The 288358-nt window shown below is 39.0% G+C and overlaps 5 protein-coding genes across 9 annotated transcripts; 3 read left to right on the forward strand and 2 right to left on the reverse strand.

Annotated features, from left to right (window-relative positions):
- The first annotated feature begins 65779 nt into the window (after positions 1-65779).
- Positions 65780-142736, forward strand: LOC118658034 (E3 ubiquitin-protein ligase MARCHF1-like). The gene is made up of 4 exons (XM_036312897.1): positions 65780-66087; positions 98116-98296; positions 135543-135690; positions 140790-142736. The coding sequence occupies exons 1-4, from the start codon at positions 65780-65782 to the stop codon at positions 141095-141097; spliced, it is 945 nt and encodes a 314-aa protein (XP_036168790.1). The 3' UTR covers positions 141098-142736.
- TMA16 (translation machinery associated 16 homolog) lies at positions 122016-166845 on the reverse strand. 5 transcript variants are annotated; one of them, XR_004968187.1, is made up of 9 exons: positions 166691-166845; positions 160566-160678; positions 155576-155613; positions 154183-154267; positions 152856-153004; positions 151250-151292; positions 149606-149812; positions 144069-145208; positions 140538-141597 (listed from the first exon to the last, which is right to left on the reverse strand). XR_004968187.1 is itself a non-coding variant. In XM_036312900.1 (8 exons), the coding sequence occupies exons 1-7, from the start codon at positions 166691-166693 to the stop codon at positions 149632-149634; spliced, it is 612 nt and encodes a 203-aa protein (XP_036168793.1). In that variant the 5' UTR covers positions 166694-166845; the 3' UTR covers positions 122016-123443; positions 149606-149631. The 5 variants fall into 5 exon arrangements, 4 of the variants coding, with proteins under 4 accessions (XP_036168793.1, XP_036168792.1, XP_036168791.1 ...); XM_036312900.1 differs by lacking the exons at positions 140538-141597; positions 144069-145208 and adding an exon at positions 122016-123443; XM_036312899.1 differs by lacking the exon at positions 140538-141597 and having other exon boundaries at positions 142883-145208.
- Positions 166846-173299: 6454 nt separating this feature from the next.
- On the forward strand, positions 173300-175856 carry TKTL2 (transketolase like 2). Its single transcript, XM_036314650.1, has one exon. The coding sequence runs from the start codon at positions 173300-173302 to the stop codon at positions 175199-175201; it is 1902 nt and encodes a 633-aa protein (XP_036170543.1). The 3' UTR covers positions 175202-175856.
- A 70801-nt stretch (positions 175857-246657) lies between these two features.
- NPY5R (neuropeptide Y receptor Y5) lies at positions 246658-254626 on the reverse strand. Its single transcript, XM_036314665.1, has 2 exons — positions 254525-254626; positions 246658-248213 (listed from the first exon to the last, which is right to left on the reverse strand). The coding sequence occupies exon 2, from the start codon at positions 248202-248204 to the stop codon at positions 246864-246866; it is 1341 nt and encodes a 446-aa protein (XP_036170558.1). The 5' UTR covers positions 248205-248213; positions 254525-254626; the 3' UTR covers positions 246658-246863.
- Positions 254627-266785: 12159 nt separating this feature from the next.
- Positions 266786-275784, forward strand: NPY1R (neuropeptide Y receptor Y1). The gene is made up of 3 exons (XM_036315652.1): positions 266786-266893; positions 273164-274013; positions 274128-275784. The coding sequence occupies exons 2-3, from the start codon at positions 273315-273317 to the stop codon at positions 274584-274586; spliced, it is 1158 nt and encodes a 385-aa protein (XP_036171545.1). The 5' UTR covers positions 266786-266893; positions 273164-273314; the 3' UTR covers positions 274587-275784.
- The last annotated feature ends 12574 nt before the right edge of the window (positions 275785-288358 follow it).

Genomic DNA, 288358 nt, shown 5'->3' on the forward strand with positions numbered 1-288358 from the left:
TGTAAGGCCTTTAGACCCATTTTGTGAATTCAACAATCCAGGGCCAAAGAAGATAAATGATTTTCTTATGGTCCATAGTCATATAGCTCCAATTCTGATCTAAGTGTTGTAACCACAAGCCCCACAGTTTTTCCACCAATCCTACTTGACTGAATTTATTCAGTGCCTTTATGTTCCAGGTACTATACTCTCTTAGGAAATATAAACATCAAATGTTTTGCAGCTCTTTTGATCACACACACACACTTTCCTTTAATATAATATATATTCTTTGATGAGTAAGACTAACGTTGCCATTATTATTTCTTTACATTTTTAATTTGACATTTTACCAAAATCAGACTATAAATAAACAAGTAAAAGTATACCACATAAAGGTTTTTTTAAAAGGCTAGAATATCCCCAGGGGCCTATCTGCTCCCTTCAATCCCAACATAGTGAGGGACTGAAAATAGTGGTTGTGAATAGGTCAGTGTGTTAATAACCAATATTAGATGAGCATATTTTTGCTCATCAGAAATATATATGTAAATATATAAACATATATAGAAGTTCTATATACTTGTTTTTAAAAAATGAAATTGCCCTCTACACATTGTTCTTTAACTCCTTTTTACCTTCATAATATGTGGTGTATGGATATTACCACTTGCCAATAGGTAAACATGTAACTTCATATTTGCACTATACTTTTTAGCATTATAATATCATATCCATATATAATCCTATCTAATAATAGACAAACATGGCAATTAACCATAACTTCGCTACCCTTCCCATTGGCTAATCAGGGCGATATGCAAATTAACTGCCAACTAAGATGGTGGTTAACCGCCAACAAAGATGGCGGCTAATTTGCATACTGCAGGCAGGATGGGACAGTGCCATCCTGCCTGCCCCGCCGCCATCCGGGCCTGCTATCTGTGACCCAGGTGGCGGGCGACCCGTGTGTGACCCGACCCAGGGCTGGCGGGTGTGACCGCAGCGATCCACTACCAGCCAAGCCCCCAACCAGCCCTTCCACGGCAGATCGGGGCTGGTGGGGCGACCGCAGGGTCCGCCAGCACTCACGCCCCCAACCGGCCCTCCTGCGGAAGATCCGGCACTGGATCTGGGCCTACCGTGTCTTAGGATAGGTGGGCAGGGTGGGGCGGGGCAAGCAGCAGCATGATCCAAGCTGCTGTCCGCCCCAGCACAGGATCCGGGCCTGCCATGTCTTGGGCGGGCTGGGCGGGCAGGGCTAGCGGCAGCATGATCCGTGAAAGGGCACAGTTTGGGCTGAGGGAGCCCCCTTCCCTGCCAGTGCACAAATTTTTGTGCACAGGCCTTCTAGTCTATATAATAAAAGCCTAAGCAACCTTTATGGTGGAACGACTGGAACAACCAGTCACTATGATGCGCACTAACCACCAGGAGCAGACGCTCAATGCAGGAGCTGCCCCCTGGTGGTCAGTGCACTCCCACAGCGGGTATAGCCGCTCAGCCAGAAGCCGGGCTAGGGCTGGCAAGTGTAGCAGCAGCAGTGGGAGCCTCTCCCACCTCTATGGCAGCCCTAAGAAGCAGCAAGCCAAGCAGTAAGGAGCCTGCTGCAAAGGAGCAGCAAGTCAAGTGGTAAGGAGAGAGCAGGCGGGCAGTAAGGAGCAAGGGATCCCAGATTGCAAGAGGGATGTCCGCTGAGGGGTCCCAGACTGCGAGAGGGTGCAGACCAGGCCGCGGGACACCCCCTCCCCTGCATGAATTTCATGTACTGGGCCTCTAGTTTTACATAAACAGGCATCCAACAGGCCCTTATGCCCTTCTGCTTTTCAAAGGCTTTTTTCCTTATCTCCTCCCTCCTCTTTTTTTAAAAAATATATCTTTATTGATTTCAGAGAGAAAGGGAGAGGGAGAGAAAGATAGAAACATCAGTGATGAAAGAGAATCATTGATCAGCTGGCTCCGGCATGCCCCCTATTGGGGATCAATCCCACAACCTGGGCCCGTGCCCCTCCAGAATCAAACCCAGGACTCTCAGTTCCTAGGCCGACGCTCCATCCACTGAGCCAAACCGGCCAGGGCAAAAACCTCTATTTATATTATAGAAATTGAACTTTATCAGTCTTCTGTGTTGTACTTTTTCTAACTCTATTGTTGTTTATTCACTTTAATTTTTGTATTTTTTAAAAAGAATATAATTAATGATTACTTATAGCTTCTGGTTCCTGTGTTAGTTATATATAGACTACTTAAAATAATTTTTATGTTTTATTTTTCACATTTCAGACTATTCAATCTGGAGTCTATGATTGTACACACTATGTGATAAGGGTTGACTTTTTCTTACATGTGGATAGCCAGTTGTCCAGAAGCATTTACTATATTAACTAACCTTTCAATATTGACTGGAAATAATAGTTTTGTTAAGTATGAATTTTTTATATCTATTTCTGGATTTTCATTTTCTTACTATGGATTTCACTGACCTTTTGGTTAATTCTTATGCCAATACTATATTGACTTAATCACAGTGACTTTTAAGATGGGCAATGCCTCTCATAAGAGGATGTCCTTTTTATCATTGTTTTCTGGAATATTCTAAGGCATTTCTTTTTCTGTGTATGTTCTTTAAGATCCTTCGGTCTCCTTTCTACTTCAGAAAGGAAGAAATAAGCCTCACTGGAGACTTCATTGGAACTACCTTCTACTTATATGTCAATTTGTAGAGGATTTATATCTTCACATCAAAGAGTGGTGCTTTCATTTGTTCAGATCATGATTTATACTTCTCAGTAAGATTTTATAGTTTATATTTTAATAAGACTTTATGATTTCCTTGTGAAATGTGTTCCTAAATGTTTTTTGTTTGTTTTTATTATTACATTTCTGGATATTTATTGCTAGAAGAGAGAAAGCAATTGATTTTGCAGTATTTCCATTAGGATAGACTAAACTGTTATAATAAATCCAAAAAATGTGATGGCTTGAAAGAAACTGTCTCTTTCTCATGACAGTTTAGAGAGTATGTTCCAAATTGTCAGAGGGCTCTTCACAATGTGGTCATTCAAGGACTCAAGAGAATTCAGCTCTACTAACCTATTAAGTGACTTCCTGGCTTGCTCTGATACTCACCATCTTAGCACAGAGTAATACAAAAAGTGTGGAAGAAATTTTAGATTTATGGGGCAGGCAGGAAACTGATGATTGCTGGCTCTGTTCACATCTCACTGGAGGGAATTGAGTCATAGGCAACCTGTCACTGGAAATATAATGTAACCGGAAAGATGTCTACCCAGTTACTATTTTGTCAGTACAGGAGAAGGGAGAAGGGATTTTAGAAAACTTGATAGACTCTGTCATAATATAATTATCCTGTATCTAGTCCTTAATTGTGGTAGTTTTCTTTTTTAATTAGAGACTCTTGGAATTTCCATAACAACATATTATCAATGAAAGAAGATTGTTTTATTGCTTCTTTTTAAATATTTTTTCTACAAAATAATTCTTTTTCTTATTATCCTATTTGCTAGAAACTCTAAAACAGGTTGAGTAATAAAAGCAAGAACAAGCATTCCTAATAGAATTTCTTTAATTAACACAACCTAGTATTTTACCATTTAGAGTATTTGTAATGGTTTTAGAATATTGTCTTTATCACTTTAAGAAGTTTCCTTCAATTCTTATTTCACTTAGAGCTTACATTCTAACAAGACTGCTGAGGTTTGTCAAATATCTTTTTGGCATTTAATTATAAGATTATAGTTTGCCCTTTCAATGTATCTAAAGAATTATGTTGACAGAATTCCTGATAAGAAAATGACTGGAATAAGTCAGACTTATTCTATTCCCAGTGCACATTTTGAATAAACTTCTGGTGTAGCAAAGATATATAAGCTACTATTTAAATAAAAGCAAATATTTTTAAAGATTTTTTTTGTATCTGTTATCTCAAATAAGACTAAAGCATAATTTTATTTTAATTTTTATTTCTTGTTGTATACTTTCTTAATACATTGGAAGTTTCATTTATGCAAGATTAAAAATATGAATTAGGAAAATGTATGTTTCTATGGTCAAGAATAGTATAAATAAAATTGGGACTATTCTTTAAAAGTAAGATGCAGCTCAGTTATGAAATCATCATGCCCTTATCTTTTTAGGGCATACAGACTTTCATTGAGTTTTCCAATCTCTTCTTTATTGTCTATCAAGTTTTCCCCTTTATGTTGAATAAATTCTGGTAACTTTGATTTTGCCAGAATATGACTCATTTCCTCCAGGTTTTCAAATTTGTTGCAATAGCACTACATGTAGCTTTTATAATCTGTTTTTCTGATCCCTTCTGTGTCTTCGGTTCTGTATCCTTTCTCATTTCTTATATAATGTTGCTCTCTCTTTTCCTTAACAAACGTTATAAGAAGTTCATCTATTTTGTAATTATATTAGAAAGGCCTGCTATAAAAAAAGTATTTCTGTATCCTTCCTATTTAGCTTTTATATTTTATAACTTTCACTATATTATTTTATTTTGAACTGTGTTCTTTAATAACAAAGCCATTTACATTTGTAAATGCTTATCTGGCCCTGGCCAGTTTGGCTCAGTGGATAGAGCTTTGGCCTGCAGACTAAAGTGTCCTGGGTTCAATTCCAGTCAAGGGCATATTGTCTGAGTTGCGGGCTTGATCCCCAGTAGGGGGTGTGCAAGAGGCAGCCAATCAATGATTCCCTCTCATCATTTACATTTCTATCTCTCTCTCTCCCTTCCTTCCTCTCTGAAGTCAATAAAAATATATTTTAAATAAATAAAATAAATGCTTACCTGGATACAGCTTTTGTGGTGTTCCAAAGGTGTTAGTGTGCTGTTTTCCATAGTGTCTGGCTATGATTTCCCAGAGAGTATTCATTTTGTTAGAAGAAGCATTATCTAAAGATTTGGTAATTAATTTTCAGATGACAAAGATTCATTTGTCACATTTTACCTTGGCCGGCATTGCTCAGTGGTTAGAGTGTAGGCTTGCTCACCAGAGTGTTGTGGGTTTGATTCCATGTCAAGGGCAGGTACCTAGGTTGCAGGTTCGATCCCTGGCCCGGGTTGGGGTACCTGTGGAAGGCAACCAATCTCTCCTCTCTCTCTCTGAAAATCAATGGAAAAAATATCCTCAGGTGAGGATTAACAACAACAACAAAAGACTAGTCACATTTAGATTTGTATTTCTAATTTTATTTGCTCAATATCAAGAGAAGTGCCTTATAAAATTCCTACTTAAATATTTTAAGGTATTATTTGAGGTCAAATAATTCTTAAATGTTTCATAGACATTAAAAAGAGTATGTTTCAGTGAATGGACATGGGATTTTTATATAGCTCTTAGTTAAGTTTTTATTGCATTAGTCATTTTTTGCTATGTTCTTGTTTATTTTTTATGTTTCATTGTTTTCAGAGACTTTCTTCTATTATAAGCTTTAGTTACCCTAGCAAAAATAGTCTGTTTTCTACTTAGAATTCTTCAGGTCACCCTCCAAATTATCTCACTCTTTTTTTTCCTTCCAGTACTCTTGACTTTTAGCCTGCGGTGAGGCAGGGGGAAGAGTGGAAGATACTGCAGAATAGCATCATATCAGTGGTCTGTGTGAGACTGTCTATTCCAGTTTCTTCACTCGGAATAGTTTTTCCTTCAGTTTACATATAAAACCTGCTACAAGCTTCCTTACTGCCCTCTTCTGTCAATGCTATAAGATATAGAATATTCCTATGTAGATACAAAGCCAGTCATATTGTGTCTTCTTTAACACAGACCATTTCCTTTAAAGGGACTATGCCACTTTCCTTAGATCATGACATTTATAATATATTAAAACAATTTAGTAATGATTTTTTATTTGGTAATCATTGTATTTCTTGCTGTTAATAAAAATCCAACCACGCTTAATTGAGATGAAATTTTAAAACATTATTTATTATCAATAATCATCACAAAAAACTGACACTCTCAGATAAAATCATATCAAACCAAATTCTGAAACCTCTTACAAATATTAAAAAGCAATTATAAAACCAAGTCTCTCCATCTGCATATTATAAACGATCTGCTAGCCTCAGACTTTCCATGCAGACTTGTTAGAACTTTTTGGCTCCAACTTTTATTGACCTACAAGGTCACTATAATTTGGGTCCCAGTAAGTGATGTCAGAATCTGAGACTGCTTCTGTTTCATCTAAGGTAAAGAATTTAAACTGATCATGATGAGGTATGACAACTGTATTTGACTAATCTACAAAGAAGAATATGTCATTGTAATAGTAATGGCACAAGCCACCCAATTAATAAATAGAAAATTGGACAGATAGCTTTGGAAGTTTTCCAAGAGATAAAGTGCTCCTGGCTCTTTGCTTCAAAGGCAAGGCAGACCAAACCTCTTTAACTCCCCTGGGTAGAGAAAATTTTGATTTTCTGTTCTTAAATTTTATATATCAAAATCTAATCCACAATAGAGGCAGAATTACAGAACTGAGGAACTCAAATGTTTATATGAAAATTATGAGTCCCGTAATCTGTGATGGTCATCATAAAATTTTTAAAAAAATATAATTATTATTGATTTCAGAGAGGAAGAGAGAAAGATAGAAACATCAATGATGAGAGAAAATCATTGATCAATTGCCTTTTGCATGCCCCATACTGAGGATTGGGCCTGCAACCTGGGCATGTGCCCTGATCGGAATTGAACCGTGACCTCCTGGTTCATAGGTCAACACTCAACCACAGGCCACACTGGCCGGGCTGTCATGAAATTTGAGGGCGCTCTTTTGATGTTTTCTCTGCCTGTAAACAATAATGGAAATATTATAACCTTGCAATCTATAAAATGGTTTCAGTTATAACTTGCTTGATTCTTACAACAGTCTCTGCTTCATAGTGAGGGAAATTTAAGTCCTGAAATGTCAAACAGTACATTCCTGCTAGAGCTAGTACATCCCACAGGTCTAATTGCAAGTCAGTCTCTTACTCTTGTCCCTGCCAACATGGCAAACAGTGCACCTCTGTTCCTATATGGTAACTGGAATAGAGACAATATGGAATGAAGCCATGGCAACCAATTTAACCTTTGCGTGAGCTCATTCATTTCTTTCAATGCCTCACCTAGTTTTAGGAGAAAATGGAACCAACAGATTTCACATTAAAAGATCCCTTGAAGAACTAAATAATCAATCAGATGCTTCCTCCTCATTAGATTGGGGAGTGCTGGGGAAGAGTATGGAATTATCTCCTAATTATAATCCTGTGCTGAACTCATTCAGTTGTGGAGGGAGCCTTACCCTCCTTGTTCTATCTGAAAACAACACTACAAAGTCCTATTTGGTTGAAAAATTAGGTCATCTGATGCCAAATTACATTTCCTACAGCACTTCTTGTTTCCTGCTGAAGCACCTTTCAATTCTAGTTCCTCAATCACGTCCTCAAATACCATTTTCATATAGAAAACATAACAAAACACTGGACAACGAAACTGTTCCCCAAGCCTATTAATATTGTGTGGCCTATTTACCTCTGTTCCATTGTGTCAAAATCCTGAATTTCACCGAGAAGGAAAGATGGATTGCTTTTGTTTTCTAGTCTCTAGAAGAGGAGTTGAGATGTCAGTTGAAAAGTACCTCTCTCCATCACCAGGGGAAGCTAATCAAGGAAAAATGTCTGTGGGTAGTAGATACATTAATCTCCCCCTGGATCACGGGGCTGTTATGAGGTGTAACTAATCGTATCGTTGGGACTCATCTCGCTCTGTAATAACATGCTCCACAGTGACATGAGTGGTTGCAGGAGATGGATGTTGCATGTAAAGGAAAAAGCACTGTTCAGCTGGAATATCTCTCTGCAAACCTGTGCCTGATGCTGTGACAGTCTGCGGTGAATGCAGCTACTGTGTTTCCACAATAACACGTTTGCCATATCCTGTCATCAGCATGTTTCTGAAACTGTCTCAAGCCATCATCATGGGGCGATTTCTGATCCGAAGGTTGTTATAACAACTAAGTTCTCAAAAATGACCTCTGTCAAGGTGTCTGCTCAAGTCCACTTTTGTGCTGAGTCCAGATGCTCAGAAAATTTCTATTTAAGAGAATCCTAAAGTATTTCAGTGACAAGGTTAATTCAGATCTTTCACAACTTCTGATTTCCAGAACAAGTTCTTCCCACATTTTCTGGGCAGAAGAAGAGCACTGTGATCTCTTGCTACATGTTAAGTGCCCGTCACTTATCCACCAGCAGGTAATTGGTGGGGTGGAAAGCACCAGAATGGACCGGTCAGAAGGCCTCACTGGCACCGACTCCATGACTGGCAGGAACAGAATGTTTCTGGGTTTCCAAGGAAGGGTTGACACTCTTTAAGGTTCCTTCCTCCTTTAAAATTGTATGACTTTTTTTAAAGTTATTTATTCAAAACCCTTTTTTATGCTGCTTGTCTATGAAATTAGAAAATCTTTAAAAGGCAAACATTGAGGTAATTTTTAACTTAATTTTGCATTTTAAATTTTAAAATAATTTTTAAAGTATTTTTAATTTAAACAATTAAATATTTTTATGTGAAAAGTATATTTTAGATTATTTTATTTCAAAAGGAAAATAACAGGAAAGCCAATAAAGTACATGTTAGAAGGAGGGGTCAGATGTATGCAATATTTACTAACACTGAGACCCAGAATTTACTCAGAATTTCCTGGTAGCAAAAGCAAAAGGGAAAGTAATGGACTGTATTTCTACTGTCTAATTTTATTTCAAAGGAACTGCATACGTTTTTTCTAGAGAAATAAGCATTTTCTGGAGATAAATACTTCTTGACTGATCTATACCCTGGTGTCAATTGAAACATTTTGAAAAGGGACACTGATACGTACTAGAGACACACTATTTAGTAAGAAATAAGCCATCCTGTATAAGCAGTTTGTACATCTATCAGACCAACGCCAAGAGCATTTACACATCTGCCTTTGCTATGCTTTTCCTTTTCTCAGTGGTGAAGACTATTGCCGTATGTTTAATCAATGACTCTAATTTTATTTTTCAGAATGAAAAATCCCCAGGACGATCTGCAAGTCGATCGAGTAATATCTCAAAAGTAGGTGAACTTTATTTTCTTAATTGTTTATTGACTTCCATATTTATAATGTTTTACCTATAATTGTTATCAGTGAACAATACACGAATATGACTTGTGAATGGTTTTAACTATTTCAAGCTTTTACTGTGTTAAAAGGCATGATTTTACACAACAAAATGAGGTAAGCTATTTTTTTCCTCTTCAGTGCTGTATGCAAAAGATCATTTGCTACTTTCAGAGTGTCATACAAAGTATGTCTTTTCCCTTATGTTTCAAGCATCATAGAGCTGCCACATACCCACGTTGAAACTATATCAACATTCATGGTACGATTTCCATGAATTCAACATTTCAGGAGTTTGGGTTCAATGATGCTAGAACTTAACTATTCTTGTCACCAGGGCAGGTTTTATAAATTAATTTAAGACATTTTTTTGATCATATTTACTTAAGAGTCAACAGGTGAAAGAAAAAAAAATACCCCCTAGATTTATCTGTAAATCTGACCAAGACACAAGAGTGTTGAAAACATTTTGGCATGGGAGAGATACTATAGATTTTTATTTTGCCCTGGAAACAAAAATTAAGAGCTATTTTCTAAAATGAGGCACTATGCAATGTGTAGGTTTGCTGCTTTGGGAAGTGAAAAGTCATTTGGAGCTAAAAGTCATTTGGAGTCATAAATTGGAAATTTATGACTTCCAAAAATAAAGTTCAGACAGAGATGGATTTACCATGAATAAAACTTTTATTACAGGACCCCTCACTTGCTATCAGCCTTGAACTTAATTTTGTATATGTAATTTTTATGTTTTGCCTTCAAGAGGGACCCCAAAATAGTAATAAGCTTTAGGCACCATGGAACCTAAACCTACTTCCAATTTAAGGACATTGTTTAAATTTTGGGGGTTTTTTTGCAACAAAGGACTTTATTACCCATTGAAAAATAGCAGTAGCCAGACTATCAGCTATTTTCTTGAGCTGGTTTCCCAAGATCAGTTCTTCTGAGATAATGCCAAGATGGTCAAGTGACACCTGCAAGCATACTGAGTTGATTGCGGAGGAGGGGGGGCAGAATCCTGAGTGTAGGAATCCCTAATGTTTTTAATAGGCAGTAAGCATGCCTGTCCATTGCTCGATAGGGAGATTATATCTCTACTAGAGGCCCAGTGCATGACATTTGTGTACTGGGGCAGGGGGAAGTTCCTGTGCCCTTTAGCAGTCCGGAGCCCTCAGGCGGGGAGTGGGCCTAAGCCAGTTGGACGTCCTTAATGCTGCCTTGTAGGCAGGCCACTGTGCTCACCAGCCATCAGCCCAGCTTCTGGCTGAGTGGCGTTCCCCCTGTTGGAGCGAACTGACAACCAGGGGGAAGTTCCTGCATTGAGCGTCTGCCCCTGGGTGGTCAGTGCGCATCATAGCAACCAGTCGTTCCTCCATTCAGTTGATTTGCATATTACCCTTTTATTATATAGGATGCTGCAATGCTAGCCACTGTGCAAACATCCTTAAAAAGATATCCCAGAACAAAAGCAATCAATGGGTCTTCTTGTAAGAGATATAAGAGACACATGGAGAATTGGAGCTCACTACATGGTACTGAACATGTCTGTTATACTCAAATCTAGGTACCTTCATAGATATTTGAGAGGCCATGTGGCTTAGGGTTAAGAGTGCTAACTCTGGAGAGAGAGGATCTGAGTGCAACTTGCTGCTTACTTGGACTTTTTACTTATGTAACCCTGAGACCATCACTTCGCCTTCCTAAGGCACAGTTGCCTCCAGTATGACTTGAGAATGGTATCAGTCGCCTGAATGAGTTTTTAAGTGGTTGTAAATTAAAACAATATCTTTGAAATGTCTCTTATCTTAGTCATGCTGTGAAGAGCTTAGCCCACAGCTACAGAACATTTCTATCTTCTGAACTTGAATGTTAATGTTGACCTAGCAACATGAAAACAGTCCTGACAACTCCTTCCTCACACCAATTATTGTTTCCTTATCCAGGGGTGAAATTATATCTGCATTTCCAAACTGCAGTTTGAGTTTGACATAGTGCAGCTGGTTTATAACATTTTAGACTTTTAATTTGTTCTGTAAGAAGTAAAAAAATAAAAATGTCAGGAGTACGGTTTCCTTTCTGTGAGTTCTTCCAGACTCTGCTATGTATCAATTGTGTCATTGCGTGCGAGGCAATTAATGATAAAAGTGCATGCTATTCAGAGAGAAATGAAAAGCTCTCTTCTTAAATAGTCACTCTAATTGTACAATAGCAAAAATCAACTATCTCACACCTGTAGGGATAAAAAGATTTCAGTGTGCATATCTATTTTTTCTTTAAACCAATATAACTTCCCTTTTATTTGTGTTCAGAATAGTCACAAATGCTAAATACATTGTTGAGTCCTCGCTACTTTTTTATGAATCACTAAATGATAAATTGTTCAATAAAACCATATAACTTACCAAGTCAGAAATGAGAAAATCTAGCAATATTGTAGCCCTTTTATTTTAAAGTGGGGGAGAAGAAAACATTAAAATGGAACAAGAATAAGTTTTCTCTAATTTTGTCAAAGTAATATTTTATGTAAAAATATATTTTTTATGTGAAACAAAAGACTGTGAGTCTTTCAAGGATGTGATAATCATTATAAAAGAGTAATTAAGAGCATATTTTCCAGAGTAACTGCTCAGGAGGGTGAACTTCCTTAGTAACTTTGTCTGTAAAAGACAAATATATAGCAATATCTACCTCTTGAAGTGATGCTTAGAACACTGGCCCTGTGTATTAGCTATTCTTATTATGGGGCTCATAATATTTATATCTCAGTAACAGTAAGTACTCAGTGAGTCTTTTTGTAAGCAAATAAATTTGAGATATGTGTTATAATATATGTATTGTGTTCTGAGTGGAATAAGAATAATTGAGACTTGATAGGATTAAAATGTCAGTGATCTGACAGAATTTTATTGAACAAAATTGCATAGTCCTGCTTTCTTAAAAAGTACATATATAAAAATATTATATATAAATATATATATAGTAAATTATCTGAGGTCAGTAGCAATATTATTCATAATGGTATCCCTTATCTTTTATCAAGTTTGTTCCATCCCCTATTCTTTGATATGGGAAAGTCATAGTTAATATAGGGGACTCCATTCAGAATGGGATAGCAGAAATGCCCTCCACCCTGTTGAGTTTTTTTCCCTACCTATTTTTTGCTGTTCCTTCTTGAATCAGCAGACCTTCTAATCACCAGTACTTGTGGAATGTCTCCCATCCGGCAGGAATCTTATTCCATGCTGATGGAATTGATGGAGTAAGAAAAAAATCTTCCAAGTCCTCAGTGATCTTACAGTAAAGGAATTAAAATATATATATATATATCTTAACTCTATGACTTCCTATGCAGAAAATATGACAGAGCAGCCTGAGACTCTTAATTTTAGAAGAAGACCTGCTGGCAGGTTGGTCCTTAGCTGGCATCTGAGAACTTGGCGTTCAGAAATAGAGAACCATCTTAATTGAAAAAATGGTTCACTGTGCCTAAACAATGCAAACTATGTGATTTGTCCTAAATACCTGCTTTCCTAGAAGAGTCTAGAATTTGTAGGTACCTACATGACCAAACCCTAATAAAAACTTTAGTCATTGAGCCTCCAGTGAGTTTACCTGGTAGATATTACAGTTCACATTGTCACAATTCATTGCTGCAGGAATTAAGTGCATTCTGTACAACTCCACTGGGGGTAAACTTTTGGAAGGTTGGAAATTTTCTCTTGGTTTCCTCTGGACTTCACCCCATATGCTTTTTCCCTTTGCGGATTTTCCTGTGTACCCTTTCATAGTTATAAGTCATAGCTCAGTATATGACTATAAGGTCAATCCTATGAGCTGTCCTAGAAAATCACTGAACCTGGGCAGGGTCATGGGAACCCCTGGGGTATTAGCCAAAATAGTAGAGACAGAAGGCTAGGGGAATTCAGAGAATGATCACTTCCATTTGGTGAAGACAGGATGACAACAGAGAAAGTGTCTTGGAAGAGTGGTTTATAAACAGGGACTTGAAGATTGGATGCGACTTGCTCAGCCTGCATGGCTCAGTGGTTGAGAATCAACCTATGAATCAGGAGATCACGGTTCAATTCCAGGTCAGGGCACATGCCTGGGTTGTGGACTTGATCCCCGGTGTGGGGCATGCACCAGGGCATGCAACTCAGCATTGATGTTTCTATCTCTTCCTCCCTCTCTGAAATTTGTTAAAAATATATTTTTAAAAAAAAAAAAAAAGTGAATGTGACTTGATCTGGGAAAGTACATTTAAAGGGATATAAGTACAAGGCATGTAAGCTAGAAAGTATGGGCTACAAGGAGAAAGGTACCTTTCTCCTTGTTTTAGGGGCCTTCGACGTGGAACTTTGATAAAAGGATGCATTCTCTTTAATCTAGTTATACAAGTGTTCTCTGGTTTGGAAACATAGAGATAGATAAGAACCATCAAGAGCCTTGAGACTTGTTTTAGTAAACATATATGAAGCTGAACATTGTTTTGCTATTCAGGTCTGTGTAAACATGATCGTGCTGTTGTGAATATGAAATATCCAAGCATGGGATAAATAACAAAGTTGAATTGTTAGTGAACATTGAAAATTTTCTCCTTAGTGTTTACCTCTGAAACTTTTTACCATACATTATTCAACTACAATTATACTTGAGTTTCATAGTCATGCCAACTTTTAATTTTGTATTAGTTTATATTTCTAGGTTTCTTTAGGACATATAAAACAGACTGTGGATCTTGTTTTGTTTTTTGTTTTCTTATTCTGATAAGATTTGTGTGCCTTGGATAAGTTAAAGTTGACTCAAAGCTACAGAGAAGCTATATAGAGTTAAAACAAAACAATGAATGTGCAATTGTCAGAATAACTTCAGTGTGAGCATGGCAGCATTCATTTGTCCATCACTTACTAGTACTTTTTTTCTTTTTGAAAAGCTGCTTTTGATATTAGCTCTTGTTGCTTTTTAACACACATATATAACTCACAAATAGGTTCCTCAAGATGCAAAATTAGCCAAATTTGGACTTTCTTTTATTTCTTCTTGGTTGAGGGATCATTACATTCAACTAGCAACAGTATATTATGTATTTCACAAGAAAAACCTTTCAAAAGCAAACTGTCAAAAAGGAAAGAAAGCCTTGTACTTTCTATTCAAATCAACATCTAGAATTTTCTTTTCAATAAAGCACTTTATGCTTTTTCTTCTATGTAGGAAGCAGCTCACAAAATTTAATCTACTTATGAAAAGAAATTCAAAAAGCCACTATCTTAACAAAATGATATTTCATCTAGTTTTTATCATTTTCTATTGTATTCCCAGGCTGCATTTACTTGACAGAGGTTCAATTAAATTATTCAGTTGATCTAGAAATACTTTGTATAAAGTTAAGGTAAAGATAATGCATAGCGTATAAAATATTATTTCTAAAGCTTTCTCTTCTCATCTTTGTACCCTAGTTTATTGGGTAATAAACTAGGGTACACAGGGTATAGTCAATACAATTTATTCAACCAACATTTTTGTAAGGTTGTACTATGGAGAAGGCATTATATGAACCATAGCATTTTAAGTAGATGGCTGTCTTGGATCAAATACATACTTTGATTTTACTTCTGTAAATTTTTATTTCTTCACATTTTGCCAGACTTGCCTTTAAGATTCCAAATACTTTCCAACAAGATCAAGGTGAAAGCGTTCCCCAAATGTGAAATGTACTGGGAATTCTTTCGACTTAACCTGAGCCAAGCATTTGCATCCCTGAACAGGTGTTTAATGTACTGATTTATTGAGAGATCCATCTTGGTTTGCTTATACAAGGGACCTATAAATCAGCCATACCCTCAGACTACATACCTTTAGAGGGTAAATTTGATAGGTTGATGAAATAAAATGGGCTGGAGAGTTAGGAAACAACTAAAAATACGGTGGACTAATTTGAGAACTTTCGTAGAGCCTAAGTCCTGAGACCAAAGCTGAAAAAGAGTATAAATTCAGTTGGTTTAGTAAAGTTGTTGGGGGAAGATTAAGAAAGCCTGGGACTTCTTATATCCTGAGATTTTTTTTTCTTTATATACACTCAATCCCTGAGTGATCTCATCTAGCCTCATGATTTTATATAGTATCACAGGCCAACAGCCCTCAAGTAGATATCTCCAGCCCATATTTCTGCCAGGAATTTCAGACTCAAATATCCTACTCAAAATTTTCACATAAATGTGTAACGGGTATCTGTCTTAGGTCAGATCCTGAGATGAGAAAATTTTTGCAGTGATTTACTATGGGAGTGTTTCCGGTGAGAGACCCAGGGCAGGGAAGAGAAGGAATCCTGCAACGAGACTCTACAGTCTAACATGTACTTGAAGTTTTCCCCACTTTGAGGCATGGAAACAGGACGTGCATCCTCCTGTACCAGTCATTCACTGCCTCAGGATCACATAAAGAAAGGACAACTTCCAGCATTCTGACTCTCTTCACATGCAGGTAAAGCTATCTAAGAAGCCAAGGGAAGTTTTCCCAAGAGAATCATAGTTGCAGGGCTTTAGAAACAAAAGTGCTCAGAAGCTGAGGGAGCCACCTATGGAAACGCTGAAAAGGGCCAGGCTGGGTCTTGGTGGGACACCGGCAGCATCCACTGTCACCCACTCATTGCACCACTCAGATCCATATGAATTCATTACATCCTGTCATGGACACTTACAGATGAGGACTGGTCACAATTTCTGAGGAAAATCTTGAAAGACATGAGTTAATAGAATGAGTTCTTGCTATTATAGCTGCCAAAGCTATAGGTGGTTCGTCATCTCCTTCTGCCACCCATTTTATACACTGAGTGGCCAGATTATTATGACCACCTGACATTTGTAGAAAAATTAGCTATAATTTCGCGCTGAAGTTGCCAGAGGGCCAGATCATTATAAACGTCTGAATAGCACAACATACCTAAGTATCATTGCTGATCAAGTTCATCCTATCATGTTGATAGCATATCCCAATGGAGATGGCTTCTTCCAACAAGACAATGCACCATGCCACGGTGCTCGTATTGTGCAGGAGCGGTCTCAAGAACATGAGGGAGACTTTACCTTGCTTAGGTGGCCCCCACAATCACCAAATCTCAATCCAATTGAGCATTTGTGGGACGAAGTTAAAAGAGCCATCAGGCAGCTGGTTCCACAACCATCAAATCTCACAGAACTGGACAGTGCTATTCATCAGGCATGGTGTCAGATTCCTTGCATCACCTTTCAACATCTCATGGAGTCAATGCCAAGAAGAATCGCTGCAGTATTGAAGGCAAAAGCTGGCCCAACGAAGTACTGATGGGGTGGTCATAATAATCTGGCCACTCAGTGTATATCCCTCATGCTTGATTATGAGTTCTGTTACACTAGATGGCTTGCTGGTGAAGTGTGTCTGACTTTCAATTCTGATCACCCGGCTCTTAACAGTGTGGTTGTAATCGACCATTGAATAAACAAGAAAATGCTGCAATAGATAGATCCCCCAAGTTTTCAAATATTTTCTGCGTCCTCATTATGGAGCAGTAACCTCACCTTCTCATAATGGGCAAGTATAATCGTTTAGTCAATTGCTGCTCTGCCTACCAACCAATAAAACTGATGTTATTGAGTTCATGAGGGAAAGGTCCAGTGTATGGCCAACTGATGTCCATGGTCAGGCCTTCAGTCTTTCTGGAGCCAAGTAGCATGGCCAGAACTGCTTTCCAAACTCTGAAGAGAACTCTGCTGAAATATTATGACCTTGAACACTAGGATTTTCACTGCAATGCTCTTTTTGGGACTTGCATTCTTATTTACCGTGGTAACTCATGGTATTTGCCACTTATTATGGCTCTTGCATCAAGGCTGCATGTACTACAGCTGAAATTGCTGCAGAAACTTCTCTCTTTCCAGGTCCCATTCAAATGAGTGACCTGAGAAAAGGTCTAAGCATTATTCCAAAGTTTGGTTTTGGCTGCCTCTAAAACCCAGAGTCACACCAACCACTCTGGGTCTTTCTTAATAGTAAAATGAAATGCAGAGTTTGTCCTAAGCTCTGAAGGGAATGTCTTGATAAGCAACACATGGAACCCCTGAAAAATTTACTGACTTGGTCAGTTCCAGAATGTTTGTAGACTGTTTCTCCTGTCCTTGGAGCACACTCATCCTCACAAGGCATTCTGATTATTGGCACTCAGTTCTCAACACACTGACTTCTTGCTGTTTCTTAAATACATGCATGTGCCTCAGGCAATTTGCTCTCCAGGCTCCTGCTACCCACAGGGCTCATTCCCCAGATATCTGCCAGATTGGTTTCCTTGATTTTCCCCCCATCCTTCTTAGATACCACCTTATCAGTGAGACCTATCTTCTTTTTTTGCTGTATTTTTCTTTACGTATTTTATTATGATCTGCAAGTTATGTATTATTTGTTTAAGTTCTATGAGAGCAAGAACTTTATTCCCTCGTTCAATACTGCTTTCTCAGCACATAGAAAAGTGACTGATAAGTAGTATACACTCAGTAAACATGTATTGGACGAATAGAGCCTGTTTTGTTTTGTTAGCTTTAGAACATATGTTCTTAAAAGGAATCTGTGGGTGTGTAGAGTAGTGTTCCTTGGATCAGACCAGTCTATGAACTTGTTGTTACCAATACACACAAGATAGAAAGTGTAAGTGTTTATAATAGAACTAGAGGCCCGGTGCACAAAAATTTGTGCACTCGGGGGGGAAGGGGGACCCTCAGCCCAGCCTGTGCCCTCTCGCAGTCTGGGACCCCTCGGGAGATAACGACCTGCTGGCTTAGGCCTGCTCCCGGGTGGCAGAGGGCAGGCCCGATCCCTAGATGCAGCCCCTGGTCAGGCTCAGAGCAGGGCTGATTGGGGAGTTGGGGCACCGCCCCCTGTCATGCACAGAGCAGGGCGGATCGGGAGATTGCGATGCCACCCTCAGTCACACTCAGGGTAGGGCCGATTGGGGGGTTGGGGCACTACCCCCTGTCACACTCAAGGCAGGGTCAATGGGGAGGTTGCGGCGCCACCCCCTGTCACTCACAGAGCAGGGCCCATCAGGGGGATTGGGGCTCCGTACCCTGTCACGCACAGAGCAAGGTCGATCAGGGGGTTGGGGAGCTTCCCTCATCACACACAGAGCAGGGCCCATCAGGGGATTGAGGCACTCCCCCCTATCACTCACAGAGTAGGGCCAATAGGGGAGTTGTGACCCCACCCCCCCGTCACACACAGAGCTGCAGGGCAATCAGGGGGTTTGGGCGCTGCCCCTGTTACGCTGATCCCGGTGCCGGGAGGCCTCGCGGCTCCGCTGGTCCCGGTGCTGGGAGGCATATTACCCTTTTACTATATAGGATAGAAGCCTGGTGCACGGGTGGGGGCTGGCTGGTTTGCCCTGAAGGGTGTCCTGGATCAGGGTGGGGGTCCCCACTGGGGTGCCTGGCCAGTCTGGGTGAGGGGCTGAGGGCTGTTTTCAGGCTGGTGGGTGACTGAAGCTCCCAACCGCTCCTTTTTTTCTTTTTTCTTTTTTTATTCTGGGCCAGCTTTAGCTCTGAGGCTTGGCTCCAGCTCTTAGGCCTTGGCTGCTGAAAGCAGGTATCTGGTTTGTTTGAGTTCTATAATCGAAACACTGTTTCAACTCCAGCTCTGAGATCCCGGCTGGCTGAAAGCAGGTTTCTGGGGTTTTTGTTTAGCTTCTATATTTGTAACAATGTTTCAAACTGCAAGCTCAGAGGCCAGCAGCGGCAGGCGGGGAACGTTGGAGTCCTCCATCACTGAAACAAGTAAGCCTCATGTTCGCTTTAAGCTGCCTGACTGCCGGCAGTTAATTTGCATATCGCTCTGATTAACCAATGGGAAGGGTAGCGGACGTACGGCTAATTACCATGTTTCTCTTTTATTAGATAGGATAGAGGCCCAGTGCACAAAATTCGTGCATGTGTAGGGTCACTAGCGGCTGCTGGCTGCCAGCCGGGGCCTCCCTTCCCCAGCTGCCAGCTGCCAGCTGGGGCCTTCCTTTGTTCTGTGCTACCTCCTGGTGGTCAGCACACATCATAGCAATCGATTGAACTCCCAGTCGGTCGAACTCCCAAGGGGACATTTTGTAATATATATATATGCCTCACCCAGATGCTCAGTACCAGTCACCTACTCTCAGCTTCTGTTAATGTTTTCAGATAGTTCATCAGCTGCCTCCTTCTCCAGAGAGTTGTCATAAGTCAAGTGGTAGCCTTTCACACTGGATGCATAACAAATGAGGATTTTTTTGTATATTACACTTTAACACCCACTATGAACATCTATGGCAGAAGAAACACCAAGTAATCAGATGGAAAGGGTCACTTCCTTTCACACTGGATGCATAACAAATGAGGATTTTTTTGTATATTACACTTTAACACCCACTAAAGAACATCTATGGCAGAAGAAACACCAAGTAATCAGATGGAAAGGATCACTTATCCAGTGGATTTCAGCCAGCCACTGTCCCATAGACGGAGTGGCCATGGTGGCAGAGAAGGAGGCCATGCATAGGCAGCAGTCTCCTCCTTATGAAGGGTGACCTAGCTGCCTCCACTGCTTGGCTTGTCAGAAGCAAGGCTTTTGTTGAGCTGCCATTACCCTTCTCCCACTTGGGACCATTTATCAAGAAGACCAACCAGCCACTTAATGGCAACTTGATTGCATCAGATACCTTTCAGTTTGGGTTTGCCTCTCATGTAGGCCAGGACTGGAGTGAAGTAAGTGAAGCACTAGGCTCAGACACAAAATTTAAGAGGGCACCAAAAACTCAGCAATAAGGTAAATGTGCAATAGTTTGTCATGCAATACAAATGTCGTGCAAAAATTCCATGATAAATAAAATGTCAAAATTTTAAAGGAAAACGGGATCCTAGTTGCAGCCAGAGGCCAGAGGAAAAATCTGTATTACTGATATTCTATTTATTTTAAGTTTTTTATGCTTGTTTTATCATGGGATTTTTTTGCATTTGGTTTCTACAAAAATACTGCTTTAAAATATTTTTATCTTGATTTCTGAGTTTTTGGTGCCCTCCCCCCCTTACATAATGTGCCTGAGGTGATTGCCTCACCCCCTCACCTTAGTCCTGGCCCTGTGCTTCATGTGGCCACTGAGAACTGATGGTTCAATCTACTAATATAGGGTTCTGCCTAATGTCACCTCAGACCCAGGGACTCATTTATAGCAAAAGGTTTGGCAATGGATGTATGGCATGGGATCCATGCCTCTTAGCAGGTGCCCATCAGCCAGATGCTGCCATCAAATACAGCAATTACATGCCCTTTAGAAGATGCATCAATCAGAGATATCAGCTTAGAAAAGACATCCTGGGAGAATGAGACAACAGTCCTACAAAATGCAGTGTTTTTAAACCAACAGCCACTAAGTGGTGCTTTGCCTCTTATGGGTAGAACTAGTGGCCCGGTGCATGGATTCATGCACATTGAAAGGAAATTGATTAGAAGGTGGCCAGTGGGGCGGGACTGGGTGAGACGGGCTGGACACGCCCTGGAACCAGCCTCCCTTGGTCCCTCCCCACTAGCTGCATCTGGGCAGCACTGTGCCACAGCTCGAAGGGCATCTGCAGTCACCGCAGCTCAGCAGTAAACCAGATTCTGGGTGACAGTACCCCAGCAACAACATAACCCATGGCCAAAGGTGAAATTGTGCAGCCTGTGAGGAATAAGGCTCCCACTTCTCTGGTTCTGGGGTGCATCACCCAAGAACTGCTGCTGCCAAGTCAATGCAGCTCGGCAGCTCCTGCATTGAGCGTCTGCCCCCTGGTGGTCAGTGCGTGTCATACATACTGGCTAGTCGGCCAGTCGCTTAGCCTTTTATATATATAGATAGTTGGGTCTAGGAAATAAGGGATAGAAATAGGAGTCACCTGGCTCACCCTACTCCCAGTGGGGAATTTGTGCTTCCCACATACATTATGTTAGGCTCCGTGGGTTTACAAGTCCTGGTTCACAGAGGGGACCCTTTCACCTGAGGACATAGGGTCCCACTCAACTTAGAGCTCCCTCTGCTAGTAGCCCAGTGAAGAAATCTGTTACCATTCTAGCAGGAACAATTAACCCTCATCCCCACCAGAGAGTCCTGCTACATTATGGCAACGTGGAGAACTAGATTTGCTCCGCAAGTGATCCACTAGGGCATCTCTTTCCCTTGCACTGTTGTGGCTGTACATGGGCAAGTATAGCAACAATGGCCTGACAAGAGCTTGGTAACCAGGGACTCAGTTCCTTCAGGCAAGTCACCTGCATCAGTTAAAGGATTGTGCAGTGAGGGAGATGATGAACAACAGGTACGACCTCCAGGCCAAATGCAGCAACGGGAGCTGTATTTCATTCCACTTATCCTCCTCTTGTTTTTCCAAAAAGCATAACCACTCAGATTCTTGGAGAAGCTCTGTTGAGGTGGAGTGAACCTGATGTGAGTCACAAATGGACCTAGGTGGTCCAAGGAGTCATCTAGAGTAGATGCTGTTGTTTCCCCTCCCAGATCCCTGCTACAGGCCAGTGCCCCAGCACCCAGCTGCTCACTCTACAAAGACCTGCCTTTGGCCACACAGGAACTCTCTCATCCAGGAGGCTATACTCTCCCTTACCCCCAGAAAGGTCAATGGTACTTGACAGAATGGGGGCACTGATCCCTTGCCTCAAACTGGGATTAATACTTGGTGTCATTTTTGTGCCAGAGCTTCCCTATAGGATCAGCTAAAGCTAATGTCCAAATAAGACAACGTTCTGAGTAGATGTACTAGTATAGCTCCGTCTCTATAACTTCTTTGCTCTTTCCACTTATAAAAGCTGGGCCCTAGCAAATCAGTTGGACAATTTTTTTCTTCCTTTTTAAAAAATTATTTGATTAAATTTATTGGGTGGCATTCCTTAATAAAATGATATAGGTTTCAAGTGTACAATTCTAAAATACATCATCTGTACATTGTATTGTGTGTTCACCACCCAAAATTAAACCTCCTTCCATCAACATTTATCTTCCCTTTCCCCTCTTCTACCCTTCCACCTCTCTTTTTCTCTGGTAATCACCATTATTGTCTATGTCTATGAGCTTCTTGTTTCAGGCTCTACATCTAGGGAATCTGACCTAAGCAGTTTAGAAAATTTTATAGCAATTTTACATTCTTACAAAATCTAATCACAAGCTATTTTTAAATTATATATTTTCAGAAAATTAGTCCATAAAGGATTGGAAAGAAAGAAAGAGAAAGAGAAAGAGAACTGGTCCTTCATCACTGATAATTTGAGAAGCACTGCTCTGGAGCATACAATATGTTTTTAGAGGATGCATATTTTGAAATTGTCTAGAGTGCTTAGAAGATCCATGGGGGAGGGGACCCTGAAATAGTTTCACATTCTTTTGAATATATATATATATATATATATATATATATATATATATATATGTGTGTGTCCAATATATATATATATATTGGAAGGAAGAATACTTGTTTTTCATCAAATGAAAAATTTACAAAGAGAATTACATCACATAGTAGTTTTGGAGAAATACAAATAGACAATAAATCTTTTGAATGATGATGATGAGCTTTGTTTGTTTGGCTATAACTGGATCAATCTTCCCTATTTTTGTAAAACAAAATGCAACAGCATCTATGATTTTTCCCTTATACATCAAATAGAGTACCTACTTAATGTATGCAAAAATTATTTTAGGTGCTAGAGATTCAAAGCTGTCAGAGCTACTAAAATCACTGCCATCACGAAATGTATATTCTAGGATTATTGCACAGTCATTGGATTGTTATCTTTAGCTGAAAAGTATTTCGGGCTTGGGGATTTTTGTTTGCTTGTTTTCATATTTCTATCTAGGACAGGCCTCCATAACTCTCCTGGATCCCAAGAACTAAGAAAAGCCATACATTTGGGAAGCTCTGGGTATAGCTACAGGTCAGCTAAAGCATTTTGCTAAATGCTTTCAGCTAAAGCATTGTGAGGATCTAGGATTACTAGTGCTGGAGGCAGACTTGGAAAGCTGTTGATCTGAACATTGGTTGAGGTGGCCTCTGTGGCCACAACCAAAGCCTTTGGTCCAAAGGTGATAAAGGAGAACACCCTGCATGGACCAATGATTCGGATACTGTAATGGTAGCCAGCTTTTGTTTACCAATTAAATTATGTCTGAGGCCTCACATGTATTCTGGCAAGCAATAGCTACAGCAGGCTTTGAAATATATTCTCTCCTTTTTCCTGTAATATGGTTCTTAAATGATATAATCTGTATTTAATTATGATTTCTTTCAATATTAGTACCATGTTTAATTTGTTCAGCCTTCAGAGAAGAGGAAGAGTTGGAGGTACTTTTTAAAATGTACTTTAACATGACCGACACTTGGATGGTTGGTGGGGAAAGGGATTCACCTCTAAAGCATGAAATTTTGGCTTCATGATTTCCAAGGGCTGTTTTTAAATTCCACTTTTAAGTATTGCCAGTGATTAAATCTCTGAACATCTGCTAAGAAGCTGCGATCAATAACATTTTATCTCATCCAGCACTTAGTAGATGGATATAGTCTTCTTTCAATGTTTAACCAGATTGCATTCTATTGCCTCTGAACATCCCTTCAAAAGAGGATGACTCTCTTTGAGGAAAGTCCAGAATCAAAATAATTTTAGTTGAAAACAATTAGTTGTTAAGAAAGACTTTTTGTGGAGGTGAAATTCAGAAACAAAGCTGTAGATTGACTCATGAATCAGACACATGGAGCATGGGATTACTGTTGGCATCTATGCCTGTGTCTCCTTAGCCGAAGAACTCTGGCTGTCACCAGGAGTGTAGACAGCTGAGATCTTCTGACCCAATGTCCAGCCAAGTACAGGCTCCTAAAGAACTCAGAAAATAGGTCATGCCGACTACTCAGTGGGAGAGAGCAGGGGAATAGAGTGCCAAGAGATTAAGCAAGACTGGCAGTGGCTCATTTGGCCTATATCAAATAAGATTTCCTATATCAAATGGACCAGTTCATTTTAACTTAAATTCTACGATTGGACTTGCAATATTTTTAAGTTCCCTTTATTTCCTATAATATATATTAGTAGATTTGTGAAATGAATTTAGGGTCTCGTGTCTTTTAAACCTATCTAACGATGTGAACAGTTTTCACCTATTTTACTGATGATTCTGGAAGTCTTTCTGTAAGAGCATGGGTCCTTCAGGTCAAGATGAAAAGATTTGTTTTAGGACATATATAGAAAAATATTCTATGCAGGTGGATTTTCATTAGGAGTAGCTGGTTATTTTCTCTACAACAGTACTATTTAATATGGTAGCCATTAGCTGGGTGGCTATCTAAATTTAAATTAATTGCAATTATATAAAATTTTAAAGTAAGTCCTTTAGTTGCTTACCCACATTTCAAGTGCTCAATGGCTGCAAGTGCTTAGTGGTTACTATATTGGAAAATGTGGCTACAGAATATTTTTGTCATCACAGAAAGTTTTATCAGATGGACACTGCTATATAGAAGGTATGTGAAAAGAAATAAGTGAAGGGTGCCTAGATATTTTTAACATAACTAGAAAAATGATCCCAACTTGGACAATACATGATAATATTTAAAATTTCATTATGTGAGCTCTTAAATCTTGATACCTGCCATTTAGCCTTGCTTAATAAGAAATAATGAAGAGCAAAAACTAGTGATCATGAATGGATCAGCCCCAGGGAATTAATGACTCAGCTCTAATTGTTGTGACTGTGGTAATATAATAATGTTGGACGTTGTTTTTCCAGACCTGATCATAAAGCTAAAGTGGGCCAGTATTTTAGTTCCCATTAGAATTCTAAAAGGAAATGGATAACATGTAGTTGTATGGTACCAGGGTGAAAAATCTCTTGCTGCTGATCATCTGTATTATTACACAGAGCAGAAACAGAAAGCAACCTTGCAGTTGTAGTTCCTTTTCCAAAGAAGGTATTTTTGTAAATGAGACTGATTACATTAAATTTATTTAAAATTTTTGCAGATACTCATATATTTCAATATAATCAATCTCTGGAGAAATAGGAATATACAAAGTCTAACCAGTCATAAATTAATAGTTTTCTGGGATGTTGGGTATGAGGTGGGGGTAGGACATGGTACATGCAAGAGGAATGAATGTTGTCCATTGATACTCTAAGCCAGCGGTTCTCAACGTGTGGGTCGCGACCCCTTTGGAGGTCGAACGACCCTTTCACAGGGGTCGCCTAAGACCATCCTGCATATCAGATATATACATTACGATTCATAATAGTAGCAACATTACAGTTATGAAGTAGCAACGAAAATAATTTTATAGTTGGGTCACAACATGAGGAACTGTATTTAAAGGGCCAGAAGGTTGAGAACCACTGCCTAAGCCATCATAACTTTCTCCCTCTGGCCTTCTTCAACTAAAAAAATGCAATGCAGGAAAAGTTAATCTGAAATCAAATTAGTATTTATTTTCTTTGAATATTTTTAGTGTCAATGAACTATACAAAATTTCTTTAAATTTATATAATCTAGCACAGTAGCTTGATGTTTGCACCCTTGAATTTTTTACTTATGATTTTATTTTAGAAAATAATTTAATTTTGCAGATTTTCTCACTCATAACAATAGATTACATTTAGATCTAGCAACTATAAAGATTCATCAGTCAAGGGCTAGGACATATCCTAGTTCAAATTCTATAACTTAAAGAAGGGGGGGGGAGCATTGTTGAAGTCATTAAAGGTTTAAGAAGTCAGGGTGTTTGGTCATCTTTAACTCACTTAAAAAAAGATGATATGTTGACATGTTTTCCATAGCATTACACCAATAGCTCCTCTCACTGCCTTTCTCCTTTTCTGTTATTTCTTAGAATATTAAATATTAATTATATTTTCACACTTTTATGGCCTTGAGTTGGTCCTCTTTTTTTCTACATTACAATTGAATCATGTTCTTTTGCTTCTCTCACCTACATTTATTTGGTTACCTGCAATCACCTAATATTTGTTTCCTTGATTACCTCCCCTATTTTTAAGCTCCTTCCATACATCCTACAGTGAGGAGAATGTTGGCATCTGTGTTGTTAATGTAATTAATGTTCATAGTCAATTTGGAATGACTAGGCCAAATAGATCCACTTTGGGACTTGAAGTACCCAATTTGGCTGTCTTTGTTGATCAGATTAACTGGATAATGGTCAAATCTCTATCTCACTAATTACTACTGAGACACATCATATATTCCCTCATTTGATTCTCATTGAAATTTGCAATCAGAGCTCTATGAAGGAATAGGGACATCTAAATAGCTCCAATTTGAGCTGAAATTCAATAACCACTTGCATTGTTTTCCATCTCATCTTTCTGCTGAAGTGAGGAAAAGGAGAAATTATAATAGTACATTTTTCATGCTGCCACCAGGGAAAAGGTGAATGAAGGGAACTCTATATCCACTATACATAAAACTCATAAACATAATGCAACCTCTCACAACATACCGAAATTCTCAGACCTAAGGACTTTTTATTTTTATCCTTAAAAATGAAAACACAATAATTAATTACTTTTTTGACACATCACAGGCCTTCAATCTGACAGAAGGAAAATTTTTGCTGGCCAAACCATAATAAAGTCGTATTTTATTCATTAATTCAGCAAACATGTTTTGTACTTGTTTTGTGATAGATGAAAAAAATATATAGCTTCTTCCCTCTTAGAATGTACATTGAACTTGTGAGGCTATTTGACAGTTAACCCAATGATTACAGTTTCATATTAAATGCTTTGTTTGTAATTTCATTCTTGGCATTTTCATTCTTTCAAGAAGACTGTTGCAGTGGTTCTCAACCTTCCTAATGCCGCGACCCTTTAATACAGTTCCTCATGTTGTGGTGACCCCCAACCATAAAATTATTTTCATTGCTACTTCATAACTGTAATTTTCCTACTGCTATGAATCAGAATGTAAATATCTGATATGCTATATGTGTTTTCCAATGGTCGCGATCCACAGGTTAAGAACCGCTGGTAAAGTAAGAAGAAAAAAAAAACCTAAACTCACTTTTTGTGCCTGCCCATCTGAAAAAAAAATAGACTAAAAACATGTGTGGAAAAACTATAAAAAATTTGCAGGTCTCTGATTCATGTATGAAAAGATAAATTGTACATAGTTTGGAAAGACTTTAATAGGACATTAGAGTTTGGTTTTGCAAAAGCATCCTTGCTCTGAGAACAGAATAAGATTGCTAAAAATAATAAAAATGACAGTAATTATTTAATGATTCCACACATATTTCACTTGATTACTGTAGTCATGAGTTTTTCACAGTGAGTTTTAATAGCAGACACATTTTCTACATGGGCGTACACTATATAAAAGAGCATTTTTCTTATGTCAGCTGAGTTTCTGACTTGCTATTTTTGTGTAAATGGACAAAAATAATGATAGTTAACATTTATTGCAAACTAAAGTGTCAAGTACTGAGCTAAACACTTAACCTGGGAAATAAGGACTCTTTACTTTAGGTATGCAGGAAAATCAGACTTTATGATGTTCATAAATAGTTCAGTAAGTATACATTCAGGATACTTGAGGGCAATTTCAAGAAAAATGTTGACAGAAATATGACCCATCTATCCATCTTCCCACATACCTTTGGCCTGCCATGTTCATTCACTTTTATATGAACCCAAATGAGGAAATAGAAGAACATATGATTTATAGAGAGATCTTTCTGCCTGAGTATAAATAGAAGCCTTGCTTGCTGCTTAATACATAATCAAATTATATTTAAAATAGGACATTTTATATTGAAAATTATTTTGTGATTAGTCCAATACAGGCTTGCTTTTTAAGGTTTTTGAGGTTGGAGATTTACTATGTTTTTATTACTATAAATAAGGAGACATAATGAGCACCTGTAACTTGTCGTTTATTGAGCACCTACTATGTGTCAAGCATCCTAGTTGGTAGAGGAAACAGGAGCCCTTACCCCTTAGCAGTGAGAGTACGTCGTATCCCTTCTAGTTTTCAGTCCTCACTCAGCAATAATGCCCAGATTCAGTTAGTCTCTTATCTTAAAAAGTTTCTAAATAAATAACAGAGAGTAATCTCGATAGCTTCCAAAATCTAGAGGGTAAATATCAAACTCAGGTGTCACCTTTGTGCAAAGTAGAAAAAGGCACCATTACTGAAGATATTATACTAGCATCTGTCATTAAATTGTCATATTATGTACTGAATTTATTATTTTTTTAAATATATTTTTATTGATTTCAGAGGAAAGGGAGAGATAGAAACATAAATGATGAGAGAGAATCATTGGTTGGCTGCCTCCCGCATGCCCCCCATTTGGGGATCGAGCCCACAACCCAGGAATGTGCCCTGACCAGGAATGGAACCATGACCTCCTGGTTCATAGGTGATGCTCAACAATGAGCCATACCAGTCGAGCTGTAAAGACTTTATTAAAACACAACATTTTACTGGCATCTGATTGAAAATTACTTTACTAAACTATAATGGCTATGATGTGACTGGCACCCCTAAAGTGCAGTATACAACATTCACAAATGGACATGCCAATCTGGAAAGTCTCCTGCAGGTTTTCCTACATCTCCCTTTACTCGGCTTGAGATGGATGGAAGCATTCTCTTAACCACACTGAATAGCGCTTCTCTGCTATCAATCTTGTCTTCCATACAGAGCCTGAAGGTAGTTAATGGCCTGGAAATGTCACAAAACTAGTTTGTGGATGCCATCTCTTCACAAACCCTGCATAGACATAGTAGCAACAGTTCTTTAAAGTATGGGGATCCTGTTCACCTGTTCTAAGGTACAGTTCAGAAATAAGAATAATCCCATCTAACATAGTCCCAATAACATCTGGTTATTATTCAGCAAGTGCTTATTGAAATATATATAATCTCAGAAGCAGTGCCAAGCACTAGAGCCTTGAAATTTACAGTTTAATGAGTTATTCAAACAGTCATAAAACCATACAAATGCATGACAGTAAACTTTGATAAGGGTTATGAAGGAATTTTAAGGCATAGTAGAGTCTATTGGAGCACAGGTTGGATAAAGATTCAGGATTTATCTCTCAGAGATGACAATTCTAAATTTAAGAAATGATATTCACAGAGAGTAAGTGTATGGGGAGGGGGAAGATCAGAAGTCTGAAGATAGAGTTGCAAGAAACTCTTCTAGGTCCACAGAGGAAGGATGACAGGAGCCCTTGAAGCACAAAAGAAGCAGCAAGAGAGATCGACACCAACCTGGAGAGTGTTGAGCCCCAGAGGACTGAAAGGAAGACTGCTTCAAAAAGAGCTGGCGTTCTGGAGAGCAAATCTCCTCCGAGAGTTTAGGCAGCATTAATATTCAGAGAAGACTATTAAGTTTGACAAAGATGCAAATGCTAGTCACCTTCAACTTCAGAAAAAGGGTCCTGAGTTTTATGTTAAAGACACAGGGAGGATATTATAGCTTCCCAAGGAAAAAATAGGCTGTGGTATCCAAAAAAGGTTTTCTTTTTTTTTTTTAAGTTTAGCCTGAGCTGAATTTTATAGGGTAAAGTAATATTTGGATAAAAAAGGAATATAGGAACAAGTTGTGCAAAACCATAGAGAAACAAACATTTTGGAACTGCTAGTGTTTGGAGTGAACAGATTGAGATAGAACTATGACAAGTAGGTACCTGATTGTGTAAGATCCTTGGACTAAGTTACAAAGTAGAGCTTACAATGAATGTTAGAAGGAAAATTGAAATATTTAACACAGGAAAATAACATAAAAAGATCTGAGTTTTAGTAAGAACACTGTAGAAGTAAGGTTGATAAGTTTAGAAAAAGACAAAAAAACAAAACAAAACAAAACAAGAGATCAGCTAAAAGACGATTGCAGCTGACCCAAGTGACACATGGAAGTGGGAGAAGTAGAAATAAATATGAGATAGCCTTTAAAAAGCCGAATATACAGCACTTGAAGAATCTGGAGTTTGAGTACTAGATGAGGGAGGAGCCTAGGATGATGGTTAAGTTTCCATCCTTTTTACCAGGATGAATGCATGGGGCATAGACTGCCATTTACTGCTAAAGAGGACGCAGAGTAAAAGAATACAGGATTGGGGCCCGGCCCACATGGCTCAGTGGTTGAGTGTGGACCTATGAACCAGGAGGTCACTGTTCGATTCCAGGTCAGGGCACATGCTTGGGTTGCAGGCTCAGTCCCCAGTAGGGGGCATGCAGGAGGCAGCCGATCAATGATTCTCTCTCATTGATGTTTCTATCTCTCTCCCTTTCCCTTCCTCTCTGAAATCTATAAAAATATGTATTTTTAAAAATAATACAGGATTGGGGAGTGCTCTGACTGGGTGGCTCAGTTCGTTGGAGCATCATCCTGTACACCAAAAGTTGTGGGTTCCATTCCCAGTCAGGGCACATACCCAGGTTGTGGGTTCAATCCCCTGTCAGGAAGGCTATGGGAGGCAACTGATTGAGATTTCTCTCTCACATCAATGTCTCTCTTTCCCATCCTCTCTAAAATCAATAAGTATTATCATCAGGTGAGGGTTTAAAAACAGAATACAGTGTTGGGGTACTCTAGGGTTTTCTCAATGGTAGTAGGCTTTAAGCAGAGTGATCTGGGCTGTTGAGAAAAATAGATGTAGTGACATACAATCCAAGATTTTTTTTCTGGAAAATGATCAGGTTAATGTCTCTCTAAATTTGGCAGAATATTTCTGAAAAATCCAGTGGTCTTTTGAAAGCCATGATACAAGTTTAAATGTAATCTCATTTCACATCCTCCCAAAGCACTCTGGAAGGAAGGGAAACAATTTCAACCCTCTGTTCTTTCAATTCCTTTAAATGTTTTGAGAACCAAACACTACACAGTGTTTTATGGCCACAACTCACAACTCCACTGAATACCTCATTCCTGTTGCCCAGATCCCATACCACAATACCAAGTGCTAATGCCCTAAGTACATGACTCATTAGTCCACGCACTCGTTTTTGAAAAATCAGGACAGTTATACAAATACAAGGCACACTTTTTCAGTGGTGCTGACTACTTCAGAAAGTGGTTTTATCTAAAAGGAGCTGCTTTTACACTTAGTGAAAAGTTCAAAGTCACTGTGGTCACCTAAACAACCTGATAAATGAAAATGTTAATAGATGGATAAACATCAAGGCTTAGACCTAAATTTTATTAAACTTCCATAATTTCAAGAATCAATACCAATAAAGAAAAGGTAGAAAAATCCAAGGTATTCCTGAAATCTTAAAGTAAGCCCCGAAGAGGCACAGACAATAAAGAGAACAGTATTCGAGGTGCTGCTGTCAGCTATCTGCCACATAACTCACACAAATAGTTTATTTTCTGTCCAGAAAGTGCTCCCGGATCGTAGAAGAGATATGCTGAGCATTTATTCTGAAATTACCTAGTGTGAGACTTAAGGCATTTGTTTCCTTAAAGGAGTCTGCCTGACATTTGAACTTCCTTATAAAATTGCATTAAATATGTATCAGCTTGGAGGGCCCACCAAAATAGAATAATGCATTTTCAATTCAGTCTTGGTTACACTTGACCTGGTTTAGAGTGCTTTTCTAATGAAATGGAAGCGATGCCAAAATTAATTCTATGCAAGAGGCAGAGCAGGTTCTGCGTTATTTAATCATGAAGCATGCCATCCACTTTGCCTGAGTGTGGAAACAATACAGAGATGGCGATCGCTTTAATCTGGCAGGCCTGATAACATTGTCATAATAATCAAAGTGAAGTTCAAGTGGTTTTCTGACCTAGTTTAGCACTCATGTTTCGCTATAAGAAATAAGGAAGGGCAGAGAACCAAGGACTACGGCTGCCGGAGTTTTAACTTGTAGTTGCACTAATAATTCTACATCAACGGCGATGGCGCTAAGGAGGAAGGATGGCAAATCCAGTCCTCTTCACTACCATCACCAATTTATCGGCTAAATGCCAAACACCATGCTAGGATTTTTTTCCACACAAATTAACTCATAAGTGAGTTCATCCTTGCAAGGTAGCTTGCTCATTTTTAAAAACTATTCTTTTTACAGATGAGGCAACTGAGGCCATGATAGTTTCAAAGTTATGAAATCTGAAGGCCATGTATCTCCGTTTCCACTATGTCCCCATATCCAGTAACCTATCAGCACCCAGTGTGTGTCAGGAGCTCTGCTGAAGGGTGGGGATATGCAGTGGATCATGAGCCATGGGTAGTTACAAAATAGTAACCAGGATGTAAAGTACAGCATAGGAGTACAGTCAGTAATGTTGTGATGGCTATGCATGGTGCCAGGTGGTGCTGGGAATATGGGGGGTGAGGGGACACTTTGTGAAGTGTATGATTAGCCACTGTGCTGTATACCTGAGACCGATACAAAATAATGTAGATGGTGAACTGTAATTGGAAAAAATCAGAAATTCAATAAAATTACTGACTAATAAAAAAAAGGAAAAGGAAAAAGAAAGTTATAGTTCCTGATAGAACGTTCACAATAGTGGAGAGATCAACCGTAGATGAGCAAAGATATAAATAAGATGGTGTTATCAGCTGGGGTAAATGCGGCTGAAAAAATAAAGGGTCGGCCTAGATCATTAGGGTAGGAGGAGTATTTTTCTGTTTGTTTTCAGTGAAACATGAAACGGCAAGGCCTCTCTGAGGAAGAGATATTTTAAGGTGAGACCTGAAGATACAAAGGCAACAGATATAAGTGAAAAGCTATTGTAGCAGGAAACAGTAAACTCCAAAATTCTGAGTGGGAACTCTCAAATGACCATAGTTAATTTACCTGTTTCTCCCTGAAAAGTTTTGATTCACATGTTTTGAATCTGTATCATGGGTACACTTATATTTGTTAAGTCATGCCTTCATTTTTTACTACCCTAGCTTTTCTGTTGTTTACATTTCCCCTGATTTAAAAAAAAAAAAATCTGTCTTTTTGTTTTAGGAGTGTCACTTGCAGAAAACATTATTAAATCTTACTTTTTACATCCAATCTGTGTATCTATACGTTTCCATTTTTAATTATATATGAAATTAATTGTTTTTCCTGTTTCTTGTCTTTTTTTCCTTTTTTGCTTTCCTGTGATAGATCTAGTTCGTTCTTTCAGTTTTAAAGCTATGCACTATCCTTCTGTTCTTAATGTAGATGATCTCAGCTGAAGGACCATAGTACATTTATTTAATCTTCTGACTTCTTAAATTGACCATTAGCTACATGTTCCCCATAATAAAACCATTACTCTAGTACAAGCTCTTTCCCTTTGCTATTTCCTTCTCTCTCTCTCTCTCTCTCTCTCTCTCTCTCTCTCTCTCTCTCTCTCTCTCTCTCTCAAATGTTCCTGAAGAATTAGAGTGCCCCTTCTTCCCCTGATACTTGTAGCATCTCTAGGTTTCTTCTTTTGTTTTCTGTGTTTATTTGAGTACCTAGTTCCAGAATTATTTCGTTTTATGAAATTATCTAAAGTTCTGAAATCTTAGTTGTCTGAGGATATCTTTATGTCCTCCCATTTGAAGAATTATTCAACTGGCTATTCTTCAGTATTGAAAATTATTACTCTATGTTTTTTGTATTGTGTGTGACTACCAAAATGTTTGACTACCTGATTCTCATTCTTACACAAGAGATTTGCTATTTTTCTCTAAACATTTTTGAACACTCTTATTGTCTGATAGTCTTAAATTTCACTAAATATCTTAGGTAATGGTTTTTACTTCTCCCTACTTGTTTAGCGTTCTATAAACTCTTTCAACTTGAAGTCTTCCATCTTTTCTATTCTTGTCAGATCCTCAATATCATCTTCCACATCACCAATTCATTACTCACCTTAATTCAGTCTGGTGTTTGTTTCTTCTATTATGTTCTTTATTTCAACCATTATATTTTAGTATTTAATGTTCCCTGTCTGCCTCCCCACCTTGGGAGTATTCGAAGAAAGAAATGAATGTGTTTTCAATTGAGTCTTTTATATTTTCAGGACTAAAACCAGATCATAGCACCCAGCAGATACTCAATAATGTTACAATGTATTGATTTGAGAGAAAAGGAATAGGGGAGGGGAGGGAGAGAAATAAAGAGAGGGTGAGAGAAAGAGAAACATCCATTTGTTATTCCACTTATTTATGCATTCATTGGTAGTTTCTTGTATGTGCATTGGGATGGAATGCAATGTTGGCATATCGGGACGACACTCCAACCAACTGAGCGAACCAGCCAGGGCCCAACATCTTGATTTTAGACTTCTGACCTCTAGAGCTGTAAGATAATACAATTGGTTTTTTTAAACCACTAAATTTCTGGAAATTTGTTAAAGCGGCAATAATAAACGAATAAAGAATATAATAGTAAAAGGTTAAAAACAAATCAACTGCAAAAATTAATGCCACATCAAAAAATATGTATTAGCAACAACTGAGATGTTGTAAAACAGTAATTTATTATGTGTTCGCACTATGTTATTCAGTGGCTTCCAGGTGTGGGGGGAGGATGTGAGTAGAGATGAATAGGCAGAGCACAATGAACTTTAGGGTATTGAAAATATTTTGTATAATATTATAATGATGGACACCCATCATTACACTTTTTTCCAAACCCACAGAATGTACAATACCAAGAGTGAATGCTGAGGTAAAATATGAGCTCTGGGTGACTGTGAAGGTTCAATATATGTTCATCCTTGGTTTTAAAAAAGTGCAATTCTGGGCAGTAGTGTTGATAATAGGGAAGGTGATACCTGTGTAGGGGCAGAGGGTACAGGTATATGGGAAATCTCTGTGCCTTCCCTTTAATTTTATTGTATACCTAACACTTTTTTAAAAAAGAATAAAGTCTATTTTAAAATGAAAAAAAGAAACTCTTATAAAATAAAATGTTAAATAAAATTTTTAACACGGAAATTACAAATAACAAGTTGCATTTCATTAAGTGCTTTCTTAGATAACAGGACATTTTAAAGAGTTTGCATATATTACCTTAGTTTCTTCTCCCACAAGGTGAATAATATTGCCCCCATTTTATAGATGAGGTAATCAAGGCACTGAGAGGTTAAAATACTTGCCCAAGACCACAATCAGTGACAGATTTGAAAGTGGGATCTGAGACCCCCAAGTTTGCACTCTTAGCCCTCTTCGTATAAATAACTCCAGACAGTAAACAGAGCACAGCCATGGTAATGCCGCATGGTAGATAACAGGCAAGTTTTCTTTTTCTTTTGTTTAACTGAACAATAAACTTTAATTACTTTTGAAATACAGAAAAAAAAACTTTGAAAAAAACTAGAAAATGAAAAAGTTTTAAAATTCTGTTAAGAGGATCTTTAAAAAATACTTTCTATTTTTAGAAAAAACTTTCACCTTTTTTATTTAAAACTAAATTTTTATGAAGATTTTATATAAGTATGTAATTGTCTAGAGAATGAAATTATGTCATGACCTACTTGATTACATACCATTCAGAGTTTTGCAAATCTAACATATGCATATTTTTATAATCAGTACATTTAGTTTTAAATATCAAAAAAGATACCTATGAGAAAATGTAGCATTGGAGATTGAACTAAACAATTAACCCTAAAGGGGAAAATGGCATCTAGTTAGCCATGTCCTACCCCATCACCACTAACAAGTAAAGTACAAAGACATACAAAAAACTACCAGAATAGAGCCATACTTGAAGAAGAAAGAGGAGGAGGAGGAGGAGGAGGAGGAGGAGGAGGAGGAGGAGGAGAAGGAGGAATGAGAGGATGAGCAGGAGGAGGAGGAGGGAAGAAAAGAAAGAAAAGGGAAGAAAAGAAAAGAAAAGAAAAGAAAAGAAAAGAAGAGAAGAGAAGAGAAGAGAAGAGAAGAGAAGAGAAGAGAAGAGAAGAGAAGAGAAGAAAAGAAAAGAAAAGAAAAGAAAAAAGCAATTGGTGAAAAACTTGCATTATGTTCTTGCTAGAAGTTAGATAACTATTAGACTCTGCCTCCACCAAACCCCTAATTCAAAATATAAAGCCTCTTCTAAAGCAAAATCTTGGTGGTTATCCCTCTATTTTTGAATGTTCTGTTTTTTGAAGTAACCAGAGAACCGATTCACATACCCTCAGTCATTCTCAGCCTTTGTACAACTTGTTCATAATTGTGCTTCCCAGAAAACAAAAAGGCAAATTTACAGAAAATGGCTATAGCTATAAAAAGAGATAAGACCGAAGACCCTTTGTAATAATAAGTAGGATGATTTGTTTTCTTCATTTATCTCATCTATTTAAAGGCTAGGCAGTAAGTCTTGGAGAAGATTTCCTATGCATCCAACTGCTGAAACAGGGAAAAGGCAAGAGGCTACATCCTCCATAAACTATCCAGTTAAATGCACAGGGAAGGATTTAACCTGCAAACAAGTAAAGCCGGAAGGAATGAAGGCAAATATAATCTCATGGTCTCCCCATTGGCATACACTAGGTCTGCCTAGCTCTCCTCTTGTTCAAAGATTAATAAACAGAAATATAAACAAACTTATAATTGCCACTACTATAAGATAAGAGCAATGAATAGTTGAAGGTTCAAAAGAAAAATAGAACCCTTACAATGTTGACTACCAGAATAAGAACATTTGTTACCCGTTATATCCCCAGCCCCTAAGACATTTGTGACTGATAGTCAGTTTTCAATAAATATTCATAGAATTAATGAATATATCTTTTAGAAAAACATTCTACATCTTCAATGAATAACAAGAAGTCTTTCACTCCATAAGACATTGATATAAAGCTATAGAGAAAATAAGCTGAGCCAAAAAAGTAAGGTAATTGTACAAAGATAATTTAAAAGAAAATATGAGTAAAATGATGGAGTAATAGGTGATATACAAATACTTTTCAATATATATCAAATGCTTATTCTCAGTCTATATCTTGTCTTTTAACTTAAGTTATTTTTTAAGGTACAGAAATATTTAAATTTTATATAATAGAATATTTCTTTGTTCTTTCTGGTTTCTTGTTTGAAATATCTGACTTAGAAAAACTTTTATAATACTAATATTATAAAAAATTTCCGTTTTTATAATTTGTAATGTAAATCTCTTTAACCCAACTGAAATATATTCTTCACGATGAGAGATTTGTATTTAATGATGTGTAAAGTAGTAAAATTTATTTAAATAAATATTTCTATAGTGACTTCAGCTTCTTATAATATCAAATTAAGTAATTTACATCATTACTCCCAACAAAGACAGTAGGAAACACTGAAACATTATTTTTTTAAAAAATTTAAATCATGTCCTTGAAGACTTTAGAGAATTAATATGTCAGGGACAAAATAACAGGCAAAGACCCATAAAGAACTGAAATCTAGAGACCGGAAGTTGGTATATGGGCTATTTTCTTAGAAGTGTTTACCAATTGGGGAAGTGGTCGGACAGCTGAGAGTCTGAGAAGCCCAAGTAAGAGTCCAGGACCTGCCCGGATCAAAGGCGTTGGAAACCTCCCCTGTTCTGGTGGCCCTTCAAGACCAAACCCAAGAGTTGACTATGAGCAGGCAGTAAATAAGCCTTACAGCACCTGCAGCTCATTTCAAACCATTTCAATGCCTGGAACTAAATTAATGAGATTTTTGGATTACTAGGTGCCTGAAATGCACAAATATAAATTCTCACTTTGCCTCACCAATCTCTAAGAAGCACCCTTATGAATACAATGTCTAACAAAAAGAGATATCTAGGCATCCAAATAAAACTAAAATCAAGTCAGGATTCAATAAAAATAAAAAAAAAATAAAAAGAGCACCTATGTGTGCTGATACCAACCCTGGAAGATCTGAGGGACTGAAGATCTGAGAAGCTACCCCTGGAAATTATAGCACTCAGACCACCAAACTAAGAATCCTGAAAGCTTTCTCAAAGCTTCTGCAATTCTCAAGAAGTTCTCAGAAGCTCCCACAAACTGCCACAGTGTGCAGAAGTGAAATGGGTGGATCTCAAAGGCTCATCAGAAAGCCACTGTGAATCTCATGGCAGCCCACATCTTTAGCCACAATAGCTTCTGGGAGAATAATGGCTTCTTTTCCACGTTCCAAATCATGTCCAACAGTCTCACCTGCAAGTATGTGGGGAAGGGGATTTCGAAAACTGCGTCATTTGGCTTATTTCTTAGTTTCTAGAAGATAAATAGAAACATGAGAGCATTTCTTAATGAGCAATGGAAGAGTTTGAACTATAAGAGAGCACTTTGACAACATAGATGGATCTTGAGAATATCATGCTAGGCAAAATAAATCAGACAAAAGAAAGTCAAGAATTATATGATTTCACTTCTATGTGGGATATAAAACTGAAAGCAACAAATGAATAGACAAACAAAAACTCATAGACACAAACAGTGGTTACCAGAGGGAAAGGGAGTGGAGTGGAGGGAGTTGAGGGTAAAGAGGGTTGAATGTATAGTGATAGACGATTTAACTTTGGGTGACAAACACGCAATGCGATATATAGATGATGTACTATAGAATTGCATGCTTGAAACCTATATAATTTTATTAACCAACGAGTTTAATAAAAAGAAATAAGAAAAACTTTAAAAGAAAGCACTAACCATAAAAGATTAATTGATTGGACTGCATTAATATGAAGAAATTCTGCTTTATCAAAAATTACAGGGTATGAAAAGATATATTCAACATACATAAAGATGTATGTCCAGAATATGTATAAAGAACTATGATTTAATAAAGGGGGAAAAAGGTTAACCTGGGAGCTCAATAGAAAAATTGGCAATTAAAGGCAAGTCACAAAAGAGACTATTCAAAGAGTTAATAAACATATGAAAGATATTCAAGCTCATGAATAATCAGAGAAATGCAAATTTAAAGCATGATGAGATCCTATTACATAGATATTAGAATGACTACAACTTAAAAGGTTGGAAGTTGAAAATATTAATTGTTGGAGAGGTTATGAAACAATGGGAATGGGTGGGAGAGTTAATTTAAGCAATGATTTTTGGCATTATCTCCTAAAATCCAAAATACAGAAAACCCGTGATCCAGCATTTTCACTCATTTATATATTCAATAGAAAGTTGTGCACATTTGCACCAAGATACATACAATAATATTTTAGGACTATTAATTTAAAACTTAAATGATTCAAATTTTCATAAAAATAGAATAAATAAATTTGGTGTATTCATAAAATGGAACACTATATAGCAGTGAAAATGAGTGAACTAGTTGTACATGCAAAAATTTACATTAATTTCAAACACAATGTTGACAGAAGCCAATCAGAAAATAATGCATACTGTATGATTCTATGAATATAAGGCTTTAAAAAGGCAAAACTATATCATAGTTATTGGGACTGCATATATAAGTGCTGAAAATATATATATTTTAAAGAAGGACCCTGGCTGGTGTGGCTTAGCTGGTTGGAGCATTGTCCCATACACCCTGGGGTCCTGGGTTCAATTCCCAGTCAAGGCTCAACCCACTGATGTTTCTCTTTCACATCAATGTTCTCTCTCCCTCTCCTTTCCTCTCTCTCTCAAATCAAAAAAAAAAAAAACAATCCTCAGGAGAGGGAAAGGAAAGGGAAGGGAAGGGAAGGGAAGGGAAGGGAAGGGAAGGGAAGGGAAGGGAAGGGAAGGGAAGGGAAGGGAAGGGAAGGGAAGGGAAGGGAAGGGAAGGGAAGGGAAGGGAAGGAAAAAGGGAAGTGCCATAAAAGACAAACTAATGGTTCTCTCGTGGGGTGAAAGGATGTAGGTGACTACAACTGGCCTTCAGGCTGCCTCTAAAATGTGGGTAATGTTCTATCTCTTGACCTAATTATTCATTTTGTGATAATTAATTGAGCTTTATAGATAATTTTGTGGACTTTTCTGCATATTATGCTACTAAAAAGAAATTACCTAGAGAGTCCTCACATGATGGTTGATAATTCATTCATTGACCATTAACTAAAGGGAGGCAGTTAGAGAGAAATAATGTAAAGAAATCTTGCTTCGGAAATATTTAGTTTTGCCTTTGAGAGATATTATCTCAAGCAATACTTATGTTTTCAATTTACCTTATCTTGTTATTCAACCTACTCTAGTCTCACACTTGGCCCTTTGCTGATACCATGTTTTACTAGTAATAGACATGCCCTCCTGTTTACTACCCTTCCCCTATGTACCTGGTGAAGTCCTGGTCTTTCCTAAAGTCTACCTACCTCACTTGTTATATATTCTAACTTGTCTTGGTCCATTCTGCCTTCATCTCCTCCTCTTCCTTCTTAGAATTAGTCATTCCTCTATGCTATTTTCTGTAATATGCATGACCTTTTGGTATGATATCAAGCAGTATATACATTAATTATGTGCATATCTGCTTTACTCATATGACTATGGCCACTCTTGAGGGCAGGTACATATGTCTCAGTCATTTTCTGTTACTCTCACTTAGCTCACTGCCTCACTGAGATTAGGATCTCAATACTTTTGTTGAATATTCTTACTTCACTATTTCATTGCCAGCTGTCAGTAGAGTTGAGAAATCAGGATCTGTATGGAGTATACCCCCAAAAAATAAATTAAACCTTCTGCAAATAATGGTTTGTTATATCACACAAATATACCACACAGAATGATATAACAATATCATGAGCAATTAGTCATATATTTATGTCAAAGACATCGTTTAATCACCAAAATGCCACTACTGTTTCTCACTAGAAATATTTGACAGATTGTGGTAGGGGATTATGTATACTTTCATTCTAACATAGGCCTTTCAAAATAAGCTTTCAAATAAATCAGGGCCATAAAAATTATACTTCTCAATCAAATTTTAAGGTTTTTATAACAATGGACATCATGCAGCTATAAACCCATATAAAAATATCCTAAAAGTAACAGATATCCTCAGGAATTTTCTCACATAATTCCAATCTTACTTGAAGATTAAGGAAAATAAGTGTGTTCTTTGATTTCAATAACAACTTTTATGAGGCAATCAGTAGGACACCATTTTCAACATCTAATTTATGGGGTATTTAGGTTGTTGTTCTTCAAGCCTGCAGTACAGGAAAGAAAATCATGTGTAGTTAATGACTGAAAAGTGTACTACTTTTCCCTAGTTGGTGAGTGCTGTGGTAGCAGCCCTCAGCCTCAGCCACACATGCAGCATGAGTGGTTTGTAATAATATCACAGCCTCTGTTCACCCCTCAAGTTCAGCGACTTCACCATTAACTTTGCCAGAATTTGTGCAGGTTTTCATACTGCTGGGTGTTTTTTTTTTAAGTATGTTGCACCTAACAAATTACTGGTTCTTTAAACAAAATGGTGTTGAACACATTTTATGTTTATAAAACTTCCCCATATAATATTAGTCACCAAAACTTAAACAATGATATGACAGTGCATGGATCCTTCCTCTCAGAGAGCTGAGAATTCTTGGAGTCTCGATCTGACACACAAGAATGCCAAAAATTCAGAGGTTTGTATTATCCGTGTCATTCTATTTGCCAGTTTAAAAGTAGAATTTTTAACTGTTTTTAAATTATATTTTAAACTAGGAGCATATAACAGTGGTTAGAAACAGGAAGTATAAAGCAGAACCTTGAAGTCTATTATGAAAACAGGCCAAAAAAGAAAATTCTGAAAATTCTGTCTCGTCACATGGCATCTCTTGTCTGATTCCACTGCTCCTTGGAGAAAGTTGACTGTGAAGACCAGTCTAGATGCTCAATGCATTCACTGAGAGTGAGCATAGCTGTCAACTTGGGGAGAAGAGACCACCCCTGTTTAAAATGACTGTTTTACATTTATGGAGATATGAGTGATCTAAATCTGAACGTTACTTTGACAAATTCCTGATAATAAATTCATGAAATAATCATTTTTGCTGCAACATTTACACAGTACTGACACAAATTCTGAGTGGTTTATTTTGGGGTGTGTGTGTGTGTGTGTGTGTGTGTGTGTGTGTGTGTGTGTTGTGACTGAAAGAGGAAGAATTGGTTAGGAGCTATAACATGAGAAACTATTTTTAATGCTCAAATATTTTTTCAAAATCAATTACAGGATCACCTATAGGATAAAGTTCATGAAATAAAAATATATGTAAAGCTGTGTGTTATAATCTCAACTGTTTATGAAACAAAATGACGTTTTATGGCTCTCAGAAGACATATGGCCAAAATGGTTCAGATGCTCTGGTTTACCTCATTCTTTACTTTAGAACTAGGTAAATTCAGATATATTAAGAACTTTGGTCATTTATTGATATGTTCTCAACATTTAGAATGATGCTATGCATAAATGATGCTTCACAGTAAATTAAGTAATGTAAGAATTTAACTTACTATGTGAGATTTAAGTCAGCACTCTACCTACTGATTCTACCTACCTTAAGCCCTGTACTTACTGCTGGATGCATTCCTTCAGATGGAATATTTCTTTATTGCAGTCAGTTTATTGCATGAAGCATAAACATGAATGTTTGCCTGAGGGGCAGGGGGTGGGTTATCCACATCAAACCCATTGGGCAGAGTGCTCCCCTCAGCACCCATGAGAAACCCTCACCTCTGAGAGATTGCCTTAATGTGCTCAATGGGTTAGTAAAACTGGCATCTTTTAGTTATTAAAAAGTAACTTAATATGTTTTTCTGCAAATTTAGAATAAAATGCTAGGTATCTGTGAGACTTTATAACACAGATTTATTGTCTCAGACAGAGGGGTAGCCATGGTCAGTGTTTCCTTCTTAGGGTTGCATCATTCTTTTTCAAGGAGAAAAAATAATATCACAACAAAGGGAGTGGGGATGGATAAAGGAGTGAGTTCACACTTCACTTTAATAATCTTCAAGCACAATGCTGGCTTCCTAACGGAGTTTTTCTTCAAATGTTATACACTCTCCAGCAATAACTTCAAGGGAACACTATTTCTATCACATATATAGACATTGTTATGGTAGTAAATTATAATGTAAGTGGAAAACATCATTAGATATCTTTACTACCTGGAAATGCACTTGGAAGAAGATGATTTTTTTATATATATATATAAGAAGACTAGGCAGTTCCTTTAAGTGATCCTGTCACATGAGCAACCAACCTCTCAGGAAGAGGCTGTGGCTAACACAGTTCTCACCCAGAGCAGTACTCCATTTGGGCAGCATTTTAGCTTCTCTCTTCAATTATATTCTTGACAGAAGCTTTTAAGCAATTTAAACTCATTGCAATTTGTTTCTGTAAGGTTACTTTAGTCTGTATTATTAAATGTTATGACATCAAGAGTGACATGAGAATTTTACTGTGTACTGAAACTTATAACAGAATCGATTCTCGTTAATTCTGCAGAATGGTCTGAAGTTGTTGGCATCAGAGCTATAGCATCCTGTAACTAATGGGACATATAGACAAAGCTGCATTAGGACTTGTGGCCCTAGGCACTTTTGCCTTTGATGGGTCCCTTCTTCCAAATAAATAAATAAAATTAGATTTTATGCACATGCTAGTACAAAGACAAATATAATTTAGTCTGTTTTTATTGTTCTGTTTTTTATTATATTGATTTTAAGGAAACTAAAATCAAAATACTTTCACAAGCCTTAAAAATTATCATGGGCTTTAAGCCCTATACCTACCTACTGTGCCTGCTAGATGCATTGGCCCTGCAGATAGAATATTTCTTTATTGCATCATGTCAGGAATTTCAGACATGAGTTTTAGGTTCAGTTCACCTCCATTCAGGAATAGATTGCCTCATAACTATTTCTGAGCACTCCTTAGTTCTCTGGGGGTGCTGCACATACAGGGCAGGATGGAGGAGGTCCCCTCCCCTGCTTCAAGGAGAACATTTTAGTTGGACCTATTTTATATCTGGTTCCTTTAATTTGTAAAGGAGGACCTTACTGGTTTTTAAAATTTTGAAGATCATTGATATGGAATCTGTATATTAAAAATAAAATATATTATTTCAAAGTATATTTTAATTTATGTATTTTAATTTAAAATCTCTATTGTTGAAAGTATTACATATGTCCCTGCTTTTTTCTCGCATTGGCTTCTTAGCCTGCCTCCATTACCTGCCCCAGGCCTTCACCACCCTATTATCTGTGTCCATGGGTTATGTATATATGCATACAAGTACTTTAGTTGGTCTCTTACCACCCACCCACCTTTCCTCTGGGATCCCACAGTCTGTTCCATGTTTCTATGTTTCTAGATCTCATTTGTTATTGATTTCAGAGAGGAAGGAAGAGTGAGAGATAGAAGGGATCAATGATGAGAGAGAATCATCAATCAGCCCTGACCGGGAATCGAACTGACTTCCTGGTTCATACATACGTTAACACTCAACCACTGAGCCACCCCAGCTAGGCCAAAGTATCTTCTAATTAACTTGGTATTTTATATACATTTCAGAGTTTACTGAGCAATGTGTGCTCAGTAAAATTTCACATATGCTGTCAATACTAAGCACAGGAGTACATATTCTCTTAGGGAGAGACAAATAGAGATGGTATTACATATGCTTTAAACTCCTTATTCTTTGGTTTATTAAGCAAAACATTTTTGGCAAGATTTTTTATCATTGTAAGTGCCTTTAAATTTCATTGTCTATAAAAAATAAAGTAATGAGACTACTCTGTTGCTATATTTTTTAGTGTCCAATCTTCAGTTAAACTATGCAAATAAGTGTATCACAGCTGATTGCATTTGTCAGCTGTTTGATGTTTTTGTCATGTGGGGTTTTTGGTTGTTGTTTTTACTACCCTATTTTGGCAAGTATATTGAAGCCGTGACCTAGCTATGGGGTGTTCATAGCTAAAAGCTCTGATGAGAAATCTAGTAGCCAGAGACTATTAGAAGAGATAAAAGATGCAGAGTGGAAGAAAGGTTTATAAATATGAAAGCTTAAGGGGTTTTAGCTTCTATTAATATATATGTCCTTGATAGTTTTTTATTTTCTTTTTTTTAATGCATCTTTATATATGATAGTAAATTTCAGCATAAGTTTTGGTGTACAAGCTGTGATTTATAATAAATATGTACTTAATCAGTCATTCCTACATACTAAAGCCTCCATAAAACCCAAAAGGAGCGAGTTTGGGGAGCTTCCAGACTGGTTATCCAGAACGCTCCCACATGCCATCATGGAACACCCCAAATGCCATGAGGACAGAAGCTCCTTTGTTCAAGACCTTGCCCTATGTATCTCTTCTTCTGGCTGTTGATTGGTCTCCTTTAATATCTTTTGTAATGAATCAAAAATCTAGTGAGTAAATGGGTTCCCTGACTTCTGTGAGCTGCTCTAGCAAATTAACCAAACCCACGGAGGGGGTGTTGGGAACCTTCGATTTATAGTCAGTTCATCAGAAGTACAGGTAACAATCTGGACTTGCAGTGGGCATCTGAAGTGGGGGCAGCCTTGTGGGACTGAGCCCTAACCTTGGGAACCTGATGTTATCGCTGGGTCTACGTGGTCAGAATTGAACTGAATTGTAGGGCACCCAGCTGGTGTCAGAGAGTTGCTTGTTGGTGTGCAGGAAACTCACTCCCATACACACACACACACACACACACACACACACACACACACACACATTGGAATTAGGTCCAGAACCCTTAGCTTGTACTTATTAGTGTATATTGAAATCAGAAAGCTTTAGAAGTAGTCGAAATTTGGGGGCACAATATGTTGGAGAGAACAGTAAGCCAGGAGAGAGGTGATGCAGGCTCTGCCACTTACTGCTTGCTCTTGGGGTAATCACACAGCTCCCCCAAGCCTCCACACCCTTGCCTGTAAAATCCATCACTGGCAAAGATGAAAATGAGACTATTAGAGACTGGCAGTGTTACTGACAGGATTATCCGAAATCGCTCCTAATATTAAAAGTTAGAAATACTAGATAAAAATACAAAAAATATCCTTATCAATGCATAGCGGAGTGAGCAAGAAAAGAAGATACATCTCCAGGAATCAGACAGAAAAAGAGAACCATAAGTCAGAGACGTTGGACTGAGAGTTGACTGTGTGGCTGCCCGGGGGAGCTGCTCAATTGTGATTCTCTAGTTGGTGTCACTGAGGAACAGAAGACAGGGTGGTGGGCTGCATGGGATGGAGAGTTAAACATCTCTCACCACCTACGTTTAAAAAAAGGAGGGGTCCTTTAAAAGGCTCCTGTCTCAGTGAAAGTACTAGAAAAAAATCTTACCAGCTACACAGAGAACTGAATTCTGTGTGTATAAGAAAACAATAATCCTCTCAGAAATGTAATCATAGATCTGTACTACATTCCAGTTAGGGGGTTCAAATTTGTATTATCTGCATGTTGTAGGATCCCCACGTTCAGAAACACACTTTTTCTAAACCAGTGGTTATCCCTGGCAAATAAACCCTCCTCTGAAGGGTACTGAAGGAGAACAGGTTCCCTACAAACTGCAGCCTGGTGAAGGTGCACTTATAATTCAAACTATAAAAATACACAAGGTGAAATCTCCATAAGGAAGAGTAAGGAGCTTGTTGAAAACAAGAAAATAATAACCAAAAAAAAGGTATTTTCTTATTTTCAAGTGCAAATCCTCAAGATAGGTCATTGACATTGAAAGCTGGCATTTGCAGCAATTGGTTATTTTCACATATTTGACTCTGACTTCATATAAGTGCCAGTTCACTTATTTTTCTTCACTGGAAGAGAAGATAGTACTAAATGTATTATGGGAAGTTAATTCTAAAAATACAAATGTCATAAGTTCGTACGAAAATAAAACATTTGGAAAATAGTACGGAGTTTCCTCAAAAAAATTAAAAATGGAACTGCCTTATGACCCAACAATTTCACTTTTAGGTATACAGCCAAAGAAACCCAAAACACTAATTTGAGAAGATACTTGCACCTCTATGTTCACTTCAGCATTATTTATGGAAGCAGCCCAAGTGCCCATCAGTAGATGAGTGGGTAAAAAAAGTTGTGCTGCATTTTACAAGGGAATATTATTTGGCCATTTAAAAAGAATGAAATTTTACATTTGTGACAGCATAGAATCAGGGGTAGAGAATCTTTTTTTCTGCCAAGGGTCAGTTGGATAATTATAACATCATTCGAGGGCCATACAAAATTATCAACTTAAAAATTAGCCTGCTATATTAGGTCAAACATTTAATTAACTTGCTCCTAATGCCTTGGCAGGGCCAGACCAAATGATTTCATGGGCCTTATATGACTCGATGGCTGGACATTCCCCAACCCTGGACCACAGATAGACCTAGGATATTATGCTAAATGAAATAAGCCAGACAGAAAAAGACAAATATCACATGATTTCACTTGTATGTGGAATCTAAAGAACAAAATAAATGAACAAAAAAGCAGAAACAGACTCATAGATGCAGGGAACAGATTGATGGTTGCCAGAGAGGAAGGGAGTTTGGGGACTGGGTGAAAAGGGTGAAGGGATTAAAAAGTACAGATTGGTAGTCATGGGGATGTAAAATATAGCATAAGGGATAGAGTCAATAATATTTTAATAACTACATAGGGTGCCAGGTGGGTACTTAAATTATCAGGGGGAAACTTTTGTATAAATTGTATAATTATAATTGTCTAACCACTGTATGCCAGACACTATATAAAATAATATTGAATGCCAACCGTAATTGAAAAATATATTTTAAAAAGAAAATAAAACATTTTGTTTAAAAATATAATGAGAATATAATAAAAAGAGTAACACTTCAAATGATGAAATTTTAATATATAAAAATATAAGATAAAAAATAAGAATTTGAAGAATAGAGAAATCTACCTAAGAAAGTGTAATACATCCCTCTCAGTACTTGATAAACAAGCAAACAAAAAATGCATTATTAACAAGATATAAACAATATAATTAACATGTTTTATCATGTTAATGAGGAAGCTGGAGATACTGGCCAAACTTATTGATTCTTCTCAGTCAAGAAGGACCTTAGATTGCTATAGTCTCTGAGCCAGTTAATCCCATTTGCAAGCCCCTGCCTTTATAGAACCTGGATTTCTATAAACATTATTGTTATTTTACATGTAAATCTACACATGGAAAAGATTGGGAAGCACTAATTTAAAATCTGACAAAAAAGGATGTGGGGTACACAGGCATGAATATAATGGCCTCTATATTGTTTTATATACCTAACATATTTTAAAACCTTTAAATGAGAGAATTTATATCTGCTGACTTCACTCCTTACATTTCAACTCTTTCTTGAACATATTATATCAGGCCTTTTAACATAACCTGCTCTTGTCAAGATCAACAACGATTTCCACATTGTCAAAACATTCTCAATGTTTATCTTACCAGACTTCTCAGGAGATTTAATACAGGGGTTCCCTCTATTCTTTTCAAAGTGTTTTCTTTTTTTCGTTTGATTTCCATGGCTTTTCTCTCACCCAAATTGTCACTTTTTCTAATCTGTTTTAGTGATTCCTCCTTATCTTTCTGAACTTAATATCTGAGTGCCCCCAAATTGTATCCTTACCTCTTATCTCCATCTATACTCAATTGCTAGGTTAGTACACCCATCCCATGGCTTTATATTTTTTTTAAAAAAAAATGAAGATTATTAACGTGTATACTTCATCTATACATGGAAGAGAGCTTTCTTTGTATCTGCTTCTACTCAATTGTCTTTAGCTCAAAATAATTCTTATGCCAAAGTGGCATATTTGGTGGTGGCATATTCTGCTCCCTGTCATTCTTGCCTTTGAAACTTCTCCCAAGAAGTTTCACAGTCCAGGAGCAGAGTTGATAGATTGCTATATTTCTCATTGAACCAGTATCTCATCTCAGTCCTGAAAATGGGTCAGTTCAGTTAAATGGTTGTGTTTCATTTCAGGGAGTGGTGTAGCGAGTGAGCTCCTATCACAGTTAGGCTCAATATGGTGCTAGAAATCAGGTAGACATTTCTATGGAGACAAAAGTTAATGATTGGGGTAGACTATAAACCAGTGTCTCTAGTCATTAGGAAGAGGGCTGTACTACTTCAGCTATTCATTTTGCCTTCATCCTCATGGAGAGATCCACTCTGTTTTCTCGAGGTGGAAACTAGAGAATGAATATTAAATAATTAGATCAGGGCACAATGACAGAACCAGGTATAAACAAGGAGAGACTCCACAGTGTATCATAAGAGCACTTTCAGTTAGCTATGTTTGGGAACAAATGCTGAGTTTGGGTTTTTTGTTTGTTTTTACCATCATGCACTTTAAAACTGGCTAAGGGATGATGACTTGCTTCTGAGGTTCTTCTGTGGATGGACCCTCAAGGTTCTGCTGTGGGGGCCAGAAAGGCTTAGTTCCTATGCTGCTGATGCCATTTATGTCCTTAAATATCTATTTAAAACTTCACCAGATCAATCTCTTTGACAGATAGATTCAGAAACCAAAAATATGGATTATCACCGATTATTTTCCCCAGTATCCTTTCTTTTGTACAATATATTTTATTTATAACTCTCTGCCTATAAATGTCTCTTCCATTATTGCATTAGGCATTCCTGTGGGCTCAAAGGAATTTAAGGTTAGAGTACTTAAATTCCAAAAGTACTCCAAGAAAATGTTCTTTTAATATGATGTAAGTTAATATGTGGCTTCTGGTTGCCTATTTCAGTGCAGAAAATCCATTTGTTTTAATGGAATATCCAGTCTAATGGAGCATATTGTTCTCAAAGAAAAACACATTCTCAGAAATATGCTGGAACAGGTACATAATTTACCAGAAATGAAGTTAAAGTCAGAATATTCTGGAAAAATGAATCACATGAGGCTTGGATCTTGTGTTACGCATTTAACTTAAATAGCATTGTTTGCCTTTTACAGCCATGATGATTTTAGAAAAGCCAGAAATATAGTCACATTGGGAAAAGGGCTGCAGTGAACTCCGGCTTTTATGTGCATCTTTCCAACAATGGAATTTGTAACAATACTTCAGAGTATAACAGAGGGAGACATTTTTTAAATTGTGATAATTGTATGTTTGCATGTTTTCCTTCGCCAAAGCATCTAACCTCCTACAATCTTCTCCCCCTCTCACCACCACTCTTCATTAGTGCTAGGCTGTAATTTCAATATACGCTCATTGTGGTTTTATGCGTTTCCTCTCTCTTCTTCTCCATGATAAATTTCAGCTCTTTCATTATTTTTATTTTCCCTATGACATTATATATTTTCTCTTCTCTCAAACTTTTTTTAAAATAACTGCCATTGAAGGTGGCCATTTGGGCTTTTCCCCATGGATTTTCACTTTTACTATAAACTAGGTTTCGGGAAACTTTCTGTAAACAACCAGATAGTAAATATTTTTATATAGCTTTGCGAGCCACATAATATGTTATAACTATTTAAGTCTGCCATTGTAGTGTGAAGGCAGCCATGGACAATATGTATATGAATGAGCTTGGCTGTATCCAATAAAATACTACTTAGAAAAAGAGTATTTTATTGGAGATAGCCAAGCTGTATTGGATATGGCCACAGTTTGTTGGTGCCTGCTATGGACTGTAGACTCATAAAATAAGTAAAATCTTCACCACTAACTAGAAGACATGCAAAAATGCCTAAGCTGTCTAGCTCTGTGCACCAAACTTCAAAGTTTGGGTAGAAGAGATGTCTTAAAGTTAAAAATATAAAAACATTGAACACAGTACTCCTAATGCCTAAGCAGTATTCTGCACAGTAGGTAAGATATTGTATCTAACATTTGTCTAATTGTCTAAAATCCAAGCCTAATACAACAGAAATTAAAATCAATTTGCAGCTAAATAAATGGAAGTCAACGAGAGAAACACAGTCCAGCCTAGAAAGTTTCCTTCTGAATTCTTTGGGGTTCCTAAATATATCCATCAGATTTATGTTTATCAACAAAAGTTCCACCCCTGTGTCCATTGGTCATGCTTATATGCATGCATACAAGTCCTGACACCAAGGGGGTGAGGGCATGAGCAGGGGAGTGGAGTGGGGGTGGGGGACAATGAGGGGATAAGAATACATATGTAATACCTTAATCAATAAAGAAAAAAAAAGGTCCACCCCTCTTAGGACCCAAGAAGAGAACACCATGTTCCTAGTGTGGGGGCGGGGCGGGGGTGGGGGAGGTAAAATTTCTCCTCTACCCTCTTTGGGTTTCCAGCTGGAACTGACATCAAACAGATTAACAAGAAAAAAGCGTACACATTTTATTTAATAAGATTTTACATGTGCATGAGAGTAGTCACAGGAAGATGAAGACTCACAGAAGTGGCTAGGTCTGAGTGCTGGTATACTAGGTTGAAGAGAGTGGCAATTGTGAAAAAGTAAGTAAAATACATGGGGGGACTAAAGGAAGATAAGGATTATTTCAGCAAGGTCTATTTATTTGTTCAGATTTCTCTCAACTCTGTCTCTGGGGATAAGAATGTTTATTTCCTCCTGGTATATGGAGGGCATCTTTCACATGGGAATTTCAACCTCCTGCTTCCAGAAAGAAAAGAGGAGATCAGAACTTTCACCTGCTGTTTTTCAAGTGCCTTTAGCTCAAAATAATCAATTTGCCAAAGCAGCATATTCTTGCGGGTAGTATGTCCTTGACTCCTTCATTATCATATAAAAATATTTGCTTTCCATTGAAGTAAGCCTAAAGATATTTCTTAATTCCTGCATCAGTTTAGGAATTAATATTTTCCTTGTAGGTTCCTATTTCTATCTAATATATGATAAATACATAGAATAGGCCCTTGATTTTCAGAAGGAATACATATTAAAACCTTTGGTAAAACCCAGATTTGTGAATATAACAAGAGTTAATTTCCATTAGAAGCCTCTTTTTTCCCCCCTACAAACTGCCATCATTTTCTTATACTATTATCAGTCATAATAACAAAATTACAGGAATTGTAATAACTTCAGTTCTTTGTTCTCCCAAACAGTATTATTACTTGATTTCCCTGTGCTCCCTCAACCAAAGTTAAACTATCATTTTACTCTTCAAAAGTGACAGGTTTGATGAAGTAACAACTCAGATGTTAAGAAATATTTTTTAGATTCTTATAGCAGACACTATTTAGAAATTAACATGTAGAAAATGCAAGAATGACATATTATGACATTAAGCAAATGTATTTGTCAGATGCTAAAAATGACATTAGGGACAACTCAGGGATTGCACTTATAGGTTGACATGATAATGAGATTTTGTGTTAAAACTATAAAAATGCAAATTATATATGAGAAAAGTATGAAAACTTAGACTAATATTGTAGTGTTTTTACATTCTCTTGTCTTAATTGCCCATTTGTACCCCTTTGGCATTTTAAATAGAAAAGTAAACATTCCCTTTGATACCAATAATATGATTTCAATGAATAAAGGATGGCCCTAATAAACAATTAGCTCAAATATTATATTATTACTCTAAAGATCTACCAATCAACTATTCCAAAACAAATGTGTTTTTGCTTATGTAAAATGACAATAATCTTGTATAAAAATCCAATATATGCAGTCACTTAGAAGTTGGCAAGCTGTTTAATTTGGTGAATATAATATAAGGTGGCAACTCAGGCATTAAATATACTTTTTGTTGTTTGCTGAAGTGAATTATTTTATAAACATGAGAAAATTATGATTGGACCTACTTAAAAAATTTTTTAGGCTAAAATTATCTATAGCTTTGGCCCATGGTGTTGAAATTTGAGATCTTAACTGTCCTTTTCCCTGTACACACTTAAGTGCACATCAGAAGTTTCTTCTGATCATTCTCAGTCCTATGTGTATGTACATCTTTGACTAATTTTCTTGTGGTTATTTGCTGGCCTTTTATGTACACAGACATTTTGAATATATTTATATATATTCCCCCAAAAAAATGTATACACACTTTAACAGCTAATAGCTCAATTTTGAAAATGAAATGCATCTTAATAAACACTGCCTTTATAATTATTCAAAGTGTATGCATAGGTAGATAGATGATAGATGATTGATGATAGATAGATAGATAGATAGATAGATAGATAGATAGATAGATAGATAGAAAATGGATACATTTCCCTCACCTCATCTGACTCCACACTTAACTAGCCACATGGAATTGCTTCATGGAAGCATATGACTGGGAATATATAATTCTTAACTCATTTCAACTCTTTATCAAGAACTCCTGTTGGGAGACACAGTATTTATAACATATTAACTGATTTGTAGCTTTTCCTCTAAAGTTAATTCCTGAATTAAGCCAGATAGTAGAGAGTAGTTTAGATCCTATATTTTGCTCTTCTGTATGGCTGCTTTTCATTGATATATTCTAAATAAATCCAGGCCTTCTTGTTTCCAATTTAAGTCCTGTGTCAACACAAAATGTCATTCAAAAGAAATGCAATTCCAATTCTGAACGCACTGGTGAACTTTTATATGGGTTTCCGTGGAGTGGTCTATGGATTGGAGGCAGAAGTGAAGTTGAAGCTGGAATCAGGGCAAAGAGCACATAGCAAGGATTCCTAAAAGATCCTTTATCTCTATCCCCTAAAGACTCTTTCATTTAAACAGTGGCTCCTCTTCATCTCAACCACAAATCTGCTAAAGCTGTTCTCAACTCCCTGTCACTCTGCTCTTACTCCATCTCCTTATTGGATCTTATTTATTTCCTTTTCAGACTTCCTTTGTAGAGACATCGATCCCATCTCTCATTCTCCCTGTGTCACTGTCTCCCATTCAGATCTCATGAAGGCCTGGCAGACAAGCAGTGAAGATTTTAAAAGGGAGCAAGTAGAGGAAGGAGCTAAGAATCTAATCTAATAAAAGAGAAACATGCAAATTGACCGTAACTTTGTTATGCCACCAAGCCATGCCCACCAGCCAATCAGAGTGACTATATGCAAATTAACCCAACCAAGATGGCAGCCGGCAGCCACGAAGCTGGAGCAAGCAGGAGACTTGGTTGCCCCGGTGATGGAGGAAGCCAAGCTTCCTGCCTGCCCTGGCTGGCTGTGGCCTCCACTAAAGGCAACAAAGTTTCAAATATAGAAGATAAATAAATCCAAGATACCTGCTTCCAGCCAACCTCCACTGGGAGCTTGGGTGGCTGGGGGCCGTGGCCAGCCTGCAAACAGCCCTCAGCCCCTCACCCAGGCTGGCCACACCCTCATGGGGTGAAGGTTCCTGCTGGGGATCTTGGCCAGCCTGCAAACAGCCATTAGCCCCTCACCCAGGCTGGCCAGACACCCCAGGGGTGACCCTCACCCTGAAGGGGCTGTGGCCAACTTGCAAATAGCCATCAGCCCCTCATCCAGGCTGGCCACACCCTCAAGGGGTGAGGATCCCTGCTGGGGGGCTTGACCAGCCTGCAAACAGCCCCCAACCCCTCACCCAGGCTGGCCAGGCACCCCATCAGGAACCCCCCTCCCTGAAGGGGGTATGGCCAACCTGAAAACAGCCCTCAGACCCTCACCCAGGCTGGCCAGGCCCCCCAGCGGGACCCCCACCCTGATCCGGGACACCCTTCAGGGCAAACCAGCCAGCCCCCACCCATGCACCTGGCATATAATAAAAGAGTAATATGCAAATTGACCCTAACAGCAGAACAACTGGGAATGACTGGTCACTATGACACACACTGACCACCAGGGGGCAGACGCTCAATGCAGGAGCTGCCCTCTGGTGGTCAGTGCGCTTCCACAGGGGGAGCTCTGCTCAGCCGCAAGCCAGGCTGATGGCTGCCAGCACAGCAGTGATGGCAGGAGCCTCTCCCGCCTCCTCAGCAGCACTAAGGCTGTCCAACTGCAGCTTAGGCCTGGTCCCCACTGGCAAGTGGACATCCCCCAAGGGCTGCCGGGCTGCCAAAGGGATGACTGACTGCCAGCTTAGGCCCAATCCTCCGGGGAGCGGGCCTAAGCCAGCAGGTGGACATCCCCCGCGGGGTCCCAGACTGTGAGAGGGCAAAGGCCAGGGACCCCCACCCCCCGAGTGCACAAATTTTTGTGTACTGGACCTCTAGTACTTTATAATGAACACAATAATGAATTTCAAGCACATGTGCATTATTATTTTCTGATAGTAAAATATCAAAGTAAAAGTTTTCCTGTGGCACTGAATTTTACTTTGACCTTATGCCATCGGAAAATAATAATGGGCATGTGTTTGGAACTCAGGATTGTATTCATGATAAAAGTTGTGTTGAGCAATAAAATGCTCATCATTATTTCACTCAGACATGAACATTCTTTTTGGTCTGAGAACCAGCAGTTGTGCTTTTTCTAATGGTTCGCTTTGTTTTTATCTTGTGGAAAGTACATGTGATTCTTTGTATCAGGGACTAGAGAACTTAGAACTTCATTTGGCTTACTGCTCTAGCCAGTGTATTCCCATAGGTATGTATAACATCTTTTCTACTCTCAGTTCTTCTTTGCCCCATTGTCTTCTTACATTAAAAAAAAATTAATTGTGTTTAAAATACACATAACATAAAATGTGCTATATTGACCAATTTTAAGTGTACAAGTTTGATAGTTTTTTTAATATATTTTATTGATTTTTTACAGAGAGGAAGGGAAAGGGATGGAGAGTTAGAAACATCAATGAGAGAGAAACATCAATCAGCTGCCTCCTACACACCCCCTACTGGGGATGTACCCGCAACCAAGGTACATGCCCTTGACCAGAATTGAACCTGGGACTCTTCAGTCCGCAGGCCGATGCTCTATCCACTGAGCCAAACTGGTTAGGGCCAAGTTCGATAGTTTTAAGTACATTCTCAATCTCTAGAACTCTTCATCTTGCAAAACTGAAACTCTATATCCAATAAACAACACACACACACACACACACACACACACACACACACTCTACTCCACAGCCCCTGGCAACCACCATTCTACTTCTGTCTCTGAATTTGACTACTTCAGGATCTCATATATAAGTGGAATTATACCGCATTTGTCTTTTTGTGTGTCTGGCTTATTTCACTTAGCATAATACTGGTATTTTCAAGGTTTATTCACGTTGTAGAATGTGTCAGAATTTCCTTGCTTTTTAAGGCCAAAGAATATTCCATTCTATACCACAATTTGCTTATTCATTCATCCATTGATGGACACATAGGTTGCTTCCACATTTCCACATTTTGGTTACTGTAAATAATGCTGCTAGGAACAATCGTATATAAGTTTTGCTATTGGTGGACATATGCTTTTATTTCTCTTGGGTAAATACACAAAAGTGGGATGGATAGATCGTATGGTAGGAGCATTTCACTTTATGTGAAACTGCTAAGTGATTTCCCTTTTTACATTTCCTCCAGTAATCTACAGAAATTAGTTGCTTTGTATTCTTGCCAGTGCTCAATATTACCAGTGATTTTTTTAATATTGGCCATATTACAGATTTCTCCCTTTTTGCCCTCCTCCACCCAAACTCCGCCCCCTACCCTATTGTCTGTGTCCATGGCTTATGCATATATGTATATGTGTTCTTTGGTTAATCTCTTCCTGTCCACCCCCAACCCTGACCCCACCCCGAGATCTGTTATTCTGTTCCATGCATCCATACCTCTGGGCCTATTTTGTTTGTCAGTTTATTGTATTCATTAGATTCCACATATAAGTGAGATCATGTGATATATGTCTTAAATTAATTGGCTTATGTCACTTACCATAATCGTCTCTAAGTCCACCCATGCTGTCTCAAAGGGTAAGAGTCCCTTCTTTTTTACAGCCACATAGTATTCCATCGTGTAAATGTTCAATAGTTTTAAGTACATTCTCACTGTTGTGCAACCAATCTCTAGAACTCTTTTTTATCCACTCATCAACTGATGGGCACTTGGGCTGTTTCCAGATCTTAGCTATTGTAAATAGTACTGCTATGAACATAGAGGTGCATATATTCTTTATGATTGGTGTTTAGGGATTCTTAGGATATATTCCCAGAAGTGGGATCGCTGAATCATTCTAATGGGTGTGTAGTGGCAAGTGCTTGTGGCTTTAATTTGCATTTCCCTGATGATAAATGATTTAGAGTATCTTTTCAAATGTTTATTTGTTTTTAAGTGCCTGTTCAAATACTTAGCCTATATTTATCAGGTGTTGGTCTTTTTAATTACTGAGTTTTAAGAGTATAAGAATTGTGTATATACTCTGGATATTAGTTCTTTATCCAATATGCACATCACATTTTCTCTTTCTTTATAATGCTTTTCTAAGAGCAAAAAAATTTTATTTATATAAAATATAATCTACTGACAATTTATTTTATGTTGTATGCTTTTTGTGTCTCATCTAGAAAATATTTTCCTACTTTGAGGTCACAAGGATATTCTTCTATTTTTTTTCTCAGAATTTTATAATTATAGTTTTTTGTTTTGAATGAATCATTTTAAGTAATTTTTAATATTTTCTTCAATGTGAAAATCCATTTGTTCTAGCTCCATTTGTTTGAAAGATGTTCCTTTCCTCATTGAATTGCCTTGGCATCTTTGTCGTATATCAGTTAATTATATATGTGACTCTATTTCTAGATTCTCTATTCTGTCTCATTGATTAATTTGTATTTATTATAATTTGGGTGCTATTATAAGTGGATTTTTTTCTTTTCCATAGACTAACTTTATTTAAAAACACTTATCATCCTTAAAGCCTAATCAGAACCTTCACTGATTACATATCAAAATTATAGAACCCCCAGCCAGTGTAGCTCAGTAGTTGAGCATTGACCTATGAACCAGGAGGTCATGGTTTGATTCCAGTCAGGGCACATGCCCGGGTTTTTAGCTCAATCCCCAGTGTGGGGCATGCAGGAGGCAGTTGATGAATGATTCTCTCCCATCATTAATGTTTCTATCTCTCTCTCCCTCTCCCTACCTCTCTGAAATCAATAAACATTTTAAAAATGTAGAACCTTACTTAACCTGACATTGAAGTTTCATCATTGTCTAAAATCTTCCTTTACAGATTTATCACTGGTATCCTATGTTTCCAATAAATGTAATTACTCATTGCTCCAAATATATACTTCAAATTTTTATATAAAATTACATAGTATACTCTAAAGTCACATAAGAGGATCAAGGAGGGGGTGCAAGAATATAGTACATATGAGGATCACTAATTAGAGAAGCGTCCTAGCATAAGAGAAAGACTTAAAGATTAAGTAAATTCTGTGTGGCTATGGAGGGTTGAACTAGAATTAGTGCTGGAAACCACAGAGAAACACTTCAATGTGATGGTAGGATGATACTGGTAGACAAGATAGCTGGAGAAATACAAGGGAAGTTCCCAGGAGATAGTGAGTTCTGCTACTGACCAAGCAGGGGCTGGATGATCACCTCCTGAGAATGCTATGAATGGAGTAATAGTGTCAGCTGGTGTGAGGCCACGTCTCCTCTGTGGAGTTCTCCGTAACCCTGAGGTTGCATAAATATATTTCCTAAATTTATTTCTTTTAATCATTAAATGTCATTTTCACAAACAAAAAGTGTCTTTTGACAGTTTGGGGCTTATATTCTCTTCCCTCGAGCCAGTTTTAGATTTCATTTAATACTTAATTCTTCAACATGTTATTCATGAACTACTGCTGAAATTAATGAAGACTTTTTTTTAAAGGAAGCATCTGCAATAGCAGTTCCCATCTGAAGTTCCAGAATCATTCTTCAGGAGGCGTTGTTAATGTAATTGTAAATAAGAGAAGCCATTTGTAAATGATTGTGCATGATTATTCTCTGTCACATCCATAAATTATATACTGAGCTCCCCTCAACTGGTCAGGGCAGCAGAAGGCAAGAGCTTTAGCATCTTTTGAAACAGTAATTAATTTTCAAAATACCAAGGCTAATTGGCAATAGTTAACATTGCCCCCAGAGCACAATCATGGTCTGGATGCCATAGAGACAAGTTGTCTTGTGTTGCCTATAAATGGATTCTCAGAAAACCTAATTTGAAATTACTGCCTTTAATTATATGGCACATATAAATAACTTTGATAAAATTAGTGCAGCTGGCCTCCTGTTTGTTTTCCCATTTGAATGCACTGTACAATATAATCATCTGAAATAAACATCCATTACAAAGAATGCTGTATTTCAAAGAATATATTATTCTGCTCATCCAGTCAATTGTTATTTCCCCCTTCCCAACCGCATTTCAATCTTGCACCTATTAAAGGGATGAGCAAATTACCAAACTCTCATAATGTGCCAACTAGCAAATTAAAACCATTGTTACTGAATAGAGCCATGCATTTAAGAAAATTTTAGTTCCTTTTTATTCTCAATTATTATGTTTTTCTTTTAAATAGGCTCTGCCAGCTTCAAAATTGGTAAAAGACATATTCTTTTTTATACAATATAGTGATGTCACTTCCTCAATAGGAATCCCTATCTTTAAAAGAAAACAAAAGATATATCTTTAAGTTGATGTGCTTTTAAACTCCAAAGTCCAAGAAAAGGGTCTCAAGTATTATATAAAATGTGGCCTCTGTTCATTTATCTTGTTACAGAGCAGAACTGCCTTTTTTATAGGGGAGAGTGGAGCCCCCTTTCATCTTGGGTCACTGCATGTGATTGTCTGTCAGCTTTATCTCTACTGCAATCAGGACAGGATTTACCAAGGTCAATTCAACTCAGTCCAGCTATTACCAAGCACAGGTCAACCCCACAGCCCTTTATTAGCTAGCTGATACATACCGGTCACTCTGAAGAGTCCCAAAGTGAGAAGACATGGCCTCTCTTATAAATCTGGTAGGGACGCAAAAAAAAAAAAAAAAATTAACTGTAGAATGTCCTGGCAGTTTGGAAATGATCAGACAGGAATATAGCTGATAAAATAAATGCTAGAGCAAGAGTGATGCCAGCAGAAAAGTTTTAAAAGGGCTCCTGGAGTTCAAAATGGCTGTGCATAAAGGAGGAAAAATTAACTGGGCCTTGAGGAAAATTCCAAGGCTTTTCTTCTGCTACTTTCGTCACAGAGAAAGGCATAGAAATAAAAGTATGGGGCATATTGATGATAACCAATAAGCTAGATATAGAAAAATGAAATTTGGGAATTTAGAAAACACTTTTTTCTACCAAAAAAATCAGGTTTTCAGGATTATCATCAGAGTCTCACAGAAAAAAAAGGTAATATGAAACTTTAAGTAGATTAATGTCCCATTTGACCTAAGCCAATAATTTAGGTCCTTAATTTTGGATACATTGAGTCACTCACTGAGGCAACTTTTCAGAACACAGATCATCAGGTTTGGTGCCCTGAGTCCCATTCCTCAGAGATTCTAAAGTCAGACCTGGCAAGAGGTATTTTATAAAAGAAACTTCCCAGTGATTCTAATTTTTAGCCAGGATTAAGAAATATTGACCTAAAGCTGTTACGTGTCTTCTCTTTGGATGAGGGGATACCATTGAGTCCATATATGGGGATAAAACATGATTTGTTTGGAATGAATAAAAAGAATTCTCATAATCCAAGGTTACTATCCTTTACAACCCTTGGATATGCTACAAAGCACTTACCTGATCAATGATTTTATGTTATCCTTCTAACAATCCTTTTATGTGAATGTTATATTGACTACATATAGTTGAAGCAGGGAAGTGGAGCTCAAAGAGACTAAATAAGCAATGACTTTATCACTTAAATTGTTTTTTAAAAAAATCTCTTCACCTCCCAATGTGCCTTCCTTACAGTCTGGAAATGACTTACTACATAGCAGCTGTAACTGGCAGAAAACTAGGCACCAGAGAGGAAGAGTGATGTAGTGTCACACCCTTAAGATGGCAGGGAAGGGAGCCAGGTTCTTGGTAATTAGTCTGGTGAATAATTGCATTGAATACATTTCAAGTCATTCTTGGACCTGTCTCAGGGACTTTTATGCTACACATTCTTATACATATCAATAATTTATGTATACATGTTCAGGTTATTTTGACAAAATAATTAAAGTAATGAAATGGGAGAAAAATCACATGTGTCCTGATTCTTGACATTAATTGTTGTCACTTATAACACCATTAGTATTATTAAAATTAAATATTTTAAATATTATGGAAATGTGTAACCTGAAAATTAAAGGTTTCTCATAATTCTGCCTCTCAAAGGTAATCACTGCTAATGTTTGGATGTATACACATGAGATCATACTATATGCTATTTTGAGAGTTGACTTTTCACATAGAAATATATCCTACAAGTGTGTGTGTGTGAGACTGTGTGTGTATGCATGTGGTATATCTCATTTCTTTGAATGGCTTTTGTGTTTCCTTGTAAGTAACTAAACATTTGGGTTGTTTCCAATTTCTGGCTGTTACAAACAATGTTATAATAAACATTCTTGTTATAATGAAAATATCTTTGGGCAATTGTGCAAGTGTTTTAGCAAAATTGATTCCTATGATTAGAATTTCTGACTTGAATAGCATAGACATTTTCTGTTTTAATAGAGTTTACCAAATTGCCTTTGAACAAGTTGTGCCAATTTACAATGACGTACTTGAACAATATATATGGCCACGCTTGAGTTCCCACAACTCAGTACACTGGGTGTTTTCAATCTTTAAAATGTGCTCATCTGATAAGTGAAAGTAAATACCATTGTTAACTGAATTTGCATTTGTTTGCTCATTATTAAAATTGAGCATCTTTTTTATATCTGGCTTTGGCCATGTGAAATTCCTCCTCTGAGAACTGTTGTGTGTTTTACTCATTTTTTTCAAAGTTTCATCAACTCTTCTTCCTTAATTTGTAAAAGATCTGAATACTAAAGTAAGTAGCTGTTTGGCTATCAGTTCTGTACCTTCCAATTCTCAGTTGCCAAAGTGAACTTTCTAGTGCCCAGATTTAATCATTTTCATTTGCTGCTGAATATCTGTCAATTTGTTTGAGGATATAACCCAAACATTTCAGTGTGGTATACAGCACCCCTGTCTACTCATTTATCCTGATTTTGTATTACTTTCATTCACTACCTTCCCTCCAGTCCTTACAAAACTCCTGTGTTCCCCAAACAAGCCACATTCTTTCTACTCCGTGTGCTTGCACACCCTTCTCCCTGCCTGGACTGCCCTCCCCGACTCTAGGGTCAGGTGTCATCTCCTTTGTGACATCTACTTTAAGCCTCTGCTCCATTCAGCATCAGGTGTCCTTCCTTCATCAGAATTCCATCACTAGACTCTCAGGATATACTAGACTATTAAAATCACCTGCTCATTGACATCTCTTCTCCACTAAATAAGAAGCCCCCTCAGGATAGCGTCTATTTCTTTATTCCAAGAACTCATCATTGAATTTATTACATAATACATTCTTAATTCATGTTTGCTGAGCAAATGAATCAAACAAAAGTGACACCAACTAGGATTATTTTGTATCAGTCATCTGGTCAAATAGATTTCAATCTTAAATCTGGCCTTTTCCAGCTTCTAGAAGCCACCTGAATTCTTCTAGTAAGGGACCCCTCCCTCCATCTTTAAAAACAGCATGTAGCATCTTCCCGTCTCTCTGACCACTGCTATTATCCTTACATTCTCTCTCTCTGATTGTAACTCTTATGTCTCCACCTTCTAAGGTTCTCCGTGATTGCATTGGGCCCACCAAAATAATCCAGGACAATTTCCCCATCTCAGAATAATTAACTTTCTCATATCTGCAAAGTTGCAAAGTGCCTTTAGGCTATATATTCACAAATTCCAGGGATACATGTTCAGATTATTTGGGATGTTAACATCTTGGTGTTGGTGGTTGGAGGGGGGCGGGGGGAAGGTTGGAATATTATTCAGCTTACCATGCCTCCTCTTGAAAGTTTTTCTGACTTCTTGTATTGGAATAGTTTCTCTTTCTCTGGATCCCATGGGAATTTTTAGAACAACTTTGAAATTTGGGATTAATTTTTCTACCTTCACTGTTACTTTCTTGGTGGCGAAATTATGTATTTAATCTGGGCAGTCAGACCATCCTAAATCTGGAACTAGAACTTCCTTGGTTTCATCCTTTGTAAAGGAGAAGTGTATTGCTAGGTGGATAAGAGAACAGATGGAGGGGCAAGATTCCTCATCCAAACCTCTGCTCTAACAGATACTAGTAAGAAATAGCACCAATTTCTCAATTTCTTCATCTGAAACATAGAAATAATTATAATATTTACTACATACATTTATTATATTAATAAGAGAACAAATGTAAATTACTTAAAACAGTGCCCTAGCTGGTTTGGCTCAGTGAATAGAGTGTCAGCCTGCAGACAGAAGGGTCCCAGGTTTGATTCCAGCCAAAAGCACATGCCAGGGTTGCAAGTCCAAATCCCAGTAGGGGATGTGCAGGAGGCAGCCGATTAATGATTCTCTCTCATCACAGATGCTTCTATCTCACTCTCCCTGTCCTTTCCACTCTGAAAAAAAAAAAAAGTTAAGGAGAAACAAGATGGCGTAAGGTACAGACCTGTGCATGCTGCCTCCCACAACAACATCGAAAATACCAACTATAAGACAAAACAGCTATCATTCAGAACCATGGGAAGGCTGGCCCAGTGGTAGTTCTACAACTGGAAGGAAAGAAAGACGAGCACTGAGACTGAGTAGGATATGCAGAGGCGCCAAGAACAGAGGTACGGAGTCGCACGCCAGGCGGGCTGCATTTGGACGCACGGTTTTTTTCAATCGAAAGGGGTTATAAACTCTCGAATCCACTGAACTTGTTTGGGGCAGGATTCTGAGGTCCCAGACCCCTACAGGGAGAGGAGGGACGGCCTTTCAGTGGGTCGGAAAGCGAAAGTGGCTTTCTCACGGAGCTGCTCACCAGCACTCAGGGCCACGGAGACATGGAGTCACAGAGAGGCAAGGAGTCACAGAGACGCCATTGCTGTTTGCCCTGGTGACTCCCTGAGACCCTGCCCTACTGAATTTACATCCCCGCCCAAGCTGTGCCAGTGGCACAAAAGGAACCACCTGAGCTTTTGCAGCTTAACCCAACAAACTGCAGATTTCAACTCCTCGCACCCATAAGGTACACACTCAAGGAGCAGAATCAGGTTCGGAGAAAGCCGGAACCAGACCCGGCTGGGCCGGCAACATGGAACTGCTATACCAGCAAACGCGCAAGCAGGTCCACCAGATCCAGTCTCACATGGGACGCCGGGAGACAGCAGACAAGCATTCTGTGCACTTAGTAGAAAACGAAATCCAAGCAAGCATACCAGATATTCAGCCAGCAAGAACTCATGGAGATTTTGTCCAGCAAGGAGCCACCCAAAAAAAGGCAGAATAACAAACTTCATGTTGACCAGTTAAAGTATGGTGTCCAGCACCTGCAGACTGCTTTCAGAAACTTCCAACATCGGTGATACGCAAGGGAGCAGCAGGAGAGACAGCGAGAGGAGCTTCTGTCTCGCACCTTCACCCCCAACGTGGGATGCGGCGCCCCCTGCGAGGCTGCAACAGCCCCAGCGAGGCTGAGACGGCCCCTGTGAGGCTGAGACGGTCCCTGTGAGGCTGAGACAGTCCCTGGGAGGCTGAGACGGCCCCTGGGAGGCTGAGACGGCCCCTGTGTGGCCGAACACAGGGACACGTCGCGGATGGAAATAGCTACATTTTCCATGTGTATGACCCGGCAACAAAAAGCGTACACCTATGGATGAGGACAGTGGGGGGATAAGGGCAGAGGGTTGGGGTGGGAACTGGGTGGAGGGGAGCTATGGGGGGAAAAAGGGGGAACAACTGTAATAATCTGAACAATAAAGATTTATTTTTAAAAAAGTTAAAAAATTACTTAAAACAGTGATTGGCATATAATATTCACTCAAAAGGGTTATTATTTCCCACTTGAGAGATTATTATAAGAGTTAAAGAGAGTAGAAAGTGCCACAGCACAATGCAGGGCACACTGTAAATTCTCAATACACTAGATTTTTTTTAAATTTTTTTTATGGATTTTTAGAGAGATGGGAAGGGAGAGGAAGAGAGAGAGAACACAGCATTAATGTGAGAGTGGAATATCAATTGGCAGCCTCCTACCAGGGATTGAGCTTGCAACCTGGGCATGTGCCCTGACCAGAAATTGAACCATCAAACTTTTGGTGCACAGAGCAATGCTCAACCAACTGAGCCACACCAGCCAGGGCTATGCTCTAGCTTTTAATTGATCATCATCTGTATTACATACAACAGGTTAAAGACATCAAATAGAGTGAAGCAATGTGGAGTTTAGTGAAATGTATTCAACTTTGTGACAATAATCTGAATTATTTCAGGCTCTCTTATTCCTAAGCTTAGTATGGTCACAGGGTTAAAAGATATGAAAGGTCAATAATGTTGTGACAGATGGATTTTATTAGTTTCAATGATAAAGTAAAGATAACTCCAGGCCTTTAAATATTAGTGTTTTCAAATATATTATCTAATGGGGCCCGGTTGTGACAATGTCAACTCCAGGCAATATCTAGCAATCTAATGGCTGTTTGGTTATTTAGGTTTTTCTAGATTATTATCATCATCCTTGTCATATAATAGCCTTTGTGTCCTTTATATCATAGGATAGTCAGGTGTTACTCATTTGCTTCCAAGGCAAATTGAGTCATTCCACTCAAATGTTTGCAGTAAGTAGAATAGAAACTTGTAGAATCATCTTCCTCTCTCATAAATGAAGCAACAGCAAAGTGGTACAGCATCTCAACTCTTCAAGTTCCTCAAAATAAGTTTTGCTTTTGCAAAACGAACTTTTAACTTCCCACATTCAGTGAGCTGTGTTATAGTCAACATGACTTGCAGCCACGTTTGTTGTAATTTTTTAAATATGTGGAAAAAAAGAAAGATATCGACCATGTATTACCTTAACCAAGATGCCAAATTATCTAACTTGTTTCTCCAGGCAAGCAGCCCAACCACAGGAACAGCTCCCAGGAGCCAGTCAAGATTGTCTGTCTGTCCATCCACTCAGGACATCTGTAGGTAAGTGCTCAGCAAATGATTCTACTCAATGGTTTTCAGACCAGTGTTTTGTATTCTTGTTTTACGTTCTGACTGTGTGGCTCTTGCTTCTGCTTATGTTGGCCATGGATAATTTATACTGGCCTAATTTTTTTCCTTTAGTGAATTTCTTTATTTGATCTTTATTTACCAACGTTTGGTCCATGCTATCATTTTCATTGTTCTCTCTCTCTCTCTCTCTCTCTCTCTCTCTCTCTCTCTCTCTCTCTCTCTTTTCCCATGGTTTTCTGTCCATTCCCATTTTCCATTCTTTGCCTGCTGCTTTGTCTAGATCTACCATCTTGCATGACATATCAGAAGATGGTTTTGAGCAATGCACCCCTGTCTGGTGCTGAGCCCTGTAGGAAGGAGTCTTGTACGAAATCAGTAAAACAGACACCTAGGAGGAGGAGGAGGGCCTCTGAGAGATAAGAGTGTGCAGACTAACAGATAAAAGGGAGAATAAATGATTTTCAACTGCAGATCTCACGCCCCAGGTGGAGTGAGCTTCACTCAGATTCCTCAGACTCATCTCCCCTAGATGAGAGTCCTTGGATGCAGGCAAAAAGAAGAGCCCAAGTGAAATTCCAACTGTCGCCAAGAAGGGGAAATAACAATGACTCCCGTGGAAGCTTGGATGGGTCTTCTGCTCCTGATGGAATTGATCTGGTAAATCTGGGATCCAAAGATAAAAAGCAACAAGAACTGACTGAATGTGAGAGTTGCTCTTTAAACCTCTGCAGAGGAAAAGGCCCCTGGTGCCAAGAGTGCAGTCTTCCTCTGCCTAGAGGACCCTATGAGACTGAGAGAGCCTCAAGGCACCATGAAGAAAGCAAAGGCGGATACCGCCACAGGGATCCACAGCTCTTGCATAGTCTTGGGCAAAGAGAGACAATCAAGGAAAGATTTTCAGAAACAGATTCCAGCACTGAAATAGTGGCAGTACCAGAAGGCGGCAAGTCTGTGAGTGATGTGGGGTTCCAGGTGAATAACTCTGTTCAGAAGCCTCCTGCCAGCTACCATGACGGGTCTGATAATTTAAAACTATGCAGGTCAGTCACTATAGAGAAATACTGGATGCCATGCAAATGTATTTCTTTCTGCTGTGAGCTATGTGTGTGTTTGACACTTACCCTTAATGCATAACATTTATCCATGCTGTTGTCTGGTGGATATAAGGTGGTAAAATGAGAAAAGGTGCATCTAAGAAGAACATAGAATTAGATTTCCCCTTTTTCCTTTTTGTTAATTGAATAATGGTTTATTCTAGTAAAGGGACTGACAAACCGATTAGTCTTGTATCCATTCTAGTTAAGACAAAACTAATAGAGGGAATATGAGTGAGAGCATGAAACCTTAGATTCTTCAGTGTAAATCTGGTGAACTATTAGCACCCCGACAGAAAAGATATTCAAGGTAAGAGGTTTTGAAGGTCAGAATTTTGTATCAGAAAAATCTCCTGCACAGTTGGTGCTAATTTGCTCTCTAGCTGTTTGACTCAGCAGGTAATTTAAGACTGAAAGGACATAAAAACAGGTCCTGGACATACCAGTGCAGTTGCTGGAGCCTTCAGGGAAGGCGGCCACATTAACTGTACGGAAAGGTCTCAAACATGCAGGCATTTCATAGCTGTAAAGCTGCTTTCTTGCACTTTTTACCCAACTGTACACATTTTCATCATTTATTCATTTAAGCCTCAATTGTGCATCAGGTTTTATTGTAGGCTTGAAAATATCATAATGCCTGAGATTTGTATAGTCTCTGACATCATAACTTACAGTCAGAGGAGGATAGCAGATTCAAAACTCTTTCATAGTTTTATATAATTATGATTGTGATTAGGAATATGATAATACAACAAGGAAGTTTTAATTATTCTGGGGAATCAGAGAAGAACTCTCTTAAGGAAGTGACAAGCTGACCATGGCTCGAAGGCTGACAGGAGTTGATCAAGGAAAGAAACCAAGGAGACCATCCAGAGAGAATGCCACTATGAAGCCAGGATGAGGGGAGGAGTTTAGCAATCCAGGAAACTGAACACTGGCTGTCCTGGCCAGGGGGTGGTGGGTGAGGGGCATGGCTGGTAGTGATGAGAACTGAGAGGTGGAGAGAGGCATGCAAAACATGCTAAGGGATTTAAAGAGAAATGACATCATTTGATTTGTATGTTAATGTGAGTTTCTTGTAATCTTTTGAATATGATTTAAGTGTGGCTTAGCTAAAATGTTGGGGGATAGAATAAAACACTCCTTCCAGTCTAGACTAAGAATTCCCACTTGCAACCATCTGTTGCCATTTTCCCAAACCTCCTTCCAACATAATTTAATGAAAGACAGTCAAAGAAGCTGGTTGTAATTGGATAAAAAAATAATGCTTGCAATTAAAGTCATAGTGGTTGGTTCTCCTAACCTAAAAGCACTGCTCTGGAGGAACATTTTCAAAGACAGGATATTTCACTTAGATTTCTATTAATGAAAGTGAGATCGATGGGCCTATTTTCTTGCTGTGAGTTATCATCAAAATATACCCACTAAGCAAATACTAAGGACAGCATATTGTACTAGATGCTGAGGCTAAAAAGTGACAAAAGGTGTGATTCTTCCCTTAAGTGGCCTATTATCTATTAGGAGAAATTGAACACACACCTGAAAAGATGAAAGTTCAAGGCAGTTCAGGGCGAATTTAAGAAGAGGAATACTGCAGGCATTTGAAGAAAGAAAACTTGCTGAGAGCTGGAACAATCTGGAAACCCCTTAGGAAGGGGATTATTGGGACTGAGAAAAGTAGAATTTAGTTTGGCAGAGATGTATGGGTGGCATTCCAGGCACTCAAGCCAGGGAAAATACCATGAGCCCAGACTGGGATGCAGGAATGACACTATGCACTTAAAAATTTTGTGTGAATTTTTGTGACTAGCTTGGAAGCTTTGCATAGATTGATAACAACTAAATTTTTTTAAGAGACATTATAAACAAAATATGCATATCCTTCCAAGGAGTTTAATTCTATTCTGTAGTCTTATTTTCAAACTGCCTCTTGGTGCCAAAGAGGCCGCCTCGAAAGTTGAGGACAGATTAAGAGGATTGTACTTCCTTTAGCCGATCTTCAACCAGAGAAGTTTCATGATAATCTCTCCTATATAATGGGGTTTCACATAGTATTCCTTTAAGGAGAAAAGAAGATTCCACTGTGAAAGATAATACAGAACAGCCTTTGCTAAATAAAATAGTCTCAATAAAGAACAACATACACAGAGTAGTCACAGTGTCCTGAGGGTGTCCTGGGAAAGGGACCTAGATGTAGGAGAATTAGTTGGGATGAGGTAGAAGTATCTTACTTTGAGATAACTAGGACTAGGATGATACAGGGTAATGAAAGGGGGGTAACATTGGCATATTGGCATCCCACCAGGTGAATAGGAACAACCTAAATGCTTGGCATTGGTGAGAGCATAAGACAAAGGCAACAATGATGACTCCAAATCTTGGAACTTAGGAGACAGTAAATGCTGATGATATTGGCAAAGGCAGAAGAGGTCAGAGGGAAGCTGGTTTGGGAAAGACATGATGAGTTCGATTACAGGCAGGCTATTTGTTATTGCAGTGACATTCAAGGGTCAGCTGTCCAGCAGACAGTATGAGACATGTCACTGAAACACAGGAGAGCAGTCAGGGCTGGGTCTGTGTACTTGTTCAAGCATCAGTGAGCTATACACAGACCAACACTGAACAATCACATTTTTGCAATTGACGTTAATATGACGTATTAGCACAGGGCAACAGCACAAAGATATTAAAAATGAAAATATAATTATGGTCACAAAGGACATATATATTCTCAGGAAGGTGACTGTGATGCCAGGAAAGTGAATGAAAGCTTTAAATGAGGTCATATTTAGGGGGGAAAAGCCTCTAGATGGACACAGACTGAGCACCAGCGTCCCCTGTGAAGGGGAGAAAGATGACCCCTGAGAGAAGCAGCAATTGCCTTGAACTTGCAGTCCAGCTTCAGAAATGCATAGGCAGGACCAGTCTCGGCCACAACCACAAAGCAGAAGCTTCTGAGCCCTTCCTCCTTCTCTGTTCCGAGCACTGAGCCCCCACGAGGACACTCTGCTCCTTTCCACCTCATCAAAGCCTTATTTAGAGAAAGTTTCTCTTAGACAGTTATAACTTGCAGGAAATTTAAATCATCACAGTTGTGCAATGGGAGAAGCTTTTCCTATTTTAATAGAAAAATTTACATTTAGAAAAAAACATGAGTTAGCTCATGTTAGCTCATGCTTGAAACTTTTTAATGGCCTCTTAATAGCCCTTGGTGACAAGTTCAAAATCTTTAATATAACTTACAAAGTCCTGCATGATCTATTAGATCTGCCTCCCCAGCTTCAATGCCCATCATTGACAATGGCCTATTCATGCTGGTCTGTCTTCAATTCCCTGGAAATGGCCAGAGCTGTCTCTTTTAGGGCCTAGAATGCCTACACATTATCCCCTCTGCCCTTCACCAGACTGACTCCTAGTCATCCTTTCCTTATTTAAGTGTCATTTCTTTAGGGATGCCTTCACGGTGCCCTAACTAATATTCAGGTCACCTGGGAGTCAATTTCATAGCATAATTTTAAATTGCTAATGTATAGATATTTTTGTGATTGACTGCATCAGATTTGTTCATGGCAGTGTTCACAGTGCCTGAAAGATAGCACACACTCAACACAGTTTTTGAATGAATAAGTTTAGGGCTAATGAATTTTTTTAAGGGAGTCATTCTTACTGTGTGAAATCATCGCATTAAGGGGTGGATTTTCTCACCTTCTATGGAGCCAACATGTAAAGAATACTCTACACCAGCAGTTCTCAAACCTTAGTGACATCAGTTGACTACAGGCCTTGTCAAAATACAGATTGTTGGATGTACCCCCAAAGTTTCTGATTCACTTACTTTGGGGTTGAGCCCATGCATTTGCATTTGTAAAATGTTCCTAGGTGATATAGATGTTGTTGATCTATGGACCACTTTTTTAGAACCTCTGTTCTATGCTACAAATTCTTTCTAGGCTTTAAGTGGGAAGAGAAAAGAGTAAAAGTAATTGAACAGATGAGTATGAGAAGCATACTTATAGTTTCCTATCATATTCTATTGAATTCTGACACAAAGCATAATTCAATTAGTTTCCTGTATTTCACTACCAGGATAGTTTGGGTCATCTCACTAAAACCATAGACTGACAAAGTCTCAACTTTACCAGGAACTCAGATACCATAGTTTGGGTATTGTTTCCCTTCAAACCCACTTCCTCATCTCAACTACCCCCATTTCTGTCAGTGACTCCACAAATTCCCTAAGTTTTCAGTTTTAACTATTTTCTTCTGCATTGAATATATCCGGTCTCTAAGTCCTGTCATTTCTCCCTCCAGATATTGCTGTTGACCTGTGTGCCTTCTTTCTCATTGTCAGTGTTCTGTTTTGGTCCTATTCTCCACAGCCACCCCTCAGCCTGCTACCTGCTTTGGTCAGGATTCTTCCACTAGATTAAAATGGACTGAAACCAATTCAAATGTGCTTAAGTGACAAAGGGGAGTATTAGCCACAGAAATAGAAAATCCAGTTATACAGATGGCTTCAGGGACTCTAAAAACTCAAACAATATGGTTTCTCTCCCCACTCCTCCTCCTCCTCTTCCTCTTCCTCCTTCTCCTTGTCTCTGTGTTTTCCAAATTTTCCCCAACAGAGGGAAGAGGCCATGTGAATAGGAATAGCTTCAGGCTTACATTTTACCCATCAGTGACCTAACAGAAAAGAGGAATGTTCTCTTCCTGCAGTTGCTCATAAAATCTCAGCCTGCCTTAGGTCACATCTTTGGGCTAATCATAGTCACCAGAGGCAAGAGGCATTATGCTTGTAGCAAGTTCTTGGATAGGGAAGTTGGATTTAAAATGTGGCTGTTGGAAACCCCTCTAGAACCTTATGAATTGGTGATAGAACATTTCAACAACAAAAAGAGCAGCAGCAGGCCCAGAAGACATGGAAGAAGAATTATAAGCAAAAAAATATATAGTAGTGTTCAATCGCCATCAAACTCTTGTCTCCCCACACCCCCCCAAATGCCCCCTTCTCTTCAAATGCCCATGTTTAGGCATGCTATCCTCATTTTTATCCTTTTTCATGAAGCTTTTCCAAACTCTTGTGGTTAACAGTGATCTCTTTTTATTGGAATTCCCATAACCTTTATAGTAAATATCACATATTTAGTATTCAGTTTTCCTCTAATAGTTTCATGTGTGTTTCTCTTTTCCCTATAGAATAAGCTCCTTGAAAATAGGTTAGGGATCATGTTTTATACCTATTTTGTACATTCCACAGTACTCAAAGTAATTCTGGACTTTAGAAATTACTCCAGTAGAATTTGGGGGGGGGGGGGCATTGTAATCAGTGAATGCTAAGACTTGCAGAATCCATGGGGATGATAATGGGGATTGGGTGATTCAAGGTAAAGCAATTAAGTAGTAATGAATTACATCAATGGTCTCTTTAAAAGAAGAAAAACCTCAAAGTAAATAATAACTCCTAGTAATTAGTAATTTTCTAGTTCTAGCTTGGGTTGGATGGTGAGTTTAAAGGTATACTTTATATTTTCTTCCTATAACCTTCATTAGGCATATTCTCATTAAGAAAAAAAAATGTTTTGAGAAAAAAATGGATGTAAAAATGGTAAAAAATAGTCTGTATTTTAACTTCTTTAATTCTATCAAGGTACAGGAACTATAAAGTGAGTGTGAGAAAATGTCTACAGCTCTGGATGTTCATAGCAGGAGATTCCTTTTCAAGAGCATTTGGATCAGGCTCTGTGATAAAGCACTAGCATCTGTTAGATTGATGTAGATAACTTTTGAATAGTAGGCTTGAGCTTAAATCAACCTTTTTATCTCTGTCATCATATCCGTGTACTCATTCATTTCACACATGGAGCAACTATTTCTTGAGAATTTACTCTGTTTTGGCAATGTTCTAGAAGTTGGACATATAGTGGAAAGGACAGTAATGATCCCTTACCTCATGAACTTATATTCCAGTTGGTAAGACACATAATTAAACACGAAAATGTAAAAAAAGAATTGATGAATAAAGCTAAAGGAACACATCGCACCTAGTAGCACAAAGCAGGTTTCCCAGAGGAACTAACAATTAAATAGAAACCCAAAGGAGAAGTAAAAGTAAGCCAAGCAAAGAGAAGAGACCATCTATTCCAGGAAAGGATGTGGCATATGTGAACACCCAGAGATGAGTGAGACGTGGCATGAAAGGATATCAGTGTGGCCTGGCAGAGAACAGAAGGAGGGGAATGGGAGGCCATCATGGAAGTCCTTATCAACCAGTTAGGAGTCTGGACTGTGTTCTAAAAATAAGGAAAAATTTCTGTAGACTTTGAAGCAAAAGAATGACACTGTTTGTGCTTTGGAAGATCACTCAAGCTGCTTTTGGAAAGTCGATTGGAGGGGGGCAAGACTGAAGTCAATGGAGACGAATTAGAAAGCCATTGTGGTGTTCTAGGGGGCAGGTGATGGTGACTGTATAAAATTAAATAGATGGATTTTAAAGTATTTTGAAAGGAAATCAAATAGGATTTGATGATAAAATACATATCTGTATGATCTCAAGTTTCTGATTTAGAAAACGGTGCAGATTATAGTGCCATTCACTATTGAGAGAATGAACACACTCCTCGAGAGAGATTTAAAAGAAGATGGAGCTCAGTTTTAGACTGATAGTTTGTGATTCAAAGCATATATCCAGAGAGAGATATTCAGGAGGCAGGCATATATAAAGGTCTAGAGTTCAGAAGATGTATCTCAATTTTAGATGAAGATTATGAAGCCGTGAACATATAGGTGGTGATTGTCAAAGTCTCCCATGGAAAATTTGCAAACTGAGAAGATGAGGGCATGAAGAACCCTGTGGAATAGCAACATTTAATGGTTTTGGAAAATAAAAAGGAACCAACAGAGAGAGGAGCAGAATGAATAAAAATCATGTGAAAACCCAGAAGTGTGTAAAGGAAAGATAAAATGTGATAAATGAAGGGAAGGATGAATTTGGAGGACCCTTGAGCTGAGAGGAGAGAGAGATATCATTTGAACATGCAGAAAACAGAGGATTTTTATTTCTTTATTAAGGTCCCACAGAGAATTTAGGAAAGGATGGGACTCAAAACTCAAAGTAGAAGGATCTCCATGGCAAACAAAATAGGTATGTCTTTTTTTGCAATAGAGGTAGAGCAGGATATGACAAACGTGGACAAATATGAATTTGCAGATTGTTACAAGTTTCTTTTGATGGCCTTGTAGAAAAGGGGGGTGGTAGCGGGGTCAAACATCCAGTGAAATTTGAATTTCAGATAAACAACAGATAATTTTTTATTAGGACATACTCAGTACTAAAAAATATATTTGTTGTTTATCTGAAATTCAAATGTAACTGGGCCTCCTGTATATTTTTGCTAAGTTGGGCAATGCTAAGCATAATAATATAGAAAAGCATTATTGAAAGTTCTGTTGAGGTTCATAACTATGAATTTATGTGGCCACAGACAGCAGGAAGTAAAATTTACCTCCGCAACACATCATTTAAATGCAGATACAACCATAAAAGGCAATTGAACATGTATCTAAGGATATATACTAGTATATATAATCTTGAAATTTAAAAACTAAGAAAAATATGCTCTACAAATAAGATTTTTGAAGTAAAATACATGTCAGTGGGTAGTTTTATTGTCAATATTTCTTTAGGGGAAAAAATACTTCTCTTTAATATTTAAAGCAGTTATCATAGTCACTGGGAAGATGGGGTTCATAGATTCACAAATCACCTGGGTCACTTTCCCACCTGCTCTTTGAAGACCTTTGAGACACCCACACATAGTATTATTTATCTCTTTCTTGGACATATTATTCCTGGGGCATTCTTATTCCCTTTATAGCTCTAATTATGAGAACATTTCTCCTAATATTTAACCAGCCTGTATTGTAGTTTCTACCTGGTAGTCCTAGATTGATATTCACTCAGTAATAAGTGAATATTATTTTTTTTACTTTTGTAACACATTCTGTTACTTATTTTTATTTCTTTTTCTTTACAAAATTGAAACTGATGTTCTGTTTTCAAAGTCCATTTCATGAGTAAAATGTAAGCTATTCAGTCTTCAATATTCAGGTGAGCAAGGTCCTCCTAAGGGACCTAATGAAAAGCATTCATTTCTCAAATTTATTCTTTTCTTGTGCCTTTACCTTTCTTTTGCTGAGTCTAATAGGAATTAATAACAACCCTGCTCCTGCTCATTTTTTTTATTAAATCTTTATTGTTCAGATTATTACATTTGTTCCTCTTTTTTCCCCATAACTCCCCTCCACCCAGTTCCCACCCCACCCTCCTCCCTCACTCCCCATCCACTGTCCTCATCCATAGGTGCACGATTTTTGTCCAGTCTCTTCCCGAATCCCCCTCACCCCTTTCCCCCCCCAAGAATAGTCAGTCCACTCCCTTTCTATGTCCCTGATTCTATTATAATCAACAGTTCATTCTGTTCATCAGATCATTCACTTGATTTTCAGATTCGCTTGTTGATAGATGTGTATTTGTTGTTCAAAATTTGTAGCTTTACCTTTTTCTTCTTCTTCCTCTTCTTAAAGGATACCTTTCAGCATTTCATATAATACTGGTTTGGTGGTGATGAACTCCTTTAGCTTTTTCTTATCTGTGAAGCTCTTTATCTGACCTTCAATTCTGAATGATAGCTTTGCTGGATAAAGTAATCTTGGTTGTAGGTTCTTGGTATTCATCACTTTGAATATTTCTTGCCACTCCCTTCTGGCCTGCAAAGTTTCTGTTGAGAAATCAGCTGACAGTCGTATGGGTACTCCCTTGTAGGTAACTGACTTTCTTTCTCTTGCTGCTTTTAAGATTCTCTCTTTGTCTTTTGCTCTTGGCATTTTAATTATGATGTGTCTTGGTGTGGTCCTCTTTGGATTCCTTTTGTTTGGGGTTCTCTGTGCTTCCTGGACTTGTAAGTCGATTTCTTTCACCAGGTGGGGGAAGTTTTCTGTCATTATTTCTTCAAATAGGTTTTCAATATCTTGCTCTCTCATCTTCTGGTACCCTTATAATTCTGATGTTGGTACGCTTGAAGCTGTCCCAGAGGCTCCTTACACTATCTTCATATTTTTGGATTCTTTTTTCATTTTGCTTTTCTGGTTGGGTGGTTTTTGCTTCTTCGTATTTCAAATCTTTGACTTGATTCTTGCAATCCTCTAGTCTGCTGTTGGGAGTCTGTATAATATCCTTTATTTCAGTCAGTGTATGCTTAATTTCTAGTTGGTTATCACAACATCAAGGGTCTCATTAGATTTCTTGTAGCTCTCATTAAGTTTATGGGCAGTTTCTAGAAAATTATTGAAAGACCTTAAAAGTGTAGTTTTGAACTCTATATCCAGTAGTTTGCTTTCCTCCATTTCTTTCATTTGTGTCCTTTTTCTTTGTCTCGGCATTTTTTATGCTTCCCTGTGTTGATACAGTGGTTTTCTGTGCTAAGTGTCCTCTAGGGCCCAGTGGTTCAGCCTCTCCAATTACCTGAGGAGGACACTCTTGGTGCACCCCCTTGTGGTCTTTGTGCACAGTCTTGTTGTAGTTAAGCCTTGATTGTTGGAGGTATCACTGGGAGGAATTGGCCTCCAGGCCAGTTGGTTGTGAGAATCAGCTGTGTCTGCAGTGGGAGAACTTCTGTGCTGGAGACACCCCTCTGGGGCAAGACTTGCTTCAATGGGGCTTTGGTGCTCACTGAGTCTGCCCCCTGAGTGTGTCCTTTATGTTTCCACGGAGCTGCAAACTGGATGGTCCCACTCTGACCTCTGGGCTTCCTGGCTCCTGGATCTCTAGGGAGGTGCTAATCTAGCCTTTGCCTGAGGCTATCCAGCAAAAGCCTCCCTGCAGGGCTTGGGCGGGGTGGGTCCCACAGGATCAACAGGGAGGGGCTAGCAGTTATGGCTGCTCTCAGTCCTGCCCTCAGAGGCTTTGCTTCTCAATATCCTGGTAATCGCTGCAAGCCCCTTGGAGAGAAAGCTGCCCTCGAGTTCCGACCGATGCCAGACAGTCCCGTATGAGTCTGGGTCCCTAGAGACTCGCCCAGAACTGGAGCTCAGAGCCTGAGACTCCCTCCCAATTGAAAACGACAACCGCGCCCTCAGCCGCCAGCCCGCTCCGCACACACCTCCGCACCTTAGTATTTTACTTCCGCACTGCGCCTTCTTTGAGTCTCGGTATGCTTTTCTCTTTCCTTCTAGTTGTAGAATTTCCACTCAGCCAGCCTTCCTGTGGTTCTGGGTGAAGTCCGTTCCGTCTTTTAGTTGTATTTTTGAAGTGGTTGTGTGAGGCAGCAATCTCCGGTGTTTACCTATGCCGCCATCTTGGTTTCCTTCTCCTGCTCATTTTAATAACAGCTGAGTTGGTAGGAAGTATAGGTGTGAACACTGTTGGTAACCTGCCAGAGATGAGTTACTTGGGATGACTCAACATAGACTCACAAGGTCTCACTTCCAACTCTTACTTTCTCTCTACATGAAGTGTTCAAATTTGCAGAAGGTAAAATGTTCCTCTCTTCATTTACATGATAAAAAGGAGAAAAATGGATGAGCATTCTAAATGTATGTAATACTAGTTTGATCAACGTTTTGGAACTATTTCCTTTGTTGAAATGAATAATTTTATTTATTGCCATCCTCGGTAAAAATTCAGATAGATACTATGCTACTTTATTTTACAGACTAAAGTTTCTCCAACAAATAAAAGAAAAACGTTTATAACAACACATTTTAATGTTATAAACATTTAGTGTGATTTCACACAGTCTATTAGCATTTATCTCAGTAATTTGTATTTTGACACTGATATATGTATACACACACACACACACACACACACACACACGAAACCTACAAGAGAAATAAAAAGACTTGTAGAAAAGGCATTATTTTATATATTTTTAATATATCTTTCAAAAACATGCCTTGTCCTTGGCAGTTTCTTATTTCCTATAATTGTTCTCAATTTTGGGAGATAATCTTTTCAGGAATAGAATGACAGTATCATCAATAATACTGATTGTCTTGACTGGTAAATTATCTTACATGACCAAAACCAAGTGGATTTGATTAATTACCTTTTAATTTGGAAAAACAGGTCATTCTGATTTTTGGAAATAACAAGTACTCTATAGGCCAATTATTTAGCAAGTTGTCTTTTAGAAAGGAAAAAATAAAAAAATAGATATTTCCCTGTTTATACAACTATCTTAAAGTAGATTTTAGGATCAGGAATTTTCCAACCTGATTTCAGGCAAAAGAAAATAGAAGCATGATGCTCCTTTAGACATATAAGTTAGTATTTACATATTATAAAGCTGTTTATACTGTGCTACATTTATCTTTTCTTTGTTAATTTCTAAGTTTATTATGCCCAATTATACCAAAGTGCAAAATACTAAATAAGAAGGAATATCAATCAGATAGAGTTTGTCTACTTCTTTATTTAAGAACGATATGTTTTAAACTTTAAAAAAAACCACAATATTTGTTCAGGATTACAGTTAGTTTGAACTATGTGCTTCCTTTAATAAGCATATATGATTGACAATATGGAATTTCTCCTCTGTCTCAAAAAGAAAATAGAAACCCTTCCCCTTCTCTTACACAAATTCATTTTTAAACCATTATGTATATAGTAAATTATGTATCCTATATATTTATGCAAACAGAAAATGGATACTGTGTATTTTAAAATCATAAATATTGAGTACAGTGCTTTCTGGTTCCTAATTATGATTTATAGCTGACAATTTATTTATAGCTTGAACATTTCCTCCATTTGTGATTACCATTTAGGTCCTCATCTTCCTTATAGCACAGTGGTTGCACAGTCATTTCAAATCTTCTGCAATGGTTCTCTGCCGGGAGCCGGTCCATGCTTGCTGTTTCAAGGGTCCTGGCATATATGGCATACTGTTCTTAATATGTTTGCTCACCTTCTTGGCACTATGTGTTTTAACAAGGTCTCTGAGAAAGGTTGTTTCCCCAGGTAGGGATTTTCCCCTGAGGCTGGGGAGGGAATGAAACCTCTTAACTAGGTGCCGGGTGGGTAATTAATCACTTTAACTATGAACAATCATGCTTAAGCTACATAATCTTTACTCCCTGGAATGGAGATAAGAAACGCCCTAACCTTTGTAATAGAGATTGATAGGATTGAATCAACTGGTATAAATACAGATGTAATAAGACAGCAAGACACAGAACTTAGAATACGGAACCAAGAGAGTCAGAACTTAGAACACAGAACTTAGGATATGGAACCAAGAGAGACGGAACCTAGGCACAGAACCTACACAGAACATTCTCTAGAGACAGAAGAACTTCGCTGGAGAGAACATGGCAAAAGATCCTGGACAGAAACTGGCCTCAGAACCTAGAGACAGAACCTAGCGAGAGAACATGGCAAAAGATCCTGGACTGAACCTGACTACAGAAACTGGCAACAGAACCTGACTAGAACCTAGTGACTGAACCTGGCTGGAGAACCTGGACAGAACCTGGCTGGAGACCCTAGCGAGGGAACATGGCTACAGAACCTGGCTGGAGAACCTAGCAAGAGAACATGGACACAGAACCTGGCTGGAGATCCTGAAGCAGAACTTCGCTGGAGATCCAGACCAGAACTTGGCTGGAGATCCTGGCTAGAGATCCTGGCTAGGCTGCTGATCAACTGAACGTTGTCTCCGTGTCATTCCTTCTTCGCCGACTCCGTCTACACCTTTGGGGACCCCTGGACCTGCTGGGGTTGGACCCCGGCAGTTCTCTGACTAAGGTAAATTTAAAAACCAGTGTATCTGGTTTGGTTCAAAAATGTAAATGCCCCTGGGACAGCCTGGGGGAGCTGGCATTTGTTTATCACACTCTGACAGACTTACACTCAGCTCAGCGGAGTGCTCTCCTTCCCACCTTTGTCATGCAAGGACCCCAGGAGTCTCTTTGTTCTCCTTCATTCACTCCCAGGTTCATGCAGAACCAAAGAGGCCATAATCCAAGAGCCCCTGTGTTTGGGAAGCTTCTAGGAGGTGGATTTTACTTTAGACATTATGCTGAACATTTCCTTCTTCCCTTCATGGTTATCTAACAAGTGATCATCAAAACCTCTCTGCTTTCTGCTTCACTTGCCGGACTTTGTTTTTATTTTGGCCCTTCTGAGCCTCGCCTTTACCAACTCTGACATCTTTATTTCACACTCTTTGATCTAAGATGCTCACAACCAAATGAAAATGTTTTGCCACACTGCAAGATAGCAGCAATGAAAAATAAAAATAAAAGAAGAATAAAGACAGAAAAATAGCTAGAATGAAATGGAAGTCATACACACTGTCAAAATGTCCATGCATCAGAGGAGTCCTGGTTGCAGTCAGCATTCGAAAGCCTCGAATTTCTACCAGATAGACTTGCAAGGATCAGAGAGCTCACCGCACCCAGTGGTTCTCAATCTGGACTGCATGGTAAACTCACCTGATTAGTTAAAAAAAACAGTTGCTGTCAGGACCCCTTTCATATCCCTCGGAAGTGATGTCTCACCATGGGTCCAGAGATTATTTGAATGAGCACCCAGGGCTGAGAGTCACTGATTTTTAGTCCAATGTCAAGCGAAGCAAATGAAGGCAGCACTTCTATCAACTGGACACACTAGAATGGAGCCTGGGGGTGAGCAACAATTTCTGAGGTCGTTTGGGACATTGATTCTCAAACTTGACAACTCTATTGGTAGATAAAAGATATAGTTGCTTTTAACAGCTTCCACCTTGGATTAAAACTCAAATTTCTCATCTGTGTGCAAGTTTTTGACACTACAGTTTAAAAACACATGCCTAAAACTAAATCCATGGCTCTCAAAGTACAGTCCCTATACCAGTCGCATCACAATTACCTGGGAACTTGTTAAACACGCATTATTGGGCCCCAACCTAGACCTATGGAATCAGAAACTCTCAGAGTGGGGCTCAACCATCTAGGTAGTAACTGGCCGTCTATGTGAGTCTGATGCACACCAGTTTGAGAACCACTGAAGTAGAGACTACAGATAAGAAGACAGGCAGTGTAAGAGCGTGTGTTCATGCTACAGGAGGGTAAAAAGCGGTGCTTTAGAGTACAAGGGAAAGGGCCTAAGGTAAGTCTGTGCATGAGGGACAGCCAAACATCAAGCAAATAAGTGACATGATGTTTGTTGGTATTTGATGATTTTCTATTTCCTTTTAAAAAATGATTTGATGTACTATAGGTATAGACACATATACATACATATCTGTGTGTCTATATGTTTCTACAGTTGGCCCTCCATATCCATGGGTTCCACATCTGAGGATTCAACCAACCATGGGTCAAACATATTTGGGGGAAGTAGTTATGTTGTCGCTGGCATGTGCTATGTAGTTAGGTCTATCATGGTTGTGTCTGTACTGAACATGTACCATTTTTTTTCTTGTCATTATTCCCTAAATACAGTATAACAACCATGTACATCACATTCACATTGTATTAGTATTATAAGTAATGTAGATATAGTTTAAAATATAGGAGAGGATTGTGTAAGTTATATGCAAATCTATACCATTTTATATAGGGCACTTGAGCACCCATAGATTTTGGTATCTGTCAGGGATTCTGGAACCAATCTCCCACAGATACCAAAGGATGACTATATATACACATATATACACTCAGACATATATATGTATAAACAGGGAAGGTTTACAGTTTTGAGTACATGAAACAGAGTTTATTCTTGTGTTATTATTTATTAATTATTGTATTATTTTCCATATGAACAACTATAAATCTCCTTTTGCCTTACTCTGTAAACGGAGAAAATAGAAGGCCAAATATAAGATGGGTTGACTCCATAAAAGAAGCCATAGGCATGAGTTGTCTATAGGAGCTGAGCAGGGCTGTTGAGGACAGGGTATTAAGGACATCACCGGTTCATAGCAATGTCAGGAATTGGAGCCAACTCAACAGCTTGTAATACACACATGTATGTGCATGTGTATGTATTACATATACATTTATACATACACACGCCACCATACTTGAGGTTTGCACTTTAGCACTTGCACTTTTCACTTTTGGAGTTTGTGCATGAAAATAAAAAGTCTACTTTACCTTTCATTAAACTCTATATTGAAGTTGCACATTTTAAATTTTTTCAGTGTTTCTATTTTCAAACAAGACAGCTGCTTTAGAGACATAACAGAAAGGCAAAGATATCAGGGAAGAGCTATATGTAATGATTGCACCTGGCATACATGATTATTTAAGTACATTCATATGGATGTGGAAGAAAAATGATATCAATTTATCATTTAGATTATTTCATAGTGGAAAATTTTGTCCAAGAAGGAGAAAGGTCAAAAGATGATGAAAATTCAAAGATACAAATGAAGGCTAGAGAAAGACTCAGTGGACAGTGATGAGAATGGAGAAAGTTCAGACAGACCCACAAATCCAGCCAGGTTAAATACTAATGATGCAGTTGAAGACACCCCTTGCAGCTAGCATGTAACAGGGTAAACAGGTTTTAGCTTCTAAGAAACTGAAGCAGAACCTCATTCACCTACATGAAATGTCAGGATACCCATACTTGCATAGACCATAGATGTAGACCATGCCCAACATGAAATAGCAAGTTTACAAACTTAAATTCAGACAATACGAGTTATTCCCAACATTGGTATATGTGTATAGAGTGAAGGCGCGGGACAAAGTATTCTTCTTACTTTTCTGTCTTTCCAATTGGTAGGTATTTGGGGTATAGAATGGAGACTTGCAAATAGGATTAACACCTTAAATTTATATTTCTGTTAAAGTACCTTTGATTGTTACATGGAAATCCTTTGGTTACTGTGTAACCAAAATATTAAAAGGGTGACACCTGACGCGGGACAGGAAAAGCGCGGGAAAGCAATGCGCATGGCCTGATAACAGACAAGGCACTTTCCACTTGCTCAGATATGTGTCTCTCTAATGTTTATAACTTGGTTAATCAACTAGAGAATAAGAAAAAAGAAAGGGAAGTGGAGCCGGAAAAATATCCTTCAATATCTCTATTTTTAGTTGTGGTTATTGTAAAGAATGTTTAAAATAGAGGAAACTCCTATTTTAAACTTAATTACCCAGATTTTGACGTATTTCCTTTGAATCATTTTTATGCATATAAGTTTAATAGGATAATTCTATGTTTTTATTTATGTTTCTTAATCACAAGATGTAAAGTTCTACACATAGCTTTTGAAGAATGAAACCTGTCAGAAAAAAAAACAGTCTTAAAGGTTTTTGTCTAAATTCTGTTTTCTCAGGATTCTTAATAAAACATAATTTTATTTTTATAAGGCATTTTAATTTAGTTCCACAAAATTGTACTTTGTGCTGATGATCAAGAAACAAATGACTGGAAGAAACAAATGGTATAAAAGTCATTCTGGATTTACTTACACACTAGGAAAATATGAATTAGAAAGAGGAAGTAAGTAACTACATTATTAATTTACATATTTGTAATTCTATTGCTAGTTATAAAATATATTTTAAATATAATTATTCCTTGCAATAATTGTTATCGGTAATTCTACCACTTTTAGGAAAAAGTATTTTTCAAATATAATTATTCACTGAAATATTTTAAATTCAAGATAGTATAGAATTACTTCCTTTGACTTTTCAAAATGACTGTCTCCATACAGTGTGACTAAGGTAAAAGTTAAATTATGAACATCATGGTTTCCAAATGGTACCTGTGGTGACGAACAAATGCTCAGATGCCCTATAAGTAGATTAATCTTGAGCATCTGTCCTGAGGAGCTTTAATTAAAACCCTAAAGTGAGTGTAATCTGTCCTTTACTCCCATTCTCCCATAGTTCATCCCCTTTTCTTTTCCCAAATTGATGCCTGAGTTTTACCAACTTTACTTCATAGTCTCCTGTTCTCTTTTCTATTTTCACAACTATTACACTAGTTCTTGCTTTTATTATTGTTGACTTTAACTTTTATAATATCCTCTTCTTTTTCTTTGTAATATCTGAAGTAACAGCTAGATTAATTATTTTGGGGGGGAGACATAGACAAGCTGATTGTATTTTACTTTTTTAACTCTATTTTTATTGACTTCAGAGAAGAAGGGAGATGAAGAGAAAGATAGAAACATCAGTGGTGAGAGGGAATCACTGATTGGCTGCCTCCTGCACGCCCACACTGGGGATCAAACCCACAACCAGGGCATGTGCCCTGACTGGGAATCAAACCGTGACCTCCTGGTTCATAGGTTAATGTTCAACCACTGAGCCATGCCAGCAGGGCTCAACTTTTTTATTAATTTATTTTTTTTATTTTTTATCTTTATTGTTGAATTACAGATGTCTCCCATTTCCTCCCCATTGCTCCCTTCCAGTTCCCACCCCACCCTAGGCCTTCACCACACTATTGTCTGTGTCCATGGATTATACATATAAGCATAGAAGTTCTTTTGTTATCCCCCCCGCCGCCTCCACCCCCTTTTCCTCTGAGATCTGTCAGTCTATTACATGCTTCCATGCCTCTGGACTTTTTTTTTCCGTCAGTTTATTTCATTCATTAGATTCCACATATAAGTGAGATCATGTGATACTTGTCTTTATCTGACCGGCTTATTTCACTAGTATAATACTCTCCAGGCCCCTCCATGCTGTCTCAAAGGATAAGATATCCTTTTTTATAGCTGCATAGTATTCCATTGTGTAAATGTACCAAAGCTTTTTTATCCACTCATCTACTGATGGGCACTTGGGCTGTTTCCAGATCTTAGCTATTGTAAATAGTGCTGCCATGAACATATACTCTTTCTGATTGGTGTTTCGGGATTCTTAGACTATATTCCTAGGAATGGTATCACTGGTTCAAAAGGCAGTTTGATTTTTTAAATTTTTTAGGAAATTCCGTACTGTTTTCCATATTGGTGCAACAGTCTACATTTCCACCAAATTCTTTAGTGAGTTGCTGTTACAATTGAATAGAGTTAAAGCATTTTATGTGTGTTCGTGTGTGTGTGTGTGTGTGTGTTCATGTTGGCACTGGATTAAGAAAATGTATTTTAGGCTCTCCAAATCTTACTTTATTCTTCAGCATGACATCCCACTCTAACTTTTCAGTTCCTTTCAAACTTGGCCACATATTTGACCAGATTACCTGGTCAATTCTACTTCTAAGCATTCACTGCAAAATATCTTCTACGTCTGGAGTCCTCTACCAGCTTCCATCTCCATCTGCCAAAATTCCATCCAGGATCCAATTTTATTTCACATACTGCATCTTCCATTAGGCTTAACCACTCCCTACCCCCAATATGTACTTTATCTTTATCTCCCTCGCTTATAACAGCACTTGACATGACACACATCACATTGTAACTTGGATTCCAGCTAACTGTGCAATTGTCCAATGTATAAGCTATGCAAGTATAAGCTCCATGAAGGCCACAAAGCCTGAGGCTTATTTATCTTTTTATTTATCACAGCACCCTGTCTGATCTTGCACATAGTAAATATGCAACAAATTATTTCTTGAGAGAATGATCAAATAAATAAATGAACACATGGATAAATAAGTGAGTGAATGAATTAAGACCGACCATTCTTCATTCAGAGTTCTGGAACTTCCCAGCCACCATGGCTCATTTGTTGAGTATCAACCTATGAACCAGGAGGTCACAGTTCAATTCCTGGTCAGGACACATGCTTGGGTTGTGGGCTCAATCACCAGTGGGGACTGTGCAGGAGGCAGACAATCAATTATTCTCTCTCATCATTGATGTTTCTATCTCTCTCTTCCTCTCCCTTTCTCTCTGAAATCAATAAAAATATATTTTTTAAAAGTACTGGAACTACTGTAAAACATTGATATTTTGCTAAGAGACTTACTTGCCTATATAGGAAAATTTGTATGCAGAAGTATATTTCTAATTCATTTAGTGCATTCTTGGTTGTCTGTAAATAAATTACTTTGTCAATTATCCATGAGACTTGAGACTTCCTTTGATGTAATGCTCAGCCAGATAAGATTAATGAATGAACAAGAAACAGAAGGAAGTCTTGGTTGAGAATGAGGTTATGAGGATTCAAACACTTAGCAATCACAAAGAAAGAGCTATCACAAAAACAATTTGAATAAAGAGTCTCTGCCACGTGGAGAGAAGAAGAAGACTAAAGAGTTATCATGATTTTTTTCTGATAGGGCTATTATTATATATGTACCAAAGCCCTACTCTGTATCTGACCAAATATATTTATTTATACCTACACAGAAAGCAAATGAGTGTGTATTATCTGCCCTTTTGTTTTTTCTTTCCATTTCAATATATGCAGGTAATAAAAATTGAGCCTATTAACTTTAAAATTACTTGCATAGAAATATCTCTAGTTTAATTTTGTGAATCTTACAAACAAACCCCAAAAGATCTCAAAGCTTACATATAAAATGAATGTTTGCGATGTGTGAGAATGTAGAGAAAATCATTTTATAGGGATTATCTAAAAGGGAACATTCCACATTTTTATCTTTCCTGACTTGAAGGATTTGGACACTTTGAGCTGACCCTAAGACTAGTGAGAAAGATCTATTCTGTTATTGGGCACTCGCGGCTGGGACTTGAGGGGTGCACATGCCATCATACGGGGGGGGGGACATCTAATGTACTCCATGAACTCATGGAGCCTTCAGAAAGTCCCCAAGGAGGGCCTAGCCCCCTATGAGCCTGGATCACTAGGCTAGATGATAACACAGGTCCTGTTATCAATAAAATTGAATCATAACCAGAGGTGATGAGGGCCACAAGCAGAGCAATTTAAATAGAATATTCCCAATCCATTGCTGCTCACACAACCACAATAACCTTTGAATACAAAGAGGACTTGGCCTCCTCTGCTTTCATTACTGGCACAGCAAGGTGATCATTTTCTTCTCCACGTTTTTCATCAGTGTGATATCTAGTGGGAAGAAAATGCAGCTGATTAGTTGTGACTTTGGATCAGCTCCAGGATCAAGCTAGGAGCCAGGGACATTGCTCTGCCATTGTCTTTGGTGTTGATCATTCCCTCCAGCCTGTGCAGATGGTGTGAAGTGTTGACCAAGTCAGTGGTGACAAATTAGGGCATGAAATTAAACTCAGGAAGTCATTCTATGTAGCAGGGTTGTTGTTGTTTTAGTTGAAAATACTCCTTTGAGAAAAGTAAACACTAAAAAATCACTTGTGTGGGAAACGCTGTCACTCATCTGTAGATATTAAGGAGGTTGAGATTCAGAATGGCCAATCTTATGATTATAAAAATTGTATTAGCTGTCTATAAAATATTTTATCCTTATATCATAATTATATTTTTAATTAGAGTTTACAAGATATTTTTAATCTCAGGCTGCATGGTAGCTTATAATGCTTAGCTTCATTTCTTTAAAGAGAATCTGATTTAAGGTTGCTTGTATTTTGAAATCCAAAAATGTATGCTGATTCCATGTCAATCAGAGTTGCTGGAAACAGCTGTTAGTAAGAATACTATTATTAAATGCTGTCCATCTTCTTCTCTACTTATTAAATAAGAGTTACTTCTCCTTTCTTTATCGGATCAGTTTGCTTGACTTCCTCTGATGCTCAGAGAGGGTATAAAATTGGTATACCACAGTTTGGTTCCTCAAATGTTAATGAAAGAGTAAAGGGTATGTGCAAGGATCATGCATTTCTCACTTTCATTATAAGTGAATTTTCCCGAAACATAAACAAAACGCTGGTAGGTGGTAACAATTTCTGAGAATTGCTAAATCATCTCCCTAAGCTCTCTCTTTTGGTTTGTGCTCTGTAATGCCTTAAACTATGTTCAAGTAATACCTTAAGCTATACCATTCCTAGGCCATTTATGGTCTAGCAATTTGCCATTTTTACCCTGACTTTTTAACACTCTTACCATATAAATTACTCTTAATATCATGCTGTTCTTTCCATACAGAGAAGATCCTGCCCCCCCAAAAAAATTAATAAATAGGAATTTATTCAGCTCATAATAGAAGAACTTAGATAGATTAGACAATTAACAAAGGAAAAGGACTATACGGAACACAATTTAAGAGCAATGAAACCTCAAGAAATGAAGGGAGCATTATAGGGGAAGAAGATTTAGAAGCTGTTGCATTAATGCTGTGAGTCTTAGGATAGCTTCCACTTAGATGCAATGTTATCAAGAGAGGGAGGGTCTCAAGAATATGAGATTCTATTTGAGGAAATCCTCAAAGGCACAATCACCAGAATGCAGCAGGCTGGCAAAATAACCATCTGAGCATTACCTTTAAAAAATACTACTTATCCTTTATTGACAATTAACTTAATCCTTATAAATAGTCCTATAAAGTAGATGCTGCTACTTTATTTTATTGATGAGGAATTTGAAAATACAAGTAACTTAACAATATACATATGAAGAACTATGATTGTAATGCATATTGTACTTGTAACAACCACACCAGCGTTTCCCAACGTTCGTCACATCGGGACACAAACAGAACATGACAACATTTGTGAGTTAGCCGGGATTAATGGGTAACACACCCAAGACCTTTACACTGCCCTCTAGGCCCTCTAGGCTCAGAGGAAGCAAGATCTTGGCACAGTGGTAATTTATTTGTGGCAAAAGTTATAGCTTATGATCTGGTAAATATTGTAAGAGGCTACTATGCCTGTATGTTAGGGATTAGTGGGAAATAATGACAATAGTATGGTCAAGGGAAATTTGGATTATGGAAGGTCATAATAAAAATCAGGTGATTTTATTTGATTGATGATAGAGTTCTTTTTTTTAATATATTTTATTGATTTTTTACAGAGAGGAAGGGAGAGAGATAGAGAGTTAGAAACATCGATGAGAGAGAAACATCGATCAGCTGCCTCCTGCACATCTCCCACTGGGGATATGCCCGCAACCCAGGTACATGCCCTTGACCAGAACCAAACCCGGGACCTTTCAGTCCGCAGGCCGACGCTCTATCCACTGAGCCAAACCGGTTTCGGCGATGATAGAGTTCTTAAAGAGTGGCCATATATTAAGAATAACTGTATGTTTTAAAAATGATTTGGAAGGAGCAAAACCTTAAAGATAGTTTGTGTCAAAGGTAATTGATAATTGACCATTCAAAACTACTAGAGAGGTGACAGTGAGGATGAAAATGAGGAAGATATGGAAAACACTGAGGGAGAAAAATATTGCCACATTAATGACAATTTCAATATGCAATCTGAAGTACATGGAAGGTTGAAAGATAAAGGCAAACCAAGAGAATGGGATATGTATTGAATGGCATCTTTGGGATGAAAAGCTATTTTGGAGAAGATGAGATATAGGAAATAGTAAGTGTCCCATTGGGGATACCCTGTTATTGAAGTTAGAAAACTGGCTGGAGTTTTTTGCTATTAGAGGGGCAGAGGTTGTTTTTGGAGATGGATGTTTTAGAATCACAAATCCAGGAGCAATGCTTGAAGTTGTGGGCCTAGATCGCCTTCCTACAAAAGGATAGTCAGTATAGAAGGAAAAAAAAAAAAGGCCAAGTACAAAATTTCCAGGATAAGCAAAGAGGAAATGCTGATAAAGAAATGGTGGTGGTGGTGTAGAAATCAGTCTGTGGGAAAGGAAGAATAGCAGATTGCAACGTTGGAAACGGGATATGAGGTTGTGTTCCTTTAATACAGTGATTTTCAACTTTTTTTATTTCATGGCACACATGAGCTAATTACTAAAATTCTGCGGCACACCAAAAATATGTTTTTTGCTGATCTGACAAAAAATAGATATAATTTTGATTGATTCACACCAGATGTCTATTGTTGTGTTGGCTGTTGTCATTTTTTTATTTGAAATATAAGGGGGGGAAAAGGTCAGTGCCCCTGACCAAATAATCAGATATTGCATGTTTTAAAAATTCTTGTGGCACACAGGTTGAAAACCATTGCTTTAACACTATGTCAGCCATATTGTGCTTGAGTACTTTCAATGATGGAAAATTTACACTCTCCTCAGGCAGCTTCTAACATCTTTTGAAAGCTCTGTTTGTGCCTTTGACTGTTACTCATTGGATGCTATTGTAGAACAGAGTAAGACCAGTTGCCTTTCACACAGTAGCCTTTCACACATCCAAAGAAAGCTGTCATGTAATTTTCGCTTCCCTCCCCTTTTCTCCCCTCAGATGTTAAATGTGACTTAGTATTTCTTTTTATTTGTCCCCCCAAATAATTACACTCATACTTTAGAAGGTTGCCCCTTTGACCTACAGTTTTTAATTATTGTAGAAAAGTCTGAGCCATGAATTTACATATGTGAATTCCATATTATTCCCCTATCATCTCTCACTATCAAAGCTCACCTATCATATCTCCCCTATCATTTCTCACCTTCTCAGGCTCCAGAATCCTAACAGTTTTTTTTATCTGTCCTCCATAAATATTCACTATTCCAAAACCTACAATCATCTTTTTTTATAATATTTTTTATTGATCTCAGAGAGGAAGGGACAGGAAGAAAGAGATAGAAACATCAAGGATGAGAGAGAATCATTGATTGGCTGCCTTCTGCATGCCCCCTACTGCGGATTGAGCCCACAACCCAGGCATGTGCTCTGACCAGGAACTGAACTGTGACCTCTTGGTTCACAAGTTGGTGCTCAACCACTGAGTCATGCCAGCAGGGCCTTACAATCATCTTATATGCCCTTCTGACTCCACTTTTCTTAAATTTAAGGTTAGCAATATAAAAGCAATGTCACATGAGTCAAAAAGAGATAAATTTAAAGGACAGGTTAGTCAACCATGCAAAAAGATATAGGAAATGTAAAGAGCTTAGAAAAGTTCCTTAAACTTGGCTGTAAGGAGAGTGTTGGTAGTTTAGCAGAAAAGTGATAGAAGAAATAAAGTAGATGGAGAAAATGTTTCCCTTTCTTACATCTCAGTTCTTTACGATGAAAAATGTACAGTCTGTAAGCTAAAATGCAGACATGAAAAATTGAGTTGCTTTTATAAAAAGTGTATGATGTATTGTATCTGTTACCTAGCAGCAATTTCTCTTGGTGTTATTGATTACTTATAGATTGACAATAAGGCCTTAATGTGGCATGACATTTATACTTTGCAATATTTTCTCATATATCCCATTTTATTTGAGCCTCATGATAGCCATGTAAGATTTTACAAATAAATAAAACCTACTGTTTAAAAAACTTCTCTGAGGCCATCCAATGTATAGAAGAGCAAAGCTAAATTTAATCCCAGTTTAGCCTAACACAGTCTAAATGTACTCCCTGGCCTAGTTTTATTTGAGACATGTCTTTGACTTGACTGACCTGGGGATTCAAATGTGTCAGTAAGTAACACAGCTGTGCAGAGTCAGAATTCATGACCTTGGTTTCACAAGCATTTTCTCTAAGCAACTTACAAACTATCTTCTCAAAACTATGAGTTCCAAAGAACTGAAAGCAATGACAGATAAACCAAATTAGTAGTAGTAATCTCAGTAGTATTAATCCTGTGATAAAATTGACAAATTAGCCATAATAAAATTAACAAATGATTGCCTATGATGTGCCATATATTATACTTTGTGATTTAATCCTCATGACTCCCTAAGATGTATTTTTAACCTCACTTTACACATGAGTAAACTGAGAACTTCTCTAGTTTCCTGGAACAAATAGCGAGGATGTGAGTCAGAATTTGACTTGCTTCTTGTGAGTCTCAAGCACCAAACTATTCCATATTATTTTTCCTGTGACAATGAGAAAAAATGCAATCAAAGAGATATGAAGTCAACTATGAGAAACACAAATACTCTACATATAAACAGTTTTTGTCTCATTTCCTCCCACTTTCAAAATCAGTTCTCCAGCAACATTGTGATTTACAGTCTCTCAAACCCATTCTTTTCTCATGATGCATTAACCATGCAATGGTTTCACTCACCTTCCTGCTCAGTGAGAGTCTAGACCCCATGGCCAATGGTTTTCATACCATAATCTCTGATGCACCACAATGCTTCACTCGTTTGTCCTTCCCTTTTCCGTCCCAGTGATCTCAAGATGTGAGATTACGCTACTACCTGTAGGATTGCTGTCTGACTGCTGGACACTGCCAAGTCACAATGTATTGTTAATATCGTCTACTATAAATCCATGCTGTCTCATCTCACCAGGGACCCCGTGGCTGCTCCACAGTTCTAATATTCATGCTTGGCTAATTTCCCATTACATTCTCCAAGTGGCACTTTCTAATTATTTACAGCCTCTAAAAGACCTTAACCTTATGCCTTCCTGCCTTCTGTGTATCCTATATGTTGTGTCCTATATCACGGAAGATATTCAGGCCTCCCAGCACCAGCTACGGTGATTTCCTCTGCCTCCATCACCTTTGATTTTCAGTGTCATTTTTTCTCTACATCTTGCTCACAGGAAACTGTGTCTGCTTCCCTGCAAAGATAATCCTCTACCGTACTTTCTTGCCTCATACTTTCTCAACTTCTCAAAACCCTTCATTTAACAATGGAACATTCCCTTGTCTATGTGCCTTTTTTTTTAGGAAACCCTCTCTTTGGCACCTTCACTTCTGCTTTATGAACAAGAAACCTGTGAAAAGAAAATTAAACTAAAACTAAAACTTTCTTTAGTCTGCTCCCCTTCCATTGCTCTGCTGTATTTCTCAAAAAGAGAGAAAGATTATACCTCCTCACCCATTTACTTGAGCACTAATTTCTCACCCAAAGCTTAATACCTTTCAATATGGCTCTGACCAACATGTCTTCTAGTCATTTTTTTGGCTTAGTAAAGTGAATTCAAATAATGAATGCCAAACTCTAAAGTAGGATGATTAGTTCTGAATAAAGAAAAATATCCAAATGAAACCATTACAAACATAGCAGTATCCATAATTACTGTACTTAAAGATTAGTTAGTTAGTTAGAGAGAAGTATGGAGAAAAATGTAGGTAAGGATGTGAGGGGATATACCAGAAAGATTTGCCAAAAGAGAGTTGGAAATGCGGCACAGAACATGGGAAGAGGGAGTTGACAGGCCTGCATGTGAGATGCCATCTGCAGATTGCAGATGGTGACTGCCTTCAGGAGGCCCATATTACAAATGTGCAGGCTGCCACAGCCAGTCACGGAAACCCAGCAAGGTCCTCGGGACCTCTGCACGCTCTGCAGGCCAAGTGTCCCATCTCCTCCCCAATGTCACCATGGTGTTCCAGATTCTTAATACTGAGATGATGGTAATAGTTGCCCCAGTGGGGTCCCTGACTGCAAATTCTTTTCTCTCCCTCTCAATTTACTCTACATGCTGATGCTATTATCTGAATTTCCTTTGCATATAGCAAGAACCAAGAAAATGTGAGTGAATGCAATGACAAAGGAACGAATAGGGGGGGAAATTCCCAAAGTTACATAATCACTATGGCCTTCATGAATATTTTTTTCACTGATGATTTATTTTTTAAAACTTATGCAGAAAAAAATTATGCTACCAGAACCAAGTAGCCTTGGTAAGAGAAGGGGTGGGGAGCAGTGGAGGTCATTTTGAGATACATAAGATCCCTCCCCTCTCCCCCACAAAAAAAAAGCCTACTTTTCTTAAAACTTAACATTGAGGAACTTTTGAAGTGCACACACACGCACACACAAATTTCAAAATTTAATTTCAGAAATGGTATTTTGTAGTCTGCTCTTCACAGAAAGCTAGAAATAATATAGAAGTAGAAGTTTATTCAAGTTATAAAATGTGAAAGTCTCAACATATGCTGATTAAATTCTAAGCAGCCAGTTCATATGCTAAAATGCCAAAAAATGACACCAATGGAGATCACCAATGATTTTACAGAATCACTCAAATCGTAAACTATAATTTCCCATAAGGTAAACATGCATTAAAATTATGAATGTTTTACAATGCAGTTTCATTGTTGAAATCATTTTGTGCGCACAGTTATTCTGTTGGAAAAAGCATGTTTATATTTTCATTTATAATTTAGCAATTGTAGTTTGTATGAAGTATATCAATTTCAGATTTGTTTAATTCTTTCTGTAATGGCATTATTACATTTTTTTATTTCTAGTAGATATCTGAAGTTTATAATTAGCTCTTAAATTCATTTAGAACAATCTCAACATGGTTTTAAAAAGTCTCCTGGGATCCAACATCATTTGGATAATTTGGGAAAAGTTCAAAATGTTAAAATAATGTAAAAAATAAAATTTGTGAAATGGGAATGAAAATGAATTAATCTTAATTTTATGAAAAAAAATGCTGGTGGTACTTCAGGTAACAGTTTCAGCAAAAAAAATTTTTAAAGGAGTCTATAAGATACAGCAAGTTGGACTATACAGTCAGTAAACGGTTCAGATCAGTTTGAATTCAGTCACCATCAAGGTCGTTGTTTAAATCTGCTTATGAATAAATTACCGTTTTCATGTCAATAAAAAATCAGAGCCTCAGAATCATCTTGACAGCTGTGCAGCATTTCACACATTCCTATTTTCTTTTTGACATTTTAAAATTAAATTTACTGGGGTGACATTGCTTAATAAAATTATGTAAGTTTTAAGTGTACAGTTCTGTGATACATCATCTGTATATTGCACTGTGTGTCCACCACCCAAAGTCAAATCTACTTCCGTTGCCATATATTTGATCCCCTTTACTACTTACTACCCTCCCCACCTCACTCACCCCTGCTACCCACCCTGCTGTTGTCTGTGTCTATGAGTTTTTTTCTTATTTGTTCATTTGTTGTTTTCAGTTTTATATCCCACGCATGAGTGAAAGCATATGGCCCTTGCTTTTTTTTCTGTCTGATTTATTTTGCTTAGCATAATATTCTCAAGGTCCATCCATGTTGTCACAAATGGCAGTGTTTCATCTTTCCTTATGGCTGAGCCGTATTCCTTTTACACAATTATTTGTTGTTGATGAATTATCAGATGGCATTAACTGCTAGTTTTTATTTTTCAAATGAGAAACTGTGCTCCCTGTCCCTGCAGACTGTTCATGGTTCAGCAGCTCCCATGCCAGGTCAGGAGGGACTTTCACTTTTATTGTGTGCTTCTCTACGTAACCTTTACTTCAACTTCTGTTCCTTGCAGAAGTTGAGGTAATTTTTCGTAAGCCGGATTTTTATTATTGTTCAAAATACTCATGCATTGTCTTTAACTCATCAACGCCCATGTTTAAGGTGGAAGTAAGCAGACATGTTCTGTAAAGGGATGGATAGTAAATACGTTAGTCTTTGCAAACCATATGGTCCCTGCAACAACTCTCAATTCTGCAGGTATAGTGCAAACACAGCTCTAAACACTACATAAACAGTGTGCATGGGTGTGTTTCAATAAAACTTTACTTACAAGGACATGCAGCAGGAAGAACTAGACCATAGTTTGCTGACCCCTGACCTAAGGGAGTATCTTTGTGTAACAGCAGGGAGAGAAGAGTTTCGAGGACTTAAGAAATATCAACCTCTCTTGCCCTATAATTCATTAAGTTTCAAAGGCTCCAGGGATAAGCATCACAACAAAATGAAGTGCTACAGAAACCCGATTTGCTTTCACTGGTTGCTTTTATAATAAGTCAGTGTTGACGGAACAGTTCCTTTGCTCAGCAGTCTTCTACTGAGCCTGATGGTGCAACCAACACGCAGTTGGGAATGGGTGTGATACGGTGTAGACTAAGCCTTGATCCCTACAACCTACACCTCTGGAAAGAGGAGGTATTTCAGGCTTTTAGATTAAAAATTGGTTCTCGGATAATGTTCAGTTTGTCCCCACCACATCAGCCATTTGTTCGTGCTGCCACAACCAACACTGTTCCTTCCTAACTCGGTCCAGGAGAAGGTGGACGATGCTCTCATCCCACCGCCCCCACCCCTAGGGCTCTAGAAGTCAGTGTTTGCTTTTGCTCGCTTTATTTTTGCTTAAGAAACGGAGATTCAAGTACTGCTGCCCTGTGTCATACTTCTTTATTTTGAGGTTAGGGAAGGGCTGGGTTTCAATTCCTGTATCTTGCTGCAGTAACAAGCTGTGCAGCCATTTCATGTCCCCTGGGGAGGCAGCTGAGGTAGATAGAAGTGTATTTTAAAACTCCACTCTTTAAAACGCCTGCTTCTGGAGAACGGAGCACACAGACTGAAAAGGAAAGAGCAGTAGCAGCAATTTAAACATTCTTCCAGGGCACCACTGTCGCTGAACTCTAAAAGTAACTATACAGATATATTTTTCAATGCTCCATTCCTGCTTCTGAACAGATTTCAAGCAAATATTTCTAATTAATGGTATTATCAACTTTAACAGCTGATCCTATATAATAAAACCCTAATATGCAAATCGACTGAACGAAGGAAAGACCCGTGGCTGACTCGCACTGACCACCAGGGGCAGATGCTCAACACAGGAGCTGCCCCTTGGTGGTCATTGTGCTCCCACAGGGGGAGCTCCGCTCAGCCAGAAGCCAGGCTCAAGGCTGGAGAGCGCAGCAGCGGTGGCAGGAGCCTCTCCCGCCTCCACTGCAGGCCGCCGGGCAGTAAGGAGCGAGGGATCCCGGACGATGCAGGCCAGACTGAAGGACTCCCCGGGACTGAGGGGCTCCTCGAATGCACGAATTGTGTGCATCAGGCCTCTAGTTAAATCATAAGAATTTATTGAAGGACTAGGACTTAAATTCACCACATTCAGGTTAACTAATTACGTCTTAAAATTTGAAGATGAGAATAATTATTTCATACACTGTGAATCTATGGCTCTAAGAGTCATGGTAATTCAGTGAACTAGTTGAAATCTGAATTCCTTGGAAGATGTAGTAATTAACATTTTGAAACAATAGGATTTACTTGAACTTTATGCAACCAGTAATTTTTGTAACTTTTAAACAATGATGGTTATGACAGTTTAGGCCATTCATTGTGACCAAATTTGTGTGCATCTTTCTAGGGAAATATTTCTAATACTAGAGGCCCAGTGCACGGATTCGTATACCGGTGGGGTCCCTCGGCCTGGCCTGTGCCCTCTTGCAATCTGGGACCCCTCGGGGGATGTCTGACTGCTGGTTTTGGCCCTATCCCTGCAGGCCAGGCCAAGGGACCCTACTGATGCATGAATCCGTGCACTAGGCCTCTAGTATACATGTAAGATGTTTGGTTAATCTCCTCTCACCCTCTCCTCTCCCCCCTTCTCTCTGAGATTCATCTGTCTGTTCCATGTTTCTATTGGCTGTGCATTGAGCGTCTGCCTCCTGGTGGTCAGTGTGTGTCATAGCTACTGATCGAATGATCGAACTGTCTAACGGTTGAACAGTTGAACGATTGCTTTTATATATATAGATAGATTTCCTAGGTGGGACATTATATATTCACTTTATTATTTGGTAATATGTTACATTTTTCAGAATTCTTCCTCATTGGTAGGATACCCTATGTCTAAATGATACACCATGCCCCTGTAAATCTATCATCAAAATAAAAGAATGAAATTATCAGATTACAACATTCCTTAGAAGACTTCGAATTTAGAACTTTTATGTTTGAAAGCATATGCCATAGATACTGACCTGTTAAACAGATTAAGCTGGGACACAGCTCAATAGTTGTGCTGTTAAAATTGGCTTTAGTGTAGAAGCGTAGCAGTGTTAATGCCTCCTAACATGACTTAAGAGTCAACCAATGACTGTGCAAATGAAAGAAAATTAATATCGGTCATAGATGCAGTTCTAGCATCAAGTTGGAATGAAATGGCCATGCCTTCTAAAGCTTAGGGTGCAGTTCCTAATACAACCTGGGATGAACGAGGGAGGAAATCCATTGGTGGGAGATTTCACCCTGGCTGCTGTGTCCTTCCCCAGGATCTGTCACTGCGAAGGGGATGAAGAGAGCCCCCTCATCACACCCTGTCGCTGCACGGGCACCCTGCGCTTTGTCCACCAGTCCTGCCTCCATCAGTGGATCAAGAGCTCAGACACGCGCTGCTGTGAGCTCTGCAAGTATGACTTCATAATGGAGACCAAGCTCAAACCCCTCCGGAAGGTACAGTATTTGTAGGAGTTGTTTAGGACGAGAGAACTTGTAAAGCTGGCTTGTTTTAAAAATCCATTTGTTTCCCCAGTAAGATTTTGCTAATATGCTAATATCCATGAAGAGTACATGCCTCGTGTGGGAGTCAGTGTGTAAAATGCAGCCAAGTGTTTGCAGATAATGCTTCCTTCTTCTCTGTTTTTTATATTCCAGAGCCTCTGATTTTTACATCACTCTTCAAACTAAGAAAAAAAATAGTGTGTGTATGAATGTTTATTCGTATATGTGCCTGTGTGGATATGTATATATGTGTGCATATGTGTGTGTGTGTGTGTGTGTACGTATGTGTGTGTGCATATATACATATGCAAAATATTCTTGTAATTCAATGTAAATGAATTAATGGGAATTAATGATTTTATTAAATTAAAATCAACATTTTATTTACTGAGGTCGATTCCCAAGAAGGTTATATAATAGATTACATTAAATAGAATGAACTTATCGAATTTCTTGAAAGTCAGGCATTAAGCTAATAGAAGATAATGATTTTTTTTATAAGATGTGGACTCTTCTGTGTTTATGTTTACTTGGAGATTTGGTGTGGAGGTTCACATATAATTAGAGTATATAGAAAAAGTATTTTCCATAATGTTCACCAAACTCTAAGACAGAGGTAAGTATACTTTTACCTATAAATTTAATCCACAAGTTCCTCATTTATGTTATATTTTTCTAAAGAATAAATAATTATATGAGTAAAATATAAAATTAGCATCTCACTCAAAGCTAGTGGAGGAAATCTTGTAGAGGATGCAAAGAAAAATGAACTTCATGTAATTCATGCTTGATGGCTGGGCCCCTGGATTGTTGCACGGAACGTATTCATCTTTTTACCCAACTGCAGCCTGACATATCTGGATGCCTCAATTTCCAAATGAGAGTATAGAGACTGCGATTTAAATAATGAATCTGTCTATAGCTGCTTTTTTATTTGAATTAAATGCAAAGAAAAAGTGTATAAAAAGAACATTGCTTAGAAATGAACATGCTGGGTTTGGAGATGAGCAGAGATGTAAAGCAAACAAGAATATTCCAATAGTCATCTGACTGGTGGAGGGCCAGCTCAAGTCTTCATTAAAAATCTGTAAATTATGGAGAGAGAATAGCAACCCCTGCCTTTGTGGGAGCCTTAATTTTAAAATTCTGCAAGTGGTTTAGAAATGTCAAAACTGATGCACAAAATGCCTCTGGGAAACTCATTGTCTTTTTTTTAACATCTGCGGTGACCTAAGTGCAAAAAGATGACACTATGTTCCTCTGGTCCCAGAGAAACAAATGACAGAGACAGAAATGGGCCCTTACTCCTTGCCCTTTGCTTTATCCACTGAAGAGATGCTGTGTGTTGTCTGGAGAAGCTACATGACACATTGTGCTCCATGATTCTGTAAATTTCTCTTCTGACCCTCCAGGGAACTACAAATTATTTCATAGCATCTGTATATTTCTCCATGGTTTTTTTTCTTAACCTACATCTATATAAAATTTTCATTTCAACTTTGTCAAACATAACATTTCAATTTGAAAGTTACAATCTAGAATAATAAAATATTCACATTTTATCTTCTTTATACTGTCTACCCTCTCCTCCATTTTGTATAATAAACAATATATGATGCTATATATAACTTGAAAAGTATTCTTATTCTACCTTCATCTTTTATAGAATCATCCCTTATATACAACTCTGATCCTTTCTTAATATTTTATTACCAATAATTTACAACCCCATCGGGAAATTCTATTTTTGCCTCAACTAACCTGTTTATAAACTAGAGAAATGCAGTGAATACATCTATCCTTTTTAATGAATATGAATATTCATTACATACTGAAGTAATATATTCTTAGTAATGAATATGTTGTGGCAACCTACTGGGAACCTACTATCTGTTGATTAATGAAATATCCTAGTTTTCTTATAAATATTTCCTGTGAGTGGTCATAAATATTAATGAAGGACAGCATGTCAACATCCTTCATTTTTAATAGCATTTATATATCTACGGAGGATGTTAGAATCTCATCCGGAGGTTGCTTCCTAACAGGCCACTGATGTGTTTTATTTGATCCACAAAGATTAAAATTTGAATTAATTACCAATATTTAAATAGGTGATTATATTATGTAAAATTCTACACATCTGCATTTGAAAATCACAGTATCTGGTTTTACTGGAACCATATTTCCATAGGACAACAACCTGGGAGCTAGATGATGGCTAGTCCTTTCAAAAGGCTATTTGCCTTTAAGTTCTCCACATTCCTCAGCCCTTTCTCTTTTTCCAATCCTGAGACTGTGCAGTCTCCACTCATCTGAGCACTCTGTGGTTCTAGTGAAGGTATTTGAATTTTCAACTCCCGGTCTAACACATGACTCCTAGACATACATTCTATTCCTACCTCTGTGGTTTATGTGTTAAAAACTTAGAAAAAGTATTTCAAACTTTCACTTTCTTCCTTAAACCTATGGGGCACTGGGATAATACTTAAACGGATAATACTTAAATAAATTTTCAGATTCACAGGTGGTACAAACTATATAGATTTGAGGCATTTCAAAACTTTTCTAGATGGTTTGTTTTGATGGCACTAAAATTCAGCAACAGTTTTCTTTTGGTAGTTTTTAAGTGGTCGTCAAGAATGACAGGCATAGCTCTAGCCTGTTTGGCTCAGTGGATAGAGCGTCGGCCTGCAGACTGAAGGGTTCCAGGTTCAATTCTGGTCAAGGGCACATGCCTGGGTGGCAGGCTTGATCCCCAATGAGGGAGCATGCAGGAGGCAGCCAATCAATGATTCTCTCTCATCATTGATGTTTCTATCTTTCTTTCCCTCTCCCTTCCTCTCTGAAATCAATAAAAATATATTTTTTAAAAAAGAATGACAGGCATAATAACCCGTGGACACAGACAATGGGGTGGTGAGGGGTGGGGGTGGGGGATCAGGAGCAGGCTGGAAGAGGTTAATTACGTGGGAGGAGGATCTATTTTCAACAATGAAGATTTTTTTTAAAAAAAAGATGACAGGTATAGCATTTGGTTAGAATATATTCGAAATACATCCAATTAATTGCTCTCAATTCAGTAATTCTATTACAGCTTATAACATTCTAAAGAACAATCACCTGAAACAATTACTTTAGCTAATGATTCTGAATTTCTAACATTAACCAATGGAAGTGGGATATTCTGTTGAGATGAAATAGCTTCTTAAAATAGAAAGGTGTGAAGCTTCATAATCTGATGAACATTGTTGCTTAATAGTTAGTCTCTAAAGATATCAGCAAAATCTTACTTCATTAATTGCTAACAATACTACCTGAAAAGCTATAGTTAGTAAATTCCTCAAGATATGTTAATGTTCCAGAAGAAAACCTTTAAAATATAAATTAAATCAAGAGCTTATTTGAGAAAAAAGCAATTTTTATCATCTTTAAGTTAGTAACTCAGCTACTTATATAACATTTAAGAAACGTCCCATTGCCCTAGCTGGTTTGGCTCAGTGGATAGAGCATCAGCCTGCAGACTGAAGGGTCCTGGTTCAATTCTGAACATGCCCAGATTGCAGGCTCAATTCATAGTAGAGGGTGTGCAGGAGGCAGCCAATCAATGATTCTCTTTCATCATTGATGTTTCTATCTCTCTCTCCCTTTCCCTTTCTCTCTGAAATCAATATAAACATATATTTTTTAAAAAGAAAAAAAAGTCTCATTAATCTTCTGAGTTACCTGCATCAGAAATAATTCCTAGGGCCAAGAAAAAAAAAAGCCAAAAATATAGCAAGCAGAATAACAACTCAATGAAGTTTCAAAATGGACACAATATCAATTAGGAAGCATAAACTAACTAGAGGCCCAGTGCATGAAATTCGTGCAGGCAAGGGGGGGAGGGGGATACCCTCAGCCCAGCCTGCACCCTCTCCAATCTGGTACCCCTTGGGGGATGTCTGACTGCCGGTTTAGGCCCGATCCCCAGGATCAGACCTACACCAACAATCTCACAATCCGGGACCACTGACTCATAACTGCTCACCTGCCTGACTGCCTGATCACCCCTAACTGCCTCCCATGCTGGCCTGGTCACCCCCAACTGCCCCCCTGCTGGCCTAGTTGCCCCCAACTGCCCCCCCTCCCCCTGCTGGCCTGATCACCCCCAACTACCCCACACAGTTGGCCTGCTCACCCTAACTGCCCCCCCCCCAGCCTGGTCACTCCTCACTGCCCGCCCCCTGCCACCTGGTCACCCCCAACTCCCCCCTCTGCAAGCCTGGTCACCCCACGTTGCCTGCTGTTTGGTCGTTTGGTCGCCCCTCACTAAGTCCCCTGCCAGCCTGGTCTCTCCACGAAGCCTGTTGGGTCGTCCGTTCAGTTGCGATGGTCACTTAGGCTTTTATATATACAGATATCCTGTTCTGAAGTTGAAGAATTGCATAGGGCTCAGGTTTGAATCACTCCTGAGTGGGAGAAACCAGCTGCTGGATTTGTAGCTAAGCTTGAAGATAGCAAATGCTACTGACGATTTATGTCCTCCCCTAAAATGTTTCTTTACATAGCTTTCCATATACATCTATTTGACAAATATATACCACAAATACTCAACTCTATGTATCCATTTATTCCTTGTCTCATTTCTACAGATAAAATGAGGCAGTGAATCATTTACCTTTGCTTTAGTAACAATTTGGTTGAGCCATATGCACTTGTCATTTTTGCAGATCAAAAATAATTGAATATTGGAAAGCTCATAATAGATAAGTTCTGTGTGAACTTATTATGCCAAATAAAAAGGAATAATCATTTTGGTATTTGTACATTTCCACCATAATGACTTACGGTGATTTAGTTACAATATCTTTTTTTTTAATAAAGAACTGTACATGGCAATACTATGTTAATTCCTTCCTTTCCTAATTTGATGTAGCATCCCATCTTTTAAAGGAGCCAAGAGCCTATATAAGCTGCTCTAGTGAGTCAACTGCGTAAAGGTTATTATTGATTCTCCGCTGAGCAGATGGTCTTGCAATTCATAGAGTTAAAATTAGACAGGGCAGGAAATGCGATTGGATTCTTAGTTAGGGTCTTCCAGGACTCTGTTGAATAATGTTGCCTAATCGTCTAAGAAATTTAAATTTTAAATTTCTGGCACATCATTTACTTAACCATTGTGGGGATTTGTAATTTCACTAATACAACCACCACATACTGAATTTCTTCTATGTGCCAGATATTTAGAACAGACCACTTAATTAATTTAATCTCCATTACAATTCCATTTTATGTAGGCATGCATAAAACCCATTTTAAAGATGAAAAAAATGAGACATAGTATCAAACTTACTTGATATCATCACCCCAAAGCTCCCTGATACTAAAGTTTATACTCATCACACTGACTTACTGCCTTAAGTAGCTGAAATCCTCTCCCTTCAAGCATCAGAACTTTAGCTTTTATGTAAATCATTTCTAATGGCAATCTTTCAAAAGAAATTTTTATAAAATAAAAATTTTTTCTAAAAAAGCTTCCTTCTTAAACATGCATGTTTTATCCCATGTATTTTCCTAATACCTGGTTACATCATTACATAAACATCACTTGTTTTGCAAACATTAACCAGCAGCCACAAAAGCTTGAAACACATATAAGGCTGTTCATCCTCATTCTGCTTCCACCAGTCTGCTGTGATTTGAAAGCCTTTCTATCTGCTTTTCTTTGTTTTGCTTTGTTCCCTGCTCTCAGAGCATCCACCGTCACTTCTTTGTTCCTCCGCTAGCCCTTATTCAACATTTTACATAGCTAGTGCTTTTCTATTTCAAATAACAACAAAAATCAAGAGTTAGAGAATTCCGTCTAGAACAAGCTGAAGTCAGTTCTAGATGAACTTTGGCAGGATTCTGTGTTGATCATTGGGAAGGATTTTATGGGCATGGACATTCTGGCATTGCTCTTGAAATCTTAAGAGTTCTCTTTGACATCCTTCTTAATTTCCAATTTTACTCAAATTACTGAGGATTCCAGGATTTTTTTTTTAAAGCCTTTAGCAAATGAAGATTTCCATTGCCTCCAGACTGTTTCCCCATAATCAGAGCTCAGTTTGGGGGAGTGGGCTTGCTGTTTAGTTTCTTCACAAATATAGGAAATATCTGATCTACTCTGGGGCCAGATAAAGCTTTCTTTATATGCATTGCAAAAAAAAAAAAAATCCTCATAATGTGCAACGTATGCTCATTCTCTCATCTTTTTGCTATGCTTCAGTTCCACTGCTATATGAACCCCAAGGGTAGTCTAAGTGATTGAGAATAATCTTAGGAAATGATTTTATTTTCAAACTCACACTCCTCAGATGAATAAGGTAAGTTTTCCATAACAAATTCCTCGCTGTTTAGTGGTGCTGTCTACAGCCAAACACTTCCCTTTACCTTCTCACTGCTTTGTTCAATGAGAAAGAGGAGCCCAATGGGCTACTTAACTGATTGCTGTGGGAAGGGAAAGGATGAATAAACATAACAAAAAGAATATCATTACAAGAAAAGCATTCAAGTCAATCGAAGTATTATCTTTTCCACTAAAATCTTTTCTTGTTTTTTATTTTTTTTATTGCCTTAACCCATTCATGCTTTCAGGACTACAATTGATATTTCTGTTAAAATAATATTCCAGTGTGAATAGATAACAATGCCAGTATGTCTTATCTCAAATAATTATGAAAAGAAAAAACAAGTGGCTAATTTTTTTTCCTAATAGATACTTTAGATTTTTTACATGACCTCATCCTTTTGTCTTTTGAGGAAATTCTATACTAACAGGTTGATTAGTCTTAAAAATTTCAAAACAAAATTGTCTGGTCAGCTTGGATTAATATTATGATATCATTTGTGCAAAATAGAAATATATTCTTCTCTATGGAACAGAAGAGCTTATTCTTTTATGAAGCTTCCATCCATAAGCATAGTACAACTTCTAGGCAGTTTTGGCCCTGAGCAGCAAATTGTGTTCAGAATAATTTTTCTGAGGAGGCTCCAATAATGCCCAGTTCATACATTTACCCACTATACTATCCACTATATGCCAGTTGTGTTCAGTAGTGAACCAGATAGGAAAAAACACCACTCTCAGAGAGCATACAGTCCACTGCAAGGAAGATAAAAAATGATGAATTACTTGCAATATTTTGTAATAAATTTGAAGGTCATGGTAGTGGTGTGAGGGTCAAGAATTTTCTGTAACTTCAGAGGGAATGCTAAATAAAGGTAATTCAAAAAGAACAAGCCACCATATGTTTGGTCTTTACTTATGAGACCATCCACATTAAAAGATTTTTTTTACAAAAACTGTAAACACATAGCAAGATAACTGTCTTTTCTCTTTTATTCTCCATGCTTCGTATAATGTAGGCTAATCAAGAAGGTATTAGCAGTTGGGCAACCAGGACATTATGGAGAGAGAATTGGAATATAGAGCAGGACTTGATAGAGGATGTCTCAAAGGAGACTTAAATAAACAATCCCTGAATAACCATTGTTGGCTGAAATATTTCTCTTCAGTAGTCGTTATTAGTAGGTCCAATAGTATACTACTTCAACACTGTTCCTCTCTCTGGAAATTATCACTTGAAGGATGTAACCTCATTTGCTTGGTAAGAATGTCACCTTATGCCACTGTTCTAGATCTGGAAAGAAACACTTAGCTTATGTTAGATATACTATTAAAGTATTTAACAGGATACAGTTCTCCCTTGGGGAAATTCATTTTTGTTTTGACAAGGATAAGTGACACAAAAAGGAACTTCTTTTATATATTGTGTATTTTGAAACTTGAAACATAAACTGTGGTTAAAATTATGGAATCAGTATTACAGTGATCCATATGGAAAGCATAAAAGCATCAAATTAGAATTTGCAGAAGCATATGTACATCCATGTGTGTGTGTGTGTGTGTGCGTGCACACACACACACACACACAGTTACAAATAAATATTTCCCTAAAGCAGTGATGACAAACCTATGACATGCATGTCAGAGGTGACACTCGAACTTGTTTTTTTGGTTGATTTTTCTTTGTTAAATGGCATTTAAATATATAAAATAAATATCAAAAATATAAGTCTTTGTTTTATAATGGTTGCAAATATCAAAAAATTTTTATATGTGACATGGCACCAGAGTTAAGTTAGGTTTTTCAAAATGCTGACACGCCGAGCTCAGAAGGTAAGCTATCACTGCCCTAAAGCATCATCTTATGATTGAGTTTTTTAAATGAGAAAGAAGTTATATTTCTTTCATTTTAATTTCTTAACATGATATAATGATTGTTTTAAATTACTTCTATATTTAAATTTCCCTCCAGCTAAATATTTTCTTCTTCTTCAGTTGGGATTTTATTTTAAATTTATTATTCTAATTTCTCAAATCTTGGCATACAACTTAAGAAAAAATTTCCCTAAATTTTTGGCTTAATTTATTGAACCATAAGGCACTGAAAATCAATATGGCTTTCTTTAAAGCAAATATTTTAGACAAATCAAATTCCTTTCCTATTGGATTGACAAGTAAGAGAGAAATGCGGAATACATTGGTATGATCTATCTGGAATGATGGTGTCTAGCTCCACTGTACATCCATCAACATGCTTGTGTCATATTATCAACATTATATAAGGAGCAAGATTAGTGAGATTTCACTCCAAACAAAAACAAATCTCTCACAAGTCTACTTCCTTCCAACTTTTTATTTTTCTCTAAATGCTACCATCAAGTGTCTCCTCTTCCTTTGTTTCTCCTATGCGTATAGCACCCACAGCTTCATCATACCCATGTTATTATCTTGCATATGAATGTTTTACCCCCAAGTAGGCTGATTTACCCACTCAGCCACAGGCACAGCAGTGTAGATCGAAGGTCTAAGGAAATCAGTTTAGTTGAGTACAAGAAAGATATTCTATTGAAGGCTAGGGTTTCTGTAAATGTAGAGCCAGTTTAATATAAGAGTTGATATTTTGATGAAGAGTTTTTATTAATGAACAAAGCTAACAACTTTTTGAGCTACATCTTTTCGGCATTTAGGAACGCGTATCTCCTAGGTGACTGGTAGTCTCCTACTGCACTCTATTCATAGGTAAGACCTCACCAAGCCCAGCTGTGTCTGAAAGGCCACACTTAGAAGGGTTCATTGATACCCAGTTAAGATGATTCACTACTGAATGAAGGTAAAGAGTTTGAAATGAATTAGTTTTAGTATTTTAAATATATACTTTAAAATGGCATGGGAGCCCTAGCTGGTTTGGCTCAGTGGATAGGACATCAGCCTATGGACTGAAGGGTCCCTCCTGGGTTCAATTTCAGTCAAGGGCACATACCTGGGTTGTGGGCTTGATCACCACTAGGGGGTGTGCAGAAGGCAGACAATCAATGATTCTCTCTCATCATTGATATTTCTCTCTCTCCCTCTCCCTTCCTCCCTGAAATCAATTTAAAAAAAAAAAATCCTATATAATAAAAGCCTAATATGCTAAGTGTCTGGTCGTCTGGTCGTCAGTTCAACCAATCAAAGTGTAAAATGCTAATGATATGCTAAGGCTGCTCAACTGCTCGCTATGACATGCACTGACCATCAGGGGGCAGACATTCGACCAGTTGCCCAGTCACTATGATGCGCACTGACCACCAGGGGGCAGACGCTCCAACCAGTAGGTTAGCTTGCTGCTGGGTTCTGGTGAATCAGAACTGAGCAAGACATGCCCTGGAGCCCTCCCGTAGTCCCTCTCTGTCTGGTCAACCTCCTGCATTCCTCCCTGGCTGCAGTCATGCACCGGTGGGGTCCCTCAGCCTGGCCTGCACCCTCTCGCAATCCAGGACCCCTCAGGGGATGTCAGAGAGCCGGTTTTGTCCCAATCCCACAGGCCAGGCCGAATTTGTTCACCAGGCTCTAGTAAAAAAAATAAAAAATAAATAAAAATGGTATGGGAGATTATTTTAGTAACTCTGGACAGGATTAATAGAATTCCAACTATTAAATAATTGACAGAAAGCTGATGAGAATTTTTAGGTTAAAAATCTTCAATTTCACAACTGCTTCTCTGTTCCACTAGGGGAACAATTTAATAAAAAATTAAGATGAAAAGGTTGTCTAATGAGTCTCAGGAACAAGAGCTGGGAGGATTCCCAAAGACAGCCCTCTCTAGGTTGGCTGAGAAAAATCACCAGCCATGTCTGTGGGGAGCTGCTCAGTCCCACTGATCGTTTATTTTGTATCAGAAACCAGAGAGGTAATATACATGAATGAAACAGTCTGGTTTCATGATGGCAAATGACAAATAGCACAGTACTGGGAATAGGGCAGGGAGTGGTAGGCACTATGGCATTCTGGAATGGGTGTGCGAACTCTAAAGGGAGTAGTAGCACCTGATTCACCTGAGCCTTCTGGCACTGAGCACCCTTAAGCAACCAATGCCTCTGTTTGGCATTCAGCAAGGAACTCTTCACCCCTTGATGCCCAATAAACATGTCTGGCAGCCTCTGGGCTTCCTTGGGCCACCACTCCCTGTGTCAGCCACCGCCAATTAGTGCAACCATATGCTTTATCTGGGGAAGGTGATCTCAGCAACCAGGTAAGTACATCTTCCTCCAGACACCTTGCCTAGAGGGGCTGGCTGGCACTGATCTTCAGTATGGCTTCTGACTCAGCCACACAGCTGGGGAAGGCCTGTAAACTAAGGCCTGGTCATCAGAAAGATATTTCCAAACACCTTTAATATGTAGACTCAAATCAGAAAGACCAAGCTTGGAGATTAACCTGTTTTTGTAAGAACAATAATCCCCCACCTTTCTTCATAGCCCACATCTTCTGTCTTCCCATTGAGGATCTAGTCACCCAAATTTCTGAATCATAGACAGTTATCAGGTGACTCCGGGGAAATAGCAGAAATTCAGCTCCCAGCTTACCCCTTGATTTTAGCTCAATAAACATCCCAACCAAAGTCATCACACCTTAAGTGTTCCTGCTCCTCACAGGCCATCATTTATCTATCTCCTTTAAAAATCAATCCTAAAACAAAGCTGGCTGGTGTGGCTCAGTTGTTTGAGTGTCATCGTGTACAACTGGGGGTTGCAGTTTAATTCTTGGTCAGGGCACATGTCCAGGTTTCTGGCTCAATCGCTGGTGGATGATGTTCAGGAGTTAGCCAATCAATGTTCAGCTCTCACATTAATGTTTTCTCTCTCTCTCCCTCCCTCCCTCTCTCCCGCTCTCTCCCTCTCCTTTCCTTTCTCTCTGAAAGTCAACTTTTAAAAAAATCTTTAAAAATAAATAAAAATTATGCCCAGCCAGTGTTGCTCAATAGTTGAGCGAAACCAGGAAGTGATGTTTGATTCCTGGTCAGGGCACATGCCCAGATTGCGGGCTTGATCTCCAGTAAGAGGCATACAGGAGGCAGACGATCAATGATTCTCTCTCATTATTGATGTTTCTATCTTTTTCTCCCTCTCCCTTCTTCTCTCTGAAGTCAATAAAAGCATCTTTAAAATAAATAAATAAATAAATAAATAAATAACCCAAAAAAAGACCCCCCAAAAAAAGAATGTTTGTATGGAAGTTGTGATGATTAGCTTATTAATTGATACAGTGAAAGGACTTTGCTAAGATTATAAATTATTGCTTATAGCTTAGATTCTCTATATTCTTATCTTGATGGAGAAATCTTAATGATTACGATTGAATCAGAAATTGTCGGAGAACCAAGATGGTGGCATAGGTTAAAGCCGGAGTTTGCTGCCTTGAACATCTACTTCAAAAGTGAAACTAAAAAACGGAACGGACATCACCCAGAACCACAGGAACACTGGCTGAGTGGAAGTCCTACAACTAGGAGGAAAGAGAAACGCATACGGACACTCAGAGGAGGCGCAGTGCTGAAGTCAAATTCTGAGGTGTGGAGTGCGCGGAGCGGGCTGGCGGCGGAGGGCACGGTTGGTGTTTTCAATCGGGAGGGAGTCGCAGACTCTGAGCTCCAGATACAGGCGAGTCTTTAGGGACCCAGACTCAAACAGAAGAAGCGGGACTGTCTGGCTTCAGTCAGAGGGAGTCCAGCTTTCTCTCCGAGGTTTGCAGCGGTCACTGGGACTCAGAGAGGCAGAGCCCCTGGGGACAGGACTGAGAGCTGCCATAACTGCTCTCTCCAGCCCACCCTGTTGATCCTGTGCGACCCACCCCCCCCAAGCCCTGCACAGAGGCATTTGCCGGATAGCCTCAGGCAAAGGCTAGATTAGCACCTCCCTAGAGGACAGAAGTTCTCTCACTGCTGACACAGCTGATTCTCATAGCCACTTGGCCTGGAGGTCAAACTCTCCCTGGTATTAGCTACAACAATCAAGGTTTAACTATAAGACTTCGCACAAAGACCACTAGGGGGTGCACCAAGGAAGCATAACAAAATGCGGAGACAAAGAAACAGGACAAAATTGTCAATGGAAGATATAGAGTTCAGAACCACACTTTTAAGGTCTCTCAAGAACTGTTTAGAAGCCGCCGATAAACTTAATGAGATCTACAAGACAACTAATGAGACCCTCGATGTTATATTGGGGAACCAACTAGAAATTAAGCATACACGGACTGAAATAACGAATATTATACAGACTCCCGACAGCAGACCAGAGGAGCGCAAGAATCAAGTCAATGATTTGAAATGCGAGGAAGCAAAAAACACCCAACCGGAAAAGCAAAATGAAAAAAGAATCCAAAAATGTGAGGATAATGTAAGGAGCCTCTGGGACAGCTTCAAGCGTACAAACATCAGAATTATAGGGGTGCCAGAAGATGAGAGAGAGCAAGATATTGAAAACCTATTTGAAGAAATAATGACAGAAAACTTCCCCCACCTGGTGAAAGAAATGGACTTACAGGTCCAAGAAGCGCGGAGAACCCCAACCAAAAGGAATCCAAAGAGGACCACACCAAGACACATCATAATTAAAATGCCAAGAGCAAAGGATAAAGAGAGAATCTTAAAAGCAGCAAGAGAAAGAAACTCAGTTACCTACAAGGGAATACCCATACAACTGTCAGCTGATTTCTCAACAGAAACTTTGCAGGCCAGAAGGGAGTGGCAAGAAATATTCAAAGTGATGAATACCAAGAACCTACAACCAAGATTACTTTATCCAGCAAAGCTATCATTCAGAATTGAAGGTCAGATAAAGAGCTTCACAGATAAGGAAAAGCTAAAGGAGTTCATCACCACCAAACCAGGATTATATGAAATGCTGAAAGGTATCCTTTAAGAAGAGGAAGAGGAAGAAAAAGGTAAAGATACAAATTATGAACAACAAATATGCATCTATCAACAAGTGAATCTAAGAATCAAGTGAATAAATAATCTGATGAACAGAATGAACTGGTGATTATAATAGAATCAGGGACATAGAAAGGGAATGGACTGACTATTCTTGCGGGGGAAGGGGTGTGGGAGATGCGGGAAGAGACTGGACAAAAATCGTGCACCTATGGATGAGGACAGTGGGTGGGGAGTGAGGGCGGAGGGTGGGGCGGGAACTGGGAGGAGGGGAGTTATGGGGGGGAAAAAAGAGGAACAAATGTAATAATCTGAACAATAAAGATTTAATAAAAAAAAAAGAAGAAGAAATTGTCCGTGATGGTGATGCCTACTTTGGCATGCTTCCTGAATAATATGCCTATTTTTCTGCTTGCTATACAGTTAGGGAGTCATTGTTGATGCCATGTCTAGTCATTTGTCTCTTCTAAAGATTCTTCTAAAAAGCAAGTTTCCATTTATTCACTGCCACCCTTTAAATTATTCATAGACTTGGAGTGAGGTTTTTTGCCATGAATGGACACAAAGCCTCGTGAATCACAGTGGCCTTTAATGTAGGTGATGGGTTCATCTATTATGCTTGTCTATTACTCAGGAGAAAGAAAATAAATGTCACTTGAACAAAAACATTGTTCTTGTCCTCAACGGCACACTCTGCTAGGTTACCAAGGCCCTGCACATGTGGCAGCTGTCACTGTCCACCCACTGACACCGTCTCAACTCAGAGGAGCTTGTGCTAATGTTTCTCAACTTTGTAATTAGAGACAACTCCTCTGCCCTAATGTGTGTCCTTCCAGTCCCCGTTCCCTTCTATGACCTTAAAGCCAGGAAATACAAAGGGAAGGTCCAGCCACACAGTATGTCCCCATGCACCCAGGACCCATCTCTGATAATATTAGGTGGATCACAGCATGAGATTATGTTGGGGGGCTGGGGGGAAAAAACCCTCAAAACAGCAGTCTAAGCCAAAGAAAGGCAGAGCTCCATTTACCTTTTAAAAAATCATTTATGAAAGAAAAATGCAAACTCCTCATTTAAAATTGCTTTATGGTGATTTTTAGAAGAGTATCAACACTGTGTACTAAGAACAGTGTCACCAAGGGACCCTTGGGAGGGAAGGAAACAAAGTTGGTCAATAATGTAGGTTTTCAGTAACAGACTTTGTCTTAGAGGCAGGACACTGCAGATAAATCCCTCTCAGCCCTGCCAGAGTAATTGGACCACAGGACACTTACGTTAGCAGGTTTTGTTTTCTATTCAACTAATAACCAGCTTTGTTGTGGTCATCCTTATGGTGCTCATTATTTAAGAATATGGAATACGGGCAAGTGCTATTCCCCATAGAGGAGCTTTGTAGGCGACTCGGGTGGAAATCAAGAGAGTCTGGGCAAGACACACTTTTCTTAGCCGAATCAGCTTTCAGAGATGAGGCAGGAACTCCTGAAATCCTGTGGGGGGTGCGATGGTGTAGAGGGAGGGGGGCAGACTCTTGAACAGCACCCTTGCACTTTCTGTTTTCTTCCTGCTTTCCTGACTGCCTCACCCACCTAGATTTTTCATCTGTTTCCTAACAAGGTTCATGATAAAAAGTGGGAACTGATATTTTATAGGTCAGGTAACACTGCCTTGCAGCAGGATTAGTTTCCTTTTAACCTAATTTGGTAGATAGTTTCCAATCTTGACATACTAGAAGGTCCTGCATTGCCATGGATTTCTTCATGCAACTAACGCATGTTGTCAAGGCAACCCACAGCACTGTGTTCTCCACTCTGGAAAACCAGTTCCAGCGTTGCAAACCTTAAATCACAATCATCTCTCGTAATACACGGGGTCAAAGACATTCCCTGTATGCACAAAACTATTACTTTTTTATAAGACACCATGTCATTACAGTGAAAGAATTTGACTTGAGGGGTAATGTGTATATTAAAGCGTTAAAGTTAAAATAATTCCCTAGCATTTATGTCCTATCTCTGCATTTCCAGGAGATGTGAGGTTGTTGACTACAGGCCATTACATTTTTGAAGCTGTAGGAACGACGTTAGCATATTTGACTAATTTCTGTGTCTATTGACGGCAATCACTAGCGTTTCCGTGGTTTGTGACATTAAATCAATTAAAAGCAATGTACTTGCTGGGGTTAATATCACCCACCTGTTGTATATATTTTCCCCTTTTAAGAATTCAGACCCAGTTTTGAGAGTTCTTTCTGTGAAAGTGGGGGGAGCTCCACAATTCTCCACAAGCTATTCCCACATCACATCTGAATTCAGGGACTGACACCTGGGCTCCCAAGTGGTTGCTTTGAAAGAAAAATCCCATCTGAGGGTATTTTTGTTTGTCTGTTTGTTTTGTTCATTAGATTCCACATATAAATGAAATCATATGGTACCCATCTTTCTCTGACTGGCTTATGTCACTTAGTGTAATACTCTCCAGGTCCATCCATGCTGTCACAAAAGGTAAGAGTTCCTTCTTGTTTACAGCTGAGTAGTATTCCATTGTGTAAATGTACCAAAGCTGTTTGATCCCCTCATCTATTGATGGGCACTTGGACTGCCTCCAAATCTTGGCTATTGTAAATAGCACTGAAATGAACATAGGGGTGCATATATTCTTTTGAACAAGTGTTTTGGGTTTCTTCAGATATAGTCCCAGAAGTGGGATCTTGGAAATACAACTCCCAGGCTACGTTTAACTTACACAGTGATTGGAAGTGATCCTTAGTCATTCATCGAGTACTATTGATCTGGATTTGCAGTTAATTTTTCAAACATTTGTAAGACTGCCTGCCCCTTTCATTTTTGTTCAAAAGTTGATAGTCTAAAGGTTGAAACATAAAATCATGTTTCATTTCCTGATTCCCAAAGGTTTGAGAACGTAAACATGTGGCTTTAAAGGAAGTTTCTGTATGGGCCCTAATGGCTCAGGGCATTTTCATGTTGCATGTTTACTAGATATAATGTAGCTCAGCTCCTTTCTGCTGCCATTCTTATTTCAATAACCTAAGACATTTTATTCATATAAAATAGTACAAATTATCACATCCACTATAGAAGAATTGGCATTATTTTCTTTCCATCATTGTGAGTTGATAGATCAGGCATTCAAATGTCAGTCAGTTTAAAACGCCTTGTAGTTTGCTTAGCTCAGCCCGCTCTTGCTACAGCTTTCAAACATGATTAGCACTCCATCACCATGCACAAAGTGTTTGAGCTTGCTTACAAAAATAAGCACCAAAAGTCAGGTGAATGGTTAAGGAGGTTGTAGTAAAAGAAAGTGAGTGCAATAAAATCATAAGGCAAACGTAAGGAAGATGCATACCGTAGGTCTTGTATACTATTTATATGGGAAGTGTAACTTGCTCCCAAAATGCTTAGCAGTCGAAGCAAGGAGGGAAATGTAATCACTTAAATAATGTATAGTATATAAATATAAATATTTCAGCAAATACATAGATGATGAGGTCAATGTGGTCCTAGGGAAATTACCACTGGAATTGCCATTAAGTGAATTTGACAGAGGTGTAGCTCTTTTATAGTGATAATATACTAAGATGAATCCTGTTAATGGCCAGGATGTTGAGCCAGAATTTACTGGTTGCTTACTGATGCCAAGCACTGTGCTATGTGCTTTGTTATAAAACCTAACCTCATTTAACCCTCTTAAGAAACACAAAATAGGTTTTCTTATAGTGTCACAAGTGAGAAAACACATGGGAGGCATAGAGAGGTTAAATAAATTACTTAAGGTCTTAGTTTTTATGCAAAGGAATTAGAGTAGCCAAATCTACTTCAAAAAGCACAGAATTGAAGGAGTATAGTACTATCTGATGTAAAGACTACCAAAAAGCTACAAATAACCCTGCAGGAATTAAGGCAATGTAGTGTAATTGTCAAGGCTGACAAATACATCAGTGAACCCCACTAGAGAGTCCAGAAATAGGCCCACTCATATATAGTCCAATAATTTTTTGACAAAGAAGCAAAGCAGTTCAGTAGGGAATGTATGGTCTTTTGTTTTCCCCCCTTGGCTCCAGGTTTCTTTATTATTCGCACCTCAACAAGTCTCATTTCATTACGTCTTTGAAATCGTAATATAATGTTGGTGATTAACCTTAAAGTGACGATACTATGGTCTTTTAATAAATGCAAAAAAATAAATTATGATCCTATCCACTCCCTACATAAAAATTAACTGAAAATGTACCCTATAAATGTAAAACCTAAAACAATAACACTTCCAGAAGAAAACAGGAGAAAACCTTTATGACTTTGGGTTGGCAATGATATTTAGATATGACATTAAAATAAGATCCACGAAAGAAGTCATGGATCTAGATTGGACTTTGTCAAAATAAAAAGCATATACTATTCAAAAGCCACTGTTAAGATAATGAAATGGCAAGCCACATTTTGGGAAAATATTTTAAAATTATATATCTGATAAAGAATCCTGAAAGTTTAACAGTAAAAACAATCCAATAAATTAAAATGCGCAAGAAATTTCAATAGGCACTTCACCGGAGAAGATATACATTTGGCAAATAAAAATATAAACAGATGTTCAGCAGCATTAGTCATTGGAGAAATGCACATTAAAACCACAGTGCTACCACTACATACCTATTAAAATGGCTAAAATCAAACAGACTGATCATATCAAGAGTTGGGAAGGATATGGAAGAACTTGAATCCTCTTAATGTTTCCACACACTGTTGGTGGAAACATAAGTGGTCTAACCACATTAGAAAACAGTTTGGCAATTTTTTAAACAGATAAATGTACACCAACCAGACAATCTAGCCATTTCACCCCTGGGTATTTATCCAATGGAAATAAAAGTGTATGTCCATAGAAAGACTTGTACATAGAGGGTCATTACAGCTCTATTTTTAATAGCCCCAAACTGGACACAACACAAATGTTCATCAAGTGAACAAATAAACACATTGTAGTATAGCAATACAATGGAATATTACCATCAGTTAAAGGAATGAATATTGATACATTACACGACATGGGTGAATCTCAAAATAATTATGCTGAGTGGAAAAAGCCAGATAAAAAAGAACATGCAGTGTTGTCATTCCATTCATATCATTCCATTCATCTAGGAAATGTGTAATAAGTTGTGGTGACAAAAAGCTTATCACTGGCTGCCTGGTGAGGGGGACTGGTGAAGGGTGGGAGGAAATACAAAAGGATAAGAGGAATTGGAAGGATAGATGTGGTTGTATTCTTGATTGTGCTAGTTTCACAGGTGTATAATACCATACATGTCAAAACTGACCAACTTCTTACACTGTAAGTATATGGAGTATAAATGTCAATTATTTCTCAACTAGAGGCCTGGTGCACGAAATTCATGCATGGATAGGGCCGGCCTGGGCCTTCCTTCCCCTGGTTGCCATCTGCTGGCCGGGGCCTTCATTCAATCTGCACTGCCCCCTGGTGGTCAGCACACATCAAAGCGAGCGGTCAAACTCCTGGTTAGTCGAACTCCCAAGGGTATAACTTGCCTATTAGCCTTTTATTATAAAGGATAAAGTTGTTTTTAAATGATATAAACAGAAAACAGTTTGGGGTTTGGTGTCTCACGATTGTTCAGTTCTTGCTTCCCCTCACTAGTGAAAGGATATCCAAGGGCACCCCACCCCCACCCCTTCCATATGCACAAATGTCCTGGGACAAGGCTAAAGGGAGCGGCCAGGCCAGTTACGCAGAGAGGTGCTGAGAGAAGTGTTGTGGCACAGACGGAAACACTCCTGCTTGGTAGCCAATGGGGGATCGATGGGTGGAGATCCTGGGCTCCAGGACACAAGTGCAGACAATAAGTGGTTTTAAAGTTAAGGAAGGATGGTCTTTGAGAGGTGACTCAGACCCTGTGGGGCTCTCATCTGTCAACATCTCTCCAAGTAGTCCTCTGTTAGACCCAGTCTCCAAGTCCCTCCTGAGCAGTGAGAACTCTGTCTGCTACAGGAGCTTGTAGATGACCCGTATTAGTCATGGCTCCCAACCTGGGTATAAATTTCCTCCTCTCTCCATTCTCTGATCTCTTCTCAGCACAAAAGAAACCTGCCTTTAGACTTTCCTAATTGTCAATGTCAAGCATTCTGTTTCTTCCCATCTTCGTTCTGCTGGTGCTCCAAAGAAATAAAGATACATAAGACTTCAATTTCGATTCAGGCCTGGCCAGTGTGGCTCAGTAGTTGAATGTCGACTCATGACCCAGGAGGTCACGTTTCGATTTCTGGTCAGGGCACATGCAGGCTCGATCTCTAGTAGGGGGCATGCAGGAGGCAGCCAATCAATGATTCTCTCTCTTCATTGATGTTTCTCTCTCTCCCTCTCCCTCTTCCTCTCTCTGAAATAATAAAAACATTTTTAAAAAACTATAAAAAATTTAAACTTGATCTGAATGTTTACACTCTAATGTATGTTATGTGCACATGAAGAAAATTTAAGGTATACATTGCAGATAACATTATAAATTATTTTATTTGTTTTACCTTTCCGTATTTTCTAAATGTGCTATAATGAACATATAGTTACTAAAATAATAAACTATTGTGAAGTAAAATCTGAGCGAGACATACAAGCAGGTTTTCATGTTGAAGGGAAGGTGGCTATGTATAAAGAGAGTTCTAGCCCAGCCAGTGTTATTCAGTGGTTGAACTTCAACCTATGAACAAGGAGGTCACTGGTTTGATTCCCAGTCAGGGCACATGCCTGGGTTGTGGGCTCAATCCCCAGTATGGGTTGTGCAGGAGGCAGCCAATCAATGATTCTCTCTCATCATTGATGTTTCTATCTTTCTCTCCCTCTCCGTTGCTTTCTGAAATCAATAAAAATATATTTTAAAAAAATAAAGAGAGTTCTAGAAGGTAAAAATAAATGTGGAAGATATGGGGTGAAAGATCATAGAGAATGATTATTTTAGACTGCAGGAAGGACATTTTCTCCTCTTCAGTAACAGGGAAGGAAGTAAGAAGGGTGTGATGCAGTTATAAATACATGTTTAGTCTGAAAACAGGAAGTTATGGGAGTTTACCCATGAGACGACCAACGTTTTCCAAAACAAAAGTCATATCTAATAAGAGCCATTGTCAGGATATCAGTTCTTTCCCTGACCTGAGGAGAAAAGCTAGTAGCAGGGGCTACTGGGTAGCCACCCTCTCTCCTGCTCATCCTCCAAGCAGCTGAAATAATGATTTTTCTAAAACCCTGGTCCTTTCTGCCTTACTCCTTGGAGATTTGCTTAAACTTGGTCCAAACTTCAAATCCATGGTCAGGGACAATCTACACCTTACACCTGCTTTCAGCAAGGTCCTACAACTTACTTTTCCTGTTTCCACGTACTCCGTCTATACCGGCTGCTCCATGTAATCTGATCTCTGTAGATTTTGTCCCCAAATTCATTCATCTCTGCATTTGGTGAGTTCAGTTGCAGGAGAGGAATCCAATCATAAAGCTAGAACCTTCCATCTTCTCCTCAGCAACTCCCCAGTACTCTCAGCTCTCCCATCCCCCCATCTCCTCCAACCTACAGAGAAGGTGTTCCCATTGTCTCACTTAAAGACATCAGCCAACCCGTGTCCCTTCTGGTCTTGCTTTTTCACCCCAATGAGTCATAAAGAAATTTCCATAGAAAAAAAACTCAATGAAGGAAATACAGGAAGAACATTTCCTACTTCTCTCTGCACATGAGTTGTTCCATGTCAATCCCATGCCCCACAGCCCTGTGCTATGAGTTGATAATCGAGGCTCTTCATCATCCTGGCTGCCCACTCTTCCCACCTCCTCCTGCCCTTTCACCTCACACTCCTACTCAGTCTTCGCAGTTTCCTCAGTCAGGTTTCTATACCACACAACCCAAAGTTCACTCTCTTCTTTCCCCCTTTGTCATGCTCAGCTCAAGCACTGGAAAGCTTTTATGATCTTTGATAGAAAGGGGATTTTAATGGGAATATGATATCTTCCTGCCTCATTTTCAATGTGGGTAACTGAATTTCCCCTCTATCTTTATAATAAATTCTTGGAATGATACAAGATTGGTTTACCATTTAATTTCTATCCTTTGCAGGAATCCAATGATACTAGAGAAACTGACTGCTGAATCTGCAGTGGGGAAAGGTGTTTATAATCAGGATTTTAGTAACTGGGAATGAGGACATAGAGAAAGAAGGAAGGCCAACCCGTTTTTATTGGATTTCCAAAGAGATGGGCAAAAAAATGACACTACTAAATAAGTAAATAAACTTTTTTATTTATTTCAGAGAAGAAGGGAGAGGGAAAGATAGAAACACCATAATAAGAGAGAATCATCCATTGGCTGCCTCCTGCATGCCCTCTACTGAAACCCGAGCATGTGCCCTGACCTGGAATTGAACTGTGACCTCTTGGTTCATAGGTCAACACTCAACCACTGAGCCACATCAGCTGGGCAATAAACGTTAGAATAAGAATTCCTCTCACGTTCATGTCTCACTCATATGCTCGGAGGTAATAAGGAATCTGTTCTAGAATGTCACTGGTGCCCCAAGAAATTGCACATAGAGAGCAAACTGACCTAAAGGAGCATTACACAACACAGGCTTCTCGGCAAGAGCCCTGGGAGGTCCACAGCAAGATTGCTCTGGTGTCCTCTGAACTGAAATGGGATTCTTATCCACCTGGATGCTTCCCTTGCTTCCAAATGACTTCTTCACTGGAGGGAAAGTAGATTGGGGGCTGGTAGGATGACACAGTTGTCTATCACATACAGTAGGATATTGGGACACAGTTGAACTTGCCAGGTGAACATGCAGGAGCCTTACCCATCCTCTCCCACCACCCAGCAGGCTGAGAACCAGCATTTAGGATTTGGAATCCCATCTAAGTCCCGCAAATGAGGAGCCAATGACGGTTACAGAACCATTCTTTGTTTTCCAAACACGTTGACAAGGAAAAAATCCTGAGATGTCCTAAATTAAATTATGGCCGGCCAGAGGGCAGAAGGAAGAGACCAAAAGGGGTTAATCAGTTAACCACTGCGGGGCTCAACCAACAAGACTGCTCACAGGCCTTCGTGTATGTTGGAATTATTAAATTAACTTCCAGGTGGCTATTTCCCAGATGATCTAAAAAGAGAATAGCCAGGCACAGTTGACCCCCAGGAGCCTCCGCTTCTGAGGGACACATTAGCTTTTCGGGCCCTGCTGTGCCCATCCCGGAGCTGCCCGTGTCACCTGCCCCATCCCTTTTGCTACAGCTAATGCAAATCGTTTCAGAATGGCTTACATCTCTCTCCCCCTCCTTGATGTAGAAAATACTTGCAGAACTTCTGGACCACAGGCATGTTGCTGTTTCTTCCTAGCCATGCTGCTGCTGGTTTAGACTCCCACACAGGTCTTTCCTCCCTCCCCCAATTACAGTTGACATTCAATATTATGTCATATTAGTTTCAGGTGTACAGCATAGTGGCTAAACATTTACATAACTTACAAAATGATCCCCCGGGAAGTCTAGTATCAAGCTAGCACCGTCCATGGCTATTATAGTATTATTGACTCGATTCCCTATGCTGTACTTTACATCTCTCTGATTATTTTGTAACTACCAATCTGTACTTCTCAATCCCTTCGCCTTTCTCACCTTTTCCCCTAACCCTCGTCTCCTCTGGCAACCTTCAGTTTGTTCTCTGTATCTATGAGTTGTTCGTTCATTTATTTTCTTCTCTGGATTCCACATATAAGTGAAATCATATGGTATTTGTCTTTCTCTGTCGTATGTCACTTAATGTCATACCCTCTAGGTCCGCAGTGGTCTCATAAACCCTTTCTTTACTCTCAGCCATTCAGCCATGGGAGGCAACCAATTGGGATATGTGTGTCTCTCTCTGCCATGGGAGTTAACATTTTTGTTTAACAATGTCGAGCCCCTGAACCACAAGTTTCATTTCCAGCCTGTGGAGAGAATATGTACCTTCTTCCCTTCCCTGACCCGGTGCTTCCCTATTTTGCAAGAAGTTATATTACTGTTAAGCAATTCAAGGGAGAGCAGTTTAAAGCCAGGGCTTTTAATCTGAAAAGTGTCTCCAACCTTGTTGAGAATCCAATGAACATTATGGACCTCTCCCCAGAAAAAGAAAATACAAACAATACTCTTACATAAAATTTAGGGAATGTATACCTCTGGAAACTTGGAAGAACTCTGCTCTTAAAAAAAAAAAGTCTTCAGTTTTAGGGGAAAAAATTTGTTGTTAATCCTCATCTGAGAATGTTTTTTTTCATTGATTTTTAGAGAGTGGAAAGGAGGGGCAGAGAGAGACACACATATCCCAATTGGTTGCCTCCCGCACATGCCAGACCGAGGCCGAGGAATGAGCCTGCAACTCAGGTACACGCTCTGCGACCCTTCAGTCCATGGGCTGATGCTCAAACCGCTGAGCCAATCCGGCTAGGGCTAGGACAAAATTCTTAGCAAAGGCTGTCTCTAAAATGCCAAATCAAGTTTATATCAAGCCAATTAATTAAGCTTGATGTCAGAGTACTGATAAAACTGATTTTAATATATAGACTAAAACTATTCGTTTTATTTGCATTATAGTTGAATTATTATATACAAAATTTGAATCAGTAGTTAGATTAAAGCTTTATTGGTTGCCCTTTTAGCTGAAGTTGCCTCTTAATATATAACTTAAATTTGTTTGAGATTTATTTCAAAATGTTATGTTGCTAAAAGACTGATAGTAAAATAAAACAATAACAACAACAACAACAACAAAACTCAGCCCAATCACATTACCTGCAATGTTCAGACATGACAGCACTATTAAAGCAGGTTGGAAATAGGTGGCAAGAATTTTTTTTTTTTTTGAGCCATGAAAGTAAGCATTGACAATAGGACTGTCAGTAGAATTGTATAACAGAGATTCCACGGAGAAACTTCTCTTTCCTTTGCTGCTACCCAAAGGAATATTTTAGAAAGACAACTAAACACACACATGCATACACACACACCCACAATGAAAGACCAGTGGGGGAAGAGGTGGAATCAAAGCCCATCATCTCTTGTTGAAGGGAAGTTATACAGCCCCCTGTTCCAACAAACGCACGATTATGACACTAATGTAAGAGTAAACGTCACAAAATCAGGAATCTTGCCTGTGTTGGTCCCTGACTCCTAGGAAGCATCTGGTATGTTGTGATGCTTCACTAATTAGCTCCTGAATGGAAGAAAATCTACTCAGTAAAACTAGAGGAAAGCACACCTGCCCATCACTTACAGTGTTACCCTGGTCAAATCCATTCCGCTTCCTGGGCCTCCGTTTCTTCTAGGAAACAAGGGAGTAAGAGTGAGCCTTTTCCGGCATTTTCTAATGTTTCCAGTCTCTACGATTTTCCTTGGTAGTTGGGTACTTCCTCCTCCACTGCAAGGCTCTTATTTAAGCACAAAGGGTGACAACAGGCCCCTGTAGACCCCACAGGTGCTGTGGGTATTCACGAAGCAGCAGGAAGAGAGGAACACACAACGGGAATAGAAATGGGCTTGAGAAAGGACATCGCAGGTGGCAGTGGCAATGGCATCAGTCCCAAGCAAGGACTTCAATCTCGAGAGAAGAGGGAATATGCCATCTGATGAAATGTAATCCGATTGTTCTTTGTTTTCTTTATGGAGTCACAGTCCGTAATTAAGTATTCCATGGACCGCACCATCGATTTTCTGCTGATTCAACGTGCCTGAAGCAGTCACAGACTGATATCTCTTCCAGAGATAATATTTGTCACCATAACCTTCAAAGGAAAACAGAACACCCCGTGTTCGTTAAAATATTTTAAAAGAAACTTTGTTTAAACGCATCTATTAAGTCTTTAAGTAATTTGTGTTCTTACAGGACAACATATTCATCAACTCAGATTTGGGTGGGGTTTTTTTGTGGGGGGGGAGGAAATATTTTCACTTTTGTGAAAAAGGATTATAAATTAGAACTTATCTCTAAAATAGTTGCCTGGATTTTTCTCTCCTCGGGGAAATAGTTTGCAAACTTCAGCATACGTAAAAATCACTTGGTGTGTTCATTAAGTATGCCGAGCCGTAACCAGTTTGGCTCAGTGGATAGAGCATCAGCCTGCGTACTGAAAGGTCCCAGGTTCGATTCCGGTCAAGGGCATGTACCTGGGTTGCGGGCACATACCCAGTAGGGGGTGTGCAGGAGGCAGCTGATCGATGTTTCTCTCTCATCGATGTTTCTGGCTCTCTATCTCTCTCCCTTCCTCTCTGTAAAAAATCAATAAAATATATTTAAAAAATAAAAAAAAAAGAATGCTGATTCATAAGCCCGCCCCCAGATCTGGATCTAGACAAAGCCGAGGATTTTGCTATTTTAACTGTTACCATGGCAATTTTAATGCAGATGTGCCTAACTACCACATAGCATCTCCCTGCTAGATAGACCTGTAAAATAAGTATTTGTTCATCTTTCCTTTTTTCTCCAATCATTATGTGTGATATTATTGCACCCTCTAGTGGGTGATTTTACTCGTGTTTTATTTTTGTGTTTTTTTTTGGGGGGGGTGGGGGTGGTTGTTCTTGGTTTGTTTTTCTATATTATAAATACCTTCCTCAAAACTTTTAAGAAATCCCATCTCATAAATTCCTTGAAGGGAAACAATGGGAAATCAGGAAAGGTTTATAAGAAAATGGTTTCATATAATGTCAGATTCACAAATATCTAGATATATATGTGGTATGCAACTTACATATATTGTATAGAAGAGAAAATGTTAATCCTGATAAGGTCGACAGAATAATAGAGCGAATCTGCTTTTTACAAATATTTTAGTAACTTTGAATTTACTGGCCACAGTATTTTTAGAGAATTTATATCAGTCAGCTTAATATTCTCACAGGACAGTTTCCAGCACATCAGAACAATAACTTAGATCTTTCTGGTTGCTCCCTCTGGGCACTTTTTAGTACCTGGTGGCCCTCTGACACCTCTACATGTTGGCTTCTAATACCCACAGCTCTTTTCAAGATCCCCTAAGCTTTGGGTGCCTGTTTCACACATCGTGGCTACTATGTCTCTGGAAAACCCTGCTTATCACTGCTAATACTTCAAGGGACACAAATTCAGTTACTCACAGGCACCAGCAAGTACTATGAATGAGTAAAGTGGACAAAGAGAATAGTGGGACTAAGGCACACTGAATTTGTTCCATTTCAAGGAATTAAAAAATAGTTATAATTTTCTAAAGCCCCCTCTGGGTCTAATAAAACATCTGTGAATCATGTAAGACTTTGTTTCATAAACCAGTTAGGAACTCCTGGTTTACTTGAGGGCTTGCTCTGTGCTAACTATTGATGGGTATTGTCTCGTATAATTTTATCCACAACCATGTACAAGGGATAGTGTCATTATCCCAATTTTACCAATGAGAAAACTAGAGGAGGTAGGTCACCTGCCCTAAGACAGTTGCTATTTCCTGCCCGGGCTCTCACCCCAATCCCAGTGCCCCAGGGCCTCTCTGTGGCTTCTGGCCTGGATCACCTGATTGTCACTGTGCTTCTTTCCTCACCCGCCACCCTGATCCTCTGCTTCTCTCCACATGTCCCCACTCCCCCTGTTTTTTTGTTTTTGTGTTGTGTTGTTTTGTAACATCTTCTATGATCTTTTGGCCTCTGATTCTACTGTGTCTGCATTTGGACACCTTCTCATCTGGTAGTTGAAACCTCTGTCTGCAACAGCACTGAGCCACAGTTCTTAGTAACTGATAGCTCCCACTGTAAACAAGCGTTTCAATACAGCATGTGTTTACTATTTTTTTAAATAAGTGCACCTGTTGCCCTAACTGGTTTGGCTCAGTGGATAGAATATCAGCCTGCGGACTGAAAAGTCCCAGGTTTGATTCCGGTCAAGGGCATGTACCTTGGTTGCTGGCACGTCCCCAGTAGGTGTGCAGGAGGCAGCTGATTGATGTTCCTAACTATCCCTCTCCCTTCCTCTATGTAAAAAATCAATAAAATATATTTTTAAATAAAAATAAATAAGTGCACCTGTTTTTAAAGTTTTAAAATGGCATTTCAATCATAATTGGATTTTTGTCATAAGTTGAATTTGCCATTTTTAACACCTCTACCTTTCTACTCAACCGGGTTTTTCTAAGTACTTTCATAACTACGGTGATGTGAGGTCTCTCGGTAAGGTACTATTATATCAGTTGGCCTCAAAAAAAAAAGAAAAAAGAAAAGAAAAGCAAATATTGAGTCTTCATCGAACCCAAATTAATTACTTTGAGGAGAAAGCCATTTCATCTTCTTATCTATTCTCGGGAGCTTCTTGGGCTTTGCGGTCAGTAAGGCAGCTAGATAAAGGTGCCTGGGGCACGTTTCTGGACCTTTGAACCAGGCTCCCTCTCATGTCCTGCGTTACTCGGGGGAGACATTGTATAGTCCACATACTCACAGGGATGCTTCCTGGGGTCTGGCATTTTGAGCCCTTGTTCAACCTTCTGTGAAAACTGTCCCTCAGAACAGTACTGTATTTCTTTGGGAAGTCTTTACATAACATTTCGAATTTAATTTCCAGACAAAAAGAATGAAAACTTACTGGGCATAGATTATAACCTGTGATACATATTTTTTCAATCCTAACCCCCAAAAAGCTATAATTGTGCAGTCTCTTAACTGAATCTATCTAGTATATGCACAGTAACTCGGCCACTTACAGTTAACAAAAATAGACTATATTTCCCTACTATGAGATTCATTATTCACAGAAGTTTATTCATACTTGGAAAATAGACAGAGGTTGGGAGGAAAAGGGGGCTTTGGCTGCCTTAGTTCTGCATGAACAGATCCGGACTCATCCTTTCTCCATCCTCCAGTGATGTTATCAACGTGAAGATAAAGACAATCAAGTCCAATTGGATGTGTGCTGCAGGTTCCCGGTTATGATAAGCATTTATTGAATTCTAAGTGCCTGATACTGTCCTGTAATTACATGTATTAACTCTCCCAAACTTGACCCTGTAAAATAGGTGCTACAAACGGGGAGCGTGAACAGTGAGGGCTGGACCATGTGCCTAGATCACCCAAAATCACAGCACAGAGCGGGGGAGTCAGAGTTTGAACCCAGAGCCCTTGTTTTTAACAAGTCTGCCTCGGATTCCAGACAGAGCACACTGTGAAACTGCCCAGCTGATGCCTCAGTGGTGGATTCAGCCAGGCCCTAGGGGTGTGCATTGGGAACTAGCTACCCAGAGGGTTCTATTAGACAGACAACTCCTTTTAATTCTAAAGGACTCTCAGAACTGAATAACGGTCACCATTATTCCCCTCCATGTTCAGGTCAGGCCCGTTACCCGGCGTCTCTGGGTGCCACAGGAGACAGACTGAGGGTGGCAAAATGTAGCCATTGACTCCAGGTTCCCAACTATTCCTTCTCTTTGCAGGAAAATTTAGAAACCCTTTCTCAGTAAGACTGCCATGTACAGCGTTCCCTCTCATCCCAGCCTGGGTATCAGTGGCTGCTTCCCAGCCCCAGGTCAACATGTGCTCAGACTGCACGGATGGTCGTTGTTAATCCTACAGGTACCGACACCTCACAGATTCATCTAGGCACGCGGTCCAGCCCGCACTGCTCACGCTCCCTGTTTGTTTGGTCGTGGGTCCCAACGCTGGTGCAATGCAGACCCATTCCTCTGTCCTGCTCTCAAGAGAAGCAGAGCAGCTGCATTCAACCCGAAATAGGACATCCCCTCTCATTGGGCCATGTAGGAAAGATGCTAAATCATTATTATTGGTGGAAGAGAGAACTTTAGGGAGAAGGAGATGTTTCCGGGAGGTAACCAGCAGACTCCCAGTGCATTTATGTATATAACGTTTGAGGTTTGGGCTCTTAGTAACAAAGCCTCACACCTGTCAGAATGGCTATCATCAGTAAATCAACAAACAACAAGTGCTGGCGAGGATGTGGAGAAAAGGGAACCCTCGTGCACTATTGTTGGTGGAATGCAGGCTGGTGCAGCCACAATGAGAAACAGTATGAGGTCCCTCAAACAATTAAAAATGGAATTGCCTTACAACTCAGCAATTCCACTTCTGGGAATTTACCAGAAGAAACCCGAAACACTAATTTGAAAGAATATATGCACCCCTCTGTTCATTGCAGCATCATTTACAATAGCCAAGATTTGGAAGCAGCCCAAGTGCCCGTCAGAAGATGAGTGGATAAAAGAGCTGTGGTAGATCTACACAATGGAATACTACTTAGCCACACAAAAGAAAAAACTTTGCCCTTTGTGACAGCATGGGGGGACCTGGAGAGCATTATCCTAAATGAAATAAGCCAGTTAGAGAAAGACAAGTACCACATAATTTCATTCATGTGTGGAATGTAATGCAACAAACAAAGTAGAGACAGAGTCATAGATAGGGAGCAGGCTGACAGCTATGGAGGGGAAGGTTGGAGGTTGGGTTGAGGGTGTGGGTGGATTGAGCAAAAAAAAAAGGAAAGAACTCGTGGACTCAGACAACTGTGGTGATTGCAGGGGGCAGGGAGGTAGAAGGAGGCATGGGGGGGGGGATAAATGGTGATGGGGGGAAGAAAACCAAGAGATCCATGTACATTGCTATTTGTAATTCTACTAAGAGACAAGTTTGCATCACATACAATTTCTGATTTTTGACCCCCAGTAAGCACTTAAGTAATCAGGGAACTGCCCGCCATCTCCATCTCAGCCTGGCTTTCTTGTTTCCTACCTGTCATCAGACGGTAGCCAATATTTAAAAGTCTGAAGAGGTCACATTTTCCCCAGGGTTCTTTAATCCATTTCTAAGAGGGACATTATTTACTATAAGCATATTTATGAATTTAGGATTCATTAGGTCTCAAGAATCACTACTTATAAATGTTTAAAGTCTGTTGTTTGGTTCTCTCTCAAAGTATTTGAAATTGTAACCAGTAAAACTAGATTTTAATAGGCTTATGTAAAATCTAATGTACATAAACACTAATTTGAAAAGTGGAATTAAAAAAATGAAACAATTTGTTTTAGTGTTTAATGAGCTAACTCCAAACAAATTCACTGATTTTGTGTTTACTTAACCTGACATATTACAGGTTGATTAAAGCCAGGTAATAAAACTGGTTTGTTGATTTTCCTTGCCCGGACTACTGATGATGTTAGGGAGTGACAAATGCTACTTCTAATGTAGACTCCACTGAAGTCACCATACAACTCTGCCAAGCGTCATTCATGAGGCAGGTGATTCTCAAAATTTAGTTTGCGTTAGAGTCACCTGAGGGCTCATTAAAACACAAGCTGCAACCCTGGCACCAAAAGGTTGCTGGTTTGATTCCTGCTCAGAGCACGCATCCGGGTTCCAGGCTAGATCCCCAGTCGGGGGCGTGCAGGAGGCAGCCAATCCCTGTGTCACCCTCACATTGACGTTTCTCTCTCTCCCTCTCCCTTCCTCTGTCTCTAAAGATCAATAACATAATATAAATAAATAAAACACAAACTGCAGGGCCCCACCATCAAAGTTTCTGATTCAGTAAGTCTGATGTGAGGCCCAAAATTACTGCATTTCTAATATTAAAAGACAAACTACGATATATTAAATTTTTAAGAGTTTACTTGAGTAAAAATCAATTGGAATCAACCAGTGTCAAACCGGAAGTAATTAGGAGTGCTCCAGCCACAGGAGCCAGGAGAAAGACTCCTACAGAGAAAGTGCAGAAGCAGAGCAAGGAAAATATTCGACTGGCGACAGCTTAAAGCCTGGTTGGCTGTTTGCAATTGGTTCTCCTTAGGTTTTGATTTTTTAACCTCCAGGCATTTATAGGCTGAGGTTTTTGTTATTATTATTGATTGGAGAGATGTAGAGAGACACACTGATTTATTGTTCCACTTATTTACGCATTTATTGGTTGATTCTTGTATGTGCCCTGACCGGGGATCAAACCCTCAACCTTGGTGAATCTGGGATGATGCTCTAACCAACTGAGGTACAGGCTTAGGTGTTTGTTTGCTTATGTGGACCATAGGCCACCTCGGGATTAGCGCCTCAGCCCAATGGGCTCCTTATTTAATCAACATGAAAAAGAACCAAGTTAATGCTTGCTTCTGGGGAACACTCTCTACGAACCACTGCCTCAGACCCATGGGGCCTCTGGGAACTTCGCCAACTTTATAAGCCCCAGAATTTTTTTTAGGATTTACTTGTTATCCTCTAGCACAATATCTCTTACTTAAGCATATAGATAATGAAATAAACCTTAGACTCCCTATTCTGTCTATTGTTGTCACTCACATGCAGTTAAACTCCACCATAATGTGATAAGCAGGGAGGGTCAGAAAATTTTAAACAGTTAAAATGTGATTTTGCATTTATGCGGCTCTGATGAAGTGATCGGGAGCAGCTGGCTAGCTGGGAGCTCCTGAGTCTGGTTGAAAATGGAAAAACAAAACAAAAAAGAACCCGAAAGATCACTATTGCTCATATTAGCAATAGTTTGGGCTTGGCGCCACCTGGTGGTAATTGTTTGCTCTAGCACTACATAGATTTGCTGATCATGCTGGTTCTTTTGGTTGTTAACGGAGCTGGAAGTGTCAAGGAAGAAAAGAAAGTGGATAAAGTTAAGCAGTCCCTATCTCCTGTGTTTTGATATTGTGCAAATAAACTGCATTTGTTCTTCATTGGTACAAAAATTTAAAAAGTATTCTCATTAAGCAGTATTTTTTGAATTTATGTTTCAGGACGGAATATGAATACAAGTAATTTAAATTTGAAAACCTGCACCAAATTTTCACAGAAACAATATTTGCTCCAATGTGGAAATCTTTTCAGACAAATACAGTAGCATACTTCTTATTTCCAATAACAGTTTATATTCAATATTATTCTGTATTAGTTTCAGGTATACAGCAGAGTGGTTAGACAAGCATATACTTTACAGAGTGCTCTCCCCGATATTTCAAGTACCTCCATGGCCCCATACATCGTTATTAGGATATTATTGACTGTATTCCCTATGCTGTACTTTACATCTCTGCAACTCTTCTACAACTATTTCTAAATGCATAACAAAGTTCCGTTTAATCCTTTCTACTATTGAGGGGTTTCTGCAAGAGACCAAAGGCCAAGAAAAATAAACCAGCTACCAGAGGCCCAGAGATTATAAATCCTAAAGCAGTGGTTCTCAACTTTCCTAATGCCGTGACCCGTTAATACAGCTTTTCATGTTGTGGTGACCCCCAATTTCATTGTTACAAATTGAACATAATTAAAGCATAGTGATTAATCACAATAACAATATGTAATTATATATGTGTTTTCCGATGGTCTTAGGCGACCCCTGTGAAAGGGTCGTTCGACCCCCAAAGGGGTCGCGACCCACAGGTTGAGAACCACTGTCCTAAAGCAAGGCCAGAGACCACTGCATGAAACTGGCCTTGCCCACCTTAGCTTGTGCCCCATTGTGAAGGTGTAAAGAGACCTGGGTGACCGACGGGGGCAGGGGGGGAGCTGGCAGTGTGAAGGGTTATGGAAAGCTGGGTGGTGTGTTGGGTGCGTGCCCTGCCCTCGCTGCTCAGTCTTAGCATTTCCATCAGCTTCACTGACACCACTTGGAGAGACATGTGTCACCTTAAAACAGAGGGATTTGAGGACCGATATTTTACTCATAAATCCCCTACATAGGAAAGGCCGTGGCCCTGGTTCCCTGTGGGTGGCAAGTGAACATGAGGTTGCTGTCTTGTCAGAGAGCCGCGCTGCATCCGCTGCAGGGCAGAGCCAACTGAGAACCATTTCATTTCAAGGAGGAGCTTGAGAATTTGCATCTCTAACAGGCGCCAGGTGGCGCTGCCGAGCACCCTATGAGGCTCCGCTCCCTAATTAGCCCTGCCTGCAGAGGTCACAGGGGTCAATGTCATACACGTGGTCACAGGGCATAAGCACACGTTATTTTGTAAAACCGGGCAAGGGAGCACAAATGCTTATGTGCATTTTAGAACTTTCCCAACACAAAATCTATTGTGAACTCTTACTGAATGTCAGCATCCCAAATATTAAGCTCAGGCCCTTTCGTGACACCTTTGTTAAAATAAGAATTCTGTCCTTGCCTTCTCCATCCATTCCTCCCTGTGTAGGCTTATAAAACTTGTCCACACTTTGTATACAAACCTGAAAATGCAAGGATATGGATGAACATTTTATAAAATACAGTAAACCCTCGATTTTGCAGACCTCAATTTAACGGACTTTGGGTTTAACAGACAAAATTTCCAACCCATGTGCCATATGTGAAAATTAACACCTTGTTAATTTTAAAATGCTTTTAACGAAGATTTGCTTGTAATTAAATTCACAGGTTATATATGTTTTTTGTTATTAATACACTGCTATTTTTAACAAGTTTTAGCGGATAGGCCATATGTTGGAAAAATGCTTTAGTAATTTCACCGACATAAATAAATATTACATATCTGCAACTATAGTCTACATGTTAAAATCCAAGAGTCACCAGTCGTAAACAATGTTTGGCGAATGATCAGCTGAATGATTAGCATGTAATCACACCAGATAATTAGCTTGTGATCAGACTGCATGGTTACCACGTGGTGACACCGCATCACACGTGGGATCATTGGCTCTGTAGTCTCCTGTTGTGGCTTTCTGCCACAGTTTTAATGTGTGCCCACAATGTTCCCGCGTGCACTAAGCCACGCCCCAGCCGTGTACATTTGTTTACTCTCAGTGACTGGTGGGTACAAACATTTACTCGCTCTATTCAGTATAAATTTAAAATTGCTGTAATACATATAGAAAAGTTTTCTGTGAAATTAAACTTTCCCTATATACTTCATTTTAATTACACAAAAAGGTCTACATAAGTAAAAACAGGAAAACTAACTAATTTGTCACTTTTGACATTTGCATTTGGAAAACCTACTTTATGATATAACGGACTTTTGGCTTTAACCGACAGCCCCTTGCCCGAATTAGCCCATGTGTCTGAGATTTTACCAAACACTGGTTTCTGGTGATGCCTTGTGCTGACAATAGTATGCAGTAACTGGATCGTGCAGAGGAGGGCGCTGTGGTACCACATTTCCCTGTGTGCTGTCAGTGAATTCCTGAATAGTTCCTGCAGGATTTATAAAGTAGGAAAGTTAGACGGTCCCTTCGCACTTCTCTTTTTAAAATACTCCTGCGATTGGGAAGTGACAACTTCAGAATTTCTACTGTTGGAACTAGAAGTCTTTACCTGACTTGGTCCATCCTTGCCAGCCCCTGATACTTTCCTATTTGAGGTTCATTAATTTGGAAGAATGTGTTTCAGCCGCAGCATCAAAATTCTCCTCAAATTTAAGAAGACCCCTTTTTATGGATTTTTTTTTTCCCTACAGCCAGTTTTACGATTGAGGGTTGATTTGATACGCATATTTTGTTACTGAAGGTATTCTCATCCACTTGGAACACTTAGAATGAAAGCTGCTTTTCTGCAGCATCCTGCACTGCGTATTTGGTCCTACTGAATACGGAGGTGATGCAAGAAATAGTTACTAAATCACAAAATGCTATCACCAAATGATAATCAATTCTATACTTATACGGATTACTCAGATTAATATTGCAATAGATCAATAACAAAACGAATTTTTAAAAATCAGGCTTACCTGTGAAAGCCGAGATACCCATACTAAGATTTTTTTTTCAACTCAGTATTGGTTAATTAACAATAGATTCGATATTGAAGCATGTGGTTTTCCCCTCGCCCCAGTACTAAGATCGCTCCGTTATTTGCGTGGACTGTGTAAAATGTAGTTTGACGAGAAAGAGAGCACGAGATGAAGTATGAGTTATCCATTGGCTCTAACAAACCCTTACAAAGAAACCTGTGTGCTGCTTGGCCAGTGAGGGGCGGGAAACGGGTGGTGTTTGTAAATAAAGCACTGTTTTCTCTAAGAAGCTTTTCTGGGGCCTCTTGATCAGACTTGCAGTACTGTGCCCTCCTCGAAAAGAAACGATGGGATCTTAAGCGTCATCCTGGCAGAGAAGTGGGAGCATCTGCCTCAGTCACTGATCAGCAATGGCTCTGACAGCAAGTAGCAGCGTCCTGGGAAATCTGGCTCCATCACATGGGGCTGTGTTCTCCTGGCGCGTGAGTGGCAGCGGTGGCGGGGCTGTTGCTCATCGGGCCGAGGTCTCCCCAACGCGCAAGGCTGTTCCTCCAGGCTGCAAGGTGGCTGCCGGGACTCTCGCTGGTAACGATGAATTCCAGGGAGCAGAGAAGAGGAATGGAAGGAGAGGGGGAAGGGGCAATTCCAGGTCCGGATGGAAAAACTCCATATGCCCGTAGAGAGCCGCTCATCTCTCGTTGCTGGCAAACAGCCACTGTCCGCCTCTGCCAGGGAAGGCTGGAAAGCAGCTCTGCTCTGGGCACAATGCCGACCCTCGTCGAATTACTGGCCTGTTAACAAAGGAAGAAAAGGACATCCTCTCCCCAAAGTGCTCTGTCGTAACCTCGGACACAGTTCGCATCTTATGACGAGGCGAGTGGGCCTAGCGAGGTTAAAGGACTTCACCCACGCCTCAGAGCCAGGGCTCATGGACCGTAATGGATGCCCTCTTGTGTTCTATTGGGTTGTGCCTGGAATTTTATGTGGGGGTGGGGGTCTTCGAAGCTCTAAAGATTTTGCTTTAACAAGAGCACTGTAAATAAAGAAGACGAAGAATCACAGAGTATTGAAAGCTTAACCCATGACGTCACCTCTAGTAAAATCGTGATTGGATTTTCCCACAGCAATAATGCAAAGAAAAAGAAAATCACAGTTCCTCACGCAAAGTGGTACCCTAGCTGTCAAAGCATCGCCATTTCATTTGAGGTTCTATTTCTTCCAAGTTAATAATGGACTTGCTCTGGCTGGTGTGGCTTGGTTGGTTGGGCGGGGCCCTGTACACCTAAAGGTTGCTGGTTTGATTCCTGGTCAGGGCTCAATCCCTGGTAGGGGGTGTGCAGGAGGCAGCAGATTGATGTTCGGCTCTCACATGGATGTTTCTCTCCCTTTCTCTCTCTCTCTCTCTCTCTCTCTCTCTCTCTCTCTCTCTCTCTCCCCCCCTCTCTCTCAAAAAAAATAAAAATATTTTTTAAGTTAACAATGGTCACATTCTCTCATATAACCCTTCATGTATGACTCTAACAACAGTTCCCCCCACCACCACCCCCTGACGGAGTCAGCAGCCCTCAACTCCCTGCGCAGGGGGTGACTGGGGGGCAGCCATTGTACTGGTAGTGACTGCGAAAAATCAAGACTGCTCTAAAAGGGGCCTCCACTGGTTTTCTCACGTTGCCCAGATAACAAAAGTAGTGTTTCCTAGAAGACTTGTGAACCCATGTTGACTTCCTCTCACAGCCATTCAACTATTTTGTTGGATTTATACATTAAAAAATGCAACACTGTCTCAGGTTACGTATTCATCCAAGAAGAAATCATTTATTGCTACTAGTACTTGTAACCTAGCGCCGCAAAGAAGTGAGATGCAGAACCCTGGGAGGAAATGTTTTCTAAAAATATTACAAGTATCCCATTCATGCTACGGGGCAAGGAAACTATAGGCTAACAAAACAGAAATGACTTGATTTAGTTCATGTGGACACTAGGAATATATCGTTTTCATTTTCATTTTCATCCGAGTTACCTATAATGCCACAGGTTATGATTTCAAATCTTTCTAAACATGAAGACTAATGTGAACATGAGTGTCCTCTGGCAAGGCAAACATTTCATGTTTTCCCTCCAATCCTGACCTCTGTGTGGGGTGTAAATGGGGGCCAAAATGTCCTAGTTAGAAACGCAGTCTCATGCATTTGTTTCTGATTGCAGTGGGAGAAACTACAGATGACCACGAGTGAAAGGAGGAAAATATTCTGCTCTGTCACATTCCACGTCATCGCCATCACCTGTGTGGTGTGGTCCTTGTATGTATTAATAGATCGGACAGCAGAGGAGATCAGGCAAGGCAATGACAATGGTAAGAGCACCTGCCTTTTCTTCTCTCTCTCTTGGATTCTATGACAATACCCAGAGCTGGGTAGGAAAGCCATTTCCCCGGTTTAGATCTTCATGTATGATGCACTAGCAAAAACCAGTACTGGAAACTGAGTCTTCTCCAATTGTGCTCTGGCTCTAAAGCATTAGACGTATGGGGTCCTAAGCGGAGAGGCAAGATAATGAAGTCCATGTAGACCTTGGTGGGGAGAAGTACTTGTATGCCATCCACCACTCCAGACTTCACAGGAGCTGAATAAGCATCAGGTTCTTCCTTCTTTGCAAAGGCAGATAGTAGTAAAAAAGGAAGGCCTTTTAGAACATGAATAAGATGATACTCTGGTAGAGAATGTTGTAGCTTGTTACTTAATACTGTGTAATGTGATAGGATTAGCATTGTGGTTTGAAATTTTAAACATACTAGGTTTGACTGTCAAGTCTGCAAAGAAGAGTGTTTAAAAGTCATTTAATGTGCATCGGTGGTTTAAAATTGATTGTCTTCACTTCTGAAGGTACCACCTGTTTCTCACCGGGCTCTAAGTGTTACCATATAGCCTCAATCATAGCCGGTAAAATAGTGAGGAATAGTCCCCTAACCCCCTCTTCCTCACGGGAAAAGGAGAAACACAAAATTAAACCCCTGGTGAATTTGAAAGGAGAAATTGTTCAGATGGTAACTGTATCTTTGCACGGTTATGAAATGTTTATTCATCTCAGTCAAAAAAGAAGGAACATGAAAGAAAGAAAAAGATGAGAGGAAGTGAGGAAAATAGTTTTAAGAGGGAAAGCTTTGTTACTTCTATATCTCTTCGGTTTCATAAAAGCAGAAAGGAAAGATGTTGCATTCTCACACTTGCCCTCATGGTGGCAGCAGTGCGCACCAACATGTGCTCTCCTGGCGGCCTAGAAGCAGAAGGGGACCTGGGCCAGTAAAAGGGACTGTGAGGCCTTGCCAGATGCCCTGGGATGTGGTTTATGTAGTTTAAGTGGGTGAGGGGCCGAGGAGGGGTGGTGACGGAGTGACAGATCCCGCTGCTCTCTTCTGAAAGAGAAAGTGCTGTGGTTAGAAACACAGGTAGGGCGAGGTTTTGTTTGTTTTTTGGCTCAATCTTAACTCATGTCTATACAATTCATGTCAAACTACATTGTTTAAAACTACATTATGCATTGTTCCTGAGGTGCTGGATTTAAGCATGTCTATTAGGTCCTTATTAAATAATTTCCTAGAAGGTAGGGCCTTTAAAAAAAAAAAAAAGTCCATGTTCCCTATATGTACAGGTACTGGCCTAAGCCAAGTCACAGAAAATGCTCCAGAAACATTGCCTTGCATAGTATGGGAAAACAGAGGCATTCCACCACCATCCCCACCTTCCTATACCCAACATACGACCTCGAGACTCCAGGGTTTTCCTAGCAATCTAGGGCAGACAGGATAGCCAGAGACTTCATATCTGTAGATGTCTAACTTGGAGTTTGGTGTTTGGGAGTCATGAACTTGCCCATTGTGGCCTTGCCCTCTACCAGGGGTCACCCCGATTTGGTCCAGGTACACGAGCCTACAGGGCTCTTTCTGTCCTCTTTCAGCCACATGTGAGGGGGAAATTAAGGACACCTCCTTTTTTAAAAAAGGAAAAAACTGCATCATTTCAAAGTCAACATGTTTTCCATCCATCTTAGAAACCTTCAAAAATATTTGAAGAGGGATAAATTGCCCAGAATTGAGGTTATAAATCAGCAAAATCTTTTGAACTGTAATAACAATCCTGAAGGGGGGGGGGAAACCCTTGTTCTTGTTGTTGTTGTTGTTCAATATATTTTTATTGATTTGAGAGATGAAGGGGGAGGGAGAGAGAGATAGAAACACCAATGATGAGAGAGAATCATTGATCGGCTGTCTCTTGCATACCCCCTAACCGGGGAATGAACTTCCTGGCTCATAGCTCAACACTCAACCACTGAGCCACACCAGCTGGGCAAAACCTTCTTGTTCTAAACTGGTTGTTCTTTCAGATTAAATATGCATGATGCCCCAGAGAGCTCTCTCACCTCACTCTCTTTCTCTCTGTCACCTGTGAAGGGTAAAAAATAAAATAAAAATACATGGTGCTTGAAACTTTAATATCCTGAATTACCCATGTTGCCAACTCTGAGAGAACAGTTGCTCTTTGTACCTTTTCTTCACATATTCTAGAAGAATCCTCCAGTATACTACTTATGTGTTGAAAACAAAACACACACCAAGGAAAAAAACAAAAAAAACAAACCAGTTTTAAAAAGACGCCGAAACCGGTTTGGCTCAGTGGATAGAGCATCGGCCTGCGGACTCAAGGGTCCCAGGTTCGATTCCAGTCAAGGGCATGTAACTTGGTTGCGGGCACATCCCCAGTGGGAGATGTGCAGGAGGCAGCTGATCGATGTTTCTCTCTCATCGATGTTTCTAACTCTCTATCTCTCTCCCTTCCTCTCTGTAAAAAAATCAATAAAATATATATAAAAAAAAAAAGACTGGAAGTACAGATTTTATTGTTGCCAGAATTTTTTAAATGTATGCACCATAGAAGATGAGCATAACCAATTGATTTTTTCCCCATGCATAACTCACTGGTGAGCCTCTACGTATCCCCAGGGCAGGGGCCATGATTCATTATTCAGAGAGCGCTTGGTATTAGTAGAGGCTCCAAAATCTTTGCTGGCTGCGGCTAGTCCAGCAGATAAGAACTGTGGCTCTTAGCATCTGTTTAGCGTATGTGTTCAAGATCACTTCCCTGCAATCCATAAAATATTTTTTCAGCATTTGTGTTTAAATGATTCCTTTCTAAATTAATTACATGTGCTGCTGTTGTTAACAATCTAAATGTGATAAGCACTGACTTGGGCTGGTTGTCAGAGGCCAGGGTTCTAGTTTCACCTTGGTCTCTGGCTAGTTATGGTGAACAAAACCATTAGTCACTCAGAAGCTCAGTGTCCTCATTTGTAAAACTAACCCTAACCTCCAAAGGTTCTTTTTATGATTCATTTTTCAAAGACACCATGAACCTGGCCTTGCCTCAGATAGAAACTTTGTGTTTATACAATAAGGCACATATATCATGCCCGTTTACTCTCTCTGAGTATTACCCTTGAAACAAGGAAAAGGTTATAAATATGTAAAACTTCTCCTTTGTTCCTTCCTTTTTTTTTTACTTCTTTCTTTTTTAAAATAATATACCAGCTGGAGAGAAGCAACCAGGATAAAAGTGAAGAAAACCCCCTCCCAGTCTTATCAGCCATACACAGCATTATACAAACACATTTTGTAACTGTATATAACCTCAGCACGCAGCTGAAAGACCCCAACTTAACAATGGGGTGCTTTTTATAACTATTGCATTGGTTCTGCGGCTGTGCAGTGAGACAGGTTCTCTTCTGCTGTTGGGGACTCAGGAAGGCTTTTCCAACACACCCCATGTGCCTCCAGTCACGTGACCTGCTACGTAAGATAGGAGAATTGGAACTTAAAAGTTGAAGAGACCTTAGAGGTCAGTTTTAAAGATGAGGAAATCAGTAATTTGCCTCATCTGCAGCTATATCATAAACACCAACCTGGGATCTTGTGGTTTACCCAATGGGACTTATAAAGATATGAGTCTGAGAGGGGCCAGTGGGTACATCCCACTTTTCAAGCCATTATCATTGTGGCCTGAAGGTTTAGCTTTAGCGTGTTTCCTATCAAACACAATACACAGAGTTGCCACTTAAGTATTTCAGGACCTTCAGCTAACCTTTAGTGAGATTTCTGAGCTGTTTTCCGTGAAGGGAATTAGAATTACAAGGCATGCCCAGGGGCACAGGTGAGGAGGTGTAGTGCTGACAAATGCTAGGGGCTTGGCTGGCAGCCAGCAGGACTTCCTCCTTCCCAGGATTCCTGGTTTTCATTGCCTGGAGTCCAGGTGGGACATCCAAAGAGTGACGCTCAATGCAAGAGTGACGCTCAATGCAGTAAAAATGTGTTATTATAGGCACAGTGAAAGTTTTGCTCTTTATCTACAACCCATTAAGCCAGCCAAAGAAGGGTAGCATTTAAATCACTCAGCAACAAAAACGAATTTACATTCTTATAGCAGTTTCTATGTGTCAAGAACTATTAATTCATTTAATCCACACTAAAACCCCATGAGGTAAAGACTAGTATTATCTCCATTTTTAAGGGATGCAGCCTTTATCTTTTGCTGTATAATAAACATATTAATGATTTTTACATTGAAAACATGTTTAGATGACACTATTTTGGCTATATTGGGGTTGGGGGAGAGGAAAGTGATGGTTCTCAGTAACAAAATAAAAATTTTATTGAATTTTGACTAAAGTGACTACAATCCTAAATTTTATGTATGTCTGCACTTAGGAATTCTCCTTCTCTGGTGAGATGTGGTATCTTCTTTCTCCTCCCCCACCCCTCCCCTCTCTCTTTTAAGGGAATAAAGGTGGGGAGGCAGACTTGTAGGTACAATCTCATACATCTATTACTTTACCTTGTTAAAAAGGATTTTAAATTCTGATTCTTTCACTATGTTCACTGTCCTCCTTAAAGATTTCGCTATAAGGAATAAATGTCAAAGTACATATCAAAAGTCTAATGTAGTATCTGATCACTTGATAATAGGTGGAAAAATGAGATCATTACGGAGGTAGGAAAGAGAATTTCTTCACATACAATTTTAACATCTTTAGAATATTTGGAAGCAATTAAGCAATTCAGGTTATAATTCTTATCCACAAAATTTAACATTTATATAGCAATCAATTCTTTACCCACAATTATTTTAAAATGTTTTTATTGATTTCCGAGAGAGGAAGGGAGAGGGAGAGGTGGAAACATCAATGATGAGAGAATCATTGATCAGCTGCCTCCTGCATGCCCCTTACTGGGGATGGAGCCAGCAACCTGGGCACGTACCCAGATGGGGAATCCAACCACGACCTCCTAGTTTATGGGTCCACGCACAACCACTGAGCCACAGCAGGCAGGCATGGTCTTTTGAAGGGGTCATGGAGAAAGATTACCAAGTACATTGGTAACATTCTCTCTCTTTTTGCTTCAAGGTGTTCTAGAATGGCCATTCTGGACAAAACTGGTTGTGGTGGCCATCGGCTTCACAGGAGGTCTCGTCTTCATGTATGTACAGTGTAAAGCCTACGTCCAGTTGTGGCGCAGGTTGAAGGCCTACAACCGTGTAATCTTTGTGCAGAACTGCCCGGACACTGCCAAAAAGCAGGAGAAGAGCTTCTCGTGTAACGTCAACATGGACACCAAGGATGCGGTCGTGGTGCCTGTGTCACAAACGGGTCCAAATTCCCTGCCCTCCCTGCCCCCCGCAGAAGACAGCCCTCCGGAAGTGATGCCAGTGTGACTGATACAACAGGTGGGAGTTCCTTCAAAGAAGATCTTTCTAACCCTCGGCCACAACAAATGACAGAGATGATCCTGAATTACTCACTTTCTGTATCTTCTCCCCTTTCTCTCACTGACTCGTTTCCCTTATTTGGCTTAGAAAGGAAAGGAGGAGAAGACACCAAATGGTAAGACCCCATAAAACAGAGTCTGAAGTGATATGGAAACGTGACAAGTTTGCTGAAGAGTCGTCTCTGAAAGGATTAAAAGTCGCCGGAGCAAGGAATACTTTCAGGCAATGTTCATCATCAGACCAAATGGGCACACGAGTCTTCACAGTAGCAGGGGAGAGTTTAAGAACACAGACTTGAATTGCAATGTGTATTTCTTCTAAGGCCTCGTGATGTTAACTATCTCGTCTGGAAATAGCAAGCCTAGTTGGTTTTAAGCTTGAATTGTCCGCATTGCCCCTCACGCACATCAGAAGCACACTGGGAGGATGCATCTTTGATATTCACACTTTGACGGAGAACAGAATTTGATGGTTAGTGCAGTCCAGTTGTTTTGACAGATGCATGATTTTAAAAGACACAGTATGTATTTGAAGATATTAACTTGGAATTCTATTTAAATGGTGAACAAAAGATTTTCAAAGATTGGGGGGGGGGGATTTTTTGGCTGTTAAATATCCACATAAGTTGAAATCAAGTCTCAGGTTCCATATTTTATCTGGACCCTCTAAAACAGTGTAGTGTAGCAGAAGTGTAATGTGAGCTACAAGTGCAGGCTACCTATGTAAATTTAAATTTTTCTAGCAGTCTCATTAGAAGCTTTTAAAAGAAAATAAGTGGAATTAATTTTTGAGAATGTCTTTTATTTGACCCTATGTATTCAAGTTATTTCAACATATTATCAATATTAAAAATTATTGACTCTGGCTGGGTAGTTCAGCTGGTTAGAGCATGGTCCCACAAGTTTGATCCCTGGTCAGGGCACATACAAGAATCAACCAATGAATGCATAAATAATTGAACAACAAATCAATGTTTCTCTCCCTAATCTCAATAAAAAATTATTGAGGTAGTTTACATCTCTTTTTATGAACCAAGTCTTTGAAATTCAGTTTGTACTTTATCCTTACAGCATATCTCAATTTGAATTAACTATATTGGCTTAGCACAGCCCTAAACTTGGAGACAGAGCCTCTGATTCATTCAACAGTTGAATACTTCAAAACAGCAGCTTAATTCACTCTTTCACTCAAAGTCTCACAAATGTTATAATTTTACAAAGCACTAAATTAATCAAATTAAATAGGCTGGTTGAAAAGTTAGACAAAGTCACTAAAGGATGAAAAAAACGAAAGTATAGAAAGATACAGCCATTTGCCTGGGGCAAGGTTCTGAAAGGAACTTGTTTGCTATGATGAAGCACTTCTGAAGGGGAAAATAACAATTAAATATTTTGTTATTAAGTCAAATGTGTAAGGCTTTTTTTAAAAAAAAAAAAAATCCATACAATGTGTCAACTTGACAGATGAATAGTTAAGCATTTCAACTCTATTTTTAAAAGCTGACAGTATTTCCCTTGCTCAGCTGGGAAGCAAAAACATTCAACAGATTCTGTGATAAGTAATAAATTGAGTTGTTTAGGTTTGACAGTTCAGTTGATTATTGTGTTCTTTGCATATTCATGTAAAACTGGTGTGAATGATGTTGCAGTGAGCTAGACTAATGATTATAGATATAGTGGCCTGTCAAAAAAGATGTCTTAGATTTTAAAGAGGTGATTTATTTTTGTTAGGTGTCATATTTATTATTGTGAAAAGGCAACCGTGATGGCCATAAGAACCAAAGCATGGGTATCGCATTGCACAAATCCGGGTATCACATTGACGCACTTTGTAATTATCCGTGTGCTTGTTCTTCACTGATTATCATAGGAAAAAGCGGAAAGAAATAACCTTTTAATGAGAAAGATGACTATTAGTAGTGGCTGACACTGAGTCCAACAGTCCCGATTCCTAGAAATAAAGGGAAACAATGTCTACCCTGTGTGTGTGTACTCATGTACATACATGAGAAAAATATTCTCGTTCAGGCAGGAAACAAAAGGTTTGAAACCCATCTTTCTTAAAACGTATTACAGGGATGTGGAATAAAGGCAATGAGAAAACAAAGTTGAGGTAATTAACCTGAACCAAAATTTCTGTACAAATAAGGACATAAACGGTGTACTAGTAATAAAAAATAAGGACCTAAACAAACTAAACTCCATGCCCCCCCTCCACCCAAGGGATTAACCTTGATTCAAATGAACTGTTAATTTTCCTAAGCTTTTTACTAATCCATGTTTCCTATGGTTTAGAGATGGCAACATGCTGTTTACAAATATTCCTGGGTGGAAAAATCTAGCCACCAGCAAACAAAGAAATGATTTCTCTTTTGTTTGCTCTGGAAAGAAAAGGATTGTTAGCACCACAAATACTGTTTATATACTGTGCAGACCTAGGCAAAATAGATCAGTGCATAGCTCATTTCACAGTGGCAGGTGACTGGCTAAAATAAGGCCTCGTGTATTAAGGGCTTCCCTCAACACTAAGAACACATTTCTGGGATGAAAAGTAAAGGTGAGCATTACTGTATGAATGACAAAAGATGATAAGGTATTATCTTAAAACCATACCTAAATTCTCAACATGAACTTGTACAGGCTTTGACTTTTTTTGAAATGAGAAAATAATAGAGCTCCCTAGCAGGTTAAAAGTCAGTATTTTATTCTGCTATTCTTCTGACCGTTTTGAACCCTGAACTCCTGAATTTAAATCTTTTTAAAACTTTTTCTGCAATGGCTGTTTATGGTTCAGTCTAAATAACTATGTGCACTTGAAACCTAATGTGGATTATTTTCTTATGTTCTGTGTGGCAATGGTGCCTTTGCCCTTTCGAAGGATTTGGCTTTGTAACAGGGCCTATGTGGACTGGACGTACCTTTCAAAGAGAAGCGCTGCTCTCCAAAATGACGATTTTTCCAAAGCACGTTTCCCCGTTCATGGAAGAAATAAAATGGAATCGAAACAACGGACTGACACTGAAGAATGAGCTGACAGTTCTGTTCAGAACTTTGGATTCTTATAGTCATGAATCTGTGGTATTATCCATCCCATACATCAAATCACATAGCTTTATGCTGTTAATTTTTTTTAAAGAACTGCCACTTTTATTATATAGGACCAAAGATTAAATTATAAAGAATTAAGATTCAAGTATCTTTTTAAAAGTGAACTGCAAAGGGCCATGAAGCTTAAGTACAAACACAAACCAAAATAGAAAAGAAAAACAGAAACAGAAACGATCCCATCAACCTGAGTGGGCAATGGAGAATTGAAAGAAGACAGGTATATACATACTGAATGCCCCAGGATTAAATCTTCACTCTGAGCTGCTGGTACTTGTGATTCTAGTCCCAGAGAGATGGCCCCATAGTTACATTTATCTTGTGCAAAAGGTCTTTGGGTCCTCCTCAAACAGGGAGTCTTTGGTTGGGAAATTAGCTCATCAGTGCAGTGACATTATCATCATTGTCACTAGGGTGAGATGGGGAAGACTGTCCCATCTGCCTGATACAGTTTACCTAGCCTTGCCTTGCCAATGAACATTTTGGAACAAAGTGGAGCTATTAAAACTCATTATCATCATTATTGTAGTTGTTATGTAATAATGGTGTAGGACTCACACTTTAAGATGAAAACCTTTTTTCTTTCCTTAAATCAGCCCAAAGGTGCTATTTTACATATCAATACAGTTGAAAGGACATCCTGTTATTTTGGGCTGTTTCCTCATATCTGATGAAAGCCCACTTTGAGATTGGATTTTGCATTAAAACAAACAAGAAACAATTATTTTGACTGTGTGCAATTTTTGAGGTTGAGCATTTGTACTTTTTTGGTTTTACCTAATTCTCTTGCATTAACACTTTACTGTTTTGTGAATAATGTGTATTAAGACAAATTAAGGAAAAGAATATAATTATCTGTGAAAGACTTTGTATATTAAACAAGTGACTCGTACCTTTTTTGTGGTTTCCATAGTTTTTTTTTTTAACTTACCAGAATTTCTGCTGATTTGTATCTGCAACATTCAAATGAGGGAGTTATTCAGATTTTTCAATGGTCTGGGTTTTTAATCTGAGTGTGAACATATTTAAAATTATTTTAAGGCCAACATAGACTGACTAACCCATGACATTGTAGAGTCCGATAAACATGCACTAACGGGGGAAAACAACAGAAATAATTATACAGACTTTCAAACCCTGCTTTAAAGCTGACAATACAGGCAGAGAAAACAGCAAGTGCCCCAGTCCTGACTAGGAAATGTCAAGCAAGGTTCAGCCAGTAAAGAAACCACAAGCCCTTGTTAGTGTCAGACAGTTCATTACTTAGATAGCAAAAGAAACCCGAGCTATGGAGTCAGCTGTCTGAGTCTTGCCCCAAGGAAAGGCACAAAAAGAAAAGGGCCAGATGACAGGATGATGGAATGTATGGGCTGGGGCCCATTGTTACTGAGATGCTGATTCACTTCTATGGCCTGCAGCTACACCCTGAAGAGATGACAGGTTGAAACACTGCTACTTCATCACAACCCAGGGGGCAATGACAAACTGGGCACAGATCATCCCTGTAAGATAGGGAGGCAAAGGTGAAGTGGCCAATGACAGTTTCTCACAAGCATCTCATATCGTGTTCCAGGAAGATCACAGGGCATTCTTCTAAAGCTCAGGTTGGCTGTGATCAAACCTGGCCTAAGTGGCCACACTCATGGTCATCAGGATGCCAGCACAGAGCTGTCCCACTGTAGGAAACAGCTTGGGTATTTTAGGAATGGACAGAAGGCCAGTGTGTCTGAAGGGCTAGTGGAAACAAGCTGAGGTGGGAGAGGCAGTCAGGAATCATTACAGGCCTCTTTGGCTGCGCTCCGAACCTGAATTTCATTCAAAATGTGATGAATGTCACTGTAGGCTTGTCAATTATTACAGGTGTACCATTCTGGTGGGGGATGTCGATAATGGGGGAGGCTACACGTGTGTGAGGGCAGGAGCTATACGGAAGATCTCTTTTACCTTTCTCTCCATTTTGATGTAAACCTGAAACTGCTCTATAAAAGTAAAGTCTTTTTAAAAAGTGGTTAGAAACAAAATCATACATCAAAGAAACAAACACACCATTAAAAATGTGATGGAATGAAACTGCGACAACATTGAACAAATGAGCAGCATATCTTAGTGTACATTCTTAAAATGCACAGCTCTGGAGAATGGGTTAAGTGGAGCAAGAATGGTGACATGAAAGCGCCAGGTAGCCACTGCACACAGTACAGCCAAAGGCATGGTGGCTCAGGGGAGGGTGACCAGTGGAGATCGCCTGACATGGGCTGATTTAACATTCTTTTTGGAAATAAACCAGAAATACCCAATAATTACATTAGACTGGGGAGGGCAGGGAAGGAAGAGAAGAATCAATGATGATTTATATCCTTTTTTTTTTTCCTGCTTGAGAAATGAGGTGAAAAACTTGGGGAGAATCAAGGTTCCTGAGAAGGCAATAGGGCGTGGGGATCCAGAACAGAAGTGGGAGGACTGGCTTTGAAAGGAGAAAAACCACTACACCCATTAAACCGAAAGAAAATAAGTTTCTGTTTTCTCAATTATGTATAAAAAGTTAACAGCTGAACACTGGGGAAGGTAGTATTAAAGTCAAACTAGGAAGCATGAAAGAGCAGTACAAAGAAATTATCTCAGAGTTGAAAAATGAGCTTCTTACGGGAAACCCAGTAGAATTGCTAAACTGTGTTGAGAATCCACTTGAGATTTGGAAACAAAAATGGGAAAATGGTCTGTCTGATAGTCTCCAGCAAGGCTGAGCTGCTTGGGAGCAGGTAGAAGGGGACAGTTAAGTGAGCCTTACTTGGTTTGGGTGTTGAAAGAGGAACACTGTGCAGTCAGGCAGGAATTGAGAGCACACGCAAGGAAGCCACTAGGAACTTCAGCAATGGAGAGGGATGGGAGACAGAGAATGGAGAATGAAATGCTCAAAGTCAAGTTTATAGAAACTTCAGGTGCTAAGGATCTGGGTGGGTGTGACCACCTAAAGCCTTCTGATGGGAGAGAGAAAAAGACTGAGAAACTTTAAGAACACAGTGTGAGATCTGTTTATTCACAAGGCTACTGGGATCACTAAAATTATTGAAATAGAGAAGAAAACTGAGCCAAGAGCTAAAATCTTCAAGGAATGAACAGAAGGTCCTTCTGGGAGGTAAGACAATAAGGAAAGGGGGGGAGGGAGGGGAATAACAGAACTGCAAGGAACTAAGGGAGAAATTACCTGAACGTGGCAGTAGAGCAAAGAGGACACCTATCCAACCTCTGCCCCTGAAGTACAAGGGATATGAGTAGAAAAACCTTGTATTTGAGGCTAGAAAACTAGAAAAACACTTAAATTGGTAAGGCAAGGAAGTGACTAGGATATTAGGAAAAGAGACCACGGATGTCAGAGTTAGTTGCTCTGAGCTTAGAAGTGTATCACTGGCCTATGTCCATGAAAGTTCAGCTCACTGATTTAGAGCAGCAGTTGGCAAACTATGGCAAGCAGGCCAAATCCACCCTGCAGCCTGTTTGTGAATGGCATTGAACTAAGAATGGTTTTTACATTTTTAAAGGGTGGCAAAACACACACACACACACACACACACACACACACACACACACACACACACAATTATACAACAGAAAGCACACCTGGCCTGTAACACCTATAATATTTACTATCTGGCTCTTACAAAAACAAACAAACAAAAAAAAAAAACACTTTGATAGGCCCTAGTTTATACAGAAATGCTAACAAAGTGAGTTACTCTGTCTCTGTTCCATGGCCATGGACTACAGAAGCCATCATACAAAGACAGACTACTGATCTAAAAGGAGTCTAGATAAGGGAGCACAAGTTATTACTGCAGAAAGAATATGTTCCATAGATAAAGATTAAGTATATCACTTAAAAGCATTACTCCAAAGACAAAGTATGTCTTAGGCTACTTTGGTCCAGCAAGAAGTGACATGGCAAGTGTGGTTCTAGATGATAAAGTCAATCATTCAACATTTATATGTTCTAGTTCCAAGCACTGTGTCTTGTTACATTTTTTTTTTTTGCTTTGATATCATAGGGAAAACTAGGAACAAATGCTTGAGGGGAAGAATAATATGTCACTTTCACAAGTTACTCACCTGACAGCATGGCTTTTTAAACATCAGACCACATAGCACACTTACTATTCTCTTTACTATAATTTATGACTCAGTTTTCATAGCTGTTTGAGACTAAATATAAATCCTCCAAACAAGGAAATTTTCTAATTATTAAAGAGATAGAGACCTTCTTATGTAACCATAACCCATACTTTCACACATATCACTAAAGCAAAGGCAAGTCAGCAGCAGTTACATCACTGCAAATGAAATAATTAGAAGTGAAATTATGAAAATAAATTTTATTTTTAATTTTCAACAGTAAAAAATCCATAACATTTTTAATAAACTGTTAATATAATTTAGTTCATACCTAGTTAACCTCATATGGCATTAATGTTTTATTCCTTTTTCTTGAAAAGACTCCAATATACTTGCATTTCATCCTTCAGAAATAGACTAAAAGATACTTGCATGCAAGTTCTGCAAAGAACAACCTTCTACTACCTCCATAACATTCATGACATTTGAAATACTGAGTTATACTAGTTGTCATTTAACCTACCTCTTAGAAGAAAAAAATAACACAATTGAAAAAATTGGTTCTCTAATCTTTAGGTCTGTTTCCACAAATAAAACTTATCACTTTTCACAATGAGAAAGTAGAAAATATACAAACAAAAAGAGATAACCTGAAATCATCCATTCCCTTTATCAAAAGATAGCAGATTATGCAAGAGAGATCAACCTAAGAATAGTCACTGCATTTTTTTTCTTAACATTTAGCTCTGGCTCAAAGATAATAAATAAAAATAATGTATAATCCATCAGTGTATAGGCATTCCATATTATATTTAGATTTAATGTTTAAGAGGAACATTAGTGAAAGGTAATTTTGTTATCATCACTGCTGAAGAAGTACCCACAGGACCCTTTTAGAAAACAGGTTGCTGTCATTGCCCCCAAATGTGAGATTAGGTGACCCTAAGTAAACATGAGGAAAAGAATTAAAACATTTTTTGTCCTTATTCATAATGCTCCTTCCTGCCCCAGATAATAAGATAAAATCGATCTTAAAGGTCACTATTTTATTTTATGTCACTATTTTAGCAATTTAATGTAAATAAAAAGCAACATTCATTTTTAAATAAAAATCAAAACTTTTTTAAGCTGCAAATGGTATTCTCATTTGATGAGAATGAGAATGAGCTAAATAGCAAATTCTTGTATCTAGACAATTCTTTAACATAATCAATTCAAATGTAACTTGAGGTTCTCAAATTACCTATTTTCAACTCCAGTAAAGAACAATTAGGCCACTGCAGTCATTTCCTCATCTGAGTCACTTGATTCCTCATGTAGCTGTAGCTCCCCTAAATCTTTGTCCACAGGTGTAGTAGTTTTCTTCTTGTGCTTCTTGGGAACTGCATCGTTAGCGCACATTTTTCTCATTTTAATGTTTGGCAATTTCTTCAGATCAAAATCCCATTCCCTACGCAAAAGAAAGAGTATAGATGGTTGGCAGGCTGTGAGGTGGGAAGCAAGAAAAAGTCAATATTCAAAACTCTGAAAGGAGCAGAACAAAATTTGTAAATTTACAGCAGATTCAAATGCACTAGAGAGAAACAATATAAATGCATTAGAGAGAATCCCATATATTCAAAACTCCCAAAGCAATACAGGAAAATGTTACATAAAAATTACAAGGAGGCTCTGTTCCCTTCTTTTACTCTCCCTAACCAGAACACTTAGGTCAATAGGGCTCTATGGTATCAAGAATCTCACAAGTAGGAACTGTAACATACCTGGCAACTCTCCAAAATACATAGTCAGAAAAGTTTTTTTCACACACAGTGGTAAGTCACAAGTTTCAGTCATCAAACAACTTTTATGGTTATAATAGAAAACTGAGTTTTTTAATTTCAGCATTTACTGTGACAATCCTACATTTTATTTACTTGAGGGGCAATGTTAAGATTGTTTTGAGAACTGAACTCCAGCAATACTAAAAATAGTCTATGCTAAATTCTTCTCTTTTCTGGCTTTCAGAGAGGCAGAACATACTTGTTTTAGAAATAAAGAGCACATTTATATATCTAATTAATTAATATTACAGGCAAATATAGTAATGAAGGTATAAAAAGAATCTTAAACTCTATGTATCTAAATTATAAATACATATACATGAGCTAAAAAGTAAAGTACTTCTTAAATATGATCGGTGAACTTTATTAGAGACAATATTTTGTAAGTACTAAATACCAAGTATTTTTCTATGAATTCAGAAGCATAAAACTATAAAATGAGCTTAAAGGTATCAAAGAATATGACTGGGCTTAATTTATCTAATTTCAATTAACATAAAATTTTAGACCCATCAACATGATCTAATATCAAAAAGGTTAATAGGAATCATTTTTTCAAGACAAAGTAGCCAAGTTGGAAAAAACTGAAATCCTACTCAGGGGTCTGGCTGGTCAGAGTGCTGTTAGAGACCACAGACCACCTGGTTCAGGAGACTCAGCCTTCCCCTGTTAGCACTTTCCATTAACCAACTTCTCCAACAGAGGATCCTGCAAACAGTCTGGGATGTGACTCTGAGCCATTAAATCAGTTGCTTTTATTTCTTTTTTTTTTTAAAAAAAATAAGAATTGGTGAGGAATAGCAAGATTCTTTTAAGTACTACAGTAAAGCATTTTAAAATGTTTTGAAAAGGAAATAAAAGTCTCATGTCATTAGCATTTCAGTGTATATCTGGTGTTTCAAATAAACACAACTTGGAAAATTCTACTTTGTCTGATAAAAGAGAAAAGGTTAAAAAAAAAAACCTGACTTTCTGTCAGCTCTGATGTCTACACTGAAAAGAAATTTTATGTCTCATGTATGTGACATGCTGTTCGGGGAACAATAAAAGTGACACAAACTCACCTAAAAGTTTTCAGATTACCTGCATTTAGAATATCTGGTATCTCTGGGAAAGAACATAATTCATATCCATTAGGTAATGTTTTCTAAATTACAACATCTTATAGTTTCCTCATTTATTATAACAGATGCAACAAATAATAATTGACAGACAACAAGATCATCTAAAGCAAAACAAAACTCCAAAACACTGTTATAATGCTACATGAAAGTAAGTTTTACAAAAATAAAAGGCTTAGCTTAAGATGATTTAAGAATGCTATTAAATAAAATTCTAGCATAGAATCTGTAAAAGAAAACAAATCTACAGTAATCCTCCCTTATCTGCAATTTCACTTTCCAAAGTTTCAGTCACCTGAGGTTAACTGCAATTTAAAGTTATGAAATAGAAAATTCCAGAAATAAAACAATTCCTAAGTTTTTAATTGCCAGCCATTCTGAGCAGCTTGATGAAATCACCTCACAATGCCCCCCTCTGTGCCAAATGGGACGTGAACCATCCCTTTGTTCAATGTCTCAACCAACCTGCTGTCAGCCACTTAGTAGTCGTCTTGGTTAGCAGATCTACTGTTGTGGTATCCCAGTGCTTGTGTTCCCTTATTTTACTCAATAATGGCCTCAAAGAGCAAGTAGTGATGCTGGAAATTCAGAAATGCCAGAGAGAAGCCACAAGGGCTTCCTTTAGATGAAAAGGTGAGTCCTGTACGTCTAGCAGATTATGCTGCCAAACCATCTGATTTTTTAAGGCAAGTCAGAAATCTATATTTTTCATGAGAAATCACCAGGTGTTTTTTTTTATACTAAGAATTAATAAGCCAATCAATACCATTTGCAGGCTATATGCAGGCTTTCGGTTGTAATCTGTCTGTGGCAGTGGTCGGCAAACTCATTAGTCAACAGAGCCAAATATCAACAGTACAACGATTGAAATTTCTTTTGAGAGCCAAATTTTTTAAACTTAAACTATATAGGTAGGTACATTGTTATTAACTTAATTAGGGTACTCCAAAGGCTTAGGAAGAGCCACACTCAAGGGGCCAAAGAGCCGCATGTGGCTTGCGAGCAGCAGTTTGCTGACCATGGGTCTGTGGGCTCTGTAAGCCTTAAGTACCTTCTCCTTTTAAGTGCTTTTCTTCAGACAGTGTTGGTAAACTAATGACATACTTGTCCTTAGGAATGGTAAGAAGTGCTATCATGCCCAGAATGAATACTGGATTTCTATATTTCTCAAGAATGACTGCAACAACCACTGCTTGGTTCTACAAGAATTACAAAGACGACAAGGACACAGTACCACCTTCTAAAGAAACTTAGATGTAGTTGGAGATGGGCAGGTAGTAACTCTATAACAAAGCAAACAGATATGTGCCAGAGGCAAGGAAAAACTACTTTCACAGTAGAAAGAAATGATGTCACTGTCACAATGGACAGTTTTGGGGAGTGCAGAAAAAAAAAAGAATGAATTAAAAATGATTCCATATACTCACAAAAGAAAGGAAATCAAAGGAAGAAAATCAAACTAAATACAATAATAGACCTTTGAAGTGCACTACAAATCTGATATTGCTATGTATGTTAGAAAGAAAAAGGAGCATGGCAGTGAACACACCGAGGCCATAGCCTTCATACTGCTGTCGCTCCCGCTCCATTGTCTGTTTGATGACTGTCTCCCGGGAACAGTGCCGCCTTCCCTGCCTGTCTTTGATGCTGTTATGTAATTCAATCTGCTCCAGCTCACTGCTGAATCGATTTAAATACCTGAAAAATAAGAAAATGATCCGAGTTACAAAGTCTGTATTTTGGCTTATGCTATTTCATTGAAAACATAATTCCCAGCCTTTGCCTGTCTAAATCTTTATATTCCTCTGAGTTCAAGTCCTTAGACCTCAGACCTTCCCTGGATAACTCAACCATTCTCAATATTTTTGCAACCAAATCACCGCCTGCTATTAAAGTATCTATTAAACTTCAGATGCTCATTTTCAACCACGTCCTGAACATCTTTATTTGAAAGTCCTGTAGAGGCTTAACACATCCAAACTGAACTTGTCCTCCTCCCTGACCCCACCCATCCCCACCAAGCCTACTCCATCTCTTTGGCTCCCTATCTCAAGAAACAGTACGACCATTCATCTGACTGCCCAAATAAGGAATAAAAGTGTCCTCCTTCATTCCTTTCCCCCTTTTATGCCACATCTGTTTTCACTAAAGATTGAGACTTCTCCCTTTTTTATAACTCTGGAAACCTTCTCTTCACCACACTGCTACCAAGCAAGCAGAAACTACCACCATCTCTTGCCTGGAGAATTTCTTTCATCAGCCTCTCAACGGTTTCCTGGCTAATGCCAGGTCTCTCAGGCCATTGTCCTCATTCTCACTACTGTGACCTTTCTAAAGTTTAAACATGATCGATCATCACCAGAGCTTGCTGTAAAAGCCTCCCATGGTTCTGAATGTCCTTTGATAAAGTCCAAACTCTTATAATGATATCTGAGGTCTTTCACGAGTTGGTTGTCACTTATCATACCTGTCACAATTACCTCCTTGAACCTGTTATTTCAGTCATATCAGATGTCTGCCAGATCTCTATATATGGCACTCTCACCTGTAGGCCTTTCAGATATTCGTCTCTGCTAGAGGCTCTTCAATCTGCCCTCAGATTGAAGAGCCTCTGACTCCTGCCCTTCAGCTATTGCTTCAGATGATATATCTCCAAGAAGCCTTTACTGACCCCAAGAAATTGGATTAACTACCACTGTGAGGTACAGAACAGTTACAGCCTGCTAAAGTGAAGAGGCTAGGATATAAATCCAAAGTCTCTTTGATTATAAAGCCCATTTGCTCTTCTATAAATCCAGAACACAACTGTCTCTTGAAGAACCAGAGTGAAAAATTCCTTTTTCTGACCCTTTTCTCATAACATGCCCAGTGTTTACCTTTCAATTAATTCACAAGCATCTTTCTTTGAATACCCTCCTTTTTTGGGATCCAGATGATTTTGAAACCACTGCAGTTTTTCACCTATAACAAAAAGTACCAAGATAAACACCATGGTCATCATTTAAGTAAAGAAATATTCATTTTAATTTTCAAAATCAACGTGTTTATAACAGTATCAAATTTTATTTCCACACTAAATATAAAATCTTGTGTGGGCTCAAAGCTAATTAAACCAGTCGTAAAAAATTAAATTGTCACATTTTAATTTGGGGAAGAAACAGGAGCGAGAGGGATGCTTCTCTGTATATATTTCTTATCCAATAAGGATGCAAAAAATTTTTAACAAGAATACTTTAACAGAACATGAAGTTCTAAGTATTTAAAAAGCAAAGGGTAGAACTTGTCTCAAATAAAATGAAAACATTAGATTAATAATGAAAATGGTATCTGCAGAACATTTTATAAGCAGCAAGCACTAAGTCAAGAGCTTCACAATCCTATAATTAGTACTATTATTATTCCGACTTAGAAATGAGATCGGTTAAGTAACCTGTTCAAGGCCTCAAAATTAGTAAATACATTAAGTGTACAGATCTCCCAGATACAAAGAGCTAATGGACCTCATTCTTATGAGTAAATCAGATCATCGGGGTCACTTGCCCAGTGATTTCTCAAAATTAGAGATGAAGAAATGGCCTCCCCCAGAGACTGATAACCCACTTAGAAATACTACTCCATTACCTTATGAAGTGTTCGGTAAGGGTTCAAATACCTTTAATTTTAGTAATAAAGCCTAATAGTCACTATTTTGAAATTTCAGGCTTATCAGTAAAAATTTACTAACAGTAAGTATGACACCTCTCACCCCCAAAAAGAGATTATGACACTGAGATATAAACTGGATATTTGGAAACATTACATATGCTGTTTCCAAAATACTTAGGCCATAATTCTAATGATTAAGGAGCCAGAATTAAACTTCAGCCATAAAAAGATAGCTAAACAGACAGACAAAAGCAAATAGGTAGACAGGTACAAAGGTAGGTGATTATAAACCAAACAATTTTTGAAAAACAAAGTTAGGTATTATTAACAACTAGAGGCCTGATGCACGAAATGTGTGCAAGGGGCTCAGCCCGCGCCACTGTGGCTTCGTCTGGAAGGTCGTCCAGAAGGATTCTGGTCTAATTAGCATATTACGCTTTTATTATTATAGATGTTTTAAGAGTTTAACAATTGATTTTACTTTGTACTGTTTTAATCAAGCCTGGTAAAGAAAATTCACTTAGATAAAAATAGTATTTCACTAGGAAAGTCAAAAGAAAAATAGGTATAGGGCAGAATTTCACTATACTCTAGCAAAAATGTCAAATAAGTAAATCCACTTACCAATAAGATTGAGCCGCAATGCCTTTTCATTCTTCAACCTTGGAAGAAAAGGTGCATAAGTATGTTAGAGAATTTCCAAAGCATGTTTTTAAAATCTGTCAAAACAACAAAAAGAAAAACTGCCTAAAGAACCTTAATTCAAAGATCATTCTTTCATACACATGAAATTAATATTGTTAATACGGAAGCACTGAACATCATGCTTTTTTTTAAATCACTGGAATGAAATGTTATTAGAAAAATTTTCTTAGCTCTTCAATGACTAAAGGATATGTATAAAACAATAAGTTTTATACAAATAGAGATGAGCGCTTGACTAGATTATGAATGTTGAGGTTGGTTTTGTAGAATATTGTGCACAAAAGGGTGATGACGTAATTAATACCTTCTAGAAGACTAAGTTCTGCCACCAAAACCAAAACACATTACTGTCACTTTTAAACTTCAACAAGAACAAAACAGAATCTTTACTATTCATAAATTTGAAAAAAATTACAACAAAGAACTCATTTATTCTCAGAAAACAGTTTAGACATTATGTATCTCTTTTTGTTTATATTCTAAATACTAAGTCACCCAGAAGAGAGCTTTGTTAGCTAGTGTTTGCCACCCACTAAGAATGCTGTCCCTGCCCTAAGAAAGCTGACCAGATTTACTCTCGTACTTTAAACAACTGGAAAAGTGGATAATAAAATAAAACCTCTTTTATAAAAAAAATTTTAACCATAGAATGGGAGAAAATATTTACAAGATAAATAATTAACAAAGGATTTGCATTCAGAATATACAAACAGTTCTTCCTACTTAATGAGATAACCCAATACTAAAAAAAGCACAAAAGATTTCAACAGATTTTTTTTCATCAAATCAAAGGTATACAAATGACCAATAAACACATAAGATACTTAACATCGTTAGCCATCAAAATTACTAAGTGTGCAAATTAAACCACACTGAAATACTACTTATACTGAATAAATTTTAAAAAAATTGATAATATAATATTTTTGAGAGGATATGGAGCAAATGTAACACACACACTGGTGATTAAAATCTAAAGTGGTACGATCATTTTGGATAAGACAATTTCTTACATACTTAAACATTACACCTATCGTATGACCAACAATTCTTATAAACTTAATTTCTTATATTCTTAAACATACATCAATTCCAATTCTAGGAACTAAAAGAAAAATGAAAATATATGTCCATGTGAATGTTAATGGCAGCTTTATTTACGATAGTAGGGGCTGGCAAATATTTTCTTAAGTGGCCAGATAGTAAGATGTTAGGCTCTGCGGACCATGTAGCAACTACTTGCCTCTGCCATTGTAGCCCAAAAACAGAAACAGACAATGCAAGAGGAATGGGCATAGCTACTTTCCACTAAAACTTTTTTATATAAAAACTAGTGTTGGGCCCTTATTTTGCAGACCCTGATGACAGCCAAACACTTTCAACAATCCAAATGACCATCAACTGGTGAATGGATAAACAAACTGCATAGACATACAATGGAATACTATTCAGTAATAAAAGAGAAAGACAACTAATATGTGAAATAAATGGATAAATTTCACAAACATTATGCTAAGTGAAAAAAGCTGGCACACAATATTACCTACAATATGATTCCATTTATATGAAACATTAAGACAAATCTCATCTATCAAAATAAAGAGCAAATCAGTGGTTGCCTGAGGCTGGAGTGAAGATTGGGAAGAAGCATAGGGAATCTTTTGGGAAGATGAAAATACACTATACACTGACCATGGGATTACACCAGTTTATTATCAAAACCCCAGACCGGTACACTTAAAATATGTCTGTTTGATTGTATGTTATTTATACATCAAAGTTGACTTAAAAAAAAAAAAAAGATGCTTCAAAACTGGGTATAGAATGGCTTTGAGAAGAATTCATTCCTTTTAAATAAGCCTGAAGGGAAGAATCTAGTGAGTGGTCAGGCTGAATGAACTCAATGACAGCCTGAACCTGAAGAGAATGAGTTGGGATAAAGAACAGTAGAGAGATATGAGATTAATTCTCAAAAGTAGTTGTTTCCTAGATTCTTACCCATTATACTTAATTTTCCTTTGTTACCTTTTCATACTAAGTCATTTTCATTTAGTGCCTAGAGTTCCTTACTACATAACCCTGTGGGACAAGACATGACAGTACATAATGAAATGTTGCTATGCTGGGAAATCCTATCTAATAATAGACAAACATGGTAATTGACCGTACCTTCGCTATGACTCCCATTGGCTAATCAAAGATGGCGGCTAATTTGCATACTGCAGGCAGGGCGGGACAGCACGAGCCGCCAGCGGGAGCTGCCATCCAGGCCCCATGTGCAGCCCCAGAAGCCGCCTGCCTGCCACCCGGGACTGGATCCGGTCCAGGCTGCTGGCCGGCCCCAGAAGCCACAGAAGCCGCCTGATATGGCAGTAACTCTATCAGTAAGCACTATAAAAGTCAGTGGTATAAATGCACCAATTAAAAGACAGATTATGAGGGTGAATCAAAAACAAAACCCACTTTAAATATAAAGACACATATAGATTAAAAGTAAATGAATTAAGCTGCAGCCTGTTTTTCTCAGTGGATAGAGCATTAGCCCATGAACTGAAGGGTCTCAGGTTAGATTCCAGTCAAGGGCATGTACCTCAGTTGCTGGCTTGATCCCCAGTCCCTATCAGAGCATGTGCAGGAGGCAACCAATCAATGTATCTCTCCCTTTCCCTTCACTCTCTCTAAAATTCAATGGAAAAATATCCTTGGGTGAAGATTAACAAAAACAAAGTAAATGGATTAAGTAACATTAAAGAGATTATAAGAAAAATACATTCCAAATTTTGTTAGTTGTATAATGGTTATGTTTAAATTAGTAACACCTAAGAAATTGGGTGAAGGGTACATATAATATGCTGTAGTATTTTATAGTTTTTTTTTACATGTATGAGATTATTTCAAATTAAAATATTAAAAAATTTAAAATTAATAAAGTATTAATTGAAATGTGTATGCATTACATGAAAAATCTCCTAATTGCTTCTAGCATAATTTATTAAATTGTGCAAAAATTTACAAGGGTTCAATTAAAAAATATCTTAATTCTAAATGATATAATAGAAAATATATAATAGTAAAGTTATAAGCACTTATCTGAAAATAAAAATGTGAAGAAGTGAATTTAAAGAAAGGATTAGCCAAAGAAAATATATGCACAACTCATGGACACAGACTACAGTATGGTGATGGCCAAAGAGAAGTGGGGTGCAAGAGCTGGGTAGAGGGGGCAAAAGGGGGGAAATAGGGACATCCTATATCTAATCTAATAATAGACAAACATGGTAATTGACTGTACCTGCACTACACCTCCCATTATCTAATCAGCGTGATATGCAAATTAACCACCAACAAAGATGGCGGCTAATTTGCATACTGCAGGCGGGGGGGGGGGGGCCAGCGTGAGCCACCATCCGGGCCCCCATGTGCCCCCTAAGCCCTGCCCCCAGCCGGGACCTCTGTGTGCGGCCCTGGGCAGGCGGGACCCCCATCTGCGGCCCTGGGCGAGGGGCTTGGCGGCGCGAACGGGCCACCAAAGCCCTGCCCCCAGCCAGGACCCCCGTCTGCAGCCCTGGGTGGAGGGGCTCCCTGGCTGCCAGAATGATGTCTGACTGCAAGCTTAGGCCTGATCCCCCAGGGAGTGGGCCTAAGTCAACAGGTGGACATCCCCCAAGGGGTCCTGGACTGCAAATGGGCGCAGGCCGGGCTGAGGGACACCCCCCACCACCGAGTGCACAAATTTTTATGCACCGGGCCTCTAGTCCTAAAATAAAACTAAAATCATGATATAGAATAGCCATTTGCTACTATTGTAAATTAAGCATTACTTGAAATGTGCTGGTCTTCAAACCATACCAATCTCCTTTAATATGAACAGAAGCAGCATTTCACATAGTTCTAAATTAGAGCATTCAAATACTGAAGATGAGAACATGTTTGAACTCTTAACTCTGTTCCTATTCACTCTTGCAACATCTTTCAGTATTCAGAGGCCATCAGTAAGAGTCGATCTGATCAACCCAGCAGATCTGGGTCTGTACTCTCTATCACTGGACAAAGGCACTGCATCCTAACAGATGTCCTCCCAGACCCCTGCCCCCTCTACTTCCCTAAAAAGAAGCCTTAGGACAGTGATGGCAAACCTATGACACACGTGTCAGAGGTGACACACAAACTCATTTTTTTGGTTGATTTTTCTTTGTTAAATGGCATTTAAATATATAAAATAAATATCAAAACTATAAGTCTTTGTTTTACTATGGTTGCAAAGACCAAAAAATTTCTATGTGACACGGCACCAGAGTTAAGTTAGGGTTTTTCAAAATGCTGACACGCCGAGCTCAGAAGGTTCGCCATCATTGCCTTAGGAAGTGGTACAAAGAATCCTGGGTTCTGTGAAAAAAGTATGGATATTCCAAGCTGCCTGACTACCTGTGTTCCTTAGAAAACCAAGTGTCTTTGGTAGGCAGAGAGTAACAAAAGGCGGTAATATCTTAAAATGGTCCCCACTGATTCCTACCTCTTCATATTCATGTCCTCACTCTCCAACCCATAACATATGTCTTATTTATTTATTTATTTAGTAAATCCTCACCTGAGGATATTTTTTAGGGAGAATAGAAGAAAAGGAGGGAGAGAAGGAAGGAGAAAAAAAAAGAGAAACATTGATGTGAGAGAGACACATAGTTTGGTTGCCTCCCGCACACACCCCGGGGCCAGGGATAGAGTCTACAACCCAGATACCTGCCCTTGACAGGGAATCAAACCATGACCCTTGGTGGTCGGGCCAACACTCTAACCACTTAACACACTAGTCGGGGCTAATATAATTTTTAAAGAAAGAATACTAATGAGGAAGAAATGTATAAATGGGCTTTTCACCAAAGCACAATACAAATAATAAAAAGACACTTACTTTTCCTTTTTTTCTTGTTTGTGGGCCTCCCTCGTAATTTGAGCTGCTTTTCTACTATATGGATGGATGACTTTTTTTTCTCGTCCTACACCTTTTCCCTTTAGTGCTTTAGGCTAAAAGGTAGGAAAACATATAATACATATAAGTCAGATATATAACTAATTTAAGTCAAAAATTTTTCTTCAGAAATAAATGTTAAAAATAATAACATAACAGAAATACTTTGAGCCTGAAACACAACATCAGGATTCAGAAGATAAGCCAGATCTTTTAAATAATAATCCAAACAGTCTGTTTCCATGGTCATAAGAAAAATGATATATTCAGAACTATTCTCCATGATGCAAAAAAATTAAAGAAACAAACAGGGTCAATAAAGCCAGCTCTTCAGCTGTTCCCTCTTCAAAGTAGGTACAGTGAATGCTGAGAGTGAAGGGACTTACAACTGGAAATTTGTGTTACAGTTAAGAAAGTTAAGGGGGCAGAAAGAACATAAGATATTAATAGGAGCTTTACTGGAGAGGATGCACATGGAACAGATTGGGCAGTGAATCAAACAAAATCAAAGTTGGGCACATAGGAAAATAGGAACAGAGGAAATAATAGGAGCCATCTCAAAATTAGCACCCCCCCAAAGGAAACAATTATTTTCCCATTCAAGCCTTACGCCAGGTATCTAGGTAATAATTCATTCAGTTCTCTAAACCTAGACATTTCTAATAGTAAGTCTATTCCTACATAACTCTGTATCCTATTACACCTATTTATTATTTAAATAGACACCCAAAATAACAACGGCTTAACCCAGATAAAGTTCTCTCATGTAAAAAGTAGAAGCTAGAGGCTCTGCTCCACAAAGCCCTCAGAGATCCAGACTATAACTTCCTATATATACATATACAGCGTGTCCAAAACAATGTATACACACACTTTGAGTAATGTAAAGGCGGTGTTTATTAAAATACATTTCCTTTTCATTTAACAGCTATCAGTTGTTAAAGTATATATACATTTTTTTGGGACATCCTACAGTTCAAGATGACTTAACACCAAGTCTAAACTGCAGCCAGTGAGAAGGAGAAAAGAAAATCAAAAGGCATACCCCTTTCCTTTAAGAGCAAGATCTGGGAAGTTGCAGTCTTCTGCTTGCATACCACTGACCAAAATTTAATCAGAGTTGTATGAGAAAGAGTAATAAATATAATCTTTATTCTCAGAAAATATAAATTGCTGTAGAAGAGTCTATTAGGAAACAGCTAGCAGTCTCTAACATACCTAATATTCAAAAAGGTCAAATGTTTCTAAAATACGCTCTTCAAAATATTACCATTGCTTTAATTCCGCTTCATGACCTTTCATGACTAGGATGGCCTTTAGGTTCTCACTGCCAGGCCTTTTTACATGGAAGTCACAAGAGCTTACTTTTCTACACTAACTCACTCCAGGAGCTGACAGTTAGGTCCAAGTCCTTAACATGGAAAACAATCTACTCCCAACCTACTTCTCCAGCATTAGCTCTCTTCCTTCGCAATATCCACCATCCCATTCTTACTAAACATTCTTACTGTTCTGTACGTTCTTGAGACTGTACCCGTCACCTCTGCCTACAAAATACTTTTCTTTGTCCTTTGATAGGACGCAGCTCACAGTAACTTCCTTTGTAAAACTCTCCAGACAGAATTAATGAAAAGGACCACCAATTCCTCATCCACACATGTACCCATTCCTTCAACAAATATTTACTAAAATATTCCACAAAGACTTGTTGCTTGCTTCTTGATAACCTGACCAGAAAAGATAGCTCCAGGTCTGCAACACAAGATGGCACTGGAAATTGGTTACAGGTATAAGGGAAGAGTAAAACCATCATACACAGTATGTGGATTCTTTTGTGTGCCTCTGCTCCTGTGGAGATGAGGAGCAGGGAAGAGAGGAAGGTGTGATAAAAAAAATTTTTGCATGAAGTTTACCTAGCAAATATGTATCAAGTAAAAACTTTCAGAACTCATGGTAGGTTGCCTCTAAGATGGTCCCCAATGAATCCCACCTCCTGATATTCGTGCTCATGTCTAATCCTCTTCCTTTGAGCGTAGTCCTAGCGACTCACTTTTAGTAAACATTTGGCATAAGCAGACGAGGTTAGGTTTTGAAAGAAAGGACTTTGACTTCTGTCTTGCCTACTCTCTTGACTTACTCTGATGGAAACCAGCTATCATGTCGTGAGCTGTCCTATGGAGAGGCCTATGTGACAACTACCTAGAAGCTTCCAGCCAATAACTAGTGAAGAACTGAGGCCCTGTCAGGTAGTCCAAGAGGCACTGAATATACCAAGAACCACGTGAATGAGCTGGGAAGTGGATCCTCCCAGTTGTTACTTGGGGTTAACCAGGGGTGGGGAACCTTTTTCTGCCAACGGCTATCTGGATACTTAAATCATCTGTAGGCCATACAAAATTATCAACTTAAAAATTAGCCTCCTATATTTGGTCAAACATTTAATTAACTCATCCCTAATGCCTTGGCAGGGCCAGACCAAATGATTCTGCAGGCCTTATACGGCCCTTGGGCCAGACATTCTCCACCCCTGTTAAACTAAAGCCTCAGATTGTACCTTGAAGACAACCTTGTAAGAAACCTAGAGGCAAGGACATGGTAAACCATGCCTGATCCCTGACCCACAGAAACTGAGATAATAAATGCTATTGTATTAAGCCATTAAATTTTGGAATAGCTTGTTACCCAGAGAGATCAACTAATTCAAGACCAAAAACCAAAACAACAACAAAATAAAGCAAAGATGTGCTCTTTAAAAAGATATCTTTGTTTCATATCCTAACAAATAAAATGAAAGTCACAAAAAGAAAAAAAGATGCTATCTGAAGCTGCTAAAACTTAACAACTACAGTTAGGTCCATAAAAATGTTTCTTTAAAGATTTAAAAAATTTATTTAGAACAAAGAATACTTTGATACCCTTAGAGTATGAAAATGTCCACAGAGCTTTAGAAGATCTCAGGTAAAGAACCTTCGAGACTTAGTACAAAGAAACTGAACATGTATTCTGACTCAAGTGTGCTTTATGATTCCTTCTAATAACTTATTCATAAAAAGGCTGCCTCAAGGCAGGGTATGTATATTTAAAAAGGCACAGAAATAACACTAAATTTCAAAACATTTTCCTATTTTTCAGTATATCACAAAAAAAAAAACCACACACAACAAAATGCTTCAACAGGGAAACTGAAGTAAAACCCTGTCAATAAAATGTTAATCTATTAAGCAGTCTATTCAATATCTCTTAAGTAAAAAGCAATTAGTCTCTATTGGTCAGGGGTTCTCCAAATGAATTTCGTAGAGCGTCTAATGATTCATGAATAATACAGAACATAAACAGATAACAAAACTAGGGGAGTTAAAAGTGTACTTTCAATGGAAGATTAATATTTTATGTTTTAAAAAATACCAAATTTAACTTTCAAAGAGATAGCAAAAATAAAATTTCTTTTCATAGGCATAACTAATAGATTGTTCTGAATAACTGACTACATCATACTTCAAAAAGTTTCTGGCCCAGAAGTATTCTAGTCAGAAAACTTGTACTGAAAGTATCTTTTTCCCACAATCTTTAGTGGGGAAAATTCTAAACTTCAGAAAATTCTAAACTATTGTTTGAATTCAGAATTGAGAGTTACAGAAGAAAATACAGTTTACTCAAAAAACGGCAACAGAGAGGTATTTCCGGGGCAATATGCTTCACATATTCCTATTAAAATAAAAAATAACAAAGAGAAACTGGGGGTAGAAAGGTAGTTGTCAGGGATGAAGTGGGGGTGAGAGGGGGAGAAATGGATAGGTGGCAATAGATACAAACTTCCAGTTATAAGATGATTCTGGGATTTAAGGCACAGCATGGTGACTACAGTTAAAAATATTATAGTACATACTTGAAAGTTACAAAGAAAGTTAATCTTAAAAGTACTTACAACAGGGAAAAAAAGGTAACATGTGAAGTGTGGGATTGTTACCTAAGTTTACTGTGGCAACAATTTCACAATATATTCAACAAATCACGATGTATATCTTAAACTTATACAATGTTATGTCAATTACATCTCAATACAGCAAACAAGCAAATAAAAAAAACACCCCAAGATGTTTAAACTGATTTGCTGTTATAGCTCACATTTGTAGGTGTGAAACCAACAGCACACAATTCTTGTCATTAAGGAATATTTACGTAGTCAATTATAGTTAATGCCCACAGTAATCAAGGGAGGACAATGGCATATGTTTTAATGGTTTATAATCTAGCCAAGTAGATAAGCACATTTAAACTCAAATAATGGGCTTATACAAAAAAAAGAAAAAAAAAGAAAAAGTATACCTGTGAGTGCCTGCCTAGTAGCCAAGCACACACGAAACTTAAAAGCACTAGAACCTTTTTTAAAATGCAGAATAAAAAATGTTGCATGGGATGAATTTGAAGAGTCATGTTAGTTAAATTTTTATATGAACTTCTGAAGCTATAAGAAAGATTCACAATAAACGAAAATAAATGAACAAAAAACAAAAGTGGACAACTACAAACTGTACTGTTACTATTGACTACTGTTACAAAAGTTAATTACAACTAACATTTACTAAATACCAGACATCGGGATAACTGGTTTACACAATTCTCTGAGGTAGGCACTTATGGTTTCCCCAATTTAATAGGCATGACCACTAAGAGGGGTGTAGTAAGTTCGCCAAGATCATCATTTAGTAAAGATACAGGTGCCAAACTCAGTCCTCTGCGATGCCATCGCCCACATTCTGAGCTGCACTGAACGAAGTTTAGAGGAACTGATATAAAGGATGTGGATGGAAAACTCCCAGTTCCAAGCTGAGTTTAAGTACAAGAGAGGACGTAGCAGTCACAGGAGATAAACCAGAAAAACGAAAGGGCGGGAAATGTGCCAAAGAGAACAGACTCATATGCCCCTTTTTTTACTCTTACAAGGCAATACACTCCTCTATCCAGCCTGACCAAAGTGAAGTTCTCATAGACAAGGACGGCAGGCGAATGCCAATCAACCCGAATCACTCACCTCCAATCCCATTATTAATGTTTTAATGTTCCTTTCTGAAAAGGGAAGGCTATAAAAGGAAATTGAAAGAGGCTGGAAATAGCACAAGCGTAACGAGAAACAAAAACTGAATGTACACAAACATGACTATAATCTAAAGCCAAAAGCCTGTAGACATGAAAGACAGAAACAGCCCCACAACAAGAACAAAGGATCCGTGGAAGAGGAAAAAGACGTACGTTATAGCCAGAGTATCCCAAGCTTTTATTAAACACTAGTTGTTATAAAACATGTTCCTATTTAAGAATGATTCTCAAGAACATAAGTGAAAAAAGCAAGAAACAAGAAACAGTTTGGGGATGCAAACATAAGTGGTAACCATAAAGGCAAGCAAGGGAATTACAAACACAGAATTTGGATACTGCTGACCTCTGAAGGGCTCCTGATGGTTAATCACGGGGCACACAGAGGCTTGCAAAAGCTACGTTTTACGTCTTAAACCGGATAATGGATAAACACGCGTTCCTTATACCGCTCGTCTTTACACTTCAGTGGGCCTTACATAAATACTCTTTCCCATCTCAGTTTTTAATGAAAACACGTTTCAGTGCCTTCGGGGGCGTGGAGGCAGGACTTGGGGCGAGAGTGGGGCCCTGGAGGGCGGTGCCTGGAGACCAAGGAGGCGGCGGCGGAGCCCACGCAGCCCACACGGGCAGGAGGAGCGGCACAGGGCACGGAAGCAGCGTGTTTACGAGTTTGGCCGAATAGCAATAGCGAGAACACGTGCAGCTGCGGATTTTCCGCGACGGGGAAGAACTTAAGCAGGATGGAGGCGAGAAGGGGCAGGCCGCCTGCGAGGACTTGGGAACTCGGGAGCAGAGCTTCCAGGTCCGGACGCCTGGCTGGGACCCTCCTCCCGGCCTCCAATCTCGGGGCACCCCCTGGGACAATCACTTCGCGCGCTCCTCTCTCCCAGCTTCCCCAGACCTCCCCCTGCCTCCCCGATCGGGAGCCATCTCGGGAGCCAAACGGGTTCCAAGGAGCGGGAGGGGCCCACCATGGTGACGTCCTCGCGCCCCGGGGACCTCCGCACTCCACGTCGGGCAGCCTCACCGACGGCGGCGCCTCAGCTCACACGGGATCCTAGCAGAACACACGTGTGGTCCGGAGAAGCCGGCGGACCCGACCGGAAGGGGCGGGGCGAGTACGTCGCTCTAAAACGTTCGGGGGAACTGCGATCTCGTCTTTTATCGCCCGCGTTGGCGTTGAAGTCCCAGCCCGGCGGCAGCCGCCCCGCGTGTTCGCGGAGCGCGAGGGCGGGAGCTTGGCCGGAGGATGAATCCGGCCCCCTGACGCCGGACGCTCAGGCTCGGGGCGCCCCAGGCCAGGACGCGGGTCCTGGGCATCAGCCAGGAGCACAACTCCGGGCCGGAGGAGGCTCTTCTCTTGGGCTCTTCTCCCGGGGGCTCGCGGAGATGGGCCTCTTCCCCCGGGGCTGCTCAGGACTGACAAAATGAACCCCCCTGGTCCTCCTCTCCAATCCCACTCTCCGTCACCCAACAACTACTGTGTGCAGACATCTTTCGAGATACTTCCCTGAGCTTGGACAAATGCAGAGAGAGGTGTGTGTTTGTGTAGACTGGTTAAGTATTTGTTAACATTAGATACAGTTACAATGGGAATACACGCTTCATTTCTAGGGCAACCATTAAAAGAATAGAAACAGGACACAGAGAAAATAAATGGAATAATTTTTTAAAACCACATTCAAAGCAGGGAAATAAAAAAGAGAAACAGGAAGGTAAGGGAAATAGAAAATAAAAATAGGGTGGTAGATTTAAATCCATATGGTTGTGGACTAAGTGCCCTAATTAAAATATCAACGTATTATATTGTATTTAAAACACACAACTATGTCCTGTTTGTAAGAGATATCTAAAATATAAGGAAACAAAATTTAAAAATCAAAGGTGGGACAGGTATGCTAAACAAATACTAATGAAAAGAATGTTAGTATAGATACATCAATATTAAACAAAAAAGACAAAGTCAAGAAGGATTATGGTAGATAGAAAAGATTACTTCATAAAGATAAAACGTTTCTATTTTAAATATATGTGTGCTTAATAATATTGCTCCAGATATATAATGGAAAAGAACTGATAAATTTTCAAGAAAGAAAAACCAACTGCCTTGGTGGCAAATTACCTTTTTTAGTAATTAATAGGAAAAAATCTGGTAAAATGTTAAAAATGATTTTGAAAACAACCACAAAACAACTTGACCTAACAGGACTATTTAGAATACTATTTACAATGCTTACAAGAATACATTACCCACCCCCAAACCTATTGTCTTACACAAGAATCTTATCCTCACTTGCTACATACTCAGCCTACTAAACTAATTCAAAACATGGAAGGAAAAAAATGAACTCAGCATTTGTATATTTCTTTTACAAAGTTTTATTTTAACAAAACTCAACAGCTTAGATAAAATATAAGTAAACTTAAGTGTTCCTAATCTCTAAAAACAACTCACCCTCACAAAGTGAATATGTGTATATTTTTTTCCCACAAATCATTGTACACCTCTGAAATAATCACTATGTGTGTTGTTTCCTCTACTAAAACCAAGTAGAAATTGAACTTACCAATTCTGCAATTTATATTTTCTCTCCAAAGCTATTTTAATTAGTGATGCTGATAGGTTTTATTTCTATTTGCAGTACACACTACCATAAGTACTTTTCCATACTATTAGAATAAAATTAGCAAATAAATTACACAAAGGTAAGATAAAACATTTATTTTTAATAGATTTTAAATCAAGGATCAAAACTGGCACCTTGAGGATATGTTTTGTGTTATTTTTTTTCCAACACAGTGTTCAGAAATTTTTAAATTTTAAATGCCTTTATATTTTAAATGCCTTTATAAAATGGGTTTATATTCTCTAGTTTGTCAAAGGATCCTTCTCATATAACATCTGACATAAATTCATGGTACCTTTCTAGCCCAGTAGGCACTTGAGTTTGCCAATCCCTACTTCATGTGGATAAACCAAAAAATAATAAATGAATAGTTTCTTCCTATTTGCAGAAAGCTTTTGACTGTCTTCCAAAATGATCTCTAAAATGAGTAATGGACATTTTTCCAAGACAACTAATTCTTGGCATGTTGACTTAAAAATATTTGGCTCGCCTTTTACCAGTGATAACTTCTTCTTAATAGGGAAAATAGAATGTGGTATCATGTCTTTGATTTATTTGGCTAAGTTGTGTTCACAGCCACATTATGTAATTTTACATTATCAGCATACTCTATACTTATATGGTTATTTTCAATTGTATACTTGTAAATATAAACTAAAAAGTGAAAATGCTTAAAGGAAATATTAAAAAGTAATACATAACTTTCCAGACTTTTAAAAAATATATCACTTTAAAATATTTTACATGTAATTTACAAAATATTATTTTCTTTATAGTATAAAAATACAGTCTTATAGAATGACAACAGGGAATTCATATTCACTACCTAGCAGTAGTCGGCAAACTCATTAGTCAACAGAGCCAAATATCAACAGTACAAATTTCTTTTGAGAGTCAAATTTTTTAAACTTAAACTATATAGGTAGGTACATTGTTATTAATTTAATTAGGGTACTCCTAAGGCTTAGGAAGAGCCACATTCAAGGGGCCAAAGAGCCGTATGTGGCTCGAAAGCCACAGTTTGCCGACCATGGACCTAGAGTATTAAATCTCCAAGACCAGATTCTTTTCTTAACAAAACTGACCTTTTGTAATGTTAAAGACTTTCTATTTAATACTTTGGGAAATAGTTGTGCAATGCTTTAAATGGAAGAATTTGGGGAGAACCAAGATGGCGGCATAGGTTAACGCCGGAGTTTGCTGCTTTGAACAACTACTTCAAAAGTGAAACCAAAAAACGGAAGGGACATCACCCAGAACCACAGGAACGCTGGCTGAGTGGAAGTCCTACAACTAGGAGGAAAGAGAAACGCATACGGACACTCAGAGGAGGTGCAGTGCTGAAGTCAAATTCTGAGGTGCGGAGTGCGTGCAGCGGGCTGGCGGCGGAGGGCGCGGTTGGCGTTTTCAATCAGGAGGGAGTCGCAGAATCTGAGCTCCAGATCCGGGCGAGTCTTTAGGGACCCTGACTCAAACGGGAGAAGCGGGACTGTCTGGCTTCGGTCAGAGCGAGTGCAGCTTTCTCTCTGAGCTTTGCAGCGGGTGCTGGGACTCAGAGAGGCAGAGCCCCTGGGGACAGGACTGAGAGCCGCCATAACTGCTCTCTCCGGCCCACCCTGTTGATCCTGTGCGACCCGCCCCGCCCAAGCCCTGCACACAGGCATTTGCCGGATAGCCTCAGGCAAAGGCTAGATTAGCACCTCCCTAGAGGACAGAAGTTCTCTCACTGCTGACACAGCTGATTCTCATAGCCACTTGGCCGGGAGGTCAAACCCTCCCTGGAATTAGCTACAACAATCAAGATTTAACTATAAGACTGCGAACAAAGACCACTAGGGGGTGCACCAAGGAAGCATAACAAAATGTGGAGACAAAGAAACAGGACAAAATTGTCAATGGAAGATATAGAGTTCAGAACCACACTTTTAAGGTCTCTCAAGAACTGTTTAGAAGCCGCCAATAAACTTAATGAGATCTACAAGACAACTAAGGAGACCCTCGATCTTATATTGGGGAACCAACTAGAAATTAAGCATACACGGACTGAAATAACGAATATTATACAGACTCCCGACAGCAGACCAGAGGAGCGCAAGAATCAAGTCAATGATTTGAAATGCGAGGAAGCAAAAAACACCCAACCGGAAAAGCAAAATGAAAAAAGAATCCAAAAATGCGAGGATAGTGTAAGGAGCCTCTGGGACAGCTTCAAGCGTACCAACATCAGAATTATAGGGGTGCCAGAAGATGAGAGAGAGCAAGATATTGAAAACCTATTTGAAGAAATAATGACAGAAAACTTCCCCCACCTGGTGAAAGAAATGGACTTACAGGTCCAAGAAGCGAGGAGAACCCCAAACAAAAGGAATCCAAAGAGGACCACACCAAGACACATCATAATTAAAATGCCAAGAGCAAAAGATAAAGAGAGAATCTTAAAAACAGCAAGAGAAAGAAACTCAGTTACCTACAAGGGAATACCCATACGACTGTCAGCTGATTTCTCAACAGAAACTTTGCAGGCCAGAAGGGAGTGGCAAGAAATATTCAAAGTGATGAATACCAAGAACCTACAACCAAGATTACTTTATCCAGCAAAGCTATCATTCAGAATTGAAGGTCAGATAAAGAGCTTCAGAGATAAGGAAAAGCTAAAGGAGTTCATCACCACCAAACCAGGATTATATGAAATGCTGAAAGGTATCCTTTAAGAAGAGGAAGAGGAAGAAAAAGGTAAAGATACAAATTATGAACAACAAATATGCATCTATCAACAAGTGAATCTAAGAATCAAGTGAATAAATAATCTGATGAACAGAATGAACTGGTGATTATAATAGAATCAGGGACATAGAAAGGGAATGGACTGACTATTCCTGGAGGGGAAAGGGGTTTGGGAGATGCGGGAAGAGACTGGACAAAAATCGTGCACCTATGGATGAGGACAGTGGGTGGGGAGTGAGGGCGGAGGGTGGGGCGGGAACTGGGATGAGGGGAGTTATGGGGGGGGAAAAAAGAGGAACAAATGTAATAATCTGAACAATAAAGATTTAAATAAAAAAAAAAAGAATTTGGGAACTTGAAAAGAAATGTAAAGCAGGTCCTATTTATCTGGTCTTTTTTCATATGAACACTATCTCACAGATCATTTTTAAATTATCATGTTTACTAATTGGATTTATTAGGACTCTTCACAGCCAAAATAATAGTGAGTTACCTTTGTTAATATTAACTGCTTTCCAGTCAGTCCCTAGTTGTTTGCTGAATGTGTTTTTTTTCCTCTAATTCCTATCTTTACTCCTAGTCCAACTGTACTTTGTTTTTCTTTTCTTCTCCTTTTTCTAAAAGTATAAGTGAACATTAATTTGCAAAGGGCACTGGGAGTGAGGAATACAAGATGACCTCTCTTTTTTTTTTTTTTTTTTTTTTTTTAAGATGACCTCTTAAGGACTTTTCTTTCCAACATTCCTTTGGCAAGTATTAAAATCTTGTTATTGTCATACTATTATGATTTATTTGAATAGGCATCCTTGAAAATAACGAAACTAGTTTAAATGGCAAATAACATTTAAAATATTTTTTTCTGAGTTATAAAGTAAGGGACATATAAAGAGTAGCAAAATCCCGAGTTAGTTGTTTACAACCTGAGTGAACACTGAAATCCTCCAGGGAGCTTTTAATATTACTGCTGCCCAGACACATCACCCAGAAATTCTGATTTAATTGGTTCGGAGTGCATCCCAGACATGAGATTTTTAAAAACTCCCCAGATAGCTCTAAAGTACAACCAGTGTTAGGAACCACTAGTCCATCTGCAGATGACTATTTTCAACTTTGACTACACATTAGAAACAATGCATGCATTTAAAAAATATAGCTTCCCAACTCTACTTCTAGAAATTCAAATTCAGTTTGTCTGGGGTGGAACCCAGTATTGTTTTTGTTTGGTTGGTTTTTATTTTTTATTTTTTTCAGTGTCATGATTTTAATGTGAAGTCAACGTTAAGAATTATTACTCGGGAATCACGATGTTTAACATCAAAGCATGGGAGATGACATCCTGTCGTGTTTCATTTTTTTGATGGCAAGCTAGAACCCTTGCCCGCTAGAAGAACTCAATGGCATAAACTTACTTTTATAATTAAGTCAGTAAATTAATTTTGTTTTAAAAATTATTTGTAGTAACAGTAATAGTATTTTAGGGTATACTGGGGGAAACTGCGGTTCTAGATACCCTGACATTGAGCAGTTTTGGATTTGATCTTGTAATTTTTGGCCAAATTTGTCATTGTACTTTTATCTCGAAGTCGGAATCTTTGATTGCTCTAAGAAAGCCTATGTTGACATAGTATCTCCATAATTGGCTGGACTGAAAGCGACTTTAGATAATGTCTATCGATGCTCTGCTGTAAAGAGTGATGTTTCCAAAACAGAAGCAATGCATTTAAAAGAACCACAACCTCACGAATAGTTTCCTATAACATATGGATATAACTCCCTTTTGAATGTATAACATGAGGAAAGGTATCAAAACATTTAGCCATTGTTAATAATGCTGAACATGTAAGTAACAAAGCACATATTTAAAACTCATTCCATTGGGCCTGGAAGGAGATGGTCACGTGCAGAAAAAGCAGCAGAGTCACAGTCCCGTGGGGGAAGAATTCGGAGGCAGGAGGTGCATCCCAGTGGTCAGTCTCACGACCAAGTCTGGCACGCACGCACGCACGCACGCACTCTCGCGACAAAGTCTGGCACGCACGCACGCACGCACGCACGCACGCACGCAAGCCCTGGCCAGGCAGTTGCTGACCTCCTGACCTCGAGGAGGCGGGGCAAGGACGTGGGCGTCACGTGACTTAACGTGACTGACTTAACGGCCGAGGGGCTGCAGCCAACGTCCACTCTGCGGGAACCATGGACAGTGCCGCCGCCGTCCGCTCTGCGGGAACCATGGACGGCGCCGCCGTGGCCTCCGTGGCCGAGGACCCCAAGCCCGACGCGGACACCGTGCAGGTGCTGCGGGACCTGGCCAACCGCCTGCGGATCCACTCCATCCGGGCCACGTGCGCCTCCAGCTCCGGCCACCCCACGTCGTGCTGCAGCGCCGCCGAGATCATGTCGGTGCTCTTCTTCCACACGATGCGGTACAAGCAGGCGGAGCCCGAACACCCGGACAACGACCGGTTCGTCCTCTCCAAGGGCCACGCCGCGCCCATCCTCTACGCCGCCTGGGCGGAGGTGGGCGACATCAGCGAGGCGGACCTGCTGAGCCTGCGCAAGATCCACAGTGACCTGGAGGGGCATCCCACGCCGCGGCTGGCCTTCGTGGACGTGGCGACCGGGTCGCTGGGGCAGGGGCTGGGGGCCGCGTGCGGCATGGCCTACACCGGCAAGTACTTCGACAAGGCCAGCTACCGCGTCTTCTGCCTCCTGGGCGACGGCGAGTCCTCCGAGGGCTCCATCTGGGAGGCGCTGGCCTTCGCCTCCCACTACAGTCTGGACAACCTGGTGGCGGTCTTCGACGTGAACCGCCTGGGGCAGAGCGGGCCCACGCCCCTGGAGCACTGCACCGACATGTACCAGAAGCGCTGCGAGGCCTTCGGCTGGACCACCTACCTGGTGGACGGCCACGACGTGGAGGCCCTGTGCCACGCCTTTTGGCAGGCGGCGCGGGTGAAGAACAAGCCCACGGCCATCGTCTCCAAGACCTTCAAGGGCCGGGGCATCCCGAACGTGGAGGACTCCGAGAACTGGCACGGGAAGCCGATGCCCAAGGAGAGAGCCGACGCCATCATCAAGCTGATTGAGAGCCAGATCCAGACCAACAGGAACCTGACGCCCAGGCCGCCCGTGGAGGACTCGCCCCGCATCAGCATCAAGAACATCAAGATGGCCTCGCTGCCCGCTTACAAAGTGGGGGACAAGATGGCGACCGACAGGGCCTACGGTTTGGCTCTGGCCAAACTGGGCCATGCCAATAAAAGGGTCATTGTCCTGGACGGGGACACGAAGAACGCCACCTTTTCCGAGATGTTCAAGAAGGAGCACCCCGAGCGTTTCATCGAGTGCTTCATGGCCGAGCAAAACATGGTGAGCGTGGCGCTGGGCTGTGCCACGCGCGACCGCACCGTCGCTTTTGTCAGCACCTTCGCGGCCTATTTGACCCGGGCGTTTGATCATATCCGCATGGGGGCCATCTCTCAAACCAACATCAACCTGATTGGTTCCTACTGCGGGCTCTCCATTGGTGAGGACGGACCCTCCCAGATGGCCCTGGAGGACCTAGCCATGTTCCGGAGCATCCCCAACTGCACTGTGTTCTACCCAAGCGATGCCGTCTCGACAGAGCACGCTATATGCCTGGCCGCCAATGCCAAAGGCATGTGCTTCATTCGGACTGGCCCACCAGAAATTGCAGTTATTTACACCCCAGAAGAACATTTTGAGATTGGACAGGCCAAGGTCATCCGCCGCAGTGTCAATGACAAAGTCACAGTAATTGGAGCCGGGGTTACTCTGCATGAAGCCTTAGCAGCTGCTGACCGTCTTTCTGAACAAGATATTTCCATCCGTGTCATTGACCCATTTACCATTAAACCCCTGGATGCTGCCACCATCATCTCCAATGCAAAAGCTACAGGCGGTCGGGTTGTCACAGTGGAAGATCACTACCGGGAAGGTGGCATTGGAGAAGCAGTATGTGCCGCTGTGTGTGGGGAGCCTGACATCCTTGTTCATCAGCTGGCAGTGTCAGGAGTCCCTCGAAGTGGGAAACCTTGCGAATTGCTGGATATGTTTGGAATCAGTGCCAGACATATCATAGCAGCAGTGAAACACACTTTAATGAATTAAGATAGCTGTGTTCTTTAAAAGTCAGTCTGTTGAGTTTGGTCTTAAAACAGTTAACCTTTATATTGCATTAATGCTAGATGTTATCAAACCATTGTTTATATTATTGCACATTTTTAAAACATTTAACACCTTTCTTCATTCCCAATTAGAAATTCAAGTTAACTACCTTTCGGTTAAACTGTGACTGTATACACAAATGCTACTCTCATTTTTGAATAATTGAAGTAGGTTGTAACTTCATAAGTAACAGAATAGCAAACAAAACTTCTACGCCTAATACAAAATTTTCTGAGAAGGTTATAAATAACTGTTGGGAATCAAAATAGAGTTAATAGTTTCTTATATGCTTCTAATTTCCTTGTAAGAAAATGTGAATTTAATTTTAGACTTAAGTAGCCCAGGTTTTGAAGCAGATTTGAGCTTTCATGTAATGCAATTCTACCTGCAGCTTTCCAGACATTGTTTGTCTGCAGTTAGTTGCCTTGGGATTTCCTCAGAAGCTTGACTTCATCTCTCCTCCGTAGTTTAGAAGCCATAGAGCAGCAGTGAAGGTTCTTATAATCATACTGCTTTCTTAAAGCGATGAAAGCATAATTAGTTCTAGTCTGCATACTACACAGTTGAGATTTCAAAAATGTTTCATTTTTTTCAGTGACCAAACCAGATTACTAACTAGTTTATATTCATCTACTAAGATTACTAAAGTTAATATAATAAAGAATTTTAAAACTTCAACTTTACTTAGTTTGTGCCATGTATGTGTTATTTGATTTCTTCTTGGTAAGGAAGACACTTCTATCTAAACTAGAAGCAGAAAGAGGCATGTCTTTTAACAGTAATCCTGGAAAAAGGTTTGAGCTGCAGATAAGTCGCCAGAGAACAACATGTGGACTGAAAAGCCATGTCAAGCAGACTTCTTTCTTTTAGGTGTAAGTACATAAATTATATGGCTAGAATACAAGAAAAGAGTACTTACCAGTCAGGTAAAGTTAAAGATGTACCAAGGTTCAAAACTAAATTTAAAATTAGTCTGTATCTGATATATTAGGTCATTAGTTTCTTATTTTATTGCCCTTGTTAAGTGCACCAGGCCTCTAGGATCCTCACAGGATCATTGTACAAATTTGGAAAATTCAAATAAGTAAAAAAAAGTTCTTCACTTATTTATACACACACGAAAAAAAAATTCTAACTGTATTTGCTAGCGTACAATCTATAACTGTGGATCTTCCAGTATAGTCATTCAATCAAGTAATATCAAACAAATATTACATACACCCATGAGTGGGGTGCTGTTGAATAATAAATCTCCATCCTTACTTTGCAAGCATTAGCGATAGCATTGATTCAGACACAACGTGAGATAAAATACTAGCACAAGATTGTAATTTGGGATTATAAATGCACGCTGGGAAGGAGCTTCAGCTTTTATGGCTTACTAGAGGCTCACTGCACAAAAATCGTGCAAGGACTCGGCCCCTGCTGCCGCTGCAGCAGCCTCTGCCTCAGCCCCTGCCGCTGTGGCTTCATCCAGAGGGTCATCCAGTCTAATGAGCATATTACGCATTTATTAGAGACTAGAGGCCCAGTGCACAAATTTGTGCGCGGGTGGGGTCTGGCCAGCCAGGCCCAGATCGGGGCGGATTGGGGCCAGGTGTGTCGGGAGAAGAAGATGGTGAGAGGTTGGCCGGACCTGCACCTGATTGGAGTTGGGGGGGCCGATTGGGGGCTGGTCTAGCTGTGGGGAGAGGCTGTGGGTGGTGGGCCGGCCATCCCTGCCCCAAATGGGGTAGACGGGGTCGGTCAGGGATCAGTGGCTGGGGGAGGGGCCGTGAGAGGTTAGCCAGCCAGTCCCACCCCTGATTGGTGTGGGGAGGGGCCAATTGGGCAGAGCTGGCTGAAGAGAGGGGCTGCAGGCCTATCAGGGGCAGGATTGGCCGGGGGGAGGGGTCAGAGGCAGTTGGCCAGCCAGCCCTGTCCCTGATTGGGGCCGGAGGACCAATCTGGGGTGGGGCCAGGTGGTGTGAAGGGCTGCAGGAGGTTGGCCAGCAGGCCTTGCCTTCTACTGGGGTAGGAGATGGCAATCAGGGGTTGGGCCGGCCAGGGAGAGGGACCGTGGGAGGTTGGCCGACCTGCCCTGCCCCCTGATCAGGGTGGGAGAGGCCTCGCCCCCTATTGGGGTAGGGGATGGCAATCAGGGGTGGGGCGGCTGGGGGGAGGGGTTGCAGGAGGATGGTCGGCTGGCCCCACCCCCTGACTGGGCAGTTTGCTGGCCACAGTGAGCGTCATAGAGACCAGTCATTCTGGTCGTTACGGTGTTACAGTCGCTGGCTTTTTATATATTTATACTAGAGGCCCGATGCATGAAATTTGTGCAAGAGTAGGCCTTCTTGAGTCCAGGGAGACAACCAAGATGGCAGCATAGGTAAACACCTGAACTTGCTGCCATGCACAACCACATTAAAACTACAACTAAAAGACAAAACAAACATCATCCAGAACCACAGGGAGGCTGGCTGAGTAGAAATTCTACAACTAGGAGGAAAGAGAAAAGAGCGTTGAGTCATGTAGGAGGTGCAGAGGTGCAGAAGAGCGGAGGTGCGGAGGCGCGCAAGAGGGGCTGACAGCGGGGTGCGCTGTTGTCTTTTTCAATCGGGAGGGTGATACAAGCTCCCGACTGCTCTGAACTCCAGTTCCGGGTGAGAATCTGGGGACCCAGACTCATACGGAGAGAAGCTGGACTGTCTGGCATCGGGCCGGAACCTGAGGGCAGCTTTCTCACAGAGGTGCTTGCAGCGATCATTGTTCCTGCATGGGGCTGCGGGACACAGAGACCCGGGACCTATGCGGGGCAGGGCTGACTGGCAGCCATTGCTGTTTGCTCCACCCTGGTGATTCTGAGACCCTGTCCCACCCAATTTACAACCCCACCCAAGTTGTGCACAGAGGCTTTTGCATACGAATGGCCTGGCCTTTCTCCACCTAAAAACCTGTCAAACTGCAGCTGGTCAGAGAACCCCAGATCTTCCAAAAGAAGGCCTAAGACTCGTCAGCAGCTTACATTGCTTCACAGCTGCACCTCATCTGGGCACCTCCAAACCCCAAACAAAGAGGAGAAATCTACAGATCTCTCTGTAGTTCCTGCTGGGTGGCCTCAGGCAGTGGCTGACTTTGCACATCCTTGGAAATCCAAGAGCCAGTGTAACCAATGGTCAGAGTGAGACCGTCCAGATTACAGCTCTTCACATTCATAAGAGACACACTCAGCGGGGCAGACTCAGTGAGTGCCAAAGCCCCACTGAAGCAAGTCCTTGCCCACTGAAGCAAGTCCTACCCTGTACTGGGTATCTCCAGTACAGGAGTTCTCCCATTGTAGACACAACTGGTCCTCATAGCCAATTGGCCTGGAAGTCAATTCCTCCCAGTGATGCCAACAGCAATCGAGGCTTAACTACAATAAAACTGTGCACACAGCCCACAAAGGGGTGCACCAAGAGTGTCTACCTCAGGTAATTAGGGAGATTGAGCCATAGGGTCTTATAGGACACCTAGCACACAAAGCCACTCTATCAACACAGGGAAGCAGCCAAAATGTGGAGACAAAGAAACAGGTCACAAATGAAAGAAATGGAGGAAAGCAAACTACTGCATACAGAGTTCAAAACCACAGTTATAAGGTTACTCAAGAATCTTCTAGAAACCTGCAAGAAATAGTATAGTGAGACCCTCAAGGATATGAAAAAGGACCAATTAGAAATTTAGCATACACTGACTGAAATAAAGATTAATATACAGAGGTCCAACAGCAGACTAAAGGATCTCAAGAATCAAGTCAAAGATATGAAATATGAAGAAGCAAAAAACACCCAACTGGAAAAGCAAAAGGAAAAAAGAATACAAAAATATGAAGATAGTTTAAGGAGCCTCTGGGACAGCTTCAAGTGTACCAACATCCGAATTATAGGGGTGTCAGAAGAAGAGAGAGAGCAAGATATTGAAAATCTATTTGAAGAAATAATGACAGAAAACTTCCCCCACCTGGTGAAAGAAATAGACTTACAAGTCCAGGAAGTGCAGAGAACCCCAAATAAAAGGAATCCAAAGAGGACCACACCAAGACACATCATAATTAAAATGCCAAGGGCTAAAGACAAAGAGAGAATCTTAAAAGCAGCAAGAGAAAAACAGTTAGTTACCTACAAGGGAGTACCCATACAACTGTCAGTTGATTTCTCAACAGAAACTATGCAGGCCGGAAGGGAGTGGCAAGAAATATTCAAAGTGATGAATAGCAAGAACCTACAACCAAGATTACTCTACCCAGGAAAGCTATCATTTAGAATTGAAGGTCAGATAAAGAGCTTCACAGATAAGGAAAAGCTAAAGGAGTTCATCACCACCAAACCAGTATTATATGAAATGCTGAAGGGTATTCTTTAAGAAGAGGAAGAAGAAGAAAAAGGTAAAGATAAAAATTATGAACAACAAAGTGACAACAAATACGTATCTATCAACAAGTGAACCTAAAAATCAAGTGAATAAAAAATCTGAAGAACAGAATAAACTGGTGAATAGAATAGATCAGGGCCAAGAAAGGGAGTGGACTGACAATTCTTGGGGGGAAGTGGGTGTGGGGGTTGCAGGAAGAGACTGGACAAAAATCGTACACCTATGGATGAGGACAGTGGCGGGTAAGGGTAGGGGGTGGGGTAGGAACCAGAGGGGAGCTATGTGGGGAAAAAGAGGAACAACTGCAATAATCTGAATAAAGATTTATTAAAAAAGAAAAATAAAGAAAAAGAAAAAAAGAGTAGGCCTTCCTTCCCCCAGCTGCCAGCATCGGCTTCCTTCTGGCACCTGGGACTCGGGTTTCCCTCGCAGCCCCAGCTTTGCTTTGTTTGGAAGGACGTCTGGTCTAATTAGCATATTATGCTTTTATTATTATAGATAACATGTGTGTAGGGTTCAAAACAATCCATTTGCTGACAAACATGCGTAAAGTCGCCTTTAATAATGACAGTAGATCAGGCGTGTGTGTTTTTATAATTAATGAAATCCTAGAGACAACCAAAAATATTTTTTGTAGGAAGATGGGGAAGCTGTTCAGAATACTGTAAAGGTTCTGTTTCATGAGGCATCTATCAGTGGCTATTAGCCCAGAGAGAAGAAATAAGAAGAGGAATTATGTCTACAATTTTTCAAGTAAGATGGAATCAATCCAATTTTGTTATTATCTAATCTTCAATTCCTCAAGAGTTTCTTCTGATGAATAGAAGTGTTCACTTTAATGTAGTCCTAATTATCATTGTTTTCCCTTTTGTTAGCACTTTTTGTGTCATGTTTAAAAAATCTTTTGCCTTCACCAAGGCTATTGAAGTTATTCCCTTGTGTTTTCTTCTGCAAACTTGATATTTCTATCTTTCACATCACATACAGATCTACAATTCATCTGGAAATATGTGTGATATGAGATGGGGGGAGTCAATACAATTTTTGACACAATTTTATACCATCCTTAAAATCTCCTTTCTTTCACCATAACAGAATGCTATCTTTCTCATATATCAGATGACTGTACATGCATGGAATTGTTTCTGTCCCATTGGTCTATTTCTTTATTTTTGTGCCCATGCTACAGTATCTTAATCATCACTTCTTTTTCATGAGTGCTAATAGTATTTTAAGTCTTCCATATCCTCCACTTTTTGTTTTCCAGATTGCTTTACCTATTCTTGGTCCTTTGAATTTCCGTATAAATTTTAGAAATAGGCTGTCAATTTCAACAAATATTCAATTTGTTGCTAATTACATCTGGATTATATTCCCTTTTAACGTTCCATTTAAAGAGATCACATTATTAAAAGGGCTTTAGCAAGTGAAACTAAAGAGATATCATTAAAGTAATTTTAGAAAGTTAGGTTCACAGTCTTCAAACTGAGATAGATGTACTTTTGGGGTGTTTGGGCAGCCCTTAGGAGTAGGTCCTGAAGACTTTCCAAGTCATATGTAGGCATGGAATATTTTTAATGGAATCTATTTCCAGATCTTTAAATCCGTGTGTTTGTTACTAAAATTGATCTGCCTGAGAATACCCCTGTGCTTTTTTTCCCAATATCCTCTTTCATAATTGCAGTTGCCCTTCGTTCCAGAACAAAGCCATACCTTTCACCCATCCTTACTGTCATCATTCATTGCTAGTTGTGAAATCTTTGGAGTGCAAAACAAAGGAACATTGTGGTAGTTATTTCAGTAAGAAACTGTCCTCCTTCTTACCAAGTTTTAATTGGTTACATTGTAAAACCAAAGCTGTACCTAGAGTGTCTTATCTGAGAATAGTGGTCATCAAATCAGGTGTGATAAGCCATTTCAAGGAACAAATACTGATATACTTGTGAGGCCAATGTCTACAAAATCCTCCCAGGAAAACTGGTTTGGTATAGGATATAAGGAAGTTAAGGAACCTTAATAAATATAAAGCCTACAAGAAAAGAAGATTTCATTCCAGTTTTTAGATACTATGCTGAAAATTGGCAGTTTCATATGGTTTGACCTAATACTATAATATGCTGATGCAGATAATGAAAGTATTGCTTAAGGTATTATGAAAAATGACAGATATTGAGTGTTAGGCAGCAAAAAATAAAATAAAATAAAATTGGGAAAAGAAAATGGGAATATTGGATGAGAAGAGTATATTCCATACAAACTAAAAACCTCTTAGGCTTGAAGTATCGAGTAACATGGCATATTCTAGGAAGTATAATAATGCCAGTGGTCTTGATCTGGCATCTAGAAGGGTTCAGAAATCTGGAGAAGGGGCTGTGCGTAAATTAAATAAGAGTCCAGAGACGAAACATAATTTTGAAAGGCATCATAGGGAGTCAGAGAAGACTTAGCTAAAGGAACTAAGTTCTCTGCCTCAGGACCCCTTGCTTTTTATTAACACAATTTGTCCTAAGGCAAGGTGGAGATATACACATCAAAGGGTAGGGTTTCATACAGAATCCATTGTCAGATTGGAATGGGGAATTGCCTACGGCTGTTCAGGTGTTTGACCAACAGGGGGCAATAACGTGTAGATTGAGATGCCCTTAGCTGTCTGTCAGCAAGCAATCATCCTTTTCAGGTTTGGGGAAATGCCCTTGCCACTCCAGATGATTCAGCCCTGCTGACATGCTGGAACTGGCTTCCGGCAGTATAAGAAGCCTGTCGTTGAGAGGTCTTAAGTTGCCATACTGGGTTTAAATTTCACTCCATCACTGGCTTGCTGTAAGACCATAGGGGCTATCAACTTCTCTGTTCCTCAGTTACTTCATTCCTTGTAAAATGAAGATAACAATAGGACCAACATCATAAGGTTATTAGAAGATTAAATTAATTAAATGTAGAAGGCTTTCAGACCAGTGTCTGGCAAAAAGTAAGCACTAGTCAACATACGTTGTTATCGTTGAAAGATTAAAAGAGAAGAGCCCTCATCTTAACTTGCATTCCTGAAACAAATCTGTCCCTCCCCTTTTCTCGGCCCTCTGCTCAGAAGTGTCTGATTGCATCATCTCCTGACCTTACTCTCCACAACTTTGCTCCATCAAGTTTCTCTCTTTACACCACCTTCTGTCTCTCCTTAAGGATAGCAAAACTCTCTTCTTCCCTGAGGAAGCCTCATACTGAAGTCAGCTGGAGGTGAGCTGACACAATGGGCCACGATTTTCAAATCTTAATGCTTGGCAGTTGGCAAAGGCCCACCCACAGTGCAGAATTGCAAGGCCCCTGGAGCCACTGGTGTGACTCATTCAGTAGTCACAACATTTTACCCACCATACTGCCTTCAGGTCCTGTGGGGATTTTTCAACACCAAAATTGGCCTCATATCATCACCGCAGCTTCAAAAATTTAAACTTTCTACTAGTATTTTACTAGTATTTTAAAATTGCACAAGATAATGCATACTTATCTTAATGGGAAAAAATACAGTTTTATTAATAAAAATTCAATGACCTCACACTTCTCAACCCATCTCTTTTCTCATCCCCTTGTGGTAACCATTGTTAACAGCCTGATCTTTTCATTCCTAGCCCTTCTCCGTACTCAGAGAAATGGCTTTTCCCTTGGATAGTCTTACTTAGATATATAACACATGTACATTTTTTAAAAATTTTTCTAACTAAAATGGAACCATTTTCTACACATTACACTCAAACTTTCTTTTTATACTTACAGTATTCTATAAACATCTCTTCAGATTAGTGGATATAATTACAACTTACTACTTATACTTTTTATAAGTCCAAGGCATGGGTATAACATAATTTACCCAGCATTCTCCAATTAGTAGACATTTGGGTGTTTCCATGCTACAAAAAACAGCCTTATATAAATGTATATATTTTTGTTATTTAACAGTGTGTTGTTTTCTTCTTTCCTGGAGGTGAGATAAAAATAATGGGGCTGCTGAGTCAAAGGGTATGTGTCTTTTTATATTAATGATTATTGATAGATTACATTCCAAAAATGATTTTAGTAAGTTTCCCTCTGATTTTTCTTAAGCACTGTCAACAGGGGATATTTTTACTCTTTTAATTTTTACCGGTTTAATGAGTTGAACATAGAATCTCACTAAGGTTTTATTTTGTGTTTCTCTTTCTACTAGGGACATTGAAGATAGTTTTACATGTTTGTTGATGTTTGTGAGACAACTCTGAGTTTTCTGTTTAAATTTTTGCTTTTTATCTTCTTCAATTATTTGTCTTATTATTATTCATCAATAAGAGCTCTTTGTATACTGGTAATACTAAAATTAAAGCAAATTTAAAAGACAAATAATAGAGTCAGAAAAAATTACAGTGAGTGCAATGGCAAAAGCACTAGCAGCACTGAGCATTTTGAAAACAATAAATATAGTTGAATATAATAAATGCAATTAAAGATGTCTCTTTTTTCCCCCATAGCTTCTGGATATGCTGTCTTAAGAAGATCTATGTTTCGCCACATCTATTGCCAAATCTAAGGCTGTGCAAATATTCTCCGAGATTATTTCCAATAATTTGATAGTTTTATTTTTATACCAGACATTCATTAATTTAGATTTTTTAAAATATTGCTTAAAGTGGAAGTTGAGCTTTGTTTCTTTTAATGGAGCTGCAAAAATTATCACCACTTAATATTTTAAAGAGTTCTTGTATTCAGATTACATTTCCCAAGAGAGCTATCCATTAAAACTAAGCTGAAACCAGTAACAGAAATTTGAAAGCTGGGTTTTCTTTAATTCGGTATATCTTTATTTCTGTAGTTCCTAAATTTAGTGATCTCTTTTTACTTTTTTGTTTCAAAAAATTTTGGCTATTTTGACTTGTCTATAAGATCTGAAATGAGAAAGCCCAAATCCCACATATACTGTTTAGCTTGTGACAAGGTATTTATTTGACTCTAGTAATTCTTATTTTCCTCATCTTTGCTATGACCTTAATGAAATATATAACATGGGGATATTGTAAGAATTAAATATAATAATGCATGTCGAGAAAATAGCAAAGTATTTAATAATAATAAGCTTTTAAAACAAATACAGCTATTAAATTGAACTCTATTAAAATGTTTTCCTTATTATCTGACATAGACCTGTATGCCTGCTTTAGAACCCAAACAAAAGAAATTTCTGGCCCTGGCCGATGTACCTCAGTCGGTTCACACAGCCAATTGACGTTTCTTTCTCTCTTTCCCTCTCCCTTCCTCTCTCTCTCTCTCTAAAAAAAAAATTATATATATATAATTATATATATATATATATATTTCAGATTATTACAAGGACAAGATATAATGAACTGAAGAGTATTGTTATTTTAAAATATTATAATTTTAGCTTAGTTTTTTTCTTTTAAAATTTACTTCAAAGATAACACCAGTAATTCTACTTACTTATTATATGTTAGTTCTAAAAGTTGTGAATTTTGATTATGGTCAGTGTGACTAGTTTGATATGCTCCATGTCCTACATTCGTCTATTTTGAAAATGTGTTTAAGATAGATGGTTGGGACAATCATTACATGCTTTTAAATAAATATTTTCTTGATGATTATATCTACTTCAATTTCTTTTTTCAATTACAGTTGACATTCAGTATTATTTTATATTAGTTTCAGGAGTACCGCATAGTGTTTCGATCCCCCTGATAATTCAGGTACCCATCTGACACCGTATTATTGACCGTATTTCCTATTCCGTACTTTACCTCCCCATGACTATTTTGCAACTACCAATTTGTACTTCTTAATCCTTTCACCCTTTTCACCCAGTCTTCCCCTTTAAATTGCTGAGTAATCTCTGTATCAGTTTGCCATCTACTGACATTCTCAGACTATTGTAGAATTGGATTTTTCTAAACCTAGGAATTTCACTTGGCCACTGGGGAGAATAACTTGGTTTGAAAGTAATACCCACCACCATATTCCTATTCATTCTCCATCCCAACCACTTTAGATAATGGGTTTTCATTTCTTGGCATTGCTGGTTCCTTTGTAGTTTAATCAGGTGGGCACTTTCACGTTAGCACTGATTTTTTTCTTCCCTAGAAGTAAAAGTTTCAATTTAAAATTGGTATAACATAATGGTATGGCATAGTATAGTCTATCTTATATCATTTTAGAAGAAGCTTTTAAAAACTGTTTACTTATAAAGCAGAAAAAAATTAATACCACCCTCAAGTCTTGCATCAAAAAGAACATATTACACAGATGGATTATAACATATATTCTAGATTGATTTTGTTTACTGCCAAAGAAAAAATGGAATCTGATATACTTCTGTTTTAATCAAGATTTTTTTTAAGTTCCAAACAAAAAATAGAATTCAAACTGAGGAAAAGGAGAATTTATTGCCTTTTCTAAGTCACAGCTCCAGGATTAGAAAAAGCTCATGGGGTTAGTGCCAAATCATCTGTCTTTCCGTCTCTTGGCTCCATGTAATTCTGTGATAGCTTTCTTTTTCTTTCTGTCTTTTTTTTTTTTTATCAATAAAAAAAAATGGATGATTTTATTATATAAAATGGTAACTTTCTTTTCATAAAGGCTCTGCTAGTGTGATGATCACAAGGATCACCAATTGTACCAGGTTTATATGCTACCAGTTTCAGTGCCAAAACACACACACACACACACCACTTCTTTTCCAAGAATTGAAACACCCAGGGCTGACTTCCCTGCCCCCCACACAGATATCTAATTGTGATATAGTAACATGTGTTGCTTTTCTTTGTTTACTGTATGAACTTGGCCCTTTGATTGCAAATCAATTGGCTATATATTATTGTGTCTATTTCTAGACTTTCTCTGTTCTGTTCAGTTGAGCCAATTGTCAATGTATGCCAGTCCTACACTAGAGCATTAGGGTTAGCCTTGAAATTGGGTAGAGTAAGAGCTCTAAGTTTATTTTCTTTTTGCAAGATTATTTTACATATTTAAAACATATTTTGATATCATATGTTTTAAAATTTCCAATTTCTTTTTTATTTTTCAGATATGTCCTGTTATATATATTTATATTTAATACCATATTAGTAAAAATATGCCATGTTTGGTTTTAATTCTTTATTTTTATTATCTTTATTGAGATATTGTGAATAACCCGCCATATGATCTAACCACATGAATGTTGCATGTGCACTTGAAAAGAATGCATTTTCTATTGTTGGGTGTAGCATTCTATAAATGTCAATTAGTTCAAATTTGTTGATAGTGCTATTCATATCTTCAATAACTTCACTGTCACAGCAGGCCACTACCAGTTAATGCCACTATACAGAATAATTTGTAAACTAGATCTAATTCTTTCCTCTCCAATAAAAACCGATCATAGTAACTTCTCATGAAGGCTTAGATGAGGAAAGAGCAGAACCAGCAAAAGTGTGAACATTCTGTTTATGTATCTTCCTTGGGCTTTCAGGAGACACTCCAAATAAGTATCCTACTTAGAATGCTACTATGTACAAGCATCATTTTTAAATATATATGTTTATTGATATCAGAGAGGAAGGGAGAGGGAGAGAGAGATAGAAACATCAATGATGAGAGAGAATCATTGATCCGCTGCCTCCTGCATGCTCCACACTGGGGACAGAGCCTGCAACTGGGGCATGTGCTCTGACTGGGAATCGAACCGTGACCTCCTACTTCATAAGTCAATGCTCAACCACTGAGCCAGGCCAGCCAGGCTACAAGCTATATCTTAAATCTCATAATGCTTAGCTTTCGATGAGCATGTCAATTCTTCATGTCTCCCAATGTCCAATGACCAGATGTTCAAGCCAAGAATTGTGTCTTTAAAGGAGACTTACTTTCCGAAAGTGGCTTGAATTTGTTCAGAATTCTAAGACATTGTTATGGTTTTCCTATCAAAGTGAGCCACAATATTCTTCGAGCATATTTATGGAGCACTTAATCATCATCACATCTCTTGGATCATGGAGGCAAAAAATGGCAGAGCTGATTAAACGTTAGCCTTTTCTAGGTCCACTAAAAGCTGAAAAGTCTTTAGATCATCCAGTAAATATGATGTATGTTGTTTCCAAATTCTAAGCATTGTGGTCCTTTAGTAAAGATTACAAGGTTGCAGAAATGTGTACTTCATTTGATAGGTGAAGTTGTAATGTATTAAAGACCACTGTACCCCCTCTCCCCTGAAACTTCAATGAGGTGACAGATCCCTGTATTTTCCAGGGATTCATCTTTCATCCTCTGTATCTCACAGTTAGAATATCGCAGTTAGAATATTTACATTTTTTCCTGTTCAGGTCCAATTAGCATGGCGTCTTCGGTATCATAAGAGGTCCTGTGGGATGGTGAGATGATCCAATTCCTGCTTATTAAATGACAGCAAAGTGTCAGGGTTCACATAGTTCTGACATCAAATGTTAAATGTCCTGCTGTTTCTTCCAGGTTAAAGTAAATTGCTTCTAGAGGTCTCTGCTTCTTAAGAGAAAAAAAATCATTTGTAAAAGGTGTGATGAGCTCTGATGTTATGCCCCAGTAAAGATAGCAGCAGTAATTGGAGTGTGACTTCCAGATTAAGCTTATTATGATCCACGGCCATTCTCTAATAGTAAATCAGTTTTTCACATTGGCTAAAAGTAACATTAAAGAGAGATATGATAGGAGTTATTTTTTATTGCCTCTCCCTCTTTGGAGATTATAAGGTCTGTGAGGGCAAATAATCTTACTTATTATATCCGCTGCTGTGTTTACAATACTCAGGATGCTACTTGGCACTCAATCAAATGTTTGTTGACTTAATGAATATTTGGATATAAATAAATTGAAAGGTGTAAAAGAGAATTACAAGAGGATGCAGTTAAAGACACAAATAGGGGACCCTAACTTGAAGGCATTTGTATGCAAAGGATTTTTAAAAAAATATATTTTATTGATTTTGTTCACAGAGAGGAGGGGAGAGGGATAGAGAGTTAGAAACATCGATGAGAGAGAAACATCGATCAGCTGCTTCTTGCACGCCCCCTACTGGGGACGTACCTGCAACCAAGGTACATGCCCTTGACTGGAATCGAACCTGGGACCCTTGAGTCCACAGGCCGACGCTCTATCTGCTGAGCTAAACCGGTTAGGGCTATGCAAAGGATTTTAAAGTGTATTATGGTAATTTATTATGTATTATTACCAAATAAGGTTTAAAGCAACATGATGGATTATACTTTAGAAATATGATTAAATGTTAACATGGAGTATAGTTTAGAGGACAAAGAGCCTGAAGATAAGGGAGGCCTAGGAACTTGGATAAATTAGTGATAGTCACCTAGGCCTTCGTGCAAGTCTCATGACTCAATCATTGTTCTGTAACGAGTTAGCTTAGTATTCATTTTTGATAAACATTCTCGGTAAGAATAGAAATCAATTTTCTTAACTTCCTTAAAAATACTTATGAAAGATTACACCAAATATCAAACTTAGTGAAAAAGTGTTAACTTATTTCCATTATGGGAGGAAAAAAACCTCTGTCAAGGATACCTATTGAAAAAAAAAAGAGGCCATCCTGGCTGCTACCGCTGATTGCTGCCTTGGCACTTGTGGCAAGGCTATGCTGTTTCTTCCTTAACATAAACAATGTCATAGAACATCCACATCAGCCAAGGTCACTCTGTGAAAGACTGTATTAGAGTGAGCAGAACCAAGGCTATATTCCTTAGTTATTCTGAGCACTGCACAATATAAGAACACCGTGCAAATCACAAAAATAACCAAGCACAGTCCCTCTGCATGCTACATGAGCAACTGCTGTTTCTTATATCAATTACACCTTTAGCCCAACTCCATTCCACCTACCTGCTGGATAAAAAGGAAAATACACAATCATAGAATTGCCCACTTCAGAGCAAAACACACTTCCTTGGTTCCTCTTCAAAATTACCGAACATGAGCCCCCATCCTACAACAACCTCCTCATAAGGCCTTACTGAGATACCCCATTGTTCTGCCATGGGGTATGATTTCTCTGGCAACAAGTAAGAAACCCAACTTTGATCCTGGTGTTTCTTGGGGTCCTTGGTTGGTGGGCATCGATACTACTTTATTGCAAATATTAAACGTTACTCAAAGAGTAAAAGAGAGGAAAACAGATTCTCTTAACAGGGATGCGAGAGCAAAAATATCTCCAGGGGAGTTACTAGTAGGTCTCACTTACAGCGAGAACGTGAAGGGAACAGTCAGAAAAATGACTCAGGACCCAAGTTGCCACTGACAGTTGTGTAGGTCGCGTTCTTCCGAAAGGTGTTATGCACAGGGAGCCAGGGAGGCTCAAAACTGGGCCCCGCTCATCGACTCGTGTGCCTTGGCTTGGCGCGGCGCTCTCTTACCGGGAGAGAGGAGGGCCTTTGGAAACTCGCATGGTGGACAGTGTGACAACTAGGGTGCTCTTGAGGTTAACATTTTTCTGTGAACTTACCATGAGTTACAGACTTTTATGAGGATGAGAGGCTGAGGGATGAGGGTTGATTTGGACGTCTTGAGTTTCATGTAGTGGCTGAGGTCATCAGAGATAAAATATATTTATGGCATGATCAGCCCTAATTGTCTTAAGCAGAATGTGGAAGTGAGGCTGTGAGATCTGGCTTGAGGCACCTTTTTCCAGGAGCATGCAGAGTATGGCCCCTTGTTCACTTCCTCTGACGTAGAGGCCAGGGGAGGGGCAGTCTTCCATGGAGCACCTGGACTTGTGTGTCTCTCTCCTAATGTCTCTGGATAGGAGACATTCTCTGATACTCACTTCCTGCCAATTGAATCACAGAGGCCAGGGGGAGAGCAGTCTTACATGAAGTATGGGAAGTGCCTATCTGCCCTCTGTAATTTATACAGTTAGAGGTGTGGTGGCCAGGGAAAGATCACAGAAAAGGGCCTCCTTCCTTGCTTTTACCCATGCTTTCGCCTTCTCTCTGATTGAATATACTCCCATTAGGTTTGACAAATAACTGAGCTCCTTTCAAACTCAGCTCTGGAATTGCTCTTTGGTGAAGACTTCACTCTTCCTGAATTGGGCTGACACCTTCCCTCTTTGAAACCACACTATTTTATTATGACACAGATCTCAAATTCATACCTTGGATTTGTTTACATATTTCTTTCTCCTTAAGAGTACATTATACCTTTTTTAAAAATCTCTATCATTCAGCACATCTGACACATAATGGTGTTTGATTACACTGAGTAAATTAAATTGGACTGAATTGACTTGAAGATTAAACTAATGTGATGGAATGAATATGGGAGCAGAAGGCAGGAAACCCAGTTTTCTAGCTTTGCCTATGCTAACTACATTCAATCACAGTTGACATTCAGTACCCTCTGTTCATTATTGTTTTTTAAAGTGTAAACATGAAGGCATTGGTTGACCTTTGACATCGCTTTCAGTATCTGTAACTCAGTGATTCAGACTGATGTCCCACATGGGTGACCTTTTTAGCTGAGTTTTCATAATTTGTATAAAGAGTGGTGATGCATTCCTAGGCATAGAAGATCAAAGTGTTCCTTGAATAATAAAGCTTTTGCTCAAATACTAAGGGCTAATTAGGAAATCTGGCTAAGAATACATGGATATTTCCCAAGACTACTGGATTTCTCACAGTGACTTAAAAACAAGCAGGAGTATAATTTGTCAAGCTTTATCTAAATAGAATTCATACAATGACCTTGAGGTCTATTGAATTGCCTTGAATAGAAAAATGTTTACATTACTAGGCAAATTGGAACCTGTGATTTACTGGAAAGATTTTAAAGCTTATACATGTACAAAGAGCCTGTGTCATTAAAGAATAATTTCCTTTCCATATTTTGTATTAAAAAAAAATCTTTGGCTACCAGGAACCAGTTATCATAATAATGTGATTTCAAATGAACTAAATACCAACAGTAGCTCTAGCATTATAAAGATGATGTTTATAAATGATTGAATTGCCTCTAAATTGTTTCCACAAGGAACTACACTAATGAGTAAAACAAGGACATTTTTCATTATCAAAATTATGTTATTCTCTCAAACTGCTTTTATAAAAAGATAGGTGATTTTTTATACAATTAGGTGGATAAGGCAACAGTATGTTTTTATGTAAAATAATTTAAAAATACAAATAATTTTCAATTTTATCAACCATTACTGATTTATAATGTCTGTATTAGGGTGGTGAGAAATATGTCATTATAGGTGGTGTCTGCAGGCTTATATTAATTATAGTCTTACATAGAAAATGTATTGGTCAATGTACTTTTAAGATTGACAAGACAAGTTTAGGTCATTGTTTTAACCTTTAATAAGTTATTATTGCAATTCAATATGAACATGAATAAAGCATCAAAACACTGGAATTTTTCCAGCCTAAAAACAAACTAGAGGCCCAGTGAATGAAATTCGTGCACTGGAGAGGGAGTCCCTCAGCCCAGTCTGCGCCCTCTTGCAGTCCGGGATCCCTCGCTCCTTACTGTCTACCTGCTCACTGCTCCTTACCACTCAGCTTGCTGCTCCTTAGTGCTGCTTCGGGGTGCGGGGGGGAGGGGGGGGGAGGCTCCCGCCATCCCCGCTGCGCTCACTAGCAGTGAGCCCAGCTTCCAGTTGAGCGTCTGCTCCCTGGTGGTCAGTGCACATCATAGCGACTGGTCATTCTGGTCGTTCCACTGTAATGGTCGCTTAGGATTTTATTATATAGATGACTTTCAAGTGTTTTAAAATTGCATTGTATAAAAAAAAACTGCCTTTGTGTAAAAAATGTCATTTGTGTAAATACTAGGTCTTATATATATTCAGGCTGAGATTTGAAAAGTAATTATTGTTCCTTAAATAACAGAAAACATGTCTATTATTTTTGGTGAAAGCCAATATAAATGTGCTAAACCCTAAAAATATTTCAGTACTGAAATATTGCCAGAAAGACAAATCACTTACTTGTTCTTAGTAATAGTCTTTCAAATAAAGACCTGTTCCATATGTGACACATTGAAATCACATATCCTAAGACTCAGGAAAATTCGTGTAGCTAGGGGGACAGGTGGTCGCCATCACCCTCTCAGGTGTCCCTGACTCTTTGTATTAGTTCCCTACTGTTGCTGTAACAAATTCCCGTGAACTTGGTGGCTTAAAGCAACACAAATATGTTCTGCAGTTGCTAAGATAAGAAGTCCCAAATGAGTCTCACTGAGCCAAAATGAAGTTGTCATCAGACTGCATTCCTTCTGAAGGCTCCAGTGGGAAATTGCTTTCCTTTGGCTCTTCCAACTCCCAGAGGCCACCTGAATTCCTTGGCTTACAGCCCCTTCCTCTGTCTTTAAAGCACATCATTCCAATCTCTGCTTCCACCATCATAGCTCCTTTTTCTGACTTTAACACACTTGCTTCTGTCTTATAAGGAAGGACCTGTGGTTATACTGGGTTTTCTTAAATAATTGATCCAGGATAATTTCCCCATCTCAATATCATTAACTTAATCACATCTGCAAAGTCCCTTTTGTCCTGTAAAGTAACATATTCATAGGTTCTGCGGATTAGGACATGGGCATCTACATTTTCCTTTTTTCTACACACAGAACCTTTTGCACTGTGGTGATGTCTACTGTTTACTTGTCAGAAAAAATGTTTTTAAATGCATGGAAATAAAATACATACATATACAATGGGAAAAAATCATTGAATTACAATAATCAAAATATTTGAAATGCCTGCTTTAGTAATATGGGTAATTTTTAAATTATTGTGTTAAATAATACTTGTAATGGCTAATAACTATAATTTCAAAGTAGTAAAGGATAAACAATATTTACAACAACTGTTTGTGATATAAAAATATCTATGATTTTTATTGTACTACTAATAGTGTGTTGTCTTTTGTTTAATTTTCTACACATTAATAATAGGAACAAATGCTAAACTTCAATTAGAACTCAAGGCAAAAAATATAATTTTTACTTTCTCCCATGATCTTGGACTGCAGGTTAAGAACCCCTGTTACACACACTCAGCAGAAAGAAAAGGTTTATGACTTGTCAGCGTGTGTGTGTGTGTGTGTGTGTGTGTGTGTGAGAGAGAGAGAGAGAGAGAGAGAGAGATCAATATGAGGCCAGCAAATTGCTATTATTCTACAGTTCTTTAACTATATTTGCTTTTTCCTATCATTCAGCTACTAACTGAAAAGTAAAATAAACTAATTATGGACATTCTTTATCATAAATCTATATATGAGATTCTCATTCTCCTGAACATTAGACACTACGGTATTTATAGACACATGGAAATTCTTCTGTGTGTATTCAAATTTTGACATATCATGCTGATTAATTTTAATATTTATTAGCAATGAGATTTCTATAGATGTATGATATGGCATTTGTTGTCTAGGAGCTCGCATTTTACTTAGCACATAGAATGTACATATTCTGCTACATGAAGACCATTATATTCATTGTGGATATGTTGTGGTTTAAATATTCACAATTGGTATTAGATAATTTTTTAATATTTTCTAATGATAAGCAAGCCATATCCTTGCAATCCAAAACAAAATAAAAGAGTTAAAAACTATGAAGGCTATGGAGGCTAGTCTAAATTGTGATGTGGCTGAGAACTGGATGATTTAAGGCTGCTGGACTGATTTTTATAACTGTTGGAATAATTCCTTCCTGGACTAATTAGGCAATCTATCATAAAAACCCTGTTTCAATTTAATTTAGACACTCTGGGAATGCTTCACTTCATAGCCAATAACACACTGAGAAGGAAATTCTTTTATGCTTTTGAGATGATACAATTAAATTGTAGCCACAGGCTTATTAAGAATGCTTCTCTCTCCTATGGCACTTAATCAAAGAAGAAAATATGTGACTTTCGAGTAAGATGGCAAAATAGTGCATGTTTGTTTAACTCCCCTACATGCACTTTAAATGGAAGTAAATATCCACAAGCAAATAAATAAAATAAAATCTAAACAAAATTTTTTAAAAAAACGGGAAACAGAGAATAAATTATTTCTATATTGAAATTACAACTACAATTTCATACAAACATGTCAAATAATGCCTGCTTCATACAAAACAATTAGGACCAAATAGAAAAACAACTCTGAGATATGGCACAAATCCTTACTTTTGAGTTTAGAGTAACATCCTAGAAATGGGAGAATTCAGGAAGACCCCATTGATAGGCATATTTGAAGGTGTTTGGGCGGAGGGTGTGTCTCAGTCATGGGCAACATAGGGAACCTCTGCTTGGCATGAATTTCTTCCATGCGGAGCAGGTGCGATTCATGTCGGGCAGAAGGAGAGCACTTACCACCGCCCCGTTGAGATGTTTGCCTATCCTGCTGGAGTATGTGCTCGCTGCTTTTGGGAAATATTCCTCACCCAGCCCACCAGCAATGCCTGGTACAATTCAGCTCTACGTCCCTTTTCTGTCCTGGTCTCATAACGCACATGCTCTTCTAAATCTCCATCCAGCTAGATAATTCATCATCAGTCTGAATAATGCACTGTCTGTATGCTAACTTCATCTTTCTCATGTTGACCCTGCTGCTTGGTATGAATTTCTTCCTATGGTTCTTCTAGGAATATGTCCTGTTGCAGTCCTACCCAAACAGCAAGATCTTCTCAGAAGCAGCTTTCTTCATAACCCTTTCTTACTCCACTGACTTTTCATAGGACTGCCAAATAATGTTCCTTCCAAGAAGTCCTCTATGCTACATTCTTTATGGCATCTCATGTTTTCCCCCATAACGCAGTCATTTCTATTTATGATATTAATTTCTTAAGGTGAAAATCATGGTAGCTTTGTATTTATTTATTTATTCCCCATGTCCCAAAGTACAGTTCTTTGCATAAAATAATTATTCTGTGAATGCTGATGCATCTATATATTTTGTTTTGTTTTGTTCAACTTTGAGAATCAAATAAACAGGAAGAGCCCTTCACTTCTGAAAGATATTTTTCTCTAAACAGTGCAAGTCTCAGCACAGTAAAGCGCATCTTTCAAGGCCCTGCAATTTGTCATCATGACGCAAATGAGCTCCTCAGTGCCCTTAGACTTGCCAGACCTCTAGCATAATGACAATGCTTAACCTTGAGGTCTTATGACAGCTCAAGTGCCTTAAATGTTCTCTCTCAAATACTCAATTATCTTACCTAAATTGCTTCATCTTTTCTAAATGTATTGCTTATATGTCATTAAATAGTTTGGACAACATTATAAACATAATTGTTTTGTAATTTTTCTAGCTCAAACCATTTTTATAGTTATATTTTACTTTATTCTCCCTTCTAATGTACTATTTTACCCACACAAGGGGATCTGTAAAGGATATGTAGTTTAAGAACATAGTTATTAGAGGGACAGCTGTGAATCTGTCAGAGCATTGACATCTCACATTCAGCCTCCCCTACTTGACTCCTCTGCCTTTTTTTCAGATTAAAGATTTTGTGTTTTTCATTCCCCAGCTTTTTTTCTTAACTTTTTATTTGGAAATAATTTAAATTACATAAAAGTTGCAAGGATAGTGCAAAGAACACCACTTAAATACACACACACACACACACACACACACACACACATACTCGAGAGAATATATATATATATATATATTAAAAGCATAATATGCTAATTAGACCAAATGTCTTTCCGGACGACCTTCTGGATGAAGCCAGGGCTGCGAGGGAAGCCCAGGTCCCGGGTGTCTGCTGGTGGCCGGAGGGAAACGCAGTTCCCGGGTGCCAGGGGGAAGCTAGTGCCGGCAGCCGGGGGAAGGAAGGCCTACTCTTGCACAAATTTCGTGCATCCGGCCTCTAAAACATATATATACATTTCTCAGAATTTTTAAGAGTAATTTTCAGATATCATTGCCTTCCTTTACCTCAAAATGTTTCAGTGTTATTTGCTACAAATAAGATATTTTCTTACACAACCACAGGACAGTTTCCAACTTCAGTAAAGTTAATATTGACATAATACTATTATTTAATTTTCCATCCATATGCTCACATCTTTATTTTGATTTGTGATTCTGTATATGTTAATAACACATATGTGTTATTAACATATATGACTATAGTAAATAAAATAATATATAATACAAGGTTTTAATTATTTTTCTATCATTTCCTACTAGTTTAGTGATGTATATTTGAAATTCTTCATAATTGGAAAAAAAACAAAACAATGTGAGTTAATGGAAGGGACACAAGTCTGAGAGTCAAGAGAGTCAGTGGCAATCACTCAACTTTAAAAACTTCTTCAAAATCATTTGATTTCTTGATTTTGAGTCTGCTCTGTGAAATGAGGCATATCTTGTAACCTTTTTGGTCTCTGTTTTCCTCTTAAGAACTTCTTTTGTAAACCATAGTTTTGTGGGTGCTCTCCTGGCACTGTATGTCCAGCAATCCTCTGACTTAATTCTTTCCCACATACGGCAGATGAAGAAACAGGGTCAAAGAAGTCTGTTTGCATTCCAGAAGTCATACTGCCAAGAAATGTCAGAGCAAGCATTTGAACTCAGATTTGATTGCAAAATAATTGTTTTTAACTGCATATCAGTTCTAAACCATCCATGTCATTTTAGCACCAAAGTACTTCATCATCTGGTCCCACCATGACTATTAATTCCAACCCCAATTGTCTTCACTGATTCTCTCACTGCTCCCTTCAGTCTTCTCATCTTCCTACAACTAGAGTTCTTTCCTACCACAGTAAGTTTACTCATGTTTTCCTGTCCTCACCTCTTTATCTACATCCACATCTCCATCTCATCTGCCTTCATGACCCATCTCTTGCTCTCCTGAATCCCATTCACATCTACAACCTTCAGCATCATTTTAGTACTTTATTATAGTTTAAAATGTCTCCATTAAAAAAAGTCCCCATTATTTCCAATGCATTGGGCATAACTTAATGGCAAGAATTATACTTTATAAGTCTTTTTTACCATACTTTAATGTTGACCATAAAATAAAAGCTTAATTCCTACTGAATAAATTTCTTTTTTGAAATTGATATGCAAATTATTTGTAAACTTGGAAACATGACACAAACATATGTCAATATAATTTCTGAATTTCAGTTCTCCCTTCTCTTTATCCAATAGGATTTTATGCAATGATTTGTTATTTTTCAGTTATCTTTCTAAAAGCATGGTTTTTATTGTTGACTGTAGACCAATAGTGAGTCACCATGTCTATAGGCTTTTAGGATAAGCTTCTTTCAATAGTAATGACCAATACTGCCCATTAAATACCTGTAATAGGCTAGACATTATTACAGTTTAATTCTATAAAGCTTCAAAGAAATGAAAATTACTTCACTATTTTGTATACTTCATCTAAAATCCCCAAACAACTTATCAGGACAGCTACTACTTATAGACACAGAAGCCAAAAATCAAGGATACCAATGATTTGTGCAAGTCTACTCCAGGAAAGACAGATATTATTATTGCAAGCCAGTAAAATCTTATTTCAAAGTCTCTGATAGTTCATCCATGCCATATTTCCTCATCTTATTATGCAATGTAAAAACTATATTAGACAATATATAGCCAATGGGTGTGTTTTAGTGTATATAATCCTATATAATAAAAACCTAATATGCTAAGTGTCTGACCATTCATTTGACCATCTGACCAGTCTCTATGATGCACACTGACCACCAGGGGGCAGACGCTCCAACTGGTAGGTTAGCTTGCTGCTGGTGTCTGGCTGATCAGGACTGGGCGAGATGGCCTGGACATGCCCTCTCGCAATCCGGGACCCCTCGGGGGATGTTGGAGAGCCAGTTTTGGCCCCATCCTCAGAGGCCAGGCTGAGGGAACCCCACCGGTGCATGAATCCATGCACCGGGCCTCTAGTATACATATAAAGTATAGAGAAAATCAGTATTTTACATTAAATATTTTTCTTCTTTTGCTGTATTTTCTATATTATTTCTATTAAAGATTTTTATGATATTTTAAATTGATGGTGGGAAATGGCTAGGTAGGAAAGAATGTAATCTAAACACATTGAAAGTCATACTCTCAGTAAAAGGCACCAGAGCCAACAAACTGCAGATAGATTTACTAATAATTATTTCTTGGAAACTTTCCAGTAATAACTCATCGTGGATCATGCTTGTGAGATAGGCACTGATTAAATTAACAAACCAGGAAGCCACATATCCTGGAAACTGAAGAAGATCAAGTATCATCTTAGAAACCATAATCTGTTCATGAGATACTGTTGTACTAACACATATGTCACTAACTGATAAGGAATTTGAAAAAGGCAGTGTGGAAAGTGGATATTAGTGTGTGACCAGGGAGAGGTGCCCTGGTTTTAGACTTATTCTAACTGGAAAATAGAGAAAATCAATTTATGAAAGTACCAAAGCTTGTCAAATGTGCCTTAGGAGCACCTTATCTTATGGGTTATAAAGTAAGTTCAATGGGCAACATTTTTCTATAAAACTTACTTTCCAGATTCACCAGGGAAAAACTAGTCTTTTCAGATAATTGAATCATTGTTAGGCTAGGATAATATTAGTTTCTTCTCCATTCGAAATTAATAAATTTAAGTCATGCTGTGGTCAGAAGATCTGAACATAGTAATGTGAGTCAGAAGGTTTGAGTAGGCACTTAAAATTAAGTTTTGGAAAATGGGAGTATGGAGACCAGATCCTGACCCCTGGTGGTCACCTGGAGCAGGTTCTACTCTCACCCTCACACCAGAGATTAGACCCAAGTAAAGAACTGAGTAACAAAACAGTGGGGCTTTGAGTACATTTATCGTGTCTGTGAGCTGGAAAATGGTCTGACTCTAAAGGAAAAATCATATATATCTTTACATCTCTTCCCTTTATGTGGAAGACTAGAAAGCAGAGTCCTAAAAGTATATCTATATAATAAAAGCCAAAGCGACCGTTACTGCGGAACAACCAGAACGACCAGTTGCTATGATGCACACTGACCACCAGGGGGCAGACACTCAGTGCAGGAGCTGCCCCCTGGTGGTCCGTGTGCTGGGGGAGTGCTGCTCAGCTAGAAGCCGGGTTCACGGCTGGGGAGTGCAGCTGCCACGGCGGGAGCCTCTCCTAACTCCATGGCAGCACTGCCAAGAGGCAGCAGCAGGCACAGCAGGCCCGGATGAGTGCAAGTGGAGCGGGACCTGGCCGTGACTCAGGCTTCTCCCTGGCCGCTCGCCACTTGGCGCACTGCTACATCCCCTACGGGGACCCGGACTGCGAGAGGGATGTCCAACTGCCGTCTTAGGCCCGATCCCGGTGCCGTTCTCTGTAGAAGGCAGTCAGTCTGAACAACTCAGTGACTCAGGGGAGTGCAGGGAACTCAGGGTGAGCCTGCCTCCATGCTTGACTCACTCACTGGATGGTGTTTGCAGGACAGACCATGGTGGCCCAGCCCGTGCACGTGCACCAGCTGCTGAAGCTCAAGCAGCAGGCTGTGCAGCAGCAGAAGGCCGTCCAGCCACAAGCCAGCAGGTGGACATCCCCCGAGGGGTCCTGGACTGCGAAAGGGCTCAGGCTGAGCTGAGGGACCCAACTCCGAGTGCCCACATTTTGTGCACTGGGCCTCTAGTAGTTTTACAACTGAAGAAAGAGAAACGAAAGTTCTATGTTGATTTTGATGAAATGTTCTCTAAAAGCATTTGTTATCCTTGTTTAAATCAGATATGCACAGGATAGTTATACAATATATATTCATAAAATATTTCTTAAATTGTGATTAACAGATTTTCAAAAGAGTCTCCACTGACAAAGGAATTCTTTAATCGTGCCAATTCTTAATCTTCTCTGATGGATGGTTTGCTTCAGTTACTCACATACATCACTTTCATCTACAGATATCATAAAAATCCAGCTACATGTAGCTAACAGACTTTGGGTTTCAATTATGTTGAGGCATATTTGGCTCATGACATTAGGGCTAAAACCTGATGGTTTCATAATGTTGTTACTCTGGGGGTAAACGAACATAAAAGATAATGTTCTCAGCCAAACATAGATGAAGATAGAAATCTGCTTGCCAGTTATAATAGTTATAACTCATCAAAAATAAACCATTTGATTATGAAGTCTCCTGTTTAGGGGACTTTCTGGGAGGTTGTTTATAGATTTCCTGTGCTTTCCCTTTATTTATAGTTAAGCTTGCTGCCTCCTTCAGTTCCTTATTTTACCTTGACAATTTATGTAATTCAATTTTATCTGGATTCTAGTTTAGGAAACCCTGGAAATTCAGATTTATACTAGAGTATGATAGATTCAAATCTGCTAACATTGACTCTCTAATACACCTAACCTCAAGAAAAATGCTAGAATAGTTTTACACTAAGTCAAATTCAGAACCAGATTTCTCAACTCTATTAAAAATGAATGGGATCTTCCTGATTCACGTTTTTAAAATAAATTTTTATTGATTTCAGAGAGGAAGGGAGAGGGAGAGAGAGAGAGGACATCAATGATGAGAGAAAATAATTGATCGGCTGCCCCATACTGGAGGATCAAGCCCACAACCCAGGCATGTGCCCCGATTGGGAATTGAACTGTGACATCCTGATTCATAGGTCGACACTCAACCACTGAGCCATGCCATGTTGTTTTTAAGAGAAGAATGTGGAATGAAGACAAGACCACAATTTTGTCAGCAGTCACAGCTCTTTTATAATTGCCATTTGATTTTAAAATCAGATGGACATTTGCTATGTTATTAGAAGCAGTACCCATCTAATAACCACAGAATAAATTAATATTTTGAGAAAAGATGTTGCCAGAGATAAATGGCTCAAATCTTTTAGAAAAAAATTCCTCTGAAGAAATTCTTAGTTTTCCCTTTGATATTCTCATCACAATAAAGATGTAGTCTGCTAGAAAAGAACTTCACTGGTGGGGAAATAATCCCACTTAATAACACAAGCATTTTCTAATCACAATTTTTTTTAACTGATAAAAGATGTTAGTCCCATTTTTTTCATTTTCTGGATGGAGAATGAGAAAACCAGAAAGACAGAACAACTTTCTCCAGATTGCATAGTTTCTTCATGATAAAATCAGGATTACACATGCTGCAAAGAGCTGACTTTTTGCATACTAATAAATTTATTACAATAGAAGATGATAACTGTACTGCTTCCAGTGATCTGAATACTCTAATCCAATATCTAGAATACCCAATTTTTGGCATTAACTTATCTGACACATGAAATAAGATATGAGAAATTTGAGCAAAATGATATAAATAATCCTACCTGATTACATCTGGAAAGTTGTTCTTACTCCTCCTTAGAGAATATTTTTCTAAAAATGATTTGAATATTCATGTCTGTCCAATAAGAGTGTCTGTTACCTGCATATTTCCCAATAAACATAGACAAGTATTTATTCAATTGTTCTCATTTTCACTATTTCTTGTTAACCAAAAAAAATGTCATTACAAAATATCCTGTTTATGAAATGTTACAGTTTCCAGGACTACAGCATTTTGTACATTAGCCATATTTTTGGTGGATGTTTATTCATCACTTTACTGTTCTAAGTAAAAATGCCTCCAAATCATAATGTAAGATGATTCACTTACTCCCTGTCCATTGGGCATTGATTCATGTGCACTTTAGTTTCATATAATTGTCCTTTCTTGTCTCAAAATGTATCTGACCTATTAGTAATGAAGAACTTCATTGATGTACTTATGTGTGATTTGTTACTAACCAGTATTTGTCATGATCCAGTTAAAATTGGAGCAATGCATCCGATCTTGGAAGCATAAGGATGAATATATGTTTCCTACCTATTTCAAAGGACACCCTCTCTCTTTATACTTTGTATTGCAGTTGACATACAGTATTATATTAGTTTAGGATATAAAAGGATACCATTTCTCAGAGTAAATATGTGGTTAAATAAATGTCACTGAACTTTAAATTGTTAAAGTTAATTTTTTCTTAAAAAGACGCATGCATAAAATACTATAGTTTACAAAGCAAGTAGGGGAGGTAGGTAGTGTACAAATATAGTTGAAACTCTCAAATTTGATAAGTGATAAACATACAGTTCACACTAAATAACACGAAGGCAAAAGGACTGAGAAACTAATTTTTTCATTGAGAAAATAAATGGGAATGTTAGAATGAGCAATCAAGTTCTGAGGAGAACTGCATTTTGTTTAAAGAGCTGTTGCATTAAAAGTTTCAATATAAAGTCCAGTAGAATTGTCCTTTAAACACTTGGAATTAGTTTATAAAACCCAGGTTAGAATTAGAGGTTAAAGATAAAGTTTCAAACCATAAAAACAAACATGGATGTGATAGCAGATGTGGTTTCCACTGAGGATATAGAAGAACCAAAGGTATTACTTTATAATTTTAACATTTTGAAAGATATTATTTTTTGGTTTTGAAGACAATCTTTCCATTATTTTAAAAAAATATATGTTCTTCTATGCTGGATTTAGAAGAGGTGTTTTACAAAGCTAAGGACTTAAGGGTCCACTCTGACTTCGCAATATAGAGTTCTTTCAGTATCTTTTTGGGACATGAAGTTGTCTCTGAAGCAATAACACACAAATAACTGGCCAAATGATTGTGTTGAGTATTCTTCTCTCTGTGCTGGTAATAGTGGGGAACTAAAAGCACAAAAATTGAAGTCAAAGCCTGAGTCCAAATCCTGACTCCAGCAACTTAGGTTCTTAAAGCTTTGGATAAGTTATTTCACTCCCTGTGAGCCTTAGCTTTCATTGTAACAGGTGGATAATAACATCAACCTCAAAGCTGGTGTGAAGATTAAATTTATATTGTGGTAAGAAATTACTATTATGACAATTGTGCTTAACATGATCATTATCACTATTATTACCAAGTGACAAATTTGCTCATTTGGAATTGGGAGTAATGGTGTTAATTGAGCATTATAAAATACAATTAAGGTAATCAAATATAGGCCACTTGCCACATTTTTAAAAATGTTTTTTATTAATTTCAGAGAAGAAGGGAGAGAGAGAGAGATAGAAACATCAGTGACGAGAGAGAATCATTGATTGGCTGCCTCCTGTACACCTCCCACCGGGGATCGAGCCCGAAGTCCAGACATGTGCCCTGGCAGGTATCGAACCCTGACCTCCTGGTTCATAGGTCCATGCTCAACCACTCAGCAACACCGTCTGGGTGCCCGTTGCTACATTTTGACTGATCCATGTTAGCAAGAAAATAGAGAACTCCAAATAATGACAACACCCCTAAATTTCAAGAAAATGTCTGGATACAGTTTAAATAATCAATGATTAAATTCCCAAAGCCCTTGTCCTAACTGGTTTGGCTCAGTGGATAGAGCGTCGGCCTGCAGACTGAATGGTCCCAGGTTCGATTCTGGTCAAGGGCATGTACCTTGGTTGTGGGCACATCCCCAGTAGGGGGTGTGCAGGAGGCAGCTGATGTTTCTCTCTCATCGATGTTTCTAACTCTCTATCCCTCTCCCTTCCTCTCTGTAAAAAATCAATAAAATATATTAAAATAAATAAATAAATAAATTCCCAAAGCCCTTAATTTAGGCATTTGTCAAATTAGTTTATGCTAAACAAAAGACACAAGTATAAAACACACTTTTTGTTATCTCTAATTTTTATGTAAGACCAAGTAATTTATAAAGATGCATCATTTCCTTTTTTGTAGCTTATAATTTAAGCTTCTAATTTCATCTCAATTTATGATTATGACTATATGAGACACACTTGCACACATTTATCTCATACCAAGTCTGAGGTCAAAATTAGTTAGGCCTAGACTAGACTCTAGTTAGTATATGGTTCCTGAAGTTTGTAAAGTCTTCACATAATTTGGTGGTTTTTTTTTAAAATGTGAAGGAAAAGAATTCATAGTTTTGTTTAAATCAAATTCTCAGAAAGTTCATGACTCATAAATTGTTAAGAACCATCACCATAGCCTGTGGTCGGCAAACTACGGCTTGCGAGCCACATGCGGCTCTTTGGCCCCTTGAGTGTGGCTCTTCCTAGGCCTTAGGAGTACCCTAATTAAGTTAATAACAATGTACCTACCTATATAGTTTAAGTTTAAAAAATTTGGCTCTCAAAAGAAATTTCAATCATTGTACTGTTGATATTTGGCTCTGTTGACTAGTAGGCAGTCTGTATCCCAATAACTCTAGGGCAAAGCTGCAGTAACAAATAGACCCATAAAACTCAGTGGTTTAAACAACAAGAAGATGATGTCTTCCTTTTATAACAGCTCAAAGCAGGTATTAAAGTAAGCGTAGTGGCATTCCTTCATATATTTACTCATTAACCAGGCTAACAGCTTCTGCCATTTTTGATAGGTTACATTCAAGGTCAGTTTGGGCATTGCCAGCCTAATCATTCAGAAGGGGAAAGAAGCATGGAGAATCATGCTTAAGGAGACTTAATTAGTCATCTTTGAATGTGACACATGCGACCTCCAATGATATACTATTGGGAAGAAGCCAGCTTATACAGACAAACCTGACTATAGGGAAATTGAGTCTTATTCTACGCCAAGAAAGCAGAGGACAATGGATTTCAATGAACCTCTAGCAGCCTTTGCCACATTTTAAAATGGCAAAGCCAACACTTAGTTGAAATGGTTTCTGTATTCACGGGTTACTTTTGGGATATTTGTCAGAGGCATACAATTTGCTGTGCTTCAATTTCTGGATGTATCACCTCCTGATAAAAAACTGAGACACTATATCTTAAGACCTGATGTACTACCATTGGTAAATGTTGACAAGAATATAAGGGGCAAAAAGGAACATATGTCTATTGTTTGAAAATTGAACCTAAGTGAAACCATTAACCCATGGCAATTTCATGTTCTCTTAGGTCACCATGGCAATGGAAATAAATCAGTTTTTCATGGGACAAAATATGTACTTCAAAAATATAATTTATATAGGGAATAATTTGTTTTTCATTTTCATGTTCATTTTTACAAAATGAATGCCCTCCTGATTTTAACCCCTTTTCTGCAGTGTTGCTACTGTTTTCAGTGAATGATGTTGCAATTATATGCAATAAGTAGTGAGTGGGTCAAGTCATTTTACTGTTTACCCTTATGTTTGGTGAAAATTCATACAAAAGATCTCCATCCTTTTTTACTTGGTTAAATTTATATAGAGAAGCAAAATAAATTGATACATGAAAGAAAAATACGAATCCATTTAGGAAAAAATTTTCTAGCTAATTCAGTGGCTATGGAGTTTGAACCTTGAATGTCACAGAAAATGGCCTTGGTTTTCCATTTTCAGGTGACGTTTCATATAAAAGCTCCGATAGCTTGTCACTTTGCTTTTTTGCTACTCTCTAAACTCTGTCTGAGACTATACATTATTCTAAATCAGTTTTTCATGTTTAGTATCCACTGAACCTAGCAACTATCTGGCATTTATTGAGAATCTAATAAGTATAATATATATCAGAAGTAGGTACTTTATGGGATACAAATAAGTACAAAATAAAACAGGATTCCTATTCTGAAGAAACCATCTACCATGAAGTCTAAACCATAGAAAGCTAATTAAAAATAAATTACAGGCCTGGCTATTGTGGCTCTATGGTTTGAGCATTGGCTTGTCACAGAAGGGTCACAAGTTGGATTCCTGGTCAAGGGCACATACCTGGGTTACAGGTTCATTCCCCAGCCCCTGTCAGTTGGGGAGAGTGCAGGAGGTAACCAATTGATGTCCCTCTCTCTGTCTGAAAAAGTAGATACTGTTTTAAGAATGAAAAGATCACTGAGATGTGTAATAAAATGAAAAGATTTAGACTTTACATTGTTGATGTCACCCTTGCTAAGGGCATGTAAAGTGCAGTTTTGTTACATACTAGTATATCCTGTTACTTATTAAATAATTCCATTTGATCACCACCATGTGTAAGTATTTAGTTAAATGCTGTGTAACAATGAATAAGACATAGTTCCTGACCCCAGGAAGCTTATAGCCTAGAAAGGTGACAAACAATAAGTTACATTCATCACCATCATAGTTTCAGAAATCTTTCTTATGATGAGGTCTTTTAAGATTTACTCCCTTAGCAACTTTCAAACATATGACACACTATTATTAACTATAACCATTATTCTGTACATGATACTCCCTAGACTTAATTTATTTATTTACTTTTAGATTCCACATATATGAGGTCATATGGTATTTGTCTTTGTCTGACTTATTCTACTTATCACAATGCCCTCAAGGTCCTTCCATGTTGTTGAGAAAGGCAAGATTTCTTTCTTTCTTTTTTTTTTTTGTTAGCTGAATAATATTCGTGTGTGTGTGTGCGTGTGTGCGTGTGTGTGTGTGTATCACATTTTCTTTATTCATTCATCCATTGATGGACACTTAAGTTGTTTCCATATCTTGACTATTGCAAATAATTCTGTAATGTGCATGGGAGTTCACATATCTTTTTGAGTTAGTGCTTTTTTTTTTTCTTTGGATAACTACCCAGAAGTAGAATTGCTAGGTCATATAGTAATTCTATTTTTAATTTATTGAGAAAACTTTATAGTGTTTTTCATAGTGGCTGCACCAATTTACATTCCCACTAACAGAACACAAGGGTTTCCTTTTCTCCACATCCTCACCAACACTAGTTATCTCTTGTCTTTTTTATGATAGACAAGAAATAGATTATTTCAAATTCACATTTTATTATTGATTTAATATATTTTATATTTTTATTAAACTTATTGGTTAATAAAATTATATAGGCCTCAGGTGTATATCTATAATAATAAAAGCATAGTATGCTAATTAGACCAGACATCCTTCCAGACATCCTTCTGGACGACCTTCCGGATGAAGCTGGGGCTGCGAGGGAAGCCAGTGCAGGCAGATGGGGGAAGGAAGGCCTACCCTTGCATGAATATCGTGCATCAGGCCTCTAGTAATTCTGTAATACACCATCTGCATATTGTATTGTGTGTTTGCCATCCCAAGTCAAGTCTCTTTCCATCACCATTTATCCCCCCTTTATCCTTTTCTACCTTCTCTCATTCCCTTTCACTCTGGCAATCACCATCCCTGTTGTCTGTGTCTATGAGGGATTTTTTAATTGCCTAATCCCTTTACTTTTTTCACCCAGTCCCCCAGCTCCCCTCCCCTCTGACGGCTGTCAATCTGTTCTCTGTATCTATGAGTTGTTTGTATTTTGTTTGTTAGTTTATTAGATTCCTTTAATCACGTTAGAATTTTCTTTTTAACTGTCAGTTGATTTCTTAAATGCTAGAGGATGTAAGCCATGTACATTCTGGCTCTAGCCCAAAAACATGAAGCATTGTCCTAAGTAATTAAAACGGCAGTCCAGGTATCTAACCATAAGCCCAGAGTATAGTGTGATAAAGACGTTAGTGCTCAGCTATATCCTGTTCTCTCCTTCTCTAGCACATGAGAGGAAACCATTTCCCAGTCTCTTTCACTATTTAGGCCATATCACTAATTCTGGCCAGTGAGATGTGAGAAAAAATTCACTAAAGTGAATTACTTTCAAGCTGAGCCTTTAAGTGTAGGTTTCTACCTTTAGCTTCTCTCTCCTTCAGCAGGGAGACCCCAGATGGCACGTGTTAAGATCCCAGAGTCATCATGAAATGGAAAGATACTAGATTCCTCAAACTCACTGCATAACATTGAAATAAGACCATTGGTTGTTTAAAGCTGCTGACATTTAAGACTTTTTAAAAATATTTTTTTTATTGATTTCAGAGAGGATGGAGAAGGAGAGAGAGATAGAAACATCAGTGATGAGAGAGAAGCATTGATCGGCTTCCTCCTGCACCCCCCACACTTGGAATCATGCCTGCAACCTGGGCATATGCTCTGACCAGGAATTGAACTGTGACCTCCTGGGTCATGTCAATGTTCAACCTCTGAACCATGCCGTCTGGGCAAGATTTAAGATTTTTTGGCTACTGTAGCAGAGCCAAGCATGCATTATCTTGACTAATACATATTCAGTTGGTCCTCAGGTTACGTTGGAGATCCGTTCCTACAGTGCCACATAACACGATTTTCACTGTAATTCGGGACACACCTACATAAGCACCTACGTCACTCACATGGAGCACATACACAGCAATAATGAAGTGAAACAGCAAAAGAAATTTAGAAGATAACAATTTCTGACCTTTACTTGTGGTAAATAAATAATAAAAAACATAAAGCACATATTTACATACGTCGAAATGATGGAACTTTTTTTTCTTATAAATACTGTAAATGGGAGATGGTGACATAACCACAAAACAACATACATTGAGTCCGACATAACCTGAGGACTGCCTGTAGTCAGAAAATTAAACTCATCTATATATATAAAAGCCTAAACAACTGAACGACCGGTCGACAGATTGCTATGACGCTCATTGACCTTGAGAGGCAGATTCTCAACACAGGAGCTGCCCCCTGGTGGTCAGTGCACTCTCATAGCCAACCTTCTGCGTCTGACCAACCTCCCTCAATCCCTCCCCCCAGCTGGCCAAACTCCACAGTCCCTCCCTCCTGGCCGGCCAGCCCCTCCATCATTCCCCTCCCCCTCCAGTCAGCCCCAATCACTGGCCAGGCCAATAGACCCCCCTCCCCTGTGCACGAATTCATGCACCAGGCCTCTAGCATAAAAATAATACCACATATTGACATTCCAGGGTAAAAAGTTGAATCAGGATTATTTCAACAACATTTGTTTTGTGCCTAATGTTAAACAGAACCTCCATGTACATAAAAATATATATCCACAACAAACTTTAAGTTAGGTATTACTAATCCCATTTTTTATAGATGAGGAAACTATGATGTAGTGAGGTTCTGAATGGCTCATATTTATACAACTAAAAAGAGCCAGAATCGAACTTTGAAGCCAACCTCACTCTCTTCATTTACTCCACCTCGCCATCGTGTACTGAGAAAAGGCGTCATAGGTTCTATCTATCCCTTATTACTTCTAAGAATTTTTTAGACAGGTAATTTAGTATCTGATTTCTTTTGCATAAGAGACTCTGAGCATATTGCTGTCATACCTTACATTATTTTTACAGGCTTAAAAATTTTCATCATTCTGTATGGAGTAGTTATTCAACTCATTTTTTGCATGCCACAATTTTTCATTTCATGCAATTCCAATATTTTGTGAATCTAAGTCCCCAAATTGCATCACTCAACTTCTTCCAGCATGAAAGTATATGTAGCACAGAGCTGCATGGTGCTCCCTTCATGGTGGTTCATCACTCACTGTACAGCAAGCATGTCAAACTCAAAGGCTAACACTGGCCAAACAAACAAGGTTTAAGTTTATGTGGGCTGAAAAAAAAACAAAAGCTTCAATTTTCATAGAAATACAGGTTTATTTTGATAGAGACATGCTGAATACAAAGGGCTGAAATAAATGAGTAATCAATCGTTCACATAAAATAATAGAACATTTTAATAAAAATTAATGTTTTTTCTTGAACATTAACTTGCCAGACATTGAATAACTGCACAAATTAATAGGCATAACACAAATAAACCTTTTTTTTTTTTTGTTCTCCGAAAGCAAAATATTTCCTGTTGCGCACTCCAAACAAGTCAGTGCAAGACTAATGATGTGGCTATCAGCTGCTAAAATATCCACTGCTAGTATTAGTGGAGGGAAATGTGCACCTACGAATAAGGCGCATAAGGGAAATGAATGCAACAAGATTATAGTAATCAGTCATTAGCGAACGTTGTAGTTCGTTATTAATAATTATGTATAACAGGATATTGTAAAAATTAAATTATGAAACTTTTATTAAAATGTTTCTTACATACCGTTATATTGGCTGGGCTACAAAAATATTCGTGGTGGGCTGCATGTGGCCCGTGGGCTGTGGGTTTGACATGCTTGCTGTACATCCATCTCAGGAAGCAGACATTAGGGAATTAAAATCTGGGTGCTTATTGTGGGGCTCTTTCTTTGCAGGGCTGCTGCAGGTTGGTAGTGTTCCTCCACTAAAGGCTCCACTTAGTAGGTAGTGCTGCTCACAACACACGCTCAATTTTCTGCTCCCTGTCCATGCACCTTCAAGCCTGGATGTGATAGCAGTTTTAGCTATTGCAAGCACTGGAACACTGCATTATCCCTAACTGATTTCTCTAAATTTTGTTCATGTCTTCATAAAAATAAAAAAAACATTTATTGAAATATCTTCTTTTTTAAAAAATATATTTTATTGATTTTTTACAGAGAGGAAGGGAGAAGGGATAGAGAGTTAGAAACATCGATGAGAGAGAAACATCAATCAGCTGCCTCTTGCACACCTCCTACTGGGGATGTGCCTGCAACCAAGGAACATGCCCTTGGCCGGAATCGAACCTGTGACCCTTCAGTCTGCAGGCCGATGCTCTACCCACTGAGCAAAACCAGTTAGGGCTGAAATATCTTCTTGTGCCTTGTGCTAATCCACCATCTTTTTCCTTCCAGGAATCTGACTGATTCAATAATGCAATAGTGATATAATTTAAATACCTATTAAAATGATTGAACATTATTGTAATACTTGACAAGTAGAATTCCAAATATTGCATACTAGTTTTTCCTAAACTGTTTTCCTTGATGCTCTAAAGTTCCATAATCTACTAAATGTTGTTTTTAAAATGGGGAATGTCTTTTAAAGATACACCCATTAATATTTCACAGAAGGCTATTAGCATACCTAAAAAAAAGAATTTGCACAAAAAGTCTCTAAATAATTTTATAATGTTAGGTATAAAATATCTCTCCCTCTTTTGATTAGTTTTGTAAGTTTGCTGGAGCATAGTTCTTTTTTTAAAAAAAAAAAAAAAGGAAAAGAATACCGTATTTAATAGAAGAATAAGGGCAACAAAACAATTAAATGTCAAAATTTTAACACTGACTATTAATATTAAATTAGTTTCCCAAGATTTGTTGCTCAGGCTTCATTCTTTAAATAATTTAATTTAGAATGACATGATCAATAGCTGTTTTATTTTGTTTTAATCATTTATTAATAGTTATTAGATTAACTATTAATTGATATTAATAGTGAATGGTCCACCTCCCAGTAGAACAACCACCCTAGGGGACAATTTGCATATTAGGCTTTTATTATATAGAATAGGTCTAAACTTAAGCTTCTCCGCTTCTATACTGGATATACCTGTCTCAGAAAATGTATTTTTCCCCTCTTTCACTAAATTTGTTTAATCAATCAGTCTGATACATCCTTTTTCTGGCCTATTTATGTTTACTTTATGGATCCTTCTTTTCTACTAAATTTTAAACAGAAGCCTAAATGTAACTCATTTCCAACTCTCCTTAATTAACTTCCAGCTGACCTTTCCACTTAGCAGATAAATTCAGTCTTCTCAGTGTAAAACATGTAGTTACGCTAATTCAATATTCTTCTGAATTAGGCCAGATCCATCTTCAATGAAATTTGATGTTAAGACTATTTTGTGTCTAGAAGTATCACTGTGGTCTCCACACACATACCATACATTAATTTTTAAACTCAGTAGCAAAGTTTGATATTACTTTGCCAGCTTCATTGCTTAAACTGAAGAGCTGGAATAAGCTCTTTGGAAATTGGCTGTGAATTTTAATTTCTAGCTTTCACCAAATCAGTATTTCCTTGGAAGTTTTTAATAAGCTTACTTTAAAAATTGCCCAACCTGATTTTTCTCTATTTTTTTTTCTTTTCTCTCTCTCTCTCTCTCTCTCTCTCTCTCTCTCTCTCTCTCTCTCTCTCTGATTAAGGATCAGTGACTCTCTTCTCACCAGATGACTATTATATTGTCAAGGAATAAAAACTTAAAAAAAGGTCTTATTGTTGATTTTGTGATTATATAACTGTACTAGACTTAGGAGAGCAATTCACTTCAAGATTAATAATTTTATTAGAGAGTAGGTCCCATTAGAATTTTCTCAAGATTGTATTCAGAAATATAAATATGTCAAGAAAGGGTAGAATTAATTAGTATATCCTTTCCAGAAGTTAGGATAAAACTTACTTTTTCATTCAACATTATATTATGGTCCAGGCATTCGCCCTCTGCACTGCCCCGCCCCAATGATTATAGAACCAGCTGTTTGGATCTGAAGTGCATGTTGTCACTTTTTTCCTTCCCAATCATTCACTTGAAACTTTTAAGTTCTGAAATCCAGAATGTGAAAAAAATTAATGGGTAAAGGTAATTTTGATCTCACCACATTGGTAGACTTTTCACCTTTCTAACTGCATTAACCTAGGATCTCTCTTTCTTCTTACTATATTCTTAACTAATTTAAAAGTGAGACACTAATTGAAAAGTGCTGAACCTCATTTGCAAAGTTTCAGTCCTCGATTTGGGCCTCTCCTAAAATCAGACTGCCATCTACTTAGAGAGAATCCGTTTTAAAGGGGGTCACTCTGATCTTGAACCTAATTATGTGCTTTCATGTGATGAAACCATCAGGAAATGTTATATCATCAGGAAATAATATTCAGTAACAATAAACATTGTCAAACATGTTTTTGAAACTTCATCTCCTTCCACCTGTTTGTTGTAACTTGTGGGCATTCTCAAGGTTCATAGATATGCCTGTCATTACTAATAATTCGCAACGTAACATCTGATTCGAAAGTTCTTAGATTTGAGGCAGCGTCAATCTAAGAAAACGAGAAGGAGTAGCAGCTGTAGCTGGCTATTGTTGAATGCTGACACCTCAAATACAATGAGGGCATCAATAGATAAGACTGACTTTATTGCTTACTGCAAGAAACAACACCAGCCCTACAGAGCATTACCAGTGTCTTGGGCTGGGAAAAGTCTATTCGTTTGTAGGGTAACAGTGTCCCATAAGCTGAGAGGCTTAAACAATAGGAACTTATTATCTTGCAGTTCTGGAGACTGGATTCTGAGATCAAGGTGTCAGCAGGGTTGGTTCCCTCTGGAAGCTGTAGGGACACTCTGCTGCCTCCCTCCCCTAGTTTCTGCTGCTTTGCTGGCGCTCTGGGAGGAAGCACACCCATGTTGGACTAGAGCCCACCAGAAGGAACTCATTCAAACTGATTGCCTCTGGGAAGTTCCTATCTCTAACTGTAGTTAAATTCTGAGGCCCTGGGGGTTCAAAATTCAACATATGAACTGGGGGTGGGGAGGTAGGGAGACACAATTCAATCCCTAACAAAAAATAAGGCCAAAATTTATGGATAATTTGGAAGTTTCACTTAAGGCTAGTGTTTCAATGTAGGAGACTAGATTGGTGTTGGGTAGGGTCATACCACAGTCTAGGATTGGAAGAAAGATCAAGGCATGCATATTGAGGTGTAATAATGACATTCTCCATTGAAGAGTTGATGGGTCCTAAAGGAAGTTCTTGTCAAGTACAATCAAACAGGTTGGTTGGACAGAACCTCCAGGGAAAATATAATGTCGATAAAGGCAGTGAAATAGCAAAGTCGTGTTACTGTAGGTGTTTATGGGACAGTAGTTTCAGTCCTCAGTGTCCACGAGTGATGATCTTGGTTCTCACTCTGAAGACTAAACTTTTAGGGAAACAACCACCTCACCAAAAAGGAAATTTACCTATTTGTTTATTTTTACTATTTTGCTTGTAAAAATGCTTACATAAGCAGTACATAGGATTCAAAAATAAATATAAAAATTAATTCTAGAACAAGATTATGTCCATTTTGCTCCCAAAGGATTAACATGAAATCCATTTCCATTAGAGTACAGACAATAAAAATTTCCAAAAAAAAAAAAAATCACTTTTAGAGCTTCTACAGATTACTTTTTCTGAATGATTAACAGAGGATTCCAGCTGTGTTTGTTAACCCCTATTAACCAAAAACCTTGAATTGCCATGTTGCCATATGTAAAACTCTGAAGCAAACTGCTTTCATGTGTCTCTATTCTCTGCTCAAATGATTAAATGGGAAAAGAGAAAATGTAAATTTTCCGTGCTGGACTTAAATCAGCACTTCCCAAAATATGTTTCATTACTATAGTCAGCTTGAATATTTTTTTCAAAAATCCTCAGTGACTCTTCACAGTTGGGAGTTCTGTTCTGTGGAACACTAGCATCATTAGGATATTAACAAGTAGTTGGTAAAGTGTTCTCAAAATTCAAATAAATTTAGAGAAAATTAGATCAAGCAAAAAGACAAATTTCTTGACTGCAAGATATTTCATACATTTTAATATGCTACTGTTAACATATTAACTTTTGCATTTATTGATTATTATTAATATTTAGCATAGTTTATTATTTAGGATATATTATTGTGAATTTTTAAAACAGAATATAGTATACAGTCTCCATTACTTTTCTCTCCCTCCCCACTTTTTAAAATAGAACATCCTATATGGGTTGACATTTAAGAGAATGAACATGGTAGCTTAGTTTAATATGCCCACTAACCACTACTTTTCTACCCTGTTTTGAACTGAAATATGTAACCCCTTGTATTCCCAAGGCATCCATTAATTCAATTCAAATCTTAGATTAAAAATTAGATTAACCAGTGTTCTTCTGAAAGGGCACAAAGCCCATCTTTAATACCAAATGGAATAATTCAATACAAATTTCTCTTATCAGTCAGCCACATGCATCTTTTCAAATGTCCGCTGATGAAATATTCATTACTTATTGTCCTGACTGTGCTCAAGACTCAAGTTTTATAAGGACTTCTGATCTTCTGAGACATTTTCTCTTGTTGGAAAATATAATTAAAAACAAAATCTCCTCTCCATCCTCAAACCTTTGCATAATAAACGTAGAAGAGAAAGAAAACAACCTTATTAGTGAATAAACATTAAACTAGAATGTAACACATATCACAGACAATCAGTTAAAGGACTACAAATATAGAAAGAAATGTCACCCTTTTAAACAGCAGAGCAGATGCAACCCATTGCATACATATTCCCAAATAATAACTAGTCTTCAAGAAAGGATTTGATAACACCTTTTGTCTTGCATAGTTTATCTGAAATTCACATGGTTAACTGTGGTGACCATCTGGGTCAGCTAATTGCCTTTATCCAACAAAAACCTTGGTTATGACAGGAGGTACTTGTGCAACTGGGAGCAAGGAGCCTGCTGAAGTGAGGCTCCTTGATTACATTTTAAAGAGACGTTTGTTTTCTAGATCCTTAAGAAAGAGGTTTCTGGCTCATAGAGCTGACAAGAGGCTTTTTATCTTTAAAATGTTTTATATATGAAAGTACAATACGATGACTGTCGTTAACAATGCTGTATGATATGTAAGAAAGTTGTTGAGAAAGTAGACCTTAAAGGCCCTCCTCACAAGGAGAATTTGTTATTCTTTCTATTGTATCTATATGAGATGATGGACATTAACCAAACCAAATGTGGTAATCATTTCACAATAGATGTAAATCAAACCATCATGCTGTACACCTTAAACTTACACAGTGATGATGCCAATTATTTGTCAATAAAACTGAAATAAATAAATATTTACATTCATTTCAAAGGGACAGAGAAAGAACTCATAATTACAGGTTTTCTAAAGGAAATGCTTTAGGAGAGAGGGGAAATCCATTCCCATATTTTCAAAAGGTAGAATTAAGCCTCTTGTTTTAAATTTGAAACAAGATGTGGATGACCTCTATAATTATACACACACACACACACACACACACACACACACACACTGAGTGGCCAGATTATTATGACTGGCCAGATTATTATGACCACCCCATCAGTACTTCGTTGGGCCACCTTTTGCCTTCAATACTGCAGCGATTCTTCTTGGCATTGACTCCACGAGATGTTGAAAGATGATGCGAGGAATCTGACACCATGCCTGATGAATAGCACTGTCCAGTTCTGTGAGATTTTATGGTTGTGGAACCAGCTGCCTGATGGCTCTTTTAACTTCGTCCCACAAATGCTCAATTGTATTGAGATATGGTGATTGTGGGGGCCACCTAAGCAAGGTAAAGTCTCCCTCATGTTCTTGAAATCACTCCTGCACAATACGAGCACTGTGGCATGGTGCATTGTCTTGTTGGAAGAAGCCACCTCCATTGGGATACGCCATCAACATGATAGGATGAACCTGATCAGCAACGATACTTAGGTATGTTGTGCTGTTCAGACGTTTATAATAATCTGGCCCTCTAGCAACTTCAGCCCGAAATTATAGCTAATTTGCCTACAAATGTCAGGTGGTCATAATAATCCGGTCACTCAGTATATATATGGTCTTTTTTATTGGTTATTTTTTTGGTGTTATATAAAGAATATGGCTGCACACAATTTACAATAGCTAACATTTGGAAACAACCTAAGTGTCCATCAGCAGATGAGTGGATTAGAAAACTGTGGTACATCTACACAATGGAATTCTACGCTGCTACAAAAAAAGAAGGAATTCTAACCATTTGCAATAGCATGGATGGAACTAGAGAGCATTATGCTAAGCGAAATAAGCCAGTCAGAGAATGATAAATATATGATCTCACTCATTTTTGTGGAATATAATAAACAACATAAACTGATGAACAAAAATAGAACCAGAGACATAGAAGCATCGAACAGACGGTACAACCTATGAGGGAAGGCAGCAGGGCGGAAGGGGGGGGGGTGAGGGGGTAAGAGATCAACCAGAGGACTTGTATGCATGCATATGAGCAAAAACCAATGGACACAGACAGTAGGAGGATGAGAGCTTGTGCTTGGGGGAGGGGGTGGCGAGGGGGAAGTCAATGGGGGGAAAGGGAGATTCATGTAATACTTTAAACAATAAAGAATTTTTTTGAAAGAATATGGCTGCACATTCTTCTGAAGTATTTTTAAGTTTAGAAAGCAGTTTTAGTTGCTCTATAATGGAAGCACAATCATGACCTCAGTTTGTCTACTACCTTTACATTTTCAAAGCACTTTTATGCTGATTATTTTAAATAATCTTCCTATTACTGCTCAGAAACAGATTATAAAATACTTTTTAAACCTTAGGGTTAAAAATAAAAACACAGAATACAATGATATAAGTGGAACAGAGATCATAAATTATTGGTGACAGCACGACGCCTGGAAAGAGTGTGAGAGATGTGGGAGTTGCTTCAATGCCCAAAGAGAAACTCTGTATTGACATTTGAAACTCATTTGATAGAAAAAAAAGGAACCCCTTGCATTTTGGGATTGTTTGAGAGGGAATAGGACTTAACCTAGTGGGAAGAGCATAGGCCTTAGAACGCAGTGAATCTGAGTTTAAATTCCACATTTACCCTTCCTGGCTCCTGCTTGCCTTAGAAAGCCTGGAACCTGCAGAGAGTTATAACATGAAGACAAAGATACCTATCTCACAGGGTGATTGTGAGAACCAAATGAGATGTATGAACAAAGGGTCTGACAACCCGACTCAGAGTAAGTCCTCAGTGAAGGCTATTCCTTTCATTCTTTTTAAGAATTCTAATTAGTGGCAAAAGCAGAACTAGACTTTGGATCTCCTCATTGCTCCTGTGCTCCAAGGTCCTTCATCTAGTCCAAGCTATTATACTGTTGTTCATGTAGTATAACATATTATACTATAATATAAAAGGAGTTGCAAAATTTAATCAACCTAAACAAAGGTTTTAGTTACTTTTTTTTAACTTACTTTTTAATTGAACTTAGTTTTCACTTACAAAATTAGCAGCCTTATTCAGATACATATTCCCACCAAATTTTTGACAGATTTTTTCTTCCACTGCTGTTTAATATTTTAATCTAAAATGTTTTCTAGTCTTTTTTAAAAAATATATTTTATTGATTTTTTTCAACTATTTCATTAATTTAATTTCTAGTTAAATTATCATGGAAGGAAAAATAAGGGAAATGTACAGAATTTGTGCTGCTGTGAGGACATATTGACAAATGACTGAGCACATCACCCCGTGCCTCTCCAGGTCATGGCAATGATCTCCGGGCTCCGTGTAGTTGGCAGTGCTAGGACAAGGCCTGGATGAAGTACTGGAGGGACACGTCCTCGTGGAGCAGGTCAAAGTGCACCATCTTGTGACTCACGATATTGCAGATGCCCCTTGTTTATATTTTATTGACTTTTTACAGAGAGGAAGGGAGAGAGATAGAGAGTTAGAAACATCGATGAGAGAGAAACATCGATCAGCTGCCTCCTGCACATCTCCTACTGGGGATGTGCCCGCAACCCAGGTACATGCCCTTGACCGGAATCGAACCCGGGACCTTTCAGTCCGCAGGCTGACGCTCTATCCACTGAGCCAAACCGGTTTCGGCTAGTCTTCAGTTCTGAAGAATATAAGTGTTAAAGGATTATGTAATAAACAAAATGAACTAACAAGCAAAACAGAGACAGACTCATAGCTAGAGAGCAGGCTGACAGCTGTGGAGTGGGGAGTTGGAAGGCTGGGTAGGGGGCATGGAAGGATTGAGCAAAGAAGGGGCAAAAAAGAAAAGAAAAGAGAAAAAAACTCAGGGACACAGACAACAGTATAGTGATTGCTAGAAGGTGGAGTGAGCAAGGTGGAGGCGGACATAAGGGGGATAAATGGTGATGGACAGAGACTTGACTTGGAGTGGTGAACACACAATACAGTGTACAGATGAGGTGTTGTGGAATTGTGCACCTGAAACCTATATGGTTTTTTAAAAATATATTTTATTGATTTTTACAGAGAGGAAGGGAGAGGGATAGAAAGTCAGAAAGACTGATGAGAGAGAAACATCTGTCAGCTGCCTCCTGCACACACCCTACTGGGGATGTGCCCGAAACCAAGGTACATGCCCTTGACCAGAATCGAACCTGAGACCCTTCAGTCCCCAGGCCAATGCTCTATCCACTGAGCCAAACCAGTTAGGGCACCTATATAGTTTTATTAAACAGTGTCACCCCAATAAATTCAATAAAAAGGAAAAGTACAAATTATGTAAAGTAGAGCACATTTATTTGGATTCATGTTTTATTGCTTATGATGTAGAGTAAGGATATCCTATCTGATAAAGAGGGAATATGCTAATTGACCCTCACACTGTCTCAAAGATGGCAGCACCCACAGCCAATAAGGAGGGAATATACTAATTGATTGCCCTCAATGATGGTGGTGCCCACAGCCAATAAGGAGGGAATATGATAATTCACTGCCTTGCCCTCAAAGATGGTGGCACCCACAGCCAATAAGGCAGGAATATGCTAATTGACTGCCCCACCCTCAAAGATGGCAGTGCCCACAGCCAATAAGGAGAGAATATGCTAATTCACTGCCCCACCCTCAAAGATGGCAGTGCCCACAGCCAATAAGGAGGGAATATGCTAATTGACTGCCTTGCCCTCAAAGATAGTGGTGCCCACAGCCACAAGATGGCAGCGCCCAGTCCTGGAGTCCCACTCTGCACATCTGCCTCCAGAGTTCCCCAGTCCCCTCAGCCCCCCAGCCACCTAGGGCTGCCTGAGGCTCAGGTAACCAGGGCTGGCCAAGGCTTGCGCTGCCAGCAGTGGCAACAGCAGAGGTGTGATGGGAGCATCACCTTCCCTGATTGCCGGGTCACCTCCCGCCCCTGAGTGCTTCCAGACTGTGAGAGGGGGCAGGCCGGGCTGAGGAACGCCCCCTCCAGTGCATGAATTTTCATGCACCGGGCCTCTAGTTTACTATAAAAAAGGATTTTACTCTATATTATATAAGAGTAAACCTGAGTGAGGTCTTCTGCCCTTTCCAGCTGCTGACTAGAAGGCTGATTTTATTATCCTTTCCCTGGTGATTCGGTGCTTTGCTGAACTGGTACAGAATTTTTTATCCACTTACATAACCATCAACTGCCACAACTCATTTCCAGACGTCTCAAACTAGAACTGAACCACAAAACTCATTAGTTGGATGTGAACTCTGTCATCAAATGGCAATTGGAAATTGTGTAGTATGTAATCTTTTTCAAGGCATACATCCAAATACACATTCAAAATCAAGCAAATAAATCTACTGTTTCAGTAAAACAGTAACCAGAGATACAAGTCTGAAAATGTCAGAAAAAGAATCATGTGAATATCTTTTAGCTGGAGAAAAGAAATACAGTTGCTTTTGCTTCATTTTACAAAGGGTAAACCAAAAAAAGTAAATAAAAGGACATTACAGTTTCTCTTTTTAAAATAAATTTTTAGAGAGAGAGGATGGAGAGGGATAGAGAGATAGAAACATGAGAGAGGAACATCATTGATGTGCTGCCTCCTGGGTCCAATCAGAACTGAATATATATACTCAGGAGCTGAGGAATTGTTGGGAACGTAATTTAAACTACATACATCTTTCCAAATTTCAGGCACTTTCTGTCATGCCTACCAAAATGATGAGATGGCCCAATGAAACTATCTTTGCAGAAGGGCTGAGAAACCTTGTTCGTGCTTAGTCATTGAGGAGGAATATAAGTTCTGTGCTTGATGACTGGTACTTAAACCTCCTGGGCCAACCTCACATGCATTATGGGTCTTGTGAAGAGAGCAAGATAGAATATGTACAGGCAGTCTCTGTTTTGCACAGTAGTGTGGGACCATAAAGAAACCTTCAAACTGAGACCAGGCAAAGAATTCTTAAAAATTAATGGTAGAAGTTATTCTGTGATCTTTAAAAAATAAATTGTTAAATGATTACAAAGAATTTTTTTCTATTGGTTATAAATGTGTAGGGAAATGACACATAGTAAAACAAATATTTATTTATTTACTTACACTCCACTGCAAAACATTAGACACACTGAGAGTAAACATGGCTTATTTCTTTGGAAAAACTTATTAAGGCTAGTCTGAAAAGTGCTTGCTGTCTTCTCGTATAACTTCCTGTATAATGACACAAAGTAAGCATCTTTTCTATGCCTTTGCAAGTGTTTGTACCTTTTTTAAATTTAAATTTTATTTATCAGTTGCCGTTTACATTCAGTATTCTTTTGTATGGGTTCCAGGTGTACAGCATAGTGGTTAGACACTCATATACTTTACCAAGTGTTCCCCCTGATATTCCCAGTATCCCCCTGGCACCATACATAGTTATTATGATATTGTTGCTATATTCCCTGTGCTGTACTTCACATCCCTGTGCCTATCTTACTTCTTTCTAAATTTGGATCATCTCCCAACATGTTATCGTAGTGCTTTCCCCATCATGAAACACCTCTGAGAGATTCTTGAATGCGGAGTTTACTGTTGGTGTCATGTCCCCTGGGAATTTTCCTCACGACCACGCTCCTCATTTATGTTGATGAGCCCACCTTAGCAGGTCCCCCTGGCTCCAGATCCAGAGTCTCTAAACAGCAGCAGTACCAACATTCTCATTATTAGCTATTTCTTCTCCAACCCTATTTAGGTTTGATTTGAATTTCACTTCCAGCATTATCATTTTTGTTTCTTTGCTGTTCTTGCATCTTTATTGGCCAATTTCCTCTTTCAAGTATCCACTTTCGTAAAGTGTCAGAGGGGTCTATCACCAGGAGACAAGGAGGCAATGCAGCCACAGGCGTTGCTGTCTGGGCACTAAGCGAATGGCAGGCTGTGGGAGCAGTGATGCGATTGATCACTAATGATGATGCACATCTGTTATTTACACAGTGATCCGTGGACTGAGGGGCTAGCAGTGAAGTCTGTATTTCATGCAATTATTCAAAGTTAATAAACCATGGTAATTAATTTGAGCTGTGCTGTTGGGGAACTAGGGTTATTTAACTAAACCATAACTGAAATTCATGAGTAACAGAACCACGAAAAGAGATCTTTGCTAGTACCGAAATAGCTGCTTAATTTGTATAATACATTGCTGCCCAAGCAACACTACTTTGGGACCTTTCTAACAAAGAGAAATGCAAAAAGAAAGAAGAATGTTTTTCTTTGCATGTAGTTGTTAAGATCCAGCACCTCAAGTGTTCAAGGCCTCTAGCAGGGAGACTCACTATGGCCAGCAAAGCAGAGTTGCTGCGTGCGTGACTGGTCAGAATAAAAAGCTCTAGGGGAGCAGGAACCAGGCCAGTCTTATACTCTGTACCCTAGTCACCTGGCACAATGTGTTCCTCACAGACATTAAATAAATGTTTGTTGATAGAATGAATTCATTGATAAGTATCAGTATGGCTAAAATTTTAATAAAAAGACTGAAGCCTAACATTTTATATTTAATAAAATGATATAACATAGATTGGAAACATTTTTTAAAGCTTCAAGACAAAGATTTAAGGTTAAAATAAATGGTCAAGTAGCGTTCAAGAGTCCCTCTGACTCAAGAGGGAGGTTATCCATTCAGGATTGCATATTTAGAGCTTTATTGCAAGACGTACTGTTCTTTCCTTTCCACAGAACTCTCAGTCCCAGAGAAGAAAATGTACCGAGGCCACCATAACACCTCTTCTCTCTCTTTAAGTTGGGAATTTCCTTATCTCTTTTGAGAAATGTAAAAAAAGAAAAAAAGCAGATTATATACAGAAAGTAGGAGGCAGGCAAAATTGAGGAAAAGACATAGACCATCAAGCATGGCCAGCATGAAAGCATTATACCTATCTTAGCATTTTCACCATTCCCTTAGTGTGAGGAACTCTAAACCAGTGTTAGCCCCACTCTATACTGTTTGATAGTCAATTGTGCTGAGTGAATTACACTTTATATAGCAATAGGGTTCTCATTCCATGAATACATAGATGGGGAGAAGTCCAAAGGGCTAGTGCAGCCAATACTGTGTGGTTTCAAATGGGCAGAATAAGAAAATATCACTTTTTGCAGAATGCTGCTTTAATAAGATTTCTTTCTGCCTGGAAAAATTAAACATCACATTACAAAGATTGGTGATATTGAAAAAAATTAATTTAAATTTGAAATCATGTTTGTTTTAAAACTTCCATATTCTGGTATTATTTTATGAAAAATGTTATATTTGATTGTCATTAAATGTTCTCTGCTTCTGCTCATTAATGCTGTTGAGTGGAAAGCATGTAACATTCTTTTTTAAGAGAATATACATTTATTTCTTTTAATTAGCATTTCTTTATGACAAAATTAATAAGTTTTAGAAGTTTTGTCTATACAGTTACTTTCTCTATTATCTCAAAGAATAAGAATCATATAATATTTTGATTGAGAGGAATAATTACTATTGAAATAGAATGCATATAAGAATTTATAGTTTCTTGCAGAAAACTTATTCACACTTTTGACCAAAATTCCATTATGCAATTACAAATTATGTTTCCAAAAACAAATTACAAAACAAAATACTTTTCTTTCTTTTTTTAAATTTTTTTATTGATTAAGTTATTACATATGTGTCCTTATCTCCACGTTACCCCCTACCCCCCCCCACCACCACCACTCATGCCCTCAATCCCCTGGTTTCTGTGTCCATTGGTTAGGCCTATATGCTTGCATATAAGTCCTTTGGTTGATCTCTCCCCCTTACCCCCACCCTCCCCTACCTTCCTTCTGAGGTTTGACAGTCTGATCAATGCTTCTCTGTCTCTAGATCTGTTTTTGTTCATCAGTTTATGTTGTTCATTATATTCCATAAATGAGTGAGATCATGTGGTATTTATCTTTCTCTGACTGGCTTATTTCACTTAGCATAATGCTCTCCAGTTCCATCCATGCTGTTGCAAATGGTAAGAACTCCTTCTTTTTTACCACAGCATAGTATTCCATTGTGTAGATGTACCACAGTTTTCTAATCTACTCATCTGCTGATGGGCACTTAGGCTGTTTCCAAATCTTAGCTATGGTGAATTGTGCTGCTATGAACATACGGGTGCATATATCCTTTCTAATTGGTGTTTCTAGTTTCTTGGGATATATTCCTAGAAAGTAGGATCACTGGGTCAAATGGGAATTCCATTTTTATTTTTTTGAGGAAACTCCATACTGTTCTCCACAGTGGCTGCACCAGTCTGCATTCCCACCAGCAGTGCACAAAGGTTCCTTTTTCTCTACATCCTCTCCAGCACTTGTTTTTTGTTGACTTGTTGATGATAGCCATTCTGACAGGTGTGAAATGGTACCACATTGTCATTTTGATTTGCATCTCTCGGATGATTAGTGACTTTGAACATGTTTTCATATGTCTTTTGGCCTTTCTTCTACGTTCTTTCGAAAAGTATCTATTTAGGTCCGTTGCCCATTTTTTGACTGGATTGTTTATCTTCCTTTTGTTAAGTTGTATGAGTTCCCTGTAAATGTTGGAGATTAAACCCTTATCGGTGATAACATTTGCAAATATGTTCTCCAATGCAGTGGGCTTTCTTGTTTTTTTTGTTGATGGTTTCCTTAGCTGTGCAGAAGCTTTTTATTTTGATGTAGTCCCATTTGTTTATTTTCTCTTTAGTTTCCATTGCCCTAGGAGCAGTATCAGTGAAGAAATTGCTTCGGCATATGTCTGAGATTTTGCTGCCTGTGGATTCCTCTAGTATTTTTATGGTTTTCTGTTTTATGTTTAAGTCCTTTATCCATTTTGAGTTTATTTTTGTGTGTGGTGTAAGTTGGTGGTCTAGTTTCATTTTTTTGCATGTATCTGTCCAATTTTCCCAACACCATTTATTGAAGAGGCTGTCTTGACTCCATTGTATGTTGTTGCCTCTTTTGTTGAATATTAATTGAGCATAGTGGTTTGGGTCGATTTCTGGGTTCTCTATTCTATTCCATTGATCTATATGTCTGTTCCTGTGCCAGCATGTAACACTCTTATGGTAGGTGCTGTCAGTGGGTTATAATGAAGGCACAGCCTCACTCCTCCTGGTGGCAGCACATCTCAGTTACAGGCAAAGGATGAAGTGCTTGTTGTTGCAAACTCAAGTTCATAAAATAAAAGGAATGTCATGGAAAACCCTGCCCAGTGGGCATGGCACCAGTTTATTATTTACTTTATCTTAGAATTATGCCATAAAAGAGAAGAAAAAATATTTTTATGGCCCCAAACACTATCTTTATGCAATGTTTATCTCCTGAATTCACATTCCTAGGTGCTATTACTATCTAATAACACAAAACTATTTCATAGCTTTTAAAATTCCTAGCTTTACATGCAAACTTTTGAGAATATAAAGATTAATGTACTTGGGGGGCGGGGGTGGGAAACAAAGCTATTCTTTGGTTGCAATAAACACTTCACGTTTCCAAAAATCATACTTTTTATATTTAAATTCAGTGAAAGAGAAATAAAGCACACAGCTTTTTTTCATTCAAATGAAGCCTCTACATTTAAAACCAAGTATATCTATTCTTTTAGGCCAATTTTATAAAATATCATAAAACTTCTTTGTCCAGAGAAAAAGATCAGTTTTAATGCGACAGGGTAAAATGCCAAAGTTATATTTGTTTATTAGAAATACTGCTATTTTGGGTGTGTTAATAAAAATGGTGACTAGAGGATACCAGTTGATGAATTGTTAAAAATTTAGAATAACTTCAAATAAAGCTGAAGTCTCCTAGCAGCCAGTATAATTTATTATATGGAACCAAAATAAGGCAACCAGAGGAAAACGTGCGAGTACAACAGCAATGCATGTCATATATGTGTGGCCTTTTGAGAAAGGGCAATAATATTTAGCCTAACGGTGAGTCAAAAGCCATCAGAATAGTTTATGGTTGAGAAAAACAAAAAACAACTGTCTATCAGAATAAGCAAATATTAGTTTTAAAATGATTTTATCGCCTCCAAAGAGGAAAGCACTGTCAACTGTACCTCCTTCTTCACAGTCGTCCACCGTTACCGCTTTAATCATTGTCGGTGGCGTCATTCTATAATCAAATAGACATGCTGAAGGTTTACCAAAAGGATTTATGTCTTAGTGATTTGCATTAAACAAATCATGCTGCTTGCTAAATGCCTATACTTATGCCTTTTCACACATCATCCACTTATTATTCAGGAAAAATATGATGCAGTGAATCACAGCAGATCTCTATCAAAATGCCAATTCAATCAACACCATGGAGCTATTATTCATGAACCTTTCTATCATTCTTATTTTTTTTTCCTGATTTCAATTTTTTTTTCTAGGATAAAATGAATACTACCAGGTGGCATATGAATTTGCCTCAAAGCTATCATCATTACTAAGTGTAAGAGAACACTATTAAGAACACTGTTATTTGATGATTTCTTATTATTTGGACTACAGACTATAAAGGAAAGCTTGAAAACCTTAGCTATATATTTTTTTCTCTGTGACTCTATGTTCTGTATATTTCTATTCCAAAGTGTAAGGCACAACTACTTCTGTTTAAGAGCACCACTACTAACCCAAGTGTCCATATATTTCTTGCTCAAGCTTCCTTGTCCATCCCAGTAGCAGAGGCGATCTGACCCACAAATGGTGAGAGAAACTGCCTCCTGCAGAGCCTGGAAATGAATTGGTTCAATTTCATCTGATTCATGGCATTTTCAAAAATATATATACAAAACAAAATACATACATATGGCTAATTAAAAGTAAAAATATTCCAATAGCACAGGAGGGTAACACATGAAAGAAAAGGCTCTTCTCTAAGGCTACTAGTATTTTCAGTCTTTCTAACCATTTGGGAGTCCTTCCAGAAACTTCTCCAGGCATACATGGATTTATCTCTATGTATGTATGAGAGGCCATTTCTTCCCATTGGTTCAATCCTGTATTTGTTTCCTATTGTTGTTGCAACAAATTACCAAAGACATCGTGGATTAAAGCAATAAAAATTCATTACCTTGTAAGTTTTGAGGTCAGAAGTCTAAGGTTGATTGACAAGGCTATGCTCCCTCTGGAAGCTCAGGGGAGAAACCATTTCCTTATCTTTTCCAGCTTCTACAGGCTGCCTGCATTCCTTGCTTAGTGGCTCCGTATCCCTTTGACTTCTGCTTCTGTTGTCACAACCTCTCACTCTGACCCATTTGCCTCCTCCTCCTAAGGATCCTATGATCAAACTAGGCCCGAGCACTCGGCCCACCTAGATAATACAAGATACTCTCCCCATCTCAGGATCCTTAACATTCTCACATCTGCAAAGTCCCTGTTGCCATGTAAAGTAATTTATTCATAGGCTTCAGAAATAGTTCAGAGACATCTTTGGAGGGTCTTTAAGCTGCCTATAATAATGTTTCTTAGTAATGTTTAAGTTGTTTTCATTCAGGGCCTGTATTTCTCTTATTTTACTTATTCCTAATTATGTTATCTTTTTTTGTTGTTGTTCTTGTTGCTGCTAATTATAATTTATACTTAGATTCTCATCTAACATGTGTTTTTGGTACCTGAGAAAATATGACTTTTTCAACAACAGAGCTCTCTAAAGATCCTCAATTAAACGTACAAAATGAACTGTCTGCCCTGAAACCTCTTCAAATCCAAAGATGTATTTCCTGGAAATATCTACCACTCCATCTTCATGTAACTACAGCAGCACTAATGGGTTACTACCTCCTGTTTCAAATGCTTTTTTGTTCTTGTCCTCAAAATACCATCGTCTCAAGGTTTTCCTCCTTCACTAACTGCTCCTCCTTCGTCTCCTTTGCTGTTTTGGCGACATCCCCTCTGCATGTGTATGTACAGTTCTCACATTGCTGATCTTCTGTAGATGCATGTAGTCAGCTTCTGGATAATTTCCAGTCTTTAGGCTTTATATGCCCAGAAAAGTCCTAAATTTATGAATTCAACCTCTCCCTTCGTTCCAGACTTGAAAATTCAGCTGCTTTCCTTGGCGTCCCTACATGAATGTGTAATCGGCATTTCAGACTTCAATACCCAGTGCAAAGTTTTTAAATTTCTACCCAGTACTTCTATCAAATAATCCTCCCACCCCCAACCTTCCCCATCTCAATAAATGATTCAGTTAATCACACACACACACACACACACACACACACACACACCACAAACATATCTGACTCCTCTTCCTCTCTTACATCCTCATCCAACTCAGCATCAAATACTGACAGCTCTATTTCTGAAAAGTATCCAGTGTCTCTCCACTTTTCATCACCGCTATTAACATTCCAGTCTAACACACCATTTTCAAGCATCACTACAATATCTTCCTTTTGCTTTCACTCCTTCTGTGGTCTTTCTCTAATGTTTGACAGGTCATATCACCTGTTCGCCAAAAAACTCTGGTCTCGAGTCTCACTCAGACTAAAAATTCCCCCCTGCTTGGCATTTGAGTTTGATTGGTATATTGTCTTTAGGAGGATGAATAGCCACTCCTTGACTAGGTACAGGACACGTGGTGTTCTTGGAGGGGGGAGCTTTCTAGACAGTGAAAGAAGTATTCTATGAAGAGGTTTAGGGTGTAAACAAATGATCTGTCAGCATAGTGTAAATGACAGATCAGGGAAGATGCTAGGAGCATGTGCTTGGACTGTGTCCAGCAGTGTCGAAAATGTGAAACTTGGTGGGAGTAGCTACTTCTGAGGCTCCATGGGAATTTCTGGTGTCAGAAAAGACCAGAGCGCCACAGATTAAGGTTCAGACTGACAGGATCAAAGCAGGGGCATGCCAAAGGAAGGTCCTGGGAACCAGACCAGCATATTCATCGCATTGGAATCAGAGAGGACCCAAGAGAGTAGGCAAAAATCAAGGGACAGAATTGGTGCCACTTGGTTCCGCTCCCCTTTTTGGTCTGTTAATTCTACAATCAATGTCAGCTGTTGGAAGTTCTGAGTTTCATTGTATTTAAAGGGGTAATTTCACTTCAAAAATCAATTTTTATTATTTCTTTTTCTGGAACGCATGTCATATTCATCACTCTTCTAAATCTCTTTTTCCATATCAATTTTCTTTGCAGCTTTTACATTTTAAAAGTAATTTGTTAATGAAACCTCCAATCAATAGAAAAACATACACACACAATAGGAAGGACTTCTTCCACTTTGATGTTTTTCAAAATAGCTATGCGGCCTGAGTACTTTATAAGTCCATAATGTTCTGTCCCATGTACAAGTGTATATTTTGGTCAGTTTGTAGGCTTTTAAGCCATTAGTATATTAGGGCAGTTCAATTTCTCATGACTAATGTTCTCAAAAAGGTCGATTACTGTCTTTAACCTTGTCCCCTAGACAGTAAGCTGAGCAGAGTGACTGTTATGGTGTCTTACATCCACAAAAAGATTTTGCCCTGGAAAACTTACTGTCTAGAAGACAACATTAAAAACATTCACATGGAAATATTCCATAATACCATATTTATGCAGAGATAATTTCACTTGTATCCTATTCTTAACTATCTTAATTATAATTGTAAAATAAATGTATTCTAGAGAAGCAACCACCAAATGATCTGTATAATAATGCCTTAGGACTGATGTACAAAACATTTTTACCTCCATTTCATCTTTGATATCCAGAAGAAGACTGTATGCTAGACCCTGATCATTATGCTGTTTAGAAAAAAAAGAGAGAGATAGAAATCAACAATGTTTAGGAGCTTGCTAGTAAGTATCAGCAATATAACTGGAGCCCAGACTTTCTGATTCTTAGTCCATTTTTTTTTTAGACTTTATAATGCCTTGGCTACTAGTTGCTTAGCGAGAAAGATACATGAGAAGATATAATTTAGGATATAAATGCTATTGCATTGCAACTATTACGGTATCCATATTTGTACCCAATGAAGATTCCTTTTCAGTTCATGCCCAATAAGAAAATTATTCTTGATGCCAAATTTTGACAAAATGGGAGGGAGAATAAAGTGTGTTCTAATGGCAGCCATACAGAAAGAACAGAGAGCAGGAGGGCATCTGGCCAAAGAACAGGAAGCACTCAGAGTAGAGAAAACCCACCAGTCACAGCAGCTTGCAAATGGAGAGCTCACGTGTAAACCTGGCAAGAGGTATTCCTCAGAGCGAAGTGGAGAAAATGGAAGCCTCACAGACAATGCAACTGGCAATGACTCTGTACTTTAAATGAACTTTGTGTCGTTGTAGACATAGAAACTAGTTCTTTTCTACAGGGAGTTAAACAAGCTTTCTCCTAAAAGTAAATGACATTCAAACACAGACAGATGTGGGAAAAGAACAGTAGAGAACACGCATAAGACTCAGCGGAGTTAAGCAACAAAGGAAACGTAGGTACGAGATGGCATCAGAAGCAATTATCATGCCATCGTTTGGTTAAGGGTTTTCTCGAATTCCCAGGGAAATGGAAATCGGCATCTCATTGTAATTATACGGCCTTTGGAGTGACTTCTACATGTATCTAATTATATGTTTGCAATTGGAAGACTCCTCCCCAGAGGATGAACTCTCTCTTTAGTATTGTATGTGTGGGTTGTGCCCTGCACACCTACAGGGGGCGCCGTTCATAGACAAGGTTGTGAAGCATCTTGCTTAACTGCATTTCAGCTGCTCTTGTGAATGTAAGACTTACATCCACTGCTCATACTAACTATACGTGTGTGTGGTATGTGTATCTTCTTATCCTGTTTCAGCTCAGTGATCATTTCAGAAAGACTTTCTTTCACTACTTGATTTAATATTCCATCCAACCTTAGCCAAGCTCCACTTTCTTACCCAATTACATTGCCTTCAAAGCGCTGTCCACCACCTGAGATTATCCTGTTCATTTATTCATGTTCATTTTCATTTTCCTGCTTCACAAGAGCGCACATCTTCTCTGCAAATAAGCCATAGGTACAGAGAAGCATCTGGCACATAATGGTGCTCAACAAATATTTGTCAGATAAGATATATGAATATGATATCTCGTTATGTTTTGAAGATTAAACGAGATAATGAAAGTAACATATCTGGCACAAAGTGTCTGGAACTTACTAAGTAATTTTTCATTTCCTTGTTTGGGTTTTTTGTTTCCTCATTTATTTATTTGTGTTCCAACATTCTAATCACTGCTTTACCTGCAAGCTCGAATCCGTTGTCCTCTTTTGCTTCATCACGCTTGCTGGTTAAATCCAGCTCTTCATGTACTCCCTGCTGCACCCACACACACATCTGACCGATGCTGGAAAATTACACCACCTTGCTGCGTGGGGTCTCTTTAGAGTCATGACTGTTAAATTCAAGTGGAGCTCTGGTTCATTTTCTCTCTCACTCTTTCTAAATGATTTTTTCATTTCTCCTCGCTCCTGAAATCACCACCATATCTTTCCCCTTCTGCCTCTCAGTCAATAACCTTGTTCTATTGAGAAAATAAAAGCAATCAGAAGAATTCCACAAATGTTGCTAAAACATGTGCTTATCTATCTCCATCTGGGTGGGAACATGCTTCTGGGTGTGGGGTCAGTACTCATATAGGGACCCACACTCACCAGGGTCCTGCTCTTTGGGGTTAATGCTTTGTGATCCTTGTCTTAAGATACAAGTCTTAATTCTTCTACCTTTGAATTTGTAAGTGAAGTCCAAAAGAAAAAGGACCATGCTTCAAGAGATTGGAACCTGGGTCCTGCTTCACATCACCCCCTTACCGCCTACAGTGGGTTCCTGGTTACTGAGTTCCTGCCCCGAGCCACTCTTTCCCACTCCTGCACTCCTATTATCTTCCCCACTACTGCTGCCATCCTCCACTAGGGTTACAAGTTGCTTTGGGTCAGCAATCTGCATTTCCCTGTCAGTCTCCACCCCATGCAGAACACCTGTGCACCAGTGCAGTGTGGGCCAGGGCTAGGCACACACCTGTAGGATCTTGGGCAGAGCAAGGCAATGGCTGGTTTGGCAGCTCCACAACTCATTCTGAAGGCGAATAGGTGGGAGGCCTTCAGCCCTTTTTTGATCCCAGATCTGAACTCATCTGAGGGAGATTGCCATATCTTGGGGATCAACGATTGGGAAGTTTATTTTATGGGTCAACTTGGCTGGGCCATGGTGCACTCAGACATTATTGTGTTTCTCTGTGTGTGTGTTCTGAGGTAAGATTTACATTTGAATTGGTGAACTTTGAGTAAGTCAGTTGTCTTCCATAATGTGGATGGACCTCTTTCTATAAAGGCCTCAATAAAACAGAAAGACTTTCTCTGAGCAAGAGGAAATTCGGCCAGCAGATGGCGTTTGGATTTTGTGCTAGTCCAGCTTCACCAGAGAGAGAGAATGAATAGAATATATAAAGATGTGTAAGAGATTTATTATGAGAATTGGCTCAAGTGACTATGAAGGCTGAGAAGCCCCATGATACGCTGTCTATAAACTGGCGAACCAGGAAAACAGGTCTAATTCTGAAGGTCTGGGAACCAGGGTGCTGCTGGTGTATGGCCTGGAGTCTGAAGGCCCAAGGATGAGCTCTGATGTTCAGGGTCTGAGGACAGGAGAAGATGCACATCCCAGCTCAAGAAGAGAGATCCTCCGGGTATTAAATGCTCCCCACCCACACTGGTGAGGGTTATCTTGTTTACACAGGTGATCGACTCAAATCCCAATCTCTTTTGGAGTCACCTACACACACACACACACACACACACACACACACACACACACACACACAGAAATAATGCTTTACCAGCTACCTAAGTACCCCTTAGACCAGTCAAATTGACATATGAAAATAATCATCACAGACTTGAACTGCAATATCGGCTCTTTCTGGATCTTCAGCCTCCTGGTTGGACTATTCTACGGATTTTGGATTTGCCAGTCTTCGTGCACACATAAGCCTATTCCTTTAAATGGTTTTCTTTGTATTTTATAGATACACCTACACATAAACATTCAATTGGTCCTGTTTCTCTGGAGAACCCTAATATACTGATCCATCATGGGTTGGAGAGCCAGCTCCTGGAAAGGAGAGATTGACTATGCCCTTGGACAGGACTCTGAATTTTCATTTTTCACTTGGGCCACCAATGATGTAACCAGCCATGATCTGTCACATACATTCTCTGTCTTCTTTTTGTTCCTATAAATGAGTTTTCATATCAAGGTAACCCCTCCACTTATGCACCAGACCCCATTTTTTCTTCTCTGCTCAAGGACACTGCTTCAACAATTCTTTCCACTTTATCTTGTGTGATTTCCATCCTCCTACTGAATCATATCCACCATCAGGCCAATTTTCTCTCATCTTTGAAAACAATCCTGTTCAGATTCCATAACCCCCTGTGGTCATGCCCGATTTCTCCACTATCCTTTAGACCAACGATTCTCAATAGAATAGTTTATACTAGCTGCTCCAATTCTTCCCTTAATCTAGAATTAACTCACTGGCATTGAAATTTATTTGGTTACTCTACTGGCCTCTAAAGTACAACATGTATAAGGTTCCTATAGCAACTCTCACTGTCCAGTGCTGATGACATCTTTGCCAGCTTTAACATGCCTGCTGACTTTTTGCACAGGCTTTCCCAAGGCAGTCAGAGGGAGTGAGTAAAAACAGAGAGTGCACCATTACACCGAATAGCCTACAACTACCGTCTGTACAGGGAGCACATTGACAAAGATGCAACAAATATAATCTTTAGCCAAGCTGATAGCATACCTCATGCACATATCTTATTTGGCAACTTTTCTGAAGCAGTTTAGAATGCCATTTCTTCATTTTCCTTATTTCCCATGTTCAAGGAGAAATAAGTCCTATATCTGAAATAAAGAGCAACCTATCAGGGTCTCTATTCAGCTGGCATTTCAGTGTTTTCTAAAAAGAATACCCTGTTAAATGAATTTACCTTTCCATTGACACAAATGCAGTGAACAGCAGGAAATAATCTCCCACCAGAATAACTAATATTTGCTCTTTTGTCTTTAAAGGTAATGTTGGTTTTCAAGGTAATGTTGGTTTTCTTTCTTTTTTTTTCCTGTGTGCTCAGAGACCAAAAGCTATAATTGATTTGGACTGGAGGCTTTTCAATGAGTGTTTTATAATAAGACATTTATTCTGAGGAGCCACCTGCCCAAAATATTCAGGTCTCAGAGTTCATATTTATCATTTCATTTATACTGGAGAATAGAGGCAACAAGAGTACAAAGAAGCTGACAAGCCAAGCTATAAGCAGGGTGAACACATGAAAATCTACAGGAGAACATGAAAGAAAATGAGGCAAGAAGTGATCCAGCAACATAAAACCCAGAGAACAAATATGCACATGGCCTCAGAGGGCAAATAAATATTTGATAACAATCAGTTATAAAAGCATCTATCTGTAGTTGGAAAATTCATGTTCCTTTCTTTCCCATCTCTCTGTATCCGAAGACTTTCCCTCTTTCTAATTATGTTTCTTTTAATTTGATGAGTTAACATCTTAGTCTCAACATTCTATGACACTCTATATACATAAACATTTTTCTTTTATTTTAGATTCTCAGCATGATTGAACAGAAGGTACAAAGATTTCCCATATCATCCCTACCCTTACACATGCATAGCCTCCCTCATTATCAACACCTCCCACCATAGTGCTACATTTGTTATGACTGATGAACCTACATTGACACATCCTTATCACTCAAAGTCCATAGTTTACATTAGGGTTCACTCATGGTGTTGTATATTCTATGTGTTTTGACAAATGTATAATGACATATATCCAACATTATAGCATCATGCAGAATAGTTTCACTGTCCTAAACACCCTCTCTGTATTGTCTATTCGTCTTCCTTCCCCAACCTATGGCAACCACTGACCTTTTTACTGTCTCCATACTTTGGCCTTTTCCAGTATGTCATATTATTGGAAACATAATAAACTTTTTCAGATTGGCATATTGCACTTAGTGATATGCACTTAAGGCTCCTCCATATCTCTCTAGATCACTTATTTTTGCATGCTAAATAATATTTAATTGTCTGGATGCATCACAGTTTATTTCTTTATTCACAGACTGAAGGACATCTTGGTTGCTTCCAAATTTCCTGTTATGAATAAAGCTGCTATAAACATCTCCGTGCAAGTTTTTGTGTGAACCTAAATTCTCAACTCATTGGGTAAATACCAAGGAGTGTGATTGCTGAATCATATGGTAAGAGTATATTTAATTTTGCAAGAACCTGACAAGCTTTCTTCCAGAGTGGCTGTACCATGTTGCATTCCCACCAGCAATGAATGAACGTAACTGTTGCTCCACATCCTTGCCAGCATCTGGTGTTCTTAATCCTTTGAATTTTGGCCAGTTTAATAAGTGTGTGTGGTTCACTCTTTATATTTTTATAATTTACTTCCCTAGTATTCCGCTTGTACCTCTTGGGAACAGAAAATTTTAATTGCTCAGGTTTGATCTCTATTTTTTTCTTTTGTATTTGGCTGCCCCCTTTTTTCTCTCCAAATATAACTCTTTCAGCCCACACACAAGAGAAAAAAAAGGAAAGAAAAGGAAAAGAACCAAAGAAAGAAACTCTGACATTCATACATTGACAAGGATGTAAAAACACCCCTCTACCTAAGGATGAGGCATATCTCACGTACAAGTGTTATAATTGATTCAGCAACTTGTCTGAAGTGCTTTCAAAGGCAAAGGGTGAACAGGATCTAAGCTATCACTTAACAATTGCTTACTTTTTAAAACTGAATTTACTGGGGTGATACTGGTTAACAAAATTAAACGGGTTTTGTAACCAGAAACGTCAGCGTTCATGCTACCAAAACCATTAAGTAGAGACAAGGATTGAATCTTCATGGGTGCTTTATTCAGATGGCCAGTGATCTGAGAAGACAGCAGCTTATGTATCCCCAAAAGATCATCTTACCTCTCATCACAAGCTGACCTTTATTAGAAGGAGAAGGAAAGTGTAGGTAAAGGGTTTGGAATTCAGGAGAAAGTAGGTATGGGATTTGGAATTCAGGCAAAAAGGTTAATCAGATAAAAGCTGGAGCCCATTGATTCTTCCGAGCATCCCTTCATCTGCTGACCAGTGATTCTCTATCTGCATCCTGGGCATTGGACATTATCTCCCTGGTGCACGATGTCTCAGATACTGTCTTGGTCAACTGCAGTTCTCCTGGGGTACAAAGGTCAAACTGCTTGCGGGTCTCCTGAAATCAGGGCAGGGCCAGTCATACATTCCAGTCCCTGGAAGGATAGCTTTCTACATGCATTAATTACCAAGCCTATTAACTATATAACTAAAGCCAATTTTTTTTAACTTCTCGAGTTCCCCATCAGCTTCAGTTGCACAATTCTATATCATCTGTAACCTGTACTGTACAATTACTTACTTTTTAAACAGAGAGTAAGGATAAGTTGGTGCTGAGATGCTTTTTCAGTGTAAACTCCTGCGAGAAATGTAACTTGTGTTTATCAGCTTTAAAAACAGCGGCTTATCAGGTACTTAGGTAATGTTGTTCAGACATAAACATATGTATCTGTATATACATTACCCTGATAGTAAAACCAAACAAGGTCACTCCTAGAAAGAAAATTACAGGCCAATATACATGATAAACATACGTGCAAACATTGCATGGTAGTCCAAACCACTATCTTTGTTCTCAGTGACTCCCAACCTGATACGTTCGGAGAGTTCATCTCAGCACTCTGATTCAGACAAGACAGACATCAGTTCCTTGAGCAGCCTCCTGAAAAATCCAAATGTTGGATTTATGGTCTAGTCCAGCCTTGGGCAAACTATGGCCAGCGGGGCGGATCCGGCCCGTTTGAAATGAATAAAACTAAAAAAAAAAAAAAAAAAAAAAAGATCGTACCCTTTTATGTAATGATGTTTACTTTGAATTTATATTAGTTCACACAAACACTCCATCCATGCTTTTGTCCCAGCCCTCCGGTCCAGTTTAAGAACCCATTGTGGCCCTCGAGTCAAAAAGTTTGCCCACCCCTCCTTTCCTTCTCTCCCCAGGGAGAAGCTGGGAGATAGGGGTCTCTCCCAATCTTATGCTCTGTGCCAAGGGGAGAGATTTTGGAAACAAGGTGTGTCTGGTTTCCCTACCAACTATGATGTGGCAGTTTTCACACTCACCTGGGATACAGGAACCTCTCCACTGATTTCTGGCCTTTTCACAAAGGAAATATGTGCATGGATGGTCATTGAATTGGTGGATTTGTCCATAAGAAGTCCAGGGCTTCTTAGTCTGAAATCTTGCTGATGTTATCTTCTCTTAAAAAATTAACCTTAACAGTCCCCTGTTTGGATATTCTGACTATTTGCACTTTTGAAATTATATACACCTTTCCATCCTATAGCTGATTTTGTGCACATTTCTGTTTCTTTCCTTACTAGAAAAAATTATTGGAATAAAATTTCTGGATCAAAAAGAATAAACTGCTTAAGGCTTTTGAAAGGTATTTCCAAATTATATTCTTGAAAGGTTGCATGGATTCATAGTTCTCTGAGAAGTATGTAAGAGTTATCAGACAATATGTAAAACATCACTTAATAACACCATTTAGGAATTAATAGGGTTAGATATAGGAAAGACATCAACATATGGGAGAAAAGAAAATTGGATTGAAGGGTAAGTGAGCAAGGACAGAAAGGGAGTCCTAAACCTCATATCGACAGGACATGGAATTGGTCTTTAGATTGTAGAGAACAGATTATGTCTGCTGCCTACTAATTTATTGTGTACTTGAATTCTTGTGCAAACTTTTTTCTGAACATTCCTACCTTATAACATTTCAATAATCAAAATGCAGTTTTCTTGGAAGCAAGGACATGAACACTCAATCTTAAATTTTACTCTTAATAAACCTAACTCTGAGTCTCCCATAGTCCCCCTTTCTAATCTATTCCATTAGTACTGAAGCCATTGAGATAAGATGGTGGTTAAGAGTCCATTTAGCTTTTGGCCAAAAGTAATTTGCTATTGGAATTCAGTGTAGATTCTACTATAACATAATCCTTTCCTTAGTGTAGGGAAAATTGGACAATTATTTGGGGATGATTTATAAAGAAAGCCATCAAATAGCCGGTGCCTGCTAGCTTTTCAATAATACAGCTGTCACAAACCCAAAATGTCTCTTTCATCTCCCTGAAATTTTCTTTGTTTGTTTCTCTGTTTCCTTCTCTTAGACCAGGCTGAAATCCTATGGGAAAGAGAAAACTAAAACACTAATAGGAATAATGTACAAAGTTGAGAAATGTTTCTGTCACTTCATTAATAACTCTATTCAGTCTTCTTAATTTTTGTATGTGTTTGGCACAGAAACAAGTACACATTTTTGGCTCCAACCTTGATCTGGAAATTGCAGAAAAGGGATAAAGGAAAAAAGCAATACTCCTTGATTGGAAACCCTTCACTGATGGGAAAACTCACACATGCCTGGGACACAATACCAGAAATGAAGCATAGGAGAGAGAGCTTAGTGTCTTTGAATTATTTGTATGACTGTGTATAGCCACCTCATGTGAGCTCTGGTTTTCTTAACAGTGAACAAAGAGACAATGTGTATACACTGAGATTGTAATATCATTCCATTTGTAACTTCTGTCTAGGTAATACTGATAGTGTTTGAAGTTCTCAGGCTGTGTCCCTATTCATATTCAGCCTGAACACTGTAAGAGTTCTGATTTTGGCCAAACACCACTTATATGAAAAGATGGTTCATGCTAACCTAGTAGTTACTCTTCTGAGAATAATCAGATGACCTTGCCATCATGCATAGTCCTTTGGGAAACACTGCTAACATTGTTCTTTAATACCTGGCATTGTTCACTTTTCAGGACATGACCAATAGAGGCAAAGTTGGACAAAGTCAGTATTTTTATTTAGGATGAGAAGGTGCCAGGGGTGTGTGTGTGTGTGTGTGTGTGTGTGTGTGTGTGTGTGTGTGTGTGTGTTTTAAAGACAATATAGGTTAGAACAAAGAGAGAATAATGACCTTGAACTCAGACAACTAAGCTTAAAATCCTGGCTCTGCCAGTAGCAAGTTGTTGACATGTGTAAGTAATTCGGTTTTTTTGTTTGTTTTTGTTTTTTGTTAAATTGATTTCAGAGAGGAAAGGAGAGGGAGAGAGAGATAGAAACATCTATGATAAGACAGAATCATTGATTAGCTGCCTCTTGCATGCCCCTTACTGGGGATTGAGCCTGAAACCCCGGCATGTGCCCTTGACTGGAATCAAACCCAGGACCCTTCAGTCCACAGGCCTACACTCTATCCACTGAGCCAAACAGGCTAGGGAAGTAATTCAGCTTTATAAGCCTCAGTTTCCTCACCTCTAAAATGAGAATAACACCACATTAGGTTGTTGAAACAATTAATGAGAAATTATAAATGTTAAAATTTTGAGTTCATCTTAACTCTTTCCTTTTCTTCAGATTTCTGATTAATCTTATTATACTGGTAAGAAAAAACTATGACACATCACCAGTGAGAAACTTAAATCAGATCATCCAGATGGTTAGGTAGGTCCCAAAAAATCTGTATCTTCCTCATCCCAGTCTATTTCTATGTTCTCTAGGACATATGATTTGTTTTAAGGGCCAATAGAATCTTTTTTCAGTCATTCTTAAGAGTAAGTTTTCTTCCAATTTACTGGTAAAAAGACTGCATTTAATGTCACAGTGTGAAAGAGGAAGAAGTCTTTTGTTGTTCTCTCAGATACTGAATCTAGCTGTTTCTTAGGAAAATAATTCATTGTATCCTAATGGGTAAATGGCATTCATGTGCTCTACTCCTATTCAGGAAATGAAAGTCCCAGATCATTAAGTAAGAGGCAGGTAAGCTGACTGGAGTCCAGACAATATGATTGCCAGCAGGTCAAAGATTATTAAGGGAAGAAAATGCAGGGGATTTCAAATATCTGAACAGTCATAGTCATGGCCTTGTTGCGTTTGTGTGAGAATACCCATGTAGCCAGCTGTGAACAGCTTTTGGTAGAAAAGTCCAAGTAGCATTTCTGATATGACAAATGCATGAGATCTTGTTTCTATATATGAACTTAAAAACAAAACAAAAAACACACAAAAATACATTTTGAGAAGAAAAGCTTATCAATGAGAAGTTAATTCATAGGGTAAAGGTGAATGTACAAAGACTATGGCAAATTCTAGGAATTTTTTGTCTTATACATGTCCTCGGTTCATTGTGTGCATCTGTTTAATTCTGACATTTAGAAGTTTGGAGTTGCAGCATCAATCTTTAGTAGTGGTGGTGGTGGAGGTAATAAGGGTGGTGATGGCAATAGAGTACCGTTCTACACTTGCTGGCTCAGGCACTCTATCAGGAGCTTCTCATACCTACTCTGGCTCACTTACTCTTTACAATGTCTAACAGCAGAAATAGGACAATAGATGGAGAAGACATTCAGTGCAGGCTTCTCTGTGCTAAGTCTCTTACATAAACAATCTCCTTTCGTTTTCATCTGAATTGTATAAAGTTAGTGTCATTTTCTACTTTATCCATGTGGGAACTTATTTTCAGATGTGTTAAGCAACTTACTGGAGGTGTGAATGTATTCTGTGTATTTACATAGCTTAAAATTAGTGCAACTAAGACTTGAAGATCCATGAGATGACACAGGCTGAGCCTGTTTTTTTTAATCGTCAAATTGCATTATTCAGATTTTTTATTATTGTCTTCGCTATATTTTTACATGGAGCCAATTCAATGTACCAAGTATTATACTAGACACTTTATTGTGTGATACTGATTGACATATTTGTCTATATTATGCTCTTATTCCTATTTAATAGATGAAGATACTGAGGTTCAGATAAATGGGTCTTATAGGTGAAAGTTACACATCAATTGAATGACAATGGTGAGATACTGATCCAGGCCTGTATTTTTGTTCAAAGTCCATGGTCTTTCCACTAAACCTGACTGCCAAGTCGACCAGGTAAAAAAAACACACACACACTCACACACATTAATGGTGACTATCCTTTTTTAGGTATACAGATATCTAGTAGAGAGTTAAAATAAGTGTTAGATTAATCTCTAAGACTAATGAGGTAGCCATACTAATTGTGAAATCACTAAGCTGCACTGACAAAGATAAAAATACCAAAATTTGGACACTGATATTGTATTTTGTTGCCACTATTCACTAAAACCCCTGGCTAAATATGTTTGAAATACCCCTCAAATTTCACCTTGTAAATTCAGGTGAAATAAATAAGACATAAAATGTATTTTATCATGATATGTTGGACACCAGTATGCAGTGTTACAGGAGTAACATGACAAGTCTTCATTTATTCATCTAATTTGATGTTTTGTACACCAAGCATAGATTTTTGCATAGAAATAAATATGAATACCTTTCCCCTGAAATTGGCAACAAGACAAGGGTGCTTACAACCACCAAATCTATTAACATAATACTGAAGAACTTAACCAGTGTGAAAAGTAAAGGACAATAAACCAAATGTATGAGCATGGGAAAGGAAGAAATAAAACTATTAATTTTGAAGACAACATGGTACTCTCTGTAGAAAATCCAAAATAACCCACACATAAAACAGAATTTGTAAGCAAAATTAGTATGGTTGTTGGTTAGAAAGCCAATAAAGGCATTGGTTTATTTCTGGGTTCTCTATTCGGTTCTATTGATCTATATGTCCGTTTTTATGCCAGTATCATGCTGGTTGATTACTATGGCCTTGTAGTATAGTTTGATATCAGGTGGTGTGAATCTCCAACTTTGTTCTTCTTTCTTAAGATTGCTGTGGCTATTCAGGGTCTTTTGTGGTTCCATATAAATTCTTGGAACATTTTTTCTAGTTCTGTGAAATATGCTATTGGTATCCTGATAGGAATTGCATTAAATCTATAAATTGCTTTGGGTAATATCAACACTTTAATGATGTTAATTCTTCCTATCCATGAACACAGTATATGCTTCCACTTATTTGTATCATCTATTTCTTTCTTCAGTGTCCTATAATTTTTGAAGTACAGGCTTTTTTACATTCTTGGTTAAATTTATTCCTACGTATTTTTTAATGCAATTGTAAATGGGACTGCTTAGTTTCCCTTTCTGATGGTTCATTATTGTTTATAAAGAATGCAACTAATTTCTGGATATTTATTTTGTATCCTGCTACTTTTCAGAATTCATTCATCAGATCTAGTAGGGGTTTTTTGGTGGAATCCTTAGGATTCTCTATACAGTACACAGTATCATGTCATCTGCAAATAATGACAGTTTTACTTCTTACTTTCCAATTTGGATGCCTTTTATTTCTGTGGCTAGGACTTCCAATACTACGTTGAATAAGAATTGTGAAAGTGGAAATCCCTGTCTTGTTCCTGATCTTAGGGGAAACGCTTTTAATTTTTCCCCAATTTAGTATAATGTTTGCTGTGCATTTGTCATATATGGTACTTTATTACGTTATGTTCCCTCTATTCCCATTTTACTGAGCATTTTTATCATAAATGGGTGCTGGATTAATTTTCTTTAAAAAGCATTGTAAATCCTTTCTCTGTCCACTTGATTTGTAAATCTTTTTAAAACCCTGAAAGTCTCTTGCCAATTTTACAACCCAGGAAATTTTTTCTTAAGGGCCGTGGAGTCCTGTCTTTTGAATTAAAAATATCAAGGTTTCACCTGATCTCCCTGTCTCTGTGGGAGCTTACCCTGGATCCTGCTTGGCAGAGAGGAATATGGCATTTTATTTTCTGTTGAATAAGGACAATTATCTAACACAGATGTCAAGCCAATTCCAAGTGAACTTAGGATGAACTATCTAGAGCAGTGGTCGGCAAACTGTGGCTCAGCAAACTGTGGCTTGCAGCCACATGCGGCTCTTTGGCCCCTTGAGTGTGGCTCTTCCACAAAATACCAACTTCTGTGCATGGGCCACGAAGTTTCAATCACACTGTATGTGCGTGCCCACACGTGGTATTTTGTGGAAGAGCCACACTCAAGGGGCCAAAGAGCCGCATGTGGCTCGCAAGCCACAGTTTGCCAACCACAGAAGAGTAAATGGTTCTAGGAAGTCCTCCTACAGCAGCCCTAGGAAATGAATGCATCTATGTATATACATCTATGCATCTATGTATAAAAAGTCTCTTGCCAATTTTACAACCCAGGAAATTTTTTCTTAAGGGCCGTGGAGTCCTGTCTTTTGAATTAAAAATATCAAGGTTTCACCTGATCTCCCTGTCTTACTATTGTATTACTATGCAATACCCTGTTATAGTTCTTATTACTATTGTTTGCCCATCACCTGCCACTGACTCATTGCCACCAAGAAGAAGGCAAACATCAAGGAGCAGGGGTCTTTTTCATTGGTATAACCCAAGTACCTAGAAGAGTTCCTGGTACACAGTAGGTATTCAATAGATATCTGAATAAAATAACCCTCATATACATTGTTCATCATGTAATTGTTCTAGTTGCTTTTTGTACAGTTCCCAGATTTTTCTTTTCACTTAGTGCTTTATTATCTACAGTAATAGGCAACACAGCTAGCAGGAATGATTTAACCATTAAAACACAATTTCACATCTCTTCCTGAATTAAATATTTTAAAATAATTGTTCAAAGTAATGATGTTAACTGTTTAAAATTTCATCTCCATTTATTTCCCCTAGCCATGCTTTGTGACAGTACTATGGAAAAAGAAATCAAATCAGACACCAGGAGAGAATAGGAAAAAAAAGTTAGATAATCAGCTCTTGAGCAATGGGAAGTTGATTGAACATAAATTGTTTAGCTCACTAAGCAAGTCTCCATGGAAGAAATTATTACTCATAATAGTCATCTAAATCCATTAATCACCTTCTTAATGATTTCTATCCACCAACCCATTCAAACTTCTCAGTTTTCAATTATTAAGAACATTTAGTCATTTCTGGTTAGGGAAGATAAATTGCTTCCTCTGCATTCAATATTTGAAGAGACTCAAATTAATTTATCCAATTTAAGTAAACTCATCTATCAGTAATCATAAAATCTGTGAGGTTTGAGTTATTGTATGTTTGCTCATGTAAGTTACTGTAACAGTATAAAATACCTATGTATTTATATTTGCCCTATCTGTGAGTTCCCCGTCCCCCTTAGCCACTAAGGTGAAACCTCGCAATTGATTGCCCCAGTGAAAGTGGAAATGCCTATTGCTTTTAAATAAGAGGTAGCTCTTCAGCTTAGACTTCAGTGTTTTGGGTCAGGGTGAGACAATAGTCTTACATCTAAGCCTTGAAAGGGGACGGTTTTAAATCACAAGAGCTTTGTTTTCCAAAAGCAAACCTTGATGTTCAAAACATGGTTTTACTGTAAGCTATAGGGCAGAGGAAAATGAAGATATTGTCAGTAGGGGACATTCTTAGTAGGCAGGGAGAAGCAGAAAACCTTCAAACAAATAGGACTGGGGGCGGGGTGTGAAGCAAACGGGAACCAAAGTTCCTTCACTTTTTCTACCTGCCATCACAAAAAAACTTGAGGCGGATACTCATATAGCACCAGATGGATTGGAGGGAAGCTAAAAGCAGAAGCTTGCACATGGCCTCATATTTAAAAATTTAGAAAGGGTCTGGAAAGCAGAATGCTTTTACAGCAACACGAGGTGAAAATGCAGCAGATGTGGCAGCTTATAGTATTTGGACCAAGAAAGCCGTGCTGTCTCTCTCAGTTCCTGGTGACCTATATGAGGAGTAGAATGTCCTAAGTTCCTGCTCAGTTCTTGGTGATGAGTTTAAAGTTCCTTGAATAATCCCCAGACTTGGCCAGGGCAAGACCCCCATAGGACAGCCCAAGCTTAGGAAAGAATGGAGAACGTGGCCAAGACTCAGTGACCCCACAATGAGAGATTATATCTGAATGTTAGCAGGGGAGGGGGGCTCTGGGGCTGGACTCTCAGGCCCTGACTTGCTGAGAACAGACCATACACAACACAGCATGGTCAGAGGCTGATGTACATGGAGACCAGGCAAGATGACTACTGGACTGGACTGGAGGTCAGCAGGAACCAGCAGAAGGTACTGAGTGGACCAGCTTTCCCTCCGTGGAGACATCAACTAGGGTGGAAGGAGGAGGGGTCCAAAGAAAGCCAATATAGAGATGTTGGACTTGCAGTTGATTAAACAACTATCAGACTTACCCATTATTTGCAAATTAAGTTTGTTTTGTTGTTTTCCCCTTAAGAACGGGAATCAAAGCAAGGAATGGTTATAGGAACTGAAGACAGCAATCTGAGCCATATGTGCAAATATTCAACTATTTTCAGGGAGTCAATTAAAAAAAAACACCCACAAAACAGGCAAAAAAAAATTCAATTGAAAAGCTTGACCTCAATTAGTAAGATAGTATATTAGACCTCAGTATTGAATCAGCATAAATTATATTAATCATTCTATATCTTGTCCCGCAAAAAAAATTAACTTTTTTCCCTGTGGACACTAAGTATTCTTTAAAAGTATTCAATACTTGGAAGTACAGATACCATTCATACTTCACATTTTAGAATATAAAAGATGTATATGAAAACAATCTTCACTTGAAAGTGTTAATGCTGTGGTATAAGTCTAGAAAAAATTAAAATCCATTTCTATTTGGTAAATTAATTGTGTATTACTAGGACAATGGAGATAAATTGACAATTTGAGCAATTATCAATAATAGGAGATAAACACATTCTTATAAGAGTTCTAAAACTGTCCCCAATGTCTGCAGTTGTAATCCTGACTTGGGCATACATCTGTCATTTATTTATGATTTGCTGGGCATACTAAACATTTTCTGTATATTCACAAACCAAACATTAAGAAGCCAATGAAATAGCCCTAGCCAATTTGGCTCAGTGGATAGAGTGTCGGCCTTCGGACTGAAGGGTCCCAGGTTCAATTGTGGTCAAGGGCACATGCCAGGGTTGCGGGCTCAATCCCCAGGAGGGGCGGTGCAGGAGGCAGCTGACCAATGATTCTCTCTCATCATTGATGTTTCTCTCTCTTTTCCTCTCTGAAATCAATAAAAATGTTTTTTAAAAAAGAAGCCAATGAAATGGAAATGAAGATCAAGAGATAGAAGATATCCCTCACATTTTTAATTAAATGTTCCTCAGGAAAAATATTTTTTTATAATTTGAAACAAAAAATACTGAGTTGGTAAATACAATTTTTATTTTAAACAAAAAATACAATGCACTTGTTTATAAGGCAAAGGGAAAAGAAAGGTAATATAACTACTTTTTAAGATGAAATCACAGATTGGACTGACACTGACATTATACAACTAAATGAATTCATTGTACTGTAACACAAAATTATCTTTCATATATGTACTATGAACTGACATTCAAGTTCAGAACTCATACATAATTTAAATTCATAAATTAATAAAACTTGTTTATTATATACACAAAGTTATCATGAATGTATTTTAGATTATCCTAACATTTGTTCTTTCTTTGGGAAACAATGAGAATTATGACATATGAAGACAGTGTATCAGGGACAGCAACTCAGCTTTGATTCCGTTATTAAGAAATCCATATAGAATCGGATTAAGACAACAAGACATCATGCCTAACAAATGACAAATGCAATACACCAACTTGAAATGCCTATTTGAAATAAGGTTATCATTAAAATCAGTTACCACATGGAAAAGGTGGAGTGGCATCCAACTAACAGCAAACACTAATATCAATATGGTCAGTCTGTAGAAAACACTTCGAGATCTCTTTTTTATTCGCATGATAGAACGATTTACTCTCAAGTCATGAGCCTCTGAGTTTTCTTCAGGTTTCATCTCAAAGCATGTGGGGACCCCTGGTATGGACTTATTAGATGAAAAGAGCTGAGTTTTCACAGAGCCGAAGTTTTCTGGAAGTGTGCTTGAGTGATTGTCTTGAGGAGATCTTGCTGGAACAGGTAACACACATACCTTCTTCTTGCTGTATCTTCTTCTGTGTTTTCTGATGAATGAATAACTCCATTTATGGCTGCTGGAGAGTTTCACCTGGGGTCCACTCTTTTTGGATGGATGAAGAGTTAAGTTGATCATCTCATTTTCTTCTAATTTGTTTTCTTTGTTGGACAATCCACAGCTTATACTCCTGCAGACACTGGTATGACTTATAGTTAGGCAAACTAAGGGCAGAATATACTGTACTAGCAACAAGGAGATAGTAAAAGCAATTCTGTATGAATCAGATGGCCACGATTCAACACATAAATACTTGCTGCTCAGCAATGCTGAGCCAAAAGTTTCCTGAAGTTCCACAAAACTGTGAAACACGGGAAGGGGAGAACAAATCGCAAAACCTAGTGTCCAGACAGTAGCTACCAGGAAGTAGCCATGGTTTGCTGTTAGATTATTAGATATAGGATGCTTTATCATATGATACCTGACAATGGCAATTGATATTAAAATTAAAGTTGAAACCAGAACTGACACACATTGAAGGAAAGGCATAATATGACACATAACTTTGCCAAACATCCACTGATCCAGCAAGACAGAGGTCAGTGTGAAAGGTGAGCAGAACAGCACAATCAAGATATCAGAGAAGGCCAGATTTCCTATGAGGAAGTTTACTGTAGTGTTCTGATTACGCTTTCTCATGAGAGCCATTAAAATAAGCAGATTCCCCATGAAACCAAGAAGACTTACAAGTGTATAGAGTCCAATCAGAAAATACTGAAAGTCATCTACACTGCTTTTATAGTCATCCCAGACGGGGAAATCGGAATTCCGAGGGGCAGCAGTATTGTTCTCTGTGGCAAGTGTCTGGTTATAATAATCCTGGAGCTCTAAATCCATAGTATAGTCCTGCTTGGAATAAAAAGACATTAGTTAGCAACTTGAAAAAAAATTACATGACTACTATAAATCAATCCACTGAGAGGATAAGTACATTTTACAATTTGCTCCCATTATCTTATGAACCTCTTAAGGATGTTTAGTGAGGTCTTCAATTGGTTCCAAGTGCGGTGCAAATTTCAGCCAATAACAAATACAGTAAGTTTAAGTCTATAGTCACTTCTATGGGATATTAACTTGTGTTAAAATAACAAACTTGGTTTTCAAAATTAATGTAGGAAATAATGTAAGGCAAGGAAAAGGCAGATGTAGATAAGAACTTCAGATACTCAATTTGCAGTAGCTCAGTAATATTCTTCTCCAGTCAAGGTACCTAATACCTGGTGTAGTCATATAACCTACCTTAAACATTCCTTCCTTTCCTACTTGAATCAAGACCAAACTTAAAGAGACCTATCCTAGAGTATTCATTTGTCTACTCAATTGAATGTGCTCTCCTTTTCCCAACCCACATAATGCTCTGTTTATAACTGTCTGATGCTACATGTCACAATCTGGTTTGCATTGCAATTATAATGCAAACCATCTACCTTGTTTATTTTTAAGCAATAGAAAAGCAGAAACTGTCCCTTACCTAGGTATCTACCATAATACATGGCACAGGAACTTCACCACTGCAGATGTTAAATAAATATTTATGAGAAAATACAAAATTCAAATAAAAACCTAGCATCCTAAATATGGTCTAGTTCGTAAACTGTTAAAGCTTCTTGAGTGCAGAAACACTCTGTACCTACGTGTATACAGTAGACACTCAATAAATGTTTATCAAGTTGTACTTTTGACTATGTGAGCACAATGCTGGATGGCAAAAACATTCTATGATCAATTCTCAGTCCTTGAGATATGCCAGATTCTCATGAATTAACACAGCCACTGACCAGCAGTGTTGCTGGTGTTTTTAAAAACAAAATTTACCTGTTAGAAATTGAAAATAGATTTTATCTTTTTAAAAAATATATATATTTTATTGATTTTTTACAGAGAGGAGGGGAGAGGAATAGAAAGTTAGAAACATTGATGAGACAGGAACATCGATCAGCTGCCTCCTTCACACTCTGTGCCCGCAACCAAGGTACATGCCCTTGACCGGAATCGAACCTGGGACTCTTGAGTCTTCAGACCCACGCTCTATCCACTGAGCCAAACCAGTCAGGGCTAGATTTTATCTTTAAAGAAATTCAATAAGTTCATATTGTTTAAGGAAAATATTATATATTAAAGTCAAATGTAGCAGTTATACTAACATAACACCTCATTTTTTTATTTGAAAGGAAACTAAGATTATATTATTAATATTACAATGGTATTACTTATTTACTGTTGTATACCAGATTTGACAGTACTTCCTGATGAAGTACAAAACTGTATATAATATAACTTTAAAATTAAAAGGAACTCCTCCTCCACTTTAAAAAAAGTAAGTACTCTTATTTAATAAAAATTTCCCACCCAAGACAGCAATAGTTCATTCTGAAGAATATACATTGTTATAGAGACCTTGATATATATGTGTCTTAGAAAGCAATATATATTTATCTACTTATTGCCAGATTTAAGTTGGATAATTATACTTAAAATTATAAAGATACATAGATATTTAAATTAACAGTAAGTACTATTATCTTCAACTTATAGGTCTTGGTCCAATACATTTCCAAACAGGAAATCCTATTGTGTACATACATTCATTATAAATAACTTTAACTTTAGTTTTACATACAGCAAGTTTCAAATAGGCACCATTGTGCTATGAGAAAGATTGAAACTAAGTTTTTCACATCTACAACCGATTCTATGTTGACTGAATTACTCTCTGGTAGCTAATTACATCCCTTTAAAGATAAATTAATTAAAAAACCCAGGATCTTACTCATTTATTCTTAGATCCTAGTCAGTAATTTACATTGATATTACCTCAAGTGAGAAAGTATAACTGGTATAAAAGTGGCTCGTAAGGCCTACTGAATCATCTTATTCATCACATTACTAGACTACGGCCTCCCTGCAGCTACCTGGATAGTAATGATGCTTAATAGAGGATGCTAAGTATATTTGTTACTAATCATTTCAGAATAGTTTCATTTCCCCAGCTTTAAAATATCAGAAATGAATCATCCTGGCAATACTGGAAAATTCAGGTTAGAGTATGACTCTGTGTGTGTGTGACTGTGTGTGTGTGTGTGTGCACATGTGTATGCATGGATATATATATATATATATATATATTTTTTTTTTTTTTTTGAAAAGATCAAACTTAAGAGTGATATATATATGTGTGTGTGTGTATATATATATATATATATATACACACACACACATATATATCTATCTATCTCACTGAAATTAGTCTACATGGACAAATGTGATAGTTTAACACTTTAAAATTTTAAATTAGATACCTTGATTGATAAAGGCTATCACATAAGCAACATAAATCAAAATTAGCAAAACATATTTACAACATGCTTTTATTTAAATGAAAAAGAAGTACATCAGATTGTATAGTTTGTCCCTAAACCTTTCCTATTTTAAATATCTTATATAATAAAAGCCCAGCAACCCAACAGTGGAACAACCAGAACAACTGATCGACCAGTCGCTATGACATGCACTGACCACCAGGGGGCAGATGCTCAACGCAGGACTTCCCCCTGGTGGTCAGTGTGCCCACACAGTGGGAGCTCCGCTCAGCTGACCGGGATGAGTGGCGCTCCCACTGCAAACGATCCCCGCAGGTCACGCCCCCCACCAGTGCATGAATCCCATGCATTGGGCCTCTAGTATTCACATAAAAAGTATTGAATTCATTCAATTATAAAATTACAGCTTTTTTTTAGTAAGCAGAAGAAGGAAATGCCATCCTGAGGATTTAATGAACATAGGAAAAACTGAGGATAACAACACTTTTTGCCTCCCTAAAAGACACTAATCTATATATAATTTAAAGAGGAGGTCCCTTTTGTTAATGAATAGGTAAGAAAGGTTAGTTGTTCCTTTCTTTAATCATTCAACTAGCATTAATTGAACAACTAATAAAAAAACAACTAATACAAGGTACTATTTGAGGAATATTTGATGAGGGATTAATTAAAGTTTACATTGCAGATTGCAAGTGTCTGAGATATAAAGGGCCCTAAATAGATGATTGGTGAATGAATGAGTGAGTGAGTGAGTGAGTGACACTCTCCTAACTGCCAGTGACCTACTGTTTTCACTACAGCATGGCCACTTGCACTGTTCCCAAATATAATGGATACTTATCTATAGGTAGATTAATAAATTATCATTTTTTCTTATGTTTATATCTCTCCCAACATTCATTAACTCACTTTGTTTTGGTGTGATATGCAAACAATCTTCTCCTGCTCTTTCTCTAACCCCACTCCTCCTACACACAAACATACACACATAAAATACCTGATATGCTCTGCCCTAAATGAGCATTCTGTGGATTTTTGCTCCAATGAAGGACTTCTCACAACTAAGTAATGGATATTGCAAATGAGAGGATGCTAAGCAGTTTCTTTAAAAGTGCCTCATTACAGCCAGGGGGTATTTTAAGCATTAGGGAAATTGAAAATCTAAGGTAGAGGAACTGTTGGCAATAAGAATGGCACCAGGTGTAAGATTGGTGGGGTCAGATCTGACCTGGGTTCAGCAATCTGGGTACTTGCGTTCTGACTAGGAAAGAATTCAGAGCCAAGACTCAAACTATAAGAGAACATTCCTTTAAAAAGTCACAGAGGTAGAAGAAGTGAGCTGTAGAAGAAAAGGGCTCAGGAAACAAGTTCCAGAGGCAAAAGAGGGCCCCTTGGAGCTTTGGGAGAGAGAAGGGTAACAGTATAAGGGAAGAGGAGGGGGAAAGGTGAGGGCCTACACACCCTGGAGGGAGAGTGCTGGGTCCTCTGTCCTAATGGCTTTTAAGGGTGGAAATTTTAGGGGAGGTCCCAGGGGAGGGTCTCAATAGAATATTCATTAGCTTTCTAGGTGTGTCCTTTCAGGATCACTCTCCATTGACTGGTAGGTGCCAGGGCAAGGGGTCATTAATCAATGCACCTGCTTCTGAGGTCAGCCCTTGGGTCACTTGTCTGGTTTTGCTGCTTTTCTGGGCCTGGAGCTGAAACACAACTGAGGCCTAGATGTATTTGATGTGAGTCAGAGCCTCATTGTCCTGGGGGCTTAGTACTTAAGGGCTATTCTCTGGCCCCCTTGTTCACCCCCACGACGGGGGGGGGGGGGGGGGGGGGGAGGGGGGGGGGAGTCCTAAACTGAATGGCTAGCAACAAGCCAGGGGAGGAGTGGTCTGGAGAGGGACAGATGGACCAGCCATCACCTAGGGGAGGAAAGGTTACCCTGAGGAGGAGGTCCCTGTTTTCCCAGTTGCTATGCACCAGGGGCTTTCCGCCCGGTGACTTTCTGTGCCTGACCTCTGGTCCTTTTATTCCGCACGTCTGTCTAACTGCCTACCACACGCCACTCTAAAATGGAAGAAAAAAAAGCACAAAGAATTTCTTTCGTTAAACTTGCCACTTCGCTTCCTTTTTCCTGAAAAGTACAATAAGCAAACTTATAATGGAAATGCCAGTCTGTAGAATAATTCTCCGGTTTCAACAAGTGTTCGAATGAACGTGGTAGAGTTTTATACAACATAAATATTTTATGCAAAATAAAAGTAAGATTCCTAGAGAAAATGTGAAATATAACCAAAGAGAAAATGTTTTCAAAATGAAATGTTATTTGAAAAGAAATCTGATATTGACTGTGGGAAATCACTATGGTGGCTAAATAATGTGTAAATAAAGAGATACTGTTCTTCTCTTTTACATCTAATTTTATCTCCCACCACCTGAATTACCAGGCTGAACATCAAACCTGAATCATCTGAGTAAAACGTGAAAAAAATAAATTCTTTATCAAATTGTGGCAATTTTTAAAAAGCAGTGTCTTTGGAAAGACTTATTGTAATTTTTAAATAAAAAGTTTGACCTATAGCTGTCAACAAGACAAATGAAATCTCCTGAGTAGACTTTAAGTATGTTAAGTAGATAGTTCTCAGAAAGAATAATAGGAGGAACTGCAGGGAGCTCAAAGGATATTAAGAGGCTTAGCTTGTACATTTAAATAATGCTTATTAGATTCATTTCCTGCCTAATGAAAATGCACATCTTTCTTCTCACAAAGGGTGCCATTCACACAAAAGGATAAAGTAAATGTAAATGTCCCCTCTAACAATGATAAAATATCGGCTCTGGCTTATTTTGCTGTGATCCTGAAACAATGGTGAGATTCCAGGTTCTCAAATCTCCCCACGATTTATTTTTAAAGCCAGAATCTGGCAAAAAAAAAAAAAAAAAAATCTTGAATTGGAAGGATAAATTCGGCTCTGCTTGCTGCTCCGCTGACGAACAGGCAGGCACGCGCCACCCTCTCCCCTCTGTTCCAACAGCAGAGTTTCTCTTCCCTTGAGAAACCCAACATTTAAAATGCACTCGGGCTGCACCATCCTGCTTGAGAGGGCTCCAGGCTATTTCCCTGGCCTCTGGCAAAGTCTCCTGGCTTCGCTCCCACATGATGAATGGGTGCGTTTCTTTCCATGATAAGCTAAAGGTCGGTACATTTGGGGATAAAATGCCCTGTGTCTGTCATCCGAGGTGTATGGATGGATGTTATTGATAGCATTTGTCCTAGGAGGCCCCCTTGCAAACCCGAGCGCAAACCTGGGGGCGCAGCTGCCTCCGGGTGGCGGGCCAGCTTCGGGAGGCGCGGCGGCCGGCCGCCCCGAGCCGGGCGGGGTGGATGGCGGCTCGGGCTGAACACCGGCCGGGGACACCGTTCCCACCACGGACGCTAGTGGGGCAGCGGCGGCACCCGGCTCGCCGCGCCGAGGGCGAGAGCTTTGTCCTCCCCGATGCCCCCGCCCCTACTCCTTCCCGCCCCGGCTCCCGCACGGATCCCACGCGCGCTCCTCCGGGGTTTGGCTCGTGCCTTTCCCACGCGGGTGAGTACCTGCCCCGCTCGAAAGAATGCTGCCCCGTCCTGCCCCCGCTCGCCTTTCCCGCCCAGCAAGCACCTGCTCCGCCACCCAAACCCCGACTGTTCCTGCTCCGCCGCCTGGGGCTGCCCCACCCCGCCTTCTAAGGAGCCCACACGTCGCCCTAGGACCCGGGATCGGGTGCGGCTCCCGGAGCCCCGCGGGACTCGCCCTTCCCCGCAGGCCACCCCCGCGGAAGGGGCAGCGGGAGAGGCTGAAGCCGTACCTCGGGGTGCCCCGGCCGCTGTGGGCGCCTCGCCTCCCGGGAACTCAGCAGACCGCGGTGGCTCCTGAGCGCGGGCGCGGCGGCAGCTGGAGGAGACCTGGAGGTGGCGGTGGGGAGGAAGGAGTGGGGAGCGCGGGGGGGGGGGGGGGAATTAGAGGTGCCTCGGGAACACGTGACGGTTCCGGCGACCCCCAAGACCCTGCTCCAGGGCGCCTGCTCCACGCCGGCCTCTCCCGAAGCCAGGGCGGGGCATCCCACCCCCTACCTTGCTGTTTGGGTCTCCCCGCCCCCGAGCCCCCGGGAGAAGCTGCTGGCACCCCGTTACCCTGGCCGCTGGTTCCCCGCCGAGGACAAGTTAACTTGCTGAGCAGGAAGATTTCTGCCCGTTCTGACCCAGGCCGGTGAAGTGAACTCGGGAGAGTCTTGAGCTGATCTGGGGGTGCGGTGGTCTAAGAGCTTAGGCTCCCCGAGCAAAAGCTGCAAGGCCCCAGGTTTTCTTTTTGTTTGGAAAAATAAAAATAAGACCAAAACAGAACGTTGCTCTATCTTGCACCTTTGTGGAATGAGGAAGGGAAAAGTCTAGGTAGGGAGGCTGACCTGAATGAGTATGGCACACAAAGGAGTCAGGGTGCTGCGCCACGCAGAATTGGACAAGTAATAACCCCCAGTCCCCAGGAGTAGCAGTGTGGGTGAGGGCAGGCCTGGAGCTGGTGAGTGAGAGTGACCTGGAACCCACACTTTTCCAGATTGTACTCAGTGACCAAAAGACAACGAAGGGGTAAAAGGTGTTGCCATAAATTTAAAAAGACAAAGAAGAAAATAAAACTTGGCCTCCTGTTTCTCCTCAATGTCATTTCCATCTCCAATGTTTCAAATTTGTATTGTGCAGGTTTTACTTATTTTTAGTCGTTAGGTGTGTGTGTGTGTGTGTGTGTGTGTGTGTGTGTGTGAGAGAGAGAGAGAGAGAGAGAGAGAGAGAGAGAGAGCGCTGTCTTTGACTACAGCCTGCCCGAGAAAGGATGTATTTATTGTATACTTTAAAACGGAAAACAATTAGTGACAGTCACAGCACTGTGTGTCTGCTGATGAGTGCATCCATGTGGATTGACACTGTGAACTGGAGAGGCCTGTATCCTCTGGGAGCAATGAGACTTGTAAACCTAATTTCTGGGGGCAGCAAACTTTGTTACCCAGAAAGCAGGCAAAAATTCTTCTGTTCCTTTTTTGGTGAATTTTAGCATACTCAGGTGATCTGTATAGGTTGTTGTATCAGATAGCATTTAAATACTTCAAGTCAACCCAGTTCCATTCTTTTCCTTTTTGTTTCTGGAATACTAGTATATTTCCCCCAAAATGTTAACACAGTAGGCAGCCTGAGCAGGGGATTCTGCAGGGGGGGAGGGAGGGGAGGGATGGAAGTGTTAAGGGTGATCAGTGAGAAAACAAAGCTTGGTTCTTAGACTTTCTTAACTCCAACATCTGAACAGTTAATGTACTATACATTGACACATAACTTTCCATCCTTCCTTGCACAGTTATAATACACTAGAGGCCCAGTGCACGAATTCATGCACCGGAGGGGTCCGGCCGGCCCAGCCCCAATCAGGCGGATTGAAGCTGGACCTGTCCGGAGGAGGAGACAGCCCGAGGTTGGCCGCTGGGCCCCACCCCCGATTGGGGGGGCCATTAAGGGTCAGTGGCTGGGGGAGGGGCCTTGGGAGGTTGGCCAGCCAGCCCCACCCCTGATTGGTGTGTGTGTGTGGGGGGGGGGGGGCGGGGCGATTGGGGATGGAGCTGGCTGGGGGGAGGGACTGTGGGCCGATCAGGGTGGTGGGGGCCCATGGGGCAGAGCCTGCCTGGGGGAGGGGCTACAGGAGGTTGGCTAGTTGGCCCCACCCCCTATTGGGGTACAGGGGACAATCAGGGGCAGGGCCAGCTGTGGGGGGAGTGGCTGTGGGCTGATCAGGGTGGGAGAGGCCAATCAGGGGCAGGTCAGGTGGGGGGAGGGGCTGAGGGAGGTTGGCCAGCCGGCCCCAACCCCAGATCGAGCTGGTTTGCTGGCTGCAGTAGGCTTCATAGCGACCAGTCATTCCAGTCATTACAGCATTCCAGTTGTTACAGCATCTGGTTGATGGCTTTTTATATATATATAGATACCCATTTTAAATACACATTAGCTTAAAAACAACTTTCAAAGGAACCCCATTGTGACTACTTTCTAAAAAACTTGTCTATGCTGTAAGCTTTTGTATATTAAAAATAAAGATAACTTTTATTTTTTCTTTTCCACAAATTTTCTTGTACTTTTAATGATATGAACCTTTAGGTTGAAGTAACTGTTTTTACATGTCATTGAGATGAAGAGTTTGATTAACCCACCATTTTCCTTCTCATCACATACACATGCAAGTCTCAAAAGAGGAGTCAGAATTTCTTCTTTAACTACATTCAATTTACAAAGAGTAAACAAATTATTATTAAGCATCCTCTTGGGGGAAGAAGAAATTGTCAATTTAAAAATTCCAACAGCATGCTACAAAAAGAGGAAGATATGAAGATATATATTTTTTCATCTTCCAATTTTCCAGGAAGGACTCAAGACTGAGCATCATCATTCTTTGTAGAACATAATCCCTTGCTCCTGTTTTATGGAGTAACATTCAAGCAGGGAGCATGCTACCCGGAAACAGAAATAGTAATGTCCACCTCTCCAGTGTTTTTCTTATTCTGTAATTATAAAATGCTTATTTGGGAAATTAAGTTGGATTTTATGTGTGTTACAAATTTAAACTGGCTGTTTCCCTGTAGTCATGGTTTTATATCAGTTATGAAAGGCAGCTTATCTATAAAGGTGAAAGTTAAAATCACTGGGGACTCCTAAGACAAATTATTGAATAATAAAACATTCTCCAGACAATGCCTGGATAACATTTCTCTGAGGAACATAACATGTCTGTTGTTTTTTTCAAAGTTATTGCTGTATTTTAATAACAGCTACTATTTGTGGAGGATGGTTACTAAGTGTTTTGTTATAATCTCAGATGATATATGATCTTATTAGTTACAGGATAGTAGGGGTAAATAAAGTAGAGAAAATAGTATGATTATATTTGATGTATTTTTTCCTGTGATAATCTTTTTATATTCATTAAGAGTAACATTTCCTTATCCGCTGTTTCTATCATGGTAAAGTTAAATCCTTAATTCTTAAAAGATGTAGAAAGAGCCATTTCTGCATGTTATCAAAAATACTTTATGATGCTCATTGCTTCATTGATATCTTTGGATTAGTAATACTTTGTCATATAATCAATATATAAAGCTTAAAACAATGAACTAACTTATAATTGTGAAGTAAATACAATATTTTTAAGGAACAAAAGCTATTTTTTAATAAAAGATAAAGCAAACCCAAATTATTTGCATGCATAAAGTCATTTTCCCAGGTAATTCAATGATAGTTTTGAGGTCCTCAGGAAGCACTATAAACATTTCATTGCTTTCTTCTAATAAGCACTGTGATGCTTAAGCAAAACTTTATCTTTCCTTTTGATGCAGTAATGATTGCATCATTAAATATAAGAGTGACTGATTTCCAGAGAGAATGTGCAGTTCTTTTTTTAAAGTAAGTTTTCCATGTCAAAAATATATACACAAATATGTGACACACACACATATTTTATTATATATTAGAGGCTTGGTGCATGAAATTTTTGCACTGGTGTGGGGAGGTTCTCTCAGCTCGGCCTGTGCCCTCTCGCAGTCTGGGACTCCTCGGGGGATGTGTGCCTGCCAGCTTAGGCCCGCTCCCCCTGGCAGTCACACATCCCTCTCGCAGTCCAGGACCCCTCACTCCTTACCGCCCACCTGCTTGCTGCTCCTTACCACTTGGCTCGCTGCTCCTTAGTGCTGCCACGCAGGCTGGAGAGGCTCCCACCACTGCCACAGTGCTCACCAGCAGTGAGCCTGGCTTCTGGCTGAGCAGTGCTCCCCCTGTGGGAGCTCACTGACCTCCAGGGAGCAGCTCCTGCATTGCGCATCTGCCCCCTGGTAGTCAGTGTGTCATAGCGACCAGTCGTTCCATTGTTAGGTCTATTTGCATATTAACCTTTATTATATAGGATTATATATATATGTTATGTTATATTATATATATTTGTGATTATATATATATAGTTATACAATCATATACATATTTGTATAAGGGACACTTGTCAGAACATCTGAATTGCAGCCAGGTGTTATTGCAAGTTAATGGTGTGGCTTTAGTCAAGAACCTGATGTTTTTAGATTTCACTTTCTTGGACTAAAAATGAAATGCTTTCACTAGCAGATCTGGAGCCTCCTTTGAGCAATGAATATCCATGACTTTATGCCATTAACAAGCATGCATTATAGGCATATGTGTGGAATATAACCTTTTTCAATCTTCAGAAAAATTTAATAGTCATAGAATTGTTTGTCTCCCCTTCATATTTGGAAAAAGAAGAAGAAAGAAATACTCTTGTTTTCAATTAATACTAGCACATTCTTTTAAATACAGCTGTAACTATATAATATTTGGTTCCTTCCTTTAAAAGTTGTGGATATCTTACAGATCAACAAATCATTCTTTAGCTGGTTATATTATTTTTAAAATTTCAGCACAAAATATATAGAAAAAGAGAACATGGGTTCCTTTGGAAAAATAACATTCTATCATGTAAATCCACATTTAGGCTGTCTATTTTCTTTTGTGGATCAAAACTCCTAACAAAAAGTAGTATTGTTGGGAAGTATAGCCCCAATATGGTGGGTGTATTTTTTAAATAAAATTTTATATCCTAGCTAATTTTTCATGGTTAAGTTTTTAAAAATCTAGTTGTAAATCTAATTATAGCTCTTAAGTGGAAATGAAAGAGAAAGTTTATTTATTTTTGTTTTGGTATGTTGTTTTGAATAGTCTTTTTTAAAAATATATTTTATTGATTTTTACAGAGATGAAGGGAGAGGGATAGAGAGTTAGAAACATCGATGAGAAACATCAATCAGCTGCCTCGGGCACATCCCCAGTAGGTACATGCCCTTGACTGGAATCGAACCTGGGACCCTTCAGTCTGCAGGCCGACGCTCTATCCACTGAACCAAACTAGTTAGGGCTTGAATAGTCTTTAAAAAGAATATTTAGAGAACTGTTCAAAGCATAAACCCAGAATCAAAAGTTGAGATAGTTGAATAATATGCTCTTCAAAAGTGCATCTGTTTCCATGTTCTTACTCTTATTATTCTCACAGGTAATTCAGCTTTAAAAGTATATTATTCATCAGATAGAGACATTTTCTTTCCTAGATATTTACATTTTCAAAGGCAGTATGGTCCATTATTTGAGTTTAAACCTAATGGGGAAAGCAAAATCAACACATAAGAAAATCCAAAAATATAAGAAGAATCATCAAGAAAAATACAGTAGTAAGCCTATATGTGTATAAAATGTATACATGTATACTAGTATTATATGTATATATAAAAATAGCAATAGTCCACCATAGCTAAAATGCCAAAGACATTTTTTAAATGTTTGAGATGAACAACTAGTCTTGACTTGTGATGATCATAATTTATGTAATCCTACTTTATTTCTTGTTTTTAAATCCTTCAACAACACTTTTTCAGTATCCTATGATATGCCCAACATTGTTCTAGGCTTTACATTTTAAAGGGTGAAAATAGCAGTCACTGCCTTCCAGGGATCACAGTGTAGTTGGAGGACTCTGTAAATAAATAATAAATCGCAATATAGTGTGATAGATGATGTGTTAGAAATATTCTTAGAGTGCTGTAGGAATAAAAATAAGACAAACTCAGCTTATGGGGGTTTTGAGGAGATGGCAAGATATAAAAGAGGGTTTCATAGTTAAGAAGATACTTGAGCTAAATTTTGAGGAATTGGTGAGAGTTAAACCAGCAGATGGAGGGGGTGGGCAAGTAAGAAGTGAGAAAACGGCTTGAACATGAGAGTGTAACATCCAGAGAAGTGCACATAGTTCAGTGTGACTGAAATGTGTGGGAAGTGGCAGAGGATGATACTGAAAATATTGGTGAAAAGGGACATTGAATTGCACTTGAAGGATCTGGAGAGCAACTAGATGATATAAGCTGGGGAAGGATATGACTGGATTGCTGTGAAAGCAGCTAGTGGTAGAGAGGTCATTTAGTAGAGAAATAAGTAGAGCTTGATGGGTGTGAAAGAACACAATTGAGAGGTATTTAAGGAGTGAAATGAATGAGAAGCTGTACCCAATTGAATCTGAGAGTGAGAGAGGGAAATGCTGGGGACAATTCTAAGATTGGGGCTTGTGGGATACAGATCATGACAGTGACTACGATCCAGCCCACTAGCTGAGAAACACATTTCCAAGGATATGGGAGATCTGTACTTTAGATCGAGATTTAGGGTTAGGAGCATACCAGCATGTAATTGATGGCAGAGGGTATGATTATAAATTAAGAATGGGGAAAAAAGGAGAAGATTAAGAATGAAATCTCCAGTAAATCTGGGCAATTCAGGTCAATCAAAGAAGGGACAAGACCACAAAAGGCAATAACACACAGCTTTATTTAGGTGGTCTTGGATGGGGTTGCATGACAGGGAAAGCCTCTCCCGGCAAAAGACCTTCCAGAGACTACAGTGTGGGGCTACCACCCAGAAGGGGGATAGGACAAGGGAATTCAGGGAGGAGAAGGGGAAAATAGAGAGGAGGCTTAGGAGTCTAGGTCAGCAAGGTGGGTCGATTTGGCTCAGAGAGCTCAAAGGGCAGCAGTAGATTGGAGTCTTGATGGCTACAGGGTTTGTCTTATCTCTGGGTACGGAAGTAGGCAGGCTAAACATATATTTATTTGGACTACATTTAAAGCAATTAGATGTCTGAGAATTTGAGTTTGGTGCTGTCTGGCTTTGGGCTAATAATCCTAGCCTGCTGTGAAGGAGTAAAGAATATGGGGACCATTTTAGGCTACTACACAGGTGCCATCTCTGACCCAATTATATAACAGGATCATAGGGAGAAAAACATCTAAGAGGTTGATGGATATATCTGATCCTGGGGGAGAAAATTGAGGAACAGCCAGTAAAGAAAGAGAAAAGCCTATAGTGTAGAGTTAGTGATGTCAAAGGAAAAGAAGATTCCAGGAGGATAGGATGGTCAAGAGAGTGAAATGTAACATAAAGAACATGTGGAATAAGACTCAGTTGTGTCTATTGGCTTCAGCCATTGATGTCTGAGGCAGACACAGTTTCAGGTGGGCCATCTTTGAGGAGCCAATGAGAGGACAATAAACATACCCTATTCTTAGAGAAGCTACCAGGCAAGAGAAGGCACGAGTGAGGGAATTACAATGGAAAAAAGTGAACAATTTTGATTTTGTTTTTATTTTAGTGTTAAGCCAAGAAAATGGAATCCTATATAATAAAAGGCTAATATGCAATTGTCCCCTCAACCAGGAGTTCAACCAAGAGGGAGGGGCTGTCAACCACCTGCAGCCCCTCCCCCCCCCCCCCCCCCCCCCCCCCGTTGGACCGGCCTGATTGGCCCGATCAGGGCTGGCCAGCCGGATCCTACCCATGCATGAATTCATACACCAGGCCTGTAGTTATTGAATAAACAGGTGGTATAGTTATGTTACTGTTGTTTAACAAGCCTCCTCAAATCCCAAAAATCTAGTAGAATGAAAACAACATGGATTTTATGCTCACGGACTGAGATGGAGAGCCCAATGATGATGGTTTGTCTCTGTCCTGATGTTTGGAGTGCCAGCTGGGAAAACTCTGTGGGTTAAAGTGACTCAAAGTCCGGGGCCTGAAACAGCTATGCTGGAGGATCTGCTGCCCAATTGAGGGATGTAAAAGTTAGGGAGTAAATACCCTATGGTTTACTAGTATACTCCCTTTGGAAGGAAGGGAGGAATCCATTGAGACTGAAGGTATGGGGTAGGAGGCTGGAAGAGAGTGGTAACAATTTGAAATATCTTGTAAGGGAGAAATTGGGAGTCACCCAAGTGCAAGAATTTCAAGGTAATATTTGAGGCTCAAGTCAGGGTTTGAAATTATAGTTGTAATAATCTGTGCAACTTCCCCTACATGCTATGCTAGCAGCTAAGTAGTCTCCTGGGTTGAGAAGAGTCAGGTTAAGCCAGAGCCCATTCTTGGATATTTATCCTCTTCCTAAATTTATATGTATCTCGGGAAAGAAAAGCAACAGCTAGACCTTAAACAAAGGAATGAAGAGAGGATAACTTACCTAAGCAAAGGGATACCTGGGAACACTTCATACCACCTCTGTGCCTAATAGTGATCTTATTTAGGGCACATAAGGAACATTTTTGCTATCTTTGGGAGAAATTGCCCTATCTCAGGAAGTGCTGTGTTTTGAAGGGGTCTAGTACCAATCACAAGCCTGAGAATTCAGAGGTGGGAGTGGGTTGGGGAGTGGGAGTGAGGCAAGATGAACAGTGAGAGATGCTTGGCACAGATGGTAGAAGGTTCAGTGGTAGCATTCATACTTTCCCTTTTTAGCAGCCAATCCTGCTGCACATCTCTTTGGAAAGAGATATGAAGGAAATAGTAATAATTATAACTTAAAAACAACAACAATAGTGAAAATGCCAAATGTCTTTTCATTAGGCATGCAACAAATACAAAATGCTACACTTTTGTAAAATAGCATTATACTTTTGTTGAATGTCCAAAGGGAGTCTGACAAGATGAGATCTGCAGGGAAATGTTTGGATGTTTACTAAATAATTTTTAATATCCCAGTCCTCTAGAATCTTTTTCTGACAGTTTTAAACAAATGCTCTAAATTTATAGCCTATGTAACCAAGTGAGAACTTTTGTTGAAGTGCATTCCTATTTACAATCAAGAACAAATCCATAAATAGCAGCTGGTGTCTTCTACACTAGTAAGTTAATTGAATTGTTTGTCTATGTACTTGTACACTACCATTTTAACTACATTGTTATTTCTTTTTTTAAAAAAATATATTTTATTGATTTTTTACAGAGAAGAAGAGAGAGGGATAGAGAGTTAGAAACAGCTGCCTCCTGCACGCCCCCCAGTAAGGATGTGCCTGCAACCCAGGTACATGCCCTTGACTGGAATCGAACCTGGGACCCTTTAGTCCGCAGGCTGACGCTCTATCCACTGAGCCAAACTGGTTAGGCTACATTGTTATTTCTTTCTGCTAGTTAATTCTCTCAAAAAGACAATTGAGTAAAGTGATTGTATACACTATATGTACAAAGCAATTTGGTTAAAGTCTTTACTGACTACATTTCAAAGATTCTAAGATGAGGATTATTTATTTAACATTTTAATACTCTACCTTTGAGATTAATTTACAATTAAATGTATGTTATTGCTGTACTGGAAGCATTCTTTTTCTTTCTTAGTGGTCCATAAAATAACATTGCAACTTATATTTCATAGGATTAAACTTTCAAAGAAATGCAGTAGGGAAGTCACAGAAAGAAAGGAAAACTGGCACATAATTAATTCTTAGAATGTGAACTGACTCATCAATATGCTGCATAGTAAGTTCTACCCCAGTGAATTTCTCCCTTATCAATATCACCTATATTCTAGTTTCCCAGTTACATATCCAGTTACATGCCTATTGAGATTTTTCTGAATGATAATTTATTATGATTTTCCCATTCCAAGCCCTAATAGCATTTCAGGAACCTTAACCTTCCCAGCAGAACTTACCAGGTGATCAATAGGGCAATTGCAGTGAATAAATTTTTATTACCAAGTATAGTGACACACCTTTATCTAGACAATTAGTGAGTCATGGAATTTAAAAGTTAAGCCCATTTGTAAAAGATAAAACTAAGATCTACACAGATTCAATGAGTAGATTCTATCCCTCTGTTTAAATGACAAAACAAGATGATTGCCCAAGAGGACATGAGAATAGGTCATTAATTATACTAGTCATGGTTTATAAGGTCAGGCTGTCATGAAATTTCAGAAGGAAACACACACACACAAAAATGCAAACAATTCTCTCTCCCTAGCAAAGGTTTTTATTTGGTTTAATTCCTAAATAGAAAGTTATATGACTGGCCACTTAAGAGGAGAAAAAGAAATTATCTTTATTTAATATATATCTTCTCTTCAACACATCTGTTGACATGTATCTTCTGAGGAACTCAGACTATTTTATTTCAAACTTTCCAAGATTATATTATAAGAATATCTTACATTATATGTGATGATTTTACTATGCTTTATTTTACTATTTTACACCTTGGAAAGAGTACTTACTAAATGATATATTCCTAGAGAATTAAATGATTTTGCTGTTGCTGAGGAGCATTTCAAAACTTCTGTTTGCACCTTTAAATTTGACATAGAAAAGTCCTTGAGACCAATAATCTTTCAAAGATGGGTATTTGATATGACTATCTCAAGAATGCAGCTGTATAAATTTGCCTTTGGGGGACACTTTATAAAAATTAAGTTTATAAGGTGACAAAGTACATTCTTACAGACATGCTTTTATTAGTATTCTGGGGGGGAAAGAAAGGAATGTGTCCAAATTAAGGTCTCAAATCCAAAATACTTGCTGATAAAGCAAAAATGTTTAATAAAACGTGTTCTTCATAGAGAATTAAATTATTTCATTTGTAATTCTTGCAATAGGCTAAAATTGGCCAATTTGATGATCAACACCTTGGGATAAACTTGCTTCTAAGAACAGAATGTGACTTAAGTGGAGTGAACAGAGGTGAGTGGAAACATAAATGAGTTATTGCTCTTTAAAAGAATTGAAATTCCTAAATTATGCCTTAATTTTCATCCTTGATAAAAAGAAGAAAAAGGAAAATATATGTTATACCATATTATTCTGTTTAACCATTAATGGGACATTTCTAAATGTATTCTCATATTATAGTACATTTATTACATAATTACGATATTTTAATTCTTGATCATGTCTCTTCCCAACTATATTAAAATGCCTAATGACAACTGGCCAATGAAAAAGCTTTCCTGCAACAAAAAGGCGAGATTGTGTACATCATTCTGTATAAATAAATGAGTTATGGCTTATCTTGAGTTGTAAATAGTGTTTATTCAGCCTAACAACCAGGAAAAGAAAACATTTCTTAACAGTGTCTTGGAATTTTGTTTAGTTTTTAGTTTTGAAGACAGAATGCAATCATAGTAGTTGTGCAATAAAACCTTTATATAAACCCCTAGGCAGTGTCCTATATCTTTATTCATAAGACTTTAGTTTTTGACAGTTTGATTTGGAAAAAGTTTTATTCATCTACATCAGTAAATAATTGGGGTGTGTGAATGACAGCTTTGACTTGTCAAACTAGAACAGAACTGTGTGAAACATCTGAGATCAGCAGACCATTAATTAGCCTGAATCATTGGGCACCATGATGGTTCTGCACCATCCATACTCTGTGCACATTCAATTCTTTTCTTCCTAATGTTCAGTACAGTTGTAGAGTAAGCACCGAGGAAATGGCATTAACTCTTTGACCACCCTGGAAATGTTTCGTTCATCGTGCTCCCCGAAAAAAAAAAAAAAAAAAAGGCAGCCAGACTGTGGGAACAAATCGGACTCAATGCATTTTCTCAGTGGAAAGAAAGGTGGAGTAAAAGACCAGATTCTCCATCCCATTCGCTTCTTGTGCTTTTTTTAAAGTCTTCTCTTCACTTTTAAAATGAGGGGGGGAAACCTCGGCACAGGCAAAAGAAACATTTGAACGTCACAAGAGAAAGCAAGAAACATATAGAGGCATGTGGTGGCTGTGAACTTCATGCTTCCTCTTCCCGTCAATAGTCAATAACAACCCCTTTCATTCTTGAGCGGGGCTTGGGCGCCGGGCTTTCCGAGTATAACTTCGGCCACAAGATGGCACCGACCCGCAAACAAAGGAGCGCAGTGGCACCGACTTGTTAATGCCCTGCCAATTGCCTGGCCTTCGCGGCGGCCAGGACCCTGCGGGGATGAGCGCTTACTCCCTCCACACCCTGAGTCTGTGTCTAACAATGGGCGCCTCTGCCGAACAACGTGAGCATTCAATTGCATTTCTTTCCGGAATGCCTAGGAAACGCACCCCCGAGGTGCACACCCAAGGTTAGGTGTTTGTGGGGGGAGCTCCCGGCGCGCTCCGGGGGCGAGTCACGTGACCCGGGGATGAGGTGGAGTTCGGCTTTAAGGGGGCGTCTCTGCTGATCTCCGTCAGTCTTTAGGATTTGAGCGAGAGAAATACCAGCGGTTCTTTTCTCCCCTCCCTGCTTGCTCCCTTGCATAGCTATCCTTTTCCCGCTTCGATAGACAGCGGGGAAAAGACTAATCCGACAGAGGGTAAGTTTCAAGTTTACACCTTTTCAGGGACTTGAGAGAAACCGCTCATTGATGGAGTGAAGGGTGGGAGAGGAGGAAAAAGCCCCGAAATGGGCTCCGGGGTCCGAGGTGGGCGAGGAGTCTGCCTTTTTGTTCAGGTCCCGGTGCGGGCAGGTGCAAGGTGCTTCGAGAGACCGGGCAATTCCAGGACTCCGGCCGCGGTTAGGGACGTGGGTACCCGGGACTTGGCGCATCCGCGAGCCGGGCTCCTGAGGATTTCTGGACGGGATCCGAGTTCCCCTCTCCTCGGGTTCTCCGAGGGGGTGGGCAGGTGCCCTAGTGATCTTCCCCGCACCTTGCTCCTCGGCCGCATTTTTCTGGAGCCTCTGCGGGTGGCTGCACTGGAGTTTTCGCGGAGGAGCCAACACTTGGATGCTCTGGGGAGGGTGCGTTTGGCGGGCCATCCTGCTTAGACCCCCTCCCTCGGCACGGGGGGCAGGGAGGAGGGCTCCAGCTACTCCCTAGGACAGTTGGGGGTCCCTGCGACTGGGCTGGGATGGGGATGGACTCCATCCCCTCCCAAGCTGACCCTGCGCTCCAGCCCTCTCTCCCCATTTCCCAGTTCTCATCGTCTCACTCTTTAGCTGCATCGAGAACAGTGATGGTGGGAGCCTGGCTGGGTTGGAAGATTGGGCTGAATGAAGGTGGAGGTGGCTTAGGAATGAATGCCCCTGTGGTCCCCAGGTAGACTGGAGAGAGGCTATGGTTTTAAGGGCTGATGTTGGGCCGAAGAGAACTGACCCAGTGTGGACTCTGCTCGTTTGCTTTTAGTTAGATTGGATGTTTTCTGTTTTGCCAGCCTCTCATCATCATCTGCAGAGTTCTTCCCGAATAGATGTATGGCAAATGTGTGTGTTGGGGGGTGGGGTGGGAGTTAGAAATGAGGAAAACTGGGGGCAATTAACCTAGTTACACAATATAAAAACGGTGGGCGCCTAAGAGCAGGGAGTGTTCTTGGACATCCCCCCTTCCCCCCTTTTTTAAAGAGCTCTCAGATTTGCCATGCCCACCTGCACCCTAGGGGAAAGGGTAACTGGCTAGGTGGCATACAGGCCTGGGGAAGTGCGGAGCTTGTCTGTCTGTCTCTCTGCTTGGATAGAAACCGTAGCTGTCAGTTCCAAGACTCCAGGCTGTCTCCTGACGAAGCAAGAGAGAACAGAAAGCTATCCAGCTCAGTTCCCCACCCATGACTATCGATCAGAGCCTGTTGGTGGGTGACTGGTTTATCAGTCTTCCTTATTCTTTTAAGGCAGCTGTCTGTTGAACAAGCCCTCCTTGGAGAGGAAGGAACAGAGAGTTATGTAACTTATGGAGTTAAACTTGCAGTAACTTTGGGAGGCTGCGTGTGCGAGACTGATATTTCTTTTCCAAAACAGATGAGGTGAACAGCCAGTTCTGAGACCATGAACTACATTTATCTGCCGCAGGCTATGAAATGCAGAAAGCTGTGCTTTCAGGTAGTAGCAGCACTAAGAACAGCAAGGAAGGGGTGAAAGGCCAGTGTTCTAATAGGGAGGGAGAAAGAAATGTCCGTTTGGAAAGGGGCTAATTTGCCAACTGGTGAAGTATGTGGTGTCTCTATTTTGTCTGTAAATGCACATGGCAGCTATGAGATTAAACAATCTTGAATTTTTGCAGTATCTGTAGTTGCATACCTTATTTTAGAAATATATGTTGGAATAATAAATATTAAAGTATTTTTTTGCAAAGATAATGTATGTAAATCCTTTCTCTCCTAGTATTGTTTTCTGACGATTACTTTTTCTTGAAATTATACTAAGGTAGGCTGAAAATATACATTTTACTCAATGGGGAACTGTTTTATCCAATTGGAATGACTACCCAACAATTCACTTAGCAAAGGAGGCTTGCAAATACTTAAAAAATAGTTTTCATTCTCTTTCTAGCTAAGTTAACTTCTTAGTAGGAACAATGCTATTCCCCACAGGAAATGTCCATCAAATATAAATTTAAAGATATTAAAGTAGAGTTTCAGTATATTTACCTAAAATCACTTGTGCCGTAGCCGGTTTGCTCACTGGATAGAGCATCGGCCGGGGGACTGAAGGGTCCCAGGTTAGATTCCGGTCAAGGGCATGTACCTTGGTTGCAGGCACATCCCAGTAGGGGGTGTGCAGGAGGCAGCTGTTCGATGCTTCTCTCTCATCGATGTTTCTAACTCTCTATCTCTCTCCCTTCCTCTCTGTAAAAGATCAATAAAATATATATTTAAAAAATAAAATAAAATCACTTGTAAGAAGGCTATCTTTGTAGCCCACACATTGTGATAGTTTAATAAATGTTTGCATTCATTCCCATACGTATTGAAAATGTCCATTTTCCTTCCTTTCCTCTGCCAACACCTTGGTCTGCACCTTCATTATCTCTCACCTGGATTAATGCACTAGCTTCTTAATGAATCTCCCTACTTCTCTTCCTTGTTCTTAAGTCTGTTGAAAACAGCAGCTAGAGTAACAATTGTAAAACAAGTTACGTAACTTCATGCCATTATTGAAGACTCTCCAGTGACTCCTCATCTTTCTCAGAGAAAAAGTCAAAGGCTGTCCCATGGAATAGGTCCCTACACCATCTGTTCCTCCTCTGTTTACCTTTTCCAGTGCTATTTAGCACACCAGGTGTACAGCCTTAAGGATTTTACATTCCATCCATATGGGATGCAATCCGTGAGATCTCTGTATGGCCTCCTCCCATCTTCTCAGGCAAGTGGAGGCCTTTCCTACCACCCAGGAATAATTGCAATTCCCAACAATTCTAGTTTCTCTTCCTTGATTTAGTTTTCTCCATAGCACTTATTATCATCTGGCATAGTTTGTTTGTTTGTTTATTTGTTTATTTTTGTCTTTCTCTGCCCACAAGACTAGAAACTCAATGAGAATGTCACAACTGTTTCCACTAAAACCATGTCTGACACAAAATAAGTGTTCAATAAGTATTTATTGGATGAATGAATTTTCTTTTAAAAAGTTTCCTTTTTAACACAAAGTGGAACATTTTTTCCTACATACCTGACCTAACTAAAAAAAAAAATCTATTGGTCTTGGCTGGTGTGGCTCAGTTAGTTGGGCATTGTCTTGTTCAGCAAAAGGTTGCCAGTTTGATTCTTGGTCAAGGCTTGTGGCCAGGTTGTGTAGGAGGTAGCTGATCCATGTTCCACTATCACATTAATATTTCTCTCTCTCCCTCTCCCTTCCACTCTCTCAAAAAATCAATCAGAGCCCTGGCTGGTTTCGCTCAGTGGTTAGAATATCGGCCTGTGCATGGAAGGGTCCCAGGTTCGATTCCCTGTCAAGGGCATGTACTTCACATGCAGGTGCCCCAACCCCAGTAGGGACATGTGGGAGGGACATGTGGGGGAGGCAACCAATTGATGTGACTCTCTTACATTGATGTTTCTCTCTCTCTCTCTCTCTCTCTCTCTCTCTCTCTCTCTCTCTCCCCCCCCCCCCTTCCTCCCTCCCTTCCACGCTCTCTAGAAATCAATAGAAAAAATATCCTCAGGTGAGGAGTAAAAAAAGTAAAATAAAATGGATAAATAGAAATAAAAATCAATAAAGAGAAAAAAAATTACAGTCTATTGAATTAGCATCCATTCTGCTTGTAAAAAGATGGATGGAATTCAGCTACTGGTGTTAAGACTAATTCAGAGAAGAACCTGCTCCAATCATTCATCTGCTGTCAGTCAACTCATAATTATCCTTAATCTAATATTTGCAAGGCACTATGAGGTATGCAAAGTACCTACCCAAAAAAGTTTATATTATAATTGAGAGGAACCAATTAAGGATTTGAGGGACTAAATGACACTTTGAAAGATGGGTAGACTTGGATTGGTAATGAGACAGAATAACCAGCAAGAGGAATGGCAGAGGCAAAGGTTGTATATGTTAAAACAAGCAAAGAGCACTGGTGGACTGTGAAGAGACTGGCCTACCTGGAACAGAGCTCTCATAATGGGGTTATTAGAGCAAGGGGTACAAAGCAGAAGAGAGTGAGAATGTAGAGGTCTTCAGGCTGAGGCATGTACTCAATAGTTCAAATCTCATACCTGGGTACTCATTCACCTGGTGATACTCAGTGAGAGGGAGCCATGAGAAGTCAGAGAAAAAAGAGGACATACTTTCCTATTCAGCTATTTTTACTTTTAATAATGAGAAAAACTCAATATATTTAACATTAGAAAACCTAATGTTAAATATCTTGGTAACATGAAGCATGATGCAAAGTTTTCTTGAGTTCTTTTTTTAAATTATTGTTTAAAATTGTTGATATGTTTTTATGTATTTCAGAGAGAGCAAGGGAGACAGAGATAGATTAAACGTTAATGATGAGAGAGAATCATTGATCGGCTACCTCCTGCATACCCCCTAACTGGGGATTGAGCCCAAAACCTGGGCATATGCCCTGACCAGAAATCAAATTCTGATCTCCTCGTTCATGGGTTGATGCTCAACCACTGAGCCACACCAGCCGGGCTTCTTGAATTCTTAAGAAAGGCATTTCCAAAGAATTTTTAAATTAATACTTGTTTTTTCAAGGTTTGTTTTCAGAAACCTGGAGGCAGGTGATTCTCTCTTGCCTTTGGCATTCTTGAGAGCAAAATTGTGATTACCACCTAAGTTTAGGAGTCATTACAGGTTGTTGCATAGAGGAGAGAAGAACTATATTTCTAATAACATTCACAGTTGAAATCATTCCTAGTCTTTAATACTTTCTCACATAATGTTAGCAACCTTTATTTTTATTACTTTTGTCTTATAAATTCAAGTTGTGGTTGTAAAATAAAAAACACTCCACATCCTAGAAAGCAAAACACTTCAAGTAAAAGTTCATTGGAGACACCACTTAAAAGGCAAACATATTGTTGGTTCATTAAATGTCTTATCTTCTTTTTAATGGAAGTAAATCTACCTGATTTCCTTTATTGTCTTCACATAAGCGAGAAATAAACAAAATTTCCTTTCTTAACATAGGCACAATGGCCTGTTCGTTGACATGAGAAATCTCATGTCATAAATTTACTTAATAATCTAGGGTAAATCAGATTTTTTTTTCAAAAGGAGTTTTTAGTCTTTACAAAACTATGGTCTGTCATTTGTTTTGTTGGTAAAAATGCTGTGAAGGATCAAAATTATAACCAAAATTAGATCCTGCATTGTATCTGTATACAATCTAGAGGGAAGGGAGGATATTTATAAAAATAGAACCTTAGACATCCTTTGAAAGCTTCTGACATATTAATAAACTCATACAATCTTAAAGTTAGAAAGAACATCAGAGCTATCCTACACAAATGCAAGAACCAGAAAATCTTACAGGTAGTAGTCATACTGTAAACTTGGGTGTATAGACACTTGCTACATTTGCAGGCAGTTCATTCCATTTTATTAAACATTTGTTCCTCATAATGATGTGAAATTTGTTTTCTTTTAATATAATATACTTCCTTTTGTTCTACTTCTAAATTGTACATTTAGATATAATTTTCAAAGCTCAGTTTCTTATGCCAGATGCTACTCAGTCAAATATGAGAAGACATCTATACCATTCCTGTTAAGTTTTTTCTGGATTACACATCTTCTATTCCTTCAACAGCCCTTCATATGACAAGGTTTCTTGATGTTTCACTGTATTAATCATTTCTTTTTTAATATTTTTGTGTTAAATAATGTCTGCCTTAAAGAGAAGTTCAGTGTATGATAGAGCTATTATTACAACTTGATCTCCACAAGAATTCTTTCATTTCTATCGTAAGGGAAAGGATTAGGTAGTTTTGTTTTTGTTGGTTTTTTTTTCTTTGCTTATTTCATGTATTTTTCTTATGTCTCAAGCTGTGCATTAAGTTGGTTGTTATATATTCATATTCTTCATGTTTAGGAATGTGCTGATAGTACTATTTATATTAAGATTTTGAACATGAGATTTACATACACCTTACTAATATACAGACCACTCACTATGTTTTGCTGCAACTCAATGTGTAAGCACATCCAATGAAAAATTTTGAGATTTTTTTTGCACTGTGACTACTATTTTTATTTTTTTATGTTTTTAAGATACTTCACTGGGCTACTATTTTTAAAAGATATTTATACAAATTTCATTTTGTTTATTTATTTCAGTGTCTTCACTTTAAACAGTGCTATAAGTTAGAATTCATTTTGCCTGCCCTCAATAAAATTAGTAATGCAGTTGGTCATTTTCTCTTTACAGATTGTTCAGTTCAAGGGGATGAAGAATTCAGAATAATTTTGATAAGTGGATGCCAATATGGGGAATAAGAATAAGCTGAACATTTGATCTACTTTGAAGAAACATACTGTCCATTTGTCTAAAGTGGTTGATAATAACCAAACCAATCAAAATGAATTCAACAATAGTTTTCCAGGTTGAAAATCATTCCATCAACTATAATTTTTCAAAGAATAATTCCCAGTTTTTGGCTTTTGAAATTGATGATTGTCATCTGCCTTTGGCCATGATATTTACATTAGCTCTAGCTTATGGAGCTGTGATTATTCTTGGGGTCACTGGAAACTTGGCCTTGATTGTAATCATCTTGAGACAAAAAGAGATGAGAAATGTTACCAACATCCTGATTGTGAACCTTTCCTTCTCAGACTTGCTTGTTGCCATCATGTGTCTCCCCTTCACATTTGTCTACACAATAATGGACCATTGGGTTTTTGGTGAGGCGATGTGCAAGTTGAATCCTTTTGTGCAATGTGTTTCAATCACTGTGTCCATTTTCTCTCTGGTTCTCATTGCTGTGGAACGACATCAGCTGATAATCAACCCACGAGGGTGGAGACCAAATAATAGGCACGCTTACATAGCTATTGCTGTCATTTGGCTTCTTGCTGTGGCTTCTTCTTTACCCTTCCTGATCTATCAAGTCATGACAGATGAACCACTCAAGAATTTTACACTTGATGGCTACAAGGACAAATACGTATGCTATGATAAATTCCCATCGGAATTTCATAGGTTGTCTTATACCACTCTCCTCTTGGTGCTGCAGTATTTTGGCCCACTCTGTTTTATATTTATTTGCTACTTCAAGGTAAGAAAATTCCTCCCTCCCTCACCATTTCCATTTTTTATCTTCTTTTGAAAGAATTCTTCATTAAATGAGTGGTTCTGTTTGAACTCACTTTTTTTTTCCTTCCCTCTATAGATATATATACGCTTAAAAAGGAGGAACAACATGATGGACAAGATGAGAGACAACAAGTGCAGGTCCAGTGAAACCAAAAGAATCAACATCATGCTGCTGTCCATTGTGGTAGCATTTGCAGTCTGCTGGCTGCCTCTTACCATCTTTAACATTGTGTTTGATTGGAACCATCAGGTTATTGCTGTATGCAACCATAATCTCTTCTTCCTGCTCTGCCACCTCACAGCAATGATATCCACTTGTGTCAACCCCATATTTTATGGATTCCTAAACAAAAATTTTCAGAGGGACTTGCAGTTCTTTTTTAACTTTTGTGATTTCCGGTCTCGGGATGATGACTATGAGACAATAGCCATGTCTACCATGCACACAGATGTTTCCAAGACTTCTTTGAAGCAAGCAAGCCCAGTCGCATTTAAAAAAATCAACAACAACGATAATGATCTGAAACTGCTGTAGCCTATGGTTCCAGCTCACATCTGTTTTGAAACAAGCACAACCGGCAACATCTTTTATTGCCTGCTCAACCAAGGAATGGGGTTGAACTCATTGAGGAAAGATGAAGATCTTCCTGTGTTGATTTTCACTGCTTTTCTTGTAGTTGTCACAATTACATTGGGGGGAAAAAAACGTATGGGCTTTGGAATCTTCTGATAAAAGTTTTGACCAGACATCCTTGAAATGCTTTTTGTAAATTTATGCATATACTACAAAAACTTTTTATATTGTATTTGTTGGAATGAACTTTCTTTAAAGTATTACTACTAACAACTTTAGAAGCACTACATCTGATATTCTCATTACATTCTTGATTAGATTGTCACTAGGTTGGATGATCCTGATGTAATGATAGGCATCATTTCAGTCTGTTACAGAGGTGACAGCATGCAAATAGCATCCAGGATGTGGAGGTAAAAGAGAGTCTATGTCTTGCATACCTATAGTCTAAAGTCATTCAGGAGTTATTTGTTGTTGTTTTTTTTTAATTTTAAGCAGGATTTAATTTGCTTCTAATTATCACTTATACAAGTATACTTCTCTGTGAATACAATGGGGGATTGGGCCACCCACAAGAGTTAAGTGGGAAAACAGTTCCCTAACTTTAAAACTGTTTTGGTACCCAACAATCAAAGGATTTCAAAGTAATTAGTTTGAATTATATTTATTTGAATTGATGGTCAAAGGGTTTTCCATTCTTCACAAACTGTTCAGTATTTGCAAATTGTCAAGCTTTCTAGCATAAATATACCTGCAATTCAAAAAGCATTTACAGCTTACAATTTATAAAAACACTAAGTGTATTTATCATATATCAGTGTCCATATAGTATTTCATTTTTACTTTTCAACGTCCATCTTCAAAAAAAGACACCAAGATACAATGTTAAAAGAATGTTCACCCTGGCTAGCAGGGATAAATACCTGAAAGCTGAAAACACTTCATATAGCCCATGTTGATCTGTATAAACTATGTGGAGTCTTTTAAATAATGCACTATATAGAATCTTGAGTAGTTGTGTCATGTTAATACACTTAATTTCATGTATCCTGTAATCATGATTGAGCCTCAGAATCAGTTAGAGAAAAGATATTTTAAAGAACAAGACATATCTTTGATGTAGTATACACACAAAGTATTAAATGTGTTTATTTTAGAAGGGTAGACATTTTCTTTATTAAAATTGTTTTTGCTTTTTCTGAGTCTCTTTTGTGTTTCTCTGCAGCTTATTTTCTTCTTCTTTTTTGTGGTTTTCTTCTTCCCTCCCATGGTGTTCCCATAGCATCCTATATCTGCTTGAGAATGAAACATTTTCTACACTGTGGTATAACCATTGATGGCCCAGTCTTCCTTTGCTTCTTGAAGACAGGACAGTTTTACATGAGTCTATGTCCCCACTGCATCTAGCACAGTGACAGGTACTTAGAAGTTTTTAAATATATATTTCTAAAACACACACATGAATAAGTAATGACCAAATTCCCTTCTCATTTATGAGCATATTGACTTTATATCCTGACATTTACTTGGACTCGTCCTCCTAAGTTCATCTTTACCAAGGAGGTGTTTTCTCTTTTATTAGTTATTTTCCCACTAAACTAAGCAAAAAGGACAACAGTGTAGATTTTAGAAACTTGAATGATTTGTCATGTAAGTCAAGCAAATAGCAAACCTTTAATATTGAATGTAACCTGAATTCAAATTATGCCCAAGAATGACTTTTAGTTAACTGAACAAGAAAAAAATTCTAAAACAAACTGTGAATATATAAGGAAAAAATAAAGTTTTTCTTACCAAAACCTGGAATTTAAACTACGTGATGTTTTTCTGCTTTGAGGGTTTAACAGGAAATATTGTCTTTCTCTACTTAGGTGCTACTTGAGAAAAGCCTTAATACATAGGTGCTTTTTTGTAAGCACGTTTGCTAAAATGGCCATTTCTAGGATTTTCATTCAGCTCTGTAGGCTGCTGATTCCTTAGCTTTACACAATTAATGAACTGAATATCAAATTCTTCTCTTATCCAAACCTGTCGACGAACTGTTAGTAAAGTCTAGGGTCCATAACAGATCCATTGTAATTCATGAAGAAATAAATGCCCATGTTAACTACAAGCTACAGAACCACTGGATTTTCATAAATCCAAGAACAAAAGTAAACTATTGACTTAATACAAGAGCATAGTTATAAGATAACATAAGTTTGGAATAAAACGATCATAGCTAGACTTGTTAAACACTCAGTATGTGCTAAGTACTATGTCAAGTCCTTAAGTACCTCTGAGGATGTGTGACTAATATTTGGCCACTTCACGTAAGAGGAAACTGAAGCTCAAGTTGAAAAATTTGAGCTACACACTGAGCAACAAGTGGAGCAGAAATCAAATGCAGGTCTGTTTAGTGCAGTGACGGCGAACCTTTTGAGCTCGGCGTGTCAGCATTTTGAAAACCCTAACTTAACTCTGGTGCCGTGTCACATATAGAAATTTTTTGATATTTGCAACCATAGTAAAAGAAAGATATTTTTGATATTTATTTTACATATTTAAATGCCATTTAACAAAGAAAAATCAACCAAAAAAATGAGTTCGTGTGTCACCTCTGACACGCGTGTCATAGGTTCGCCATCACTAGTCTAGTGTGAGTAAATGAATCAATGAGCTGAACCTAAGATAGTTTTAGAAAATATTTTATTTTATGTCTTTACAAGTTACATTATTAGAGCATTAGTGGCCCGGTGCATGGATTCGTGCACATTGAAAGGAAATTAATTAGAAGGTGGCCGACGGGTGGGACTTGCAAGACGGACTGGACACGCCCTGGAGCCAACCTCCTGCAGTCCCTCCCTGGCTGGCCGCACCTGGGGTGGCACCACAGCTTGAAGGGCATCTGGGGAGTGACCCCACCTCTGGCAGGTGGGGTCCCTCGGCCTCGCCTGTGGGGATTGGGCTGAAACTGGCTCTCAGACATTCCCCTGGGGCTCCTGGAGTGCAAGAGTTGCTATAGCTGGGCATCTCCTGCGTTCAGCGTCTGCCCCCTGGTGGTCAGTGCACTTCATACTTACCAGCCAGGTTGGCTGGTCGCTTAGCCATATATATATACTAGAGGCCCGGTGCACAAAAATTTGTGCAGTTGGGGGAAGGGGGAGTCCCTCAGACCGGCCTGTGCCCTCTTGCAGTCTGGGACCCCCCAGGAGATAACGACCTGCTGGCTTAGGCCTGCTCCCGGGTGGCAGAGGGCAGGCCCAATCCCTAGGTGCAGCCCCTGGTCGGGCTCAGAGCAGGGCTGATTGGAGAGTTGGGGCGCCTTCCCCTGTCATGCACAGAGCAGGGCAGATTGGGAGGTTGCAATGCCACCCTCAGTCACGCTCAGGGTAGGGCCGATTGGGGGTTGGGGCACCGCCCCCTGTCACACTCAAGGCAGGGTTGATGGGGAGGTTGCAGCACCACCCCCTGTCACGCACAGAGCAGGGCCAATCCGGGGGTTGGGGAGCTCCCCCCTGTCATGCACAGAGCAGGGTCAATCAGGGGGTTGGGAGCTCCCCCCTGTCATGCACAGAGCAGGGCTGATCAGGGGGTTGAGGAGCTCCCCCCTGTCACTCACAGAGTAGGGCCAATAGGGGAGTTGGCACACCGCCCCCTGTCACACTCAGGGCAGGGCGGATCAGGGGGTTGGGGCGCCGCCCTCTATCACCCACAGAGCAGGGCCGATCAGGGGGTTGGGGCGCCGCCACTCTCATACTCAGGGCAGGGCCAATGGGGAGGTTATGGCTCTACCCCGTCACACACAGAGCAGGGCCCGTGGGGGGCGGGAGGTTGTGGCCCCTCCCCCTGTCACACACAGAGCTGCAGGGCGATCAGGGGGTTTGGGCGCTGCCCCCTGTCACGCTGATCCTGGTGCCAGGAGGCATATTACCCTTTTACTATATAGGATAGAAGCCTGGTGCATGGGTGGGGCTGGCTGGTTTGCCCTGAAGGGTGTCCTGGATCAGGGTGGGGGTCCCCACTGGGGTGCCTGGCCAGTCTGGGTGAGGGGATGATGGCTGTTTGCAGCTGGTCACACACCCTTCAGGGTGGGGGTCCCCACTGGGTTGCCTGGCCAGCCTGGGTGAGGGGATGATGGCTGTTTTCAGACTGGGACTGAAGCTCCCAACTGCTCCTTTTTTTCTTTTTTTTTTTTTTATTCTGGGCCAGCTTTAGCTCTGAGGCCTCAGCTGCTGAAAACAGGTTTCTGGCCTTTGTCTACCGCCTGTATTTGATACAATGTTGCGGTCCGGCTGGCTGAAGCTCCGCTGAGTAAAGCAGGTTTCTGGGTTTTTTTTAGCTTCTTTATTCGCAACATAGTTGCTTAGAGTTGCAGCTGAGAGGCCAGCAAGTCAGGCGGGGAATGTTGGAGTTCTCCGTCACTGAAGCAAGCAAGCCTCCCTGTTCGCATCAGCTGCCTGGCTGCCGGCCGCCATCTTGGCTGCCAGTTAATTTGCATATCTCGGCCCTACTCTGTGAGTGACAGGGGGATTAGCCAATGGGAAGGGAAGTGGTCATACGCCAATTACCATGTTTCTCTTTTATTAGTGTAGATATATGTGTGTGTGTGTGTGTGTGTGTGTGTGTATACCACCCACTTCCTTTCTGATTTTAGCTGCCATAGGAAATGGAGTGAGGTGGAAGAGTTGAGAGAAACTGGCCATTATGATTATTTGTTTCCACAATTCCATTTTGAATTGGAGGATTCTACTTAAAAACAGAAGTTGACTATTCATATTAGCTTTATTATTATTCATATTATTTATTGTTAACTGGATATTCTCATCTCCTTTTTTATTGCACAACCGTCCAAAGAAATATACATGAATGTATATTATACTGTAATTTCAAAATTTGACAGCCAAATGCATATTTTCCCAATGAAATTGTTTCTTTACACACACAGCAAAAGTGGTAGAAGTGGTGGATTTAAGCTGGGGTTATAAGGATAACTTGGGCCTTGTTCCTTCACTGCAATTCAGTGAGTTTATGGGCACTGCTAAGTCCTTCATCACAGCCAGGCCTGCTTTTCTCAGCAGTTTAGGATTCTGCTGGAGAATGTATTGTTCGGGGAGACACGAATTCTTTCACAGGTTCCATATTTTCTTCATCTACTTATCCCTCTGGTCCATCAAACACCACGTTAGATTTAAGAGTCTGAAGCCTTCCAGCTTTCTAGGGCAAATTAATAAGATTTCCTAGATTTCTTTCATTTAATGATTCCTTTATTGCATATTTGTGTGTAAGTGTGTGCAACACATTGCATGGGTATGAATACATACACAGAAATGTATAATTCAGCAATGATTTATTGCTACTCATTTCCTGACTTCTTATAAAAACTATCACCTATATAGCACTATAACAACTGCCTTATAAAGAACTACTATTGTTTTCCTCATTTCACAGAGAAGGAAAATGAGGCATAGAGAGGTTATGTAATTTGTCCAATGTCACTGAGCTCCTACATGACACCCAGGATTTAAATCCAGGCCATTTGGTTTCTGACCAGGAGTCTTTAACCTACACTGAAAACCTTCCCAACATGCCATACTGCCTGAATTCCCAAACCCTCCCCCTCCAATCTTTCCATTATTGGAACGCCTCAGAACCTCAATATGCAGTCCAGGCCTGCCCCAATTCTAATCAATCTCAGAAGGGTGAAAAGTAGATATTTTTCAAAGCTGTCCTCTGAGTTCCAACACAAATTCCTAATTATGGTAACTTAGGCACAGCTGCAGTATTGAGACACAGATCTCTGCCACCCAAGGATGATCAGTCCACACCTGTATTCCTTTTCTCCAGTTTTCTATCTCCTCTGCCTTTCTGGTTTCTACAATCTCTAGTTTTTCTAGTTTTTCTGGTTTCCCAGCCAATGCCTGAGTCATCTTCTAGGATTATTTTCCCAATAATGTTGGAAGCCGATCCACCCTGGCTGCTTGAGGCAGTCCCTGCAGGGATGTTTCAAGGAACCTTGAAATGGAGATGAGAAACCACCCTAGCCTTTGGAATGGAATGGATGGGATTAAGATCAAATAGGATAAATGCAGATGTAAGAGGACAATCAGGGGAGGAACCTGGCTAGGAGAAGAAAGGTTGTTTCCCCAGGTGGGGATTTTTACCAGTAAAACCCCTTAACTGAGTGCCAGAGGGGTGGTTGGTCGCTTTGATCTTTGCTGGGAGTGACCTCCTTCAGTTATGTCCTTGTAGCTTAGTGGAACAATAGAGTAACCTTTGAATGGAGATGGGAAGCCCCCTGGCCTTTTGAATAGAATGGATAGGATTGGGACCAAATAGTATAAATACAGATGTTAGATGACAATAAAAAAAAAAGAACCTGGCTATGATGATCACCTGAACACTGCCTCCGTGTCATTCCTTCCTCGCGGACTCTGTCCACACCTTGGGGAACCCCTGGGCCCGCTGGGGCTGGACCCCAGCACAATAAGTGGGTAGGGTTTGAAAACTAAATGGTTCTTACCAGCCTTCCTTTTTTGAGCCATAGTATTACCCTACATGGTCTCTTACTCTACCAGCCGTGGGCAAACTACGGCCCATTTGAAATGAATAAAACGATTGAAAAAAAAAGACCGCACCCTTTTATGTAATGATGTTTACTTTGAATTTATATTAGTTCACACAAACACTCCATCCATGCTTTTGTTCCAGCCCTTCGGTCCAGTTTAAGAACCCATTGTGGCCCTTGAGTCAAAAAGTTTGCCCACCCCTGAACTGACTGTGGAAAATAGTATGGAGTATTTCTATCCTCAAGAAATTAAAAATAGGAGAAAAACAAAGATGGCAGCATAGGTTAACACCGGAGTTTGCTGCCTCGAACAACCACTTCACAAATACAACTAAAAGACGGAACGGACATCATCCAGAACCACAGGAAGGCTGGCTGAGTGGAAATTCTACAACTAGAAGGAAAGAGAACAGCATACCGACTCAGAGGAGGCGCAGTGCTGAAGTAAAATACAAAGGTGCGGAGGTGCGCGCGGAGCGGGCTGGCGGCTGAGGGTGCGGTTGTCTGTTTCAATCAGGAGGGAGTCTCAGACTCTGAGCTCCAGATCTGGGCAAGTCTCTAGGGACCCAGACTCAAACGGGAGAAGTGGGACTGTCTGGCTTTGGTCGGAACTCGAGGGCAGCTTTCTCTCCGAGGTTTGCAGTGGTTGCTGGGCCTCTGAGAGGCAGAGCCCCTGGGGATGGAACTGAGAGCAGCCATAACTGCTCGCTCCGCCCGCCCTGCAGATCCCCGGGGACCCGCCCCGCCCAAGCCCTGCACAGAGCCATTTGCCGGATAGCCTCAGGCAAAGGCTAGATTAGCACCTCCCCAGAGGACAGATGTTTTCCCACTACAGACACAGCTGACTCTCACAGCCAGTTGGCCTGGAGGTCAAATCGCCCCAGTATTAACTACAACAATCAAGGCTTAACTACAACAAGACTGCGCACAAAGACCACAAGGGGGTGCACCAAGAAAGCATAAAAAATGCGGAGACAAAGAAACATGACAGAAATGGAGGATATAGAGCTAAAAACCGCACTTTTAAGGTATTTCAATAATTTTCTAGAAACTGCCGATAAATGTAGTGAGATCCTCAAGAAATCTAATGAGACCCTCGATGTTGTGATAAAGAACCAACTAGAAATTAAGCATACACTGACTGAAATAAAGAATATTATACAGACTCCCAACAGCAGACCAGAGGAGCTCAAGAATCAAGTCAAAGATTTGAAATGCGAAGAAGCATAAAACACCCAACCGGAAAAGCAATCCGGCAAATACCTCTGTGCAGGGCTTGGGCGGGGCAGGTCACACAGGATCAACAGGGTGGGCCGGAGAGAGCAGTTATGGCGGCTCTCAGTCCTGTCCCCAGGGGCTCTGCCTCTCTGAATCCCAGCACCCGCTGCAAACCTCGGAGAGAAAGCTGCACTCGCTCTGACCGAAGCCAGACAGTCCCGTTTCTCCGGTTTGAGTCTGGGTCCCTAAAGACTCGCCTGTATCTGGAGCTCAGAGTCTGGGACTCCCTCCCGATTGAAAACGCCAACCGCGTCCTCCGCCGCCAGCCCGCTCCGCGCACTCCGCACCTCAGAATTTGACTTCAGCACTGTGCCTCCTCTGAGTGTCCGTATGCGTTTCTCTTTCCTCCTAGTTGTAGGACTTCCACTCAGCCAGCGTTCCTGTGGTTCTGGGAGATGTCCGTTCTGTTTTTTAGTTTCACTTTTGAAGTAGTTGTTCAAGGCAGCAAACTCCGGCATTAACCTATGCCGCCATCTTGGTTCCTTCCTAAACTACATTTTTAAAGATGCACACATAATTAGGGAAACTACCAAGAAAGTGGTTACTGTAAAAGTCACAGCAATAGTTACCTCAAGATGGAAAGGAGCAGGATCTGGAGGAAACAGTGAGGTGGATGATGTCTCAGACTGTAACATATTTTATTTCTCATACTGGGTGTTCTCTTCATATTTATTCATCATGCTCTTCAATGGTACCTTATGCCCTTTTCGATATGAGTGTAATGTTTCACAATTTTGAAAAGGCTAAAAAAATAGCTGTGTATGGGGCCAGGTAGGTGCTTAAAGCATTGGAGGGACCACTCTGTAAAGAACATATTTTCTGGCCACTGTGCTTTACATCTAAAACTAATGCAGAATGGTCTTAAATGTAGACTATAATTGAAAAGAAAAAGAATTTTTAAAAAGCCTGCTGAAGCAGAAAATCTTGTACAAATACCATTGAACTTGAACAGCATAAGAATTTGGGGAAAGTAATTGAAAAGACTAAATCACATAGGTTTGGCTTAGTAATGAATATATATATATATATATATATATATATATAATTATTAGAAACTACTAATGTGTGATTTTTTTATTGTCATGTGGTGGGGAGTGGTTGGTGATTTTGAGGCTGCTTTTTCAGTTACAATAAAACATTTCAGACAATAATCACTAGAAATTAGAGAATGACAATACAGCTTTGCTGCTGGTGAAACTAACAATGAAGAGCCTGCAGGCAAGGCATGGTGAGGGAGGTTTTAATGAATCAGCATGCTTATTTTAGAATAAAGGACTCTCCCATCACTTCCTGTGTCCAGAGTCTATTATCGATATCTCTATGGGTGACATATCTTCCAAGACCCCGCTCCTTTCTTTATTTGTTGTCTTGAATATTTAGGAAAGGTTTTGTACGCTGGCTGATTCTCACATGAATCTTTCAACAAGAAGTATCTAATAAAAAAGGATAAACTAATGGATTCCTATTAAAATATAAAAAATAAAATCATGGGCAGCATGGCAACAGATTTGGTCATAAATCCAGGCGCTCACTATGTCAGAACTAAAACATATTTACACATTAAATGAGAACATTGTGAACAAGTACACAGAAAATAGAGCTATCAACAATAATATAAATGAAAACCAGCCCTTATCTAATTTGACACTTAGAGAATCCTCTACCCTTCATCATCCAGGGAAATAGAAAAAGAACTAAATGACAAATAGAGGTGTTCTTTTCAGCACCTCTAGATGATTTTTCCTTTTAATCTTTATTCTGATTATTGGGTCATGGTTCAAACAAAAGATGACTTTTCTGCAATAAGAACAGATTTTAGCTCCTTAACCCAGTGCAAAGCCAACACCTATTTATCACTTAATACCTGTCAAGTGCCTTACATATATGATCTTTTAATCCTCATAAAATTTCATATCATAGGCAAGATTATGCCCCCCCCCCCCCCCAATTCTTTAGAGGAAGAAACTCAGGCTCGGAGAAACTGAGTATTTGCACACAGCAAACCAGAGTCAGAAGGCAGTCCCAGGAGCCTGATTCCAGAGGCCACAGTTAAACCGCTACATCATATGAGATGACAACTGCCCTCCCATCATCAGAAAGTCTCAAGAGACCCCACAGAACTTCCTGGCACTTCTGAAAATGCATCGAATGTGCTGCTTTAACGACAATCCATAGAACAGTGCCTGGGCAGCATCCTTCACATCTGAAAGAAATTATGGCAGATTTTAGAAGCACATGATTCATTCCCAGAAATCTTATCCAGGCAATCTATTACAGCAGATAAAGGATCAGAAACATTTCTAGAGGTCTGCAGCAATGGCAAGATTTTCAATTATGAAAGCATCAGAACACTTACTGTTGTCTCATCTGCTATTCTGTCTTCATCCCCCGAGGCTATATTCCCACGTGCCTCATCACTGCACTTTTCACATTAGATGCCATTTGTTTAGGTTTCTCTCCTCTCTACTAGATTTTGAAAACCAATAAAGCAAGGAACTTCAAATTCTTATATTTCCAGTACAGAATCTGGAATGTAGCAAACACAATAAATATTTCTAGAATCCAGGATTAAGCACTAATGTAATGTGTTAGGTGCTACAGGAGATATTTTTTTTTTATGTTATCACATATATTCCTCAAAAGAATTTAACAAAGTGAAATACTCATATTAGCCTTATGCTTAAGCATATAATTACAGGCTCATGTTTAACTGCAGATAACTTGCTCAGGGCCATGTAGGCATTAATGGTGAAGTCGGAATTTGAATTCAACACTGTCCTATTCTGGAAATTTCCCTTCTCAAATTCTGTACTGTCTTGTTCTCATGCCTTAAAATTAGTAACTTTTATAAGGAAAAGTTGATCATATTTAACTAGTAGACTCTCTTTTTATACAGCTTTATGATCATTTTCACTGTTTTGGCTAGCATGTATTAATATTCCTTTTGAAATAGCTTTAATTTTCTACATGGATAATTCCTTAAGAGTTAGACCTCTTAGCCCCATTGTAACCCTCTTCCGTGTCCGCATATGCAGAGAAATGAAGAATGCTTGTTCTTTCTGGATTGCAAAGACTGAAGAGCTGAGTAGTGAAAGCAAGTTCCTGCTGATTGTGTGTTAGATAGTAATATATAATGGCAGTGGAGTTACAGAAAACACAAATTATTCTTCTGAGTTATAGCTACTTCATTTTTAATAATTCCAATATAATCCCTAGCTATTTAAGGAAACAGAGATTGATTGATGCAAAAGAACACTCCAGTTTGAGGCAAGAAGAAAATGAAAGCTTTTTATCATTTTGGAAGGCTGCAAAGATAGTGACAGACTTTGTAGGTGTGGTTGCATCTAGGATTAGCTGTTTTTATTAGAGTTATTTTTTTCTATACAGTTTGCTTCTGTATTTTGTTTTTAATGAGAAGTTAAAGGAACATTACCAGAGCTGTGGGAACAATTTCACACTTCAAGTAAGGGCTTGGGGAAAACATCCAACTATGTATTTGAAATAAAACACCCTACTCATTCTGGATTTTTTCCAAAACTCAGTCACAATAATGTGAACTTTTGAGAACTATAAAACAGTTCTCTTTAAGGTGATAAAATTAAAAATAAATTCAAAGAAAAATGCTTACCAAGAATTGCTTACCCATAGCAATTCATGGGTTCTGAGGTTAAATTATTTCTGTAAATAAAGCCAATGAAATTATGACACTGTCTAACCATTAGGACAAGATTTAGACAAGAGCTGTTAATAGGTTCTTTTTTTTCTATTATCCCATTTACTTCCTGCTCAAACCATAAAACACGAAAGTATAAGAAAATTAAGTACAGGCCTTAATTAGGAAGGACAGAATTAGGAAGGCAATTAGGGAGGCAGAAAAATTAAACCATTTATTCTGGGAGATAATGAATTACCCATGATTGGGGCTATAAAAGCAGAGAGTCGACAACCTCCATTTAGGATATAGTGGAATATTGAGGACTAAGTCATAATTAAAGTCTTTTTCCAAATCCAAAGATCTGTGATTCTAATGCTCATTTGTGCTCATGGCTTGTACTTCCCTGCTGTGAGGTCATCCTACCCTCTCTTAGTTTAACTTTAAAAATATATATATTGTTGAAAGTATTACATATGTCCCCCATTTCCCCCCATTGACCTTTCCCAGCCTGCCCCCACCCGACCCCACCCCCATCCCAGGCCTTCACCACCCTATTGTCTGTGTCCATGGGTTATGCATCTATGCATACAAGTTCATTGGTTATCTCTTCCCACCCACCCACTCACCCTCCCCTACCTTCCCTCTGAGGTTTGACACTCTGTTGGGTGCTTCTATGCCTCTAGGTCTATTTTTGTTCATCAGTTACATAGTTTCACTTTTTAAGAACAGGATTCACTGTCAGCCTTTGACTCCTGCCTGGCTGTAAACCATACCTCTGGGCCCATGAGCAACTCTGTCCAGATGGCAGTTTAAAATGGAGTGGAGAGTAAAACTACCTCTGTGCTTGCTCTTAGAATTCTATCCAGAGATTACCTGCCCTGGTCCTCCTTCAGTCCCGATCCACTTATCTATCTATAAACATAACTAGTGAGAGGAGGGTTGGGAATCAAGGTCTGGCTCCAAATCCCATGTTCCTATTGCACCATATAGCACCCATTATCCTAGATGTTTGGCAAGTGAGCAGTGGAATTTCAATTTGCTGCTGCTTGTGCTCTCGCTCAGCTCGCAGCCTGGCAAAGTTGCCTTGCCTAGAGTGTGCATAGGTCAGGGTCATGGCCAAGCCAGGTTTTCACAGCTGAAAAGATTCTCTGGCCCATCATCCAGGCTATCACTGATGTCTTCAGGGTATCAACTGTGTCCTTTCAAAGAAGTGGAACTATGTTCCTGCTGATAACATCCCACACGAGGGAACCAAGTGAAATGAAATTATGACACTGTCTAACCATTAGGCCATGATTTAGCAAGTAAATGTGTGTTCCCCCACTGGATTGGAGAAATCACAGAGCCATTAAATTAAACTCAGAAAGTATCTTGGAAGTTTTTTATAACTTACTTTTTAGAGATGGAGAAATGAAGGCTTAGCAGAGTTCAAGTAGCACAATCCAGCAGATGCTGCTGCTGGGAGCAGGGCTCCAGTCTGTCCTTCCTACAGCATGGTCCTTCCACACTCACCATGGAGGAAACTGCGGGTGAGTTACCCTCTGAGTGCGTCAGAGGGAAAGCAGGCACTGATTTTTCCACAGGAGCCAAAGACCAGCAATAACAATACAATAAGCTATTAATACACTTCTCAAAAGATAAGCTGTTCAAAGAAAAGTGCTCAAAACAATGTGAAAGCAGATAAGATCAAAGAGCTGCTAGAGGAAAAGAAAGTTGTAAATTTAAAGGACAGTTGACTCTTAAAACAACTTAGGTTTGAACTGTGCAGGTCCACTTATATACAGAAACTTTTCAATATGTACATACAGTACTATAAATGTATATTCTCTTCCTCATGCTTTTCATAGCTCTTTTCTCTGGCTTACTTTATTGTAAGAATACAGTATATAATACAGATGACATACAAAATATGTGCTGATCAACTGTACATGCTACCAGTAGGGCTTCTGGTCAATACCAGGTTATTGGTTGTTAAGTTCTGGGGGAATCAAAAGTTATAAGCAGATAACTGTGTTGAGTAGAGATGAGCACCCATAACTCTTGCACTGTTCAAGGGTCACCAGTATATAGAATTTGAAACACCTGATCTGACTTCAGTAGGCACATTCTCAAGTATTAAATGTTTTCTTAAAATATATTTTTATTGATTTCAGAGAGGAAGGGAAAGGGGGAGAGAGATAGAAACATCAATATGAGAGAGAATCATTGATCAACTGCCTTCTGCACACCACCCACTGCAGATGGAGCCTGCAA

This window comes from Myotis myotis, unplaced genomic scaffold (genome assembly GCF_014108235.1).
Source record: "Myotis myotis isolate mMyoMyo1 unplaced genomic scaffold, mMyoMyo1.p scaffold_m19_p_6, whole genome shotgun sequence".
In the NCBI taxonomy this organism is placed as follows: Eukaryota; Metazoa; Chordata; class Mammalia; order Chiroptera; family Vespertilionidae; genus Myotis; species Myotis myotis.

What these genes read in the sequence shown, in the direction of transcription:
- LOC118658034 (XM_036312897.1), top strand. Translation starts at nt 65,780, where the DNA reads ATGAAGCAACAGCAAAGTGGTACAGCATCTCAACTCTTCAAGTTCCTC. An exon ending in TCCACTCAGGACATCTGTAG is followed by an intron (nt 66,088 to 98,115) that starts GTAAGTGCTCAG and finishes GTCCTTCCCCAG; the next exon opens with GATCTGTCACTGCGAAGGGG. An exon ending in CAGGCAAGGCAATGACAATG is followed by an intron (nt 135,691 to 140,789) that starts GTAAGAGCACCT and finishes TTTTGCTTCAAG; the next exon opens with GTGTTCTAGAATGGCCATTC.
- TMA16 (XM_036312900.1), bottom strand. An exon ending in GCTTGTGAATTAATTGAAAG is followed by an intron (nt 153,005 to 154,182) that starts GTAAACACTGGG and finishes CTTATTTTTCAG; the next exon opens with GTATTTAAATCGATTCAGCA. An exon ending in GTATGAAGGCTATGGCCTCG is followed by an intron (nt 151,293 to 152,855) that starts GTGTGTTCACTG and finishes GTTCTTTCCCAG; the next exon opens with AGATACCAGATATTCTAAAT.
- TKTL2 (XM_036314650.1), top strand. Translation starts at nt 173,300, where the DNA reads ATGGACGGCGCCGCCGTGGCCTCCGTGGCCGAGGACCCCAAGCCCGAC.
- NPY5R (XM_036314665.1), bottom strand. Translation starts at nt 248,204, where the DNA reads ATGGATTTAGAGCTCCAGGATTATTATAACCAGACACTTGCCACAGAG.
- NPY1R (XM_036315652.1), top strand. Translation starts at nt 273,315, where the DNA reads ATGAATTCAACAATAGTTTTCCAGGTTGAAAATCATTCCATCAACTAT. An exon ending in TATTTATTTGCTACTTCAAG is followed by an intron (nt 274,014 to 274,127) that starts GTAAGAAAATTC and finishes TTCCCTCTATAG; the next exon opens with ATATATATACGCTTAAAAAG.